This window comes from Cynocephalus volans, chromosome 8 (assembly GCF_027409185.1).
Source record: "Cynocephalus volans isolate mCynVol1 chromosome 8, mCynVol1.pri, whole genome shotgun sequence".
NCBI lineage: Eukaryota > Metazoa > Chordata > Mammalia > Dermoptera > Cynocephalidae > Cynocephalus > Cynocephalus volans.
The window spans coordinates 120,243,023-120,531,380 of NC_084467.1; the positions used below are offsets into that span (position 1 = coordinate 120,243,023).

At 39.8% G+C, this 288,358-nt stretch overlaps 3 protein-coding genes across 4 annotated transcripts; 2 read left to right on the forward strand and 1 right to left on the reverse strand.

Moving 5' to 3' along the window:
• Positions 1 to 21,987: 21,987 nt before the first annotated feature.
• On the forward strand, positions 21,988 to 158,562 carry DDR2 (discoidin domain receptor tyrosine kinase 2). The gene is made up of 17 exons (XM_063105236.1): positions 21,988 to 22,060; positions 105,587 to 105,695; positions 130,286 to 130,388; positions 131,774 to 132,005; positions 132,304 to 132,451; positions 132,832 to 132,937; positions 136,934 to 137,117; positions 140,797 to 141,040; positions 142,554 to 142,616; positions 143,449 to 143,579; positions 146,578 to 146,788; positions 148,259 to 148,482; positions 149,702 to 149,829; positions 151,843 to 152,034; positions 152,335 to 152,569; positions 154,547 to 154,696; positions 158,267 to 158,562. The coding sequence occupies exons 2-17, from the start codon at positions 105,614 to 105,616 to the stop codon at positions 158,399 to 158,401; spliced, it is 2,568 nt and encodes an 855-aa protein (XP_062961306.1). The 5' UTR covers positions 21,988 to 22,060; positions 105,587 to 105,613; the 3' UTR covers positions 158,402 to 158,562.
• Positions 158,563 to 168,540: 9,978 nt separating this feature from the next.
• HSD17B7 (hydroxysteroid 17-beta dehydrogenase 7) lies at positions 168,541 to 189,374 on the forward strand. 2 transcript variants are annotated; one of them, XM_063106279.1, is made up of 9 exons: positions 168,541 to 168,625; positions 170,375 to 170,578; positions 173,687 to 173,779; positions 174,994 to 175,108; positions 178,471 to 178,665; positions 182,770 to 182,874; positions 183,608 to 183,664; positions 186,969 to 187,067; positions 189,245 to 189,374. In XM_063106279.1, exons 1-9 carry the CDS (start codon positions 168,591 to 168,593, stop codon positions 189,371 to 189,373), a joined length of 1,032 nt encoding a protein of 343 aa, XP_062962349.1. In that variant the 5' UTR covers positions 168,541 to 168,590; the 3' UTR covers position 189,374. The 2 variants fall into 2 exon arrangements, with proteins under 2 accessions (XP_062962349.1, XP_062962350.1); XM_063106280.1 differs by having other exon boundaries at positions 189,272 to 189,374.
• Positions 189,375 to 236,016: 46,642 nt separating this feature from the next.
• Positions 236,017 to 243,064, reverse strand: CCDC190 (coiled-coil domain containing 190). Its single transcript, XM_063103749.1, has 3 exons — positions 242,878 to 243,064; positions 236,870 to 236,993; positions 236,017 to 236,602 (listed from the first exon to the last, which is right to left on the reverse strand). Exons 1-3 carry the CDS (start codon positions 243,062 to 243,064, stop codon positions 236,017 to 236,019), a joined length of 897 nt encoding a protein of 298 aa, XP_062959819.1.
• Between the last annotated feature and the right edge of the window lie 45,294 nt (positions 243,065 to 288,358).

The window sequence follows — 288,358 nt, forward strand, 5'->3', positions numbered from 1 at the left end:
CTCAAGCCAAAATCCTAGGTATACACATACACAGACACACAATCTTGCGTATAGAAGAACCACCTTAAATACTGGTGTTTGAGGACACATACCTATACCTCTGAGTACCTGTTCTTTAGTAAGTTCTGGCTTTGTGAAGCTATTACACCGATTTCCACATTTGACCTGTAGTCTCTCTCATCAAATGTATGAAATTATAGGACATACTATCAGTGCATTTTTTATAGTAATGACAGAGAGGTAAACTACTACAGGCCTAGATATATGAGGAGGATTCTAGGACTATTTCTATAACCAGACATCTATAGTTGTCTCTGGCAAGCACCCAGTAAGTGCCCAATAAGAGCTCGATATGTCCTTGTTGAGTTGAGCTGACTGTCGGGCCTCAATCTCACCCTCAGACCTGACTTCACATGCTGGAAGTTATTTGAAATGTCTTCTTAATAGGTGTATCTCTCTACTGCCTTTTCTTTTTGTAAAATAACTCTTTCTCGTTTTTTCTCTTTGGTCTTGTTTCCTACCTTTGGCTGTGTCTGGCTGCCCTCTGACCAGTCTCCACGTCTTCCATATCCTCTTCTAAGTGTGAAGCCCAGATACAAAAAGCTGATTTTTGTGAGACAGGTGCAGAGCTCACAAGACTTTTAGGGACTGAACACTGTTTGGCTCTTAATTTTATGACCACCTTAACTGGGGGTTTCTTTGCCTCTCCATTCCCCTTACGGAGCCTCTCCTGCTCCAAACTTATTGTGGGAATGTAACTCCATGATCCCTTTCCACCCTCCTTTACCTGTTTGTTCCACCTCTCTTCTTGTTCATCTTGGAGGCTGTGCAATCTCTGATTAAGTACATGCAGAGAAGAGGTGGTGCTAGCTCAAGATGCCAGAGGAAGGAGGTCTCTGTACGAGGAGGCCAGCTCGCAAAGGGAGGCGAGGTCTTCTTAACCTCCTTCTTGCCATCTCCCTCCCTCCATGGTTCTCCTGCCCTTTGAGTCCCTGCCTGCCCTGTATTCCCACTCTCACAGAGGATCAGGACCTCCAGGGCAGCCCAGTCTGTGCTTGGTCAGAAATGATCCAGGCTCTGAAGGGTTAAGGCTGGAGCCTTGATGGATGGAGAAGATTATTAGTTATCATTTGCAAAGCAGAGCAAGGGCTCCTCCCCTGTCGCCTACACGCCCCTTTCACATGATCTCTGGCCATGGCCACGGAGAGGGGGGAACAAAAGAGGAAAACAGAAGTTTACAAAATAATTTAGAAAGTCCTTGTAAATGCTTGTGTTTTCATTTAGAAGCATGCATCCAGGACAGCAACAGACCCTGAGAGGCAGCAGTCGACTGGGAATTGAATGGAAAAAAATAGGAGTTCTGGACTCTGGAACGGTCCAGTTTTTTTTAGTGGGGGAGACTGAAGGGGGAAGGGATTAAATCAGATCTTTTTGGGGAGGGCTCGGCTCCGGGCTTTCACAGCCAAAATACTAAAAATCAACTCCATGTGTGTGACCCGATTGTCCTGGAAGCTTCAATTGGAAGAGACTCCAAACTTTACGTTGTACTTATAGTTTCAACTCAAGTAAGAAAAATGAGGTGGGGGGGGTGTGACAAGATGGGGACCAAGTCTCAGACGGATGGGGAGGGTGTGGGGATGGATGCAGTGGGTACAAGGCGGAAGGGAGCTATGTCTTTAAGTCTGTCCTATGGTTTTACATATTTTTTCTTCTATGAATGGGTTTTGCTGTAAATTATAGCTTTGCCCGTGGTCCCTTGGGTCAAAAGAAATAGTCTCTAAACAGAAAACAGCTCTGATTGGTGACTTTCCTTCTTCCCTCCCCAACCCCCTTCCTAATTGAAACCAAATGTGCAATATATTGGATGCTGGGATCCCTGGCGCTTTCCCAGGAATCCTCAGAATGTGAGGTTTCTCTCAAAGGCATCTTGCATCAGCCCGTGGATGTATGCCTACCACCAGCCTCCTTCACCGGCAAGGCGGAAAAAGAAGCATTTCACAACAAATTCTTCTTTTTGGGTTGGGAACGCGGTGGATTATAGCTCCGTTTTCTTCTTTCCAAAACCGTGCACCCCTGGATGAAAGTAAGTTATGTGGGTCTTTTTTTTTCTTCTTCTTCTTTTTTTTTCTTTTTCGAAAATGAAAGCTCTGAATATCCTTCTCTTGGTGTCTCAGGAAAAGTTTTAAAAAGGAGACAGAAAAGGGCTTCAAGTCAGGCAAGGAAGGGAGGGAATGAGGAACCACAGACTTGAGAAATCAAATTCCACATTTTGGAGGGTCTGGATTTATGTTATGGAGGAAAGAACAAAGAGCACTAATAACCCAAGAAGGCTGAAGCAAAATAAATGAATCCGTAGCAGCTGCAAGAAACAATCAACAGCGTTCGCAGAGTTGAAATTGTTGGCAGGCGAGACAGGCTGATTGCAGTTATTTTCAGGATGGAAACGCTAGAGCAGGGGGCTAGATTTTTAGACATTTAGTAGTGGTGTTTGAGGATCCTGAGTTTGGGAGAGAACACAGACCAAGCACTTTTTGCTTTTCAGGGGAGTTGCTGGTTTGATTGTGAGAAAGGCCACTTTGGATGAGGGGTGACTTTCCCCTGAGACTGGGGGTGGCTGAGCGGGAGGCCGGCGTATGGACGATTTTTCAGCTGGTGACCGTGAATACTTGTACAGCTTCTTTGTTCGCGAATCACTTGGGGCTGTTTTCAGTTGGGACCTCTGAGTCCTGGCCTAGGTTCAAGAGTCCCATCCAAAGAGAAAGAGAAATTTTTCCAAGTGGCCGAAACCCTCAGGCCAGCCATTTGAGGCGAGAGTTTGCACTGTTCGAGGCAGTGGAGGGGTCAGCACCATTTTGCCAACTGTTCGTCTTCTGCATCCTTTTCCGAAGAGAAACAGAGGAATTAGGGTCCTGAGAAGGGCCTCAGAGAGCTCATCAAGACCCCTCACTGTACAGATGTCAAAAATGATACGCAGGGGGACTGGCTTGTTCAGGGTCTCACAGCACATTAGAAGGGGAGCTAAACATGAAACCGAGGTTCTCTGTCCTGCTAATCCAGTGCTCTTTCCACTCCGTGCCTCTACTTTCATGTTCCTTATAAGGTTTATTCTGGCTGAGACAATAGTGGCAGTTTAATTAACAAGTCACCACAAGGACATTAGTTATTGGCAAGAGAGGATGCTAATGGTGGCTTGTCAGCCAATGGTATTTGGTTTGTGTTGTGTGGAGAATAAAAGAAAGCTAACATTGGAGTACTTACTGTGCACCAGGTTGCTGCTCAGAGTTTTACATACAGTATGAGACTGAGTCCTCACCATTCTGTAAGGCATAATTTCTATCCTGTAGACAAGAATATGAAAGCTTACAGAAGCGAAATGAGTTGTTCAGGGAAATGCAGATAATACGTTGGAAACTCACGTATGGCTGACTCTAAAACTCGTGCTCTGAATCACTATTCAGTAATACTCCCCTCTACCCCCTCCACAAACACGCCTGGTTACTCTTAGAGTCAAATTCCATGTTTTCCTTGGTGACCAGGAAGTAAAGGTGTCAGGCTAGGGGAGCAGTATGGATTCTCTCTCGGATGCACTTGGATAAACATTTATTGGATATCAGAGGTGGGTTAATTTCTGGATGCTTGATATATACTTTTGTTATGCAAAGAGCCTGGGATTTAGAGTCAGAAGATCCAGGGTAAGTTCTGGCTTTCACTTTTACTGCCGGGCAAAGTTGCTTTGACTTTCTTCGCCTTGGCATCTGTATAGGAATCATGGCACTACTTTTCGGTATCATTGTTTTAAGAGTATTGGACACGAGCGCACTCTGAAGGCCATGAAGGCTTCACTGTATCAACCCTTAGGATTATGATTACTGAACACCAGATGGAATGTGAGGCAGCCTCTGCCAGGCCAGTTCTGGCAGCTGGTGCAGATGCTGGCGGGAGGGCAGTTGGATTTGTCTGTGTGTGACACTCCAAAATGGGTGGCCTCAGTCTTAGTGTCCTTCTCCCTCATGTGGAGACAGTCCCTCCTCATGGGGAGTATTCCTGCATTTTCTATCTGCAGCTTTCCTCTGGTGGCCTGGTGCGTCCACGATTCCTCTCCCACAGCAGGGCAGGCTGAAGGACACCGGGCTTGTGTCAGTGCCCCTGCTTGGCACTGCCCCTGCTTGGCACTGCATGGTCTCAGAACAAGAAGGGTTTTATTAGGATCCGTCCACCGGTTTCTCTTCAAAGGAGATTGACATTTGAAGAGCTTCACATGTAGCTGGGGACAGATTCTCGACCCAGGACTTTCTTCTCACTGGCGGGCACATCTCTCCTCATCCTTTACCTCACGTTCCCTGTTCTGTGCCTGTAGTCAGCAGGGGTGCAGCTGCTCCTGGGGGTGGGGGGCCAGCATGCAGTGGGAGGTCCCTGCTTCTGTTTCTGGTTAGGATCCGTTCACTTTGTAAACTCCAACGGTGGGGGAAGTGAGGAAGAAGCTCCCAGAATCTTTTACGCAGAATCCTCCACCGTCTCCATGTCCAAGCACAGACTGGGAGTGTCATCTGACAGTCTCATCACCTACCTGTCCTCCCTGTCCTCTCCGTGAACTCACGGTTTTCATTTCTTTCTTTATACTCAGCCACTTGCCAGACTTGAAGTCTTATGCATTCTCTATCACATGTAACAAATTTAATTCAAACTTTTCCATGTGACTACATTTTTAATAGACACTAAAAATTTAGAGTATCCGTCCCCCATATATTAATGTCACATCATTTTAAATTAGCACTAACTCTCAGACATCCTTCCCACGTTCCTTCGCAAGACCCACTTTTAGGCCCTTTACATCACCTGCACCTCAGACACACTACCCAAACACACATCTCGCAGGCATCCAGAAAGCGAACATGCGTCTAAAAACGGACCCCCACAGACATGCCAATGCCTTGTGCCAGTTCACATAAACGGTGACCTGTCCGCAGCACAAACACACTGGATTCTTTATGCCTCTTGCCCTGTTCGAAGCTGTGTGACATATGAATCCATCGACTCTCTCCCAACAATGACAACTCAGTCCAGAAGTGTGTGCAGCTTTCCCAGGCATCCCAGACATTCCCTGAATTCAGCAACCATTCACAATGAGGAATGTTCCCAGTAAATGAGAAGCCCCAGGTAGATCTTAAGGCTTTCCAGACCAATTAAATCAGAATATCTGAGGGTGGAGATTGGGAATCAGTACTTTGAAGTCTTCGCCAGGTAATTCTAATGTGAACCAGGGTTAAGTACTTCTGTTGACAAATTTCCAAGTGTGTTGCCTTAGACAATTCAATTCTATTTTAGTTGACTTAAATCTATTCAACAAACATTTGTATACAGCCTATTAGTATAAGACACTGTGCTTAAGATTTTTTTAATAACACAGCTTAATAAAGGAACTAAAAAGTCCAATTACCTGTCCAGGGATATTCACTGGAATACCCATCACCTAATGGCTAAAGTGATGGTCTCGCTAAAATTTTCCATCTCTTAATTGTTTTTGCATACATTTAATGTGTTATTATTGAGCCTGCGTTATTCACATACGATTTGGCTGAAACTAATTCTCTTATTTTGATTTTCTTTCTAATTTTTGCTTCCTGTTCTTATAGTTTTGCATAGTACTATTTGAGGTTTACAAATTTCTATAATTCTCCAAGCAATGGAGAATCCCAGCATTCACCAAATTACATTCTTATTAGCTAATATCTCACTTTGAACTCAAAGCACTGAGGAAGGTCAATTCTGAGCCAGCACAAGTATGACTGAGTCTTAGGAAAAGGCAGAGAGTTCTAGACATGGGTTTAGAATTCGAAGCTCCTGGGTCCAGCTCGACTTCTCCTGGAGACAGGGCATTGTCCATAATGGATTCACTTATTTAACTGTCTTGTGGCTTGTGTTTTGTGCCAAGAGAGATCCCAAAGAAATCTTCGAGGAGCCTTTTGGATCTACTGCTTGATCCAGGCACCACGTTAATGCTGCCTGGTGCTCTGTAGAGTTGATGAGAGGGAGAGGACATGTGATAAATAGAAATTCATAGGCATGATGTAGTGAGAAGAACATAGTGACGTTTTGGTCCCAGCACAATCATTTTCTAGATTTTTGACCTCAGGGGAGTCTTTTAACTTCGCTGGACCTCTATTTCCTCATCTGTTTCCCTCATGAGTATTTATCCCTTCCTTTTAGGCTCAGACAAGATAACACGTAGAAAACTGGAAAGCACCATACCTATGAAAGTGGTAGGTGGGGATGCTCTTTGCACAGATTTCATAGGTAACTAACCCAGCAAAATTTGCTGTAATGCAGGATTGTCCTTAGGGTCTTCATGGCTTAGGCAGCCAGAATAAATTGAGATAGGAGATGGATTAAAAATGAGGGCAAATAATCGAGTTTTTTCTTTTCTTTTTTTTGGCATTTGCTTTCTTTTAAAAATTTAAACACTTTGAATTCAGAAAACATGAAACAATAAAAATCTCAGTAAACTTTCATGTCTGAGGTCGTTTCTCACTGATTTTATTTTTTCTCTCAAACGGTGCTGATTTTTTAAAAAATCACAAAATGTATTTTTTATCCATTATGAATTTCATAGCATCCTGGCAAACTTTGTCATAATTTTATTTTTGCTGTATGCATTTATTCATTCCTCAGCAAATAGTTATCAGGTGCCTATTCTCTGATGGGCACTGCTCCAGGCTTTAGTGGTCAATAAGACCAACAAGGTTATAAACATTTATGATCACCTTGCTTTAGACAACCATTACTTTAGGTTCTGGGGAGTATAATACGCATTTGCCTGGACAAAACTTGATTTGGAAAAAATTGGTACCCAGGATTGGGTTAATAAGATGTTGCTTTCGGTTTGCTGTACTGTAATTCAAAAATAATTCAGAAATATTTCTTGTATAGTGATTGTTAGTCCATCCAGATGTTGTGCAAAAAATAAGACCCACAATTTTATATTGTATTTTCCATATTTTCTTTCTTAAATTAATAGACTTTATACTCTCAAGCAGTTTTAGCTTTATAGAAAATTTGAGAACAGAATAGAGAGCATTCTCATTTATTTCTCTATTCTTTGCACATAGTTTTCCTGTTATTAACACCTTCCATTAGTATTATATTTTATTTTTTCAATTATTTAATATGTACCTATTAAGCATCTGTTGTATGTCCTCTTCTAGTTATTATAGTGATAGAAAAAAAATCATATTTCTGCCTCTTAAATTGTTTATAATTTTATATATCTACAGTTTGGGATCTCTCATTCATTAAAAAAAATTGCTGTGAACTTAGTGCGTGCCTAATTCAGTGATAGGGCTTAGCACAATATCTAGACATAAAAGACATTCAATAAATATCTCCTGAATATATGAACAAATGAAAATGAAGGATCCAGAAGTAAAAAACATAATACCTATCCTTAGGGACTGAGAAACAACAGACACATACAAGAGTGACTAGAGAAAAATTAAAAAATACATAAAATATTATCTAATCTTATATAAAGGAGACATCAGTACAGGCAAATAAGATATAAAGCCATCACCGATAGTTCCATCTTCTTTTTTGGGATTGTTTTCCTTATCATAACCATTGATCTTGTTGCTGTGTTTTTCATCATTATCACCATAATCATGGCTATTATTATACATCTAAATCCAAGCATTATAAAAACAAACTCCTGCATTCCCATAGTAAGGTTGGAGAAGTATGGGTGTGTTTGTGTGTGTATGATTTTGGCAATCTTAAAGTGCCATCACATCTATAGATGCCATTGCATTGCTCACCAGGAATAAAAGAAATTACTATGTGGGCTTTGTACAAGGAGATCTCATGTTGAAAGTCCTCATGGGCGCTGTACTAAAATGCCTTGCAGTACTGTAACTTCCCAGAGGAAAATAAAACTTAAAGGGATTTGTGAAGGTTACAAAGGCTGCTGACACTTGTCCTTCAGGATATACCATCTTGAGATGCAGGGGAACAAATTGATTTAAAGAAGAGTGCAGTAAGTGTTATATTATTCTATAATTATATATTTTACAATAGTATTATATTATTATTAGCAGTAAGAATCACTAATGGTTACTCAGACAGATGCAGTTCTAATTTTAGAATGTGTATCTTATAAAGAGTTTTAAAATTAAGATAACAATGCTAAAAAAGTATCAAAAGAAATTGAAAATAAATTCTAATCCCAATAAAAATCCTAACAAGTTATTTTGTGGATATCGACACACTGATTCTAAAGTTTATATGGAGAGGCAAAAGACCCAGAGTAGCCGCCCAATATTGAAGGAGACAAGGTTGGAGAACTGACACCACCTGACTTTAATACTTATTATAAAGCTAAAATAATCAAGGTAATGTGGTATTGGCAAAAGAATAGACAAATAGATAAGTGCAACAGAATGGGGGCCCAGAAATAGACCTGCACAAATACAGTCAATTACTCTTTGACAAAGGAGCAAAGATAGTCTTTTCAACAAATGTGTTGAAACAACTGGACATCCACATACAAAAATAATAAATCTAGACACAGAACTTACATCCTTCACAAAATTTAAAATGGATTATAGATGTAAGTGTAAATGCAAAACTATAAAACTCATAGGAAATAACACTGGAGAAAATCTAGGTAACCTTGAATATAGTGATGACTTCCTAGATACAACATCAAAGGCACCATCCGTGAAAGAAATAACTGATAAGCTGAACTTCACTAAAATTAAAAACTTCTGCTGTGTGAAAGACTATGCCAAGAGAATGAACATATTTGCAAAAGATGCATCTGATAAAGAACCGTTAATAAAAATATACCAAGAAATCTTAAAACTCAACAGTAAGGAAATAAACATTGATTAAGAAGTGGGCGAAAAACCTGAACAGACACCTCACCAAAGAAGATAGACAGATGGCAAGTCAGTATATGAAAAGATGTCCAACATCATATGTTGTTAGGGAATTACAAATTAAAACAGCAATGTGATACTACCACACACCTGTTAGAATGGATGAAATCCCGAAACCGACAATACCAAATGCAAACAACAATGTGAAGCAACAGGAACTTTCATTCATTGCTGGTGGGAATGCAAAATGGTACAGCTATTTTGGAAGACAGTTTGGCAGTTTCTTACAAAACTAAGCATACTCTTACCATATGATCCAGCAATTGCATTCTTTGGTATTTGCTCAGATGAATTGAAAACTTGTTTCCACACAAAACTGGCACATGGATATTTATAGCAGCTTTATTCATAATTGCAAGACTTGGAAGCAACAAAGATGTCCTTCAGGAGGAGAATGGTTAAATAAGCTGAGGAACATCCAGACAATGGAATATTATTCAGTGCTAAAAATAAAAATATTAATAATAAATATACTTTATTAATAAGTAAAATTAATAATATAAGAATAATGGAATATTATTAACACTAAAATGAGCCATCAAGCCATGAAAAGATATGGAAGAAACTTTAATGCATATTACTAAGTGAAAGAAGACAATCTGAAAAGGCTTGAAATCATATTGTATGGTTTCAACTCTATGACATTTTGGAAAAGGCAAAACTATGGAGACAGTAGAAAGATCGGTGGTTTCCAGGGTTAGAGGTGACGAAGTGATGAATACACAGAGCACAGAATTTTTAGGGTACTGATTCTATTCTGTGTGATGCTACAATGGTGGATACATGTCATTAAACATTTGTCAAAGCACATAGAATGCACAAGACCAGGAGTGAACTCTAATGGAAACGACGGACTTTGAGTGATAGTGGTGTGTCATTTGTAGATTCATTTATTGTAACAAATTACCACTGTGGTGAGGTATGTTGATAGCAGAGGAGGTTGTATTTTTGTGGAGACAGGAGGTATATGGGAATGATCTATACTTTCTGCTCAATTTTGCTATGAACCTAGAACTGCTTTAAAAAATAAAGTTTAATTTAAAAAAATCCTCCCCCAAATCCCCAAATCCCAACACTCTGATTTCATCCTGCCTACTTCTTCCTTATTTGAAGGTAGACATTGCAATATAGTTATAATCATAAGCATTTATATTCTAAAATAACAATTTTGTTTTTAAGATGAGTATGGCTATTGTATCCTAAACTTGAATATTATTTTATTTAATAAGGCTACCTGAAGCAGAAACTTAGTTATTGAGACAGACTCATTCAATAGGTTAATGGCAGATAGTTGGGAAATCTTTTTGTTGCATCATTCCAATTATAATTATCACTTAAAGAACAGTCATTTAAGTTGTTTTAACTATAACAACATACAGATATTCTTGCTTAAAATCGTGATATGGTAGAAAGAGTGATGAGCCAAAGGTCAAAGGTCAACAGGTCAGATTCTGATTTTAACTTTGCCACCTAGTAGTGGTGGGACTTTGTGCAACTATTTTTAAAATCTACCTGCACTTCAATTTTCTCATTTGTAAAGGGCAATGTAAATAATTTCTACATCTTCCAGTTCAGTTATGCTAATCACTGTCCCATACCAGCACCTCACTCTCATATTTCCTCTCACAGCTAAGTCTTGAGTCACTGTGGTCTCTACTCCAGTTGTCATCCTGACCCCATATTCTCTGAATATCCTCCTGTTTCTTCTCATTTTAGCCAAATAGCAGTCTTTTCTTTAAAGGCCAGCTTAAGTTTCAGATCCTCCATCCAGCCCACATCTTACTTCTTGGAATCCCTAGTTCTTTTGGTCAGTATGACCTAGTTCAGTAAGGACCATGTCTTAGGTGATCTCTGTGACTCATCTTATAGCATAAACTATCAGTGAGTACTTACTAAGCTCTCAATATATACTATATTAAAGACTTATTATATGCCTAGCATAGTGTTTATATGTTGTTGGGAAAATTCCGAGGTGGGAGTAACTGAAGCTTCATACACTATAGTCTTTAGAATATAAAGGAGCTCAAAAATTTCTATTAGCTGGTTATGCTGTAATATCAGAGTCTCAAGAGAGCTACATCATGGAGGGATGGCCTGAACACTGGGCTTGCTATCAGAGGTACTGGGTTCAAATCTTGATTCTTACTAGTTGTGAAAGTTGAAGAAAGACACAGTGTCTTCATGAGTACAAGTGTGGAGGGGGAGACAAGCTCACATGAGAATATTTGGTTCATATTGGGTATATAGTATGCACAAGGCTAATTTATTTTATTTTATTTTATTTTAGCAATAAATCGGATATAGTTATTCCAAGACAGTGATGATTAGTTATTTTAGGTTTCAGGGTACAACCCCAGATTTGGTTCAAATATGTTTTGTGGTGAAAAATTTTCTAAGCCTTCCGTTCAGCCATTCTCTACCAAAGGGGTGTCAAGCTAAGATGTCAAGCTAGGATGTACATTCTCAATCTTTATAGATCTCTCATGGGAGTCAAAAAGTTGCTTTCTAATCCTTTTGCTGTATTTTTGGTGACAAGCTTTGTTTTTTCAGTTTAAAAGGTTTTCCTAATCTCTCTCCTGCACAACTTTCTGAAGTTCACTCACTTCTTTCATTTTCATGACTTAGGTGCTAACTTCTGCCCACGGAAGATCCACAGGCACCCCACATGCTCCAGAAAAAAACAGGGCTACAGTGTGCCTTTCCCTGAACTATAGGAAGTTTTAAATTTAGGTTCCCAGGCGCCCCTCCCTTTCATTTTCTAATCGACTGAGTAGTTGCCAACATTCATAAAATGCATTCTAGCAAAGATGCTTAGATGTCTGGTGTGATCCTGCACGCATGTGTAAACTTCAGTGAAGTTTACACTCTGCGTTTCATCAAGTCCTTTCACCAGTAGCTTCATGTCTTGGGCAAGAGTAATCTGGGAGAGAAAAGGAGCATTGAAATAGGGCAAAAGGTCTAATTGGCTAACTTACTAAGTAGTATGAACATAGAAAGAAATTTAAGATATTTATTTATTTATTTATTTATTTATTTATTTATTTATTTATTTATTTATTTGTCTTTTCCATGACCGGCACTCAGCCAGCGAGTGCACCGGCCATTCCTATATAGGATCCGAACCGCGGTGGGAGCGTCGCTGCGCTCCCAGCGCGGCACTCACCCAAGAGTGCCACGGGCTCGGCCCGAAATTTAAGATTTTTAGCTCTAAGCCCTCATTTGGATTGGATAGGGTTAGGGCAAGCAGGAGACTGGTAAAGTTCTCAGGCAGTTAGATAGGGAAAATAGAGTTTGACAAGTTCCGAATGGCTCTGTATTTGTTATCTGTAGACTGTACAAAACAAATGAGACCTGGTTTCAAGTGAGATGATACACGTGAAGATCCTGGATACACTTACAGCTTTGGTTTATACAAAAGTGTTTAGGATACTAGTAATGGCATCTCCAATTTCTTTTGGAAATAAGTTAATATTTGATGTTCCAAAAAGTATTGAAGTAGTCATAATGAAAAAATTAGAAACTTTATTGAATGCTGTTACACTTAATGCTCTTTCTTAAAAAAATTTTTTTTAGCATTTTTCTAATAACACAGTACATGGTGAGGTGGAAGTGGGTAAGGTGCTATAAAATTTCCAAATGCTAGAAGCCTCTAAAGGTCTTCATCCAGCTCTTCATAGGAACATATGCCATGACTGTCATTCACAACTTGTTTTTGAATTTACTCAGCCACAGTTCCTCAGAGCTGTTGGGAGAAGTATATTATGTTGCTGTTCAAAAATACATTCAAATTCATCCTTACAATGACAAAGTTATTATCATTATAAATGCGTGATACAGCAAGCAATAGGCATCAGGAAGAAATACCCACCATACTACCACTGATCACGGGGTGTTAAAACACTTCCTTCTGAATAAATAAGGGTTAGATGAAAGTGGTAACAAACCATTGAGGTATCTGACCCACATTATTTTCTTTTATTAGCAATCCCTTTACTAGATATATATCTAAAGGAAATGGAACTAGTATGTCGAAGAGACACCTGCAATACCATGTTCATTGCAGTACTATTCACAATAGCCAAGACCTGGAATCAACTTAAGTGTCCATCAGTGGGTGAATGAATAAAGAAAATGTGGTATATATACACAGTGGAATACTATCCAGCCTTAAAAAAAAGGAAATTCTGTTATTTGCAACAATATGGATGAACCTGAAGGACATTATGTTAAGTAAAATAAGCCAAACACAGAAAGACAAATACCACATAACCTTACCTATATGTGGATTGTAAAAAAATTGAATTCATAGAAACAAAAAGAAAAATGGTGGTTACCAGAGACTGGGGATGGAGGGATTTGGGACATGTTGATCAGAGGACACAAAATTTTAGTTACACAGTAGGAAAAAATTCAAGTGTTCTCTTGTACATCATGGTGACTACAGTTAATAACAATATATTGTATACTTGAAAATTACTAAGAGAGTAGATTTTAAGTGTTCTCCCCATAACAAAATGATAAGATATGAGGTAATGCATATAGTAAATAGCATGATTTAGCCATTCCACAAGGCTATATATGAAAGCATCATGTTGTACACCAAAAATATGTACAGTTTGTACTTGTCAATTAAAAATAAATTTAAAAAAATTTAAAAAAAAGAAATGTACAATGTAGGCCCCACTACACACCTACTCAATCAGTTTCTGTATGTAAATATTAAATTTTAAGATGTCAAACAAAACAAAACAAAAACAAAAAACAAGCAAACAAAAAGAACCACACTAACCACACACTTCTTAAGGGCAGGTAAATAGTGTCAAGAGTAAAGTCATTGGTGTTCCACAGTCAAAGAAGATAATCTCTTTATCCCTGCCCCAGCCCTGAATAATGGCTTTGCTAGTAGCAGTCTATGGTGAATTGAGAAGGGTAGTTTGTGAAGCAGTGGCTGAAGGCTGTATGTCACAGACATGCTGCAGGGGTGGCTTTGGTCATGAGTTGCTGATGGAGCAAGTTCTCTGTCACTTACCCCCAGTGAACAGGCAAGGACAGGCTTTTTCAAGGGAGACAGTTGCTGATAGTAGATTAAGCTGTCAAAGAACTTTTCCTCAGGATTGTCCAATTCAGTATCACTCAAACCTGAATAATACATGGGTTTATTTTGTAGGGAAAATTTTTTCAGCTCCTCAGGTGATCAATTATTAGATGTTATTAAAATATGTACAAACATAAAACTAGATATACAATTCCTATGTAACTATAAAGCCAAAGCAAATTTATAGATAAAATCAAACATAATTATAAACCCAATAAAGCTTAAATTAAAAACATTATTTTAATGTGACAGATGATGTGGTTTTATTCAAACCGACCCACTTGTGTGGAAGTTAAATATAGACAGAGTGGAACCATGTACCCTCAGGGTCTGGTCTATGTTTAATTAGGGTCTGTTATTTAAACATATTAATACTCATGCAGAGAATTCCTGTTGGTTTAAGTATGTTGAACGAATTGTTATTAATAGCCTCAAGTGTTCATAAGTTCAGGAAAATCAGATCTCAACCAAAACTCTGTAGTAGGCAATTGTCAACTGTAAGTTTAATAAGGTATCATTTGATAATTTATTAAATTGTATATTCACTTCAAGATAAGGTAAACATTGTGTGATTCTGAAATTGCTGCTAAATGTGTATCTAATGCAGTTACTAGTAGAATCAGAGACGGAACCATTCTGCCTGTGTATTTATGCCTCAGGTTTCTGCTTATAAACTGGGGTGTGTTGGTGTGTAAGAAGTCAGAGCCCGATCACACATCTGCTCACAGCAGGAAGATGACGTGGACTGCTATGGCTGAGTAGATTAAACTGGCCCACGCCATGTGATGACTCAATTTTCCCACCGTTTCCTCTATTTCTAGATTGGTTCTCGACTTGATCCGGCTTTCATTTGGTATTTGTACAATTGTGAACACAAATGAAATTGCATGATGGTCCTTGACTACTGCTTGTATTAAAAATGTCAAATTATAGCATCAAAGGTACAAAATTTAAAAAATTCTAGAAATCTTGTGGACTGCCAGAATATGTTCACACTTTGAGACACACTTTAAAACTAAATTTGGACTCCATTTTTGTCAGGAAAACATTTTTGATCTGCTCTCTTTTCTTTTAATTTCTTTAATAATTAGACGTAACAATCATGACTTCTGAGTGATGAGTGCTTATTACGTACCAAGACTTAAGTTAAGCACTTTACATATGTATTAAACCTTGTAATAGTTATGTAAGGTGGGGTTTTTCCTATTTTACATATGAGGACACTTGACACTCAGAAAATGGTCAATCGGTACCAATTAAAAATAAAATAAAATTTAAAAAGCACACCTCACATCTATGAGTGATTTACTTAGATTTTTCAATGCTGTTTTAAATAAATAAAATCTTCATTTATTAAAAATAAAAAGAAAGAAAAGGGTCAATCATATGGCAAGTAAGTGGCAGACCAGAATTTGAACCTAGATCATTCTTATTCTAACACCTATGTTCTTACCCACTACTTAGTTACTCTTCTTGTGCCTCTATTGTGCACTGTGAATATCTTTTTTTTTACTACAAGTAGGCACAAGTGATTTATAATTATCTCCTTATATGCCTGTCTTTCCTATAGGGCCAGTGAGTCTCAAACTTTAGCAAACATTAGAATCAACCAGAGTGCCTTTTAAAAATGCAGATCTCAGGCCCTGCTCCAGACTTATTGAAAAAGAAATTTTCTGTGCAGTGTCCAGGGAATCTGTAGTTTTTAACAATCTCCTTCAAGTGATTCTGTTGCAGGTGTCTCTCTGATCACAGTTCAAATAAAACTGCAATGGACTATGGGCACCTCAAGATCTATGTGTTTCTTAATACATTCTTGTGTCTCAAGGACTAGCTCATTAAATGTTTGTCAAATAATTAAAAGAATGAATGAAGGAAGGAACAATTGTCAAGAGAAAATGTGATCTTGGGAAGAATACTCTTTTGGCCAGAACCTTGGGAAATTTAGAGATACATGTTTGAATATCACTTAATATATTCGGTCTAGACTCTCCCTCCTGGAGGCCAAGCATGGCAAAGAGCCTATTAGACGATGGCAGAAAGCACAGCTCTGTCCATAAGAAAAAGAATAAAAATTCCCCGAGCCCTCCAGGATGAGATAACGCCCCCCCCTTTTCTAAAACTAAAGTCAATTGAACTAGAAAGGTTTAGATGCCTTTGAGGCCCAGCATGAGGTCAGTTTCTCTAGCATTTTGTAAACTTGAAGTTTTCTGCTTAACTCATAGTTCTGAGGTCAACATGGGTTTATTTCTTTAATCAGCAAGAGTTTGAGTACTTACTCAGTGCCTTTCACTTAATCAGGCACAGTCCTTTTGCTTCCTGAGTTTATCGTCAGTTGGAAAATCCAGGAAACAGTAAAAGAACAATGCAAGTAAATGGAGGGCTAGCTGCTCAGTGTCTGCAAGTGCAAGAGCGCACGGAAGGGTGTGTGCAGTCAGGGGACTGGTGCCGGATGCTAGGAGCTGAGAAAGAATTGGAAGAATCAGAGAGGCTGGAAGCAAAGAGCAAGTAGAGCTGAGGCTTGGAGTCGGATTGCTGATGGCTGGCTGGCTCAGTTAACAGTGGAGAAATGAGCCTAGGGTGCTGGGAAATTGGTCCTAGGGAGCATGGAGAAATAGTGTTGCATAAATGTGTTTTATGACATTTAAGAGAGTTTGGATGCTGTGGAGTTAACATTTCCTTTATCCAAAAGCAGGTGAAGTGTTGTTTTAAGAAGATTAATGTGACAGTGGCATGTAAAATAAACTGCAGGGTAGAAGGAATATAGTCAGGGAGACTCATTAGAAGGCTGCTTCCAGCAGTCCTGATTGTGATGTGCTAGGGTTTAGACCAGGGTGGTAGAGTGTGCAAGGAAAAGCTAGAGTGGATGTGGAGGGACGCTGACGAGATAGTGTCACTAGAACGCTGGGGCAGAAGCACAGTGAAATGCGCACACTAGCGATGTGGAGCATATGAAACCAAAAAACTCATTTTCCCACAAGAGCCCTTAGTTGGAGACTAGTGCCTTAAGCTTGTACTCAGGATCCCAAGTCAAAACATCTCAAGTAGCTGTTTTGCCCTTTAATATAGGCAGAGCAGATGGCTCTGGAAGTGACTGGGACTATTTGTTTCTCTTTTCTTCTCTCATTTCTCATCGCTCCCCTACCTGGTCCTCTTAGTGAGGACCACTCGGCAGTGACACTTCTGCTTGGGACTTACAAAGGAAATCTTGCTAATGAAACGTAGGTGGTGCTTCCCAAAGGACAATTGTTGGAAACCTGTGGGTTTAAAGTAGATATCAACAGGGGTGGGGTAAGGGCCAGACTTCTGGGGTCAAATAAGTTTGAAAAATATTTTTAGAGAACTAAACAGGTTTCTTTACTGCAGGATATTCTAAAGTCTTTAATATGGTAATAAACATTTTGACTATCCAAGAGAGGGGTAGCTTATAGCAGTCCACAAACTTATTGGACCATGGAGCTCTTTTTTAAAGAAGCATTTTGAGGGGAGAGGACTGCACAGCATGTAGTTGGAAAAATTAGGGACTGGAGAGTTCTTCTTAAAAATAAGTCTCTTGCACCAAAGACTGGTAGTGTAATGGAAAGAAACAAGAGTCTGGGTTTTGGGTCTGGACTCTACCACTAACTGGAGATCTGCGGCAGGTCATTGAAACTCTCTGGGCCTCAGTTTTCACAGGGGTTATTTATACTAATACTAGATGAACTCTTAAGTTCCTTTCAACTCCAGAAGTCTGTGATCATGTGCAGATTCAATAGAGGAAAATTCTCTGATTTTTCTACTCTGTAATAACTCTGATGGTGGAGGCAGTGGTGGGGTAAGGGAGGGCAGAGGGGTTAGTGACAAGAAGATGAATAAGTTGTGGTTTGGACCCCTGAGCTGATTATGTGGTTGGGCACAGTTACAGGGCTGGACTGATGTAGTCTCTAGTTTGTTCTCAGGCTTCTCTGAATCCAACCACTTCATGTGGTGCACGTGCAATGCTTCCCATTGCTAAGGCAATGGCACTTAATCCCAATGGTCACTTAATCCATCTAGTCTCAGTTTGCTACTAGAAAGCTGTGAGGCCTTGGATAAATCAGTTAACCCTCTGTGTTTGGGTTTTCTTCATCTGTGAAATAAGGGGTTTGGATTAGATCAGGGATTCCTGATGTTTTTGTGAGGAGGAAGTATTTTTAAATTGTTTTGAGTCTTACCTGGAAGGTGATAGAGGAAGCAGAGATGCGCTCCTCCCACCCACCCAGTGCAGGTGAGACCCACGATTCTGCCTTCAGTTCTCCCCCTTTTTTCCAGATTATCTCATCTGCCTCGGGCTTCAATTGCCTTTATGTAATTGAAGCTCAAATATGTATCTTTAACACCAAATTCTCCCTTGAATGCCAGACTCAAAGTTCTACCTCTCTGTTAGGGGTGTCTACCTGTTTTCATTCTAAAGAAACCAAATTCCTTATGTTCCATACCAAACTCAAGATCTTCCCTTACAAAGTAATTCCTCTGCTGCTTTTCCCAGGTTTAAAAAAATAATGTCATGCTTCTGGTCACATGTGGGCAGGAAACCCAGGCTTCTTTGACTCCTTCCCTCTTCCCTCCTGTAGGGAGTCACTGGTCAATCCTCAGTCCTCACTACATTATTATTATACCTCCATATTATTTCTTTCCTCTTCCTGTTGTCATTATTCTAGTCAGACTCTAGTTGTTCGCTCTGCCCCGGTCTCTCATCTAAAGCACCCCCCATGCCAGGGTCAGCCTCACAGAGCTTCTCTGAGATGGCCACCGCCTCTCCCCAAGCTTTCCCTGGGTCCCTGGCCTCAGCCCTTGCCAGCCTTCCCAGCCCTGTGTTTTCCCGCCTCAACCGTCTTCCACTTTATCCTTAGTTCCCTGCCTGTTCCTGTCCTCCAGCCAAGTATTTATTGATCTCCTCATCTCATAACTTGTCTAACCAAATTGTTCCCTTTTCTTAAATTTTCTTCTTCACTCTTTCTACCTGATTAAATCCTAGTTCTATTTCAAGAGTTGGCTCAAATGATGCCTCCTTCCCCCTCAACAAGTCCTCACTGAACACTCTGCTGGCTTGACTCCTTCTTTTTTAGCACCTTATTCTTTTCTACCTTATTACCCTGCCAACACCAATGTACCTGTAGTTATAGCCACTATATCTTATAATATCCATTATATTTTCTTTGAGGATAAGGAGCATGTTTTCTTCATCTTTCTGTCACCTGTAGTACATATTACAGACTAGAAACTCAGAAACATTATTGATAAATTAATATGAAATTATCAAGATATTAATCAAAATCAAAAATCTATACATTGAAACAATGTACTAATCAATAATTCATCTACTGATCAAATACTAAATAAATAAAAGAAAAAAATTTACAAATCCCAAACTAATAAAATGTTGGTTTTGGTGTTTCGCCATTCTAATTTTGTGTTTAGTTAAGAAATAATTTTCTGAAGAATTTTGCTTTTGATTTTAGTTGCAATATCAGGTTAGTAAAAGCATCAGCCCAAGGATAATTTGTCTCTCCTGCGAAATCTCACCATGTCCATGAAGCCAGCTGGCCTTGCTATGTCATGGGGCAAAGGGCTAATATCCTTTCTAGTTGGAGCATCATATGATGATGTGATTGAAAACATGGGCTTTGGGGTAGGACAGAGTTGGTTTGAAATTCTGACTCAGCCCTTGTTAGCTGTGCTTCCTTGGCGAATTTAGTAAGCATTCCTCATTTGTAAGTAAAGGTAAATAATATGAGGTTACTTTAAAAAGTTTGTGGAAAAATAGAATTAAAAGGAAATACGAATCTTTCCATGACCTTTCTGAACACCCCTCGTACATCTGTATTATAATTGTCCCAGGTGCTGATTCTACTGGAGTGGTTCAAAAGTAAATCATCCTTACTCGAGGGACTCCCCCAAACCTGGGTGGATCTTCCTTAGGTTCTATGGGCGTACACGTGCCAACTACACTGGGCTATGTAATTTCAGAGGCAGACTGGAAAGGTGAAACAGAAACATAGGTACTGTTGGTGCCCATTTTCCTGGCCTGGTGAGGAGGAAAGCAGACTTGTGCCTCTCATTTTGAATCAGACAGATGACAAATACCTCAGGGAATTCCTTTTTGGTAGGGAAAAAACAACTCTTTGCCAACTTCTCTTGCCCTAGTCTGCTATGTCTCCAGACTTCCTAAAAGGTGAGACCACTGGGGTTCCCTGAAAAGCCAACTCAGTTCAGGACATAAGATCAGTCCCACAGCTCATTTCTGTTCGATAATAAAGGGAGGGACTAACAATAACTGAGACTTCAGGGTCTACTATGTAGTAGGAACATTTTATGAATAATCACAACTCTATGTAATAACTTTATGAGATAGGTATCATCTCCCTTTTACAAGTGAACAGGAGTTCAATAAACTCCCAAGATCATGCAGCGAGTTCATCTCAGAGTGAGGAAGTGAACTCAGACGGTCTGCATAACTTTCAGCATTTGAAGCCTTTGTGGTGATTAGAATAAGTGTGCTGTAGGGGGTGAGGTTTCCTTTAGCTTCTGAGTAAGGGAAGTTGTGAACCAATGGGATTAACCTTTTGCCACCTTAGTACTGCATGGAAATAGCTTTCAGATATACTGTTTGGGGGCACCTGGGTCCTGCTTTCTTCCCTCAGGGTGGTGTGATGCAAATGATAGTGCAGGTGTTTCAAGAGAGGCTGGTGTTTGTAAACATTGCTGTAAACATAGGCTCAGAGATGTTCATGCAAGTGAGGTCAGCCCCAGTTAGTAGAGGGCAGGAGTATAAGTAAAAGTGAGACTGTCTTCTCATTCATCTGGAATGACTTCATCATCTGGAAGGCTTCAGCTGCATGCCTTGTTAGAAAACTAGAAATCCGAGGAAAGCTGTCCTAAGATAAATGCATCTGCTCTTGCTTTGTGTGGACACTTTATTCCCATGAAGTCTCTATCCTTCGCTAAAGAAACTGGCAACTCAAAGTAGCCATTCAACACACTGGAATGCCATGGCACTGTGTGTGATTATATACAGTTATATCCAGTCCCTGGAAACAATAGATCGGTGGAAAGCAATGAGGTAACTACACATGCTGAAAACTATTCCCAACTACTGTAACAGGATTGCCAAGGTGAAATTGATTCTATGCTAATAATCGTTTTTTTAATTAAAAAAAAAAATCTATACACACAGTTTTTACATATGTGTAGGCTATTTCTAGAAAACTTCTCAGGTAGCTGATAACTAGTTACCTCTGAAGAGGGGGATGACAGTCTGAGGGGGAAGTGACACTTACTGTTATTGTATGGAGCAGTGGTCCCCAGTGTTGTCTGAGATCCCTGGAAGTCCTTGAGATCCTTTCAAAGGATCCACAAGATCAAAATTATTTTCATAATAATACTAAAATGTTTTCGCTTTTTTCACTCTCATCCTCCCATGAGTAGATGGTGTTGTTTTCCAGAGATTCAATGACGTATGATATTGCAACAAATTGAATCTGGAAGCAGATATGATAATCCAACTGTGTTCAATGAAGCAAGACACTTAAGAGATTTTAAAAAATGTATAACAATGTCACTCTTCTCACTAAAGTTTTTTAAAAAGTTACTCTTAATGAAAATTACGTGTTAACATATTACTATTGCTTAATGAATTAATACATAATAAATATGAAATTCTAAGTTTTCATTTCTAAATCAGTATGTATCAGTAGGTATAAACGAAATCTCTTTGAGGTCCTCTGGGTTATGTGCAATTCCTTCAGTGCCTGGTGTGCTTGGAAGGCTTCTGCTGTACAGTGGTCGACAGGAATGCCAAAGAGAAAAGCAATGTGAATGAAGCAAAAGTTTTTAATAAAATATTGCTTTTTCTTTTCTCCTCTCCATAAAGGGAGATCTACAAGTGTCCTGGAGTTCAATGCTCTAGAAAGTTCTGAGGCTACGGCTTCAAGTATCTTAAAGAAGCTGACATCACTGAAGCAGAGGCCATCCGTTTTTGAGGATCCTGCTGCACAGAGAATGTTCTGCACCCGTTGATGTAAGTAGGGCCAGTTGCTCATGTTCTGTCACCACGTGAGATTGGAGTGGTGGGAGGAGGGGTGTAGCTGTCCTTGAACTTCTCACTTATCCTGGCTGGTGTCACAGGGAAAGCTGAGCACTCAGGTCCTGTGCCTAGAGCTAATATCAAATGAGGAGACAATGTGTTTGATTACATGGGAAACCTGATGTTGAATGTCAGTTAACCCTTTCCACTTCCGCTGATCCAGTTGTGCTCAGCCCCAGATTAGAGGCCAATACTGGGGTGACCTGGCTCAAGGTGTCTTCCACAGCTCTGAGTGACCTAGGGTATCTGGCCTTATTTTGGACATCTCTGTCCCCATAGGACCCACTGGAATCTCTGAGGTTTCTGGATCAATCTGTGTCTTCTAAAATTACAATTTCACTAATTTTTTTTTTACAAGTTGCTTTCTTCCAGCAATAATTTGAGGTAACTCAGAGTAAAATAATACTTAATAGAACCATTAAAACCAGGATATTAGGACAAGAGTCCTGTAATGAAGTTTTTGGGTGAGTTAGAGGTACAGGAAAACCTAGCCCAGGAATACTTATTGCAGATTAGTACATCATTTAGGTGGGACTCGAAGCAAAAAGAGAAGTCTGATACATTGCAAAACTTTTATTAGGAAGCCAGGAAGCATTTCCACATACCACCGTGGTCTGCTGTAGGTAAATTTCAGTCTGAATGGGACTTCTCAGGCTCACATCCCACCAATGAATCTAGAAGCATAGCAATTTCATGCTTATGAGACCTTCCTAGCCTGGAGCTCATTGAAGGTAGAAACCATCAGTCCTTTATGCCTGTATCTCCAGCATTTAGCACAGTGTCTGACACACGGAAGGTGCTCAGTAAGTACCCACTGACTTGACTTATACTGTATTCCTCGCAACTACTTGCTGGATGAATGAATGATTGAGTACGTAATGTAGACCTGGGAGTTCTCGTGAGTGGTGAATGATTATTGAGATAAAGGCAAGGGGTAAATGAGTGTTTTCTCACATTCTCCAGGAGATTTCTCTCACTGTCAAGATGCTCATTGGATATATGCTCTTTTCTGTTTATTATCTAGGGAACCCCTAATTACTCCTTAGCTTCCTTTTGGTGATAATTCACAGTTTGTTTCTTGGGTCCTCTTTTCCCCACAGATTGCCTTGACACTTACCTTTTCTTTTCTCCTTCCTCTCTTCCTTCCTGCCTTCCTTCTGGTAGATTCTTGGTACTGGAGAACTAAGAGTCTTAACTCGAGCCTTCATGGTGTACATTTCAGAATAAATAATTCATAGCTATGCTTAACCACTAACCAGAAGTTATTGCAGGGTTTCTCTATTACATTAGTTTTCTCAAACATTATTTATCGATGAATCATTCTGCTTTACCTTTCAGAAACTATCATTGTGGTATTTCCTTCCCCTGACACTCAATCTTAAATAACTATTTCCAGAAATTTTTATTTCGGTATCCAAGTCATGTGCTATATATAGCCTTGCTACGTGAAGCCTCATCTGGGTGCCTCCCTCACGTCCACTATCACAGAATTACACCTGGAACGATGTCACGTACTTTGGCTCCTCCAGGAAAGAGTCCTTCTGGTCACCAATTCAGGCTCACTCTTTTTCTGGAATACTTGTGAGGGAGAGTGGGAGTTATTAACAGGTAATCTGGAACATGAGGCTTAATCTGTATATGTGGCCACCTACTTTTCGAAGATCTTGCATCTTTAATGGATAACAAGAGCAGAGGTTAAAAACTGCATTTGGAGATTAAATTCCCTAAATTCTATTCAGTTGTTTGTTTTGGGGCTAGAGGACTCTGGCACAGATTTGATAGCATTGAGTATTTCTAATAAGCCAGTGGGTAGCTCCCAGGGGGAGACAGTCAAGATTGCCATAGAATCGATGGCCCGTGTCCATGAGATCCAGCAGCACAGTCTTCCCCTGCCCCCTTCTCCCTCTTTTTCCCTTCTCCCGCCTTCCCTTCCTCTCCCACATCCCTCCTCTGCTCGCTTTTCCTTTTGATCTTCATTCTCTCACTCTCCCTCCTACTTCTTCCTCCCTCTATCTCTCCCCTGTTCTATTTTCTCTTTTCATCTCCCTCTCTTTCTCTATTTCCTTCTCTCCATTCTTCACACACAGTCTCTTCCTCTCCCTTCTCCTCCAAAATTTTTGGAGGGCACCTCAAAAGAGCAATTCTGCCAACAATACTTTCTCCTTTAAAGAGAAAAGCCTGGATTTCTAATTGTAACTTGATTTTCCTTCATTAGTTAGAAGCTGTCTTTACCCCATAGCAGGTAGCCTAGGCATGGTCTGTTTCTCATGAGGCTCTGATTGGAGGTTCACGTTTCATGTATCCTGGAGGACATGTTTTTTAGGGCATGAAGACAGCATAGCCTGGATTGTTGGAGGTTGGGACTGTGACAGGGACAACCTTAGAGATTTCTGCTTGAGACAGATGGATTATGGCTGAGTTGAATGAAACACTGTGATCACATTGCTGCATAAACCTCAACATCTGAGATTTTGACATTTGGCGATGCCAGGATTATTTTAGAAAAGATAAGATAAGGATCAGTGTCTAACTAATCAGAGTGCCCACAGCTATTGTGAGTGTATCACCACTGGTACACTCTAATAATTACACTATTAGAAACCGAGGACACGAGTCCTTCAAAGGGAAATGGAGGGAAGGTATTCTAAAGGTTGACTTAGACATTTCTGGGAGGACTGGGCTTCAGAAATGTTCTGATGAGTGTAAGCTCACAGCAGACCCCAAAAGTGCTTATTTGCTCATGGGATTCAAAAACTTTGGACAATATTTTTACTTACTAAAATAATAACAATATTTATTGAATATCTGTGATATGTAAGGGACTCTGGAAGAGGTTTAAAGAGGTTCGAACATATATAAGAGATAATCCCAGCCCTAAGTTTCTCATGGGCTAATAGGAGAAAAAAGGATCAAAATAGAGGACTATGCTCAAGGGAGGTAAGCATGAGTCAAGAGAGTGGTGAATGGCTGAAGGAAGTACAGAGCACTTGCAGCTGAGATGGTCAAGGAACAAATGCCTTGAATACGGAGGGTGTGGAGCTTGAGCCAAACCTTGGAGGTAGGAAGGAATGCAATATGTGGAAGGAAAGGAATGGGTCAATCATTATTTTTGGAGCTGACCTAGGTAACAAGGACCCAGTGTGACCTGGTGAACAGGAACTGTGCTGGGCGTACGGGGTGGAGGAGAGGGAGGAGATAGAAGTCTACTTGGAGCAGAGGGTTGGGTTGAGGAGTGGTGGAAGATAAAGCTGGAAAGGACAGCTGCCAGACTAGGGGAGAGCCCTGAGTGCTGGATGGGCTAAGACATCTGGATGCCATCTCAGAAATTCAACATCTGCATGGTTCATGCTCTAGGAGGGAAGGATGACTTTACTTTGGGAGATGTGGATTTTCTTTTCTTTGCTTTTTTATTTTTTGGAACCAAACCTTGTTTTATTATGTTTTGAGAGGGAAGACAATTGAACCTCCATTGGGTGGTGCATTTTGCATGTGTATCAGTGACCTGACAGACAGCCCATGGGGAGATGTGGATTTTCTGATATTCCTTTTGCTGAGTGTGGGTGCAGTTCTGAACCACATTTAAAGTGTCATAACAATAAACCATCAGGGAGAAATATTGGGGGCCTAAAATGTATATGCTTGAGACACTTAGTGCCAGAGTTTTCTAAGGTCTCAATCTCTTGCTTTGGCTTTGATTTTCATAGCTCATAAGAGTAGATTTAAGGGTCAACCACAAACTCTATTGCTCTCAGAGCACATCTTGAACTGTTAGCAAGAATCTTATTTTCACTGTTTCAATTCTCATTGCTTTATCATTTTTCTTATTTACTAGATAATGTGACCCCAAATTGTGGGCTGCTTCCTGTGGCACAGAGCTCTTGGTTCTTCCTTTTATGATGGATGAGGGGGACTTGGGGTCTCCTTTCTAGACACTCATAGCATTTTTTCAGGATTCCTCACTGATGAGAAATCATTATGCTTAATTGACATATGAGATAGAAATCAATTATGCCTATTTGTCACATGAGATATTCATAAAACCTATGTCGATTAATTCTTTGTGTGTAGGAGATTTTTTTCCCCTTCAAAAGATCGTGATCCTATCTTAGTTAAGGTCTGAGTCTCTCTCAGGTATTGTTGCTTTTGCATAATATTTAGCATAGTATTACACATGCATCATTCCATTTGGGGGTAGAGGAATTGGGCAGGTGGTGCTGGGCTGCTGGAGTCCACTTGCTCCCACGTTCTACTGCAGTATTGGGTTTTATAGAGAATGGTCTAAAATAGATCTTTGCTACTGGAAGTATCATCTACTGACAGCATCACTATCACCAGAGAGCTTGTTAAAAATGCAGAATCTCAGGCCTTAGACTAAACCAGAGCTTGTAATTTGATTGGCATTTGAGACTGATTGGTCTCTAGAATGTGTACAGATTACCTAGGGATCATGTTAAATGCAGATTCTGACTTGATTCAAAGTTACTTAGGTAATGATAGAACACCTAGGTCTCAAAGTTTTCTTGAACCAAAGTAGCAATTTCCTTTCTAAGGGTGTCACTGGACACATTCTCTCCTCAGAGTGACATTCTTGCACAGAACAAATGGTTTGTGACAGGAGTTGGTAAACTGTGGCCTATGGGCCAAATCCAGCTCACTGCTTATTTTTGTAAATAAAGTTTTATTAGAATACAGTTATGATCATTTATTTCCATAGGGTCTATGGCTTCTTTCGTGCTATGTCAGCTAAGATAAATAATTGTGACAGAGACCATATGGCCTACAAAACCTAAAATATTTACTATCTGGGCCTATATAGAAAGTATTGCTGAACCCAGCTTATGAGATGGATATTAAATATTTCCTTAAAGGAAAGGAAATAACTATCATCTTTTGCTGCAGTGGCAAAATTTGCAAGCCCATCTTAATCCATCTCTATTCATGAGGAAGTTGAATCATAAATCATAATCCCAAGTGGCCAATGAAGGGTCTTGAGCCCTACATTGATCCAGATAATGGTACCACAGAGTCTGTGACTTTCCAAAGCCCATTTAATACCCCCTTCTTGAAGAAAGGACTGTAATTTCATTGAACTGTCTTTTTCCTCCACAAATTAATTTCATTAATTGTTCAAGGTAAGTTTGACTTTCCCCAAGAATTGGAAAGAGCCAAGAGAACATTCTGAGTAGAAATATGTTTGAGACCAAGGGAAAAAATAGCCTTGTATGGGTTGGGTATAATCTGCATTTTACTCCTGCAAAGGTAGTGTCAGCTCAGCCCACCTCTGGGCTATTCAGACTCAGATGGTGTGGGCTTCGAGTCCTTCTTTTAATTCCCCTGGAGAATCCCACAACCTGTCTCTTATTTGGGGTTTTTGAATTGTGAAATGAGGGCAACACAAGCTCCAAGAATAGCTGCATGTGTACGCCAAGCATACAGAGACAGAAGGCAGAGACTTGGGCCAAGGAGCAGGAAATCCAGAAGGGCTGGCATGGAAGCATCTGCTCCACAAACAGTGAAGCCGGACGTGGTGGGAGGTGAGAGAGGAAGGCCCCACGTAATCACTTGAGGATGTGGGCACACGGCACGGATCTTTACGTCTTGGAGACCCTGGCTCTCCTCCTTCCAGAATCAAATTTCAGAGAAGGTGGGTGTAGGGATTGGGATCATTTTTCTTTATTCATTGTTACCTGGAGCCGGAGAGATTTAGTGTGGGGTTCTATGGGAATCTTTGCTGTAGCTCCAGCAACTTTAGTCTTAGTTCTTTTCCCTCTTTGTCTGCATAGTCCAGGACACTAAAGGGGTTTTTCGAGGAGGTGGTGTAAACATAAGTGGGAGTCTTCTCTTCTCCTCAAGTCTAGAGTCTATTTCACCTCAAATGAGAGATAGTAGGAGTGAATTAGGGCCTGATATGCTGAGAACCACCTGCCCTGATGTCAGGGAGCTCTCCTGAAATTCCCTAAGGGACATCAGCTGCTTAGCTCAGCTGGTCAGAATGTGTGAGTTTTAAAGCCAAAGTTACTGTTTGGGGTGACATTTCAGCCATTCTCTTCATTGGAAGAAGTATAATGCATTCCTCTATTCATTCCTTCATTCATTCATTCAATGAATATCCACTGAAAATCTACCATGTAACAGGATGGTGGGAAAAACATGAACTGGAATCAGAATTCAAATTCCAGTTTCCCCATCTATGAGCTAACTCCTCATTCAAGTTCAGTTGAGTTGATTTGATTTTCCCCTCCCCATCCCACCTTCACTGTATCTGTGGGTTGGGTTATATGTTCCATTCTCTCTGTTTTTGCAGGCACCTCTGCATAGTCTGTCCTCATATCATATTATGTAAAAATTATCCATTTAGGTGTCTGTCTCTCTCTCCAGATTGTAAAGTCATTGATGGAAGAAAGCTCTGTTCATATTTTTTTTTTTACCCTTAGTGCCTGACACATATTAAAAATTAAACATATGTCTGTCGCACTGAAAGGAATTGTTTGTATGACTTCACTTCCCTAAACGTGAAGGTGTAAAAACATAACTTGTGAGTTTGTGGTGAGGATTAAATCCCATAATGTTCAGAAGAATGTTCTGTAAATATGAGGTGTTCACAGATATTATGGCTGTTCTAATATCTGGATTGATTGGGATTTGGTAGAAGACAAGTACAAGAGAATGGAGAAAATATGTAGAGATGTCCTAGTCCATTTTTCTTAAACTGAATGAATGAATGGGGGAGGATCTGGACAGTTAGGTTTGTGAGGCAGAGTTTGGGAGGATGAGTTGACACTGGACAAAGGCCCCCCTCCAGCAAGCTCTATGTCTCTCCCACTAGATTATATGTTTACCACAGTGGGAGCATGTCTTATTAACGTCTGTATATCTTTATTCACTAAGCACAAGAAAGTGAATAAGTAATAACCAGATTTTGATGGGCACTGCAAGGCCCTGTCCCTCAAATCTCTCCCTATCCCTGCCTTGCACATGTCTTGTCTTGAGAACCTGGATAGTGTAATGATTAGGTTGAAAACATGGATTTGGGGAGAAGAGAGTGAGTAGAGTTTGAAACATGCTGAGTGTGAGATCTGGCCATCAGATATGCAGCACTGGGATACTAGAAAGAGATGGGAGCAGAGCCTTTTTAATTAACTTTTCACATCTGTTTTAGTTCCCAAACTGGACATAGAGCTCATTGTACAGATATCTCAGTATTTAATGCAGTGGCTTACCTGTTAAAAAGCAAATTACAAGTATTTATTGATTCATTGCAAAATATTAGACCTTGTTTTCCATGTAGGTAACAAAGAACTACAGCAGATGTTTGAGCAGAGTTGTAATATGATATGAATTTTGCTTCAGGAAGGCTTGATCTTGCTGCAGTGTTTAAGAAAGATTGGAAGGGAAAGAAGCTGGGGGTGGGGAGACTTGTTAGGAGGCCCAGCAAAAGAATAAGCGGGCAGTGAAGGAGCCTACAGTCAAGCTGTGCCAGGTGGAATAGAAAGGAGGGAACTTTGACTACACAAGAGGCTGGTGACTCGGCTTTCTCCATAGTATTAGTCCTAGAGAAGTCTCCATGCTTTGAGAGGAACAACAACCAACCTCTGTGGCTTTGGAACAAAAGCCAGTGATTGCATCCAAGGAAAGATAATGAGAAACACACAGGCCATGAAGATCAGGAAAGCACCATTAATCGTTTTGTTGCAAAACTTTACTTTCCAAAGCCTTGGGCAAGGATGCAGAAGCCTCAGCATCTGAAATCGGGCCCTGTACTAGAAAATGCAAAATGGAATCCCCCTTAATAAATCACAGAACTGCTAATATCCAGGAAACTGAGCAGCTGGGGAGAGGATAGGGGTGGAGAAGGTTGTGAAAAAAGGAGGGATGTAGTACTGATCAGAAGACAGGAGAAAGCAACAGTGCATAAAGTGGTCAAGATGTGAATAGACATGGAATTTAATCTAACATTTTTTCCTTCTACAAACTAATATTAAGGAGACTATTTTTTTCCTCCAAATAGAAAATATTTATTAATTAATGAAAGGCTATTAAAACAGAAGAAACTACTTTCATTCAATAAAAACTGCAGTAATTCTCCCCAGCCCTAGAATTGTATGTACATTTATTTTACCTGTTAAATAATCAAAACTGGAAATTAATTAGATGGATATATAAATGACCTTAAAAAATAACTATACTATTTGATCTAGGAATTTTACTTTTATGAATCTACCCAAAGGAAACACTTGAAAGGTACACAATTTTTATACACAAATATGTTTATTACAGCGTTATGTATGTGTGTGTGTGTGTGTGTGTGTGTGTGTGTGTGTGTGTGTGTGTGTGTGTGTGTGTGTATAAAACCAATCTAAATGGCCAGCTTCGAGGATACGGTTATGTATATAGGTTATAAGACTTTAAGATGATGGATTTTGAGTTTATAAATAAAAATAGAAATCACAAAGTTATATAAAAATATGAAATCAATTATGTAAAAATGCAGAGAAAAAAATTAGAATTAAAATATGCCAAAATGTTACCTATGTTTGCTTTCAGATGAGAAGATTTTAGGAGAGTTTTTGGTCCTTTATATGATTGAAAGGTCACAAATGAACATGCATTACTTTTATATCAGAAAAAGAAATAAAAGAAAGTATATAATTTCTTAAAAAGGGACGATATTATAAAGGAGTATTTGTTGCTTTCAGAGAGAATACTCCTACATGAAAAGTCTAGGTAATCGCCTTCTTTTCCTTGGATTGTGAGAATTTTTTTACTCTCAGGAGGGTATTTCCTTGCTCCTAGTTAAACTATTTTCATATGTCAGTCTGTTCTTGGGTGTGAAAAATAGCAGCTTTGCTATTTGAGCTCTGCTCAAACACATGGATTAGTTCTCTTTTACCTATGTGGAAAACAAGGTCCTTGGTCTGAGATTAAAGATCTTTTAGAATCAAATCTCAACTGGTCTTTCCAACTTCAATTTCCTTAGTTCACTTCCCGTGTTTTCTACTCCAGTCAAAAGTCCTTCCGGACTTGCTATTTCTTGTATGTGTCCCTAACTTCCCGTTTCAGAATCTCTAGTTGTTCCTAGAGACAACACGTTCACAGAGCATGTGTTAAATGTTGCAAAGTGGACCAGCAGCCTCTTTGAACATGCAGGTGGGTACTGCTGTGTGGTCTCAGCAAGTCGTTCACCTGTCTGGATCTCAGATGGCACACCTGTAAAACGAGGGGGTGCAAAGGATGGCTGCCAAGGCTCTTTGCAGCTCTGAAGCCTGGTGAGCCTTGTTCCCTCACCGCCGTAGGTGTGATCCTTCCTCCGTCTGTGCCCCATCTCAGGTTGTGACTGCTGCTTTAAGTGCCCCCTCCCCTCCTCTTCACCTGTCAGACTGTACACTTTCTAGCTCATATTCCATTTCCTTCACGATGCCATCCTCAGTGGTTCTGATTAACAGTGACGTCCATGTGTGAATCCCGTGGCCACTCGTATACGTTCTACCTTTTAATCAAAACCATGGCACATACCAAGGATCTGGTAGATAATATCATTTGAATAAAAATTCAACTCCATGGGTAGGGGGGAGAGGAATCCAATTAAGTGAGCTTTAGAGATAAGGTGGACATTTCTCTAAATCCTTTCTTTATGGTCCAGTAGAGCCCAATCTGTGATCGTCAGATACATAAAGGTAGAGGGATATATAGACTATTTACAATATTTTCAAAAATCCTAAGAAAAATCACACACGGGTCCATGGCAAGTCTATGTTTCTTTATTTTTAGTCAGAAGATTTTTTTCTTTTTTAGCCACCATTTAAATATGAACTTTACAGGATCCACCAGAGAATAGTTTTTTCTTCTACCAACTATTGGTTTAACTTTCCTTTCTTGTATATCTCCTAACACGACCAGAACCCTTTTCTCTCTCTCTTGATTTCTACAAATACATTGCTCCCTCTTTCTCTCCATCACCCCTATGTCCATGTTGGTAAAAAAACAAAGAAAGGGGTTGAGAAAACTGACTGTGTACCAAAATGGTCAGCATCACTGTCGTGATTCAGCACAAAGGACACTGTTGAAGGAAGTGTCAGAGTCATCTTCTGACTCAACCTCATGAGAGTAGTCAGCGCAGATGGACAGCTCCCAACTGTTTATGCTCTCTCTGCCCAGGCAGCATTCTCCTGCCTTCTGTTTCCTATTAGCAACACAAGAGACTTTGAACTGCTTAGGGGTAGAAATCTTGTCTTGTTCATCTTTGCAGCTCTTTCTGGAACCAAGTATGGTGCTAAACACAGGGTAGGCATTCAGTAAGCATTTATGGAATGAATGAATGTGCCAATGAAGGACAGACACGGTTTGATGGCAATAGGGGCAGTGTGAACTCTAGAGAGAATACAGGGTTATAGTCAGAATGGGTGATGGTCATTGCCCTGATTTCTAGTTATGTTACCTTGAGTAAGCTCCTTTACCACTGTGAGATTATTTCCCCCAGCTGTGGAAAAATTGTGCGTTGGCAGCGGGGCAGGGGGGAAGGGCAATGATTAAAAATGCCTGCCTTAAGGAGAGTATATGTAAAATAATCTGGCACATGGTCGCAGCTGAAGAGCTGGTACTTATGTAGCACTTTGCTTTTCTTTAATTTTTTTTTTAAGTTAAAAAGCCTGAAAATCACTAAATGATACTAACCCCTAATCCTACCACTTTGAATTACATAAAATAAGTAAAATTTCTCTTCTGAGCTATCTCTTCTAATTCCCCAAAGATAACTCCTTTCCTTAAAATTTAGGATTTATGCTTATTTTTCCTAACATTTTCCCAGAGCTACATATATATATCTATATGCACACATACCCCTTTCAAACTGGAACTTATTCATATCTGTCTATCTACCTATCATTTCAAGTCAATTAATTTTTGAATGATAGCAGAATTATTTACTGTTTGAATATTCTGTAATTTTCCACCAGTTCACCAGTTTCTTCTTTTTTATTATAATATTGCAACAAACCTCCCTCCTTGTGCATATAAAGTAAGTGCTACACAAAAGTAATTTACTTCACTAACAAGGCACTTTAACACTTATTATTCTTTTGGTTCACAACCACTCTGAGAAGAAAGTGCAGAAATTGTTACTTCATTTTTCAGGTGAAGAAAACAGAGGGTAAAATGGGAAAAGTGACCTGCCCAGAGACACAGGCAACTAGACTCTGTCAGAGCCTGTGTTTCCCAGTGCCTTGAGTTCTGGCCCAGAGCTCCTTCTGTCATACTGCAATAAAGCATGAGTCAAGAAGAGACATCCACGACCAGGCAGAGAAGGGTGGATCAGTGAGCAGACAGTTCATTAAGCTGTATTAACAAACACACACACATGTGAACAAAAAAACTCAAGGCCAAATACATTTAAAAGATACTGTTTGGAAGAAATACACTGGTGGTGAGTGAGGGACCAGCATAAAATGAATTGTCCTTTAACTAGCTACCACCTCTTTTGCAATGTTCCTAATATGATATCCAAATGGTGAGGTGGCTTAGGTTCATAAATGTGGCAGGGGAATTACAAAGGACACCCCAACAATCCCAACAGTGACACTACCCCCTTCCCCCAAAGGAACTGTTTAGGGATGGCCTGTAGGCATCTGGTTAGGATTGGCCTTAATTAACATCTTCCTCAATTAACTGCAGGAAATATTAGCTATGTTATTAAAATTCACAGATGCAATTAATTGTCAGAGTCACTGGAGACCAAGAATTATTACTCAGGGATCAAGAGCATTGGAGAGAGGCTGGCAGGAAGGAGAATTCAGCCTAAAGAATGCAAACTAATGAATACAGTGCGAAAAATCATAGGGCAACAGGGACGGGACCGAGTGAGGCCGTGAGGCTGTCATCTGGGGTACAAACTTTAAGGGGGCAAAACTCAGTGATCAACATAAATAACATTTTAATAAAATATTAAAAAATTAAATTGGCAAACTACAGCCCATGGGCCAGAAGCCTATTTGTAAACAAAGACTTATAGGAAAGGTTCTGAAAGTGAAGTTATAGCAGCAGGGGAGATCCAATCTAATCCTCTGACAGGTGAAAACCCTGGGTAAGCATGTGAATTACAGGAAAAGTGCTTCTGAGGAAAAAGAATAATGGCTTTGACTATTTCTATTAGTTTTCTAGGGCTTCTATGACAAATGATCACAAACTGGGTGGCTTAAGACAACAGAAATTTATTGTCTCACAATCTAGAGGCCAGAAGTTCAAAACTGAGGTGTCAGCAGGGCTGTGCTCCCTCCAAAGGCTCTAGAAAAGTGTCCTTCCTTGACTCTTCTAGTTTCTGATGGCTTCTGCAATCACTCCAGTCTCTCCCCCCATAGTCACATACCCTTTGCCTGTGTGTATCTCTCTGTCTATATGTTCATGTCTCTCTCTCCTTTTTCTTATAAAGATCCTAGTCATTGGATGATACCCTAATCCAGATGACCTCAGATTAACTTGGTAACATCTGCAAAGACCCTGTTTCCAAACAAGATCACATTCACAGGTACAAAGGATTAGGACTTCAACATATCCTTCTAGGGGGACACAATTCAACTCATTACTCTATCAAACAGGGGGTATTTAACTTAGACGCAATAGAAACGGATTGTCTTATGCGGGAATCTGGAATTGGAGTCAGGGGCAGAAATGAGCCATGATTTAAATACCTGAGGAAATATGTAAGGAAATGCAGTTTAGTTTCTTTAGGTGCGCTTATTATAATCACTGCTAATGGACATAATGACAAATAGGTATTGGATTTTTAAGGGTAGCCCTGATTTCAAATATTCAAATGATAGTGACTAGAAAGTATTTTTAGTAAATTTTATTTTCCTTTTGTTGCTGTTTTATTCTTCTCAATACAAGCAATTTACTAAGTTATTGCTAATATAAAATGATGTGATAACTTTTAGAGATTTTTCATGTAAATCCACCCAACTAGGGGAAAAATGTCCTTTGTCAGACCTGGTACTCCGATTTTTAGTTCATGAAATATGGCTATTGTGCCCCTGAGACCTGCTTAAAGGCTGTGAAACAAAGGGGATTATCAAATACCATTAGAATTTTAAGTCGAGATGTAAATGGGAACCAAATTTATTTTCTCCCATTTTCCAAACATATAGCAGCTAAGTTCTAAAACTTGAATGTTATGCAGCCTTTTAGAAAACACGGTTGTTATAAACTTGCTTGAGTAGGTATAATTAATTGTAACAGCAATAAAAATAGTATTTGTTATTCTAATTATTGTTTCATTAATCCATGATTACTGTATTTATAAATGTATAATTATTAAGTTAATTCAATAATAATAGCTAAATTTGTTGAGTGCTTATTATGTGCTATGCAGTGGGATTGATCCCTTTGTGTGCATTATTTCATTTAGTAGTGCAGTATTCTTTCTTAGAAATGATGTTCTCCTTACTTGGATTTGAAATGCTCTCCATATTTTTTTCTGTTTTTGGTCAAGGTCACCAGACAATTTAAAGATAGAAAGCTGCCCCTTTCTGTAGCTGGGCTGTTTCCTGTGTGCGTGCACTAACACAAACAGGAGGAGGCATGGCCAGCAATGGCTGCTAGCACAGAGGGAAGGCAGCCTGCTGTAGTAGACAGAGAAATTGTGAACATTGTCATTGTTGATACATACATTAAACTAACCACCCATTTTTTTAAGTTCCTGAAAATAGTTTGCTCTTTTAAAAAGGTTCAAGTTCCCCCCACAATTTTGTTTATATAAATGACTTGCTTTGTAAACATTTTTTATAGTAGAAAGATAAAATTAAATTTATTTTAGTTTGATAGTTTATCTCTTATTATAAACTAAAAATGAGCAGAATCTAAATAAATATGAAGCTTTGAAAGAGTTTAAGAAATAAAGTCCTAGAATATGGATTAAGTGGCTAAAGAAGTTTGTGAATTTTCCATCCCTGTTGGAAGTTTGTTCAAATGCCCAACATTTGTCTACGTGCTTTAAGTATGAACCTGTCTAGAAGCAGGGGAATAGACTAAAGTAAATGTTCTTAAATCTGAAGCTCACACGAAAGGTCATGTGAATAGAACTGGGGAAGAGGGCATCCATGACCATGGATGGGAAAAAAGATTACATGTTTATTTTTTCTAAACTCTAACCAAAATTTAGCAATTCCTTTGATTAGTAGAAATCAAAGGTATTTTCATAATTCATTATAATGGTGGCAGCTATCTCAGAATATTGTACATATTCATTGCCACTTTGAAACAGTAGTAATTATTAGAACCTCAACTAGGTCTTATTATTTTCTGGGTTAATAGGTGCACATATATTACTGTACTGTACATATTTTAAAATATTTGATATCTATATTTTGATATATGGTTGATAGTTGAACAACACAGGGGTTAGGGGTGCTGTTTTCCAGCGCAGTAAAATATCTGAGTATAACTTTTGTTTTTATTTTTTTTATTTTTTTTATTTTTTTTATTTTTTTAATTTTTTTAATTTTTTAAATTTTATTTTGTCGATATACATTGTAGCTGATTAATGCTCCCCATCACCAAAACCTCCCTCCCTTCTCCCTCCCCCCCGCCCCCCCAACAATGTCCTTTCTGTTTGTTTGTTGTATCAACTTCAAATAATTGTGGTTGTTATATCTTCTTCCTCCCCCCCCCCCGGTTTGTGTGTGTATGTGTGTATGTGTGTGTGTGAATTTATATATTAATTTTTAGCTCCCTCCAATAAGTGAGAACATGTGGTATTTCTCTTTCTGTGCCTGACTTGTTTCACTTAATATAATTCTCTCAAGGTCCATCCATGTTGTTGCAAATGGCAGTATTTCATTCGTTTTTATAGCTGAGTAGTATTCCATTGTGTAGATGTACCACATTTTCCGTATCCACTCATCTGATGATGGGCATTTGGGCTGGTTCCAACTCTTGGCTATTGTAAAGAGTGCTGCGATGAACATTGGGGAACAGGTATACCTTCGACTTGATGATTTCCATTCCTCTGGGTATATTCCCAACAGTGGGATGGCTGGGTCGTATGGTAGATCTATTTGCAATTGTTTAAGGAACCTCCATACCATTTTCCATAGAGGCTGCACCATTTTGCAGTCCCACCAACAATGTATGAGAGTTCCTTTTTCTCCGCAGCCTCGCCAGCATTTATCGTTCATAGTCTTTTGGATTTTAGCCATCCTAACTGGGGTTAGATGGTATCTCAATGTGGTTTTGATTTGCATTTCCCGGATGCTGAGTGATGTTGAGCATTTTTTCATATGTCTGTTGGCCATTTGGATATCTTCCTTAGAGAAATGCCTACTTAGCTCTTTTGCCCATTTTTTAATTGGGTTGCTTGTTTTCTTCTTGTAAAGTTGTTTGAGTTCCTTATATATTCTGGATATTAATCCTTTGTCAGATGTATATTTTGCAAATATTTTCTCCCACTCTGTTGGTTGTCTTTTAACTCTTTTAATTGTTTCTTTTGCTGTGCAGAAGCTTTTTAGTTTGATATAATCCCATTTGTTTATTTTTCCTTTGGTTGCCCGTGCTTTTGGGGTCGTATTCATGAAGTCTGTGCCCAGTCCTATTTCCTGAAGTGTTTCCCCTATGTTTTCTTTAAGAAGTTTTATTGTCTCAGGGTGTATATTTAAATCCTTAATCCATTTTGAGTTGATTTTAGTATACGGTGAGAGGTATGGATCTAGTTTCATTCTCCTGCATATCGATATCCAGTTATCCCAGCACCACTTGCTGAAGAGGCAGTCCCTTCCCCAGTGAATAGGCTTGGTGCCTTTGTCAAAGATCAGATGGCAGTAAGTGTGTGGGTTGATTTCTGGATTCTCTATTCTATTCCATTGGTCAGTGTGTCTGTTTTTTTGCCAGTACCATACTGTTTTGGTTATTATAGCTTTGTAGTATAGCTTAAAGTCAGGTAGTGTTATGCCTCCAGCTTTATTTTTTTTGCTCATCATTGCTTTGGCTATTCGTGGTCTTTTGTTGTTCCATATAAATGTCTGAATAGTTTTTTCCATTTCTGAGAAAAATGTCTTTGGAATTTTGATGGGGATTGCATTGAATTTGTATATCACTTTGGGTAGTATGGACATTTTCACTATGTTGATTCTTCCAATCCAAGAGCATGGAATATCTTTCCATCTTCTTGTATCCTCTCTAATTTCTCTCAGCAGTGGTTTGTAGTTCTCATTATAGAGATTTTTCACCTCCTTGGTTAACTCAATTCCTAAGTATTTTATTTTTTTGGTGGCTATTGTAAATGGGCAGGCTTTCTTGATTTCTCCTTCTGCATGTTCACTATTGGAGAAAATAAATGCTACTGATTTTTGTGTGTTGATTTTGTATCCTGCTACTGTGCTGAAATCATTTATCAATTCCAACAGTTTTTTTGTAGAGGTTTTAGGCTGTTCGATATATAGGATCATGTCATCTGCAAAGAGGGACAGTTTGATTTCATCTTTTCCAATCTGGATGCCCTTTATTTCCTTCTCTTCTCTGATTGCTCTGGCTAGTACTTCCAACACTATGTTGAATAGGAGTGGTGAGAGTGGGCATCCTTGTCTAGTGCCTGTTCTTAAAGGAAAAGCTTTCAGCTTTTCCCCATTCAGGATGATATTGGCAGTGGGTTTGTCATATATGGCTTTAATTATGTTGAGATACTTTCCCTCTATACCTAACTTATAGAGGGTCTTTGTCATGAATGAGTGCTGAACTTTATCAAATGCTTTTTCAGCATCTATAGAGATGATCATATGGTCCTTGTGTTTGAGTTTATTAATATGGTGTATCACATTTATTGATTTGCGTATGAGTATAATTTTTGACTCTCCAAAAACTTAATAGCCTCCTGTTGACCAGAAGCCTTACCAATAACATAGACAGTCAATTAACACATAATTTGTATGTTATATGTATTTTATACTGCATTCTTATAATAAAGCAAGCTAGAGAAAAGAAAATGATTATGAAAATCATAAGGAAGAGAAAACTGCCAGAGATCACTTTTTACTGCAATGTGCAAGTTATTGGAGAGACGTGTTCACAGAGTTTTAAATGGATACTCAAAACACTTGAGCTTGCTGTAGTAGCAACAGGAGGTGGCTATGAAATCATTCAGTCGCACAGTATGTACTACCGTTAATTTTATGCTCTAATGGCTTAATACTGCGTCTTCACGTTTGTTCACGTTTCTCTTGACTGCAAACGGTGCCATGCACAGACTGTGTTTGTGTAAATTTTGATGAATTTTAACTTTTAATAATAAATTTGTGTATATCTTATGGCAGTAAATGATAAAACAGACTCATATCTACATATATTTTATGCTTTTATAACATACCTAACTTTCTCTTAACTTTCTGGTATTTCTAGGCTACGTGGTTCATCTGCGAGTTTTTTTGAATTGTTGCAAGTCTCCAAAAAAATGTTCCAGTATATTTATTGAAAACAATCCATGTATAAGTGGACCCATGCAATTCACAGCAGTGTTGTTCAAGGGTCAACTGTAATTGGTTTTCTTCGCAAGCCTGTGCTCTATATTTATACATTTAACAACATTATTCCTAGAAAGGGTTCAGAGGTTTCCCTAGACTGCAAAAAGTATCCATGGCACAAAAAGAGGTTAAGAATTTCTGGGTTAGAGAAATACTGTTGAACCCTTCCCATTTGATTCTATTTGCAACAGCATGAGCACTTGGGTGTGATGCTGTATCAGCAGTGTGTGTGTGATGGCAAGATGTGGCCTTGTAAATGGCTGATGGGTCAGGAGGAACAAAGCGAAATATACATGAACTTCTCCATGGCATGACTCCTCACTTAAGATGACACTGTGTTGGCCACCTTCACCAAGGGTGGTGCACAGTCTCAGAATGTATATTGACTGACTGGGAGTCAGACAGGGTGCGGTCTGGTCTCTACCTTGCTGCTTTCTAAACGTGTGGCTTTATCTAGTCAGTCAACCCCCGTGTCTCATCTATAAAATTAGAAGAATATTGTCTCTCTTCTTGCCTCATGTGACTGATCTTAGATCAAGGGAGATAGAGAGATTAGAAAATCCCCCTGTAGACTCTGAAGTGCCCTGCAGCATAAGGGAGTCCAGCTGCTGCTCTGGTGCGACCCTGCAGCCTAGCGCTGTGGGACAGGCACAGGAGCATGTGCAGGCATACCCAGAAGCTCTTTGAACTGGGAAGGCTGAGAGCAGAGGTAATGTAGTGGGAATGGGCAGGGGGCTCGTGGGAGGCTGAATGAGGCCCTCCCTCTCTGTCCCCACCCCCATAAAAAGGTACCCACATCCTAATCTTTGGATTCTGTGCATATGACACTTTACCTGGTAAAAGGTGCCTTATAGATGAGATTAAGGTTAAGAACCTTGAGATGGAGAGATTATTTTGGACTATCTGGGTGGTCCTGATGTAATTACATGGTCCTTAAAAGAGGGAGTTGGGAGGATGAGAGTTACGAGAGAGAAGATGTAAGGATGGAGGCAGAGGCCAGAGAGGAGAAAAGAGGCTGAGCGGCTGACCATGGGCCAAGGAATACAGCAGCCTCTAGCAGCTGGAAAAGGCAAGGAAATGGATTCTCCCGTAGCGCCTCCAGAAGGAACGGAGCCCTGCTGACGCCCAGGTTTTAGGACTTTCTGACCTCCAGATAATTTGTATTGTTCCAAGCCACTAAGTTTGTGATAATTTGTTACAGCAGCAACAGAAAACTAATCCAGGACTGCCAAGCGTTCTGACAACAGCAGAGTGCTACTTGCTTGTATAGGGCCCTTCCTGACACAGTGCTGCCTCTTACCCCCTCGATTTTTAACTGTGATAGTTCAGTATTTTTTTCTCCCTGTTTTACTCTTGTTTCTTTAGGCCAGTGTGGATTAACAGTGAGTTACTATAAGAGCAAAAAAGTATTTCTCTGGTTTTGTCTGTATCCCCAATTACAGAAACCCCACCTGTTTCTCTTCCGTGGCATTACAATCCCTTCCAGTGGCTGCAGGGACTCTTCAGGGATGTCCCTCATGTGGCTCAGGAGCATGGCCCTCTCATCTACTCCAAGCTGCCATTTTTCTCCTCTTTTCTCCCGGCTCCAGCTCGCGTTCTGTGTGGTGCTGTCTGCTGTTGAGGCATCTGATGCCTGCACAGACCGGGGAAGGTGCCTGCTGCAGCCGCCACCCCCACCGTTCCCACGGCAGCTACACCTCCCGCTCCCACCAGGCCCAGGGTACCCCCATGAACATCCGTCCCAGAAGGCAGCAGCAAGGGCACACTGGAGCAGCTCTGCTGTGCCTGAGATGTCAAGTCTGGCCAAACCCTGATCCTGCTGATGCCGCTGTCTGGATTTTTCAGTGAAAAGGAGGTATCATTCTGATCCCATTTTAATGCTGTGATCCAGATCTGTCAGGTGTTTTCAAAGCCTTGCAAAGAATATATGCATTTTTAACGAAGATAGATTTTTCCAGTCTTACTTCAGGGTAAGTTCTGAGGCACCAGGAGTGTCAGCCGGGGCTGGTGCGAATGACAGGCACCACCGTCACCCTCTCCATCAACACAGAGGCAGGTTAATGAGCCCAGATTTGTGGTCTTGATTCTTTCTTAGGACAGGTGGTTTCCCTGGAGGCTCCTCAGTCCCTCATCAGATAGACTTCTATAAAATTCCATCTCAGAAGTCCTCTGCACATGCTAGGACATGTCTGCCTCCCACAGTGAACTCAATCTAGGCTCTGCACTGCACGTCTGCAGTGTGGAATGCCAGCCGGACCTCTGGTTTCACATGGAAGATCATTGGGAGAGCCGGGATCACAGGACACATATCAGAACAGTTGTTCTGTTCTTCCTAACTTGTCTAAGTTTCGAATTTTTAGGGGTTCAATCAGATACCCTCAAATTTGTAAGCTCTAAAATATGTATCCTCTTCTAGGCTAAAACATATCCACCTTTGCACCCTATGTTCCCTGCTCTGACTGTGCAGAGGTGCCAAAAAGAGCAAGCAAGGGGTTAGGGCACGTCTAGAGTCAAGGCTTCAAGGTCCAAGCGGGTCGTGGTGGTGGAAGCGAGAAAGTTTGTGTTTGGCGCCCCATTTTCCCTTTGGGGGCCTTTGTCCTCCTGTCACTAGGACCTACTCCCCTGGTCCCCATGCCTGAGGGCTGCTCTCTGCCACGCCTCCTCACTTCGCTGCTTGTACCCTCGCTGGTTTTGTAGCACTCTCCCTCACCGTAGGAAAAACTGTGCAGATGGTACTTCTGTAACGTGAATCCTGCTTCCTTGTTACTGTTAGTTAACGTCTACAGGACGATCGGGAGAGGGTAACTCCAGGTACTGAACATGCATTGAAGAAAGAGGGTCTGTGGTAACCACCAGGACCTGAGAGCAGGGATTTCAGGCTGGTGACAGAGGAATCCCCTGGTGAGGAGGCCTTGGCCCGCGTTTACTCATTCATCCCAAGGTGAGGCAGCCACCCCTGTGGCATTTCTGCCACCTAGAACAGGGCCTGGCACCTAATAAACACTCAACAATTATTTAATGAATGGGGGAACCTACTCGGAGACTATCCTTGATTGTACTGGACATGGTTCAACCAGAGAAGCAGAATCAGTAGGAATTGCAAGAACCTGGCTTAGGCGATAATGGGGACAGGGAGAGGGGCTTGTAGGCAAGTCCAAAATCCGTAGGGAAGTCTTCCAGAAAGGGCAGGCTGGAACTCTTGGATCTGGGCTGAAGCTGCTGTCCATGAGTGGAATTTTTCTGACTTCTTCAGAGAAGTCTCAGCTGTGTTTTTTAAGATTTTGCAATTGATTGAATCAGCCCCATCTGGGTTACACAGGATAATCTCCCTTACTTAAAGTCAACCCATTATAGATTTTAATCACGTCTACAAAATACTCTCACAGCACCTAGGTCAGTGTTTGAATAACTGGGGACTGTGGCCCAGCCAAATTGTTAGATCAAAATGACCATCACCCCAATGATTAAAGAACCTGCTGCCATCTCATTCTTCTCGCACATCAACAATTTAGCTAATATAAACCAGAATACTTTGTTCAGCTTTGCAGATGCCTCTGACTTCAGTTGGTTTTACCAAGGGCGAACTCTAGCTGCTTCTGTCTTTTGTTGATACCCAAAGGCTCATGTGATCTGGAAGAGTAAGTGGCTTCTTTCTGATTTGCCAGAAGCAAGTGGTTATGTTAGTTGAGGAGCCAGAACACTAATTTCAGTGATTTGACTGTGGTACAAGTTCTGTGGGGCTGGAGGGTGGGATGCTGCTTTTTCCTATGGCCCTGGTAAACATTTTATGCTTGTTATGGTGGTTGAAATGCTGGATTTGATCTTTTATTCATGTGCCATGAGGTTCACAGTAAATGAGGGGTGTGTCTGTTAGGGGAAAAGTGGCTGTGGCTTGGCCCCCTCTGTACCCTGTCAGTGCAAACACGCACGCACACACACACACACACACACACACACACATGCTCTGTAACATGTGAATGCATTGTGTGGGGGTTCATTACTGAGCTGTGAGGGCTGCCCCTGAGAAACTGTGGGCAGTGGTCTGGGGGAGGGGGAGGTCGTGGGGCGTGGTAGAAACAGCACTGGACTGGACGTGAGTTCCTACTGCTGGCTTCTTATCAGCTCAGTTTCTGCAAACCTCTACTCATTCCGTCATTACTAAGGACATATTTAATTAGTGCCAGGCTAAGCATGAGGCGTTTAGGATTCAGGAGTGAACAAGACGGATGCTACCCATGTCCTTTCAGAGCTTACTGTTGAGCAATTTTGATAAATAGCAATGATCATATTGTCAGTATCTACTAAGGGTTACTGTGTCCTAAGCCTGTGTGTTAAGATAAAAGAAGGCGGGGGGGGGGGGCTTAGTCTAGGATAAGGTCAGGGAAATCTCTGAGAGGTCATGACTAACTATTAATACCTTCCCTACTCTGGAGGCACGTCCTTTCTGTGACCCTCTTTTTTTTTTTCTCTGTGTCCTATCTCTTGGCTTTCTCGGGCTGCCCCTGGCTTTGGTCTCCTCTCTTCACAGACCTCTCTCAAATCAGACTCTCTAACCTGGTCTTTCACTCAAGCTCTTATCTCAAATCTCCAGCTGCCTGATGAACACTTCCTAGTGGAAACCCTCAGGCATTTCAAAGTCACAGCATCTGCCAAGAACCCAACTCTTCCATTGTATTCTTCCTTCCCTTTTCTGTCTGTGATAATTTTATCACAATTTTTTTTTTGTCACTTAGGTCAAAAGTGCAGTCATCTCTGACCTACTTTCTCTCTCACACCTACCAGTCACTTCGCTCCATCCTTTCTATTCCCACGGTGTCTCTTCTCTCTTCCCTGCATTCGTCTGCCACCCACAGTGCCTAGCCAGACCATCTTATCTACTTTTCTGGGTAATTTCTATAGTTCCTTGACAATTTCCATGTTTATAGTTTTCCATCAACTCTAGTTCATCCTTCTCAGAGCTACCAGAGCACATATTCTTTACAGATCTCGTTGTGGCATTTTGGTGCTCAAAAGGTTTAGTGGGTCACTGCTGGGCCCTACAGCCAGATGCCTGGGTTCTAAACCCAATTCTGCACTTACCAGCTGGGCAGCCTAGGGCGAGTTATTAGCCACTCTGTGCTGCAGTTATTTCATCTGTGACATCTCATAGGATTGTGATGGGGATTAAAAGAGTCAACACATGTGCAGTGTTTATAAAAGTGTCTGACATAATATCAGCACTCCATCAGGTAGATCCTCTGGCCCCTTGATTCTTCACATTTTCTCTCTTGTACCTTGACTTTTTGCTCTTCTAAGTCTCATTGTCTGATATATTTTTGAATTGTTGTTTATGAAGTAGTCCACAAACTAGTGGCTGGACCTACATCAGCTACATGATACACTTGTTTTTCTTCACATTCCCCTAAAAGCTACATGTACACACACACACACACACGTATACGCATATACGTGTGTATGTATATAAACTAAACTAAATATATACACAAGTACAAACATATACATATAGATTCATGTGTATTCTTTTGTTTCTTAATTAATTGATCCAATGTTTTGATGGTGCTTCTAAATGAAAAAAGACTTAGGCAAATTCCTACCGATTGTGACAGATTAATTTTCAAAAAGTGGCCAGAGAATCACTTTCCATCAAACTAATCATGAGATATAGTTTTATTCTGTCTTCTTTTGTTTTCAATGCATTGATCATTCTCATAAGGATGGGCTGTGCCATCTGGTCTTAGTGACAGTTACCAGCGGACATATTCTCAGGGCCTGTTTGTTCCCATGAAACAAACCCACTCAGAGACATGGAAACCTTCTGAGATGAGATCATGCAAATGATTCTGTGATGAAAATAGCAATGTGAGGTAGTGCCAGGGACTTCAGGTTCACAAAGTATAATTAGGACTTTTCTGGAATCATTGCCTACTGTAATTTCATCATTACGTACATTCTTCAATTATGGGCTTTAATTGCCTGTTTTAGTTCTGTAATTAGAAATAAAGACATTAATTTTGTAGATATAACAATAAGCTCAAATGTACATCCGGATTCTTTCCCTTACCCTACCTTTCAAGGAAAATTAATACATAACAAAAAATGTTTGTGCACAGAAGGAGCAATCAAAGTGCAGATTTTGGGAGCCAGTGGGCGTTTTCACAGGAGGAACCTGGGTTCAAAAATGATATGGGAACATCACCCTGCCTATACTCCCCATAGACCATGCTGCTTCATGTCAGATAGACCCTGCTGGGTCTAGGGCAGGGAAGAACTCCTTTAATTCATATAGAACCAGTTTCTCTTAATTGGAAGAAAATTTAAACGTGACATCAATGCTTAATGACTCATGGGAGAGCAAAGAACTAATATTAGGGCAACCCTGGCTTTTTATTTCTCTTGTGACTTATTTAAAGATGAGAAAATGAGGCATTTTAAATTCATGGGGTTTGTATTTTTTATTTGCTTATGGGCAGCTGATTATCATCTGTCTGTCATCATCTATTGGTGTGTGTGTGTATGTGTGTGTAAGACACACACACACACAGAATGGGGGGGGGGCTTTATGTTTTTTCCAGCACAGACCTTGATTACACTAGAATCTTTTTTATAAAAACTCAATAATTCAGACACCTCTTCATTTTTTCTCCATCTATAGCACTCTACTTAAAACAAAACAAAACAAAACAAAAACCAAAACAGATTAACTGCAGAGTTTTCCCCCATGAACCATGCTGTGTGCTTTTCATTCTACAAATTCTATATATGTATCTATTTGCCCTTGTTAATAAATCTAAGCAAAAAGAAGCAGTATGGTACAGTTGAAAGAGACTTACTAAGGGTCCTGGCCCTTTTATCTTCTCTTTTTGCACAGACACGCTCTGTCTATGTAATCTCATTAGTTTCATGCTTTAAATGCTTCTACATGCTTCTGTCCCTCAAACTTGTATCTGTAGCCCAGGCCTCTTCTCTGAGCTCCAGATTTAGATAACACTCAGAATTCTTCATATTTCCACTTGGATGACTCATGGTATTCTAAGCTTGATATGTTCAAACTGAATCTACTTTTCCTCCAAATTCATTGTTCTTCTATTCTTCCCAAACAGTAAATGGCAACACCATCCATTCAGGTATTGAAGCCAACTCATCCTTGATCATCCCCCTTTCCACATATGAGTCATCAGCAAGGCTCTTCCCCACCCCCCCCTCCAAACATATCTAAGTCTGTCTGCTTCCTGCCTTCTCCAGTGTTGTTGTCTCAGTTTAGGCTGTTGTCACAACTCACGTAGCTAACTGCTTCTTGTTTTTTTTCCTCTTCAGTGTTAGCCTCTGTCCAATTTTTGCCCAGTACCAGCAAAAACAATTGTTATAAAAAATAAATTAGTTCATGTCACTACTTTGCATAAAACTTTTCATTGACTTCCTTTGAATAAAACTCAAACTTCTTACCAATGTTGCATTAGTCCACTAAGAATGCCATAACAAAATACCACAGACTGCATGGCTTAAATGACAGAGATTTATTTCCTCAAAGTTCTGGAGGCTAGAAAGTCCCAGATCAAAGCCTGGCAACATTTGATATCTGGTGAGAGCTCCCTTCTTGGTTTGCAGAGGGCCTCCTTCTGGTGTGTTCTCACATGGCAAGTGGGGAGGTGGGGAGAGAGAGAGTGAGCTTTCTGGTGTCTCTTCTTTTAAGGACATTAATCCTATCATATCAGGGCCCTATTTAACTTTAATTACCTCCTTTATAGGCCTTACCTCCAAATTCAGTAACATTGGGGTTTCGGGCTTCAACATATGTATTTTGGGTACTCTCTTTGGATGCGGTAATCTCTACTCCTCAGGTCATGTACAGTACAGTCACCCTGGACTCTCATTCTTTGAAGAAGCCTGTGCAAGGAGGGAGTTAACGTATAATGCCCTCTAAATTGAGAAGTTACTTCGAGATTGAAGAAGGAACTGGGCAAATCCATTCAGTAATCAGAGATATTTATTAATTGGGGTGACTTACAGACAGGAAAGCTGGACACAGTGAAGAATCAGACATCAGCAGATGAGAGCTCTCTCTCTCTCTCTAGATTAGATAATGTTTATATAGCAAAAGCCCATATTACTAAGAATAACTTCAAGAAAACATCTTAAGAAAAAAAGATAATAACATCATTCACCAGGGGTCTTGTGATACATGCAGGAGCAGGGGGATGGTCTTGTGATGTCTATGCTGAGACCACTGATGCCACCTGCTGTAATAAATCACTCATTCCCTGAAACCTACTTTCTCTTTACATTTTCCATAAGGTTAAAGTGTAACTGGTCAGTGAAGCAAAGGAATGAGGTTAAGCAGAAGTCAATGTGGCAAGGAGGGCACAAAATGGCATTGGTTTTGTTCACTTTCTAACAAGGCCAAACTCTTTTCTGCTTTAGGACCTCATGTCAGCTATTTTATTTGTCTGGAACAATGAACCCCAACCTCACCCTTTCCTCCTGACCTTTCTCCTGGTGACTTCTCTTCATTCTTCAGGTGAACTTTGACCTTCTCAGGGAAGACTTCTATTTTCAATAGAAGTCCATTTCTTTCATAGAACTCAGCACACTGTGTAATTTGTTTACTTATTTCCCTCAACATGTTGTAGGTTCCACTAGGATATCAATTCATGTGCTCTCAAATTTACTGATTGTTTATCCATCACTTAACACAGAACCTGGATATATTTGTTACTCAATAATATACACTGAGGAATGAATAAATGAATAAATGGATAACAGAAACTTTGCCTCCTAGGATTTAACAGTACACAGCAGGATTAACCTGCTTTCATATGTAAACAAGGAACAGGGTAAAGTGTGACATTTACCTTTTGGTGAGAGCAGACCATCCCTTTTGTTTTACTGTTTTACCAACAAATCTATCTTTTGTTTTTGCCAGTTCTTTTAAACACACAATTCCGTCAGAAGTTTTAGTTTGATTCCTACTTCTGCCACTTACTAGTATAAATGTCAATGGGTACAGAAAACTATACAAAGAGATTATTATTTGTCACAGTGATGGAAAATGTCATATAACATTTCCTCTCTAGGACCACTTTAAGTGTGAGAGATAAAAAGCACCCAATTAAGTTTTTATGATTGGGATCAGAGGAGAAACACTGCTTCACTCAGCAAGTGCTTCCTAAGGGGTTCTCATGGTCAGGGCCTATCCTGGATGCTGGGGATATGGAAGTGACTAATCTGGAGATCACAGGGTAGTGGGGATGGGCATGTAAATAAATGAGTAGAAGAAACGGATGCTGGTGCTGGCACAGTATTCACATGGGGGGATGATGGTGGGAAAGGGGAGGGTGGTGATCATGTCATTGCTAACGGTGAGTTTACCAGTCAAAAGGGAAAGATGAAAAAGGCCTGGAGCCTGGAGATAGCCTGGGACTTTCAAGGAACCACATTTTGACCTGACAAGGCACATGTTCCAAAGAAAAGGTACCTGGTCCAAAGTCTTGCACATAGTAGGCACTTAGCTAATATCTTTTTAATAAATGAGTGGATGAAAGTAGGTAGAGATGTTGGAAGAGGTGAGATCATACACGAGGCCCTGTATGTCATGCTAGGATAGGTGATGGGGAATAGAGAGGTGGTCAATGGAGTTTTCTTTAAGCAGGGAAGAGACCTGATCAGTTTGAGCTTTAGAAAAATTCCATTGTCTGCAGAACAAAGGATGGATTGGTGAGAATGAGACTGAAGCCATGAGCACAGACAGGAACGGAAGCTGAGCATTTGGAGGCAGCTGAAAGTAGACAGGAAGGGCATTCAGAGATTGTTATAGTAATCCAGGCAGGAGTCCTGGGCCTGGCCTAGTGTGTAGAGAGGCAGAAACAGACAGGTGGGTGGAATGTCACACTCTGGTGACTGATTGGAATGTGCAGGCGAGCATGATTAAGTTTAGTGTGTGTGTGTATGTGTGTGTGTGTGTGCACTTGAGTTGAAATGTGCATGTGTGTGTGTGTGCAAGTGATTTGGAGAGTGTGTGTATGAGTGTTGGAATGCAATGCATGCTGGTACATTGGGATGTGTGTGTGTGTGTGTGCAAGCAATTTGGAGAGTGTGTGTATGTGTGTTTGAATGCAATGCTGGTGCATTGGAATATTGTGTGTGTGTGTGCATGCACTGAAGTGAGCAATCAAGAATGATATCTAATATTTATCTATTTGGCCTAAAAGCTTGTAAAGCACTCCTATCCCTTACTCCTGGTCACATGCCCCAAGTCACATGCAGAGGGCAGAACAGCTCAGCCGTATAATTCCATCCTGACTCACACTAAGCTATTTCCAGCCAAGTGAATTAACTGCTCCCTCCTTATGCTCACACAGCACTTCTCTCTATAACACTTGTCACACCACTATTGTTATTAGTTTATATAATACTTTCCCCTTGCTACGCTGGGAAATCCTTCAGGATGGGAAAGTGTGTCATTTATCTTTTTTTCCCCAGGGTCTAACCTCCTCAGGCACATAGCAGGTTCTCAGCAAATGTGTGTTAAATAAACTAAAGGAAAAGCCACACTTTTATAGTTTACTAAGCTGAAATGTAAAGCCTCCAAAGCAAAATCTCATTATTGCTTTCTGTACCTTTTGGAAATAACAGCGATAACATATTTATTGTTAAGAACCTACTATATGCTAGGCACAGTGCCAAGTACATTATGTGCAATGTTTTAAAAAGTTCCTAGAGTTAAAAAAGTCCTTGGAGGTAAATATTATCAACTGCCTTCTACAGATGATAGAAGCAAGGCTCACTAAGGTTAACTTGCCAAGTCACACAGCTGGAAAATAGAGAGCTAAAATTGTAACTCAAAAGCCTGTGCTCTTAAGTGTGCTCTGCAGCCTTCCATTCCCTAGGACACCCCATGCAAGCTTTCAATTTCTTGCACAAATTGAAAAATCACTGCACTCTCTGTGAGGAATAAAAGGGTATAATCTGGTCAAAAGGAAACAGTGTTTCCTCTGTGCTCAAGTGGGTTTGGCCAGTCACAGAGAGTGAATCAAAAACAATATTATTCCAGAGATGCGGCCAGTTTGGCTTCGCTCCAGCTCTGGATACTGTGTGAGCTGGATTCCAGGATCCCACTAGGAATGATAATATTTCACTTGAGATACAAGTCCAAAGTGGGTTGAGGATAGAGATTCCCCTTCCCTCAAACTATTGTCTTTTTTCTTTTCTTCCCCAAGGATCCAGACAGGATGATTTCTACCCCAGGGGAGACACTTCCAAATGCTGCTCTGTTATTGAGTGGAAAACTTCAAATTTATTGAAGATTTGTGTTAATTACCATGGTGGACTTAAATGAAAGGGCAAGGACCCTATATCTCCAGATTGCCTTGCGTAGAGTTGGCATTCAATTAATATTTTATTTGTTGATGGGTCCCAATTGGCTGGTTACATTGTACAAGGCTCTACTCATGGATAAGTCACAGTTGATCTTCTCAGACTCCTTTTGTCTTTTCCCAGTGGGTTTCTCATGGTCACAGATAACCCAAGGAGAAAGAGGAGCACAGAGGTGTGTTTGGGAAAAAATCAAACACACCAAAGTAAAGTATTTTTCCTCTACTCTTACTCAGCAAAAATCATCCCACAACAACTGACTTCTGACTTCTCTGACCAAATGTGTGGGGATTTTTCCCCACTGGCAAGCAAGCAAACAATTCCACAGTGGACATTGCTGAGGTGTCCTCCAATTCAATTCTGACACCGTCTACCTAAAGATAGTGTCAGATCCCGCACGTTGAGGGCTCAGTCCCCAAGACTGCTCCCTCCCCCAACTTCTGGTGCCAATTTCAAACTACAGGTTGTTTTACCAGTTTCTGACCGACTGGCTATAAATTGGGGTTCCCACTACCCCCTCCTCGGGTTCAATTAATTTGCTGAGTGGCTCACAGAACTCAGGCAAACTCTTACTTACAAACTCTTACTTACAAACTCTTACTTACAAACTCTTACTTACTCATTTATTACAAAGTATGCAGAGAGTGGGGTATGGGAGAAGAGGCACAGAGCTTCTGTGCCCTCCTGGGGTGTGCCACCCTCCTGACCTAATCACTTTCCAAAAGCCTCAACTCCAAATACTATCACATTGGGGCTAGGTATCAACATACAAATTTGAGGTGGGGGACGTAAACTTTTAGTCTATAGCAGGGAGCGAATTTTCACAGCACAGGAAAGTTCACAGCTGAAGGGAGCCATGAGTTGTGTGCAGACCTTCACTTCTGTACTCTGAGTCATCTTATGAACTGCTTCATTCAAGGGAAGAAGGTAAATTCTGGGTCCCCCTTGGAGCTTTAGGTGGCTCCTGGCAAATACAGGATAACCTTGAGCTATAACCTCATGAGGTCCCTGATTGTGTCTGTGTGTCTGCTTTGGACTAGACCTAAGGCACTGCCCTGTGTCCTATCCAGTCCACTCCCACCTCTTTCCCGGAGAAACCCACAGTGAGGGTGGAGGGTGGGGGTTAATGTTTATGTTTGTGGGCCTCACTTGAGCTGGACACTGCTGCTCTGTTTGCCAAGGCTGAGATATGCCTTTCCTTTTTTTAATTGGCCAGGGATTCTCCTCTAGTCACTCGGCCTGCCAATGATGTGGGCCTCTACTGCTCAGGCCCTCTGGGATCATAAGGAGAGCACTATTAGCTCCTGCTTCCCTGCACGTAGCAGCAACAGCAATCAGTCATGACTGGCATGCCTTGCTGCAAGGACTATCAGGCCAATGACCTAACCTATAAATTGGAGCTTCACTTCTCTTCCAAGTAGGGTTGGAGTTTCCTGTGTAGGTGGACCTGTTAGAATATGTACAACCTGTGCCAAACTCAACTCTAGGGGTGAGAATGAGAAAGCCCTGCTTGCTGGCTAGCCCAGGCTGGTGAAGCAGTGGGTGCTTTGCTTGCAAGAATGCTGGAGGCAGACTGGATTCAAATTCCAATGCCATTACTTTCTGGATATGTTAATTTAAGAGAATACTTTTACCTCTCTGTGTCTCAGTTTCTTTATTTGTTAAATGGGCATATTTTAAGAATATTGTTTTGAGAATTAAATGAACTAATATCTTAGATTGAAACACATGTAATTGCTAGCATTTAATTGTTTTGAATCTACAAAAATGACTAATATTAGTATAGTTTTTGAAAAACATGACTCAACCATATGTCATCTGTAAGAAACTCCCTTCAAATATAACAATGTAAGCATGTTGAAAGAAAAAGGATGAAAAAAGCTATATCATGCAATTATTAACTAAAAGAAAGCAAGAGTAGCTATATTAATAGATGTAAAAACTCTTGACAAAGAATTAGAAAATTGAGTACAACCACATATAAAAAATAATTGTACAACACATCAAGTGGGGTTTATTCCAGGTATGCAAGACTGGCTCAATATAAGAAATCCTAGGATCATATTGATTGATGCAGAAAAATAATTTGACAAAATTCAGTACACATTTATGATAAAAACTCTTAGCAAGTTAGGAATAGAGAGGTATTACTTCAAGTTGATTAAGAGCACCTATAAAAAATCTATAACTGACATCATGCTTAGTGATGAAAGACTAAATGCTTTCTCCCTAAGACTGGAAGTAATGCAAGGATGTCTGCTTTTGCCATTCTTATTCACATAGTACTGGAAGTTCTAACCATTGCAAAAAAGAAATTGAAGGCATACAGATTGCAAAGGAGAAAATAAAACTCTCTATATGTGAAGATGACATGATTGTCTACATAGAAAATCCCAATAAATCTACAAAAAACCCTCCTAGAACTAATAAGTGTGTTCAGCAGGATCACTGGATATAGGTTCAGCAAGGTCACAGGATACAAAAAGTAATTGTGTTTCCATATACTTGTAATGAAAATCTTGTCACCAAAATGGAAAACACAATTCTATTTATAATAATTCAAAAAAAATTCTCAAGTGTAACTATAACAAAACATGCACAGTACTTGTATGCTAGAAATTGTAAAACCTGATGAAAGAAATCAAAAGAAGATCTAAAGTGGAGAGATGTGCTAAATTCATGGAAGTACTCAACATAGTAAAGACAACATAGTAAAGATGTCAATTCTCTCCAAATTGATATATAGGTTTAACATAATTCTTACCAAAATTTTAGCAATTTTTTGGTGGATATAAACAGAATTATTCTAAAATTTAGGTGGAAACTGCAAGGGACTATAATAGCTGGAACAATTTTGAAAAAGCAGAATAAAGCAGGAGTAATCAGTCTATCCTATTTGAAGACACTATGTAGCTACACTAATCAAGACTAGTTTTGACAGGAGGACAGGCACATAGATCAGAGGAACACAAGAGAAAAAATAGAAATAGACATACAAATACACCTCTGTGTGGCCTTATTTTTTGAAAAGCTCTAGACTCAGAGTCAGGAAGCCCAAATTGAGGTCCCAGGATGACTCTTCACTTGCTGCGTGGCCTTGGACAAGGGACCTCTTTCATTTCTAAAACTCTGATTTTCTGGATCTAAATCATTTAACTTTTTCTACTTCAGTTTTCTCTCCTATTTCATGGGACATTTTTCTTCTTCCTTCTAAGCCTCTATTTGACAGGGACTGATAAAATATCTTTCTTCCTGTTAAATTGAAAAATAACTGATTATACATATTTGTGGGATAGAGTTGAATATCAATACCTGTGTACAATGTGTAATGATCAAATCAGGATAATTAGCAATTTCATCATTACAAAATGTAATCATTCCTTGTGTTCATTAACCAATTTCTCACTAACCCTCCCTGCTCCTCCTTTTCCACCTCTAGTAAGCACAGTTCTGTTCTCTCCTTCTGAGAGTTCAACGCATTATCGTAATCCCCCTCCCTCCCTCCCTCCCCCCTCTCTTCCTTCCTTTTTCTCTCTCTTATGAATGAGGATATGTGGTATTTCTCTTTCTGTGCCTGGCTTTTTTCACTTGACCTAATTTTCTCTAAGCTCATCCATGGTGCTGTGAATGGCAGAGTGTCATTCTTTTGTATGGCTGAGTGGTATTCCGCCGTGATATATACTACATTTTCCTTATCCAGCCATCCATTGATGGACATTCAGGTTGATTCCATATCTTGGCTATTGTAAATAGAGCTATGATAAACATGGGAGGACAGGTATCCCTTCAACCTGATAATTTCCATTCCTTTGGGTATATACCCAGTCGTAGGCTTGCTGGATCATAGGATGGTTTTATCCGTAGTTGTTTGAGAAACCGCCATACTTTTTTCCATATGATGGTACAGATGTGTACCATTAGTGTACAATCCGACGAAAAGTGTATAAGGGTTCCTCTTCTTCTGTATCCTTGCCAGCATTTGTTATTCTCTGTCTTTTGACAATAGCCAGTCTAACTGGGGTGAGATGATATCTAAATGTGGTATTGATTTGCATTTTCCTGATGATTAGTGATGTTGAGCATTTTTTCATATACTTGGTCATTTGTATGTCTTCTTTGAAGAAATATCTATTCAGCTCCTTTGCCCATTTTTAAATCAGATTTTTATAATTTTTTTTACCATTGAGTTTCTTGTATATTAATATGTTGGATGTATAGTTGCAAATATTTTCTCCCATTTTGTAGGTTCTTTTCACTCTGTCGTTTCCTTTGCTGTGCAGAAGCTTTTTAGTTTGATATAATCCCATTTGTTTATTTTTTCTTTTGTTGCTTGTACTTTTGAGGTCTTATTCACAAAGTCATTGCTCAGTCTTATATCATGAAATCTTTCCCCTATGTTTTCTTCTAGGAGTTTTATGGTGTCAGGTCTTATATTTAAGTCTTTAATCTATTTTGAGCTGATTTTGGTATATGGCGAGATGTATGGGTCTAGTTTCATCCTTCTACACATGGATATCCAGTTTTCACAGCATCATTTACTGAAGAAGCTGTCTTTTCCCCAATGTATGTTCCTGGTGCCCTTATCAAAGCTCAGTTGGCTGTGAGTATGTGGGCTGATTTCTGGGTTCTCTATTATATTCCATTGGTCCATGTGTCTGTTTTTATGTCAGTACCATGCTCTTTTGATTACTATAGCTTTGTAGTATAATTTGAAATCAGTAGTGTAATGCCCCTAGCTTTATTATTTTTATTTGGAATTGCTTTGGGTATTTGGGGTCTTTTCTTGTTTCATATGAATGTTAAGATTTTTTTTTTCTATTTCTGTGAAGAATGTCTTTGGTGTTTTGATGGGGATTGCATTGAATCTTTAGATTCTTTGGGTAGTATGGACGTTTTCACAATGTTAATTCTTCCATCCCATGAACATGGAAAGTCTTTCCATCTTTTATTGTCCTCTTGAATTTCTTTTGGCAGTGACTTATAGTTCTCATTGTAGAGATCTTTCACCTCCTTGGTTAAATTTATTCCTAGGTATTTTATTCTTTTGGTATTTCTTGATTTATTTTTCTGCCTGTTCATTGTTGGTGTGTAAAGTGCTACTGATTTTTGTGTATTGATTTTGTATACTGCAACTTTACTGAATTCATTTATCAGCTCTAGGAGATTTTTGGTAAGGTTTTTAAGCTTTACTATGTAGAGGATCATGTCATCTGTGAACAGGGACAATTTGACTTCATCTTTTCTAATTTAGATGCCTTTTATTTTTTTCTCTTGCCTGATTGCTCTAGCTAATACTTCCAGTACTGATAGAGTTTGGATGTGTCATTCCCTGCAAGACTCATGTGGAAATATGATCCCCAGTGTGGCAGTGTTGGGAGCTGTTTGAGTCATGGGGGCAGATCCCTCATGAATGGATTAATGCTCTCCCTGGGGGGTGGGGGTAGTGAATGAGTTCTCAGCTTTATTAGTTCCCATGGGAGCTGGTTGCTGAAAGACCCTGGCACCTTTCCTTTCTCTCTTGCTTCTTCTTGCCATGTAATCTATTTGTACCTGCTGGCTGCCTGGTGTTTTGTGCCATGAGTAGAAGTAGCCTGAGGCCCATGCCAGATGCAGCGGCCCCAGAATCATGAGCCAAATAAACCTCTTTTCTTTATAAATTACCCAGCTTCAGGTATTCTGTTATAGCAACATAAAAGAGACTAATACAAGTACTATGTAAAATAGGAGTGGTGAGAGTGGGAATCCTTGTATTTTTCCTGTTCTTAAAGAAAAAGCTTTCAACTTTTCCCTGTTTGGGATGATGTTGGCAGTTGGTTTGTCATTTATGGCTTTTATTGTATTGAGATACTTTCCTTCTATACCTAATTTGTTCAGAGTCTTTATCACGAAGGGAAGTTGAATTTTGCCATGTGCTTTTCTGCATCTATTGAGATAATCATCTGGTTTTTGTCCTTGATTTTGTTGATGTGGTGTATGACATTTATTGATTTGTGTATGTTGTACATTCCTTGCATCCCTGGGAGGAATCCCACTTGATCATAGTGTGTAATCTTTTTTTTTTTAAACTTTAATTAATTAATTAATTAATTAATTATTGATGCAATCTTTTCAAGTTTGGGTTTCAGTGCTATGAATAATACATATTTTCTAAAATTTATTCTGTTGGCTGAAATAAGTGAACTTTTTTTTTTTTTTCGATATAAAATGTGGTTGATTATTGTGGCCCTATACCGAAACCCCCCTCCCTCCTCCCTCTCCCCCCTCCCACCCAACAATGTCCTTTTTGTTTGCTTGTCGTATCAACTTCAAGTAATTGTACTTGTTATGTCTTCTTCCCCCCCCACCGTTTTTTTTGTGAGTGTGTGTGAATTTTATTTATTTATTTTTAGCTCCCACCAATAAGTGAGAACATGTGGTATTTCTCTTTCTGTGCCTGACTTGTTTCACTTAATATAATTCTCTCAAGGTCCATCCATGTTGTTGCAAATGGCAGTATTTCATTCGTTTTTATAGCTGAGTAGTATTCCATTGTGTAGATATACCACATTTTCCGTATCCACTCATCTGATGATGGACATTTGGGCTGGTTCCAACTCTTGGCTATTGTAAAGAGTGCTGCGATGAACATTGGGGAACAGGTATACCTTCGACTTGATGATTTCCATTCCTCTGGGTATATTGCCAGCAGTGGGATAGCTGGGTCATATGGCAGATCTATCTGCAATTGTTTGAGGAACCTCCATACCATTTTCCATAGAGGCTGCACCATTTTGCAGTCCCACCAACAATGTATGAGAGTTTCTTTTTCTCTGCAACCTCTCCAGGATTTATCGTTCAGAGTCTTTTGGATTTTAGCCATCCTAACTGGGGTGAGATGGTATCTCAGTGTAGTTTTGATTTGCATTTCCTGGATGCTGAGTGATGTTGAGCATTTTTTCATATGTCTGTTGGCCATTTGTATATCTTCCTTAGAAAAATGCCTGCTTAGCTCTTTTGCCCATTTTTTAATTGGGTTGCTGGTTTTCTTCTTGTAAAGTTGTTTGAGTTCCTTGTATATTCTGGATATTAATCCTTTGTCAGATGTATATTTTGCAAATATTTTCTCCCACTCTGTTGGTTGTCCTTTCACTCTGTTAACTGTTTCTTTTGCTGTGCAGAAGCTCTTTAGTTTGATATAATCCCATTTGTTTATTTTTCCTTTGGTTGCCTGTGCTTTTGGGGTCATATTCATGAAGTCTGTGTCCAGTCCTATTTCCTGAAGTGTCTCTCCTATGTTTTCTTTAAGAAGTTTTATTGTTTCAGGGTGTATATTTAATTCTTTAATACATCTTGAGTTGAGTTAGGTGTATGGTGATAGGTATGGGTCTAGTTTCATTCTCCAGCATATTGATATCCAGTTCTCCCACCACCATTTGCTAAAGAGGCAGTCTCTTCCCCAGTGTATAGGCTTGGTGCCTTTGTCAAAGACCAGATGGCTGTCGGTGTGTGGGTTGATTTCTGGATTCTCTATTCTATTCCATTGATCAGTGTGTCTGTTTTTCTGCTAGTACCATATTGTTTTGGTTATTATAGCTTTGTAGTATAGTTTAAACTCAGGTAGTGTTATGCCTCCAGCTTTATTTTTTTTTTGCTCAGCATTGCTTTGGCTATGCGCGGTCTTTTATTGTTCCATATAAATGTCTGGATAGTTTTTTCCATTTCTGAGAAAAATGTCTTTGGAATTTTGATGGGGATTGCATTGAATTTGTATATCACTTTGGGTAGTATGGACATTTTCACTATGTTGATTCTTCCACTCCAAGAGCATGGGATATCTTTCCATCTTCTTGTATCCTCTCTAATTTCTCTCAGCAGTGGTTTGTAGTTCTCTTCATAGAGATTTTTCACCTCCTTGGTTAACTCAATTCCTAAGTATTTTATTTTTTTGGTGGCTATTGTAAATGGGCAGGCTTTCTTGATTTCTCGTTCTGCATGTTCACTTATGGAGAAAAGAAATGCTACTGATTTTTGTGTGTTGATTTTGTATCCTGCTACTGTGCTGAAATCATTTATCACCTCCAAGAGTTTTTTTGTAGAGGCTTTAGGCTGTTCAATATATAGGATCATGTCATCTGCAGACAGGGACAGTTTGACTTCTTCTTTTCCAATCTGGATGCCCTTTATTTCCTTCTCTTCTCTGAATGCTCTGGCTAGTACTTCCAACACTATGTTGAATAGGAGTGGTGAGAGTGGGCATCCTTGTCTAGTTCCTGTTCTTAAAGGAAAAGCTTTCAGCTTTTCCCCATTCAGGATGATATTGGCTGTGGGTTTGGCATATATGGCTTTAATTATGTTGAGATACTTTCCATGTATTCCTAACTTATAGAGAGTCTTTGTCATGAATGAGTGTTGAATTTTATCAAATGCTTTTTCAGCATCTATAGAGATGAACATATGGTCCTTGTGTTTGATTTTATTAATATGGTTTATCACATTTATTGATTTGCGTATGTTGAACCAACCTTGCATCCCTGGGATGAATCCCACTTGATCGTGATGAATAATTTTACGTACGTGTTGCTGTATTCTGTTTGCTAGTATTTTAGTGAGGATTTTTGCATCTATATTCATCAAGGATATCGGCTTGTAGTTTTCTTTTTTGGTTATATCTTTACCTGGTTTTGGTATCAGGATGATGTTTGCTTCATAGAATGAGTTTGGGAGTTTTGTGTCTGTTTCAATCTTTTGGAATAGTTTGTAAAGAATTGGTGTCAATTCCTCTTTGAATGTTTGGTAAAATTCTGCTGTGAATCCATCTGGTCCTGGGCTTTTCTTTGTTGGGAGCTTTCTCATAACAGCTTCAATCTCTTTTATTGTTATTGGTCTGTTCAGATTTTCTACATCTTCATGGTTCAATTTTGGGAGCTTGTGTGTGTCCAGAAATTTATCCATTTCCTCCAGATTTTCAAACTTGTTGGCGTATAGTTGTTTGTAGTAGTCTCAAATGATTTCTTGTATTTCAGATGAATCAGTTGTAATATCACCTTTTTCATTTCTAATTTTTGTTATTTGAATCTTCTCTCTTCTTTTTTTTGTTAGCCATGCTAATGGTTTGTCAATTTTATTTATCTTTTCAAAAAGCCAGCTTTAAATTCATTGATCTTTTGTATTTTTTTTTGGGTTTCAACTTCATTCAGTTCTGCTCTGATCTTAATGATTTCTTTCCGTCTGCTAACTTTAGGTTTGGATTGTTCTTGTTTTTCTAGATCTTTAAGGTGAAGTGTTAGGTTGTTCACTTGCCATCTTTCCATTCTTCTGAGGTGAGCATTTAATGCAATAAATTTCCCCCTTAATACTGCTTTTGCAGTATTCCAGAGGTTTTGGTATGATGTATCATTATTTTCATTAGTTTCAATAAATTTTTTGATTTCCTGCTTGATTTCTTCTTGGACCCATATGTCATTAAGTAGAATGCTGTTTAATTTCCATGTGTTTGTATAGTTTCCAGAATTTCATTTGTTATTGATTTCTAGTTTTAATCCATTGTGGTCTGAGAAAATACATGGGATAATTCCAATTTTTTTGAATTTGTTGAGACTTGATTTGTGACCTAATATGTGATCTATCCTGGAGAATGATCCATGTGCTGATGAGAAGAATGAATATTCTGAGGTTGTTGGATGGAATTGTTCTGTAGATATCTGCCAATTCCAATTCGTCTAGAGTTTTTTTTAGGTCTTGTGCTTCTCTGCTGATTCCTTGCCTAGATGATCTGTCCAATATTGACAGTGGGGTGTTCAGGAGACGTATTAGTGTCTATTTCCTTCCTTTGTTCTAATAGAGTTTGTTTTATAAATCTGGCTGCTCCAACATTGGGTGTGTACATATTTATGATTGTTATGTCTTCTTGATGGATTTGTCCTTTTATCATTAAGTAGTGTCCCTCATTGTCTCTTTTTATGGTTTTTAGTTTAAAGTCTATTTTGTCAGACATAAGAATAGCTACTCCAGCTCGTTTTTCTTTTCTGTTTGCATGGTAAGTCTTTTTCCATCCTTTCACTCTTAGTCTATGTGAATCTTTATGGGTGAGGTGGGTCTCTTGTAGGCAGCATATAGTTGGGTCCTCCTTTTTGATCCAGTCAGCCAGTCTGTGTCTTTTGATTGGGGAATTTAAGCCTTTTACATTAAGAGTTGCTATTGAAAGGTGTTGATTTATTCCTAGCATTTTATTGGTTGTTTGGTTGTCTTAGGTGTCTTTTGGTCCTTGCTTTCTGATTTACTGTTTGGTTTCTGTGTTTGTTGGTTCCTTAGGTTGTAGATAGCATTTTTGTTTGTTTGTTTTCTCTTCATGAATGCCATTTTTATTATGCTGGTGGGTTTTGACTTTTCTTGGGTTTTTATGGCAGTGGTAGTTATTTTTCAGGAACCAAACCCAGTACTCCCTTGAGGATTTCTTGTAAGGGTGGTCGTGTGGTAGTGAACTCCCGCAGTTTTTGTCTGTCTGAGAAATATACTATTTGCCCTTCATTTCGGAAGGATAGCCTTGCAGGGTAGAGTATTCTTGGCTGGCAATCGTTGTCTTTTATATTTTGAATATATCATCCCATTCCTTTCTAGCTTTTAGGGTTTGTGATGATTGGGGCTCCCTTATAGGTGATTTGATGCTTCTCTCTTGCAGCTTTTAAGATTCTCTCTTTGTCTCTGAGTTTTGCCAACTTGACTATAACATGTCTTGGAGAAGGCCTTTTTGGGTTGAATACGTTTGGAGATCGTCGAGCTTCCTGGATGTGAAGATCTGTGATTTTTCTTATACCTGGGAAGTTTTCTGCCACTATTTTGTTGAATATGTTTACAATGCAATCTCCTTTTTCCTCCCCTTCTGGAATACCCATGACTTGGATATTTGAGCGCTTAAGGTTGTCTGATATTTCTCTCAGATTTTCTTCAATGTCTTTGATTCCTTTTTCTTTTTTTTGGTCTGCTTGTGTTATTTCAAACAGCCCATCTTCAAGTTCAGAGGTTCTCTCTTCAACTTCGACAAGCTTGCTGGTTAAACTCTCCATTGTGTTTTTTATTTCGCTGAATAACTTCCTCAGTTCAGCAAGTTCTGCTACATTTTTTTTCAGGACATTGATATCCTTGTACATTTCCTTTTTCAGGTCCTGTATACTTTTCCTCGTTTCATAATGATGTCTAGCTGAGTCTTCTTGTATCTCATTCAGTTTCCGTAGAATTATCACTCAAAATTCCTTGTCAGTCATTTCAAGGGCTTCTTGTTCTATAGGATCTAGAGCTTGAGATTTATTATCTTTGGGTGGTGTACTTTCTTGATTTTTCGTATTTCTGGTATCTTTTCTTTGATGTTTATTCATTGTGGCAGGGGGTTTCACAGTCCACAGGTTTGACACTATTGACTGACTAAGATGTTGCTGTGGTTGCCAATTTGGTATGGCTACCTCAGTGACTACTCAGTTGGTCACTACTGCCTTGCATGTGTGGTTGCCTCGGGTCTTGGGCCTCTCTGGGGAGTCACCTCTCTGGTCAGCTTGGACTCTGCTGGGATGCTGGGTGACTGGACGATACTGCAGGGTGTCGCTCCTGCCACTGCCACTTCCCCCACTGCTGCTGCTGCCGCCACTCATGCTGCCGCTGGCACCCTGCCGCCAGCACCACTGCCGCTGGCTCCACTGCCACCGGCTCTGCTGCCACCGCTTCCCCCGCTCCCGCCGCTGCTGCCGCTACCACTGGTGCTGCTTTCTCCGCTGCTGCTGCTGCCGCCGGTTCCTCCACTGCTGCCGCTGCTGCCGCTACTGCTGGTGCCGCTTCCACTGCTGCCGCTGCTGTCAAGGGCACCACTGCTGCTGCTGCTGCTGCCACTGACGCCAGATCCTCCGCTGCTGCCGCTACTGCCAGTTCCTCCACTGCTGCTGCTGCCACTTCCTGTGGCCCAGCTTCTGGACAGATTCTGAGGCTGGGAAGTCCAAAGTCCAACTGGTATTGACAACAGTGACACAAGGGTAGTTCTGGAGAAGTCTGACATGGATCTCACTGAGCTAAAATCAAGGTGTTGGCAGGGCTTTTTCTTTTCAGACACTCTAAGGGTAAATCTGTTTTCTTGCTTTTTCCAGCTTCTGGAGGCCAATTGTATTCCTTGGCTCATTGCCCCCTTTCTCCATCTTCAATGCCAGCAACATGGCATCTCTCTGGTCATTCTTCTGTGGCCACGTCTCCCTTGGACCGTGTGTAATCTTTTTGATGTGCTATTGCATTCTATTCACTAATATTTTGTTGAGGATTTTTGCATCTGTGTTCATCAACAATGTTGGCCTGTAGTTTTCTTTTTTTGTTATGTCTTTGTCTGATTTTGGTATCAGGGTGATGCTGGCCTAATAGAATGAGTTTGGGAGAATGGCCTCTGTTTCAATTTCTTGGAATAGTTTGAAAAGATTAGTAATAATTCTTCTTTAAATGTTTGGTAGAATTCAGCAGGGAAGTCATCCAGTCTTGCGCTTTTTTGGTTGGGAGACTGCTGATGATTGCTTCAATCTCATTGCTTGTTATTGGTCTGTTCAGGTTTTCTATGTCTTGGTTTAGTCTTGGTAGTTTGTATGTGTCTAGAAATTACTCATTTCTTCCAGATTTTCAAATTTGTTGGCATATAGCTGTTTATAAGAGTCTGTAATGATTCTTTGTATTTCTGTGGTATTGGTTGTAATGTCTCCTTCTTCATTTCTCATTTTTGTTATTTGGGTCTTCTTTCTTTCATTTTGGGTTAGTCTGGTGAATGGATTATACATTTTGTCTATCTCCTCAAAAAACCAACTTTTTGTTTCATTGATCTTTTTCGTCTTTTTTTTTGTTTGTTTTGGTCTCTTGTTTCATTGGTGCTGCTCTGATCTTAATTATTTCATTCCATCTGCTAATTTTTGTGACAGGATTGTTCTTATTTGTCTATTTCTTTGAGGTGTAATGTTAGGTTATTTATTTCAAGTCTTTTTATTCTTTTGACATAAACATTTATTGCAATATAGTTCCCTCTTAATACTGCTTTTGCAGTATCCCATAGGTTTTGGTAAATTGTTCTTGTATTTTCATTTGTTTCATGGAATTTTTGATTTCATGTTTTATTTCTTCTTTGACCCATTGGTCATTCAGGAGCATGTTATTTAATTTCTATGTATTTGTATAATTTCCAACGTTTAGTTTGTTGTTAATTTCTGATTTTATTCCTAGTGGTCTGAAAATATACTTGATATAATTTCAATATTTTTAAATTTGTTGAGACTTATTATGTGGCCTAATATGTGGTATACACTGTAGAATGATCTTTGTGTTGCTGAGAAGAATGTATATTCTGCAATTGTTGGATGAAATGTTTTGTATATGTCTGTAAAGTCTATTTGGTATACAGTGCTGTTTAAATCCAATATTTCCCTGCTATATTTTTTGTCTAGATGATCTGCCCAGTGCTGAGATTGGTGTGTTATAGACCCCAACTTTTACTATTTTGGTGTCTATCTCTCCCCTTAGATCCAATAACAGTTGCTTTATATATTTTGGTGCTCCAGTGTTGGGTGCATATATATTTATGTTTGTTATATCTTCTTGCTGCATTGATTCTTTTATCATTATATAATGTCCTTCTTTGTCTCTTTTTATTCTTCTTGGTTTGAAGTCTATTTTATCTGATATAAGTATGACAACTGCAGTGGACTGAATTGTGTCCCCTGAAGTCTATGTGTTAGAAACTTAACCCCCACTGTGACAGTATTAACAGGGGAAGAAATCCTATTATGGTCGTTGAAAGGTGGGCCTTGAAGAGGTGATTAGATTGTGAAGACCATACTCTAGTAAATGGAATAATAACTTGATGGTTTAATGGTGGTCTTGGGCATGGTTCTGAGGGCTTTAAAAGGAGTGAACGTGAGGAGCTATCTCTCTTTCTGCTCTGCCATTCTGCCATGTGACACACCTGTGTCACTGTCACCACCAACAAGGTCTTCACCAGATGTGTACCCTGGACTTTGGACTTCCCAGAATCTGAAACTGTAAGCAATAAATTTCATTTTCTTACAAATTACCCAGTTCCAGGTATTTTGTTATAAGCAACAGAAATGGACTAATATGGAAAATTGGTACCAGAGAAGTGTGCTGTTGCTTATAACAAATATTTGAAAATGTGGAAGTGGTTTTGGAACTATATTTTGAGGAGAGGCTGGAAGAATTTGATGGAGCAGGCTAGAAAAATCCTAGCTGCTGGTGAGAGTTTAGAAGATAAATGATGAGGTAAAGTTTGGAACTTCTTAGAGACTGGTTAAATGGTGGTGACCAGAATGCTCTCAGAAATATGGACTGCAAAGACCATTCTAAGGAGGTCTCAGGTAGAAGTAAGGAGTTTATTGAAAACTGGGGCAAAGATCACCTTTGCTATGAACTGGCAAGGAACTTGGCTGCATTCTGTTCATGCTCAAAAGTTTTATGAAATATGGAACTTAAAGGTGCTGACCCAGAGTATTTAGCAGAAGAAATTTCTAAGTAGCAAAACATTCAGGAAACAGCATGGCTACTTGCAACAGCCTACACTGAATTATGGCAGAAAATGTATGACATAAAGCTAGGATTTATAATTCAAAATAAAGTATAGGGCAAAAAATTGGAAAACTTTCAGCCTGGCTGTGCAAGCAAGGATGTAGACCAGAGACCACTTGCTAAGGAGATTAATACAGGAAAAAGGGATTATCAAGAGAAGGGAAGAAAGACATTGAAGGCATTTCAGAGATCTTTGAGGCTGCCTTTCCATTACAGGCCAGAGGCCTAGGGAGACAGAATGGTATCATGGAATAGGCACAAGGCACCCTCCATGTGCTCACTGCTCAGGGTCACCTCAGGAAGCTGCTTCCAGCACCAGCATCCCAGCTTCTTTGACTGCTCCAGCTGTGGTTAAATTGGCCCCTGGGTGTGGCTGGACTCACAGCTTTGGAAGATACAAGCTGGAAGCCTTAGCAGCATCCCTGTGGTGTTAGGTCTGCAGGTCGCACAATGCCAGAGCTGGGACGTCTTGGGAGAATCCACCCTGCTTTCAAAGGATATATGGAAAAGCCTGAGGGCCCAGGAAGAGATCTGTCACAGAGGCAGAGTCACCACATAGAGCCTTTGCTAAAGCAATGCTGAATGGAAACGTGGGATTGGAGTTGCAGCAGAGAAACACCCTCAGCTGCATGCCTAGTGCAGCCATAAGAGCAGGACTGCCATGGAGAACCCAGAACTGTAGAGCTACCAGTGAACAACACAACCTGGGAGAACTAAAATATCACCTGAGACCAGGAAAGCCATAGGAGCGGAGCTGCCTGAGGACTTGGGGACCCAATCCCCACACCAGCATTCAGAGGATGTCAAACACGGAGTCAAGGTACACAATTTACCAGCTGCAAGATTTAATGCTGCTCTGCTGGGTTTTGGACTTGTTTAGAAACTGTTACCCCTTTTTTTTGGCCTATTTCTCCCTTTTTGAATGGGACTATGTGCTCGTTCTACCATTTTATCTTGGAAATAGATAACTTGTTTTGATTTTACAGATGGTACTTTGGACTTTTTGAGTTGAAACAAGTTAAGACTTTGGGGATGAAATAAATGTTTTTACCTGTGAGAAGGAATGAACTTTGGGGGCCAGGGGCAGAATGTGGTGGATTGAATTAGGTCCCCCAAAGTCTATGTATTGAAATTAACCTCCACTGTGACAGAAGTAAGAAGGTAGGAGATCCTGTTATGATAATTAGAAGGTGGGGACTTGAAGAGGTGATTAACTTGTGAGGACCATTCTCTAGTAAATGGAATAATAATTGGATGGTTTAATGGTGGATGTTGGCATGGTTCTGAGGGCTTTAAAAGGAGTGCACATCTCTCTCTCTGCTCTGCCATTCTGCCATATGACACCCCTGTGTCACTGCCACCACCAACAAGGTCTTCACCAGATGTATTCTCTCGACTTTGGACTTTTTAGAATCTGAAATTGTAAGCAATAAATTTCATTTTCTTACAAATTACCCAGTTCCAGGTATTTTGTTATAAGCAACAGAAACAGACTAATACAGCAATGCCTGCTCATTTTTGGTTTCCATTTGCATGGAATGTCTTTTTTCATTCCTTCACTTTTAGTCTATGAGTGTCCATTGCTGAAGTGAGTTTCTTGCAGGCAGCATACAGTTGAGTCTAATTTTTAACCCATTCAACCAGTCTATGTCTTTTTAGTGGGGAAGTTAATCCATTTACATTCAGGGTTTTTGCCTTATTCCTGCCATTTTACTAATTTTTTATGGCTATTTTATACTTCTTTTGTTCCCTTTTTGGCCTTTTATTGTTTATCTTTGCTGTGTAGTATTTTTTTGTTGTATTTCTTTCTCATTTGTGTATCTGTTCTACTAGCAGTTTTTATTCTTTCTTATGTATTTATGGTGATATATATTACTCTTTTGATTCCAGATGTAGGACTCCCTTGAAGATGTGTTGAAGGGCCAGTCTTGTGGTGATGAATTCCTGCAGTTTTTGTTTGGGAAATATACTATTTTTCCTTCATTTCTGAAAGCAAGCTTTGCTGGATATAATATTATTGGTTGGCTTTTTTTTTTCTTTTTCTTTTAGCACTTTGAATATGTCATCCCACTCTCTCCTGTCCTGTAGGGTTTCTGTTGAGAAGTCTGCTGTTGGTGTGATGGGGATTTCCTTATAGGTAATTTGATACTTTTCTCTTGTTGTTTTTAGAATTTTTTCTTTGTCTTTGACTTTTGAGATTTTGACTATAATGTGTTTCGGAGAGGTTCTTTATGGGTTGAATCTGGGGATTTTTGAGCTTCTTGGATCTGTAAGACTATATCTCTCCCAGTACTTTGGAAGTTTTTGGCTATTACTTCATTAAATAGACTTGCAATGCCTTTTCTTTTCTCTTCTCCTTCTGGCACACCCATAATATGGATGTTTATATGCTTAAGGTTATCAGAAAGATCTTGCAGATTTTCTTCATTTTTTTTTAGTCCATCTGTGTTAGTTCAAAAGACCTTTCCTCTAGTTCAGAAATTATTTCTTCCCCTTGTTCTAACTTGTTGTTTATGATCTCAGTTGTGCTTTTTATTTCGTAGAATGAATTCTTCAGTTCCAGGATTTTTGCTCGGTTCTTTGTTATTGTTTCTATCTCTTTGTTGAATTTCTTGTATATATTCTTGATTTTTTTTTTTTTGACTTCATTATGATTTCTATCTATTTTTCGTGCATCATGTTGATTTCTTTACCATTGCAATTTGGGATTTCTCTTCAGGCAATTCGCTGGTTTCCTGTTGTTTGGGGTCTGGTATTGGAGAATTGTAGTCTTCTTTTGGGGGAGTCATGTTTCCCTGTTTTTTTATGGTTCTCATATCTCTGTTGATGTCTGGGCATCTGGTGATGTAGTTACTTCTTTTAATTTTAGGAGTGATTTTTGAAGGCAGAGACTCTTTCCTGTAGAAATGTTCTATATTGACAGTCAGGTTGGGCATTTTAAGTTTGGATCTGGGTGAATGCAGTAGTGCAGACTTTGTGTGACTTCTTTAACTGTATTCAGTCTTGGAGTCGTCGGTGGGTACCTTTGTGGCCTAGTCTGTGGGGCCCTTGACAGTTTTTTGTTGGGTTGAGTGTCTTGTTGAGGGTTGTTGTGGCCATGGGCCTGGCAGTTCTGTAGAGGCTTGATTTGGAGGGTCAAAGCCCATGCCCAATCTGCTGTCAGTCAGTGAGCAGATGTACACTGGTGCAGCAGGTTCTGGCAGCTCTATAGAGGGTCACTGGATCAGCTGTGTGTCTGGAGCAAGCCTGCATGGATGACATGGAACCCGGTACCTCTCTGGATGAGTGTTTTGGGGAGGAAAAACTGCTACCCAATCAGATGTTGGTCCAGGAGTAGGTGTACACAGGTGCCACAGGGCCTGGCAACTCATCAGGTGGCCACTTGATCAGCTGTTGAGACTGGTACAAGCCTGCAAAGGTTCAGCCAAGCCCATCAGCTCTGTAGAAGCTTGCCTTGGAGAGTCAAAGCCCCTGCCTAGTCTGCTGTTGGTCTGCAAGCAGGTATATACTGGTGCAACAGGCTCTGACAGCTCTGTAGAGGGCCACTAGATCTGCTGTTGAGCCTGTAGCAAACCTGTAAGCAAACAGCATCCCCAGTGGCTCTGTGGAGGGATGCAGGGGGAGAAGGGGCCATCACTGGGCTGGCTGCTGGTATAAGCACCCATGGGCTCACCAGGTCCACAGATTGTTCAGGGTGAATGCATGCAGACAAGGGGAATAGCTGCTTACTGGTGGCCACAGGAACTGCCACACTTTGTCAGCTTTTCCACTCAGCTGGTCTTCCTGCCCACCTTGGGGGGAGGGTTCACTGCTTGGGTTCAGATACTGGGGTCCTGGCCTCTGTGTCTGTCCTCGGCTCTAGGCAGCTGGGGCTGTGGCCCCACTGGCACCTGTGTGAATGCGATAGAATGCAGGTGGGGTCTCCAGACAAAGGGAGTCCATCTCACCAGGTCCAGGACAGGGCACACTCCATCCATGGGTTCGACCCTAAGATGGCACTGTGTCATGGCTGCTCAGGGCAGGAGGGGGTTTCCTCTCTCTGGGCTTCGACTGTGAGACTGTGCAGCTATACTAACTCTCAGATCTCCAACTGGGCCTGGATCCTCAAAAGACTGGGGACTCTTGTGGCAGGGATTGCTGGTATGCATGGTGGCAGCGGAAATAACTGGGGAGTTTTTCAGCTTATCCTCTCTCTGCCTGATTTTGAGGCAGTCCCTGTGACAAGGCAGAGGTTGGATGCCCTGCTCTGCTCTGTAGGGTGCCATTCCCATCTTCCATGCTTCACAAGGATCTCACCACTCTCCTGGTGCTCTGCAGCATATTTCCTCAGTTGTTCCAATCAAAATATATTTGTTTATCTGTTTTGGTTTCTTTTTGTTGGGGGGACTAGTGCCAGACCTCTCTAGACAGCCATCTTGGGAAAACACAAAACAAGGCAAAACTATCTTTCTTTTTAAAGTGTAAAAAATTCTTCAAACCAAAAGAACTACTACATTGATCAATGTTAATAATATACACGTTATCACCGTGTGAACTTGACTCTGTACACCTGAAATCAAATGCCAAGAACTTTAATGTAATATGTTAATTGGTTTCTTTGTTCCCAACTAACACCACCAATTCTTTATTTGGACTTCTTAAGGAGCAGGAGGAATGGGACTCATTTTTGTGGAGCTGTTTTTAGTGTTTTCTAAGCCCCCAGATCAGGGTTTGGCTATGTAAACTTCTGAGAATGTCTGTGAACAAGAGATTTTATAGCAATTTAAGGGAGGTTCAAAGATAGATGCTCTGTTTCCCAGTAGAATACTTCTGCTTGTGTGGGCAGAAAGATCTTGAAACGATCCAAACCAACCAACAATCAACCACCCAAAGAGGATTATGTATAAATTAATGTTGTGTTTCGGTCTTGGGAGCTTTTTTTTTTTTTTTAAAAAAAAGTTTACCTGTACGTATTTGTGGGGTACAGTGTGTTGTTTCAATACATGCATGTCATGCACAATGATTCACTTTGTGTAGGTAGTATAGTTTTGTACCCATTAGTCCACCACTTTTCCTCCTCCGCCCACCACCCCCCAGCCCTTGGTGTCTGGTAACCATTATTCTACTTTTCTTCTATGAGAACCACTTATTATTTTTTAAGATTCCACATATGAGTGATATCATGTGGTATTTGTCTTTCTGTGCCTGACTTACTTCATTTAACATGATGGTTTCTGTTTCCATCCATGTTGCTGCAAATGACAGAATATCATTTTTTTAAATAGCTAAATAGTATTCCATTGCATATATATATATATACCACATATTTTTTAATCCATTCATCCATTCATGAACATTTAGGTTGATTCCATCTCTCGGCTATTTTGAATAATGTTGTGATGAACATGGGAGTGCAGATATCTTTTTCATATATTGATTTCACTTCCTTCGGGTGTATGCCCAGCAGTGGGATAGCTGGGTTGTAAGGTAGATCTATTTTTAGTTCTCTGAGGAATCTCCATACAGTTTTCCACAATGGCTGTACCAATTTACATTCCTACCAACAATGTAGGAGAGTTCCCTTTTCTCCACATCCTTGTCAGCATTTATTATTTTCTGTCTTCTTGCTAGTAGCCATTCTAACTGGAGTGAGATGATATCTCATAGTGGTTTTAATTTACATTTCTCTGATGATTAGTGGTTTTGACATTTTTTCATTTGCTTGTTGCTTTTTGTGCGTCTTCTTTTGAGAAATACCTGTTCAGATCCTTTGCCCATTTTTAAATTGAGTTATTTGCTTTTTCTGCTGTTGAGTTGTTTCAGTTCTTTATAGATTCTGGGTATTAGCCCTGTCTGGTGTGTAATCTGCAAACAATTTCTTCCATTCTGTATGTTGCCTCTCTGCTTTGTTGATAATGTCCCTTGCTGTGCAGAAGCTTTTTAGTTTGATGAAGTCCATTTACTTATTTTTGCATAAGTTGCCTGTGCCTTTGTAGTTTCACTCAAAAAAGCACTGCCCATTCCCACTTTGTGTAGTGTTTCCGCTGTTTTCTTCCAGTTGTTTCCTAGTTTTGGGTCTTAAATTTAGGTCTTTGGTCCATTTTGAGTTGATTTTTGTGTATGGTGAGAGACAGGGGTCTAGTTTTAATCTTCTTCATGTGGATATACAGTTTTTGGTCTGGGAACTTTGAAAACCACATATGTGGAACACAGAACACACACACACACACACACACACACACACACACACACACACACACACACACACACGCACGCACGCAGAGCACCCTTAGCAGCAAAGCCACCTTATGTGATTACTACTATAAATACCTACTATTAAAAACAAACAAGAAAAGTTGAAATCTATAGATGTAACTAACACCCAAACTTGAACTGGGCCACAAAAACGTCTCCTTCTGAAGCTAGTGAGGCAGGGCAGCAGAGTGGTTACAAGTGTGAATTCTGGTGAGAGACTGGGCTTAAATTGCAATTTCACCTTTTATTAACTGTGATCTTAGACTTGTTACTTAACTACTTTGTGCCTTGGTTTGTTCTTCAGTATAGTTGGAGTAAATGTAATACCTGTCTCATAGGATTGCTGTGAGGATTTGGAGAGATCATTCATATTAAGCTTTTATGCATGAAATACATTTAGAACATAATGGATTACATTTTGATAAATTATAAAATGTAATTAATATGTACAATAATTGATTATACATATTTGTGAGGTATAGAGTTGACTATCAGTATTTGTATACAATATGCGATGATCAAATCAGGACATTTAGCAATTCATTATTGCAAAACATGATCATAACGCTTCATAATTAAATTCCTCTCATTATTTTATATATATATATATATATATATATATATATATAAAGATGATGTAAATAGATTTCTTAGAGCTATGAAAAAAAAAAAAACATAATGGAGCAGAAATACCTGTTTTCTGTCCTGTAACGTTTGAAAGGAGTGGGTCAGTGGGGGGCCCACTGCATTAAAATACTGTCTCCATGTATCTTGTCCTAGTTCTAATGCTACATACTTCTACCATTATTCATTTTTTTTATTTGTGTCACTGAAATACAAACATGTTTTAAGGAGAGTCAGCAGAGTAATTTACAAACTAGCTTATTAGACTGAGAGGCAGACTGGAGACCTTGGTTGAGGGCCTGGGTCGAATCTCAGGGCTTCTGTTATCAAGATACAGAGGAGGCTGAACTGAGTGATCTCTGAGGTCCTTTCCAGCTCTGATATCCTAAGAGACAGGATCCTCCATAGGTGAAGAAACTGTTTTATTGACATAAATACCATGGACGCTTACTAATAGCTAGTATTTATTTAGCACTTTTTCTGTAGCAACCACTTTTTAAGCCCTTTGACGCATCTAAACCTTGCAGCAATACTACAGAGAAGGCTTTATCATTATCCGCATTTTATAGATAAGGAAACTGAAGCAGAGAGAGGCTAAGTGATTTGCCCAAGGCCACATGACTATTAAGTGGCAGAACTGGGACTCATATCCAGACAAGGTAGGGTCCACCTAGGCAAAGGATAACTACAGAAGAGGGACCATTTGTCTTGTTTCCCTACAGATCAAGAAGAGCATCTGGAGCTTCATATAAGTCCTCAATATACATTTATCATTCTTGTTGCTGTTGATAAAAATTTGTTGGATTAAATTGATTTTAGCTTCCTTCGTTGCTGAGAGTGTAGCAAAGTAGACCATGTTAAGTTTCCTTTTCTTTTGTTAAAGTTATTCACATGAGATGAAGGTTTTGGTTAGGAGCACAAAATAGGAGGGCTCCTGGCCAGGGAGAAAGTGGGAATATCCAGGGCAAGGAGAAGACGAGGAGGCTGCCAGACTTTGGGCTGCACTGGCCTCTCCTCTGCCCAGCACTGTCTTCATTTCCTGCCTGGTAAAGTGGTCTTGCTGTGTTCCTATGAGGCTGAGTTGTACCTCTTTGATACGCCTCAAAGGTGCCCTGGATGTGGCATAAGGAAGAGGAGACAAGGCCTTACGCAGACCAGGGATTCTGAAAAGTCGTTTGCTCTTTCCTGTATGCCCAGTGGTCTTGCCTTAAGCCCAGGAGTATGTGTGGCCACTATGGCCATGAAATGGCACTGCTGCTTGGCTTGCCTTCCCCGGCCTCTGTAAATTCCGTGCTAATTATGCAGACTCTCCTTAGCAATGCTGACAGCTTGCTTATTATTTCCATAAGTGACTATGGCGGATTACGAATGTTTGTCTTGAGTTTTTTTTGTTGTTGTTGTTCTAGTCCCAGTTTTGTTTGTAACTGACTGATACTGTAATGACACTTTGACCTGTGTTTTCTTCTAACTGAGATTTATTGTGGGAATGGAGGAGGTGCTTGAACTGAACCAGAGGGATGCTGCCTGAGCCAGATGGGGGATGGAATGGGGGTGGGGGGCTGCATTCTAAGACCTTAACATCATCCATTCTGGCCCTAATGCAGTTACATACCTGATCCCACAATGAATAATGAATATTTAGGCTACACATACCAAGCATTCATGGGGCAGATCATTCTTGTGGATGACCTTGTATATGTTGGTGCAATCAGAGAAGCAAGACATGATGTAGGTGAGCATCTGGTGTTTTTGCTTGTAGCTTTTTGAAACTGCAACCCAGTCTACTAAAAGTTTCCAGACTGACTCAGTCCTAAGGTGATTGTTTTGGAAACTTTGAATTAGATTGGTTCAGCAACTTCAGTGTTAGGCAAGTGAAGGGATGGGGTAATTTAAAGAGCCTTTGCTTTGGACGTATTTTAAGAGACTTTTACCAGTTGAAATATGTGAGCATACATTATGAATGAGACAAGTTAGACTCACATGTTTCTCCAGTCCAAGCACCAGCACACACAAATGAACATAGCCTTTCATTCTGTTCAACATAAGACTTCTCTCTGTCTCCTTTCTCTTCATTAGCACACATAACTTTACCACCCAGTGTAAGTGGTTTGCTAACCACAGCTAGCCTGTGTAGAGAGCTTACTATTTTCTGGGTCCTTTCTAAGTGTTTTACACATGTTAACTCATTTAATCTCATGGAAGCCATGTGTAGTAGATATAATTGTTTTATTTTACTGATAAGGCAACTGAGGCATAGAGAGGTTAAGTATTTCACCTGAAGTATTTACGTGGTTTGGCCAAGATTTGAATTCGGGCAGCACCTAGCTCTAGTCAAAGCTCTTCAACAGAACACTATACTGGCTCTGTAAAATCTACCAGTTTATTGATTTTAAACTCTGTTGGTTGAAGAACATGTATATACTAACTCTACTAAAAATCCAGGCTTTGTGTGGGTTATAAATTTGTCTGTAAGAAAGACCCTGCTGTGACTCACAGAAGGAGGGCGTCTGGGGTGCATCAGAAGATGTGATAGTCCAAAAGCTGTCCTGGGTTGTACAGAGCTGTGCTTCTGCCAGAATGCTGGCTTGAGAAGGCCCAGGAAAGTACCAAGGGGTAGAGGGTAACCTGAGAGTGCTGAGCTCCCAGTGGTCCCTCTGCACCAGCTGTAGTGTGGCTGGTTCTGGTTGAGCTGCTGACCCTCCCCAGACTCTTGTCAATGGGTTGGTACCTTGGTGCTTTGTTTCCATTGGTGATGAAGACTTGGGACCCTGGATCTCCTCATAATGTTCTGGCAGAAAATTGCCCAAACGTTTATTGTGTGACTCAGGTTCCTTAATTCAGGCTGGTTGATCTGGGACTTTGTTCCAATAATCAGTGTTGGCTTTGTATGTTATTTGTGCAAATTTTCAGGCTAATGTCAGGGCTGCACTGTGGATTTGGACGGTGGCTTTGGTGCCAGTTGCAACATGGTCTGTAAGGACAGCCAGTGGCAAGACAGCACTCTCCATCCTGGAGCTGAATTTATGGAAACTCACATTAATTCACATGAATGTCTGTTATGTGTGGTGATGGCTAATATTTGTATTTCCAGCAAAGTGCCAGGCACTGTTTAGTCTTCACCAGAACCCTACATGGTAAGTCAAGAAGTATAAACAGAAGGAGGGGAAATAACTTGCCCGAGGTGATACAGTAGACAAAGTGAGGAATTAGGACTTAAACCTAGCAGTTACGTTCTAACACCTGTCTTCCTTACTGCCAGGCTGTCTCACCTGTCCTCTGCCAGGCTTTATGGAGGATAAAGTGATAAGTGACATATGACCTTCTCTCAAAGACCATCTTGGTGGTCTTATTTATTTAAATTTTATGTAGTCTTTAGGTTTACTTTAAATTGATGAAAAATGTAAAATACCATTTATAAATAATGCTTCAAAGTTTTGTCTCAGGTTTATTTTTCAAAGGGCTTTCCAAGATCACAGAAGATAAAATGCTGATCTGTTAGGAACTAAGCTCATTTAGTCCCATCTTATCACTTGTGGTCTAATAACAGTGGCCATTGTGATTGAGCACATGCTGTGAGCTGGGCACTTTCTCAATACTTGATATGTGTTTCTCACTTTGTGCTCATAACTGCTTTCTGGGAACCAAACAATGATTATCCCCATTTTATGGAAGAGAAAATTGAGGCTCAGGGATGTTACATAACCTACTAATAGTCATATTGCTAGTAAGTGGCGGGGCTGGCGTAGGAACCCAGGCAGTCTGACTCCAGAGTCCATGTTCTGAACTAACTGCCACTCTGGGGTGGAAAGATCCCTGGGTTTGGGGTTAGAACACTCATGCCAGCTCTGCCAAAATGTTAGCATGTGTAACACTAGCCAACACACATCTCCTCTCTGCTTCTCATTTATTCATTCATTCATTTATTTACTCAACAGCTATTCCTAGCACACCTACTATGTACTAGGCATTGTTACTGCTGGGTGCATACTGGTGAATAAGATAGAGGTGGTCCGTGTTTTTGGAGAGTTTACAGTTGAATTTTCAGTTTCCTCCTCTGTACAAGATGAGAATTGGAACATAAGAACATTTCCCATGTTTTTGAAAACCCATGTCTCTTTTTATAAACATAAAAAGTTATGCCTTTCCTAATGTTCTTTGAAATTTCCAAGTACATAAATTACCATAACTAAAAATAAATTAAAGCAACTATCATACTGTGTAATTTTTGCTTGAATCACACAGGCCCTTCTCTCTATTCCTGAGGAGATTCTCATACATCGGCCTCCCAACCCTGGGCATTCTTCTGGTTAAAATCACTGGGATGGTATTCTTGTTCTAACAACAAAGGGATCTACAGTTAAATTTTTTTAATTGCTTTGAAGTGCTGGGGTTGTGTCTAATTTATATTCATTCTTTCACTAAGTTTTGGCTCTTAGGTTTGTGTGGCACATAAAACTTTACTCACTCCTACAGAAAACCCCTTTCTCCCACAGGGCATTGTTGTTGTGAGTCATGGGCTCTCTCACTGTCTGACATTTCCCCATCCTGTTTTTGGAGGAAATACCAAGGGACATGCCCATGTGTCTGACACAGTGGCCCATAGGCGCCTCATTCAGTGGCCTCGTGAATTAGATGAGCTTTTGGTTCTGGAAATGCCTGGGCTGTTTTTACTCAGAGTTTCATGGGAAAGGATGCTTCACAGACCTCTTAGGAGCACCAACTGGCTTATAAATATATCCCCTGAGGACTAGAGACTGGAAGGATAGCTTTTCCAACACACTGCCTTGCACTTGACTGTGAATTTCCCTGTGGTGTTCCCTAATTGCTTCACTTGTAAACTCTCAGTGGTGGCTTTACTGTGTGTAATAAAGGAAGGTGACATACTTGCTGAGTGTACTGAAGGAGCAGAGACCAGAATTCTCACAGTTATTATTAGAAGAATTTATTTACTTGGAGTCCTAAAGGAGGGATAGGTACTTTTAAAAAAATGCAGTTTAACAAACATTGTGCAGACACTATGTTCAGTGACAGCATATAGAGATGAACAAGACCAGTGTCTAGCAATGGGCTGGTAAACATTTAACATTTGTGAGGCAGGTGGTAAGCCCTGTTTTGTAGCTTTTGCCAATTTCCATTGTGTAAATACTCTTACTGTGGCTGATTTTAAGCTACTACCATGATGTCAATGGGCTCTCAGAATTCCTGAGAATTTAATAATCAGCTATCATGAACCTGTACAATTTGGTCCTGCACTCTACTCCCAATGTCTGCTTTCAAAGCTGTCGGTTTAGACTGGAACATATGTAAGTTGCAATGCAGTGTGATAAGGGCAGAGATAGAAGTATGTTCAAAGTCGAAAGGTATCACAAGGGAGAGTGATTCAATTCTGGGGTGGGTAAATCCACATTGTAAGCTGCAGGGAAAGGAAGGCCTATAGCTGGGTGGAGACAGGGACCTTCAGAGTATCCCCATGGCCTTCAGGTCAAGGGAAATGCCTTGGCCTGGCTTTAAGGTCCGTCATGGTCTAGCCTCACCTCACCCAGCTTTCCCCCCACATTTACTACACAAACTTTCCACTCTAGCCAGTCTAGCCCAGTGTTTTCTCAGTCTTGGGAAGGCGTCCTTGCCTTGGCTCATACCATTCTCCCCATCTGGAAAGTGCTTTCCCCTCACCTGCATTTCCCTGCTATGCTCATCCCCCTTTATGAACACTACTTGCAACAGGTCCAAGTCACAGGAAGTGCCGCCCCGAAGGGAAGGATTGTTAGTGTGGATTACATCAAAGGTAAGAATTTATGTTCATCAGAAGTCACTGTTAATAAAGGGAAAAGCAGACAATGGAGTTAGAAAATGTTTGCAGCACTTATAACCAATAAAGGGCTTGTACTCATAGCATATAAAGAACCCTCACAAATGGATAAGAAAAAGAGAGAAGGGGGGGGGCAAGAGACATGAACAGGAACTTCACAGGAGTGGCTATCCAAATGACATATATGAAAAGATGCTTACCTTCACTACATCTTCTCTGCAGTCATTAGGGAAATGGGATACCACTGCATGCCCACCAAATGGCTAAAACTCAACTTGCACTGCCAAGTATTGTTGAAGATTTGGAGCGATGCAAAATAATATACACTGCAGGTGCAAGGCAAAATTGGTACAGCCCCTTTGAAAACTTTCTGGCAATATTTATTAAAATTGAACATATGCATACTCTCTAATTTGGCAGCAACCCTCCTGGATATATACCTAACAAACGAGCACGCATATGTTTAACTAAAGGCATGTACTGGAGTGTTCATGTGACATCATTGGCAATGGCTCCAAATTGGAAATACACCGATGATTATCAATAGAAGAAAATGCGCTACAGACTATTCATAAAGTGGAATCCTACACAGCTATGAAAGGCATGAAGTGTCACTCCATTTAACAGCATGGATAAATCTCACAAACTTAATTTTGAATGAAAGGGGCCAGCCACAAAAGAATACAAGTGGAATTGTTATATTTATATAAAGTTCAAAAACAGGCAAAACTATTTGTGAGGTAAGAAGTCAGCTTAGTGGTTACCTTTGGTAAGGAGCAGGGGGCTAGTGATTGGGGGGGCTGTGCTGGGGGCTTCTGATCTGCTGAGGATGTTGTGTTTCTTGTCCAGTAGTGATATGTGTGTGTATTCATTTAATTATAGTTCATCGAGCTATACATCTATACATGTATGATTTGCATGGAAGAATTGCGGCTCTCATGGAGCTGACACTCTCGTGGGGTAGGAAGATGATTGAACCAACAAATCCATAAAATGTCAAGGGGTGATAAATGGCCTGAAGTTATATTAGGGGGAAGGAGGATAGAGAATAATGGAGACGGGGTGAGGGTTTGGGCCCCGATTAAGCTACTTCATTTAGGGTAGCTGAGGAAGGCCTCTGGGAAGGCAGCGTGTGGACAGGAAGCTGGATGAAGGGAGAGAGTGAGCCTTGGAGGCCCGCAGGGGAAGGGATTCCAGGCAAGAGAACAGGCAGGGAAGGCCCCACGGTGGCATGCCCGGCCTCTGAAGCAAGAGACCCAGGCCTCATTCTTGGCTTCCTCCTCTCCTCTTCACCTTTATATTCAAAGCAAATCATGATCCATTTGATTTTGTACCTAAATCTTTTTTAATTTGTCCACTTTTTCTCATCCCCACCACTGTTGCCTATTTGGGCAACAGTGTCTTAAGTCTGCCTTCCCCTTTCCCATTTTTTCTCCTCTGATTTCAAGTCACTCATCTGATCATGCCCTTCCTCTGCCAAAGCCCTTCAGTGGCTCCCTTTTGTGCTCAGAGTAAATGCCCTACAAGACTTCTGCTCTTCTCTCTGCTCTCATTTCTTTCTTTTTGTTTTTGTTTTTTATTTATTTTTATTGTAACATAGATTGTACGTCTCTGTGGGGTACAGAGATAAATAGCAATATCTCTCTCATTTCTTGCAGTTTGAGCCTACACTCCATGCTCAGGTCACAGCAAAACGATTCAGTTTCCCTAGATTCCCTCTGAGGAAATTTCCCCTCGTTTCCAGGCCTTTCTACCTGAGGGTGTTTCCGCTTGCAGCATTCTTTCCCCGCTTGCTCGTTTCACATTTTGCACACCCCTCAGATCTCAGCTTAGATGCTGTTCAGTCTGGGAAGCTTCTCCTGCCCTGTAAGCCTTGGCCAGGTGTTCTTCCAGAGGGTTCTAATGGCACCCTGTGTTTTTCCTGTCACTGCCCTTTCACTTTACTCTGTACCTGACTTTATTTTTCTGACGCTGCCACTAAACTCTAAGACACAAGTGGGAGGTAACTGTATTGCATCCTCAGTACTGAGCATAGTTCCTGACATTTAGAAATTGCTCAATAAATATTAAACAAATGATGCATGTTGAGCTAGATTTTTATAACATGACTAGAGTCTAGAGGTATTTTTATTAGGAACTGATAGAAATATGTTACAGTCAAAACAATATTTTTCAAACACAGTCCAACAAAGCTCACAAAAGCCAGATCAGCTTTGGGTTTAGTTTTTATTCCTGGTAATTTTGTGTTCCATAATTTCTCAAACATAAATATTGTCTTTCAAGTTTTTTTTTTTTTTTTTTTTTGTCTTTTTTGAGACTGGCCGCACTGCGCTCAGCCAGTGAGCGCACTGGCCATCCCTATATAGGATCCGAACCCGCGGCAGGAGCGCTACTGCACTCCCAGCACCGCACTCTCCCGAGTGCGCCACGGGGTCGGCCCTTTCAAGTATTAATATTACCTTATTTTACTCAATCACATAAAATTTCAGTTTAGAGGACTTTGAATGGGATCTGTGAAAAAATTCAAATGTAGAGATTAAAATGTTCTGCTCTGGCTGCAGAGTAGCATGAGTATTGTGACTTATTTCTATAACAGACTTAACTTCTAGAAAAAAATTCTAAGTTAAACTTTATTAAAGTTTTTGGCATGCAAGGTGGACATTCTTTCCAATTTATCACAGCCATTTTATATAGAAATAAAAGCCTTTAACATGATGAGAGACTGAGAGAAACAAGAGAGAAAAAGAAAGCAGCTCTTCCTATGCCGATGCTTTGTACCAATGTGAGAAATGGCGCTTCTGATCCTCTACTTAAAAAAATGGGAATATGGAGTGCAGGGACTGAAAAATGGAAATATGGACTGCCGTGTCAAAGTCTCTCCGACTGACTTTTAAAAAATAATTTAACAGGATGATTTGGAGAATTATAAATGTTCGAGCATCAGATACACTCATAGTTAACATTTATTGAGCACTTGCTCTATGCCAGGCACTAAGATAACTGCTTTAAATAGATGATCTTATTTAATTCTATAACAGTCACAAGGGATCAATACCATTATCCCCATTTTACAGGTGAGAAAATGAAGGCTCAGAGAGGCTAAGTGATTTGCCCAGGTTGCACAGCAGGTTAGTGTTACAGCTGAGCTACAGACCCTGACCCTCTGACTTGAAATGTCCAAGGTTTCTAATTACTAGGTTCTACTGCCTCCCATATTGAAAAATAAATCTAATTTAAAATAAATCTAAAAATAATTCTATAGCTAAATGCATCTTGCTTTAGGTTATCTATTGCTCTGAACCATCCATGACATAATCTACACATTATGCTCCAGTACTGGGTAGGAGACAAGTCGTGGCAAATTTCATGGGTTCAACAGAGCATCTGACCTACAGAAGACACTAAAACAACATCTTTCTCACCAAATAACACTAAAACAAGCTCAACAAGCGAGGGTTCATAAAATAAGCTCTCTAAATTGTGAGTGTGGCAGGTGAGGATACTCTGAGCAAAAAGGGTCTCTCCTCTCTGGAGAAATTGTGACACTGGAGAGGAAGAGAGGGGAGTGGCTAGCCATCTGTCCCTGAGGAAGCAGCCCCTCTCAGGCCCCTGGGCTCAGTGCTCTGGCTGAGGGTGTGTTTGTTTGGCTGTGACTCTTTTCCTTCAGTTTCCCTCTCTGGTGTCATATTTCATGAGACTGCCACAGAGCTCCGGGGCTCCTGCCTGTTTGAGCCTGAGCCTCTTGCTTTAATTGCTGCGTCCTTGGCCAAAGCTGGGTTAGGGTTTGAAAAATGACACCGATTGGATGCACATTTGGCGGAGGCGATTGCTGGACAAGCACCTCACCAATCCCCAGCCCAAAGTGAAACTGACAGCTACACCCTCCTGGTTGGGGCCCAAACCACTGCCTTAGTAAGAGAGGCCCCTTTCCTCCCTCTTCCCACCCACACCCTTGCTGCTCGCCCAACTCTTCTGCTGAAATCGGAGGCAGCCGTGTGCCTCACAGTCTTCTTCCTTGTCCGTGCTGTCTACGCAGCCACTAGTTCCCTCCATGACAGAAAGCCCCTTATCTGGCTGTGCTAATTCTCTGTTTGAGGCTGCAAGATTTACTTCCCAATTACTGGGCCTGGGTACTTGTGTTTAGCTGCCCAGAATCTCTACTTCTCCGCTGAGATTTCCACTGTGCAAGAGGCCCAGCCTGAGAGCCCTCTCCTTGTGCCTCCACAGTGCCTTTAGCTGAATCCCCCAATATTCTGGGTGAGTGGTGGGATTGGTAGGGACACATGCACCCTGAGTCCGGTCATAATCGTGTGGGGGAGAGCTCAGTAGAAAGGTAACGATACATTTAGAAGCAACTCTTTCTCTGTTAATTTGTCTGCTGAATTTCATAGAATTCATGGATAAGGATTACTGGTTAAAGTGTGTGTTTTCTTAGATGAGGTGGAGTTAGTTTTTAAAAAGAACCAAGGACTGCCCCCACTAGGAGTGCACAGAGCAGCCCAACTATTGGAGCCGAAGTCATCTCCTGGGTAGGTCATAAAATCCAGGTCATAAGAACACTCTGGCAAGAAAAAATTGAAACTGCAGAGTTTGAGTCTCACGTAATCATTTGCTGAAAATTGAAGTATCCCAACAAGTGTATAACAAATGTGGGATTAGACATACTTGGAGAAATATGTTCCAGTAAGAGATTGAACCTGACAACTTTGCATGCTAACCTGGACTGCTTCTTATTAGAGCAAAGGAGGTGGGACTTTTTGTTTGTTTTTGGTATGTTTGTTTTTGCTGCCAAGATTTTGTAATGTCAGGATTATTTAATATGTATGTGCCCTAGCCATGTACTAGGGATAGTCAAAATATATTTACTGTGAAATGAGACTAGCTCCAGTTGTTTAAACAGCTCCAGTTGTAATAATAGTAGCTAACACTTGATGCCAAGCACTGTTTTAAATATAAACTCGTTTACTCCTCATGCTTGTCCTCTTGAGGAGTACTGCTGTTGGCACCCCGATTTTAGATGAGTAAACTGAGGTATGAATGTTAAGGAACTTGCTTAAAATTACACAGCTAATGAAAGTCAGAATTGAGATTTAAGGCCAGGAACTCTGGTGCCAAAGCCTGTAGCTTAATCACTGAGCTATAATGCTTGTTATAGTTGTTGAAGGAGTGATTGCAGGGCTAACTGGGCTAACCCTGAGAATCTATAGTTGTTGATAATAGTGATGGCAACTGCTCGTTAAATGAGCCCTCTGTGAGACTGAGAATAGAATCTGCTAATTTGTTGGTCACTAATGTTTGAAATTTATCTACTTATCTGTCTGTATCAGAACTGTTTTCTTAGAACACTTTGCTGAATGAAATTGAAAACTGGGACAACTGTCTGAGGCGAAAACTGAGAAGGTGGGATAGTTGAGAAGGGAGAAAGATCAGACAAATGGCAGAGCTCTGTGGGGTACTGTGTCCATGCAGAGCAGCCGAGGGATTCAATTCTCAGGGGTTCAGGTAGATGTTCTCCTTACTAGAGTTGGTTATCCCCTTGCTGTGTGCACATCTGAGGTTGTTTAAAGCCTCAGGGGAGGCAGCGTCTGTGCTCATTAAAGGTGCCTAATCTTACTGCAGTTTCTAGGTCTGCCTGGTACAGAGAATATCTTTAATTTACTCTTCCTTCCTCTTTATTTTCACTTCTGGATGTGCATGGTGATTATTTTTCAGGGGAAAAGGAGGAATAGTTTCCATCTCAAGCTGAATTGAGATCCAGCCCTATGATTAAGGTTGGGCTATCCTCTGTCTGCCTCTATCCTGGCTCTTGCTGTGTGTAATGGTCATGGCTCAAGCATCTTCAGGGCAGGGGGAAGGTCACGTTAGGAATGTTTCCACCAGCAGAAGCTGACCTCTGGGAGGCTTGTAGGCATCTTGCAACTTAAGTTCTCCTTTCAAACTGTGCAGGGGTCTGAGGGGCTATTCAGAGGATTCCCATTGCTAGCTTTGGAGTTCTTCTCCCACAATTCATGGCCTCTTACTAATGTGCTTTATTCCTAAAGGCCTGCCCTAGGAGTCTTTGTGGAAAAAGGAGAAATCAGTATGCTTTCCCAAGCCCAAAATTCTCTGTTTTACTTGTAGAGCAAGGAGATTTTTAATCTGGAATTCTTTTGGGGTTTTCTGTACCATGAGGATATTCTCTGGGACTCCCCAGATCCTTATGTAACCAGGATTATCTGCAACAGGAGCCTTTCCCGGCAGGATATGCAGGAGCAGGCTAGCGTAGACTGCTAACTTATGCCAGTGCTCCTGTGCCTGTGAATGTGGGAGATGGCAAGGAGATTTTGAGAACTGATAAGAGACATTTGGATTTCTCAATGCCTTCTCAAAAACTGTTTGCTGAATTGAATCAAACTTATCTCATTAGCATTACAATTCTAAACACTGGCCTTGCTAGGCCGCAATGATTTAATGATTGCCTTTATAGGATCTATGTTGGTTCCACTTGCATTCATTTATATCTTGTTTTTCTAATTCTGCATTGTCTCCGGACACTTCTCCTACTTCCCAGTATTACTTGTTTAAGGTATATCATTTACCCTATCTTGTACTGCAAACCCAGATTTCTATGCAAAACTGACTCTAGTAGTTATTCTGCTTTAGGATTGCTTATTTTCATGAACTTTCATTTTGAAGAATATGGAGTTTTGTTGGAGAGCAGTTTGAAGCTAAATGTCATTATGTGATATGGTTCCTACAAACTGTCCAGCAGGTGGTTGGATACTGTAATGCCATTCTCTGCTACTTGTTTGATCCATTCATAGAAGGGAAAAAAAAATTGCAAAATATACAGTTTCTTCAATGAATTAAACTTCTTTTAAATTCATTTTAATTTCTTTTCTTTAGCAATCACTCATTATTTCTACAATGCCATCATTTTATTCAAGTGAAAACCCAGTTTTACTTTCAAAACACACAAATATAAAACTTAGAGCCAAAGTTCTATAGTAAAATTTTTAGACATAAATGCCAAGATTTTTGGATTTGCAAATAAATAGTTTAGATAGCACTCAGAAAGATCTTTTCCTCCCAACTAGCTTCTATTCTCACCTTGTCCTATTATATCAGTTGGCATGTGGCTCAATTAGTTAGTAAAATGGTATCCCTCACATGCCTTAGCTATAATCATAAGCATCTGCAACTCTATTTTCAAACAGATGTGGTTACTCATGAGACAGCATCTTTAAACTGCAATGGACCATACAGGAGTGGGTGTCTAGCACATTTCAGTGACCATGACTTTGCCCTGAGCCGATTTCTCACCAGGTTTCTTGTTTCCAATATTGCGGGATTCTAATCATATGATTTGCTTTCCTGTGTTCAGCCTTAGCCTGCCCCTCAGTTAATGTTCAGCAATAATATCCTACCTTCTGCTGGCAGCCCTGTCTTCACCCACTTTGGGTAAATATGCTCCTTTCTATTAGCCTTAGGTCCTACACCTAGGCCCAGGACCTTGTGAGAGCGCTCTGCCTATTGGGCTATTGTAGATTCCATGACTATGACCTAGACACTCGGTTTTGTATACCACATCCCTTTTCAGGGAGCTAGGTCAAAGACATCATACAACTCATTTCTGTGTCATATTAAAGATTCACACCCAGGGAAAGTACTTTGTTTCCAAGCAGCCTGAGACTCTAGGACTCCAGGATAGTATGGATAGTGCTGAACTTTCAGAATTATCACGTGCTTTCAGCCTTGGGACCCTGGTACACATACAAACCTCTACACAAGAGGAAGTATTTGTATAGGAGCATGAGCCTGCTGGGGTAGGATCATTCTTTTACTAAACATGTTAAATTGCACATTCTAACCAAAATTTTAGAAGCAATGGGACTCCAGGACTCTAATATTGGGATTTGGGGTTATGACAAGCCATAGGAGGAGATATTACTGAGAAGATGCAGCTATGGGGTTTATTCAGAGTCATTAAACACTTACAGGGCACTATGGGGAACAGGACATAGTTCATGTCCTCAAACTGCTCACAGCTCCTGGTAGAGACAGAAAAGGAAAGTATATTCTGCGTAATTAAACCAATGTTTTCTTTTCCATGTTCTGTCTTTGACATATGTTGTACTGAAATGAAATAGAAGAAACATTGGGCAGTATTGGTTTATATTTCAGTGGCATTTGAGACCCTGCTCAATAATTTAGAATTTGGGGAGCTCAGGACATGGGAAGAGAAACTGAAAAAAACAGAGATAATTTACTAATGTATGTTTGTAGATTAAAATACTTGAATAAATAGGATTTTATAGTGGTATTAAATAGATTGACCATATTCTCCTTCAAATCTCACTTCTGACTGAAGCTCAAAGTTGCTTTAAACAATTTAGCTGTAGTGGAGGGTAGCCTGACTTACTAGTATTGACACAGGATCTGGGTCAGACGACACGCGCAGGAAACGGAAGGTAACAGTGTTCAGCTCTGGTGTCTGCATGTGTATGTGGTATGAGCATGTGAGAGGGTCTATATGTCTACAAACCATGTGACTCTTGGCCATAAGCTATCATTGTGTAAGGCTTCAAATCTCTATCAGTATAAATGTGGACCTTCTTTCACCTCATGAGTACTCATCTGACCTCTGTATTAGGCTGGTGTTAGGTTACCCTTCTTTAATCTCTTTGACATCCTCCTTCTTTATCTCTGCTGTGACTTTCCCTGTGTCAAGTCACTCCAGTGGCTGGTGGACCATCTGTGCGGTGGTTGTGGCATCTAGCTGCCTTCGTGGCAGCCATGGTTATCATGGTGGCTGTGGTGGGCCACCCACATGGAGGAGATGATTTTGGCCTGCTCTGTGGTGCTAGCAGTATGCCTGGTTGTGGAGAGTGTCTGACCCCCAGTTCCATGCCGTGGGTCACCAAGTGGGTCCCAAGGCACTGGCACGGTGTGCCTGGTTGTGGGAGGGGGGGTCCAGTCCCCTTCTCCATGCCTGGATTACCGGGTAGGCCCTGAGGTGCTGGCATGGGGTGCTTGGTTGTGCGAGGGGGCCTCTGGTACCAGGCTCCATACCCCAGGTCCCCAGGTGGGCCCTGAGGTGCTGGCATGGGGTGGCTGGTTATGGGAGGGGAGTCTGGTCCCCTTCTCTATGCTTCGGGTCCATGGGCAGACCCGAGGCACTGGTGCAGTATGCCTGATTGTGGGAGGGGTGTCCAGTCCCCTTCTCCAGGCCTGGGTCCCAGGGCAGGTCCCAAGGAGCTGGCACAGGGTGCCTGGTTGTGGGAGGGGGGTACGGTTCCCATTTTTGGATGGCTCTATATTTAGTGTGTTTCCCCTTATTTTTGGTTGAAATATGCCTCTCTGCAACTTCCTTAGTTATGACTTTGGAGCTCTGTTGTGTGATCTGAATTCCTTTACATTGGGTCACTGCATCACATATTTGAAGACCATCATCAAGTCCCAAAGCAGCCCTCTTTTTTCTATCCAAGGTCTTTCAATGAATCCTCTTGTTTTCTTAGTAGGGAGTCACTTGCCACCACTTTTCTCTTCCAACTGGAGCTATATTAAGCTCCTTGAACCTTTGGATCTTGGAAGAATAGCTTCCTAGTCATAAAGTCCAATTCAGCCTTTCTGAGAAGAGTTTCATTCTTTTTATGAGTCTTAGTTGTACAGTTTGGGATGTTTTCCCCCCTCCCTTTTGTCTTATTTTTCTTCCCAGCATCCTCATCACACAGTATTATTGTGCATAAAGTACTGAATCACATTTCTTATCTTTGTTCTTTGCAATTATTGTCACTTCACCTTCCTTCTTGAATTACTTCTTCCATTCTCTTTAGAAATCTTTTAACTTTTCCCGTAAGCTGGAGAACAGAGACACTCTTTAGGTATTTCTGCTTTCTCCTCATGCTTGTACTTACTATGCAAGAATCTTATACTTACAGTGCACAGAAGCAGTGTTTTCAGAAGAACCAAGAACAATGCAGTGGGATATTGTTCGCTTTTGTTTTGTGTGGATATTGTCTGCCCAACTAGATTCATGTGTTGTGACTCTGAGTATAGGCCAGTCATTGAATGTCTACCACTACCAGTCTTTGAGTATACAGTCTGCTGATGTAGGCTTAACTGTAGTTGCTTCTCTGTGCAGTTTAAATTTTACCTCCTAACTCTTTCAGCCACACGGATCTCAGTCTTCTCTCAATAGCAAATAGCATCACTATTCTCTACCATAGGATTTAATCACATGATCTTTGGTACTGCTTATTGTCTGGAAGGAACAGAATGTGAGAGAGAGTATGTCATTGGCAGTCCTCCCTTTGTTTTGCAGATTAACACACAGAGTCTGAGGGAGAAAATTTGGCTCAAACAAGGTTACACCATTAGTTGAGCAGTTGGTCAGATGCTGTTTCCACTAAACTACTCAGCTAGCTAACTTCCTTGGCTTTAATAGAGAAAAAGACAAACTGTGACATTTCCTATCATCTGTACTGAGTGTGTGTGTGTGTGTGTGTGTGTGTGCATTTTTTCCTCTTTATCACCTAGCATATTGTCTAGTATGTATTATGTTCTCGATAAATGCTAATTAACAAATATTTAAAACATTTTTTTCTTCTCGAAAGTTGGGAAGATGTTTAAAGGAAAAAAGATTAAATTGAGTAATGAGACATAAAATACAACTAGGGAAGTCCTAGCTTGAAACAGAGAGTTTGTGAAGTTTGTTCAGAATTGTACCAAGCATTGTGCGAGGTGCCATTGTGCCTACAAAGGATGTGTAAGCTATCCCTGATCTCGGTGATTTGTAATGAGATGCATATAGGTGGAACTATATAAATGAGATAAAAATAGAGACAAGGCTTCATCATATGGAAAAAATTAACTTCCAATCCAAGAGAGTATAGAGCATCGAGGAGGAGTTCAGGGAAGGGAAGGTATGAAGAACCTACTGTTAGGTGGTTCTCATTGGAAGAGGGGTGAGTGTGAGGGAAGAAGGAAGGGTAAATGAGGAGCAGGTGTGCTCCAGAGCAGTATCATCCATTTAGTACCAGCTGCATGTGGCAAACAGGCCACAAACTTACAATCAGCTTAAGTTCCTGAGACAGAAAAGATTAAGGATGTAAAAAAGGGAACAAAAATTTATTGAGCACATACTATACATTAACTCAATAAATATTTCCTGATTACCTGATCTGTGGCAGGCAGTGTGTTAGATGTTAGGGATTCAGTGGTGGTTGAGAGATAATATCTCTACCTTCATGGAACGTAAATTCAAGTGCAGTCCGGGCAGTGTGCGAGGAGCCTCACAAAACTGATCTCAGCAAGAACGTGCTGAGTCAGGCAATCTTCTCTTACGCAGGTATCCCAGGTTCTGGTTTTCATATCTAGTGGATTTGGAGTAGCTTCTCCCCCTCTACCCAATCCTGGTATTTTCCTGAGTCTCTCTGTTTGTCCCAGCCTAGTTCTGTACTCTGTGAGCCAGCAGGGATCGCTATGGGATTGGTGACACCATACACCATTGGATTCTGTTGCTCTATGCACATTCCTGCTGTTAACGCTGAGCAGGATCCTGGCAAAAGGAACTCAATCCTTCATTTGACTTTAGAACTTCTTTAAAAACTCTGACGTGGTCACTGAAAGCCTTATCCTGTAAAGAACCTAAAAGATTAGGAAAAAATTGCCCATGTGTCTTTGTTGTCAAACAAAAATTACTGGCAAATCTCCTATCAACTTCCTAATTTGGTGAAGGTAACACACATTATGAGGTTCAGGGCATGGGGCAGACATGACATAGAAAGAGCATCTCCCTGCCCCAACCTCTACCTGTGCTGAGATAAATGCCTGTTGCATTCCCAGGGAATGCCTTGGAGCAGTGAGATCAAATAGCCTGGGAGTGGTAAGCAGGAGAGGAGCCCTGTTTGTAGGACAAGTGTTGAATATGTGCCTTATTCATTGTCTGTGTAGAGGATTGCTTAGAGTACGTGCCCTTCACCCTGATTTGACAGACACCAGCATCAAATAACTATTTGTCTTAGTCCGTTTGAGCTGCTATGACAAAATAGCATAAATGAGATAGCTCATAAACAGCAGAAATTTATTTCTCACAGTTCTGGAAGCTGGAGTCCAAGATTAAGGTGTCACTAGAAGATTTGGTGTCTAGTGAGGGCTTGCTTCCTGGTTTATAGATGATGCCTTCTTGCTGTGTCCTCACATGGAAGGACCCCACCTCCCAGTACCATCACATTGGAGGCTAGGATTTCAACACGTGAATTCCTGGGGGACAAACATTCAGTCTGTGGCACTATCTGGTAAGCCCTTTGAACAGTCATGAACTGTTCTACAGAGTGTGGGTTTACTAAGGACTCTCTATGGTGAGCTGAATAGAGTAGTTCTTGCTTCAAGGAGTTCTTGTAGGGTCTGCCAGGTTCCCCTGCAGATTTGCCCTTTGCCTTTTGGGGAAGCACTAAAGGAGAAAGTACCCAGCTCCAGTCCTTTCTGCAGGCTCGCCCACTCCTTCTCTTCTGATTAATACTTGTCATTCTGCTCTGCAGATGCCTCCCAGGACCCAGAGGGAGACTGTAGCCTCATTTCTGTGGAGACCTTTGGCTGGACTCTCCTGGCTTTCCCAGAGGTGAGAGGCCATGGTTTCTGCAGCCTTTGGCTTGGCACAAACTCATCTCTGGTGGATCCAGGACCCAGATCTCCAATCTTGCTACAGCCAGGGCCTCTCTGTCCCAGAGTGACCTTGCGGGCTCTCCTTCTGACTGGCTCTTCACAGCGCCTGCCATTGGTGATTTTCATCCCAGATACGAGCCAATGGATTCCTGAAAGGGACTGTGTGGGCTTCTCTTGCCTTCACTGGGACCTCGGTCTGGCGGTGCTCTCCTCTGTGGTCTGGATGGGGAATGAAGATGAACCCGGGCTGCCTGTTGTTTTTGTTTTGAGATATTTAAAGCAGCCATAGCTCTCATTACTGTACTACAGTATCTGCCTGCGCTGGAGCCGGGAGCAGAGTCCCTCCTGGATTGGGGGCAGCTCTGTTCTGTTGTGGTGAGCCCAGGAGAGTGTTAAAGATGTTGATAGAATTTAGAGTGCCAGGTTCTGAGAGGTGCCTGGGAGCTCCTCCCCTCTCATTCATCCCAAACCCCTTGTTTGAATGAAAAGGAAGTCAAGTCCATTCAGGGAAAGGGGCGGCTGCTCAGGCTGTATGCAGGGTGATTCGTGTCAGAGTTGGGACTAGAACTCAGGCACAGAGGCGGGTTTACCGTCACCGGTGAAGTTTGTTCAGGATCCTTCTGAGGCCCCTTACCAAATGAGTACAATTCACTTAAAGCTTAGCATGCTGCCCGGTATATGGTAAGTGCTCCATAAATGTTTATTATTACTCTCACAAGCCCTGAGACATGCAAAATATTCTTGCCTTTCAGGTGCTTACAGCCTTGTTCAGAAGCCAAGATTTTCACACACATACACAAGCAAGATTAGGGAGCAATGTAAGTCACTCTATGGTTATCTGCTAAGTTAGGGGGCATACATGCAATGGGTCAGGCAAGAGAGGAGACAGATTACAGTGGCCTGGAAGAAGCGCCAGCGAGGAGGTAAGAGGCTAATAGGAAAAGCCTGTGTCCTCCATCTTCTCAACTCTTGGCAGTGAGATGGCCACCAGCCATCCCTGGACACTGCAGACCCCTCAGGCCATCCATTCATTTACCCAACACATTCGCTGATTATCATCAGACTCTGGGCTCTGCACTGGGAGTCTAAAGAAGATCATGACAAGGTTCCTCACTCCACCAGCTCACAGACTAGTCAGGGAGGTGGGCATGCCTAAAGATATCACCACTAACAAATGCTACATTTGTATATATTTATATCCCCAAAGTAATCATCTGAGCCCAAAGGTGGGATAGGGCAAGTCAGAAAGGAGCTCAGAACAAGAGTCTGAGGAAAGCATGGATTCATCTGGTAAAGGGGCAACTCAAAAGGCGTAAGCCCTTGTCCAAGGAGCCGAAAAACATTAGCCTTTCTGCAGGAGAAGTGGAGTTGGTGGGAGATTCGACTTAAGCAAGAGCATTCTGACACTGAAATCAGGAGCCTCTGAAGCCAGCAGCTTGGTCTCACACTCGGCTCTGGCAATGCGGTATCTTTGAGCTGGGCTAGGAAGTGGACAGGAGCAGGCCTGGCAGGATGGAGAAAGGGGGCTACTTACACATCAGGGGTAAGCACCAGGCCTGGTAACTCAAGGGGAAACTTACTGAATAAAGATGGATGTCGCAGATGTTAAAACACCTTAAATAAAACTATATTTTCTGTACTGCTTGGCTCAGAGGCTGCCAATTAAAGTGACATAGAAGAGAATGTCCAGCCAGCAATGTGAAGGAAGCATGAAATGGAAAGGGTTAGAGGCTGGACTTCTCTTGACCAGTGATGTTATTGTTTTGGCAAGGATTGCAGAAGATGCAGGTGCTGAGAGAGTGACTTGTTTGCAGGAAGGAGTAGGGACCAGAAAAGGGATCCCTTACACTTGGTCCTAACCCAACTGCTGAAGGAGGCTTTCAGGCTCTGGGATTTTGGGCAGGAAGTCCTGAGCCATATTTGTCCAAGATAGCAGGGCCCGTGAATCTTCACTCTTAGTGACCATATGTCCCCAGCCAATAGATGTATAGCACCCCACCTTCTGCTTTGCCCTATTATCCCTAAAGTCAGAGAGAAATGGCAGATTAAGTTCAGTACTACTGCTCTATGTCCTTCCTCTGCTTGTTTTTGCTAAGGCTTTTGAGTGCTAGAAGGCCTTCTAAGTCCCTGACAGGATCTACAGCTGTTGGAGCTTGGTGGACGGAGATGGAGAAGATGGTCAGTTCTGAATTCATCTCTCTTTCTCTTTCTCACTCAACCTTGAAGGTCTCCCTGAGCCTTTTTGTCTCCTTCATTGGCCAGGATGTTGAAACATTGCAATTTTTCATGATTCCTTGTTTTGTATTTTTCCTTCTTGGTCTTTTCTAAAGTCTATTATTTATCCAGGCCCACTTATACATCTCCTGCTCTATTGTACCATCCCTGAAGCCTTGGACTGGTGTAAACTTGCTCACCCCCCATCTTGTTTGTTTTTCCAAATGTTCACATGTACCAGTCATGTAAATTTTCTCTTGGGAAGAAAAAAGACTGATGCTTTCTTTGTTGTATTGCTCCCAGGTGACTTGGCCTGTGCTGAGCTCACAATAGATACCTAATATATAATTGCTACCTTGACTGCTGATTTCTTCTTACTATGCACCATTCTATTCATAATACCACCATTAATAATTCAATGTTAATAAACTCTCTCTCTCTCAGGAGCTGTGCTGTAAGTCCTTTATATGCATCATTCCAGTTAATTTTAATAATAGCACCATTTTCTACTTTTACCCGTATCTTATACTTTCCAGATCTTTTGAAAAATATCCCTCAACCCAGAGGCTATTTAGTATCTGGCTGTTTTAGAAGTGCCTGACTCATAACATTTCTGAAGTTATCACTACAGAATATGGTTGTAGGCCATAGAGGTAAAATCCTCTCTGCCTCCTCCAGCTGATGGTCTCAGAGAAGGTGAGAAGTCTCCTGCCTCTTTGTGGCAAAAGCACCGGGGTGAGTCCTGATTATCTGGGTCCTGAATATGCTAAGGAAAAGGCCCTTAGATAGCTCTACTGAAAGGGCAGACCCTGGCTGGTGTCTGAGAATGCCATACAGAAGAGGCTGAAGGAATTGTTAACCTCTCCATAAGGCTGCTTTCCAGAAGCTCCTTTTGTCTGGAGTAAACCCAGGTTCACAACCACAGCCCAGAAGACTCTCCATTATTGTCTCCCTGCCCACCTCACTGCTCACGTGCACCCCAACCTGCCTCTGCCTCAGCCACATTGATCTGCCCTGGTCCTCACACACTGTGAGGGTCCATGCTGCAGGAGGTTTGCCCTGGCTGGGTCCACTGCCTGCAAGACTCTCTCCCACGTTATGGCATGGCTGTCTTTCTTCATTTTGGTCTTGATTTTCTGACCTCGCAAGAAGCTTTTCCTGATCACCTACACATCCTCCCCGAAGAGGATTGGAAATCTTGATTCTCAGACCCTGGCTGGTGTCTGAGAAAGTGGGTCCAAGTCTGTCCATGGAGGGCCTGGTGCAAAGGTCATGAAGCAGGGTCCATTGGCATCCCACACTTCTGGGTTCAGGAGAGTTTCCTGTGGCTGGATGAGAGAATTTATTCATATCTCAGGAAGGCTTCAGCCCATACTGATTGGGCCTGTGTAGAAGGTAAGCAGCCTGATACAGCTGGGTGCTCTTAAGAGGTGGCACAGCCACAGACCCCAAAAGTGAGGCAGTCCTGGTGGAAATGGCACAATCAAAACAAACTCTTAGCTCTTGTGGCTTTGGGTGGCTTGATTGTTGTGGCGTGTGTTCTGTCTCACACACAGGGACAGAACAACATGGGATGAAGCAGTGTGCTCGTATTGCTGTCCCCACAGATGTCATCACCACCCAGTTCTCCTCTGTGCTGGTTCATAGTTGAGCACATGGTCCTTCATCACTGCTGAAACCCAAGTCACTTTCTCCAGAGGCAGATCACCCAGAACGCACCCAGCAATTTTTAATGTGCCAGTCAAAGGCAAGGAGTTTGTGTTGTTGTCCTTGCCTATTTTATTACTGTTTAAATGACCTGTCAATCAACCTACAGTTATTCTCTGAGCACCTATATCGGTGTTTAGTGACCCAAAACTGAGGATATGGCTGGGGAAGACATGCTTTTTGCCCCTAACTTGCAAATTTACTGAGGACACAATGCCAGGCACAGTAAATAAAATAGAAATAGAAATACACACTAATGTTTATGAGCCAGGCACTGTTCTAAGCACTTCTTGTATGTCAACTCGTTTCATCCACACAGCATTCCTACGGGGCACATGCCATTATTACCCTCATTTTTACAGAGGAGGAAACAGAGGTGTCAAGGTTCAGGTGCATAGAGCTGGGGAGAGGTGGAGACAGGACCTAGTAAGTGTGGCTTCAGATGAGGACACTGAGTGCAGGGCCCCAGGGGCTCAAGGGAGTGGGACAAACTGCACCCAGTGCTGCTTCTGGATCCACCACAGAGCCCTCAGGGGAAAGGCGTCTTACACTTCAACCCTGTTTGGCTTCAGACTCACTTCTGGGATTACGGAGAGAGATGAACCCTTACCTGCGTTATTTTGCACTTGACCTCCTCACCATATGGCCTCTGTCCTCATTCTAGACTCTGAGACGATGGACAGATTGGTGATGACTGCAAACTAGGCAACATTCAAACGCCAGTGCTTAAGTTCCTGGGAGGCTGTGCCTTACCCAAGAAAGTTGTTCCAGTTATTTCCTGCTATGTAATAAATCACCTCAAAAACTGGTGGCTTAAAACAACAACAATCACTTATATCTCCATCTCTCATGCTTCCGAGGTGATGATGGCTCAGCTGGTCTGTCATGTGGTTGCAGGCAGAGAGGAGCTGGGGCTGGAATCACCTCCACGGCTTCCTCCCTCACAAGTGTGAAAGTTGGTACTGCTGTCTGTGAGGACCTCAGCTCAGACTGTTGGCAGAACTTCTACATGTGGCTTCTCCATGTGGTCAGGGCTCCCTCATGGCAGCTGGGTTTCTAGGACAACTGACCTGAGAGAGAGCAAGCCAGGTGGAAAGGTAGGACCTGCTAGCACTGAGCTTCTAACATTTCATATCCATCACTTTCTCTGCATTCGTTTTGCTAGAGTCAGTTAAGTATATATTCAAGTTGGGGGAAATTAGACTCTAGCTCTCAATGGGAGAGTGTTGAAATACATTGTGAAACCACCAGAGAGATTTTTCAAATATCTTCACCCCCATTTAAAGAAAACAGCTATCTGAGACAGACAGGACCTAAGAAGGTATGTGTGGCTCAGAGTTTTAGGAAGGAACAGCAGGAGGCTGGGCCAGGAGAGGCAGTGGGATGAGAGGATGCGTGCTGGACTGGACGACTGGAGGAGGTCACTCTGCTTTTTGGGCTGCCTTACTTTCCTTGCTTCTAACTGGAGAGCGTTGGGAAAGATGAGCTCTCAGGTCCCTTCAAGCTTTCACTGTTGTGGTTCTATGATCTTGGGAACTAACATGTTTCTTTGGTCACCTCCAAAACCCTCTGACCACAGTCCCCGTGCTGACCTTCCTGTGCCCCATAAATGTGGACAGGTAGCCCTCTGCTCACCTGCATGTGCTTCGGGGGTTAAAGGCCTGGGAAAGAGCGGGCATGGGGAAAGAAGACGAGAGAGGCTGGCTGGGAAAGACAGCCACGTGCAGAATAATTTTCAGCTGTTTGGAAGTCAGAGGAGGGAGTAAAAGATGCAAATGATGAGCCAGGGCTTGGCCAGCTCAGCGATGTTGAATGACTTTCCCACCAACTCAGCAGGCCCAGCAACACTGGTTGGAGAGCGTCTAACACATCATGTTCTGTTTGGAAATGCTCTGCCTTCAGTTTGCATTTATCTCCAACAATCACAAGAAGGCATTAGATTTGAGGTCCTAGTGTACACGGGGCAGAAAAGGAAATAGGTGAATGATGTTACACGATCAGTGCTCTGTGGCTCCATTCTGCCCCTGGAAGTGGGGTGTCTTCTGTGACAGTGGTTTTACTCAGCATCCTTTCCTCTTCCTAGATGGGGAGCGAGAGTATGAGATAGCTGTGTGGAGCTCTCCCCCTACACTTCTTTGAAAAGCTTTAGTTGTCTTTGTTTTGCAGATGAAAAGATGGAGGTAGAGAGAAGCAAAATGTTCTTCTAACAAAGGCAGAAGCAGAGCTTGTTGTTCTAGCCAACTCTCAGGAGTGTGGGTCACGCCAGGTCATCTGGGGCATGTCCTGTGTGCTCAAACACTTAGGATTGGGCCTTTGGCTCAGTGCTGAGGGGCTGCATTTGGAGAAGCACAAGGTTGGAACTCCCAGAGGAAAGTTGAGGAATCAAGATAAAACATGAGAATGTTTGGGATGGCTCTGTTTGTGTGCATGTGTGTGTGTGTGTGTGTTTGGGGGCCCATCTCTTGCCAAAACCAAGGTCATTTCTGCATATTTGTTTGCTGAATACAAAATACTCCAAAGATTGCTCTTCATATTTGTTGAATCTGAAATGAAAATGACTCAGCAGAGAGAAGGAACGAGTTCTAAATGCCCTGAATGGCCTCTGAATTAAAATATATGGCCCTAAAGAGTGTGGTCCACCAAACCCTAATCTTCAACGTACACACACAAAAGTGCCATGCAGTCATGTGCGTACGCACATGCATGCGTGCACGCGCACACACACACATTGTGTGCCTGCTCCATCTTGACCCAAGTCCTGTTATCTCACTTTGCCTTCACACTCCAGCCTTTCCAGGCACCACCCTTTCCTGCAGGGAGGGCCTATCTGTGTGTAGGTGGAGGGGCCTGGGCTGCAGGCCATAGCTGATTTTCTAGGAGGGCCAGCACTTCCTCTCTGGCTCCTGCCACAGGCTCAGTGTCAAGATTCCTGAAGGAAATCTGTGAATTTTTATTCTTCAGCAAAGTTGAGGTTACCTCGGATTGTCCCTAGCTTTTGGATCTGGGAAGACAGAGCGTCTGGGAAAAACAACCGTCTGCCAAATCAGACGTGCCCTGCTTTGTACACAAGCTGTACGCCTGAAAATTTGGTTATAAACTAGATTTTGGTATATTAAATCATATTTTGAATGTACTGAAAAGATTTGCAGTTCAAAGACACCCGGCACTGGAACCTTTTGTAAACTGAAGAATTATTCTGTAATGTGATTTATGAGTTTGGTAAGTAGATGGAATATTTTTGTATACTGAGTGTTATTTTAAATGTACTGTGTGGGATTTGTTATTGAAAGTTACTCAGCATTGAATCCTTTTGCAAAGAACTACTCTGTTATGTAGATAAACATTTTGTGATTTATGAGTTTGGTAAATTAATACATTTCATACACTTCTAGTTTTGCTTCAGAGACAAAGATGGTTTTTGCTAATATTCAGACTTGGGGAAAAAAGAGAGCTCTACTATCTGTGAGTTATGCTCACTCCTAAGGGGCTTGGGGAGAACAGAGGTACTCAGACTTTCCATTTTGTTAGGGTTAAAGATCCCAAGGGTTGCCTGCTCTGCTTAGTTTCCATATTATCACAGGGGTGTAAATGATGGGGCTATTTTTACAGATAAATTTAGTTAGCTATTACATTTATAAAGGTGTTTTCTTTATATCTATATGTATACTATCTAAATATAAATATGTGGATGGATATATATATATGCATCCCATCTATCCTCTAGTTATCATGTGTATTCAGTTCTGTAGTAAAAAATAGACCTTGCAGTAGGGTTTGTGTTTTGGACCACTGAAGGGCTGCTGTTTCCAGCAGTGCAGAGAGCTGGATCTTGCTCCGAGATCACTGGGGCTATGAACCAGATGAGAAGGAGACCTTGACTTCCTGCTCACCCTTTCTCATTTAGCAGCTCAAAAATCATTCCAGCACTTGTCTTCCAAGGTTTCTTGTTCTATCCCTCCTTACCATCCTACTTGAGCACCAGTGTGAAGCTTGTTAGTAGGGAAATGGTCTGACTTGATAAGGCAGTTGGAAAAGAGGAGTGTGGTATCAGGTGTGTATAGCCTAAGGCTTCAGGAAACCCAGGAATGACCAGGAGCAAGCCCTACCTGTGTGTGCCCTTGATGGAATGGGTTGGTGCCAGGCAGAATGTGCTGATGACCTCTCACCATGATGCGGCACTGACTGGGTTTCAGAAAGAGGTGTTTGGAAACTCATCCAAGTACAGAGATAATTTGTGAGACGCTTGGCCTCCCGGACTCTTATTTTTTAATTCCTGGAGAGTTGCTAATTTCTAGTCGTGGCTCCACACTCCCATCTGCCTGACCTTCCATCTTACTTCCTGATTTCCTGAAGCCTTTAACTCACAGTCTGTCCAGATCCTGGTGTGGGCAGTCCTGAGACAGAGAGTCAATCATCTCCCATCAGATCTAGGAGGTTCTTTACTATAAAGGACATATGAAGGTACTTCAGAAAGTTCATGGAAAAATAGAATTGAAAGATAAAATGACCCTTTCCATGAACTTTTTGAAAACCCTTCATATTCTCTCTGAGCCACATATGCATTGATGTTTTTTGAAAGATATTGGGCTGTGGGCATTAAAAACACTAGCCTTGGAATTAGAAAAGCTGGAATTAAGTCCTAACTCTCTCTATTTAGCTTTGTGACTGAGGCAAGTCAAAATTAATCTCATTTTGACATAGAAAAAAGCAAAATCTCTGACCTTAAATGTCTCCTGGTCTGGCTGGAGAGGCAAACAGGTAAAGACGCTAACCACAACTAAACGTGGTGGATGGGAGACGGCAGCCAGACCAGGTGAAACTGCTGCGGCTGTGGGTGCAGTGACTCAGGGCCTTCCTTTACTACTTTGTCAGTGGGGCACATGGTAATTCCTCTCCACAGGACAGTTGTGAGGCTCAATGATAAGCATTTGTAAGTACCTAATAAAGTGCAAAGCATTCTAAAAAAGACAGATATATGCAATAATTCTCAACTGTTTTCTGCTTCCACTGTATTCGTGTGCAAGATCTATGAAGGAATAATATCTCTCAATACCACAAGGGATTCTTGAGGTACGGGACATGTTCCTCCCACACCTCCAGCTATGGGATATGCATTGTGGTTGAAATGCACCCTAGAGATTATGAGAGCCTGCCCCCAGGAAAAATGCTTTCTTTTGTCTGTCAGAAAAGCTATTATAAATTACATTATCAAGCAACACATTTTCCTTGTTAAAAATCAAAACATTACAAATAACACTAAAGTCTCCTTTGATCACCATTTTCAACCTCCCTGTCAAACACTGAAGTCCATCTCCCACCTCCATCTCTGAGGGAACCATTGTTATCAGCATGCTGTTTAACCTTCCAGATCTTTTATGTATATATAAATGTGTGTGTGTATCCACAAAAATATATGTTGATTTACATAAACTTTGCAACCTGCTTATTATTCACCTAAAAGTATGTCATGGATATCAAATCATGTAACTATATGTAGTTCTAATTCATTCTTTTTTACTATTGAATAGTATTTCACAGTAGGAATATTCTGTAGCTTGTGGCATTCTTTAATCACTAGACTGTTTTTCAAGTTTTTGTTATTAAAAGGCACTTTTTTGTGCATACCTCATTGTATACACACACAAGTCTTTCTCTAGGGTAAATAATAAGTGAGATATATGAATCATAGGGCATATATATTTTTATTTTAATTATCTTCTAATTTATATGCCCAAAGGCAGAGTATGGGAGTATGCATTTCTCTACATTACTGCCCAACTTTGTACCGTCACATGTAAACATTCTACCAGTATGATGAGTAAAATAGGTATTTGACTACTGCTTTAATGTTTGTTTTTCTAACTACTAGTGAGGTTGAATAATTTTAGATCTTTACTGGCATTATGTTGTCTCCTCTGTTAAATGCTTTTTATTTACTTTGCCTGTTTTTCTAGAGGCTTTTAAAAATGACTTATAGACATTACTTATACTGGTAATTATTTTGTTATACAATTTCAAATATTTATCTTAGCCTTTTTCTTTTCTGTTAAGTTCCTGATTCTCTCTGTCTCAAAGAAAGTTTGAATTTTGATGAACAGATTCATCCTTCTTTTCATTTATGGATTTTGCTTTCTGTTAAAAAAAACGTTAACAGAACCCAAAAGCATGCATGAAAACACATCAAGGAGCTGGAAAGGTCCTTCTCACCCCCTTATACTGACCTTCCTTACCTTTATCTCACAGCAAATTGTCCTATATTTTCTTGAAATGCTTTTATAATGCTAGCATTTTGGACTCTTTATTTTTGTGTAAGGTCTGGATATATCTTTATTTGCTTTTGAAAAAAGGCTGTTGTATCATCCGGACCTTCTTCACTCATTTTAAATGCCCCTTTCGTCACATAGTAAATTCCCATTTATCCATGATTCCTTTCTAGGTTGCCCATTGTCTTCATTGTTCTGCTTCTCTGTGTCTTTGCCAATCGTGCCAATCGCATGCTCAGAGGGGCATTTGCCTTGTCTAGGAGAGTTCTCACTTAGTCTCTATCACATTACGCTATTTTATTTTCTTCAGTGTACATACAACTTTTTAATGTTTTGTTAGTTACTTTTTGCTTGTATACTATAAGCTCCATGGTGACAGGGATCTTCTCTGCCTTTTCTTACTGATGCATTTATCACCTGTAATAGCACTTAATAGATATTTATAAAATAGGTGACGAATGAATGAGTGAAGGCCAATGACTTGATCAGAGGTGTTTCTATTTTGAGTTTTATTTTTTAAGCCTTGAGTAACAAAGAAGTGGGTGAGAATGGCCTTTTCAGCTCCTTGACATGCTTCCATGCATGCATGCTTTTGGGTTCTGTTAACATGTCACGTTGCTTAAATATTGAACTTTTGGAAAGGCTCATTCAAAGGGGCAGAACCGAGTCATGTCTGCTCATCATAAGCTTTGAGGATATTTCCTTTTCGAGTATGGAATTTAGAATGGCCACATATATTTTATATATATGTGCATATATAATATATGCATATATTATATATGCGCGCATATGTATATAAACACTAAATATTGGCTCAAGGCAATCATTAATTCATTCTGCAAATATTTACCAGGTACTCTGGTAGGTGCTGGGAATAAACACGGAACTTATGGGGGGACATTAATTAAATAATCACAGCAATAAATATATAATTAGAAACTATGATAATTTCTCTATATGAAAATTATAAGATGAGTTTAACGTATGTAACAATTAAGGGGGTCAGAGATTATTTCACAGAGGAAGTGATCATTGAATGGAGATTTGAACTAGACAGAGAGAAGCTTTTTGATAGAAGTCCTCAGGCAAAAGAAAATGGAAGAAAGAAATGAAAGCAGTCCCAATGTGTGACTGAGATAGAAACGTTAGACAGGAGAGTAGCTCTGGTGAGGCCGACAGAGGCCAGATCAAAAGATAGTACAGTATGATGACAACCAAAACCAAAACCAAAAGGAACAACATTAACAGAAAAAGGCCAGGTGGATTTTGGAGTAATACACACCCTAGGTTCACATATGAGTTTTGTCACATACCAACTGTGTAACCTGATCAGTTTTAACCTCTTCCTCCTCAGCTCCTTTATTGGTGAAAACACACCTCATTGAGTTACTGTGAATATTACATGAGATTGTCCCTGGTGTCCGTGAGATAACCCATGTTAGACATACCTAATACATATAGTAAGTACCTCTAGGTGTGTTATGATCCTTCTGTGTTTGTTAGCTGCTGGTCACCCTAATTTTAAGTAAAGCAGAAAAGTAATCAGTGGCTTTGGAGATTCACAGCCTGAAACCAAGCAACAGTTTCAAAAAGGAAATTAATCAGCATTTTTTGAGCACCTAGTGAGTTCGCCTTAGTTCAGTTAAAGACCATTTTGAGCACATACTTTGTACAAGATATAAGGTATTACTCTGGCAGTACAGTGACCCATTCTTAAGTTGGTGATTAAATGGATCATTTTACAACAGTGTTACGGAGGGTCGAGTAGAGGTAAAGTCAGTGTGTGTTTTGGTGAAGGGAATGAGGTACAGAAGACATTCTTTGTAGCAGGAACCATTGGGGAAGGCTATGGAGGGGAGAAAATTATGGCCAGTAACCCATGAGGAGGATGCCACAGGAAAGAGAGAATTGTAAGACTCTTCTGCAAAAGGCTGCCGAGAGGGTGGTTAGCAGAGGGAGTCCTGGCCCTCAGCACTTACTGAATGGCTGCTCACAAGGAGCTTGGGTTTTTGTGGAGGAACATCCGGGATCATGGTCTTCAGCTCGTGCTAGGCTTTAGCTAAGACCACTGTGTCCAAGCTCTGCCTATGTGTTTCTTTTCTGGCATGTTTGTTTTGGAGACTCATTTACAGAAGCGACAGTGTTCCTGCTGCTGCTAGAAGTGACTCGGCACACTGAAACTATATTTTATAGCGTCCAAATCAATGCCATGAAACCGTGCTCACCACTCTTTGTGGTCTGTGGATCACCCACCCTCTGTCTCCCACCCTGGGGCCATTTTAGTCTTTTTCATTTAATTTGTTTTGGCTTCGTCCTCTTTAGGCAGAATGATCTTAATATCTGACTTTTTTTTTTTAACCACTTGGAGTAGGTCAGCTTTCTACTGCTTAGAAATCATCATAGAAAACTTCTGTTTCCTAAAAAAACTGCCCTATCCATGTCATCATCTTACTGCATCGCCATTATTGCTCATTAAAATCTTACCCATCCTTCAAGAGCCTGATTAGCTGCTGATTTCTTTATGAAGCCTCCCCCTAATCGTTCCAGCTTAAAGAGATTTCTTCTCTCTTTATGATTTTGTGTTACATACTAACAGTGGATCTAATGCTTGGTTGATTATTAGTGTTACCTGGAGGGAATTTTTAAATAAAATTTTTATTCTAGAACAGTTTTATATTTAAAGAATCATTGTGAAGATACATAGAATTCCTATATACCCCACACCCAATTTCCCCTGTTTTTAACATCTTATGTTAGTATAGTACATTTGTCAAAATGAATGAACTGATATTGATACATTATTATTAACTAAAATCCGTAGTTTATTCTGATTTTCTCGGTTTTCCGCTAATGTTCTTTTTCTGTTCCAGGATCCCATGCAAGACATCACATAACATTTAGTCACCATGTCTCCTTAGGCTCCATTAGCTGTAATAGTTTCTCAGACTTTCTTATTTTTGATGACCTTGAGAGTTTTGAGAATTACTTGTCAGGAATTTTGTAGAATGTCCCTCAGTTGGGATTGGCCTTATGTTTCTCTCATGAGTAGACTGGGATAATGGGTTTTTGGGAGGAAGATCACAGAGGTAAGGCGTCATTCTTATTATATCATATCAAGGACACATGCTATCGATATGACTTATCAGTGTTGGTATTAAGCTAGATCACCTGGCTTGAGATGTTTGTCAGATTTCTCCGCTGAAAAGTTACTCTTTTTTTTTCTCCATTTCCATATTATACTATTTAGAAGAAAGTTATTATGTGCAGCCCACACTTATAGAGTTGGGGGAGGGAGGTAGTTATGCTCCATCTCTGTAAAGAGCAGATTATCTGCATAAATTATCTGGAATTCTTTTTCATGGGAAATGTTTTTATTTTCTTCCATTTGTTTATTCAATCATTTGTTTACATCAGCATGGACACATGGATATTTATTTTATACTTTGGGTTATAATCCAATACTATATTTACTTTGTTACTCAAATTGTTCCAGCTTTGGCTATTGGGAGCTCTTCCAGTTGGTTTCTGTGTCTCTTTGACCTGTCCCCATCATTTGTTTTTTGTGGGAGTAGACTTTCTCAGTGTCTGGTATTAAAAGGTATTCCAGGCTCATCTTGTATATTCCCTGTTCCAGTCCTAGAATCAGCCATTTTTCCAAGGAATCCTGATTCCTTTTATTGGAGAATGATGTTAGAAATGAAGATCTGGGAACTAGGTTTGCTCATTGCTACCAGGATGTCATTGCTTCTAGGCTCTTGATAGAGCAAGGAGATAGTACACACAGGTTGGGAGTGTGTATTACCTGTGTATATACAGATATCCATATGTAACTATCTGTATATCTATTAAGCTAAACATGAGTTAATAGTGGTATCTCCAAATCTAATACGTCATCACATGGATCATTCTGGGGAAATCAGGATAAATATTGAACTTATATATTTTAAATGGCAAACATTTTAAAATTATTGAATGTTGGGCCGAGCCCGTGGCGCACTCGGGAGAGTGCGGCGCTGGGAGTGCAGCGACGCTCCCGCCGCAGGTTCGGATCCTATATAGGAATGGCCGGTGCACTCACTGGCTGAGTATTGGTCACGAAAAAGGCAAAAAAAAAAAAAAAAAAAAAAAAAAAAAAAAAAAAAATTATTGAATGTTTTTCTTAGTTTATGCTGGAATCAATGTTAAAATTATGAAAACATCAGTTGACATCATAAGTATGTTTTACTTTACCACAATTCACCATTTGTGTAATTACTTATCCTAGTAAAACTTTGTCACTTGACTATAATTTTGCTAATTTTAATTCCATGAATGTAAGATCTAATAGAGTTTGAAAATTTTTAGATTAGGTGATTATTGGATATACCACTCAGCTCCTAAAATCTGTGACTCAAAGTGCTAAATCTAGAAATAAACACTGCAAGAACACAAAATTAACTGTGAAAATCGTATTCATTCATGTTGGTGGTATCTTTCTCACTCATTTCCTCTCCTTCTCTTTCTGTTTTCTTGCATTATTGGTGGGCTGCAGGCTCCAGTTCCAACACCATCTTCTGAGATGATCCTGATTCCCGGAATGCCCTTGGTGCTGTTCCTGCTGCTGCCTCTCTTGAGTTCTGCAAAAGCTCAGGTTAATCCAGGTAACACAGCCATTACTCAGCTACGTGCTAGAATACCAGGTGACAGTTCAAACACATGGGTGTTTATTTTGGGAAAAGTCCTGACAGGATGGTTCAAAAGCTTTCTTTTTTTTTTTTTTTTAAGAGAGGTGAAAGAAGCAACCATTTGCTTCTGAATCTTCTAGAAAAAACAGGAGAGAATTTTCAGATGCCTTGGAGAACTTCTGCAGATTGGTTTACCAGTTGTTTCTGGCTGGCATAGGCCTGGATTTTACTTGGATGTGCTGTTATGCTTGGTGGACTCTGGTCCTGTGGGATCTCAGGCTGGTTCTCTTTCCTATAGAGTGTGACAATTCTCAAAACAGAAATGTTAGAGGAAGTTTTTAAGCCAAAAAAATTTGTTTTCTGTATTCGTGTATTTTCCAACTTTAAATTGAAGTATATGATTGTATCACTTGGCAATTACATTATAATGCTGCTTAACAACCTATCCATAGCTCAGTGCCTTAAAACAAGCATTTATTTTGCTCATGAGTTTGTAGGTTGGTGGTTTAGGCTGGGATTGTTTGGACTATTCTCTGGTCTGTCTTGGTTCACTTGCATATCTGGGAGTAAGCTGGCTGTTGGCTCATCTAGGCTTTGGCTCTGATGACGGGCAACTTGGCTGCACTCTGTTTCATCCTCCAGCACACTAGCCTGGGTACGCTTTCATGGCAATTGCACAGAAACAAGAGCAGAGGCAGAAATGTGTGAGCATTTTTCAAGCCACTGCTTGAATCATGTTGATCTCATTGGCCAAAGTGAGTCACATGGCCAAGCCCAGAGTCAGAGTGAAACAGAACCAAAAAAATTATATAGTGAAAGTCCAGATACAGGAACCAGTAAAGAATTGGAGTCACTTTAAAAATTCTGCCATAAATATAAACTTAGAAAAGTATATACAGATTAAGTGTTCAATTTGGTGAATTTTACAAACTGAACACATCCATCTAAACAGTACCCAGATTAAGAAAGAGAACTTTACCAGCTCTTCAGAAGCCCTCTTCATGCCCCTTTTCAGTCCCTTCTCCCCAACCCCACCCTAAGGTAATCGTTATCCTGCTTTCTAACATCATAGATTAGTTTTGCCTGTGTTCGTACTTTATATAAATGAAATCATATGATGCATAAATACTCTTCGTGTCTGGCTTCTTTCACTCAGCATTTTGTTTATGATATTCATCTTATTGTCACACGCAGTTGTTGACCATTCATTCTCATCATTACATAATATTACTTTGTTTGAATATTTTATTTAGCTAGTTTACTGTGAATGGGAATTTGGATAGTTTCCAGTCTGGACTCATGATTAATAAAGCTCCTGTAATAATTCTAGCATAGAACTTTTGGTAAAGATATACATATATACTCAGTTCTCTTCAGTGTATACCTAGGAGTGGAATTTCTGGGTTGTATGTAGTATATGATCCACTACTGCATAATGCCAAAAAGTTTTCCAAATTGATTTTGCCAGTTTACCATTTTACAGCAGCATATACGAGTTCCAGTCGCTCTGGGTTGTATTTGGATTCTTGAGGGTGCTTTTATTTTGTCCTCTTCGTAGTGTAAGGATACATTTGTAAAAACGCTTGCTCTCCTCCCTTCGATTTCTATGGTCTATTTTTTATACCCTCAGTAGGAAATATGATCAAATTCCTTAAAATTTAAGAATTATTTGTTGAATAAATCCAGTGCCTTGTTACTTTCTTGTAATGAGCTCAGCTGGTGCATCTCAGATCTGAACTTGAACACCATTCTTTCATTTTTCTGCTCTGTATTTCTCTCACCTACTTGTGGAGGTTTGGTTACCTCCTACTACATTCTCCCTGTTCTGAGCTCCAGGAAGAGTGGTGTGAGTGCATAAAATGGTAGGATGTCGTGGTGCTAGACACACTCATGGAGACTGATATGCCTTGAGGATATTTAAATGACTAAACCAAGCAAGATGGCCTTCTGTATTAGAGTACATGTTGTAGCCCTGGAGCAGGAAACGGGCTGTTTGAAGACAGCAAATAGTCATCTTTAATTTTTTTCCTATTTCTGGTGTCCAATATTTACTTTGGCTCTTTCCGTCAGGGAAAAGGAAATAGAGGTCTTGATTTGCAAAGATTTTTATAGGAACACAGAGAATACTGAGGGACTAATTCTTCTCTGCCATTTCTTTCTGTTTTACCAAATTAAACCAGAGACAGAATTTGAGGCAGATGAGAAACTTTCATTCATTATTGGTGATAAAAGGTCTAGTATCAAAGCCTGGGACTCATGAAATCTTATGGCTTGCACACTGCTGAACATAGAGTAGGTATATAATAAGTGCATGTTGACTTAAGGACGACTCTTCAGGAGCCCTTACTGGTGTCTTCTGAAAGACTGAAGGTAACTGAAAGTACTGAAAGGTAACTGAAGTATTAAAAGATTAAGAAAATTCTTGGCCAGTTAGATTTTTCCCACAGGTTGGCTACATGGTATGACATATGGAACATAAGTCAGAGGAGAACTGGGTTATAAGTAAATCTGATATATAGCCAATTGCTAAAATATTAAAATATATTTCAATTGATTATTGAATATAAAATATTGGCTGGCAAATAGTAACTGGGCTAAGCATTAAATTCATTTAATGATATAAAACAAACTCATTAGTTTAAGATCATCGTTAAAGATTTCACAATGCTGTTGGTCAATGAGCCTTCAGTATTAGCATGACTTAGTTGATAATAGAAATATTAAATATTTAAGAATATCAATCTTGAAAAATCTGCAGACACCAAGACAGGATGTATAATCTTGTTGATATTTAAAGGATTTCTGGAGGCATAACACTACCTGACTTTAAGCTATACTACAAAGCTATAATAACCAAAACAATATGGTACTGGCATAAAAACAGACACACTGACCAATGGAATAGAATAGAGAATCCAGAAATCAACCCACACACTTACTGTCAGCTGATCTTTGACAAAGGCACCAAGCCTATTCAGTGGCGAAGGGACTGCCTCTTCAGCAAATGGTGCTGGGATAACTGGATATCCATATGCAGGAGAATGAAACTAGATCCATACCTCTCGCCGTATACTAAAATCAACTCAAAATGGATTAAGGATTTAAATATACACCCTGAAACAATAAAACTTCTTAAAGAAAACATAGGAGAAACACTTCAGGAAATAGGACTGGGCACAGACTTCATGAATACGACCCCAAAAGCACGGGCAACCAAAGGAAAAATAAACAAATGGGATTATATCAAACTAAAAAGCTTCTGCACAGCAAAAGAAACAATTAAAAGAGTTAAAAGACAACCAACAGAGTGGGAGAAAATATTTGTAAAATATATATCTGACAAAGGATTAATATCCAGAATATATAAGGAACTCAAACAACTGTACAAGAAGAAAACAAACAACCCGATTAAAAAATGGGCAAAAGAGCTAAGTAGGCATTTCTCTAAGGAAGATATACAAATGGCCAACAGACATATGAAAAAATGCTCAACATCACTCAGCATCCGGGAAATGCAAATCAAAACCACATTGAGATACCATCTAACCCCAGTTAGGATGGCTAAAATCCAAAAGACTATGAACGATAAATGCTGGCGAGGCTGCGGAGAAAAAGGAACTCTCATACATTGTTGGTGGGACTGCAAAATGGTGCAGCCTCTATGGAAAATGGTATGGAGGTTCCTCAAACAATTGCAGATAGATCTACCATACGACCCAGCTATCCCACTGTTGGGTATATACCCAGAGGAATGGAAATCATCAAGTCGAAGGTATACCTGTTTCCCAATGTTTATCGCAGCACTCTTTACAATAGCCAAGAGTTGGAACCAGCCCAAATGCCCATCATCGGATGAGTGGATACGGAAAATGTGGTACATCTACACAATGGAATACTACTCAGCTATAAAAACGAATGAAATACTGCCATTTGCAACAACATGGATGGACCTTGAGAGAATTATATTAAGTGAAACAAGTCAGGCACAGAAAGAGAAATACCACATGTTCTCACTTATTGGTGGGAGCTAAAAATTAATATATAAATTCACACACACACAGACACACACACACACACACACACACACACACACAAACCGGGGCGGGGGAAGAAGATATAACAACCACAATTATTTGAAGTTGATACGACAAGCAAACAGAAAGGACATTGTTGGGGGGGAGGGGGGAGGGAGAAGGGAGGGAGGTTGTGGTGATGGGGAGCAATAATCAGCCACAATGTATATCGACAAAATAAAATTAAAAAAAAACAAAAACAAAAAAACAAAAACAAAAAAAAAATAAAAATAAAAAATAAAAAAAAATAAACCTAAAAAAAAAAAAAAAAAAAAAAAAAAGGATTTCTCTACTATTTGAGTCTACAAGTCTCCTACAGATGTCATCCCATGGTAACTGCAGAGTAGTGGTAATGTGACATAGATAGTTGGCCATGCCATAAAGGCAGTGGAACTGTTGGCCCACTGCTCTAAAGCATCTGAGCTTTGGCAAAGCAGGAGGTGAAGCAAGTGGTGGTAGTGGCATTTCCAGTAATGGCAGTGTTGAGGATGGCATTGCCAGTGGAGACTGTAGTGTAGGCTATTCCGGTCTACATGGAAAATGCTGACATGCAAGTGTGCATACATGGTTCTGAATTGTGGGCAGTGTGCTTAGCTATCTTCCAGGTGCAACAGTATACCAGGAACTGGAACCTAATGATTGTCAATTCAATGAGAAGTCATTGGAAGAATCTGAGGCAGTTTCTCATGTCAAAATCATGGCTCAAGAGTGTCATTTAGCTAGTGACATCCACATCTATCATGCTGACAATTTCGGAAAATCATTTATATGAATCAAATCAACAAATGATTTGGATACTATTATAATATTCTGATGAATGTTCAAAGTTCATTTAGAAAAAGATATTTAGCTTACGTATCTTGAGTAACAACCCTAGTTATAATCCTGGCTAGGTTATAAATTTGTTGTGAGACACTGAGCAAATTACTGTAGGTCTCTTTGTACTTCCCTAATCTTTTCACCTGTAGTAAGATGAATTTGTATCAGATAATCAATGAGACCCTTTCTGTCACAAAATTGCTATGATTTTATAGTGTGGGAGCTTTACTGTCCATACTGGAAGATTTGGTTAGCTTCGAGCTTGGAAGCATTGCCCTTGAACTTGCATGGCTGTTCTTTGTAAGAAAGATCACTTGTCCCCAAATCTTTGCCACTTTCCAGGCTCAGTGATCTAGACTGAATTTCAGGAGAAACTTGCCTTTGGGGCTAAGCACATAAGAGATGTCTGATTTATATACATATTTTAAAATTTAAACTCTAAATCTCCCCCTAGAGACAGGCTGAGTGCAGAAGCCCTGTCCCAGCCTAACCTGCAGGAGCTCCATAGCTCCATAGCTCCATAGCTTCGTGAGGCCATGAAGAGGCATTTCAGGCAGAAGAATTATACTATGGCTGGGAGGAGGGAGAGGTACATGTGGGGTTGCCTAGTGGAGGGTGATGAGCAAGAGACACAGGCGGGCTATGCAGGAAACTCATCTCCCTGTAGGGTCTTTGGGTTAAGTTTGCCTTCAAACTTCAAACTTGGGCTGGGGCTGCTGGACTTGACGGGAGAGCTAATGGTATCTCCACGGGAAAGGGAAGTCTTTAGACTGCACAATCAGGTGTAAGAATACCAAGCTGTAGTAGTTGTTTGACCAGACACCAGGGTCAGTTTTATCTAAGGGGTATAAAACCACTGTTTTAATGGCCAGTGGGGGCCAGAACCTTATGCTTTTACAGGTAGGAGGAAGAGTAGAAATAACCTGATTGTCCTGAAAACCTAGCCCAGGGGTCTACCCGCCTAGTCAACTATAAAACTGCTGTGGGTAAAGAGCACAGGGGCAGTTGTCCTCAGTCTCCTGACTTGGCCTGTGACAATTGCCTGCGCTTGGGAAAGGGAGAAACACACCTTCTCCCCAACAAGCAAGCCAGGCATTTAAGATCCATGGCACAGCGCCAGGGCAGGGCAGTGCTGGCACTTCCCATTTTCATACCACACTTTCCAATCATAGGAGGCAGGCAACATTCCACCAGTTCAGAGCCTTGGGGTGGAGGTCCTCCTCTGGTAACCAGAATGTTTCCTCATTGGAAAGATTGGCAGAAACATTTGGGGTTTGGGATTCAGAGAGGAGGAGTTATTTTCCTCCTGGCCCCAAATTTGCTTTAGGTTCACCATTGTGGTTTTCATTCTTTCCAGCATCAATTCCACACTCCAGTGAGTTCTTAGGGTTTAGGCAAGTAGAATCCTAGACTATTTAAGTTGGAATAGACCTTAGAGATATCTAAGACACTTTTCCTCATTTTATTGATGAGCGACCTGAGAGTCAAAGCCAGTGACTGATTTGCTAATGACCATACATCTAGCTAATGGTAAAGAAGGGACAGGATCCCTGGGCTACCTGTTTCCCAGCCCTAGGTTCATTCCATCATACTGCCTGGCCCCTCAGGGAGAAATATGAGGAAATGACTTTTCTCTAAAAATCGTGGATAGCTGTTCAGCCTCATGGTTTCCTTTCTGCAAACTCCAATGTACGTTTATGGAGGTGAGAGGTAATTGAGGTTTAAGGACAGCCTGAGGCCAAGGAATAGAGTAAAACTAACAGGATCCTATAAAGCTAACACTTGGAAACTTACTCTAGTTATGAACACTCAACAAGGAAGGCTGAAGCTAGGAGCCTTTCAGGACCAAGTCACCCTTATAAAGAAACTGAAGCACTAGGGATGCTTTGGTTCCCTTTTGTACCAAGGTGTCCCTTTATCCCCACCCCCTTGTCTTCCTCCAAGGCTAATTCATGTCACTTCACCTACACACATTTCCAAACTGGAAAATCATTTTTGTTTCCCTGGGTTGTCATTATTCATGTCCCCAGAGATGTACTAAGAGGGTTTATGTGGCCTCATCCATTAATGAGAATGTTGTGTGGGTTTCAGGTTTCTGAAACCAGGCCCGAGGTACTAATGCTGTGCGTGCGTGCGTGCGTGCGTGCGTGCGTGTGTGTGCGTGTGTGTGTGTGTGTGTTAGACGGCCTGAGCAGGGCCCCAGGAGGGAGATAAAAAGGCTGGGAAAAGACCTCCCTGGTTGAATTTCTCCTAAGTGAGCAATGCTAGATGCTGCCCAGATTGGCTCTTTCTTGCTTGTGTGTTTCTTTGTCAAGCCTAGCCTGAGGGTGGCCTCTGGTATCCTTCCTGCCAGTAAAAGGATCTTTCTCTAGGGACAACAGAGACTCATCTGCCTCTTGGGCCCCCTTGGTTGTGCCAAATAGGGAAAAAGAGAGTGCAAAACTCAAAGAAAAGTACGAACTAATGCACAGCGAGCACTTAATATATTCCAGGTAACATTTTAAGTGGTGTCAACAAATTTAATCTTCACAGTAATCTTATAAATAGGTGCTAGTATTCTAGTTTTACAGAAGAGAAGTTGAGGCCTACAAACATTAGGAAACTCTCTCAAGGTTACAGACAAAGCCAAGTGGCAGAACTGGGATTCGATCCAGTTCCAGCAAGCAGTCTCTTGACGTTTGTGTTCGACAGCCGCCTGTGGAGTGTGAGACTCACAGAATGTCAAGGCAGAGGAACCTCAGATTCATGCACCAGCTTGAGTGGTCAACAGGGGACTGTGAACCCCCTGAAATTGTACCCCAAACTTAACATGTGGTGGCAAAAGTGCATTTTCCAAGAAGAAAGTCTTAATTATTGGTTACTCAAAAGACATTGTGACCAGTTCCAGCAAAGGTGCAGAATGATTGATTTAATCCAATCTTCTACAAATGAGGAAACTGAGGTTCAAGGAGATAAAGTGATGGGAGGAAATGTGTTTGGAAAGACTAATACCAGATCTAGCTTTGGATCCAGCCTCTGCCACCTACTAGGTGGGTGAGCTTGGCCAAATTTTCACCTTCTCCGAACCTCCATCTTCTCATCTATAACTGATCATGACCTTAAAGGCTGTTATGAAGATTAAGAGAATATACATAAAGTATTTGGCATAGCATGAAGCACAAGGAATGTGATTAATAAATGCTGAATCTTTTGTCTTTTTTCGTAATTTTGTGATTGTGCCATGATGACAGCAGACTTCATTAGTCTTTCCATTATTCTATACTATCTTCTGTATTTTAACTTAATTATTTAGACTATATGTTAAAAAAATTTTCTTTTGTTCAAAGAAAGAATTTTCACACTTCTCAGGTCTTACATCTTAGGATGAGAGGGTTCTAGACTCATCTATTGCAAACACACAGCTTCATATCCAAAGTAGCCAGCAGAATACCCTGTGTATACTCAGATGTTTTGCTTTGACCCTGTTGTTCTGCTTTCTGAGGCCCAGATCCCTAGCTTGTAAAAGGTGGTCAGATGAGTTGAAAATAATGCAAGAAAGGATAGAGCTCCACTTTCTTGTGGTCAGTAGAGGTAGAAGCCCATGGAGACTTAGGCTAAGCTTCAGTGCCAGGAGCACAATCATGGAACTGCAGGAACAGCACCACACAGAGTCCCTTTCTTGAACCTCTCAGTTTTCACCACCTGCAGAGTCCAGGTTTGCTCAGGGCACCCATGTGGAAAGGCCAAGAATCTGCAGGGGAACCAACCATGTAGGCAGGACCAGGCAAGAAGCCAGGTCCCTGGTTACCATGGAGACCCAACACCGGAGCCACTAGGACCATGCATCACTGTTGCTTCCCATATTTGCTTATCTAGAAGCTGACAAGAACTCTAGGGGCTTGAAAACCACAGCATCAAGGTATAGAATATAGAGATGAAAGTATGTAATATACATAGATTGGTATAGATATAAAATAGGATAAGGATGTAAAACAACATAAATATTATTTTTATTTTGTATGTTTACTTATTTATGTTTTCATGTTACCCAGTCAATCTCCATCATCATGCTGGTTGAGATATTGAAGGTGTAAGATCAAGCTAGAGCTGAAGGAATTTTCCAGGCCAGGTGAGAAGGGAAAGGAAAAGCATTTGAGCTTAAGAAAAGGCAGAGAGGCACAAATAGAAAAACAGGAAGGTGGGGATGATTGTCATTGAGGAGTCATGAGACCAGAGGTGGGGTTAGGGTGGCACCAAAAACAAGAACTACATAATTTTGGTATCCTCAGTATGTGACGAATGCTTTATGATCAAAAGCCTGTGTTCACCCAGTGTTTACAAAATGCTATGCCATGTCCTCCTTAGGCCCAGGATACAGGTTCCTTTTGTTTTCATATTTCAACAAATCCTGAGACCAGGATATTCTAAAATTTAGACAGGCAATATGAGGGTACTTCAAAAAGCTCATGGAAAGATACTATCTTTTAATTCTATTTTTCAATAAACATTTTGAAGTACCCTCTTAAGCCTTCCTGGGCCCTTTGTCTAGATTGTTACCCACCTTGGGGGTTCTTGACCCTTGGGGTCACACTGTGACCATGTGGAGAATGTGCTGACAGCAGAGTGTTATGACAACATGACATGGTGAATAGACCATAGCAATGGAAATCTAAAGAGCCAGAGTCTAGTTCCAGCTCTGTCGATATCTAGCTTTGTGATTTTAGGTAAATTTCTCTATCTCACTTTGCTAACTTATAAAATGGGGACAATAGAAAATTAAAAATGGAACTACCTGATAGTCCAGAAATCCCACTACTGGGTATATATCCAAAGGAGATGAAATCAGTATATCAAAGAGACAATGGCATTCCCATGTTCATGGCAGCACTACTCACAGTAGCCAAGAGATGAAATCAACCTAAATGTCCATCAACAGATGAATGGATACAAAGAAGTGTGGTATATATGCACAATGGCATACTATTCAGCTATAAAAAAAAAATGAAATCCTGTCATTTGCAGCAATATGGATGATCCCAGAGACCATTACGTTAAGTGAAGTAAGCCGAGTGCTGAAAAGCAAATACCACATGGTCTCAGTCATATGTGGAATCTGAAAAAAGTGGTTCTCATAGAAGCAGAGATTAGAATGGTAGTTACCAGAGGCAGGGGAGGGTAAGAGAAAGACAGGAGAGGGAGAGGTTGGTCACTGGGTACAAAGTTACAAGTAGACAGGAAAAATAAGTTCTGGTGTTCTAGGGTGACTACAGCTAATAATATCATGTTGTATATTTCAAAATAGTTAGAAAAGAGGATCTTGAACATTATCACTACAAAGAAATGATAAATATTTAGGTGATGGATATTCTAACTACCCAGAGGGAATCATTGTACAGTATATGCATCTAATGAAACAACACAATGTACCCCGTAAACATGTACAATTAAAAATGTAAAAAATAAATAAATAAAATAGAAACAGTAAACTGTGCTCCCTGCACTTCACAGGGTTACTGTGGGCGACTAAATGAGAGAAGTGAAGTAAATTGACCTTGGAAAGTTACATGTAAATATCAACGTTGTGATTTGTTACTTTTGGAAGAGAAGAAAAGTGAAATAACCCAAATACCACAAAACAATAGTTTCTATCAAGAGGGTGATGGGGAAGGAAAGAGAAAGAGTCCACTAGAGAATATTATGGTCCCTTGTGGTTTCCAAGAGAGACTCAAGTTGCCTCTGGGGAATGAGGGCTTCTAACAGCTCTGAACTCTGGCCATCCTAACCCCACGGGGATGCAGGGGCCTGTGCCGAGGCCAAGCATATCCATTACAGTGTATTTTTTCTGGGGAGAATAGTGTGATTGTTGACTTAGCTCTTGGCCTTAGCCAACAGGTCTCTGAAGAGCAGGGATGTGGCAAGATAGGCCTCCCAGAATTTTTCAGTGGTTTGGACGCACACAGTAAAGTAAAAGTTAAGACATTCAAATCAGTGAGGTTTTTTATGGGCTTAAGTGGGAAGTGATGAGTTGTTTTTAACAATATGCAACTCTTCGTTTTTTTCTTGCTTTGGAGATTTTTGTGACTTTGGCTTTCGTCTTATTAGGTGCAGTGATTATCACTTGTGTGTGTACTTCCGACCAACACCTATTACAATGCTTGGCCTATATAGGCAATCAATAAATGTTTGAGAAATAAGGAGAGGGAGGAAAGAAAGGAAGTCAAGGAACTCCCAGGCTTCTCTGTATTTTTCTGCAAAAAAAAAAAAAAAAGATCTAAATAATGTCATGTGAGACTTGACCTCACAAAGATGTTGAGAAGCTGAGAAGGAGCCCATAGAAATATCATCCCTTTACATGCTGGGGATGCTGAGGATGGAGAACATCAGGAGGATGATGAATTGAGATCCCCTGAGCTGCAGCTACTGATGTGAAGCACCAGAGGTCCAGCCTTCTGGTGTCAAGGGGCTGGAAGAGCCCATCCCCTTGCAGAGGTAGAGCAAACCTTGGCTGGGGGGGTGGAGGGGGAGGGAGGCCTCTAGGCTTATTTCTAAATGCCTGAGGTCTCCCTGTTGTAGTCTACAGGCAGAGCATTTTGAGGGTTATAAATAAAGGAAAATGCGCTTAAATCCACCCAAACGTGTAAATCTCTTACTCTTGGCATTTCAAGGGAGGAATTCAGATTCAATCATTTGGTTGCCATAGCCTATATTAAAAGATAAAAGTTCAGACAATGGAGTGTAGCTTCTGTTTACAAGCATTGCTAACTTAAGAAATGATTCATCATGGCATGGGAGGAGCCCACCTATGGGGATAGTGTAAACCCACCTTGGGAAAGCTATAATTTTAATTTGTTTATTAGTTTTTAGTAGTTTAGAACAACATTTAGGACTTTGGAATAGCTTTTTAAATTTTTTTTTAAAATTGAGAAACTTGCTCAGTAGTTATAGATAGCCACACCAAAAAAGAAAAAGAAAGAAAAAAAAAAAAATGAAAAAGATAGCACGATAATATCTTTCATTACTTGTTGTGTTTCTTGAATAAATAAAATTAATCCCTAATTTCTCCTATGAGGATGAATCATCTCTTAAGTTAGCAATGCTTGTACGTAGAAGGTACATTGTTAGACCTTATATCTTGAATATAGGTTACAACACCCAAAAGACCAGTGTCGGGCCTAAAAACCAACACCACCTTAAGTGACATTACAAGCCGCACCATTATGGGCCCACAAGGGTGTATTAACGTGGCAGCCTAAGATGGCGCCAGGAGGAAGTAAGGTGGGAGTGTCCGCAGGAACTTTGCCATAGCCCTTATTGGCCAAATACGCACTTCCGCGCTCCTGAACACTGCGTGATTGCCATAGCTAGGCATTGAGACAGGATGCATGCTCTCCTAACCTTTAAGCTGATTGGAGGATGTAAAAACCTCCCTTCCCCATTTGCCTTTAAAAGCAAGTGCTTGTGTGATAATAAACGGAACTGCTCGACAGAACCCCCAGGGCATCTGAGTGTTCTTTAACGGGCTGATTGGGGCCAGCGGCTGTGCTCACCTCTCTTCACGGCTCTCTTCCTCCGTCTCCTCCCAACGGGGGACCGGGGAAAGAGGAATTTGGGCAATCTGCCCGTCCACCAGAAGGGACACCAAGGGAGGGACTGATAGCAAGGCAAGGGCTGTTCGGGTCAGCCGGTTGTGGACCTGACAGACCAGATCTGAATTTCTCCCTTGAAATGTCAAGAGTAATAAATTTACACATATTTTGGTAAATTTAAGCACATTTTGCTTTATCTTATCCACTAAAATACCCAGCCTCTAGGTGGAAACTGGCTTGGCTCGTTTCCCTGTGAAGCTGAATTGGTCTTCTCTTGGAGAATGTATTTGGATCTTCAGCTTTCTTAAGAGGATGTGAATCCAATACCCAGATTGGCCAACAGTTAAAGCAGTTGGATCTGCCCTTATGTGGTAGAGCAGAGTATTTTCATTTTGGGTAGTTGGTAGGGTATAAGCTTGAATTCTTGGTCAGTCAGTGCTTCTTAAAAATGCCTGTATGTTCTCTTCTCCTGACAGCTCCTGAACTCTCTACTTTGTCTTATCAAACTGAAAAAGTCAGCTCATGTTCTCAGAAGGTTTCTCCTTTGGATTTTACATTCCCCTTCTGCACAGCCCCAGCATTTGGCAAATGTATTGAGAGAGAAAAATAGCACACGATAGAGAGTTCCTGATCCTCCTTCAAAAGCTCTGCTGATTATCCTGTAGTGACACTGTGCTAGTGCCAATCCCAGAGCCAGCTTCTTGCCCCTGCCCCAGATTGGCAAATGGCTAAAAGTGGCTGCAGCACTTCTTTCACTTCTCTGTGAGTCTCCCTTCTCCGAAGTCTTAGTCTTTCCCTTTTCACTGCCTCAGCAGCAATCAGATTCCTTTAAACAGATGATTTGTGAATTTTATCTAGCTCTTTCAGTTTCTCTGGGGGGAGGGGGTTGCTGATTACTTCAAGCTACTCCATCCCACCTGAAAACAGAAATAAAAAGTTAACTTTTACTTTGTTCCCACTATAATTCATATTAACAGATTATGTTTCACTTTTTGAATTGACTGCTAGGAAGTTCATAGCCAAAGTTAAAGTCCGTCACCAGCCTAGAGTACGGAGCATTAACCTCAGCTCTATCTTATCTTATTGTTCCTATTCTCTCTTCCCCTAACCCGTATTTCTTCACTTATTTATTTTTATTTTTTAAAATTTTATGCAACTTCATCACTCAGCATCCGGGAAATGCAAATCAAAACCACATTGAGATACCATCTAACCCCGGTTAGGATGGCTAAAATCCAAAAGACTATGAACGATAAATGCTGGCGAGGTTGCGGAGAAAAAGGAACTCTCATACATTGTTGGTGGGACTGCTAAATGGTGCAGCCTCTATGGAAAATGGTATGGAGGTTCCTCAAACAATTGCAGATAGATCTACCATACGACCCAGCTATCCCACTGTTGGGAATATACCCAGAGGAATGGAAGTCATCAAGTCGAAGGTATACCTGTTTCCCAATGTTTATCGCAGCACTCTTTACAATAGCCAAGAGTTGGAACCAGCCCAAATGCCCATCATCAGATGAGTGGATACGGAAAATGTGGTACATCTACACAATGGAATACTACTCAGCTATAAAAACGAATGAAATACTGCCATTTGCAACAACATGGATGGACCTTGAGAGAATTATATTAAGTGAAACAAGTCAGGCACAGAAAGAGAAATACCACATGTTCTCACTTATTGGTGGGAGCTAAAAATTAATATATAAATTCACACACACACACACACACACAAAAACTGGGGGGGGGGAGAAGATATAACAACCACAATTATTTGAAGTTGATACGACAAGCAAACAGAAAGGACATTGTTGGGGGGGGGAGGGAGAAGGGAGGGAGGTTTTGGTGATGGGGAGCAATAATCAGCCACAATGTATATCGACAAAATAAAATTAAAAAAAAAAAAAAAAATTTTATGCAACTTTGGAAGCCAACTCCAATCTTCTATTGAATGAGTCAGAGTAAAAATAATTTAAAAAAAAATAGATAACCTTTATGAAACATTACTGCTGTAAATGCTTGACATATATTAACTTATATATTTCTTACAGCATTCCTATAAACAAGTAGCATTATTACCATTAAATTGAGAGGCTGAAAGCTTAAGTAACCTTCCTAAGGCCATAAAACCTCTGAATTGCATAAGAAAGAATGAATGTAATTGAAACAAATAATTTCCTCTCTCCATCCTCCTAGATATCAATTGTTGAGTACTACTGCCTTCTACAAAATGTGCTAAGTGCTTTGTATGCATTGTATTAAATCTCAACAGCAGCCCTGGTTGGCAGGATTAAAAAAGATGGGGACACTGAAATTCACAGAAGGTTACTAACTGGTCTTGAGGTCCCACAATTTGGAAGTGGCAGAATTAAATTTTAAACATAGACCTATCATGATTTCAAACCATGCCCTAGTTTTCTTCTTAAATCTTGACCTTTATGCTACTCAACTGTCTCTTTGACTGACCTCCTTGTTGGGGGAAAGGGCATACCATGTTACTGTAAAGGCTTCACTGACTTTAGGAAGAAGAACATATTGTCTGATTCATACCTCAGTACCCTGAAACCCACTATAGCTTGGGGACTTCTCTCCTGGAGCTCTGCAATAATTGTTTCTGGAAAGTATTTTGGGCTTCCAGGAAAACTGCAATCCTAAAAGGCTATTTCTAACTTCAACTTGGGCAAAAGAGGTCTTGGCAAAATAGCCCCATCGTGCCTAAAGAATAGCCCTGTAGGCTGAAGAAAGGAACTCAAATAATCTTTTGGCCCCCTGCGGGATCCCATTGTGTAGGTGTTTACCTGCACAGTGACCTGGTCTAAATAGCCTGCTAGTGGAGCTTGTGGGGAGCAGGGGCCCAGATGATAGCTTCTTTAATTTGACTATTTTGTCTTTTCTGGAAATGGAAGAACTAGATCACAGCAGCCTGGGGCTGAAGAAGGAAGAACCAGGGATCAGGAGATCTGAATTTCAGTCCTGGTTCCACTAGTCATTTGTATGTTTTTGAGTGAGTCAGTTCACCTTTCTGGTCCTTAGAGGTTCTGATATTTAAAATGGAGACATTGGCCAGATTGGTTTCTTAATGTCCCTTCCTGGCTCTAAAGTTTTATGATTGTGGATGTTCCTTTAAACCGTAGACTGGCTTGGGCCCCCCAGTTGATCCCAATAATCTCCCTGGTCAGTCTTGTCTCCTCTGCACTCGGAGAGGCCCAGGTGTCAGATCTCTGTGCCTCAGGCTTCACGTGTGCTGTGTGTGTTTTCCTGGAAGCTGCACACAGGACACTCATTGACGGGAGCCTGTGGTCATGGAACAAGCAGCCCTTTCAGGCCCTCAACCTTGGCAGGATCGTATGAAAAATAATTCTTGGGAAGCTGGGGCCTGATGGCAGCTGCTTCTCCTCAGCCTGCCTGCCAGGCCGTACTGGAGCTTGGGATGGATTGAGCTCTCGGCTGGGCTGGCTGCTGCTGGTGCTGGTAGTTTTCCACTCTGGGGAACTAGGAAAGTGAACTGGCTTCTCTGTCTGGGAGATTGGTGGGTAGCGGAAACATCAGGAAACCAACAAGACAACTCAGCAGGCAAAATCAGGAGATACTTCGCTGCAGGGTCTCTTGCTTCTCTTGCTAGTCCCCAATTTTCACACTTCTTTACATTTCATAATGTGAAGACAGATTGATGGGATTTGATGAACAAAAATGTGGGCTTGAGGTTAAGCAAGGGGACCTGACATTTAGAACTTGGGCCAGCTTGGCAGTTCTATGTCTTCACTATTGGCTGGGATCCCTTGCACTGAAGAAGTTTACCCCAAAATAGGCATATTCAATAGGAAAACCACATTGGTACTGCTGAGAAGTGCCACGTTGGTTGCTCTGGACTTATCCTGGTTCCAAAGACCCACTAGGATGAGAAACACCATCCAAGATCAACTTGTCCATTTTCCTTTGCCCTTTCTCTGAGGCTCCTGGGAATACTGATTCACTGAGAAACTGCCTATTTTATTAATCTGACTATATCTGCTTTACTGGTTCTCATCTCTGAATTCCCATCCTCATCCTTATATTGCTTTGTCCCAATTTCTAGACCTCCAGCCTAACTCTCACTGTCTGAAGATGGGTTGTAATACTTGTAGCCCAGAGGCTTCCTCTTGCATGGAGCTGGGGATCTCTTCAAGGCACAGAGCAAGATTCCTGCCAGTCCCCATTTCTATAGTCCTTGCGCCTCTCCTAGCCAAAGGCTTAGAATCCCTCCTTAGTGTGGCTTGGTGAATAGTTATCCAGTAGCCACTGACTAATAATCTATGCCAGAGCTCTTTTCTTGTGTTGCAAATGCTCCCAAAGCCCTTGAAAGAGCAATCCTGCTAACTACCCTCTGGAGATTTTGGTGAACTGGGAACAAACCTTGTCCCACTCTGACAAACCTTGGCCCTCGTCAGGGCCAGCACTGCCTGCTGAAATGCAGCTGAGCAGTGTGTCTCTTCAGCAAATGTGGCACCTACTATGGCTAGGCACTTTGGGAGGTTCTGGGCAGAGAAATGAGTCAATTACAGCACCTGCCCTTAAGAGGCTAACTGTAGTGAAGTTCATTGTCTCCGTCCATCCATCCTTGAGTTTATCCTCCCAACCATATACCCACCTCTCTAACTTTTTATCTACTTGTTCATTTGCCAGGTGTGTGCTGAGAATCTAATGGGTGCTCTGTGTCAGCAGGTGTTGTGTGCTGGCAGGTGCTGAGGGGGAAAAGGAAGAATCTAACATGATTACTATTCTCCACATTGCTTACAGTTTCGATGAGGAGGTGAACACGTACAAATGAAATAGAAAATCTGTGATGAAGATTGTTTCTTAAGTGAGCCCTCCCCTACCCCCAACATCACTTTTATCCCCATACCATATTTTAGTATTTTCTATAGCTTTGTCACACTATCTGAAATAATATAGCTAGAAATAGCTACTGTTAAATAGACAATTAAGTTGTCTATTAGATTATTGAAAATCTATTGTCTTTTGTTTGTCTCCCCCACCAGAATGTAAGATCCATGAGATAAATCATTTTATCTGCCTTGTTTACTATATATTCTCAGAATAATACTGACACATAGCAGGAACCTATTTGTTAAACAAGTACATGAATGTTTATTAAATAAACATGTTTGTTAACTAAATACATGAACAGAAATATAGATTGCAATTAAGTATGTGATAACTCAAACTTATAAGGAAGCTTCATATACTGCTGCCCGGTTAAACATCATTAGTTGAGGCTACCTTTGACTAAATTACTAGGGCTTTGTTTTTCAATGAATGACAGAGAACTTTTTTTTAATCAGTTTTTTCAACAGATATTTATTGAGCACTCAGTTGATACCAGAAATTGGAGATACGATAGAGAGAAAGATCTCTGCCCTTCTAACACATATTGTTTAATGTGCTATAATTATTACAAGTGTGAAAAGTACCATAAAGGAAAACCAATGTGTTATAAAAGTGAATAACAGAGATTCCGAACTTAGCCAGGGTCCAGGAGGAATTCCCGGAGGCAGTGATAGGCTGAGAGCTGGAAATGGGGAGAAGGGGAGAGCGTTCCTGGGAAAGGGAACGTCATATCCAGAGAGCTTGATGCTGGAAGGTACTTTATGCATTTAGGAACTGAAATAAGGCCAGTGTGCTTGTATACAGAGTGCAAAGATCTGGGGGTGGCCCACAATGAGGCTGGAGAGTAAGGCTGAGGCCCAATCATGCAGACCTCATGGGCTGCATTTCCTAAGAAGAGTGGAAAACTGTTAGAAGATTCCTGAGTCTGAGGAAGGTCATCTGGGTTGCTGTGTGGGGAAGGGACCGTAGATAGAGCAGGAAGAAGAGCTAGAAGGCATTGCAGTAGTCCAGATTGGAGGTGACAGAGGTTGGACCCTGCATGGGAAGAGTGGAGAAGGAGAGAAACAGCTGGACTCAAGAAATTTGCAGGAGGTAGAATTTGTAAGACTTGCTGATGGGCCGGATGATACTCAGAAGCCAATTTACTTCTCACCCCTTGAATGCCCGTGGCAGAAATGACATGTCACCTATCAATTCTGAACTCTTCCTGCCCGAGTATTCTACACTGGTCTCCAGGCCGAGTCTAAGAGCCACCTGTGATGTCTCAGGGAGAGACCTCCCAATTTTCGTCAATGTCTCTACCACTCTGCGGCCCCCTCCCAATTGACTTAAACCCCTCTGTGTGGTGGAAGGGCTGGAGGGGAACGCTGACACACTGAACATTTTCTTTATGTGGAGAACTGAAGCCTCATTTTATCCCCTAGTTCTTTGAGTTCCCAAACTCGAGTGTGCGTCAGTCACCTAGAGGGCTCATTAAACACTGTTTGTGCCCCTTCCACCTACACTCTGCCAGAGTTTCTGACGCAGTAGATCAGATGGGGACTGGGAATTTGCATTACTAATGAGCTCCCAGGTGCTGCTGGTCCTGGAAGCACAGGTTGAGGATCACGGTGACATGTGGTAAGTGAAAAGCAATTACAATAAGGAGACCGAAGAACCTTCAGGAGGGGGATTGGCACTCCTACAAGATCTCTCTCTCTTTCTCTCTCCTCTTCCCACCCCCACTCCAACTTTAAGTCTCTTTCACTTCATTTTCCTCATCTGTTAAATAGGAAAAGTTCCTGGATGGGTTCAGTTAGGTCACAAAATACAGAGGGTTCCTAAACCCAGGAAATATAATCCAGCTGAAAAGTGTCCTAAAGGCAGTTGCAGCAGCTCTGTTAAATCTTTTTGGTTGCTGTTCCCAGGAGGAGCTATGCCTTGGTAGGGAAGTTACTTGCAACAATATTATGATTCACCCCCCTGCCACCTTCTTTCCCCATTCCTGCTGTACTTCAGATGTTCTGAGAAGCAGAGGTTCTCATTACACTCATGCCCACTGTCTAGAGGTGCATGCCAGCCAGGAATGAAAGCCTGGTGGGACTGCAAATGTGAGTTTCTTTGCTATGGCCCCAGAGAATCATCAGGTGTCCAGGCTGGAAGGGGCCTGGGAACAGTGGTTCCCAGGCTTGGCCACACAGCAGGACCACCTGGGGAGCCTTAAAAACATACAGGTTCCTGAGCTCAGCTTCAGATACAACAAAGCAACATCTCTAAGAGGGAGTTCACAAACATGGGTTCTAAAATATCTCCAGAAGATTCTAAAGCAATCGATCCACCTACCAGCTTTCGGGAACCACTGCTTTACAGAATGACTAATCAAACTCCCTTGCTTTCCACAAGAGGAAACTGAGACCCAGAGAGGATCAGGATTTTGTTCACAGCTTACATGGTGTAAGTGGTAGATCAGGAGTGTATTTGAAGTCTTGATCTTCAGAGGTTGTGTAGCTTAGTGGAACCATAGGCTTTAGAACCAGATTCTAAGATGAATTAATATTTACTCCATGAACAGCCTCGTGCAGTTAAACTCTTACCTGTAGAATGTGTGATTAGTGGGAAACATAAAATACTGAGTGGGAAAATGCTTACCATATTGCCTGACACTTTCTAAATGCTTTCTAAATCCTAAATTGATGCTATTATTACTGTATTTCATTGAATTTAAGAAATTGCCAACTCTAAGTTACATCATTACTTTATGTGCCTGTAAGAATTAAGCACTGCCGGTTAAACTATGACACTATTTGCTTGTAAAATGCATCCAGATTTGGGAGAAATTAATATGTAAAAAGGTTGGAAAATGGTATTTTACTTCTCTTTCTTTGACCCTAGGAAAATTCTTATGTTACTGAATTAAATACTTAAATGGTAAGTGCAAATTCCTGAAAAAGAAGCATACTTAGTGTGTTTGAGGAACAGCCAGGAGGCCACTATGGCTGATGGGTAGAGTGGGGGTGGGGACAAGGTGTAAGACAGCCAGGAGACAGGTTATGCAGGGCCCTGGAGACCATGCAAGCAATTTGAATTTGATTATGAGCAAGATGGAAAGTTACTGAAGGGCAGATGAGTTTTGAGCAGAAGAGTTTCATGATCTGACTTACATTTTAAAAGATACATAGGGAAAGCATAGGGGGATAAGTTAGGAGATGATTGTACTATTTCTGGTGGTAGAAGACAGTGAATTGGCTTAGGATTGTACTAAAATATGTGGGAAAAAGTAGGTGGGATATGGGAATATTTTCAGGGTGTAGCCAACAGGACTTTTCATCAGCTGATGAATTAGATATGCGGTATGAAAGGAGTCAAGGATGGCCTCGAGAATTTTGGCTTCAGTCACTGGAAGAATGGAGTTGGCTGAAATGGAAAAGACTGGGGGATGAGGTTTGGAGGGAGTCAGTGTTTTACTCAACTTTATTGTTACTCCTAATCTATATTGATCTCTAAGACTTACCTCCTTTTGTCAATAAATATTTTTGCACACTTATTCTCTCCCCAGACATGCAGTGAAAAATAAAAATGAATAAGATACAGTGCCTCTTTTTTCCCCCAAAGTTTGCCATCTATAGGGAGGATAAGCTCACAAATAATTATGTTACAAAGCAATATGTATTGAATACTATAAGAGAGATATTTAAAGTGTCAGATATAAGAGGAAGGAGATGTTTGTTGGAATTGGTACTATCCTCCCTCAAAAATGCTTGCTTTAGTTGAGTATGCGTTCTTTACATTGCAAAAAGAGAAGGCTAGTATAATAACTTCAGTCTTTCTGCTTTGGGGAAACTGGCCTCTTGCTGTACCTTAACCGGCATCCACAACAAGCATGCTCTTTCTGCAAGCGTACCTCTGCATGTTCTGTTCCCTTTGCATAGAACACCCTCCCCCAGCGAGTCAAGTCACCTGGCTTGCTGTGCACCCTCACTCAGGTCTCTGCTCAAAGTGACCTTATCTGAGAGGCTTCCTTGACCGTTTACATAAAAGAGCACCTATTCCCCTTCCACACTTCATTTTTCTTCACAGCACTTGCCATCTTCTCTTGTATTAGGTATTTATTTGCTTACTGTCTGTTTCCTCACATTGTGACAAAAGGCACTTTGTTTATTGCTGTATTCCCATAGTGCTTGATATACTGTTGAATAAATGAATTAATAAATATAGGAACTAAAACAGACCATGTATTTGGAAAGCAATAAGGAAATAAGTGTATCATGCTGGGGGTGAGGTTGGAGGGAGGACTGGATTCTGAACAAAACTTTGGTTTCAGAAGAGACAGAACGTGCTGGAGCAACTCACTTCCTACTCTGCAGTGCTGCTGTCAGCCGCAGGGCATCTTGGGAGAAACACTTTGCATCTGGCCACTCTTCTGGTTAAAGTAGAGGGAGCAGTCTGGTGTATTGGGCCAAACTTTGGATTGTGACACAGAAATGTGATCTGAGTCAAATCCCTACCACTGACTAGCTATGGGCCTTCCACCGCTTTCCTCATAGATGTTTTGTAGTAATAGTATATGCCCTGCCTGGCACATAGGGCTATTGGTACAGCACTTTGCAAATTGTTAAAAACTCTATTTCAGGGTCAACATGGCAATGGGGGAGACTATGACATGGATTGTAGCCAAAGGAGCAGGAATGCCTGCCTTGGGCAGTCAGGCCTCCTCCCCAGGAGGTCCCTAAGGGAATTATACACACAGGGGACAGTGGCAAAGGGAGAGCAACATTGTTCTACTTTACTGGTAGCTAAGTGTAGGTCCCAAATGCCAATGTAGGTGCTCTGGTAAACTGGACTGGGGCATGTCACCCAGGTTAGAGGCCTCTACGAGCCTCTTCTTGTTCACTAAGTCACTGGTGCCAAGGACTAAAACACTTAGCATACTCAACAACATGTAGGATCAGTGTCAAGGAGAGGGTCGGAGCAGGCCCTGAGTCAGGTGTGGCTTTCACCGCGTGGAGGGATGGAGCAGACAAGAGTGCTGTCTTCTGTGTGTGACGTTTGAAGTGTACATCAGCCTCACCCACAGGTAATTTTGGCCTCATTGGCATCTTGTTTCAGTATTTCCTCACTGTATTAGTTTGTTGCTGTTATTTATAATAGAATAGTTGAAACTGGGTAATTTATAAAGAAAGAAAACTTACTTCTTACAGTTTCAGAGGCTGAGAAGTCCAAAGTCTAGGAAACACATCTGGTGAGGGCCTTTTTCTTGGTTATGACGTTCCACAGCAATGCAGGGTGTCACATGGTGAGAAAGGGCTGAGCAAGAGAGCTAACCTGCTCTCCTTAAAAACCCATGAGAGCCACGCCCATGACCATCCATTAAACCATCAACCCATTACTCCACAAAAGGATCAATCCAGTCACTAGGGCATGGTCCTCACAATCTAATCACTTCTTAAAAGACTCCACCTTTCAAATACCATAATTGGATTTCCCATCCTCTTAACATTGTTACAATGGAGGTTAAGTTTCCAGTACATGAACTTTTGTGGGACACATTTGACCCATAGCACTTATTCTCACTCTTTCCTTCGATTTCACTTCTCAGAGAGTTTGGAATTTGAGAAATTGTTGCCTCATCCTCAAACAATTAGGATTTGCCATGCAGATTTAAGCATGATCATCTGTGGAACCTATCACCTCAGCTGGAGAAATTACACATTTGATAAGAATAGGCCAAATGATACTAGATTCCCATGTCTATCCCTTGATTCAAATCTGACTTGGATAGTGAACAGAGAAGTGTTCCAGTTGGGTATATAGCCATATTTCTTGCTAAAGCTGTCTGTGTATGGTTTTGCTTAACCACGGTTTTTGAAAATATCAGCTAGTCCTTGGCCCAGAGCCATCTTTCCTAGGGTCAGATAATACAGGAGCTTTACTTGGTGTGACACAGGCACCCTTGTCAAAGATCAATTGACCTTATGTGTGTGGGTTTATTTCTTAACTATTCTGTTTTATTGGTCTATAATGTCAGCTTTTTTTTTTCAAGTACCACACTGATTTAATTACTGTAGCTTTGCAGTATACTTCCAAATCTGGAAGTGTGATACCACCAACGTTGTTCTTTTTCAAGATTACTTTGGCTATTCAGTTCCTTTCCTGGTTCCATATGAATTTTAGAATTCTTTTTTTCTATTTCTGCAAAAACACACCACTAGGATTTTGAAAAGCAATAATTTCTGCATCAGTTTCAAATTTTTTTTTTATTATTCTTCTCATGATGGGTTCTATTTTCCTGCTTTTTTGACATGACTGGTAATTTTTTCTTGTGTGGAACATACTTTTACTAAAAAAGGAAATCTCTATCTGAAGTTCAAATTTAACTAGGTATCCTGTATTTTAGGTGGAGGCCCTATGTCTTGAGAACTCTTGTCCCCTTGACCTTGCCAAACTCTTACCTTTGTCTCCTAGGCTCAGGGAGTTTTCCAGCTCTGCCTGAGTTCTCGCTTATTGTGCTGTAGCCTGGACAAACTCTGATGGCAGTAAGCTGGTGCAATTTTAGGGCTTATCTTCTTTGTTTCCTGTCTCTCAGAGATTGTTGTCCTTTGTTGTCTGATATTCTCCATCTTCAAAGACAATTTTTCATGTATTTTGTCCTTTTTGATTATTTCATACAGGATGGTAAATCTGGTCCTTGTTACTCTATCTGGGTTAAAAGTTGAAGTCCATCCCCAGAGATTATTGTTTTTAGCCAGGAGCCAGAATATGGTGCTAATGGGGGCCCAAAATTTATCTTCACAGGAGAGTTTTTTGGTTTGCTTCATAGTTTCATGCAATCAGCTACCCAGAAAAGAGAATGCTGTGGATCACAGGGCTACCTGGTGTTTATGAGGATGACTCACTACTGCTGGGAAGTTGATCGGAAGTGCACATCTGTTAACAAGGACATGGGGAGGGGCCACTGGGGTCACTATCAAACATGAAGGATAAATGAGCACACTACACTATATTTCATTACTGGTCAGAGTTTGAACCAAAAGATAGGTTTGGCTGAGAGTCAAATCTTGGAGGCTTAAATGGTATTTGGAGTCAGGGCCAAGAAGACAAGTCTGGTAGACTCGGAGTGGTCAAACTGGTGTCATCTAGGGATTTAGGAAGATTTAAGTCCTCTTATTCCCTATTCAATAATCAGTGAGATTCATTCTAGGGGGCTCTAGAAATACAACTATAAGTTTGGCCTCTCTTTTGTCTTTGGTTTCTCTTGGTCTAGCTATATGCCGCTACCCTTTGGGCATGTCTGGAGGCCACATTCCTGATGAGGACATCACAGCTTCCAGTCAGTGGTCAGAGTCCACAGCTGCCAAATATGGAAGGTGAGGACAGCTACCTCAAGAAAGCCTGCATTCTGGGATAGACAGATTTCCTGGACACAGAGCCCTAACTTGAAGGATTGAGGAAGAGGGGTGGTACTGGTGGGAGCTGGTGGGAATGGGGAAAGGACATCAAGGGGGCCTGTCCTGCTCTGTGTTTTCAGGGAGAGAACTCAGGGCTTGGCCACATGTACTGGTCTGGCAACCCCATCCCAACCACAGAGGCCTCAGAGCCACACCACCTACAGCAAATGGGTTCGTTGATATGCAGTGAATTTGCTTTACCTGACCTTTTCATTGTGAGTTGCTTCAGGAGGCAGGTCAAAATGGCAGATATGAAAAGGTGCAGATTATGTAGGACACTGGCAGTTAGTGTCCACTCCTCTTCTCAGAGGGTATCTGTGAAAGATCACTCACTATGCAAAGCATCGAGGGCTTGACCAGACCTTGAGGCTCCAACAAGTTTCTCCCCTCTCTTAAGGGTATCTCACATAGAAGAGCCATCCTACACATAAACAGAGTGTGGCATAATTTCAGGGGTGCTCTAAATCAATAAAGTCCCTAACTCAAAAACTGCTCTGCTGGTTGGAGCCTAATCCTCCTGCTGGAATAGAATTCTCATGGTGTAAAGTATTGATTTAGTTAGAAAGGAATCATCCATAACAAAAGCAACCCTAGTAAACCTTCCTTCTGATATCTATCATCGTGTGTGAAAGACTAGAGTGATAGTTGGTGGGGCTGGCAGGGAGCAACAGATTAGTGGGAGACATCGTGAGAAATGGGAGCATTCCAGGGAAGAGGGAAAGTGGTAAGAAGTTCCCCCAATAAACCTTATGCTAATTTCACAATCTTGCTCAGTGGTAGCTTAGCCTGGACTTTCTGCTGGGCTGCCCATCCTGTCTGTCATGCCCATACTGATGGTTAATTCCATTGCATTTGCATAGGCCACGCTGGAGATCCTTCTGTCCCTTCCTCCCCAATCCTGTAACTTTCTATCCGAGCAAGGAGTGGCTATCTTTGTTAAGCTGAGTCTGAAAGGAGGAGGGGGATGGTGTAATGACTCCGTAGGGGAACAGAGGGTAGACAGTGTTTCATTTCCTTCGAGGTCTCTAAATCAGGATGGGAAATAAAAGCTTCATGTGATCCAAAGGACTCCAGCTCCTTGCTGGTGACTGTCTCTGGGTTTCATGGTGCTCCAGGGAGAGGAACTGACCACAAATGGGTTCTGTGGTGGCAGTCAGACCAGGGAGGAGAACCCAAAAATTCCATCTGGACTGGGCCCCTAGACTGCTCTCTTCCCCCAGGACAGAGCAGCTGCTTGCTGTGAGGTGGTGAACAGAGCAGTGGTTTCACAGCTGCCCTCTCTCTCCCCACCCTCACCTCTCAAGGCTGGACTCAGAGGAAGGGGATGGAGCCTGGTGCCCTGAGATTCCAGTGGAACCCGACGACCTGAAGGAGTTCCTGCAGATTGACTTGCACACTCTACACTTTATCACTCTCGTGGGGACCCAGGGGCGCCATGCAGGGGGCCATGGCATAGAGTTTGCCCCCAGGTACAAGATCAATTATAGTCGGGATGGCACTCGCTGGATCTCCTGGCGGAACCGGCATGGGAAACAGGTAGGAAGAAGAGACCCTGGGATGTCCAAGATCATGTTTGACTTAGGCTAGAAGAAGAGCACAAGTTGTCTGTGTAGGTCTGTGTGTCCACAGGTGCGGCATGCCCTCGTAAACATGTGAGCCAGGGTGAGGCAGGGTGGGAAGTGGACAAAGAGAGCAACATCAAGGCTATGGGAAAGCTGAGTGGATGCATTCTGCTCCTTGAACTAAAAGGAATTCTTCCATCAAAAGGGTGATGGGGGTGAAGAGAGGTAAGCACGACTTAATACCATCTCTTCACCCTTTTCTCTCTCCTCAGGTGCTGGATGGAAATATCAACCCTTATGACATTTTGCTAAAGGACCTGGAGCCCCCCATCGTGGCCAGATTTGTCCGATTCATTCCAGTCACCGACCACTCCATGAATGTGTGCATGAGAGTGGAGCTTTATGGTTGTGTCTGGCTAGGTAGGTCTCTAGCACGGGGAGCTTATAGACCTTATTAAAAACTGCTACCCCTGGGATATAAAGGGAATCAAGCCAGAAAAGGATAGGATCAGTTACCCCTGGAATGAAGTGATTCCCTCTTGGGTAGAGAAAGAAGCATTTTCCACCCACCCAGGATGTGGTGCCCCACACACAGAACGATGCATTCAGAGTCACTCTGCTGACTGCCACTGAGAAGTGCTTCTCAGCAGGGCTCCCTGTGAGCCCAGGTTGGGTCCTAGTGGACACGCTACACAAGCTTGTGCCCTTGGAGCATCACCTAGCTCCCTGGGGTAGCTGGTCTGAGCAGCAGGCATGTCTTTTCCCCAGCATCACAGACACAGCTATGTTTCCTTTGGCAGATGGCTTGGTGTCTTACAATGCTCCAGCAGGGCAGCAGTTTGTACTCCCTGGAGGCTCTGTCATTTATCTGAATGATTCTGTCTATGATGGAGCCGTTGGGTACAGGTAAGTTTTGGGAAGCTTTGATCATCCAAATGGGAAGATGGCCATCAGGAGAGAATAATAATTTATCATGGCTTTGGGTCAATAATTAATCAATCAACTGGCCAGTATTTATTTAGTTCCTGTACTAGGCATTTTGAGATAATTTAGATGAATAAGTATACATGGTCTTTATTTTCAAGGAATTAAAGTCTGGTTTGGGAAGACAAAGTAATTATAGAGAAAATGACCATAAATTATGCAAAGCAAAGGCTAAAATTTGTGGTTTGGCTCTATTTATGGTGGTCATATTCTTGACCCTCAAAACAGGACATATGGTCTGTCATAAGTGTTGGCCAACTTACAGGAAAAAAAGGGCCAGAGGACTGAAGTAATAAGTATAATAAATTGGTCAGACCAAGAAGTTCAGGAAGAATGGACCCATTAATATAAATGCTTTAGAAATTGTGAAAAGGAGACAAGTAAGGCTTGTAATAGACAAGGAAAGTTTCTAGGATGAAATGAGAATGGGAGCAGAGAAGGTGGGTAGAAGGAAGCGGGGACAGGACAAGGATGCCCTGATGAAAGGAGGAGCTGGAGCTGAGAGCAGCAGAATGAGCCAGGGAAGGGGCCTGAAGTGGATTCACGGAGGGCTATGGTGGAGAAGTGAGATCAGATGCAGTAGGAGTTAAGGTCTTGCTCTTCTCCTAGCAGGTCTTGCTCTTCTTCTAGCCCAACTCAACACTTGTCTCTCTCAGCTCAGTCAAGATTAAGCCTGGCAGAGAGGTCAGACCACAGTGAAGTCCAGACCAAGTGACAGAGTTTGCTGGGGGTTGAGAAAAGGAGATATTCATGAGTTTCAGGAAGGGGAGTGTGGAATTACTGCAGATGCATTGGCTTAGGTGTGATGAACAAACCATTGGCCTCCAGCTGCCATGCCCTGGGTGAGGCCTGATTCATCCAGTCTTCTGCTCCTAGTCACTTCCTTTCTATCTACATAGTCACTGTTCTTTCCCATTTGCTTAAACTGTCTTGGCGTCATTTCAGTCAGCCACATCCCGACCAGCATATACTGAAGACATAGAGAAAATCAGAGATCAATTGAATTCAGTTTCGTTTAATAAATCTTTGTTAATAAACCATTGTGATGTGCAAGAGATTTTGCTAGGCATGGTAGGTACTCAAAGATAATGAAGGCATTGGTCCTACCTATAAGGAGCTCATAATTTGCAACAGGGGATAAGACAGGATATAAATTGCTGCGATACAAGGATATGAGTAAGAGATATTCTATGAATGCTCTGGGGCTCAAAGGAAAGAGTAAACTGTAGTGGAAAAGCACAGGATTGAGAGTGAAAACACTTGAGTTCATGTACTAAAAGTTATTTCTGTGAGGTTTAAGTGATTTAAAAATGTATAAGCATTTTCTAAGGTAAAGAGTTATACACACTGTTATTGTTTGATTGGAGCACCAGTAAACACATGGTAGAGTAGATGAAATCTGAATTGGGCCCAAAAGGATGGGTAGAAGTCTTTCAGGTAGAGAATCTTAAAACGGAATTTTAGGCAAAGTGATTAGCATGAAGAAAAAAGAATCGTGGTTGTAAACTTTAGGGGAAAGTCTGGGAAAATCAATAGTGTAGTTGACCTTGGGCCATATTTATGTAGCAAAGTAGTAGATGAGAAGCATAACAAGGCAGATTATGCCGTATTTATAGGAACCTGAATGTCAATGCGAAGAGGAGCAAGAGAAGGTGGAGGAGTAAGAGTTGTCTTTGTTCTTGTTTTTCACGAACATGATCATCAACATAATGAGACATTGAAGGTTTTTAAAGATGGGGAAGGAGGTGATTGGAGCTGTGCTTTAGATAGGTTAATCAAGCAGAATGCAAAAGGTAGATTTGTGTGGAATGAGGAGGTAATGAGGGACATTTTTAAATTTCAAATTCTGTCAGGTGAAAAGAGTTAATGACCAAGGCCATAATGGTGATTGTGGCAATGGGGAAAAATGATATTCATTTAGGGGATATTTGCAATCTGATTGGGTGTAGGGGACAAGGCAGTAGGGTAAGAAAAAGAATTAGATGAAGCCTCAGTCTAAATGACTGAAACCATGGGAATGACATTTATTCATCACTCAACAAACATATTTGAAATGCTTACTAAGCACCAGACCCTTTTCCGTGACTATGAAAGAGAAGTACAATTTGCAGAAAAGGGAAACTTAGGTGGAAGATTTGGTTTAGTAGGGGATGATGATGGGTTTAGTTTGGGATATAAGTTTAAGGGACCAATAGTACATTCAAATGGAGAAATAGAGAAGGTACTGGAAAATGGCTCTGAACACCAGAGGAAAGACAAAAACTAATTATAGAAATTTAGACATAATTAGCTTCCACTTAATAACTGAGGTAATGAAATATCTGGTTGTGGTGGCTGAGTGATGAGATTCAAGATACCTAGATCAGAGTCTCAGGAAATAGATAGCGTTAGTAGCAAAAGTTACTTTTGTAATTAAAAAAAAAATCAAGAATAATATGTGCTTGTTGTAGTAATTCTAATAATTCTGAAGTATATAAAGTAAACCTGGAAAGTTTCCTTCCTTATTTCTTCTCCACCTGATTTAATTTTGACCAAGGAGAAACTGAATATACATTCCTTTTGATTTGTGCTGCTTTTCACAAGACTTTCATGGGATTTATTTTTATGGGGATAATGGGAAATATATGTATTGCAAGTAAACATGTTCTCCTAGTCTTCTGATCGAGAGAGAAAAAAAGATGGCACATTCTTGGAAGGGAGATCCAGGCTCTGGTCACTGTGGATAAAGCCAGTCAAATTTTATAATTTGCCAAACATTTTTCAATGAATAAATATATTAAATATGTGTCTGTAAGGCTGGCATCATCACTCTTAACCTTTTTTTTTTTTTTTTTTGGAATTTGGAAATTTTACATATCATTGATTCTGGCTGTTAACCTCAAGGGTTACATCCATTATTACTTAAAGGTGAATATCCCACTCTTGTTTTGGGAGATTCCTGACATATCTTCCAGAACTCGAGATGCAGAGCTTAAGGAGAAAGAAGTTCCACATGATGGGCTCTTGCTCTGTCCCTCCATAAAAAGAAGGAAAGAGGCCTCTTTATATCTTTTAAATAGTCAAATGAACATAAATATACTCACACCCCATCTAGCAGCAGAGCAAACTCAGCCATCCAAAACACAGTCTCACACTCAGAAGTAGAAAAGGCTGCCAAGCTAGAACACAAAACTAAATCTAATACCTTAGACTCTCAAGAAATCCATGCAATTTATTCCTTAGGTCTAGTATTCTCATATTTAATTAAAATTAAAACTAAATTTGCCTTTAAATTTGGCAGAGATTACTTTTTTATTGCCCTTTAGTTTGATATCAAATTGGATTATAGGAAATGTGAGGTATAAGAAGGCATGATTGGATTCTCTGAAATTAATTCACTGAATGATGACAACATACGGTAAAAGGAGAATCAGAAAAAATTTCTAACAGGCTCTGGGAACATTTATTTAGTGACCATTTATTTAGGGGCAATTATTATTATTTAGTGCTATTATTTATTGTAATATTCATTCCGTGCATTTATTTATTCCTTCATTTACTTAATGAATTAATTCATCAAATGCATTTGATAATTTTGAGTCATTATATCAAGACATTCTATTCAGTAGGCAAGGATACAGTAGATTTTAGGAAGCTTTTCATATAAAATGATAAAATAACGTTTAAGACTTTTGCTACTAAAGTGGTAAGCATTAAATATTTGGTACAATTCACTTATATAAAATTCTCAGTTCTCCATTGATGCAGATAAATGAATCGGTACTATAGAAGAACTTTGATTTTTCATAATCCCTCAACCTCCGAGATAATCAGCTCTTATAAAAGCCAGGGCGAAGAGCTGGGTAAAACCTCTTCCATGAATGTGTGATTAACTTCAGGTTTCTCTCTCCTTTGCTTCTCCTCTCCTGGCCTGAGCAGTATGACTGAAGGACTGGGCCAGTTGACAGATGGGGTATCTGGCCTGGATGATTTCACCCAGACCCATGAATACCATGTGTGGCCTGGCTATGACTACGTGGGCTGGCGGAATGAGAGTGCCACCAATGGCTACATCGAGATCATGTTTGAATTTGACCGCATCAGGAATTTCACTACCATGAAGGTCAGTGGACTTAGGTGTGGTGGAACTTCTTCAAAGGGCCAAAATCATAGTGTGGTAGAAGAAAGACATACAGAAAGAAACCTGAACTGATGGCAGCAGAACTGGATTTAAACACTAATTCCACTACTAACCAGCTACATGCATTTCAGAGTCACTTCATCTCTAAGGGCTTTTTTCTTCATTCATGGGTTAGACTAGATCAGTCGTTCTTGATGTTTTTTGTTTTTCTTTTTTTCATCCCAGCACCAGAGCCAACATATCAATTCCATTAGGCACAGTAATTATTTTATCAGCTATCACGGAGCAGTGAAGAGGGAGTAGGTGAATTTTGTTGAGTGATTGGATGGACGGGTTGGTGATGGAGCCTGGTAAATGCAGACACCCGATAAGAACTGGGGAGGGGTTTACAGCCTATTTCTATTTTCTCTGAAGCAGGCCCTCACAGGAGAGCCCAGCCTTGATGTTAGGGTTGAGAATATCTCTGTTAATAAAATAATAAGTTTGCTGGTACCTAGCCCAAACCATTAATTTTCTTTTCCCTTACTCAGTCCCAAGTCTGTTTCAGAGAGAAAGGAATAGAAGGGAAGCAAAGTCCATGCAAAAAATGGCCCGATTAAATGCTAAACCTGAATTCCAAGCTTTAGGAAGACTAGGACTTAAAGGTAGAGAGGGAAGCTCTTTTGTTGGATAAAAGAGGCCCCAGGAGCTTATGTGGTTTGCACATAACTTTTACTGGTTTGTGAGGGAGCATAAGGAAACGTCAAATAAGCCCCAAGAAAGTGCACAAGAGAATTCAGCCTCATATGTGGGTCCCCGTTTATCTGTTCTCCCCATAAATAGTAGGGAGCAGATATTAACAGCCAACAAATTGGTGACTGCTTCTATTTACATCAGTCCTAAGCTTCAATATTTGTTTCCTAAATTCATCCATTCTTCTATCTCGTTATTAACTTATCAGCTATATTTGGAACACAAATAGCACTCGGCTAGGTTCTGGGGATGAACAGGTGAATAAGAAATGGTCCCTATCTTGGGACAATTTGCAGTGCAGTGGGGAAGCTACTATTTATTTGCAAAAGGAGGTATATAGGACAATATGGGACCCAGAAAAAGGAAATCTGTGCTTCCTTAAGAATTCCTACTAAATCAAAGAAACTGGGAATCAGAAAGATAGTGCATGTCTGTTATATTACTCCCAGAAGTTAATATGATAATATTTTCTAATTGGATTAATAGCTATTAGTGAAGTGTAGAAACATTTAAGATGAGACAGAAGGATCAACACATGCCCAATCTGCTATTTTATGTTCAAGGATGAAGAATGAATAGTAGGTGTTCTGTTGTCTTCTGGGTTTCTCTTTGGCAGGTGTAAAACATACTATTCTTTGCAGTTTTGTTGGGGGGTAGGGGAATATGCATAGTAACAAAAATGTGCTTTAAGAGGAAATTTATTTGTATTGTTACATAATGTGTATACACATAAGCACCTACGAGCATGTATGTAAATTCACAAATATTCACAAATATATACCATTGGGAGAATTTCTAGTCTCACAAATAATGAAATGTGTTTCAAACTCTCTATAAAGTTACAAAATTTAGTTAATAGACTTTGATCTTCCTGAATCCCCAGCAGCTCCTGTTTAGTTTATCACAGGTTAAAATTATTCAAAAGCATATTCTGCAATGAGAAGATGCCAGAAACCTCTAAGGAGCTGACTCATGGCCAGTCCTTTTAAAGCCAAACAGGTCTCCAGCATATTTTAATTTTTCTGAGACAAATAAAAAGTAAAAGAGGACTTTGACTTTCAAGGCACTGATGTCTTCTAGAGAGTAGTTTTTGCTTCCTAGGCAAATTACTACTCATTTCCTCCCCTAAAGTATAGTTTAAATGCACCATTAAAATATACTAATGCATTTTCAAAATATATTGCATGAGAGGTCTTCAAAAAGTTCATGGAAAGATTTGTATTAACTTTAATTTTTCCACAAACTTTTTGAAATACCCTTGTATTTATTAAACAAACATATAAGAACACATGGGAATGAAATCCTATGCTATTTATTTGCATTCCAGAAGAATTCCCAAAACATCTGTAGGAGAGATTACCTTCCCCACAGGATACTTATCCAACACTTTGCAGATTTCAAAACGTCTGAAAAATCTATTGAAGCTGTAGATGGCATTTCTTTGATTTTTTTTTCTTAGCCTTGCTCCATTGACTTGTGTTCAATAAACTGGAACGGTTAATTCATCCCAAGGAAGGTATTAACACACATTTTTATCATTAAAACATTTGGAGGAAAATCCAAATGGCAAAGTTGAGATGATATGCTACATCTCTACATGGCATAATATATGAAAAGAGCACTGGAGTAGGAGTCCAGAGTTCTAGACCCAGTTCTGTTGTTGACCAACCACAGGCAAGTCAAACCTCTATGAGCACCCTTATCTCATTAGTAAATAAACAGTTGGATTAGATAATTTTTACAATCACTAGTAACTCTAATATTCTGTTCTTATGGTATCTCTGTTCTATTTCTTTAATCATTAAATTTCTATAATCATTCCTGCTACTGCTTTAGCTAAAAATAAATTTGGCACGGTAATCCTGTATTGACTATCCAGAAACCAGGGGAGGTTATTGAGGACAGTCAAAGGGTTACAACTCAGGGCCTAAGCAAGACATTAAAATGGAAACAATAAATATATTCCTAGCATGACGATGTTTTTCTAACCTATGAAATCCTTAAATTCAGGAGATGGTGGCCAGCAAGGCTCTATTTTCTTCATAGGACTAGGAAATGTTACTGAACTACCCTGAGTGACTTGAGTCAGTTACAAATATTCATGCTCCATTTTTGAGGGTTGTTAAACACAGCAATGTGCCACATAGGGGCAGTTGGGAATCTTTGTTCCTGATGACCCTTAAAAACCATACAAATATCCTGGTGAAATGGTCATGGCAGCAGACAAGAGGCTACAAGCTAACTTCCAATAGACCTTCTTTTCTCATCTCAGAAATTATCTATGAGGAAGATTATGCCCTCATCAGAATGGCTTTACCTAAACTGAATTTAATTAAGAGAAATGATTAAGTTGGTGTTTCTGGCTGAAAAATGCTGATACATGGCACTTGAAATGAGATTACTAAAAAGAAAGATGAAATTGTTTTGGATTGTGTATTATTTCAGGTTTCTTACCTAACTATTGAAAAGGCGTGGTCTAGCTTTGAAATGTACCTAGAAGGAGGTAGGGTGGCAGTCTTCTTTCTCAGTTCAGCATAGCTCAAATCTGGGTAGATGGCAACTGTGGTTGAGAGGATTATAGCCTCAAGAGAGTTGAGGACAAAGAAGAACCTGAGAGGATGCTGGTCTAGCCCTCACTTAACAAATGAGGAAACTGCAGCCCAGCAACACGACGTAAGGTGGCCAGAGGACACAGCTGCAGAGATGTAACTGGGATTGCAGCCAGGTTTTCTAAATTCTGACCGATGTATCACTGCTACTGTTAAGTTCCTAGAAGAGAAACTCAGAAGACTGCAGAGCATCAACTATTCACCAAGGGTGGTGCTCAGGGAAGCAGGCAGATCTAGGGTTCTATTGGGTCAGCTTGTATTGTGTCCCCATGCAAACTAGCAGTGACAACCCGTCACTCACCTGCCTCTTTCTCTGCCAGGTCCACTGCAACAATATGTTTGCTAAAGGTGTGAAGATCTTTAAGGAGGTGCAGTGCTATTTCCGCTCTGAAGCCAATGAGTGGGAACCAAATGCTGTCTCCTTCCCTCTTGTCCTGGATGACGTCAATCCCAGTGCTCGGTTTGTCACAGTGCCCCTCCACCACCGAATGGCCAGTGCCATCAAGTGTCAATACCATTTTGCTGACACCTGGATGATGTTCAGTGAGATCACCTTCCAATCAGGTAGGGAGCTCTTAGGGCCCCATAGGGAAGTGGAGCCAGGCACTGTGTCGAATCTTGAAAAGTTAAAACGTATTTAGGACATTGCCTGCAGCATTAAATTTTAGATGGTGAGACAAAATCCATATAATGATTTTTCAAAAACTGTTCAAAATGGTACCAACAATAAGTAGCCAGAAAGGGGAGTGGGGGGGGGCACTAGAGAGTGGGTTTGTCATGGACAGTATTGAAGGAGTGAGACTTGTACTGGGTCTGGAAGAAAAGTACAGGCGTAAAATAACATAAGAGAGGAGAGACTAATTTAAAGATAAAACAGAAGACCGCATCCTTTCTGATTTGTTTTTTGAAAGAAGAAAAATTCAAGATGGTTTGCTTATTAAGATGTACTGATAAGAAAATAAAGCATATATTTAGAAAACAGGTTTTGTGCCTAAGTGCCTTCTCTGCTGATAATTTAATCTATGAGTAAATGGGCGGATTATTTTATATGAGTATTATTGAGAGCAGAAATTAAGATGTTCAAAAGCAGTACCACTGACACTGTGTTCACTGGGGGATGAATAAACTCCCATCCACCCTCAGGGATTCTCTAGGCAGAGTAATCACTTCACTAATTATGGCTAACTATGAGAATACTTCGGAAAGTTCATGGAAAAATGGAATTGAAGGATAGTACGAATCTTTCCATGAACTTTTTGAAGTACCCTCACGTAGCTATGGACTATGGTTTTAGTTTTTTTGGATCTCTTGAGCTTTAAATCCAATGTCATAATAATATTACTTTTCACCGGAGCCTGAAGAACCAATTCAGAAAGTACATGTAGAGGTCGGATACCTTCTTCTTTACATAATAATGTTAAGAAGAAGAAAAATTAGGAAGAAATGTCTCTTAGAAAGGAAATACGTATTCTAATTCTTGACCCCCTTGATTTTTTTTAGTTGCCAACATCAATCTGGCAAATACACTGTGGGGGTTTAGTTTCAGAAACTGCAACATCACAGTAAAGGACATTCAATATCAATAATATTCCTATAAAAATGAGGCCTTAAATTCAAGGGCTAGTGGAAACCCTTTTATAAAACAATTTAATTTCTTGAATGAAAGAGCATCTTAGCCCTATGTCTGTCCCATGCCCACTTAACCACTATATTCTTTCTACATTTGGCTGAATTTGAGACCTGAGTCCTATGCTTTATGATAACATATAGTCACAGCCCTCTGAACCACTGTTTCTTAAACTTTTTGTACCATGACACCTAGTATGTAATATTAAAAAAAAAAAAATTTCTTGAAATAAAAATTTTCTTGAGAAAATTTTGCAAAAGAAAAGCTGACCTTACTATATAGATGGATGGTGATATTTTTATTTAATAGATTTGTGATTTCATTTTTCAAAAAGGCTGTTGGCAACTTATTAAACTGATTTCACAATGTGCCAAGTCACAACCTACCTTCAGAGAAAGCGGTACCCAGCTGTCTTCTCCCCAGCGCTGACTCACATTTGTTTTGTAATAGACGCTGCCATGTACAACAACTCTGGAGCCCTGCCCACCTCTCCTATGGCACCCACAACCTATGGTATGTGTGATTCCTAATTATGAAAATTAAGTTGAAGGGACCTCCTGGAGGATGAAGAAGGGTGGAGATTTGCAAAGGCCTGACTGTGTGGGAGGCTTGAAACCAGGTGGCTTTGGATGAAGAGTAGTCCTGAAAAGGTAGGACAGTCCACCTCCAAAGTCAAGGGCCCAAATTCATTCTCTTCATTACTGATTCATGTGATTCTTCAGCTGAGGCAGAGTCTGATGTTGTACCAATTGCTCCATAAAAGTTTGGGAAGCTTGGGGGGCAGAAACAAGGAAAGGGACATTTCTAGGTGAGGCCCATAGTGGAGGTCTCAATGAGTGGGTGAAAAGTCTATAAAACAAAATGCTGTTCTCTCTGAATGGAGATAAATTTGCTATGTAGAAGTGTATTCACTGCTTCAGACAGTCACTGGCCAATATCGGCCAGCAATCTGGGAAACGTGTGTGATTGTTTCCAGAGAGAATCTTGGCGTGTCTCAAAGAATGAAGATTGAAAACTGGTTCCTCACCTGTTTTTCATGAAGTGTGATTGGGGTCTACAGACCCAGGCCATGTAATACAGGGACGCAATTTTGGGAAGAATGGAAAAATTCTCCATTATGCAGTCTGTGACACTGGGAAGGGGAGGCTATTATCCCTTGGCAGAGGACTATAAGGGCAAAGCAATAAAACAGTAGCAAGATAAAAAATAAGCAGAAGTATTCAGGTGGCATCTTCTGGAATTATCCTGAAGAAACAGTTCTACTTCTGTTCCTACAGTCCAGTCCCTCATGTTTTTTCTTGCCCCATGAGATGATTATATTCTCCACCTTCTTTCCTGCTTACAGATCCAATGCTTAAAGTCGATGACAGTAACACTCGGATCCTGATTGGCTGCTTGGTGGCCATCATTTTCATCCTCCTGGCCATCATTGTCATCATCCTTTGGAGGCAGTTCTGGCAGAAAATGCTGGAGAAGGTGAGGAGGTGCAGAACAGGCGTGGGACAGGAAGCTGCTGCCCCCTTTCCTAAGCTGCTGTTGCCCCTGGAGTGAAAGGCAAATTACAATAATTTATAAATGGTCAAAGAGTTAACTGAGGCTACCCAGAAGCATAGGCAGGGAGAAGATTGTCGTTAAAAGGAGTCAGCAAAGAATTAGTTAAGTCCATTTTCTCATTTTTAGAATGGAGACTTTGGAACCTTCCTAGAAAACTCAGACAACTCTTCCTAATACATTAAATCTCAGTTCAGGCATTTTCCTTGAAGATTCTGATTCACTGGGTTTGGGGTAAAGTATAGGCATGTTTTTTTAAATTAAACAAGTGATTCTGATATATATCCAAGGCTCGGAATCACTTTCCTAATGCCTAACTAAAATTTCTGATAATCCTGTTGAAGTTCTTTTTCTGTTTGTTTGCTTGTTTGTTTTTGGTGTGTGTGCATGTACAGAACAACATCCAGCCTCATTACCGTCCAAACCAAGTTTCTCACAATTCTATTCCCACTTCTTCATATGCTTGAAGGTTATGATTACATCTCTCCCCTCAGGCTCTTTCTGTCTAGACCAACGGATTTGAATAACTTTTATTATATTTATCTAAAACTTTACAGTCTACAAAGACTTTTTTCTCATGAATAATTTTATTTGAATCTCACCAAGTAATGATGAGATGGGTGTAGTTATATTGAACTATTTTTCTGATGCAAAAATGTGATATGCTCAAAGGTCATGCAGCTATTATCCTCTCTTTTATGCTCTTTCCAATTGTTAATCTTGAAATATTCTGATTTCTTTCTTCCAAAATATAAAAATTCTACCAAAGATGGAATATCCATGACTTTTCTTGGTTTATTGGACCAGATAGCAACTTCCTGGGCACAGCTGCTAAGTGTCTGATTCTCTTGGGGTCTACTGATAATGACGTTCTTCTACCTTTGGCCATGGATGCCCTCCCTGGTCAGTGAGTTCTTCTTGATAGACATGGATTGTGTGAGGTCATAGAAACTGACCTGTGAGTCTTTGAACTTTCCATTGAGGGCAGGGAATAGGAAGGAGAGTACATAGCCTGACTGACCTCTGTGTTTGGGGGTGGGTTCTCAGAGGCAACCAATGCCTGTGTGGAGTATATTCCAGAGGAGGGGAAAGGGCACCGTGAGAATGGGCTTGAATCTCCAGAACTCTTTCAATGTAGGACAGGAGAGAAGGGGCTCAGATTAGAGAAGTGAGGGGAGTGACCCAGATGAATAGCCTGCTATTCCTTCTGACCCATTCCACTCATTTTCCTGAGATAGTTAAGGTTTATTTTAAGGTTAGTAGGCAGGAATATTTCACAGAAGAGAGGGGTCTCCTTGCTTCTTGGAGGGACCTCTACCATCAGTCTAAAAACACTTTACCTAAATTAAAGCTTTCAATCCATAAATAGTGACTGAAGGCTGAGAGGCGGAATCCACAGAGAGCTCACCCATTAGCATGAATATGTTTCAAGGTATAAATGAGGCCATATCAAAACCTTTCCTCTTCTAGAGTGCTGGAATGCACAGGGTGTCTAGAGGAGGTGTTTCAGGGTGAGGGTTAGCAAAGAGTGGTGGTGGCGGGAGAAGTAGGGGGACTGAAGGTTCATTGGGCAGCTTGAAACTGACATGAGTTCTTATGGAACAGTCTCTTAGGACCACATTTTTGTTGAGGGGGGAGGGTCTGTGTTCTCTTCTCTGTGAGCTCCTTTTCTCCTTATCTGAGCCAACGTTTACCACACTTCTCTGGGTATTTTTTCTGAGGTCTGTTGGAATATCTTCATGGGCTAAGAGAGGAATGTTGGATTGGAGACTCTCCTGGTAAAAGCGAGAGCAAAAATTTTGCCCTTGAATATTTACCTTGGTCCTTTAAGAAATTCTTTCTACCCCTCTACATCCTGAGTGAGATAACTCAAGGTGCTCTGCAGTGACATTCAGGATTTCTTCCTCAGGATAGACTTTTTATGAAAAATCTTTAAATACACACAATACAATTCAATAAACATTACTTAGTATAGCTTTAGACTGTAGCATTTTTGTTTTTTTAAAAAACATTTTTGTAGATGCTTTTGATGGTGTCCTCAGTATTCTTTCTTAGAGAGATTCAACCCGCATTTATTGAGTACCTTCTATGGGCTGGGCTCCACGCTTAGTTCTGAGGATTTTACTGCAACAAAGGATCTTTCAGTCCAGTGGATGAAGCAAACACCTAAATTTCTCCATTGAACACCCAAAGTGTGTTTGTTGGAGTGGAGCATTTACATGCTTAAATTCAAACAGTCACATGCATTCAGATGCTGGTATTTTCCTTTTGATGGAGTAGGCAGGTCACATTAGATAAAATCCCACAACAATTAGTTGTTTGGCTCTTCTTCCTGTATTAGGTGCAATTTGCCTTGGTATCTACAGACACCAGGAACTTTCCTGTCCCATTTTGTAGCCATCTTATTTTTGATTAGTAAAAATGCAAAGTCAGGGGAGTATTATTTTAATCTACAGTGCCAGGGTGACCTGTTGATTCATCATGTTACAGCACATTTGTTGAGTTAATGAACATTTTAATTTACGTCTGCACAGAATCAAAGCAATTCAAGGGTTAGTAAGCAAAACCCATTTTTTAATAGGAACATAGAAAACTGTGTAAGATGGAGAAGGTCTTTGGCTACTGATAGGTTCTTATAGCGTCATGTTAATAATGCTTATAAGTGCTTCAGTGAAAGTTAATGAGTGTTGGCAGCACAGAAATTAGGAGGTCAAATTCCTCCTTGAAGAAATGGAGGATTATTCTAAATTTCAACAACACAGGCATTTGTGGAAGCAGACAAATCCCTGCCACTTACGGTGTTTTGGGGGTTTAACAGCAGTAAGGGCTTATTTTTATCTGAGTGGAGGAGCTGGGTTTAGGAAGGGGAGGAAGTGATGACCCCTTGTGCCAGCATGCCCTTCTCCCTGTTCTTCTCTTCCAGGCTTCCCGGAGGATGCTGGATGATGAAATGACAGTCAGCCTTTCTCTGCCAAGCGAGTCCAGCATGTTCAACAATAACCGCTCTTCATCACCAAGTGAACAGGAGTCCAACTCGACTTATGATCGCATCTTTCCGCTTCGCCCTGATTACCAGGAGCCATCCAGGCTGATACGAAAACTCCCAGAATTTGCTCCAGCAGAGGAGGAGTCAGGTGAGGATGAACTAGTGGGCAGGGGATTGAGGGAGAAGGTGTGACAAATATTATGCAGGTATAATACTCTTGCTCCCAGTTACCCAGATCTGTTTTTAGTCCACTTTAACCTACTGAGAAGTCCACATTCTCTTTTTAGATTTGATCTGCTGCTGCTCCTAGCCTAATCTGAAAACCTCTCCTTTGCTACTGAACATAAGATATTTGGAGAGACCTACATGTCAGAAGATGAAGAAAAAAAATCAAAGGTGTTACTAAGGTGTTAATACCAGAAGAACCTAAACAGCCCAATGAGTCTAATCTCCTCATTTTACATATAAGGAAAGTGAGAATGTCCAGATAGGGTACTCATCCAACACCAAACTTCATTAGTAGTAAATTCAGGACTATAATTTCACCTGGAGGAAAAAAAAAAAGAACCTAAAGACATTCTAAAATTCCTGGTTTTGTAGCCATCTAGATAATTGAGTTATCTAATTTTCCTTGATTTTTTTTTTTTTGGAAAAATTAATCAGAATAACACAAGATTTTATTATGAATAAATATTTCTTGCCTTTTCTCAATAAAAGCAGTAAAACAGGTAAAATAATGACACAACTCAAATCCCAATGTCTTTTGAAAAGTGCTGTAGAGTGACAACAGAAGGGATGCTGGGGTCATCTCTGAAGCTCAGAGCAGCTTTTTCATAAGGTCATCAACCTAAGAGTGACCCAAGTCAGCAGAAGAGGACTCGTGGTGTTTAGCAGAGAGGAGCTCAGCTTGAGTAGGGTATAGAAGTAAACAGGACTACATAAAAGAGCATAGACTTTTCAAGCAATGAGCCTGAAGGGGTCTTTTCAAAGGAAGGGAGGAAACTAACATCTATCTATTTTATCACTCAATGGATAGAAAACATTGAAGGACACTTGGACTCAGGTAATTTTAGAGACAGCAAAAATAAAGGATATAAGCTAATTTGTTTCCTAGACTGAACCAAAGTAATTTACCTATTTTCTGAAGTCTAAAACATCTCCCCCCTCATATTTTGACTTTTTTTTAAAAGTTAAGATGTGTCTTAAACTAGATCCTATAAATTTAATATGAAAGTTTTTTAATCCCTAAACTAGGTTGTTAAATCAATGGGAGTGTCTTAAAATCAAGAAAATATGCCATCAAATCTTCAACCTTTAATACTCCCATCCTAATATGGCATGAGCCTTTGCACAGCATGGCCACACAAGTTCACAAGATTAGCCAACGAAGTTAATGGTCCAGTGTCATGAAGAGAATGAGAGATAAAATGGTGGCCTACGTTTTGAAGGCTGCAAGAAAGAGTCTCTAGAGGAAGCAAAACCACTCTTCAAGTAAGAATGTCAAAGAGTAGTGTAGGCTGTCATAGAGCATGTTCTAGTCCTCCTGTCAGATTTTTTTCTTTGAAGAGATCTCCACCAATGCCCCTTGGAACGAGACTCATTGTCCCCGTCTTTCCAGGATGCAGTGGCATTGTGAAGCCAGTCCAGCCCAGTGGACCTGAGGGAGTGCCACACTATGCAGAGGCTGACATAGTGAATCTCCAGGGAGTGACAGGAGGCAACACCTACTCAGTGCCTGCTGTCACCATGGACCTGCTCTCAGGAAAAGATGTGGCCGTGGAAGAATTCCCCAGGAAACTCTTAACATTCAAGGAGAAGCTGGGGGAAGGCCAGTTTGGGGAGGTAAGTTGGTCCTTTATGAGTAGGGCCTTTAGTCCTTGGTGACTTCAAGGAAATGGTTGGATAAAAATGGTCAGTAGAACAAGTGTCCCTTCCAAAAGTAGATTCACAACCAAATATCTCCTCCACGTGTCTCTCTGGGCATTGTTCTCTGGAAGACTAACATTGGGTCAATCTCATCTCTGTCAAATAGCTGTGAAGGTCTTGAGACTTCTAATTTCAATACAGGAGTGTTTAAGGCAGACAAGTCACTTGACTTCAGATATCCTGAAAAACATTCAACATTTTCAAAAAAATTTGTAATAGGTTACAGAGGGTGGGACCCACAAGATGTGATCATCTTTCACGAACTCTCCAAGAACACCCTGCTGCTTGATAGCCACTTTGTTTTTTTCCTGTTAATGGAAGTTATATGTAAAATGGTCAAAAACAACCTCGCCCCTGCCTTTGGTCCCAGAATTAGCCACTAGAGAATGAATGACCCACTAAGATAAGGAGGAGTACTCTTCTCAAGTGCCCTCAGACTGATGCATGGTATATTGAACTTTTGCTCTTACATCAGTCACATGAACCTTCTGAGAACTCAAAGTAATATTTAAAGTCATAATAGAAGCTCTTCAACACTGCCATCTAAACTCCAAATACAATACTTGGTTTCATAAGCATGTGTTATTTGTTCTCAGTGTGGGTTGCATGTTCTCCCCTTGGGTAGGTTTGGTTTGGAGGAGGTAGAGGTGCCTGAGCATCTTTTTGTGGTGTTATATGTACTCATTTTGTCCCCTGGGTAGAAAATCCATGCTCATTATACTGGTACTAATACACAGAAGTTACTTATAATGCTAAACTCCATACTAAAGTGCTCCCTTAGGAAATGCCTCATGTTTTGTATGATGCAGTAACTGAACTTTCTTACATCAAATATTTTATAGTGGGCTGTGCTGTAATAGAATACTATATTACGGATTTATTCATTCACTTATTCAGTGTTCTAACAATGTATATTTCTTTTATATAGTAGTAACATCATATTAGCTGGGTACTTTACCACTGTTTTAAATTTTATTATTTGAATCAAAGATATGTTACACATATCTTCTTATGGGTCTTCTGATCATTTTGCCTGAGTTGTAAGAGTTAGTTTATCTCCAGGAAATGCCCAGCAAGAGTACTGAGACATCTTCAGGAGAAATGATGATGCTGAGACTAGATGACTTTTGTCTAGGTTCATCTCTGTGAAGTGGAGGGAATGGAAAAATTCAAAGACAAAGACTTTGCCTTAGATGTCAGTGCCAACCAGCCTGTCCTGGTGGCTGTGAAAATGCTCCGAGCAGATGCCAACAAGAATGCCAGGTTGGTGGTCTGCATTTAAAATTTCACTTTATTTATTTCATCTTTAGGACTGGGAATACTCTTGAAAACTTCTCAGCAATTTTTTCTTTTGAGATGGGAAGGTCTGTGAGCTGTCTCACATTTCCATTATGCTTTACTTTTCTGATGGATTCAGCAGTCCTCATCTTTTTCTCTAACTCTTTCAAACACAAATGTACCTTTTCCATTGTATTTGCCACATATTTACTTCCTAAGTCCCTTTGCACAGCACTGTACTTCCAAATATACACAGCAGTCTAGATGTGTGCTTCTCCCACCATTACACACAGACATACTCCTGAACGTCATTACCTTCTCCTGGCAAACTTTTCCACAATCACACACGTCTTTCTTGCTAAGCCTCTTCCATTCTCCCTTTTTCACATCTCTATTTACTTTCTCATCCCTTTTTTTTTCTCTTTTATGCTCCTTTTCTTCTATGTCCAGCAACCCCCAAAATGAGAAGCTACCTCTACTTGGAAAAGTATCCATGGACCTCAAAGCAAAAGGATCCACAGTCCTTTAACAGTTTTCCAAACTGGCTAATAATCTCTTGGATCCTTTACTATATAATCACAGTTTCCAGCCATACTACGTTGTCTGACGGCCTTTCCATTACAGTAATGGTGAGTTAATCCTCACCCAGAGAGGCATGCTGGTTGAAAGCTGGTTGTGTGTGTCCCAGAGAAATCTGCATATCTGAATAACATGCATCTTCCCATTTGTGTTGTCTTGACTTGTCTCACTGATACTTATAGTAAAAGAAAGTTTATTATTCCTAGTCCCTAAATTATTGTAAATTCCAAGAATGGTGGTAGGTTTCATTAAAAGTCTTGCAATTGACAGGATGTGGAATAAAGAAGAGAGAAAGATGAGGGGATAGAACTGCAGAGGTTTCAGAATTTTATCTGAGAACTTAAATCTTAAGGATATTAGTATGAATGAAAAGTGATGTTCCCTGGGTCCCACAGATAGCTAGAGTATTCCTCTTAATCTTAGCACATGATGATTGGAAAAGTGGCAAGGAAGAAAAAACCCATAGGATATGACAAAGCCTTTAGCCATTATTTTGTTTGGTGAGGTTTGCTGTGCTTCTGCCTATGCCCACTCCCTTTTAGTAATGATGGATGGCATAGACTCTGGACCCTCTCAAGCTGTGGAACCACCTAGGTAATAAAAAAAGCAGGTGTTGCATCAAGACTAGGTTGATTCCAAGGGTTTTATATTGATATAGTATGACTTCCAGTCCAGGATTCCTAGAAAACTCACTAGTGACTTATTCCTGTTCTGCTCCAGTTGTTTTAGAAATATGGGCTAGTGGCCTAATTATTGCTACTTTTTGACTCAAGGGTGGCTGTCACCATGTACCAAACAATGATTAGTTCTTGGCCAAGTGAGTACTCCTTTTGCAATGACTCCACTTTACCACCATGGACTTTAAACAGGTCTGTTTTGAACAGTCTACTAAATGTATCTTGCCAGTGACTATGGTACATAGTGTACTAAGAAAAGCCAGTATAAGAAAATAATTATCAGATAAGCCACAGTGTGGTTATTCAGTTTATAAAAAGTTCCTTAACTTCATTAATAGAGTGGTTGCCTGACTTTTAAAAAAGGTAAATACCCTAGTGCATTGCAGATATGATTTTCCGTGAAAAGTTTCTTTGTGTAGAGTAGTTTGTAGCAGCATATATTTGATTTAGGAAATACTATTCTCTTTCTATTTGGCAGGCACTTTTTTAGATACCAGGGATATAAATGTGAATAAATAATGGGTCCTGTTCTCAAAAAGATTACAGTTGAATAAGGGTCCATTGTATTCCAGGAGGAGTAGAATGAGACAATTCCAGGTGCCAATTTCTCTGTCCTCTCAATGGTTATCCGAAGGGAAACAAGACTTGGTGTAATGGTAGGAATATACTTTGCTGTGCATTCTTACTCCTCTTGATTCTGACTGGCAACCCTTGGGTTTCTCCATGTCTATGTCTTCCCAAGGAATGATTTTCTTAAGGAGATAAAGATCATGTCTCGGCTCAAGGACCCAAACATCATTCGTCTCTTAGCTGTGTGTATCACTGACGACCCTCTCTGCATGATCACTGAGTACATGGAGAATGGAGATCTCAATCAGTTTCTTTCCCGACATGAGCCGCCCAATTCTTCTTCTGGGAATGTACTCACGGTCAGGTAAATAATCCAGGTCCTCTGTCTCTTCCCTGTGGCCATGAAAGTAACTTGGGATTTCAAAATGGGGAGCAGTGAACCTTAAAGTTCATTGTTGTTCTGGGATGGTGGGGCAGTTAGTGTATTATTCCAGGGACTAATGGAGCAGCTGCCCTTTGGGGTAATGCAAAGGGATTCATTAAAAGTAGAGAAGAGATGTTGAGGTATAAGCCCTGGTTTGTTTATATCAACTTTAGATTGTGTACCCTTTCATGGCTTCTTATTTCCATAGGTTACTTTCTTTCTTCTTGTGTATTTCTTCAGTTATAACAACCTGAAGTTTATGGCTACCCAGATTGCCTCTGGCATGAAGTACCTTTCTTCTCTTAATTTTGTCCATCGAGATCTGGCCACAAGAAACTGCTTAGTGGGTAAGAACTACACCATCAAGATAGCTGACTTTGGAATGAGCAGAAACCTGTACAGTGGTGACTACTACCGGATCCAGGGCCGGGCTGTGCTCCCTATCCGCTGGATGTCTTGGGAGAGCATCTTGCTGGTGAGTTCTGGGCATTTTTAAGCCCTACCCTGGCCACTGACATGTAGGCAGGCACACATGGCAGGAAGGGACAAACCTGAGACAGCAGGAGGCAGACTCAACAGACCTTGAGATTTTCTGTGACTTGAGATGATTTTCTTTGTGTAGTAATTATTATTTTTTAACATGCCTATTTCTGTTGAAAAAAGCAACATGCTCACTAAAGAAAATTTAGGGAAAAAGTTAAAAATTAGAATAAGGGATTTAGTATAATTTTTTTTCTCTATCCTCTCTATCTGCTGATTGGTCTTAATTAATTTAGGGTATTAAAAACCTTATCATTTAAAGAAATGTATCCACACAAAATATTTTTTATATTAATTTCATAATGTTTCTCTTAGTTATTTAGACTGATCTCCACATTTTTATTTAAATAATTGTCACTATTTACTTTTTATTTTAAGTTTGTTCTTTGCTTTATAATTTTTATTTAATTTTTGGTATTCTGCACCATGAATGACTAATTTTTTCCAAATATTTCTCTTGGAGGTGTGTTTTCTGACCATGCATATCTGAGACTTTTATTGTTGATTTTACAACCATTTAGCTGATTTACAGAATTATTAAACTACAAACTTTTACCCCCTACAATGCAGTGTACATGTCATTTTGTCTTTTGTCTTCTGTAATATTGCAGAAAAAAGCCTGAGGCCAATTTGGTTTTGTTCATTTACAGTTCGTATGACTGTTCTCTGCTCTTATTCTTAGAGGATTCATAAATTAATTTTGAAATGAAAAAAATGTATAGTTACTCCCTTTTCCTCACCAAGATAACCACAATTCATGTTTTGGTGTATTTCCTTTGAGACTTTTTTCTTTCTGTGAATATAATTTTTCTATGCATGTATTTCTGTGTATTTATGTATATACACACATTTATGCACACACATCATATATATTTAATATTTATAGTTTGTATTAAATAATTGGGATGATACTATGCCATACAATTCTGTCTTTATTTTCTACTTAACATTTTATCATTGCCCTTTTCCATGTCATTACATTTTTTTTAAAAACATCATTTTAATGGCTGCATAATAATCATTGAATGTATCCTATAGTTTAATAATGTCTTTATAATTTGGTATTTAAGTACTTTCCCATTTTCTGCTATTATGAATGATTCTGTGACAAATACCAATTTACATAAGTCCTTATAAAGATTTTTTCATCAATATATGTGAATCATTACATTTTACCCATTTTTAATATGGTAATTAAGCATTGCTTTCTCTAAAGGTATTGCATCATACTGAAAACAATATGTTAGACTGAGATGCAGAAGACCTTGGCTTAAATCCCATTTTTCCATTACTAATGTTCTTATTTACCAGGGAAATTTGGTAAACCTCTCCTGTCTCATTTTTCTGATCTAAAAATAAGGATATCACAGTGTCATTATCTTTATTGAATAGAAAAAATGTATAAGTATTTAATGCATGCTAATTACACCCAATCTCATTGCTGTCACTTGTTAAAGTCTGTCAAGACTGCGATTGCCACCTGGATTCACACAGAAACTTACTCCAGTAACTCAAAACAGATTCCTCCCTCTCTAACATGAAAACAGTTGACTTCCCATTCTAATTATGCCTTTCCCAGGGGCATTTTCCCAAGGCTACCCTACAGCCAAATGGGGCTGACCTTCTAACACTCAGAGAGTTGGAGAGTCAGATAGCTTATGGCTGCGTTCCTTTCAGCTCTTGGATCTCATTTCCAAGAGAAACAGAACTAAGCTGTGATCCTGGGGATGAGGGAATGGACTGTCTCTTGACTTCATGTTGTCATTTCTAGATCCTCCATGAACATCTTGGCAATTTCAGCATTCCTTGCCTTTGGTTGGGGAAGGGGGATAACTTCAGATTATTCAAATCTAACCTGTTCTTGTTGTGCGTAGGTTATTCTGATTTTCCCTTCTTTTCCTTACTGAAATAGGGCAAATTCACTACAGCAAGTGATGTGTGGGCCTTTGGGGTGACTCTGTGGGAGACTTTCACCTTTTGCCAAGAGCAGCCCTATTCCCAGCTATCAGATGAACAGGTTATCGAGAATACTGGAGAGTTCTTCCGAGACCAAGGGAGGCAGGTAAGAACTGTTGGGGAGGGATGGATGTGAACTTGAGTACTCTTGAAGGAAGGAGAAAGGAAAGTGCTGACTTAGCAGAATAGGCCTGAACTATAGATGGGCTTTCTGGATAATAATCTTTTGTCACTAACCACCCTGATGATGTGAAGAAACAAAGGTCTCCCCAGGCATCCACACCCTCTGCTTTACCCATGTGTTAACTCATTGAATCTTGAAGAGCTTGAAGGGTCATGTCAGGCTCCTCCCCAACTCAATGGGAGCGGGAAATGATATCCTATCTCTCATATTTGATCTATTTCTTGATTTAGACTATGTGATTGTCTTCTGGTTGAAAAATATAAGTATAAAGGGGAATGAGGGACTTATTAGCATTTGTTAAAAATCTACCTTAGTATAAGAAATGATAGTTTAGACTTTTTAGCAATGTTTCTAGACTTGTATGTCAGAAATGAGCAGGTGCGTCCTGGACTTGCTAGTCCTGGAAGGTATCTCTAAGCCTAGTTAAGGTGGTCTCTCAGGACTCAGGGAAAGCTGGGTTTCCAAGCTCACAAGGAGTCCCAGTTCCTGTCAAGATACCCAAGCTTTCTTTGGGTGGCTCAATTTTTAACATTCCTGTGAGGTCTAATATTTAAAGCTCGCTAGTAACTAGAGCATTGCACCTTCCCAAAGTGGCCTGGCTGCAGCACACCCTGGAATTATGGCATCTCCAGCAGTTGGTAAAGGCTCTCGCAGAAAATAAAAAGTGCATCCTGTGTGGCTTAAATAAATCCTAGCAAGCAAAAGATAGGAATGACAAGAGATAACACACTATTGAGATTGAAAATAAGAGAGGGGTCCCGGAATTTAATTTTGTCTTGATACTCTGCTGATGTTTTGGTAGCAGGAGGGCTAAATTATCTATCTACCTTGGTTATGAGGCAGTTGCCTTTTTACTATAGCATGTGTGCATGAGATGAGTGGACCAAGGAAAAATGTTTGTTTTTTCCTCCTGGACTAAGCCACCACAATGACCCATTGGAAGACACATGGCCAATTGAAGGCGGTGTGTTCAATAAGAAAATGTAATCTTCATCATCATAATGGTCCTTATTTGAGTGTATTCTAGAATTATAAGCAAAGGTAGAAATATTGTAAGCCTTTTAGTCTCCCTCAACTTATTATTCAGTGACTGAAATCCTATGGGGAAATTTTTTTTTTTTTTTGACACAAGGCAAAATTGTACCACCAGTCAACAAAAGCAAGGCATGCCCTCCCACCCACTTCAAGTCCATTGTCTGTCCACGTATTCTTGATAGTGTATAGCTTTTTCACTTAGCACTAAAAAGTTACATATTAATTATTTCAATGTTATGTTACTCAATTTCACAAGAAAATACTATTTTATCATTTGATGGAAGTTTTAATTTTAATAATTCCTAGGATGTTAGTTTTCTTATGTATTTTTAAATAATCACTTTAAAGGGGTTCACCATTTCTACCTTCACTAGATTCTAGTGGTGCAGCAAATATACTTTTTGACCAATTACCAAATGGTGAGTTGTAAAGACACATATTTGCCTGAAGGCAAGGCTATAGCCAAATCCCAACAAGGCTATAGCCAAATCATACCGTTATATGCTAAGTAAACTTCTCACATAAGTGTAAATTTCTGATAACAATTCACTAAATTTAATGTATCAACTTATTAAACATACTTTATTAATTTTATATTTTATTACATTTTACATTTAAATTTAATTACTATTAAATTTATTTTCTGAATTTCAGTATTCAAATTTTAAAAGTTAGATTGCAGGGATAGTAATTTCTCAACATTATCAATTGCTAGATGGATTCTGTAGTCTTTAGATTACACATGTGTGATCTAATTCATTTCAAATGGTACAGCTAACTTATTGAACATAGAAAATATAATACAGAGAAAAAATTTTAATAGCATAAATTCTAAAGGAATTTTATACTTAGGATTCAAAGCTTAGACAAATCTGTTTTTGTTTTGTTTTGTTTTTTAGCTTAGGCAAATCTTAAATCCTTTGTCTTCAATTGAGAGTGCTTGGAAGTCTATAGCAATAATTTCAATAATTTAAAAATGTATTTGACATTTTTGCTTTCAATTTATCTTCACAAGATGAAAAGAATTCCCAGATAGCACTTTTCTTGAAAGCTTATGGTCCAAATGGAATTAAATAAGCAAAAATTAAATACAGTTTAAAAAGTTTATTTTGTTTAATGTTATGAAAGGTAACAAAATTCTACATATGAAATATGAATTATTATGAAATATAACTTCAATTATTTGCCAAGTTTGTAAGATTTTAAAAAGGGAAACCTTAATCATTCAAGTTATTTATTATTTCAATTTTATTGATATCTGTTGGCTCAAAGTGGATATAATATTTTTTCTAAATTTATCTAGTGAACATCCTAGAGTTTTACGTTCACCAGTAATTGTGAGAGTATCTGTTATCCTGTACCCTTATTTATATTGACAATATTTCATTTTAAAAGCTTGGTATTTTACAACCATAGTCATTTGTAACATACTGAGCTAAGGCTTGCCAGATATCATTAGATATTCCAATACAAGTCACAGATATTTGCCTTTTTACTTGTGAATTAAGAGTTGATGGGCAGAGGAAATAAGCAGACTCTGGGTAAAGCCCAGCTCCTATGATGCATGATATAGGCTGGCATTGGTGTGGAAAAAAGCAGGGTAGGGGGAAGTGGTTAATGACTAACCAGCTGCAGATGTTGGACTCTGCAAAGGCAATGGATGGTTCCATTGTTCAAAGAGCATGGGGAACTTAGGTATAATTCAATAATACGTCCATATACCAGGGTATTCAAAAACATAGGTGAGGAGATGACAGCAATAGATTATAGGCAGCAGAAGATGACCTGGGAGTCAACAGAATGGCATCTTGCTCATGGAAAATAGCCAGAAACTGGTGATTTGGGAGTAGAACCCTAGGGTAGAATTCAGGGCAGGGTTATAGACAAGGTAAATGCACAGATGTCGGTGTATGCTATAAAGCAGAAGTCCAATCTCCTTTAGATGGGGCCAATAAAGGGGAGCGGGTACACAGAGACCACTATGGCTAGGAACTACATGGACACATCTTGCATCCCAGTTCCTGCACCTGGCTAAGATTTTATTCCTGTCGAGGAGCTCAGGCTACTAATTTCCATTTTGCCTCTGTTGTGATTGACCCAGAAAAGATGAATCTTAACGTGGGTGGGCCATAAACAGACGAGTTGACGTCTTTTTGCTTCAGTTTCATCTTTTTCATGAAGGTAAGGACCGCAGAATGGCCCATTAGGAAACCTGATCTGGAGAACTGGAGAAGACAAAGAAAATAGGAATGGGGCTAATGTGATTTAGAACTCTTATGAGCAGGAACAATAGACACCACACCCATTTCAGTTGTCAAGTTCAGGAAAGTGGGGAGGAGGCAAATCAAATCATGGTGCAAAGACCCGTCCTTTTTCTCCCTCTTCTTAATATCTCTCTCCCCCTCACCTTCTCTCTCTCTCTCTTTTTTTTTTTTTGGTTGATTTTTGTTTCCAAAGACTTACCTCCCTCAGCCAGCCATTTGCCCTGACTCTGTGTATAAGCTGATGCTCAGCTGCTGGAGAAGAGATACCAAGCACCGTCCCTCGTTCCAGGAAATCCACCTTCTGCTCCTTCAACAAGGGGACGAATGATGCCGTCAATGCCTGGCAACATTCCGGCGGCCGAGGTCCTCCCACAAGACCCACCACTCACCCATGCCTAAGCCACTCCATCTGGACATTTAACGGACCTGAGAAACAGAGGCTTGTTTGCTTTGCTTTTTCTCTGTCCCTTACCTTCCCCCACTCCACTCCCTACCCGACCCAAATATACTTTTTTTTTTTTACATTAAAGAACTAAAACAGAAAAAAAAAAAAAAAAAAGCCTAGGGCAGATATTATCTAGTAAAAGAAATCTTACTTGATATATTAAAGTGTTGGATAACAAAGGCTAGAAAATTCAGTTAATTTATAAAGGTTAAATATGCTTGTGTTTATAAATGTGCAGATTCTACAATATTTTTCCATGTCACTTTTTAAGCAACATCTTCAGAAAGAAAAACTTGAAGAATACTAATGTCTTGGGAGACATGAGATTAAGCTTAGGGTAAACACTTGGTAGATGTGGAGAATCTGAGGACTTGGTATTCAGCAATTAATCATAGATGGCTTTCTTATTTGGTCTCTGGAATGTCCCACTCTCTGTATTTACCCCACCTTTCAAAGTGGATGAAACATTCTTGAAAATCCCAAGCTTCTTGGAATGAGTGTTTTGTTCATTCATGGGCAGGGGTCAGGGTTAGAGACGATATATGAAACAAAGGGGGTGTGGATAGGAAAGAATGTCTACTGCAAGGCTGCATGAAGGTGAAGAGTCATTTATCAACAACAACAACAATAATAAGTAATTAAAGAACCTAATGCATGGAAGGATTCTTAAATAGATAATGGTTATAGGAAAGGAGGTCTACAGAGGACAGGTAACAGGTGTGTTATTCATCATTCATTTGTAATTTCTGCAGAGGGTCCTCTTATTTGTCTTGTTAGCTCATTTTAATGTGTGTGTTTTAGTTAGAGCCTGATTTTTTTAATCAGTAAAGACTGGTGTTTTGATATGTTGATGGTAGGCCCTTGGATTCATCTTGTCCAAATCTTACAGTTCTTTCAGTGGATGAAGACTATGTAATTTGTGGGCTGCAGGCTGAATTTCTTAAGCATAACTACCTAAAGGCCACATATAACAGGGAATAGATCTGTGCTGAGTGTCCCCAAAATGCTGACCTAGGACTAATGAGGGGAAGTTACAGGGATACTGATTTCCACTCCTTATTAGGGGAAACATAACAGTCAGAACACACTAGGGTGAGTGGGCTGTCTCCAGAGGTGGAGAGTCCTTTGTCTCTGACGAGACTCAGATATAGGCCGAAGAGCTATGCAAGAAAGATGGAGGTTTTCAAACACAAGATAGATGGTTGTGTTGGACGATATTCAATATCCTTCCAACCCCCAGCGTCCTTGATTCCAGAGAGGCACAGGATGGGCATCCTCCACTACTGCTTAGTATATGCTCTCTTGCCTCCCAGATAGTGTGACCAGCAGAAAAGAAAGCACAAGGCTCTGGTTACAGAATTCATGGAAACTGATACACTGTCAAGGACAAGTCCCCTCAGAGCAGATGCTGAGCATTCATACTCCACAAATCCTCAGATTCAGTGGGAAGCTAAAAAATGGAACCCTTAATTCCCATTGAGGAGGAACAAGAAAAGATTACAGAATAATCTTCTTAAGCTGAAGAAATGGCCTTGACCCCTTGAGTCTGCTTCCGTTGCCTTCACCAGTCTACATTCTACATAGTCTCTCAGGAACTTGAGTGTTTCCCCTGTTCAGCATTCAGCATTGCTACGGGCCACAGCATGAGCATATATCCCAAGTCCCCAAGATTCATTTTGCATCTCATCTCTTGACCCTAGCAAATGCCTTTCCCCATAGTTGTCCTATGACTCTAGGCTTTAGTCTCTCCTAGAACTAACTTTGGAGAAATCATTGGTTTGAGAGTCAGAAGAGTATTGGTTTAGGAGCTTTGATTCTCTTTGCTTGGGCAAATCACTTTGTCTCTCTGAATTTCGTTTCTTTATCTGTACAGTGAGGTTATTAGAATAGATGGTCTTCAAGTCTCTTCTGGTTTTGATATGGCTGGTACTCTCTGGATAATTGGATCTGTAAGTGATGTGGATTTAGTAATCTGGTCATTTCCTACTCTGAAAATTGTGGTCAGCAAAAGAGATCATGGGAGAAGTCACTGTAATAGATAATAGTAACACCTGCCATTTTCACAGTGCTTTAAGGTTTACCAGATATTTCCACACACATTATCTCATTTGATATGTGTGGGGCCAGACATGTTCTCATATACCTTGGGACCTGCCACACTTTGCTTTCAAGATAAGTGTTAACCTCATTAGAATGAAAGGGACTTGAAATCAGGAGTGCAGCCTATTCTCCTTTATCCACACGCCTCAGGTAGGGCTACATCCATATTATGCCGTGTCTTCTCATGTAGCAAGAGAAAATAATAACATTTTCCCTTCCTCTGCATAATATCTTTCCACTCATTTCTTTTTATGATTATTTCCCACTTCACTCTTCTATCATCCCATATTTTAAAAAATTATGTTTGAAATGAACATATTATGTCTTGATTTTCCTGGCCTAGAGTCATAGAAGTAATCTGTTTCAGGTGGCTGCCAAACGTGTATTGACATGTACATCCTTTTCTGGGATGAGGAAAGCTTCATTTTCTGGCACTCAGACCTCTGTATTACAGACACAGGTTTAACTTCTAACCTAGTCATACCTATACAATTTAGTCACACACATCTCAGCAACCTAACAAAGTACATGGTGAAAGCTTAGCACGTAGAATTTAAAAGTAGTTCACATTTAAATTGCAAGAATAAAGCTAGGACTTATTTGCAAAGAGAGATAAGAAAAATAATGAGAAACTGTGGGACCTTGTTATCTTTGCAGTAAGTTATTCTCTTCATGATATTTGTGAAGTATTTTATGTTCAGATTGTGTTTTGGAATAGTCAGATCTAAATTTATACTTTTGCTGGTTAATGTGCTGATAGCTAGCTCTATATCTTGATGTGCTGTCCAGACACATATGAGATCAGAAAAGATCTGGAGTGGAAAGAGACACCCAAGGGAAAATGTGGTTTTATTGCTGTGAGAAGATCACTTGTGAGTATACAAGACTATATAACAAAGAGAGCTGTATGCAAGTGGGTTTAAAAAAAAAAAGGCTACACGAATGTGCATATGACTGAATGGGCAGGAAAGTGAGGGCTAGAAAGGAGGCTACATAAACAGAGGCCATGGAGAGTGCACAGAAAGACAAGGGAAGGGTTAGGACAAGCAAGGCAGATATGGGTAGCTGGAGCTGTTGGAAATCCATTCTGAAGCAAAAAAGCAAATCTCTCTGAAGAGAGAACCGAGAGAGGATAGAAAAAGTAAGTGTCTTGAAGATAAAAGATAAATATAAGTATGGTCGGAGAAAGAAGAAACTCTGGATGACAGAGATTGTAAAAATATTTATTAAAAAACGAAAAGTCAGGTGCAGTGTATGAAATGGAAGGGACTTTTTCAGAGTTTTATGGAAGGGGAAGTCCTTTGTGGAAAAGATATAAGCAACCATTAGGAAATGACCTCTTTATTTTAGAGGGGGAGGGTGAGGAAGACAGTTTGAGCACCTGTGGATTCTAGACCACTTTAAGTGCTGGTGAGAAGAAATGAACTCTTTTCCTGAACTGGACTTGGTTTTCTAAGTGCTGCTTTGGAAATGAAGACCTAAAGATGATGGTTCATGAATCTTTTTGTTTCCTTCTCTTGCCTCTGTTAGTGGAATGCATTCTCAATAATGCTCATCACTGCTATGCCCAGAATGGCCACAGACAAACACTGAAGCAGTAGGCATAAGTTACTCAAGACTAAATCTTGCCTGATATTCACACAAACATGTATGGGCCATGTTGGAAATGTGTTTTTCTAGTCCTACAAGAAAGCCATGATGTGGGGCTAAGCCATATGTTTTAAGTCAAGTAGAACAGAAGAGGGAGAGTATCAGAAAGAAGGAAAGAAATGAAGATGTTTCAAGGAAATATACTAAAACATAATAGCTTCTGTTTTGGGCAAAATTACAAAAAAATTAAGAAAATCACAGTATATGGCTATTAAGTCTTTGATCGTAAGTTGGATTTACAGACCTAGAATTTGAATGGCAAATCTTAGTCTTTTCTTTTCAGTAAGACCTCTGTCCTCTAGCTGTGTGTGTGGTAGGTCCCTAATGTTCCTGCACCTCCAGGATGATACAGATAGTGATCTTTGTGGGGAAATCCTTTTGAATTGAAATTCAATGTTTTTATAGAAACAGTTGGATGTATTTTGCACTTGGTAAAGTTTTTAGAGTGCTGAATTGAGAGGGAAAGAGACTGGGGTGGTTAATGGTGATTTGATTTCTGTTATTTTGAGTTCTTTGCTACAATTAACTGCATTGCTTGGTGGCAGAAGAGTGGAGGGTAATTGTTTATTTGCTGTATCCTTTTGGAAACTTTTCATTTTGAAATAATTTGAGACTCACAAGAAGTTGCAAAAATAGTACAGTGTGGCCTTACCCTAGATCCAGTTTTCCTCAATGACAACATTTTACACAGTTCATTTTCAACCACATTCCATTTTCAAAACCAGGAAATTGACACTGGTATAATACTATTAACTAAACTACAGATCTTGTTAGAATTTCACCAGTTTTCCACTAATTTAGTAGCTGGATACTTCCAATCCTTGCTGATATATAATCTGGCCTGGCTTGGACACAGCAGCAAAGACTCTCTCTAGATAAAATTCTATAAAATTTGAAGGAATATAACAAATTAATCTGGTCCTTTATCAATAAGCAATATCCTGCCTATGCTGCTTCCAAATTTTCTCATTAGTTTGGATGTTTGGCACCTGAAGGATTAGGCAGCACAAAAAAATCAGAAAGACCTGTCCATAGCTTATGGTCTAGAGACCTATGTATACAAGAAAATTCTAGATGGTTCCTGTAGTTCCTACAAGTGAGTAAGATTTGGTGAGAAGGAGAGAACTTTAAACCAGTATTTTGGTTGGGTGGCACTTAGTTAATGACACCAGGTATACGTTATGGAAGGAATATAATACAATGGAATAGACCCCTAATGTGTGATAAAACATTATTTTCAGAACAATGGAGAAGTTTAATTTGCCTAAATATCTATTCTTAAATGAAATAACAACTACATTGGGCCAAATTAAATGCAAACATAGAAGCAACTTGGGAAGAAGTTAAAACTCCAATCTTGTGGATTACAGCTTTGAGTTTTGTGATGACATTTTTAAATTGCCCTATTTAAGGGTCACAAGATTATAAAAGCATGTGTCTTATAAAGTTCCAAACACATAGTGAGCATTCAATAAATATCTGCTGAATGTTGGTTTTTGATAAATAAAAGATGGAAGCAAAAACTTGTCATCTGGCCTAACTAGGGTGAATTTAGGGAAAATTGCTTGGCCGTAACACAGAGGGTTTATTTTCAAACAAGCAAAGAGAAAAAAGAGCCCAGATGTGTATCTAGTGAAGTACATCCTATATTTGTATACTTTCTGGTGGTGAAATTGATTTATGGAAATACTTCCTTCTTTGAGATATTTAAACAACAATGAAGGTAACTCTGCAGAGGGCACTGGGGCTCAAAAGCAGAGACCAGGCTCTGGCCCCAAATCCAGCCCATTTGAAACAAGCTATCGAGTTTCTCCTGCAGACACCTTGTCAATAGCTTCACCGGCCTGTCCAGAAGGATCTGAGTCCTGAACTAGCCTGTACTCATCCACAATCACAATTGTGTGTCAAGGAAGAATTTGCAGAGACTCAAGAGAAAGCACAATGGGATAAGGTAGTCACTTTTAATGAAAAACTGTTTTTTGAAAAGAGGGTCAGAAGCAAGTGAAAGTTGGGAGGATTCCTACAAGCACACCAAGAATTTGTAATCTAGACTATCCATTTTATGTCCTTTACTATTCCTGATATCCTATTCTTCCACCCTGTTGTCTGGTAACGTTTTCTGAGAACTGAGTTTTTGTAGCAAAAATGTGGTGCACTCTTTTTCTGATAGGAAACATCTGGGCCTTATTCTGCAGGCTTTGGAAGATGCCGTGTCTATTCAAGGGGTAAATAGCAAACAGATTTAATTTCTGCTTAAAACTATCATAGTCATTCCAAAGTAGAATACATAAAAATTCTCTGTATTAGAAAAAGAAACGTGATACCAATTGTATATTTTCTTTTCTTTATTTATTCTCTGTAAGTCTGTCGGATGATAAATTGTAAATAACAATGATTAAAGAGTCATGCTACTGATGGGTCTGTCTTTCTGTGTAAACAGATCCAGTTCTGGTTTTGTTACTCTTACTCCTTACATCATTTTTAGAGAAGCCGTGGGGTGTGGGGACAGAGCTGGGGGTGTATGTGGTGTGGACATCTATTTTTTAGTACTGTCCAACAGGGTTTAAATAGGCCTCTAACATATGAATTGACTGTTTTTGGAAGAAAATCATCTTGGTCTCTGATATATCCAAACATACAAGAGACTGGGATTTTATGTCCTCACATTAATTAGTCCAGTCCTGGGGAACCCAGTCCAGAGTTAATTGGAAATCCTTTATTGTTATTGTTACAGAGTTGTCTTGTTTGATACACAGATATCCCTTCTAAATCCATATATGGTCTGTCTCAGACTGACTACGTGTACTCAAACCAACAAAAACTGTGAACAACTCGAATAAGGACTAAGACTTCATAAAAGAAATTAGAATGAAACCACTCAAAACAACACATTTCTCACCCGGTCCCTCTAAGACTAATTTATACTTTTAGTTTTCTGAGTTATTCCCCCCCCCACCAATGGTCATGGTAGATAAGTGGATGGATATACATTCTCAGAGAATAACCAGAGGACTCATGAATGTACACCCTGACTCCCAGAGTGTCTGGTTTGGTTCCAGAACTAAAGGTCAGGGATTCAAGTAGCTGTGTGGCCAGAGTGGGGGTGGGAGTTGTATTAGTCAGTTTCTGTTGCTTACAACAAAATACTTGAAACTCAGTGATTTATAAAGAAAATGAAATTTATTGCTTACAGTTTCTGAGGCTGAGAAGTCCAAAGTCCATCTGGAGGTGGTCTTGGTGGTGGCGACAGTGACCCAGGGGTCTCACGTTGCAAGATGGTGGAAGCAGAGAGAGCAAAGAGAAAGACAAACTCTTCTCTTCTTTTAAAGCCCTCAGAACCATGCCCATGACCACCATTTTTAATTCATTCACTACTGCATGGTCCTACAATCCAATCACCTCTTCAAGGCTTCACCTTTCAATTACCATAACAGATTTCCCACTCTCTCAACAGTCACAGTGGGGACCAGGTTTCTAATACATAAAACTTGGGGCACACAATTCACGCTTCAGTGAGTTTTGGAGGGACATAATTCAATCCACTACAAGAGTGAGGGAGGAAAAAGGAAACAAGAATGGCAGAGATGTTCAAAGAGGTGCAAGTCCATTGTCAGCATCTCTTGCCAAGCTTTAAAGGTAAATATGAGTGATATATGTGTGTGTGCATGTGTAATATGACATAGACATGCTATGCAAGTATCTGAATATATAAGTTGTTACTGAGGACAGAGATTATGTCTACTCATGTTTTAACTAACACCTTAAAGGACTGTAGATTTTGTTTAGTGTTGAGGACTAGCAAAATGATTTATTTCCATTTATAATTTTATATTCATTTTGTATTTGAAAAAGAAGCATACACACTTATATCTTCTGGTCCTTAAGTCCTACAGAACATTAATTTCTTATGTATAGGTAACACGTGACCTCTTACCGTCTAATGAATTGGGTCAAAACACATTCCTGAAGTAGTTTTGGGCCAGGCTGGATGTATAATGATTTGAAAGTAAGAGGAATTAAAGATACAAACAAGAGAAGCAACATGACCCCATTGGCGGCTGTTCTTTTGCCCCTGTTTGCAAACTAGAGGCAAGTTAGTTCTGGAGAGGTTTATAAGGACCAGAACAGAGCTCTGGGGCTAAAGATACCTTTACTCATCCTTTTCTACCTACGGACTATTTCAGTCACCATAAATAACAACAGAGATATGTTGGAGGGCTTAGGGTAGATGCAAATTAATTATATGAAGTGATAAACAGACAGTCAAAGGTGGAGTTGCTACATGTACTATTCCAATTACAGGGCTGAGGTTTGTCAGGGAGAGTTGGGGTCATTGTGCACCACATTGCTCTTCTGGATTCCAGGAAAATAGAATGAGCCTATGAACAACACAAACTTAAGATGAATAGCTTGGGATGATAAAAACCTTATCTACCCACTCACCTATCAACAAATGTATATTATGACTGTTATTGAGCTGTGTCCTACTTGTGATAAAATATTTCAAAAATGAAAAAGTAGATGACATCTGTTTAAATAGTTCTATTCTTCTGCTCTCTCTGGCACCACTAGCAGTTCAGCCCATCTTTTAAAGGTCACAGCACCTTGAAAACAGCAACTTTAATTTAATAAAGGAAGAAGAGACAAAAGTTCCCTCACTTGGCTTGGGTGGAAACCATGGTGAGAGCAGAGACAACTGTTCTTGCTCTGAAGCCTTCTGGCTTTCACTGAATTCACAGACCATCCTACATTGGTTGTCATTCTAAGACTGTGGTGATGCTGACCCTCTGGATTCTATGCCCTCCCCTTTCTTTGGAGAAATGCGTTTTCTATGGGACAGCCACACAACGCTGTCTCCCCTCTCCGATTCCTTGCACATGTCACTGCTGTGCTCCATGTCATTTAAAAAGGAGACTTAGGGTCTAAACACTCAAGATTGGGGTTAATTTTACTCCAGGACTTCTAGGAAATATTGTTAAATTGTGGTCTTTTTTGAACAGTTCAATGTGGGATGAGAGTAGGAGCTGAGTTCCACTCCAATGATAAAGAGGTTTTATTTAGAATTCTAATGTTCAAATAATCAGATTTGTTCTTTCAATCTAACTATATTGGTATAAGATAAATGATTACTAACTTAGTTGATATCATTAATTAAAACCTCTAGGATCAAAAACCAGACTAGATTATCTTAAGTCTTTTAGGGATAATAGCTGCTCATAAAAAAAATTAAAATTTCGAAAGAAGCCGTGAAGTAGATTAAAGTACATTTAGTAGAGTTTGATGTGCACTTTTACTCAGTATGAACTGGGACTACTGATGGCCCCCTTACCAGTGTACTATTAACAGAGAAACTGAGACTAAGCATTAGAAACTTTCATAGCAGTTTGGCAGAGTACTTTAATGCCTTCAATCTAATAATTAAAATTTGGGGCTTGTATTTTGTATTCCTTTTGCTTTTTATTTCTCTAGTAATTTATATATAAAAATTTTATATATATTTATATATATACATATGTATATAAGTACCCACTTGGAATGCCTTGGAAACACAAAACGGGTCATTTACCACAAAGTTTTGAGACGCCCTGATGTAGGAGGTTACAGCACAATCTCAGCACTTCATTCTCTATAGTTCTTAGTCTTTAGAGAGTCTCTGAATTCATGGCACATTTTAAGTTTTGAAGATTGGTAATTCACGCATGATTCTACATAAAATTCTTCATAAAAATCAGTGTTCATTTTCCCAAAGAGGATTCTTCAGAGAAGGTCTGCGATCAGAAGCAGGGCTTTAAAGTAGCACAGTGCCTGGATCTACACATCCAAAAAGGGGCGGAAAACTAGACCCAGATCCTTCCTCTAAAGTAACGAGCTCTTGTACAAACACCCTGAGGCCCTCCTGCAATAACCTGCCAACAAGAGGAGTCACGGCACAAAACCCGTGCGTGCCACAGATCCCACACCTGCGCCCGGGGCTGCGAGCGACCCTCCCTCTCCCAGGCCAAAGGCCAGACAGCTGCGCGGTACCCGACCGGCGCGGACACCAGCGATAGGGAGGGGCGGGGAAAGCCTGGATTGGCTCGGACCTTACGTCACGCGGCTCCGCCCCTCGGCCTATCTCACCCCACCTCGGCCCCGGCGCAGCGAGCAGACGGCCGATTGTAATTGCCTCAGCGCGGAGTCGATGACGCAAGAGGAAGCCGGGCCTGGCCGGGCCCTGATTGGTGGGGGTGCGCGTGGGCGCGGCCAGGGCGGGGATTCGCTCCAAGGTTTCCGAAACCGGCGGCAAGCGCTGCTGTAGTGCTCCAGGTCGGAGTGTGCAAAGATGAGGAAGGTGGTTTTGATCACCGGGGCTAGCAGGTGAGTCCTTCGTCAATTGCGGAGGCGGCGAATCACGGGTGCGAGGGAGCAGGGGTCTGTGACCTGCCACAGACCGACTCTGGGAGCCCTTGTCCGTGACCTTACCTCCGTGGGAACGTGGGCCGAGACCTTGCCCGCTGTTCTCTGAGTCCCCCACTGCACGAGGTGTGGGGCGTGCCGGACCCTTGAGGTGCTGAGTAACCCGGTGCTTTGAATTAAACATGAAAGTGGAAAGGAAATTAGAGCACCAGTAAGTGATGAGCGTTACAGTGATGATCCTTTGGTTATTAAAAGGAAACGGGGCTCCCCACGTGGACTACGCCCCTTCCTCACCTTTTACCTCCTCTGCAATATTTACTGTCAGTGCTCCGCAGTTTAGTCCTGACCTTGTGGACCTGTTGTACTTCAGGTGTTAAGTCTGTGCAGGACTTTTGCCCGCGGCCCAATTTCAACATCCATGGGCGTTAGGAGGCTTAAGGGGGGAAATCTCATCCCCTCTAGCACAGTGCTAAATACCTGACATGTATGCTTAAGAAACCCAGAGAAAAACGACCTTTGCTTGTTATGGCATGGTCGGAGTGCGGAATAACTAGCTCATTATTATTCCGGGGTTGCTCATTTTGACTCTCAGCTTCTTCTGTTGCCTGTTTTATTTCTCATTTGCACTTCCATGAAGAATGTGTGGAGGATCAAACTAACCAAACCATTTTTATACTTGTTGCATTTGGAGTTTTGAGGGACTAAGACAGAGGATCTGTTAAACGTAATTTAAGATTGGTCCACCTTCAGTTATCTTACGACATGCATATTAATTAAGCCAGTTTGGTAGGTGTCTGCCATTGGCAGTTTACTAATTCTGCCTACTATTCTCAAGTGAGGATGAAGAAACATAAGTATATTTGATGCCCAGTTGGCAAGGCCAACATATTACTGATGATTCTCAGCTCTTTTGGGGGTTCTCTTTGCCTGGAATCAATTTACGTCTTGGAAGAGAACTTATTAACCAGATTTTCATTGCTATCAGTCATGAAAATGACTGCTGGTCTGACTGCTGTCCCATCTACTGTGCATTTTCACAGTACTTTTCTGAAGTAGTTTGTGTTTGGGTGGTGTACTCATCCCTCCTTCTCTTCTTGGTCCTTGTCTTTACTCTGTTCCTACTTTCCACTTAATCATGCTGAGTTCATCTTTCCATTGGTGATTCAAGCATAGTATTTGAGAATGACTTGTACCTTCTGCCATGTTACCCATGTCTCTTCCTGAAAGATTCATCCATTACCTTATCAGGGATTTCTGGTGCTCCTTATAATGACGGTGATACCTAAAGGTGAGAACCTAGACAGAAAACTAAAACATGCACACAGGGAACAGCTAATAAAATGCTCTTTTCAACAGGTGCTGGTGATGTTTTGAATCACTTCCATGAGCTGTGTAATAAGTACAAAATGAAAACCACTGGCAGGGTAAACTCTATTAATAGAAATGCTAAAGGACAACTCTTTTAGTCCAGCTATTGTGTCCTTGAACTTTTTCAGAATGAGAAAAACCCAACTGTACAGCATCCTGAGCAAATAACTATTAGAGTGGAAGATTTCTCCCTTCTTTAAATCATTTTTAGATCGTTTCTGCCTGCCTGGGCTCCTCATTGGAGCTCAAGTTGACACCGTCAGTTTTCTTAACCAGAGAAAAAGGCCGCTTTTTAGCACCGTCTCAATTAAGGCATATCGCATGTCTGAATTGTCCTCCCAGTGGCATCGGCCTAGCCCTCTGCAAGCGGCTGCTGGTAGAAGATGGTGAGCTTCACCTGTGTTTGGCGTGCAGGAACATGAGCAAAGCAGAAGCTGTTCGTACTACTTTGCTGGCCTCTCACCCTACCGCCGAGGTCACCACAGTGCAGATGGATGTCAGCAACCTGCAATCAGTGTTCTGGGCCTCCAAGGAACTTAAGCAAAGGTATGTCTCTTACTGGTGGATTTTCTCTGATATGATTGTGCAACGTAACATTTAATAAGTAAGAAAGGATAGGAAAACCTAAAAAGAAACAGGTGCCGTGTAAGAAGTTAGGCTTTGGAAATCTGTAGAGTGACCCATTATGTCTCAGTACCACTCTTTCATTCTCAATCATTATCATAAGTATTTAATGAAGATTAATTAATGAGTACACTCTATTGTGTGGTCAAATGTAGTTAATGTAACTCCTTTGATATTTGAATTCATTTTTTACCTCTTTCCTCCACAGTAGTGCAGATACTGACATTTAACAAGTGAATTAACTGAGACACAGAAATAAGAGTAATGTGACTAAGAAAGTCATCTGACTTTATGTTCGTTGTCTTGGTTGTATAACCTAGGTCTCCTCCCTGTTTCTGCAGGGATTTTCCCCCACCAGGCCAGTAAAGATTTTTTCAGATCCTCACAGTAATTGGCATGCAGTAGACATTTGGTAACTATTTGGTGTATGAAGGAATAGTGTTTGAAAGTATAACTCCCCTGAAAGTGAACACAAAATTACATTTAGGTGCACAGTGCATTTTTCTGGGGAGAGAGGGCTTGCTTTTTTTAAATTTGCAGAGGAATTTATGATCAGAAAAGGTCAAGAACCCTGTACAAGTCCATGCTGCCCTACGTCTATCCAGAATAATTAATTTTCAAACATTTTTATATTTGAGTCCTTAAGAAACAAGGAACTACTTTATTTTTTTGGACAGTAAAATGAAGTGGAATAGAAACAAGGAAAGCCTTCTTGGTAAAGACATTTGCTGAACAATAATATTTGCATTTCATTCGTATGAATTGATAGCTATTTGCATTTTTCTGTTTCAAATTCACAAGTTACAAAGTAAAAGCTGGTTTTCTTTGTCTCAGCTCGTCTCATTGACCTTAGCCCTTTGTGAGTGTGGCTTCTCTCTTTGCTGTTGAGCTCCTACAATTTTCTGCTACATCATCTTTCTTAAAAAACCCAAAGGGATTTTCTAGGTTCCATTTTCAAATAAATTGTGATATATTCCACATCCCCTATGCCTCCATAAAGCAAATAGTCTCCAAGTCTGTGAAACTGCACCATGAATGTCCTTATGCAGTTAACTTCTATCCAGACTTTATGGTTTTTATGAATCCCAAATCATATTTAAAGGTACTCTTTCCCTAACCCTTCTTAGCCAGCTGGCTATCTTACCTGTTTTGTATAGAGTTAGTTATATTTGCTTAATTGGCAGAAAAGAACCTTCATCCTCAATTAATAATAGCTCATTCCAATACAGTTGACTTTAAATACTTAAAGTTTTTAACATTTATAGTGTTGACTATTCTCAATTGCCTCCAAAAGTTTAAGATTTAGTAATTTATCACATATTTAGTAATTTAGCACAAATTTAAGGCAGTGAGGCTGTGGCGCAGAAGGAAACACTTCAGGTAATAAGTGAGGTGTCCCAGCTGCCTGTCATCATTTTATTGACCCTTTGATGTATTTATTTAATACATCAAATAACGTATTATTTGAAATAGGTGGTATTATCCAAATTTAGGAAATGCTGATTGTAGGGATATTCACAAATTTGGGAATATGTGAAGGTGTCCAGACAGACTTCTTGCTTAGTTCAAGGCTCTACTGCACTTAATGGCCCAAATAAATGTCTTTGAGCCTAGACCTGAAGTAAATTAGAGCTGAAGAGAGCTTGAGAAGGGACCCTTCCGATTGGTGAAAGCAGTACCATCCCTGATACCTGTTCTTTCCATCTGTAATACTCTGTTGTTAGATATGTGCAGATGAAAATTAATAAGAAATAGTGATTCTGCTTTGTCCGGAATAGAACAATTGTGTCAATCACTTCATCTTTGAGATGTCATTTTACTGAGGCCATAGCTTAATTTGGTGTTCTGGTGCAGTTTCCACTCTTTGCTAAGCATTTTCTTCTTCTGAAGAAAATGCAAAATATATTAATATTCTTAGGTGACAAGTGTGCAAATTAGATAAAGAAACAACCAGCAATTGGTGGACCCAAACTGTCTTTGTTGCACTTACACGATGAACCATAGGAAACAACATCAGCATTTTAAACAGTAAGTTTAGTAATTAGAGTCACTTGGCTGTCAATTATTTATAGGATGATCAAGAAATGTTTGTATGTCATCAGTATTGGTAACCGTGTATATATGTCAAGGTCCTATCTTTAGTGGCTGTGGCCCTTATTGTTCTGGATTATACAGAGGTTGCAGAGGCAGTGTAGTACATAGAATTATAAGAGATATCCTGAATATTCATGGTGTCTGTGAATATCCAGAGATTGGGTTCTACCCGTCTTGAACCTAGTTCAAAAGGGGTACACTTAGATTAAGGCTTATGTGGGTTTAAAAGCTTTCTCAAATTAGCATTTCACAATTCCCTCCATAACAGGTAGTCTGGAGGGAGCCTATCGAGACTACTTTATCCCCATTCAGCTTTTATAATCTCATTATATTGTGAACTTTTGTCATTTTATGACACATAGCACCTGTCTGAGAACACTGAAAAGTTTCCACATGGATCTTCTGTTTTAATAGGTATTTTGGCAATCAGATTCTAGCATTGATAGGTCAGGTCAGGTGAATATCCATACGTATTATATAAACTTTACTTATTAACTAGAAGAGTTGTGAATTAGAAAGTTTTTTGCCCCCCCGGTCCCCCTTTTTTTTTGAAGACCAGAAGGAGAGCAGGTTTAGTAGATAGAGGGTTGCTGCAGTGCCTGATTGGGAGGACAAAACTAGAAAGAATTAATAAGAGAAGATTTGACTTCAAAGTCCATTATAGTTCCCCAAATTCTGTTTGAAGCCACCATCTAAAAAAGAATACTCAAATATATACTATGACTAAAGAAAAACTGTTGGAGAAAAAATATTGTAACCCTAATGTATTATAAACTCCTTCTGGCTTGCTGTGGCCATTTTGTTAGTTCAGAAAGTATTCTCTGTCCTCCTTAGGCCTTCTTTATTGCAGTCATTCTAGAGATAGAATACACAGTCTTGTCTTGCTGTAGTCTAACATCTTGGTGTATTCTAATCGTCTTGATATTTTACTTGCAGGTTTCAGAGATTAGACTATGTATATCTAAACGCTGGGATCATGCCTAATCCACAGCTAAATATCAAAGCACTTTTCTCAGGCCTCTTTTCAAGGTAATTTCCATTTTCTTGGTGAACTTATTGGAAGGGAGGTGTTCCTTTTTCTGTCTAGTTTTGCTCTCGGTGTGTTAAGTTCGGGGGGTTTATTTCTGTTTATAATTTTATATGCATTTTGTATTTGAAAAAGAAGTGTGCACACTTATCTTCTGGTCCTTAGGTCCTACAGAACATTAATTTCTTATGCTTAAGTAACACATGACCTCTTACCATCTAATGAATTTTGTCAACCCATGTTGAATGATGAAAACATGGAAAGGAAGCACCCACTTCATGAAAGAAAGGCATTTATGTTTCATGGGGAACACTGCAAGTCATGGTTCTTATGGCATTCTAGGTCTCCAGGACATTCCCTGTGGTTGGATGTTTGAGGTCAATTTTTGGTCTGCCTGAATGTGCCTATTAGCAAAAACATTTCAAAAATTAGGCACAGTTCTTAGACTTCGATACCTAGTAGGGCTACTTTGGAAGCATCTCCCTGTTGTGTGTCAGGTGCTCTGACCAGTAGGTGGGGCAATGCAGAGAACTATACATCTGGGAGATTCTGAATACACATTAATGGCTTTCAAAAATGTTTAGCCACATTGTAGAGTAAGAAATAAATATTTTGCAATCTAGTACACTTCTGCATAAATAAATATTCTTACTACATGTACTATCCTGCTACTTTTGCTTTATTTTTCTTTCATTAAAACACACACACACACCCACATGCGTACGCATCCCACACTTGCCTTGACCTACTAAATTGATCTCACAGCAAAACACCCTATTATTATGTTCGATGCTCCAAAAATTTCCAGTAAATAAACAACCTGGTTAGCTTTTTTCAGCAATTAAACACACTCTGTGCAGGGGAAGACTTTTTTCTCTTGGCCTAACTATTATTCCCTCGGAACGGTTTACCTGTGACCTGATTTGGGAAGAGACAAAGAGAGTTTTGGCTGCAGGTTTTTGAGAGACTCAGGTTCCTATTGGTAATTTGAGCTATAAATATGTAAGTACTTCTATGAATTGGGGGAAAGGAAGCATTTTTGCATCTCATTTAATGCTGACAGTAACTCAGTGTGAGAAATAGGCATTTTTATTCCTGTCATTACAGAATAAAGGAAGGTATACTTTGTATGTGTGGGATGGGTGGAGGTGTCTTCAGTATCTCCAGTTTGAGAAGCTTTAAAAAGTTATACAATAATTGTCTTCTGCTGTTTCAGAAAAGTGATTCATATGTTCTCCACAGCTGAAGGACTGCTGACCCAGGATAACAAGATCACTGCTGATGGGCTCCAGGAGGTGTTTGAAACCAATGTCTTTGGTCACTTTATGCTGGTAAAAGACTTTGGGCTTAATAAGCCAGTACTTAGTGCTGTGGTCCTAAAGGCTTGCGTGCATATGTTATGGGGCTGTTTTGTGAAGCTCACTGGTTTACAGCTAGCATTAAATCTTTGAGTGTTTAAATATGATCACTCAATTCTTTGAAAACATCATTTCCCTAAAGCAGCTTGTTCATATATTATTTTTTCTTTTGACGACAACTCTAGAGAGTGGGGAGAGAAAGTGGAAGAAGCAAATGGACAAGCATTTCAGAAACAATGTTCAGAACTGAGAAAAAGTGCACCAATTCTGTTCTAAGCAGTCTTTGAAACTGGCTTGGCTTCAGGTAGCATGGGATAGTAGGCAAGCCTTTATTAAACAATAATCCATAGTTAATCTTTCATTATCATGATTTCTGATTTCTTACGCATCCATACTTGTGTGTTATACTTCCAGGCATATATATAAAGGGTTAAGCAAGAGATGTGTAACTTATCTGGCATGATCTGTTCTCTTGCCTCATGTTCAGTCTCTTAGGACAACTTTTTAATAGCTAGAGTAAGTAATGCCCAGCCATGATGTCAGTGGCTTATAATTCTTTGGTGCTGGAAGAACTACTTCTGATGCTGGGCCTGCCTGCACAAAACCTGTATCTAATTTTTTTATATTTACAATCACTTTTCTTTACCTTGGGCCTAATTTTCCTTAAAATAGGACCTCCTTGAGTACCACCCTGTATTTATAATAAATTAAGATATGGAACATTGGAATATTATGAAACCATTAAAAGAAATGAGGTGAATATTTTACACGTATATGGGATAGCCTCCAGTATTGTATTATAAAGAAAAAATAGCAGGGTGCAATATGGTGTGCTCTCATTTGTATAAATAAACAGAAAAAGGTATAACCTTTATATATTATATATAAATATAAGTAAGATATTTCTAGAATGATACAAATGAAACTGAGAACACCGGTTGCCTTTGATGAACTGGGGTACCAGGGTGTCAGGAATGATTGGGAGATTCATGTTTTATTCTGTATCTCTTAATACTATTTTTTTTTCCAGTGATATGTAGCTTTGCTTTTTCAGTGACAAAGTTAATTGAAATATAAGGATAGGATTGAATTCTTACTAAACCTTTTTAAAAATAATTTTGCAGGGATCTATAATCTAATATTTCTTGTATCATCTTAAAATCCTCCCTTATTTCTTTGTCCTCTTTTTGTATTACGAAGTTAGTTGGTAATGATAGAAGATTAATTCATTAATACTGTTGCGAGTCTGTTAAGTTTTTGATGAATGTACTGTTTAAAATGTTAAGTTGTTGAGAAAATCAAACATTTGGGTAATCTGTTTGGGTTGGGGGAATAGCAGAGGACAGTTGTAGCCATAGATGCATTTATCACAGGTGTGTTGGTATATCCTTAAATGGGTAGGAATATCAACAGGAGATTTTGAAATCCATTTCTCAAAGTGACCCCAAGGCTTATACTGCCTTCCATCCTCTTAATAGATTAAGTGTAAGAATCTTGCCACTTTTTATGGAATACAAACTTGGATTCTGTGTTCAGGTATGAATGCATTATATAAATTGATTCATCCCCAGTTTGATATATGTAAAATGACCTTAAGGTTGTTATGAAGAGTGGAGATAATTTCTGTAAAGCTCCAGGCACAGTGCAGTATTACAGTTGAAAAACCAGTTAACTGATGTAATCTCATGTTTATGAGTTTTCTTGATTGCATTTCGCTTATTTGTGTACTGCAAGCATGGAGCACATCTGGAAGCTTTCCCAGTAGATTTTTTAAAAAAAGAACTTACTGTTCCAGACTAGTTTTAGATTTACAGAATTATTGCAAGATAGTACAGAGACCTGTATATCCTACAGCCAGTTATCATTATTATTAACATTTTGCATTAGTATGGTACATTTATTAAAATAAATGAACCAATACTGATACATTATTATTAACTAAAGTCCTTACTTTATTCATGTTCTCAGTTTTTGCCTAATGTCCTTTTTTAGTTTTAGAATCCTGTCCAAGATACTACATTACATTTAGTACTCAAGTCTCCTTAGGCTCTTCTTGGTTGTGACAATTTCTCACACTCGCCTTGTTTTTGGTGACCTTGACAGTTTTGAAGATTACTACTCAGGTATTTTGTAGGCTGATTGTAAGTTGGGATTTGTCTGATGCTTTTATCATGGTTAGACTGGAGAATGTATTTGGGGAGGAAGACCTCAAAAGTAGAGTGCTGTTCTCATTCCATCCTATCAAGAACATACAGGGGTACTTCAAAAACTTGGTGGAAAAATAGAATTAAAAAATACGAGTCTTTTCAGGAACTCTTTGAAGTACCCTCTTCGTGTCAATATGACATACCAATGTTGATATTAACCTCAATCACCTGGCTTGAGGTAGTGTTTGTCGGGTTTCTTCATGGTGAATTTACTCTTTTTCTTTCTCCCTTTTCATGCGGTACCCTTTGGAAGAAAGTTACTATGTGCAGCCCACACGTATGGAGCTGTGCTCCACCTCTTTAAGGGTGGATTATCTACAGAAATTATGTGGGAATTTTTTGCAAGGGGGATTTGTTTATTTTCCTTCATTTCTTTCTTTTTTCTTAGATTAACTTCTAGAAAATATTTATTTCTTTATTCAATCAATATGTCCATTTGGACTTATACATATGTGTTTTCTGCTTTGAAGTTAAAAATACTACTTTATTTTCTCGCTCAAATTATTCCAGTTTTGCCATAGGGGGAGCTTTTTCAGTTGGCTCCGGTATCTCTGTCATATCCCAATCAATATGGTTTTCTGTTTTTGTTTAGCTTTTATTTTGAGTACTTTCTTACCTTCTGCACTACAAGCTGCCTCAGACTCATCTTGTATTTTCCTGCCTAGAATCGGTCCTAGAATTAGCTATTTCTGTAAAGACATCTGGTTCCTCTTGTTGGAGAATGGTTATTAGAAACCAAGATCTGCGTGCCCATTGCTTTTGAGATATCAGTTGCTTGTTGGCCTTCTCAGCTGACAGACCAACGAGAAATATATGCACATAACTTATGTGTGGACACATGTCTACGAATATTTTATATGTAACTAATCTGTATCTCTGTTAAGCTAGACATGCGTTAATGTTAGTGTCTCTAACTCTGATCCATTACTGCATGGCTCACTCTAGCTGCCTCCCCTTGCTAGTCTGTGATGTCCCACTCCAACAGTAACAAACCTAGATCACACCATTCTTCATCTTTTTCCTTAATTGCTCGATTCCAGTATACATGTAGAGTGGTTTCAAAATTGTTATCCTGTACTTCCCCGGTAGATTTCAATACTTTTTGTTCTTTTTTCTCCTTCCACTCAGGTTCGGGAACTGGAACCTCTCCTCTGTCACAGTGATAACCCAACTCAGCTCATCTGGACATCATCTCGAAATGCAAGGAAATCTAATTTCAGCCTTGAAGACTTCCAGCACAGCAAAGGCCAGGAACCCTACAGCTCTTCCAAATATGCCACTGACCTTCTGAATGTGGCTTTGAACAGGAACTTCAACCAGCGAGTAAGGCCTGTCTCAGTGACATGGAAATGGCAGGGCAGTGGTTTCTTAATTAACTGTAATTGATTTCCTAGTAACATGACTGGCTTCCTAGTAATTTAGATTGACAGTTGGCATATATGAAAGTTTTAAGGTAGAGATAATTAGCTCTTGATCTTTTAGTATATGGGGTTCATTCATCATTCTGTACTTCTTCAGGAACTCTTTGTTGTCAGAACAACACTGCTAGCGATAGTAATAGCCACTGTTTCAGTTCTTGCTATGCTGCAGGTGCTGTATTCTTCATCTCTGTATGTCATGTAATACTTTCCCATTATAGTGGGGTGGGTCTGAGCATACTATTTTCAGATGAAGACACTAAGGTAGGGAGAAGTTAAGTCATTTACCCAAAGTTCACACAACTTGTAAATGGCAGAGCTTAGAGTTGAGCCCAAAGCTATCTGACTAGATAGCTCGGGCCTTTCCCACTAAGCCATGCTGCCTTCCAGTGTTTGTCATATCAGATGTCGTATTGGTAGAAAAACGAAATGAGTGAGAGCTTTACACTCACAGCACAATCATCAACACAGAAGACCGAATTCTGACTTCTGTGACCAAATGTGGGGGACTTCTCCACACCAGTAAGCAATTCTGCAGCAGACACCAGCTGGGTGTCCTATAACTCAGTTCTGACACTATCTACCTCGAGATAGTGTCAGGTCCCACAGGTTGAGGGCTCAGTCCTCGAGACTCCTCCCCTTCCCCCAGATGCCAGTCGCAAAGTCCAGGCCTCTGGAACTTTTGACCAACCAGCTACAAATCAGAGTTCCCACAACCCCCTCCTTGGGTTTGATTAGTTTGCTTGAATGGCTCATAGAACTCAGGGAAACACTTACTTAGGTTCGCTGGTTTATTATAAAGGATATCACAAAGTATACAGATAAAGAGATGCAGAGGGCAAGGTATGGGGGAAGGGGCACAGAGCTTCCATGCCCTCCCTGGGTGCACTACCCTCTAGGAACACCCTCCATGTGTTCGGCTATGTAGCAGCTCTCTGAACCCTGTGCTCTTGGGTTTTTATGGAAGCTTCATTACATAGGCATGACTGAAGCATGATTGGACAAAAAGGGTATGATCTAACACTAACAGACTGGGTGGGGATCCCAGCAAGGCCTGCTTGTTCAGGTTCTTCTTAGACCTCTGTGTGCAGTGTTCCTTTCTCCCGGCCATGGGGCCAGGCCCCTTCTGGAATGGGGGTGTCTTATGACCTACAATCAACTAAGGTAGGTGAGAGAATTTCCTGCCTTGGGAAGAAAAAGGAACAGGTGAAAGGAGGGCAGGAGAAGGTCAGAGAGTAGCCGGATCCAGGAACCATGGATGAAAACCAATATATAAATATCATAATATCACAGATGTCTGTGGGACAGTGAGTAGTTAGAAAGCCTTCTGGATAGTGGTGATTTGGGGCAAAACTCCAGAGCTCCATCCTAATTAGGATCTGGGTTTAGAGGGTGATTTTTGGAGAAGGTGACCCTTGTCAGTCATGCTGGCTCCTTGTGGCTACTGTGGTCTGGAACTTACTGCTGCTTTGTATGTCTCTGTTGCCCAGGTCTAAAGTCTTAACAGAAAACCTCCAGTCTTTCCCAAGGGCATTCTCTTTTGTTTGCCTTGATTTGTGTTGTGTGAGTGTGGGGCGATGGAGAAGTTCAATTCCACTAACATTTATAAAAGACCTGCTATATTTAGGGTACTGGGCCAGGCTTAGGGTTGAGGAGGAAGGTGAAATAAAAAGATGACCAAGAAACTATGCCTTCCCTTCAGGGAGCTGCTTTGATCACGAATTAGACGTAGAAATCTAAACCCTACGTGACGGTCTTGACCTGATCATTCTGGAATGGAGACCTTTATCAGATGGAATTCTGTGATATGGCTCTTAGAATCAAGCCTCTTAGTAAGGGGGGTGGTATAAAGTAAAAGCTAAGAGCATATTCTCTAGAGCTGGAGTTGAATCCTGGCTCTGTCAATAGCTCATAACCTTAGGCAAATTATTTAATCTCTTTGTGCCTCAGTTTCTTCATCTGAAAAATGGGGATTATAATAGTACCTGCCTTGTATATTTGTTGGGAAGATTGAATTAGGGTATTGGAAGGAAGCAGTCACAGTAGTGCTTTGTGCTAAGAATGTAATTGTGTCTGCATGTGTACGTGTGGGTATGCAGGAGTGTGGGTGTGTGTGCTTGTGTGCATGTACACACATGGGGATGTGTATGTTCATTTATGGGTTTTGTGGGTGTGTGCCCATGTGTATGAATGTGAGTATATCTGTGGGGTGTGTGCATGTGTGTAGGTGTCTGCGCATGTGGTCTGCATGTGTGTGTATGTTCTTGTGTGTGTTCATGTGTTGGCTATTATTAATATCATTATGGCCTGGGCTCAGTGTGTTGGTCTAATTGTGAGCCTCCTTCTGAAGTTTTTTGAGATGTTTAAAATCTTGTCACAACTGCTTCCTGGTATTCTGGAAACTCCCTTTTAGGGGGCACGGTCATAGTGGATTAGCTTCTCTTTTCATAAAAAGCCCTGGGATTTTATTTAAGTTAAATTGTCAAGTAAGGTTTGGGGTTTTATCTTTTATAAAAAAGAGCGAAATAGCTACTGCTGCTCCCTCCTATCTGTTGGGATTGGTTCTCAGCCCGTAACTCTTCCTCCTTGGTTTTTATGAGGAAAGAAGAAGCTAACAAAGAACCACGTGAGGAAATTCCTTTTGAAGGCTTACAGTTCTGGAAGTGTTGTCAGCCTGTACGGATATCGGCCACCTGATAGATTTTAAATCATTTATTAATGATACCCCACACAAGCCGTGTAGAAATACTCAGGATCATCACAGTTTATTCCCTCTAATTAAATGTGTTGAAAGACTGCAGTCTTGGATAAGACTGCGTTCTTGTTTTTTATTTTTTTGTTTATCAATGTCAAAAAGTTATGTATGCTGGAAACCCTAGATTTTAGTTTGAAGATTTCCTCCTTTAGGACTGAACAGTCCCTAATTATTCCCAGATAGTTCTTAGAATAGGAAAGTTACTTTAGCTATCTTTGGAGTAAAATATGAGAAATTTTAGGTTTCTTGAGAAGAACTTTTAGGTTATAATGGAGATAAGTCCCAGCTCTTAACTTTTCTTCAGAGAACTGTTAAACCAAGGGGACTCTCAGGTATGGATGATTTGTGTCAGCTACAGCCTCAAATAAAGGAAGAAAGTCTTCCAGCTTCTGTTGCTCAGGGTGCTATCTGTCCGTCGAACTGTCTGTGTTACCCCAGTACTACCTATTTTTCATTTAAAAGAAAAAATGAGATTAAAAGTAATAAAAATATGAGTTAAAATGGTCAATATCAAAATAAGGTAAAATGTAATAAAGATTAAGCTAAATAAAATATTAAAACAAATTTCAGTGCTCCAGAGCTTACTATAGATCACACAGGGCCCTTTTTATTAATGTAAGCTCTGTGTTAATTGGGGCTCTCCTTACAGGACAGAACTTTCTAAAATGAGTCCTAGGCTAAGGACCTGACTTAGAGACCTTCAGACGGAGAAGGTCTTTGTGGCACCATATGCAGCCCTTTGTTCTTCTCTGATGCCAGGAGCACCCACCTCAAGCTGGAGGTATGGGTTTTAATGTATCTGCAGGGAAACAGACACATGCTTTGAGTTTAGCAGTCTGAATTTACTAGATTAGAAACTTCTTGAAGGCAAGGACTCTACTCTGTGCATCTTTTTATCTTATGATTAATAAACTGATCTTCAGTTAAGCCAGTAACATGGAAAACTCAGATAACCAAACCTACTTTTCTCCCCCGGTTTCAAGATTGGTTATTCTTTTCATTGCAAGTTTCTTGAGAACAGAGACTTTGTCTTACTAATCTTTACTTCCTAAGTGCCCTTCGTAGTGGATTCTTAGTACATGATTCTTAAACTGAAGTGGTATACCCAACGTCAAGGACAACTCAGAGCAAAAATTCTTCATTCTGTGGCTTCCTGGTTTATATGTGTATCTTTTTAATTAACTAGTATTTAGCTGAACTGAGTCAGTGTACATTGAATTAAAATCTTATTGCTACCTTTCTCTTTGCTCCCAGGGTCTGTATTCTAGTGTGGTGTGCCCAGGTACAGTAATGACCAATATGACATATGGAATTCTATCTCCCTTTATGTGGATACTGCTGATGCCAATCATATGGTTGGTGAGTGAGGAACACTTCTTTTCTTAGTTTACAAAATGTCTTCAATTTGGGATTTAATAGATGTGTTTAAGGGTTGAGAAATGATTTAAGAAATTGAACCTGAAGGTGGCAGAATTGCATCTAACTTGAGGTTTTTGAAGTTACTTACAATGTAATATCTGCTTTAGGTTACCTGGTATTACCACTGTATCACCACCCCTGTCCACTTCTCTTTGAAGGAATGTTTTCTTGATCATGCACCACAAATCCCAAGAGTTCTGTTATCGTATAATTTTGGGAGACCCATGTTAAGCAGTGTTAAACTGCACTTGTCTGGGTTTTCATTGTGGTTGTGTGCATCAAAAGTTCTCAGGAAGGGGATGATTGTGCATTGTATGACCATAGAATCATGTTTTTATTTATGTTTTGAGGATTTTGCAGGACTGCTGTTCCTCTAGCACACATTGGAAAATGCTACTTTTAGGAACTGTCCCTCCCTTTAGGGCTCAGGAAGAAATGTCCTTCCATTATGGAAGGCATAGAAAAAAGATCAGAAGTAAATACGCCTTCAGGTTGAAAGTAGCTGACTTGGAGTGGTGGAGATTGTGATATTTCTCTTTTGATATATTTAATTTTTGATACTTAAAAATGTTCTATAATCAGAAATGTAGGTTTTAAAAATATTTAAATGAATAATTATTTTGCGATTCTGTTCTAAACCACCTCAAAATGACTGTTGTTTTCTTTTCTGCAGCTTCGCTTTTTTACACATGCTTTCACTTTGAAACCATACAATGGAGCAGAAGCACTGGTATGTCACTAGATTTTTGATAGCTTGTGTAATGGCTTAGCAGATGTGAATTATAAGTTAACTGGTAGTGGAAACAATTTCCACTGAAAAGATAGTAAGAGAACAAGCTCTGTGAATAGTCAGGATCCTGTTTGGGACTAATAGGCAAAGCACTTCTGTAGAAGCACGATGCACCAGCAGTTGGAGGAGTGACAGAGCAGTGGAACACCAGATAGCAAGCAAAGCAGGGTGGTGGCCAGGCAACCAGTGAGCAACCCCGCCTGGAGAAGGTGCATTTTGCAAGCCAAGAGTAGGTACAACAAAGTCCAACTCCATTCCCTATATGAAGAGTCTCTTTCCACTGTTAGCATTAGAGAATCAGGTTGTTACTTTACTAGGAAACCAGTGGATTTCCTTAAATCACACGTGGCAGATGGATTGCATGTATTTCTTTATCAATGGCACACATTACTAATGGATTATAATAACCTTTTCTGCTATACATGAGATCTCTCTGAATATTTTTCAACCCAAAGCCCCAAAGGCAGCCTGTACTAATGGATCAGAATTGTCATACAGGATGAAACTTGTCATCTGTTCTTTATGCCATCTGGTTGAAATCCCATTGTATTAGAGTCAGTTCTTTGTGTGTTTGTCTCCCTCACTCTTTTGAGTTCCTTCAGGACTTTTGCTGTTCATCCTGAAAACCTGAGGCCCTAGTGCTATAGTGCGTACACTTAGTAGATTCTTAAATCTTGACTGAATTGAAATTAACTGAGGAAAACATTAAGGGAATTGGTTTGTTTTGGAAATGTTGTAGAAATAAATGTATTTATTGTAGGCACACAAATTGATTGTAGAAACAAGTGCTTTAAAACTATATTTTAATTAATTCTTAATATATTTGCCAAATCAGTAGAAGTATTAACTAGTAGTTCTTCAGGGATTGCTCATTGTCCACACCTGTGGCACTAAAAATCAAGTCTACAGATCAAGTATATATTGAGTGTCAGTGGTGTGAGGAGTAGTTAGAAGACAAAAATCTCCTTTCATTAAGTAGCTTAGAATTATGTTTAGAAAAAAGAATGAATACATAAAGGAGGAAAGAAAATAAGACATTCTGTAATCAGGTGGTCAGTTGCTCTAGGAGTAATCAGAAAGTAGGATCAGTAGGGGCTGGCATAGTTGGGGCAGACTTTGCTCACTAAGTGAAACTTGATCTGGTATCAGGATGGATACCAGATGGGGTTTGGATGGGATGGGCAGCGTGGCCCTCATGTCACAATTTAAAAATATTTGTTGTTATGGCCCTGCTGTAATTTCTTAAAACATGATGGCTAGGAGGATATCACCCTTTTAAAGACCATCTAGTGATGGTTGTAGATGCCGGTGGGTATGGATTAGGATTTGAGCACACTTCATGTGGAGCATCAGTCTCTTACAAACCTTTGGGTAGGTTTGGCCTCCTTAAATGGGCTGAGCTTGAGAGACCTAAAACACAGTGATTAAGCGTGTGGGCACTACTAGAATTATATTGACTCAGTTCAAATCCCATTTCTTCAGTTCCTGGCTATGAACCATTGGCACATTTTTTCACCCATCCAAGCCCTTTATTATCTGTAAAATAGGAATTATAGGAGTAATTAGAGCAGGTGCATTGTAAAGGATACAGTATATTTCTGCATTTAAGATTAAAAAAAAACGATTTTAATGAAAACTGTGTGGTTCTGACATGTGAATTGACTGGTCAGTGGAACAGAATAGAAAGTTTAGAAATAGATCCATAAACATACAGGATTTAATATATGGTAAAGATGACGTTACAAAATCAGTGGGGGAAAAATGGGCTTGAACATTTTGCTGAATGCAAATGTTGTTGCTAAAAAATTGAACAGGATTTTTTCTTTTTACCTTATGCCAAAATAATGTTCTAGATAAATTAAACGATTTATATGTGGAAGTTAAAATGTAAAATTACTAGAAGGAAATACAGGAAATTTTTGAATAGTTTTAGAGTGTGAAGGCTTATGTAATTGCAGAAACTGTAAAAGACTGAAAATTTTGACTGAAAAACTTAAAATTTGCATGACCAAAGACACTACTATAAATAAAGTCCAATGACTAACCACAAAGTGGAAGAAAAATATCTGCCACTCATATTATAGATAAAAAGTTAATTTTATCAATAGATAAGGAGTTTCAAAAAGTCAAAAAAATCGCACAAAAAACCAACATTTTGGAATGATGGGTAAAGGACACACACAAAGTTTTTATACTGTTGTAATTGTGTGAAAAGATGTTCAAGTTAAACCTATAAGTAAAAACTATTTTTCAACTCAGATTAGCGAAGGGTAGGAAGTTTGATAACGCACTAGGCTGGGAAAGGTGTAAGGAAACAAGCACTCTTCTACATTTCTAGGGAAGGGTAAACTGGTATAGCCTCTATCAAGGACTCTGGCAAGATCAGTCAAATATTAAATGTATATACCCTGAGCCCAATAGTTTCATTTTTGGTATTTATCTTACAGATATACTCAAACTTAAATGAAATGATGTATTCATCATTCATCTCAGTGTAGTTTGTGGTAGCAAAGACTGGGAACAATCTATATGTCCTTTAATTGGAAACTGATTATATAAATTATGGTACATCCCTAAAATTGAATACCGTGCTACTTTACAAAAAGAATAAAACACCTCTACCTGTATAGATTTGAAAATGTCTCCAACACGTATTGTTCAAGTGAAAATGCTGTATTTTATGCTTTAATTTGAGTAAAAGAAAAGGATAGATATGTTTTTAAGTGAATAGATTTTCTTTGGAAGAATACACAACATACTAGTGAATGGTTGCTTCCAGAGAGGAGAATTAGGTGGCTGGAAAATTGGGAAGGGAGGGAGACTTACTTTTTACCATGTGCACCTTTGAATGTTGTCCGTGTGTGTGCTTATTTATTAATAAAATGTTACATCAGTGACCTGTACTTTACTGTAGCATGAGCTGAGTACCGACTCTAAATAAACTAGTCTATGTGTCATGAATTGTACTTGAGGATTAAGTACGATTAATGGGGATTTAGCTTTACAGCTACAGTGATCCTTTTGCTTTAAATAAATATGCAAAAGATACTATCAAACAGGCTGCCCTACTTTCTTCCTTCAGATTATAGTAGTGGTCATGAGGACATCATAATTAGCTGATGATATTTGAGAGGATTTTTAGAATTTGTTTGGGGAGGTCTGTAAAGTGCTGGTTGTAAATCCCCACCAGCCTCACTCACCTTGGGCAAAAGAAACAAATAATTGACACTCTGTTCCTTTCCAGGTATGGCTTTTCCACCAAAAGCCTGAGTCTCTTAATCCTTTGACCAAATATCTGAGTGCCACTACAGGCTTTGGAAGCAATTATGTAATGACCGAGAAGGTAAATCTATTTACATTGTCACCCTGAAGATGCTTGCTGCTGTGCTGATGAATGGGGCCCAGCCCCACCAGCTTCCCAGCCTCTCTTCCCTGGGTCTTCACCACACTGGCCGTTTCTACTTCTCTGCTTGCTCCTGCCTCAGAGGATGTGCCTTTGCACATCTTGTTCTTTCCACCTGAGCTGCTGTTACCGTTTTCTCACCTGATTTCTTCTCATCCTTCAGATCTTAGCTTATGTCCCTGCTTTCAGTGACCCTTCAGACCAAGTCAGGTGCCTCCATTGGAGGCTTTCTTGACATTTTGTACCTTTTCTGTGTAGCCCTTCTTCACCCTGTTGGAATAGAAGCTCTTTGAGGAGGAGGATCGTATCCCTCTTTCCTAGCACTTTGTCTTGACATATGGTAGGCGCTCAATATATATATTGCAAGTTGGATGAAATATGAAGTGTCTTTCTTTGTGGAGTTAACTTCTCTTTGAGTGTTCAGTTCTGTTTGTGACAATCACCAGCTTTGATAGATTGGTGTTTAGGAGAGGAAGGGAATGGAGTACAGAAAGAAAATCAGTACTGTTTTTTGGATTCTGTATAATCTTCTAAAAAGAAATCAGTTACATACTAGAACATGAGAAAATTGTTTTTGATCTATAAGAACTATTTTGTTGCACTTTTGTCATGAGTAAGGTTTATTTTGACCTCTCATTTTTCATTGCCTAGCTTATTGTGAGGAGACATTGATATAAAATAGAACTAGATTGAGGCAAATAAGTTATCAGGTAAGTCAAGTAAGTGTCCCTGGTCATAGTCTCTATGTCAGTAGTTCACGTGAGGTCTAAGACTGTGCTCTCTGCTTCCCATGCTCTTTACTAAAATGAACCTTCAGGGTTTTCCAAAATATGTTCTGTGGGATACTAATTCCTTGAGAAGATCTGCAAAAAGTGTTTCCTCAGGCAAGTAAATTTGAGCAGTACTTCATAGTATATTCCCCTTTTTCAGACGGCATCATGCACATCAGCCCAGTAAAGGCTTTGAGAAGTTGATATAGTTAAGAAGTGTGTGAAATATTTAAGCCTGGTGTTTCCAAATTGTTCTTGCTTACGTGAATTTTTTTTTCTTTCAAATTTTACGTAAAATTAAACAAAAAATAATATCCTTATTAACATCCCAAAGAACACACTTTGGGGAACTGTACTATAAATGAATCGTTTACTTTTAGGCCCTCAGAGTTCGTTTGAAGTTACTATCTATTAACCTAGAAGGAATGATTTGTTTATGAAGGGTAGAAAATGTTTAATTCTACAAACCAAAGTATTTCATTAGCAATTTATGGAAATGCATTGAAGAAAGTGTTTTAAGCTTTGATTAATTTGGAGAAGTCAGCTTTCTCCTTTGTTAAAAGATGTTGAACTAGAAGAGATTACTAGTGCTTCTAATTTCAATATGGAAAAACTCTAGCATGATTGAATGAATATAAATGTTATTTCCAAAATGTTTAGCCTTTTAGTTTTGTAAAGAAAGAGCCTGTTTTTGAAGTTTAGGCTCCGTGTTGATTTGAAAAAAAGATACCGCTTTATTTTATGGGGGCTAAAAGTTTGCTTTTACATACCGTGTATCAGTTAAAATGAGATTTTTGGCATGAAATATAAGATTGCAAAATAACAGTGGGTTAAACAGGACAGAATCTTAGATTTCTTGCATGTATAAGCAGTTTGGAGAGAAGAAGCTTCCAGTTGACATGGCAGCTCTGCAGACTGTCAGGTACCCAGGTTCCTTTCGGTCAGGAGATGGCTGGGTAGTTCGTACATCTCATCAGCCAGAACATAGTCACATGGTACTCATAGCTTCAAATAGAAAAGGAAATGTAGTCATTTGTCTGGAGGGCAGAGAGCCCAGCTAAAAGTAGGGCTCCTTTATCAAAAAGATGAGTATTAGGAGGTGAGTAGCTTTTGAAAATTCAACAAACTCTTGTTTTTCTCTTATCCTTTTATAACGTACTGGGTACATAGGAGTACGTAGGAGTTAGGGGAGATATCAAAACTCAGATCTCTCAGTTTTGCTATTTAAGGGAAGTACCAGGAGTGTTGGTGAATATTAGAGTTGCTTTTTTTTTTTCTGCTTTCTTTTACATATGTTGAATGCCTTCCTTTTATACAAATGCTGTTCGTTTTATTTTTTCTTTGCAGTCATCCCTATATTTGCTTCTTTTCCAGTTGGACATAGATGAAGACACTGCTGAAAAATTTTACCAGAACTTACTGGAACTGGAAAAGCATGTTAGAGTCACCATTCAAAAAACAGACAACCAGAGCTGAAGATGACTCTCTGGAACATTGCGTGCCTTCTGTGCATTCCAGGGGATGTGGATTTCCATTGAGTTGGATGATACACATCTGTAGTAAACTGTGAGATATGATTGTCTCTTTTCCTTCTTCAAAATTATTTCTAAGACTGTGTGTATGCGTGTGTGTGCACATGAAAAAGATTGATAGGGAAAAATATCAGTTAGATATTCTTCAGAATGGTGTCACATCAAAATTAGTACAGCTACCCAACAGAATATCTGTTTATGTTGTTCTGCCAACTGGAACTCAAACTAGACTCCATGGGATAAGGTATGTACTTGAATAATTGTGACACAGGCACACATACCTGTTCCTGCCTCTGGCCTGCTCCTAGCAAGAGGAAGTACTGCCCACTCTCTGAGTGACAGTCTAAGCTTTCTTCCTTTCCTTATAAGCAATTTTCTTAGGTCTTTTGCCTTATTTCTTCCTCCATATGCTGCTTTTAACAGATCTAAGATTTGTTAATAATCCTAGTGCAGTTACACATGTAATTAATCAGGAACAAAAGTATATATGTGTTTGGATCACTTGAATTATTTCTTTTCTTAATTTAAAAGTATCTTTTATTGATACTCAGGTAATTCATGCTAATATTGAGCCTGAACCTTACCACTATTTGCAAATTTGTTCTTTAGTGACCAACACATTTTCATGGTCATATTTTAATGGATATAAACTTGCAGCCAAAGATCATTCCCTCACATAAAGTTCCAGTAAAATTTTCTAATTGAATAACTGCTGGTAGGGTATCTGCTGGTGTAAGGTACACTATAATGGTGGTTAAGACTTAGTTTACATGCATTGGATAATTAAGCAAAATTTTTTCTTTATAAATCTTCAAACAGCTGCACCCCAGGCTTTACTTGATATGAAGACAAAATGCTAAAATGCCTAGATGTTTTTACCATAAATATGAGGGTACTTTGAAAAGTTCATGGAAAAATGGAATTAAAAGGTAATATGAATCTTTCCATGAACTTTTGAAGACCCTTCACATAACTAACCAACATAAAACATCTGGAATACAAAGTCAGTAAAATTTTGAATGAGGGCCGAGCCCGTGGCGCACTTGGTAGAGTGCTGCGCTGGCAGCGCGGCGACGCTCCCGCCGCGGGTTCGGATCCTATATAGGACTGACCGGTGCACTCACTGGCTGAGTGCCGGTCACGAAAAAAACGACAAAAAAAAAAAAAAAATTTTGAATGATTTTAATAAAGTGAAAAATGGTGTATAGAGATAATTTCCTCACAGTTTAAAAGTTTAAAAGGTTAAAAAAAAAAAGTTTAAGCAGTTTAAAGTGAATATTTTCGGTTGCAGTTTCTGTAATTTTGTTGTTATATTGATAAATATTCTGTAAGTGAAAGTGAGGGCTGCACACCACTGGATAACCCCCCACTGTGTTTGGGAGAGAAGGGTGGAATTAGAGAGTTGAAAGATGAGCTGTTTTTGGCTCTTTCGTGTGCTCACATTGTAAATTTAGAAGAAGCACTTTATTGTGAATCTCAAGTTTCTCATCTGTAAAGTGGTGTAATTATCTCTTTCCTCTGCTCATGGGTATGGAGTGAGGATTTAATGCAATAATGAATGAATAAAGAGCTTTTTCTTTTTTGAGAATGATGATTTTTATTAGAGATTAATAAGCCAGAATGTCATGGTTCAGATGCTGCAGTGTAAGGCCCTGAGTGACCACTTCCCATCTGACTGAGAGCTGGTTCTGTTTTCCTAGTTGTTACCCAGGAGGCAGCATCTGGTCAAGAAGGGAGGGTGTGCAGGGAGGAGTATGGGCTCTAGAGCTGGGCAGACATTGGATCAAATTTGGGTTTAGCCAATTAACTATCTGTATGACTTTGGACAGTTTACTTCAATTTAATTACAAAAAATATTGAAACCAATGCCTATCTTGCAGAATTGTGGGATTGTGTCCTAGTAGATGCAGTCAGTACAAACTATTATTCAGTTCTGTTCTACATTAAGTATCTAAAAAGAGACTAAATGTGAATTAATCCTGATTTCATGTCATTTATGATGTGTCACTGGGTAGGTGCTCTACATATTTTATGAGCCATTTTATCCAATCGCCTCAAAATAGAGAACAAATCACAGTCCCTGTCCCCACACTCCCCAGTGGTGTGCCTCAACAATTGGTTCCTGTCATTAAATGACCCCAGATTTCACTATTTTTGTATGTGAGTGATGGAGTTTGGATGTGTTGTCCCCTCCAAAACTCATGTGGAAATTTGACCTTCAATGTGGCAGTGTTGGAAACTGATTGGGTCATGGGGGCGGATCCCTCATGAATGGATTCATGGTCTTCCTGGGGGAGGGGGGATTAATGAGTGAGTTCTCACTCTATTAGTTCCTGTGAGAGCTCGTTGCTTAAAAAGACCCTGGCACCTTCTCTCTCTCTCTCTTGCTTCCTCTCCCCATGTGATCTGCTTATACCCGCCAGCTGCCTGCCACTTTCCACCATGAGTAGAAGCAGTCTGAGGCCCATGCCAGATGCAGCTGTCTGAGAATTGTAAGCCTGGTAAACCTCTCTTCTTTATAAATTACCCAGTCTCAGGTAATTCTGTTATAGCAACACAAAATGGACTAAAACAGTGAGATTGGCTCCAAAGTTGAAGATTCAGTTAATAGGAAGTTGGGCTCCAGGTGATGCCTGATTTCTGCCTTGGACTGGTGCATTTTTTCTGATTTCCATAGAGTTCAGAATAAATTATTCATTCCACAGATATGTATTGAGCACTGACTATATCCCAGGCACTGCTGGGTTTTAAGGAAATAGAAGTTGATGTGTGGATGATAGAATGAGACATTTCAAAATGGATGTAGTAGGTGTTCCAGAAGGGGAGAATTGAGAAAATAGAAAAGGCGATATTTAAAGAGAGAAAAGCTGAGCATTTTTCAGAATTGAAGGAAGCCATGATCAGCAGATTCAGGAAAAATAAGTCCCAAATGAGATAAAAAAATCAAAACCTAGATATAGTGAAACTGCAGAGAACAAAGGAAACTAACTTGTGAAAATAATCAGGGATGATACTAACGAAAAGTTGACAATTGGACTGACAGCAGATGTCTAGTGCTGCTGTTGAGAAGACAAGCAAACTTCAAATGAAAATAAACTCATCTAGACTGTAATTCAAGTGTGAGGCTGAAATAAAATTTTCAGGGTAAAGTTGAGAATTCATCTCTAACCCTTGCTGAGAGTTTACCTCTTAACATTCCTTTTATGAAAAAGACTGCTAGAAGATATATTTGGAGAAATTTGAATCCTGCAAGGAAGAAATGAGATGCAAAAGGGCATATGAGTAAAGGAATTTGCAAACATGTAGGAAAGTCTTAAATATTTACTTTATAAAACAATAATAGTGAAAATGACTAGTTTTAAGAGAAAAATGTAGGGTAGCAATATGCAAACAGTTGATTGAAGTTAAGACATTCTAAGTATTCAGAAGGAAGATAGAGATGTTGGTTAACTTTAGACATTAACATAGCTGATGTACTTGTTAAATTTTTTATGATGACCTTATGTTGCAGCAATAAAATACAGTTTCCAAACTAGCAGAACTTAAAAAAGGAATAAAGAAAGCCCAAGCCATCCAAAAGAAGAGAGGAAAGGGGGTGCTGGGAGAGGATACTTAGAAAAAACATATAAGTAAAAATCACCAAATTAGATTTAAAAAATATATATGAATAGATCAAAATGAACATAAATGGAATTAAAAAGCTACTTAAAAGACCACTTACCAGAGTGAGTAAAAAAAAAAAAAAAAAAAAGCAAAACTCTTCCTTTTTTTTTCTTCTTTTTTTAAAAATGTGAACAACTAGTGAAACATAAAGGTTGTAAGTAAAAGGATGAGAATGTACACCTGGAAAATACTAATGAAAAAGCTAGTAAGGTAGTATAGCTATATAAATACAGATAAAATAGATTTCAAAAGCATTTTTAAGGATTGAATCTATACCTAATGACAAGGTAAAATCACCGTGAAGGTATTATAGTTATAAACTTTTATGTACCTTCAATGCTTAAAAAAAAGCAAAAGTTTACAGAATTACAAAACGTTAGTAAGTCCATGATTTTAATGATCATCACCTGATGGTTATCATACAAAAATTAGTAAGCATATGGGAGAGAACACAATAAGCTTAACCAGATGAATGAATATGTACATGCATGCTACCAGTTGGAGAATCACATTCTTTTCAAATCCACGTGTGACAATTTCAGAACTAATCAAATACTATACCTCCAAGTAAATCTCAACAAATATTTATACAAACCATGTTTTCTGACCACAGTGCATTTACAAAAAAGTAACCAAAACACAATAGATTGTGCTTTTGGTGTCAAGTCTAAGAATGTTTACATAGCCATAGGTCATGAAGATTGTCATGTTTTCTTCTAAAAGTTTTATAATTTTACATTTTACAATTAAATCCATGATCCATTTTGAGTTAATTTTTATATAAGGTGTATCATTTTCATTGTTTTTCTTTTTTTTTAAATCTAAGATGCCTAATTGTTTCAGCACCATTTATTGAAGAGGCTATCGTTTCTCCATTGAATTGTTTCTGTATCTTTGTCAAAAATCATTTAAGTGTACTTATGTCAGTTTATTTTGGTTCTCTGTTCTCTTTCATTAGTCAATATGTCTATATACCATTCTGTTTTGATTACTGTAACTATATTGTAATCTTTAATATCAGGTAGAGTGATTCCTTCCACATCATTCTTTTTTGTCATGATTGTTGTAGATAATTTATGGTCTCTACCTTTCCATGTGGATTTGAAAATAATCTTATCTACCAAAATCTTGCTGGCATTTTGATAGGAATTGCATTAAACTTATAGATAAAATTTGAGAAAACTGACATCGTTACCATGTGAATCTCCCAATCTATGAGCATTGTATGTTTCTTCATTTATTTGGGTCTTCTTTGATTTCCTTCAGGAGAATTTTGTAATTTTCAGCCTATAGATTCAGTATGTGTTTTAAGTATATACTTAAGTATTTCATTTTCCTTGGAGAGTTTGTAAATGGTCTGTGGTTTTCATTTCAGTTTCTTAATTTCCATTGTTAATTTATAGAAATGTGATTGATTTTCTTTTTTGTATGTGTTGATCTTGTTTTCTGTGACTTTGCTGAAGTTACTTTATGAGTTCTAGCAGTTTTAGATTCTTTGGGATTTTCTATGTAGACAGTCACATCATCTACAAATAGAGATAGTTTTATTTATTCATTTCTGATCTGTGTACCCTTTATTTCTTTTTCTTGCCTTATTGCAGTGGCTAGAGGTTCTAGTACTATGAACAAGAGTTGTGAGCAGAATCCTTGCTTTGGTTCTGATCTTAGGGAGAAGGCATTTATATAATCTTTCACATTAAGTCTGATGTTAGATGTAGGCTTTTAAAGATGCTCCTTATCAAGTTGAGGTAATTCCTTTCTTGTCCCAAGTTCCAAGAGTTTTTATCAGAATGTGTGTTGGATTTTGTCAAATGCTTTTTTCATCTTTAGCTTGTTAATACAACGGATTACATGGATTGATTTTCAAATATTGAACCAGCCTTGCTTAAATGAAATAAATCTCACTTGGCTGTGGTATATAATTCTTTTTATACATTGGATTTCTTTTACTGATATTTTGCAGAGGACTTATGTGTCTAAATTTATAAGAGATATTGGCCTGTAGTTTTCTTTCTTTGTAGTGTTTTTATCTGGTTTGGTTATCAGGGTAATTGCAGACTCATAAAATGAGTTGGGAAGTATTCTATCATCTTCTATATTCTGAAAGAGATTATGTAAAATTACTGTTAATTCTTCTTTAACTATTTGGTGGAATTTACTAGTGAAACCACTTGGGCCTGGAGATTTATTTTATGGAAATTTTAAGTTGTAAATTCAATTTCTTAATGATCATAGGACTCTTCAAATTGCCTATTTTATCTTGTGTTTTGGTCATTTGTGGGTTTTGAGGAAATGGTTCATTTTTTTCCAATTTGTTAGTTTTATGGGCATAAAGTTGTTCATAGCATTATCTTTTAATGGTTGCAAGGATCTGTAATGATAGTCTCCATTTTATGCTTGATATTGATATATCTCTCTTTTAATTTTTGTCAGTTTTGCTAGGAGTTTTAAAATTTTATGTTTTCCAAGAGCCAACTTTTTGTTTCATTAATTTTCTCAATTGTTTTCTTATTGCCAATTTCTTTGATTTCAGCTCAGATATTTTTTATCCTTACTTCTGGAAGCTTTGGACTTATTTTGCTCTTCCTTTTCTAGTTTCTTGAAGTAAAAACTTGTTATTGATTGGAAACATTTCCTCTTTTCTATTGTATGTATATAGTGCTATAAATTTTCTTCTCAGCACTACTTTAGCTGCATCCCACATTTTTGACACACTTTTTTAAAATTTAGTTTTACATATTTTTATTAATTTACTTTGAGACTTCCTCTTTACCTACGAATTATCTAGAAGTGTTGTTTGATGTCCACATTTTGAGATTTAAAAAATTTTTGTTATTGATTTCAAGTTGTGTTTTTGTTATCAATTTCTAGTTTTATTCCACTATTGTCGGAGAACACATTCTGTCTGATTTCTGTTCTTTTAAATTTGGTGAGATTTGTTTTATGGCCCAGACTATGGTCTGCCATGGTGACTGTTTCATGGATTCTCCTCCAAAATATGCCTGCTCTTGTTTTTTGCTTTCTCTTCAGAATGCTCAGGTAATTATTTTTTGTATTTTTCCAGAGTTTATAGTTGTTACTCAGGAAGGATGGTCTGTCTACAGGAGGACTGATGATATTGGTATCCCTCTCTCTTAATTTTTAAGGATCAGAACTCCTCAGCACTTTTTACTTCAGTCTTCATATCTGATATGATTTTACTCATTTTTCTCTTTCTTTTTTTTTTCCTGAGTTCAACCAATTTTTGCCTTATTCCTTTCTGCTCTACATTCATTTCTGTTTTTAGTTTTGAATTTTTGATCCATGGGTTTTGTTCGTTTGTTTGCTTTTTATGATTTACAAATGCTTACTTAAGGATATGTAATTCAGTTTAATTGTGTTAGTTTTCTCTCCCTCGTAGTTGCTTTCTTGGGTATGTGTGTGTTGGGGTAATTGTGGTTGTTAGCTGAAGCATTTTTTTCCCATTTTGTTTACTTCTCAGTGAGGATTTTTTCTAGTCACTCAATCAAAAAGATTTGTTATATCCCCCATTATTTCTCATCTTCCTTATCTGCTTTTTTTTTTCTATTTACCTATTATTGCTATCTAACATATGTGTTTTACTTATTTATCTTGTTTATTGCCTTTCAACCTACCAAAGTGTAAGCTCCAAGAGGGTTAGGATTTTTGTTGTTGTTGTTGTTGATCATTATTGTATTCCTAGCATTAAGTCAGTGCCTGGCATATATTAGGCTCTTGATAAATACTTGTTGCATAAGTAAAAAATATAAGAACAGTTGATTAAACAAAGGTTTATCTGAATAAAAGTATCATGCTCTTTGATATATATAGCCTTAATCAATTTTTTATTGTAGCCACATTAAAAAAAAAATTGTATCACCATTTCACATTCTTCATTTGGAATGGTGTTAGACATACCAAACCACAGTCTTATTGAAGCTGTTTTGGCTGTTACTGTCATGTTAGAATATTGCCTTGAGCTACTAATACATACAGTTCCTCCTCATGGAAAACAATTAAAATGTACTAAGAACAACCAGAGTGTGGAGAGAGTCTTATTCTTAGTAATGAAACTCCACAAAATAATTCATGTTTCTTATCTGGCATTTGAAAATCTGAATTATTTTCATTATCTGACAATTCTCTATCTTTTTTTTTTTTTTTTTTAACCCCATGACAATATAGATAAGGGATTGTTCAAAATGAATAGTAAACCACTGGGTTAAAGAGGGCTCATCTCATCTTCACTGAGGGTTATTCCTCACTGACTGATTTGTCTCTTGTTTCAAGGACAGAAATTCTAGGAGAATTTATAGGGATTGATAGTGGGAAAAAATCTGAGAGACTCTGGATGTTCAAAAAACACAATTTTTAGTGACTCATAAACAGGTTTAAATATCAGTAGATATCATAGACACTGCTTTGGAAATAGGCTATGCATAGATTTCTTTTGTTCCTAGGCTAGGAAGTAACTCCACCCCACTCTGTTCCATTTACCAGCCAGAATGATGCTATATTCTCTACATCTTTGATTGCAAAGTGGTCTCTATTTATCACTATCATTTACCTTCTACATTTGAAAAATGTATATTCACAAGCACCCATTTTCTCATTTCTGAGACTTTCAGAAAGGAAAAATGATTTCTTATTTGTGACCTATGAGTAAGAATTCATTACTTATCATTTGTAACGATATAAAAATCCTATCCCACAGAGTAGTTCTGAGCCAGGCTATATGTATGGGAATTTGAAAATAATAGATATGAATGATAGGAAGAAAAGGAAAGGAAGGGAGGAGTATTTGATATTAAGGCAGAACTTTTTTCTCCCCTGTTTGAACCAGGGGCAAATTCATTCCAATGAGATTTATGAAGAAGTAGAAGTTCTCTGTTATAAGGGGCTAAGGATAACTAATTTTATTCTTTGCCATCTACAACTTAGTTCAGGCACATGAAGGGAAACAGAGTTTTTAAAGTTCAGGGTAGAAATGGATGAGAAAGTAGCAAGAAACCAGCCACTGGCAGATGAGAAAGTAGCAAAAAACCAGCCACTGGCAGAACTGGTAGATTATTATTGACAGAATAGATCAGTGATTGTTCAGGAATAGGATTACCATGACCAAGTTGTGCTGCTTTAGTCCCCAAAATGTCTACATCAGCAAAATAAAAATCAAGGTGAAAACATTGGAATTATTGAAAGCACACATAAAGACATCAAAAAATGATAACCTGACAGATATCCTATAATATATTTTAACAGCTCAAATAAATGATTACTACAGTGATCCTGAGTTCTGTCCTTCTCTGTCACTTTCAGCAGTTCAGCCGGCGAGTTCAAAGGTTACAGAAACTTGAAAGTGAATTTTTCAGTGAAAGGTGCCAGGTCTCTGAAGATATAAGCAATGTCTTTCTTACCTGGCTTGGATGGAAGTGATAGTGGGAGAGAGGCGACTTACCTTGCTCCAACACCTTCAAGCCTTCCTAGATAGAGCTCACTGTTTTGCTCTGGCTGTCTTTCCCAGCTTACAATCAGCACTGACCCTCCAAGATCCAGACCATTCTCTCACTTCCAGAGGGGTAAACTCTTTGGGACAGCCACATGCCTGTGTTTTCACTGACTTTCTTTGCATGGCAGCTTTGAACTCAGGACCTTTCACATTGACCCTATGGTCTGGTCCCAGGATGGCACTATTCTTATTTCCAGACTTAGTGTCATCAAATACTGATCTCTTGTCCTTAAAGGAGTTGGAGTGGAAGAAGAGTAGGGGCTGAGTTCCTCTCAAAGTATAAACATTTCTAAGTTATCTAGAAGTCTGAATTTCAGATAACCAAACAACTTGATTTATTCAGAATAATTTTGGGACTACTGGCTAGTAATCTGGAAAGAAAAAGTTGTAGCCTTATTTCATTGTGGTAGTAGGCAGAAATTAAGAAGTCTCCCATGATCTTTGCCCATCGTTACTCTTTTGATTGCATTATGTGGCTTGGTTGACTTTAAGATTATCCTGGATTATTCAGGGAGGCCCAACGTAATCAAGAGTCCTTAAAAGCCGAATAGAAGTAGCAGAAGTCAACTCAGAGAGATTGAAAATTGTAGCAGATGCTTTCCTATAGACCCTGAAGGAGCAAACTACAATATTGTGGAAAGGCCACCATGACAGGGGATGATAGATAGCCTCTAAAACTTAAGGACAGGCTCCCATCTGACAAACAGCAAGGAAATAGGGACCTCTGGCCTACCAAGCAAGGAGCTGGATTCTGCCAAGGGCCTGAGTGAACTTGGAAGCGCATCCTACCCAGAGCCTCTCTAGCTATTACCTTCATTTTAGCCCAGTGAGACCCTGAGCAAAGATTTTAGCCCAGACTGGGGCCCTGCGTTCCATCAGGCTGGGCTGGACATCTGACCTAGAGAACTGGGAGATAATGCATTTGTATTGTTTTAAGCTGTTAAATTTGTGACAATTTGTTACAGCAGCAATAGAAGACTAATACAATTCTTTACACAAAAATAAATTCCATATGGATCAATGATGAATAAATATGATTACAAAAGAAAACTTAGTGCACAATAAATTATCATAAATAAAAATAAAAATACAAACAACAAACTGGGAAAAATATTTGTAACACATATAGGAACCATTTGGGTAATTAACCCAGTATTTAAAGAAAGCACACAAATCAATAGTAAATTTTAAAGATGCTTAATTTCACTCATAATAAAATAAACTCAAACTGAAACTACAGTAGTTATCACCTTTTCCCTTTACCATATTAGCAAATATAAAAAACAGGCACTTTCATTTAATGTTGTTTGTCATGTAAATCATTTAGTCCTTTGAAGAGCAATTCGACAATATGTATAAAAATTTAAAATACACATACCTTTAGCAACTCTACCTGTTCAAATTTATCCTAAAGCTACAACTCATAAATAGATATAATGATATCTATCCAGGGCCACATCATTTATTCAAAACCCTTACTGCCAAGTTTGCTTCAGAGTTTAAAATTGCTTGGATTTTAGAAAGTTAAGTTGGTTCATACAATGCAGTATATTTTGTAACAACTCTAGTGGGAGCTGGGATAACAACCTGTAATCAAACCTAGTTATATGTCAGTGAAAAAGATAAATTATTTCACATTAAGTAGTATAAATAAAGACTAAATAGCCTCACATCAGTCCTGCTATAATTTAGCTGCCCAATGAGTGTGCCAAAAATTTGAAAATATCAAGAGTTTTCTAAGCTGTTTGGGCTTTGGAAATGCAGGTAAGGGATTTTAGACCTGCACAAGAACATTCATTGCAGCATTTTTTTTTTTTTCTGTAACAGCAAAAGAGTAGGAAGAACTTAAACACCTTTATCCAGCATCTAAGGTACTGAATAAAGAATTGTCATATTTATACAATGTAATAAAATATGTGAAAAGTAATAAAAGTATTAAAAAGAGTGAAGTTTTGAAAAGAATGGAGTTGGTATATATGGATTGTGGATTAAGTGAATAAAAACAAGATGCTGTAAGATGTGAATATTTTGTTTTCATTTGTACCATAAACAGAAATACAACACACACATACATGTGTATACAGTATGTAGGATCCCTGGGAGGACCTATAAGAAACCTGGGTTTTGTGACAGTGACAGTGTTTGCCCTGGGAAGATGAACTAGCCAAGATGAGTACTGCATGGGCTTTTCTTTGCATTCTTGAACTGAATTTGTAGTTTATATATTTTATTTTATTTTTAATTGTCATAGCATGTACTACTCAAAAAGAAAATCTCTAGGATAGTAAATGGTTGGTTCAGATTTAGTTCTGTCTGCAGGTCTCCTTCATTGGAATTGCCACTGCCCCATGGTGGATGGCCTTGAGAAGCAGGGAAAAAGAGAGAAATCGATTGAAATATTCAGTTTTATGTTCAGTTTTAGGTGTAGGCAGTTGAAATGGATGACCTCTTCTACACCATGAAATTACATATAGGGACAGTATGTACAGTTCCTTAACAAAACCCAGATTCTTTTCTGCTTCAGCCTGTAAACAAAGAAACCAAGACAAACGAAGTTTTCTCATAGCTGACTGCATTTAGGAGCCTAATGGCAAAGGCGGGAAAGAAGAGAGGAGAGATTGGAATGTTGAACTCAAAAATGACACACGGGCTCGATTTTTACATTCAAAACTAAGCAAAAGATCCAGGGCAATAATGATTCAACATTTTAGCACTTAGCAAAAGCTCTAGAACAGCTCCAGCCTGTGATGGGGGATGTGCGTGGAAGTGACTGAGGGACTGCGTGGAACGATGTGTGTAGTCCAGGACGACGGGTGGCAGGTTCCGGCCCCTGCCGCACCTCTTGTCCAGCAGAGGTCATCCTTAGCCTGCGGCCGCCAGGCCAAGTGTGACGCGGTCCGCGAAGGGCAGGACGTCCTGTGGGCTCCTGTGCGGCCCGGAGGCTGGGCTGAGCCGTGGGTGGGGCCGCTGCGACAGTCGCGGGTGGAAATAAACTATCTGGGAAACTGCTGTCTGTGGTCTCTACTGCTCGGGTGCTCGATTTTCGTGCCCACTACACTGATGATGAGGAAGGTGGTTTTGGTGGGGAGGTTAGCAGGTGAGCGCCTCTCTGCGGACCCCAGTGAAAACACCAGACCGAGTGGGGGATCCACGGCTTGGGCGCCCTGGGACTGCATTCAGCGGGCTTCCCAGCGCACGGCGCCCAGCCCAGGGGCGCTCAGGAAACGCGCAGTTGAGTCAAGCGTGACTTCAGGGAAGGGAACAGAGTCCCGCCGTCACGCAGATCCTGGTAATCATCCCGAAGTGACGGCTGAGAGTGGGCACCGTCCCTGACTGGGCTCGGAGCCGTGGTCCCGACTCACGTGGCCACGTGTTGGTTTCCAGTTGTTTGATGCGTGTAGAGCTCTTCTCCCAACTAGATTAATTAACAAGCAGAACAGGAACTGGGAGAGCTTAGATGGATTTCACCCTCCTCAGAGTTTGCGCGGAGCACCTAGAAGCCCCTACCGATTCCTGTTCAATGACTAACTGGTCAGAGGGAAGAGTCGTTGACCTGTCGCATATGGAAAGGATACAAGACAACCAGACCTTTCAGTGCCTCATCCTGTGGCTCTTTCTGCTTCTGGGTGTTACACTAATTTGCATTTGCAGAGGCCTGAAAAGAAATGGCTATAGACATTAACTAATCCATTTCTACGTTTGGAATCTCATTTGTAGTCTATGCTAGTATTCGTGTTTACACACGAATATATTTACCTACACTCTCTATTAACTGAAACAGATTTTTAGGTGCTTGAGTGCACCTCTGCCACTTCTGTTCTCAACCTTCCTAAGAACTGAGTGTCTTCCACTCAGCAGTGCCTAAACAGTGCACACAAGCCAAGACAGATTCTTGTTATACAACTATATTAAAACAATTAAATAGCAACCAGGTGCCAGGCACTGCTCTAAGTACATAATAGATTTTTGTTTCATGTAAGTGTTATGCTATATGGTAGGCAACCATTATTATCCTTATTTTACAGATGAGGCAAAGAGGGGCAGTACCTTTCCCGAGGTACAAAGCCAGAAAGCAAGCATCAGGATTAAAACGTAGCCAGTCTACTTCCAGATTCTGGGTTCATAAATGTTACACTGAATTCTCTCAGAAGATCAAAACACGTGCATTCTTTTTCTTTCTCTCTCTGAGTGTCTCTCTCTCTCTCTCTCTCTGTGTGTGTGTGTGTGTATGTGTATGTGTATGTGTGTGTACATAAAAAAAGGCAAGGCTTAAGTTTTCTAAGGGAAGAAAGATTCACGGGGAAGGTGTTTGGTTTTGTGCTTACAGGAACAGCTGCTTAAGGACATGTTTCACAATGAGCTTTAGAACTTGCTGGAAACACTTGTCACCATGTGACAATTAGAGGGGGATAAAGAAGATATATTCAATGATGGATCATGGCGATTGTCCTTTTAGTACACGGTCCTGTTTATTTTCTCTGAAGCCCGGTTTCCTCTGAATTCCTGTGTCCTTGAGCATCCAGCTCGTCCTAGTTTCTCCTTCCTAGTCTCTGTTTTGTATTTCCTCCATTCTTCTTTCCAAAATTCCAATTTGTTCAAGGAAAAGAGATCATCACAAAGCCAAATACATACTTAATTATACCAAATTCCCCTTTTTACATTATTTGCCTAAACTGATTGTCTGCTGAAAAATGAACTCATTCAGATAAGTTTTCTATTATGTGATGTGAATCATTTCACGAAATGAGAAAATGTAGTACAGATGTCACATCTCCAAATGCCAGTGTCTAGCCCCACACTTAGAACTTAAGCGGTACTTAATAAATATTTGTTGAATGAATGCATGAATGGGATCCAGGAATAAAGATGTGTGTGAGTGTGTGTGAGTGTGTGTGTGTGTGGGGGGGGGGAGGTGTTAATCTCTGAAATTGTATGCAAAATATGTTTTTATGTACTTTTGTATATAAGCATCTTTTGGGGGGTAAGCATTAATTCATAACTTCTTATATGTAGGCATTTATAACTGAAAAGTATAAGAATATCTATTCTAAATCAAGCAGACATCTATGGCTATGTTCTAAATTGCATTTTTCAACAATAATGTGCAATATTTTTACATTAGCACCCAGAAATAACAAAAGATAACTTTATTTCCAAGGACAGATGAAAAAAAGACAAAAGAAAAGAATAAGGGACTGTCTTCTTTTTTGGATATAATTCCCAAAGAGCCTTTACGTCTACCTGTATTTAATGTACATGTACTTACAAACTTAAAACCTTGAGTAGAAATATATAGTTGAATATCTAACCTATTAAAACTTGCAGATAGAGAAGTTTTCTTAGAAGAAAAGAAAGTAATGAATATAAAAGATCCATAAAGTTAATTATATAAAAATTTTTTAAAAATTGTTCATTGAGAGACACTTTAAATGTTTTAAAAATTTTTCTTAATTTGAAAGTTTTTAATGTAAAATTTATATTTACCATGACATTTCCAATCCCTTTCCCATTATAAACATCTTTGCCTATAGATTCTTTTACATATTTTTCATAGTTAAAGTCTGTCTCTAATTCCAGCTTCTGGGTCATCTGTGCTTATGTTTCTTTTGACTAATAGTTTTCTTATTTCTTTGTATGCCTGGTACTTTTTGATTTTATACTTGACATTGTGGATGATTATTTATAGAGGCTCTGGAGGATGGTTATTTATAGAGGCTACCTTGTTTTGTTCTAGCAAGCAATTGTATAGTAGATTGCTTTTTTCCTGTGAAGGTTCGATTTCAAGCTTTGTTAGGGTATGTCTATTCTGGTTTTGTCCTTTGCCCTAGGGGAATTTCTTAGTTCGCAAACACGGTCTTTGTTCCTATGACATGGCCCTTTGGAATTTCCAGTGGAAAATCCAAGATTTACTAAGTTACTGAACCCGAAGAGACTTGAACTTCCCCTTCCATCTCCCCCACAGAGGTCCCCTGCTGACATTTCTGCATAGCTCTTCAATCTTGCAGCTGTTGTTTCCTCTGGGGGTTCCCTGAAGACTTGCTCTATTTGTGTGAAGATCAGGCGTCAGCCAATGATTCAAAAGGGAGTTTATATGCAAACTCTGGGCCTGCATCTCTTGCGGATCTCTCCTTTTTATGTTTTTCTCCTAGATTTCCAATGACCCTGGCCACTCCAAGCTCTGTCTTCTTATTTTTCAGGCCAATGGCATTCAGCTTCTGTTTGATCTCTATCCCAAAGAGCATAACATACATGCTCACTGGGGAATGACATAAGGGGTAAGAACTATATGAATGTGAATCTCACCCAGTGTGATTACCTTCTTCCAAAGATCAAAACCCCTCTTTTTTTCTGTACTTGTTGGGTTTCCCTTTAGATCATTCAGTTATTTTTCATGCTGTTCTGGAGTTTATAATTTTTATTGGCAAGTTATTTAGTTTTATACAATCTACCATTACTAGGTGCCATGGCTATCACTTTTGTTAAATGTATCATTTGTAAATTAAAAGGATCTTTCTTTTGAGAAAAAAAGAGATAATTTGCAAAAGATGTAAAAGAAAAATATGCCCGAAGGCATTAGAGAGATAAAAACGTATGAAGGATAACCTGGCCATGATCCAGGTAAAGGCAAATAGCCACAGAGGTGAGATAGGTGTTTAAGGCTGTGCTTGCTCTTTGGAAGAGGAGGCTGGGAGGAAAGTCAGAGAAGCGCTTTTATCCACTTTGTAGGTCTCGCAAGGCAAAAGCAGGAGTCCATGGCCCACTGTTTGGGGGTGATTGTAATTGCTGTACTTGGATGAGATCTCTAAGTGCTGGCCTCTTAAAATGATGATGAAGCAGAACTATACTGGTCCTCTTAGAAAGCTTCTAATGACCTTATCTTTGAAGCTGAATTAAGGCGGGTGATTCCAGATGGTAGAGGCACATGGCAGAAACAAATTTAAATCTTTTTCCAGTCTGATACATCATCGTAGGCCTCAAATTATTTCTATAAATTTTTTTTCACAAACAATGTCTGGCACACAATGAAAACCATCAGACACAGATAAGACTACATAAATTAGAATCAGCAAATACAATAGATAATAGTGCCACACAGGGCTCTAGTTATCTGTAATATCAATCCAGACATTAAAATAACAATGCTTATCACATTTAATAAGTTTAAATATAAGTTTAAAATGTCAGCAGAGAACTAGAAACAAAAATAGACATAACAGATTAAAAGAAATAAAACTAAAATATACGATAACCAAAATTAAATGTTGGATGGATTTGTTTAATAAGAAATGTCACCCACATAGAAATAATTAGTAAACTGGAAGCTAGATCAAAAGAAAATTCCAGAAAGAAACATGGAGAGACAAAAGAATGGAAAATACGTAAAAGAAAGCTAGAGATATAAAGCGTACAGTAAGAAGATAGAATATAAATGTATTTATTCTGAAAAAGACAGATGGTGAAACAGAAGCAATATTTGGATAGATGATGATTGAGAACTTTTCCAAACTGATGAAAGTTTCGAGAAGTAATATAAATTCCACAGAAATAAAATAGAACAATGGCAAAAAAAAAAAAAAAAAAAAAACCCTAGGAAAATCATAATAAACCTACTGAAAACAAGATCAAGAGAAAATATTAAAAGCAACCAGAGGAAGAAAAGACAGATTACCTTCAAGGAACAGCAACTGGGCTGATAGCTAGCTACTTAGCAGAAACAATGGAATAGTATATGTACTGGACAAAATGAACTGCCAGTCTAAAATTCTATACCCAGCAAAAATATTTTCAGGAATGAGGTTGAAATTGATATTGCAAAACACATCACCATCAGTCCTACATGTAAGAAAATTAAAAAGAGAGTGGTTTTTAGACAGAAAGGAGATGATCTGTAAGAAGAAATGAAGAACAATTAAAAGTCTAAAATTGCAATAAACCTAAGTGATGTCGATTATATAAAACAAAACAAAAGTCTTGTGAGGTTTAAAATACCTATAGAACTTTTAAAACAAACAAAAAATCATGCATCTGGAAGAAAGTAAATGGGATTAAAGTATTTTAAGGTCTGTCCAGATAGAAGGTGAAAATACCAATCGATATTTAACTTCAAATATTCAGGGTAAAGGATGCATGTTGAAACAACTAAAAGAAAAGTAAGAATGTATAACTATACTTTCATTATTAGAGGAGAAGAAAACTAAATAATCAAAATTACTCAAGCCGAAAGAAGGCAAGAGAGTTGAAAGAGGAAACATAGAACATGTGGGAAAAATAGAAAAAAATATAAAATAATAGTAGAAAAAAGTAAAATATATCAGAAATTACATAGAATACAATCTATGTAAATGAGCGTGGGAAAGGACAAATGGATATCACAAGTGTAGCTCAAGGTGGTTCATTTTGGTTAAGGTTTATACGAGTCACAAAATAAAAAACATCCACACATCATTTTTCATTTCAATATTTCATGAGCCCTTCACAGTGTAGCCTCTTTTGAACATTTCTACAGTTTTGATCCCCATGTCACACAGCTCGCAGTGAGCCTGCCAATAAGCCCTCTACCACCTATTCAGCAACTGTAGTCACATTTTCCTCTTGTGAGTTCTCAGTATCTCAGAACATCACACCTACCCATAGGCACTAAAAACTTAAAAAAATTTTTATTTGTGTATTTATTTATTTATTCTTATTAGATCCCACATATAAGTGAGAACATGTGGTATTTCTCTTTCTGTGTCTGGTTTATTTCACTTCATATAATTTTCTCTAAGTCCATCCATGTTGCTGCAAATGGTAGTATCTCACTCTTTTTTACAGCAGAGTAGTATTCCATTGTGTAGATATACCACATTTTCCTTATCCTGTCATCCAAAGATGGGCATTTAGGCTGGTTCCAACTCTTGGCTATTGTAAATAGCACTGCAATGAACATGGGCATACAGGTGTCCTTTTGACATGATGATTTCCATTCCTTTGGGTATATACCCAGCAGTGGGATAGCTTAAAAACTTTTTAAATGGAGCTTCACTTTAGTCACCTTGTTGACCCCAAGCTTATTTATGATGTGAGTGAAGCATCCACAAATAAAGTTTATAAAAACTATGTAAAGTTTAACATCAATTTATGGGAATATAAATAAAATCATGCTAAGAAAAAAGTGAGGGTTGATTTACACAGGTGATTCTGATTATTAGTTGGGCAGTTGACAATGACAGATGGCAGTTACTCCAAAAGACACAGGATAGGAGCTATTGGCAGTGAAGATCTGAACCCTGACTTTGGCCACTAAAACAGGGAGGCCTGAATGTATTTATTGATTCAACAAATATTTGTGAGTGCCTGCTACACGTGAGGCTCTGTTTTAGGGAGGAAGATAGTCCAGTGAGAAAAAGCAACACAAAATAAAAAGAGACAGGCCTTCACAGAGTCTATTTGAGAAGGAAGGAGATCATCGTGACAAATGCTGTGGGGGACATTGCTATTTTATGTAGGGATGTCAGGGTGGCCTCTCTGATTAAATGACATGTAAGCAGAAACCCAGAGGAAATAAAGAACATGTAAATGACCAAGGAAAGAATGTTCCAGGCAGAGGGAACAGCAAGTGCAAAGGACTTAAGAAAGGAACATGTGGTGTTGTCAAACATGTCAAGGAGACCAGTGTAACTGGAGTAGAGTGGGCAGGATGGAGAGTATGGAAGATGAGTTTAGAAAGAGAAAGGGAGAACATTTTAAGGATTTTGTCTTTCTGTTTGTAATGGTGGGGGCCACTGTAGAATTTTGAGCAGAGGAAAGACATGCTATGACTATTTTAAATGACTTTTTTTTTTTTAAAGGAAGGTGTGACTGAAAGCAGGGAGATCAGCTAGGATCCTGTGCAATAATCAGGTAAGAAAAAAATTGTGGCTTGACCTAGGCTGCTGTGGAATTGGTGAAAAGTGGTTGGATTCTGGATATGAAGATCAACAGGATCTGCTGATAACTGGGTGTGGAGAGTGAGGAATCTATGAATTGCCAAAGCCTTTGGGCCAAGCTACTGAATCAACTTCTGGGGTGCCCTTAATGCTTTGTTTCTTAATCTGGGTTGTGTTTATGCAGGTGTGCTCAGTTTGTGAATAGAGCTGTGCACTTGTAACACTTTTCTGTATGCATATTCCACTCCATAAAAAGGTAGGTCAAACAAAAACAAATAAGTAAAAAGCTTATGTGTATGCTAATATTATATGTATATTGTATATGTACATATTCACAGCAATAGTATTCATAATAGCCAAAAGGTAGAAAATACCTGAAAGTCTATTAAATGATGAATAGTTAAACAAAATGTGACATATACATAGAGTGAAATAGTATTTAGCCAAAATTTAATAAATGAATAAAATAGTATTTAGCCATAGTACTAGCATAAACCTTGAAAACATGCAAGGGGAATAAGCCAGGCACAAAATATATTTTATGATTACACTTATATGAAATGTCCAGAATAGGCAAATCTATGGAGACAGAATGTAGATTAGTGGTTGCTTTGAGCTGGGAACTGGGGAGATTGTGGGGTGACGGGTGATAAAGGCCTTCAGTTTAGAGTGATACAGATATTTTAAAATTGATCGTTGTGATGGTTGTACTACTCTGAATATATGGAAAATCATCAGGTACATGTTAAATATGTGAGTTATATTTTAGTAAAGCTGTTACCAATAACAAAAAAATCAAGCAACTATCGTTTATAGTCTTTCTATTGCTTCTGAAAAATAAGTTAAGATTTGTAAGAAATGTGGAACTTCATACTTATACATTTTTTATGGAATTCATTTTTCTGATTATAATTAGCTGCTTTGATAAAATTTTCCTATCTAGGGAGATCATTAAAATACTGGTTCAAGGCTGTCGTAGTCTAGATTATATATTAAGCAGAATTTCTGTAATATTTGCTGTGTTGTTTTGTAGTTTCTTTTAATTCTCTTTGTGTTTGCATTGTCTTTTATGTTTAATTTCTTGATGTGTGAGTTCTTTAGATCTTTCATAACATTGGGTAATACTGCTAATTTCATAAAGTCTAGATGTGTCTAATTAAAAGAAAAATAAATAAAGTGGAAAACACTGAAGGGAAGGAAGGGAGGGAAGTTGGCATTTCAGTTTTGGACATGTCGAATAGAAAGCTGGATATATATCTAGAGTTTAGAAAGAAGGAGGATTGTGTGTGTGTGTGTGTGTGTGTGTGTGTGTGTGTGTGTGTGTGTGTGTGTGTTTGTGTGTATAAGTTGGGGAGTTCTCAGCATATAAATGGTGTTTAAAGCCTTTGGACTGCCCAGGAAGAGGGTACACAGAGAAACAAAAGGAGGCAGATGTAAGGGAAGTAGAAAAAGTTTAGTCAGGCTCACTCACCTTCTGTTTGTTACAAACGGGCATGATTCAGCATGGTTGTTAGAAACAAATTATAAAAGTAGTGTAACTGTGCATGTGTGCCCATTTACTGATTCAGCATGATTGTTGTAGTCACATTATACATTTGGCTTGTAACCACTATTGTGTAATAAGAGTATAAAGGTAACTGCTTTGAACTGCTGGTTGGCAGAGCACGGAGGGTAGGCAGAGCACAGAAGGTGAGCAGAGCACAGAGGAACGGCAGAGCATGGAGGGTCAGTGCAGAAGGAGCTTGAGCTCATGTCTGAGATAAAAGCATGTCTGTGAAGCTCATATCTGAAGAATAAAATATGTCTACCTCGCATAAAGCTGCCAGAATCTTCTTTCAATTACCTGACACGACCTACACAGGAAGGGGCAGAAGGATCTGAGATCCAGGGCCACAGCAGAGTACAGAATCTCGTGGCACTTTACATTTAGAGACTGAGAAGGGGGTGGGGCTGAGGATTTAGGAAAAAGGACAAGAAAGAAGCAGTCATGGAAGGGAGTGATCAGAAAAAAAGGAGGAGTGGTCTTCTGTGTCAAGCAGTCTTGACATGTCAAGTAAAATGAGGACGGAGGATTTAGCAACGTGAAAGTCATCATTGACATTGATGAGAGCTAATTTTGGAGAGGTTTAAAGGAAGCTGGGGGGAGAGGAAGTGGAGAAATAAAGGATGAATGACCGAGAAATGGATCACTGGAGTGTAATATGGGATCAAGGAAGGGTTTTTAAAGAAGAGTAACATTAGCATATTTATAATCTGATGAGAATAATCCAGGAGGGAGGGTTTAATTCAATAGAAAGGCTGATGGAGGAGAGAAGGAGAGAATTATTGGGCAAATAACCAGAGTAGCACAAGAGATGGGATTCAATGTCAAGGCTGGAGGAAGAGGCAGGTAAGCTGGTAGATGTGGCATGGCGAGAGATTTTCTTTGGATTTCTTCTCTATCTTTAGAGAAATGGGAAGAAATGGCCTCAGCTGGACATGAGGAGCGGGAAGTTGTTGAAATATGAGGAGAGAGGAGAATGTGTAAAATACCCAGCAGAAAGAGGGGAATACACTGGGGAAATGAGGAAGGATTGCTGCGCAGCGCCAGGGGTTGATTTGAATTCACAGCATGGTGCAATAACCAGGTGCACTGTGAAGGCTGTGGACAGTTGGATCTGACTGGGGTTGAGGCTTCACCTTGGACAACAGGGTGGAGGGAGAGGAAGGTGAGAGAGTTACAGGGATGTCAAGCCACGGACGCTCACCTGGGTAAGGAGGAAGCGAGGATGTAGGAGTGAGGGGCAGTGGAAAGGTGGCAGCATAAAGAGACCATTTATAAGTCCTGGAGGGCTCTTCTCTTCAGGGAAGGTCACTTCAACAAGAAATTATAAATTTATCTGGACAAAAGGCAATTTGTTTAGGAGCAGAGAAAACCGGATGATACTGGATATCAATCCCATTGGCTATCTTCTTTTTAAAAGAACAATATTTTTCCCTTTTTTGGGCCATAATCTTGCTATGGGTCTTTCTAGTTGTACTAACAATACCATGTTTGTGTTTTACCTACAGATTTCAATGATTGGACTATGCATATCTGAATGCTGGATCAGGCTTAATCCTCTGCTGAACATGGAAGCATTTTTCTCTGTCTTCTTTTCAAGGTAAATTCTATTTTTGAGATAAATTCTTTACAGTGAGTCTTAATTTTTCTGCCTGGCTCTTCATGTATGAAATAGTGGTGGTAAAAAGTGTGGGGATGTTGAATAGGATGGATAAGTAGGAATAGGTATCTCCATAATAGTATAAAAGAAAAATTTCTATCATAAGAAAGGCTGCTAGGCATGGATATTTTAATAGGATTCAAAGTCTTGAGAACACAACCAAAACTGGATTGTTTTCAAAATAAAATAGGAAATTAGTAATTCCTGGAATGAAGGCCTGTGTAAGTGTCTTCCTTCTTGAAAAAAATCAATCAAACAAAAAACTCTGTTACTCTGCTTCTCCAAGCAAGTTGCTACCCCCCATTTATTTGCTCTTTTTTGTAGCAAAACTTCTCAGAAGAAGTAATTAAAATAGTGTGAAATTTATGGAGGAAATAATGGATCAGGAGAACAAAGTTCAGCGGTAGGTTCTATAAATAGGTGTTATTGAAACTCAGGGGAGAAGTAGACAATTCACTAAGTGGTGCTGAGACAACTGACTAGTCATAAGAAAAAGATAAGCTTAGTTCCCTTTCTCAGGACATCCACAGAATTAAACGCTATATAGATTAAAGACTAAATGTAATACACAGAAGAATAAATGAATGCATGAATAGAAAGCCATAAAAATATTAGAAGAAAACAGAAGAATGTGATCATGAGTTTGGACATAAGGAAAGATTTTTTAAAAGACCCCAAAATAAAAACAACTATGAGGAAAAAGATGGATGAAACTGACTCTTAAAAAACAAATTAAGTTTCAAGATGGCGGCGGCTGCGGCGGCTGGCGCGGAGTAGCTGAGGTGGAAAAGGTGACCACTGGGCCTCAGGCAGCCGGAAAACTTGTGGACCTTCCTCTGGCCATCTCTTAAGGGAGGACTGCTGCTGCTGGCCGGTCGTGGGGGCTCAACGCCACTTTGCCCCCGGCAGGAGAGGCTGCCTCATTTACAGGCAACAGCTTTGAAGTGTGGAGCAGGAAAAGAACTGATTCTTAGCTGCAAAAGTGAGTCTTGAAACAGGGAACACGGCGCCAGGGCTGCTGTGGATGCAGCCAGGATCCCGGAGACCGGGGCCGTGCTGAAGGCGGCCAGCTGCCCTATTCAGGATTCGAGGTTTCAGGCCGGCATTAAAGAAGATTCCTGGGAGCGCCCGAGCGGCGCCGCGACTGAACAGCCCGAGGCGGCAGCGCCGAGAACACGGAAGGCAACAAACCAGAGACAGAGCGAGCGCCCGTCCTGGCACAGCACTGTGAGTGATCCCTGGCACAGCTCTGTTCGGGGGGTGAATGCCCACGCGGCTTCCGCCTGCACCACCAGGCCACTCACTGCCCCGGTGCTGCCTCCATTTTCCCAGGTGCGGGCAGCTCCGCCCTGCTCGGCCATCACTGAGCCCATTTGCTTGGCCTGGCGCGGGGCTTTCCGGACCCTGCGGGCCGGCCTCCTCTCCCACTCCCTCCGCGGTTCTCTGGCAGGACTGGGGGTGTGGGGCGTCCCGACCAGTTTTGGGAGGGCTAGGAAGTACGGGCGGGCCGACTGTCACTCCACCACACCCTGGACTCCGGCCCCGGTAAACTTCCTGTTACTGGGAGGCAGATACCATCTCTGCGACCACCAGTTTGGAAAAAAGCCTAACGAATTTCTGGTTGGGAATAGTGCGGTAGGAGAGTTCCCAGGTCCGCTTGAACCTGCCGGAGAGCAGGCTGCAGGCGGGCACTAGACTCGGTTTATACCGGGGGGATACAAAGGTGAACAAGACCCGAGAAAGATCTACACAGTGCTACAAAGGCACCCAGAGAGACCGGTCGTCTGTGCCTAGCAGAAACCTGGTAGACTTCCTGGGCGAGGCGGTGCTGAGCAGGGTCTTGAAGGCCCAGCTGATAGACGAGGGGTGCAGAAGACACGCCCCAGCCCAGCACAGTGTGCACAGAGGGGGGAGACGTGCGGCCAGGGAGGCGGAGTCTCGACAGAAACCACACACCCGGTGGGGTCGCCACTGCACGATCTAACAGCCTGGGCCAGAGCACACAGAACGGGGAGAAGTCCTGTACAGAAAGTGAAAGCTCAACAGAGATCACACACCCTGTGGTACGTGATCCACCAGCCCAGCAGAGTACAAGCTGACCAGAAAGGTGGATCCCCGGAGAAGCCCAAGACCCGAGGCAACCACACACACAAGACACTAGAGGCCAACTGAGCAGTCACGGCGGGAGCCATACCAAATTGGCAACCACAGCAACATCCTAGTTAGTCATTAGTCTTAAACCGGTGGACTGTGAAACCCCCTGCCACAATGAATAAACACCAAAAAAAAGACACCAGAAATACAAAAAATCAAGAAAGTACACCACCAAAAGTTAATAAATCTCATACTCTAGATCCTATAGAACAAGAAGCCCTTGAAATAACTGACAAGGAATTTCGAGTGATAATTCTAAGGAAACTGAATGAGATACAAGAAAACTCAGCTAGACATCATGATGAAATGAGGAAAAGTATACAGGATCTGAAAGAGGAAATATACAAGGAAATCAATGTCCTGAAAAAAAATGTAGCAGAACTTGCTGAACTGAAGAAGTTATTCAGCAAAATAAAAAACACAACGGAGAGTTTAACCAGCAGGATTGTCGAAGATGAAGAGAGAACCTCTGAACTTGAAGATGGGCTGTTTGAAATAACACAAGCAGACAAAAAGAAAGAAAAAAGAATCAAGGACATGGAAGAAAATCTGAGAGAGATATCAGACAACCTCAAGCGCTCAAATATCCGAGTCATGGGTATTCCAGAAGGGGAGGAAAATGGAGATTCCATTGAAAACATATTCAACAAAATAGTGGCAGAAAACTTCCCAGGTATAGGAAAAATCACAGATCTTCAGATCCAGGAAGCTCAACGATCTCCAAACGTATTCAACCCAAAAAGGCCTTCTCCAAGACATGTCATAGTCAAATTGGCAAAACTCAGAGACAAAGAGAGAATCTTAAAAGCTGCAAGAGAGAAGCGTCAAATCACCTATAAGGGAGCCCCAATCAGGTTAACATCAGACTTTTCATCACAAACCCTAAAAGCTAGAAAGGAATGGGATGATATTTTCAAAATACTAAAAGACAAAGATTGCCAGCCAAGAATACTCTACCCTGCAAGGCTATCCTTCCGAAATGAGGGGCAAATAGTATATTTCTCAGACAAACAAAAACTGCGGGAGTTCACTACCACAAGACCACCCTTACAAGAAATCCTCAAGGGAGTACTGGGTTTGGTTCCTGAAAAATAACTACCACTGCCATAAAAACCTAAGAAAAATCTAAACCCGCTAGTACAATAAAAATGGCATTCATGAAGAGAAAACAAGCTAACAAAAACACTATCTACAACCTAAGGAACCAACAAACAAAGAAACCAAACAGTAAATCAGAAAGCAAGGAACAAAAGACACCTAAGACAACCAAACAACCAATAAAATGCTAGGAATAAATCAACACCTTTCAATAACAACTCTTAATGTTAAAGGCTTAAATTCCCCAATTAAAAGACACAGACTGGCTGACTGGATCAAAAAACAGGACCCAACTATATGCTGCCTACAAGAGACCCACCTCACCCATAAAGATTCACACAGACTAAGAGTGAAAGGATGGAAAAAGATTTACCATGCAAACAGAAAAGAAAAACGAGCTGGAGTGGCTATTCTTGTATCTGACAAAATAGACTTTAAACTAAAAACCATAAAAAGAGACAATGAGGGACACTACTTAATGATAAAAGGACTGATCCATCAAGAAGACATAACAATCATAAATATGTACGCACCCAATGTTGGAGCAGCCAGATTTATAAAACAAACTCTATTAGACCTAAAGAAGGAAATAGACACTAATACCATAATAGCAGGGGACCTGAACACTCCACTGTCAATATTAGACAGATCATCTAGGCAAAGAATCAGTAGAGAAACACAAGATCTAAACAAGACTCTAGACCAATTGGAATTGGCAGATATCTACAGAACATTCCACCCAACAACCTCAGAATATTCATTCTTCTCATCAGCACATGGATCATTCTCCAGGATAGATCACATATTAGGTCACAAATCAAGTCTCAGTAAATTCAAAAAAATTGGAATTATCCCATGTATCTTCTCAGACCACAATGGATTAAAACTAGAAATTAATAACAAACAAAACTCTGGAAACTATACAAACACATGGAAATTAAACAGCATTCTACTTAATGACATATGGGTCCAAGAAGAAATCAAGCAGGAAATCAAAAAGTTTATTGAAACTAATGAAAACAATGATACATCATACCAAAACCTGTGGGATACTGCAAAAGCAGTATTGAGGGGAAAATTTATTGCATTAAATGCTCACTTCAGAAGAATGGAAAGATGGCAAGTGAGCAACCTAACACTTCACCTTAAAGAACTAGAAAAACAAGAACAATCCAATCCTAAAGTTAGCAGACGGAAAGAAATCATTAAGATCAGAGCAGAACTGAATGAAATTGAAAACCAAAAAACAATTCAAAAGATCAACGAATCAAAAAGTTGGTTTTTTGAAAAGATAAATAAAATTGACAAACCATTAGCATGGCTAACAAAAAAAAGAAGAGAGAAGACTCAAATAACAAAAATTAGAAATGAAAAAGGCGATATTACAACTGATTCATCTGAAATACAAGGAATCATTCGAGACTACTATAAACAACTGTACGCCAACAAATTTGAAAATCTGGAGGAAATGGATAAATTTCTGGACACACACAAGCTCCCAAAACTGAACCGTGAAGACGTAGAAAATCTGAACAGACCAATAACAATAAAGGAGATTGAAGCTGTTATCAGAAGGCTCCCAACAAAGAAAAGCCCAGGACCAGATGGATTCACAGCAGAATTTTACCAAACATTCAAAGAGGAATTGACACCGATTCTTTACAAACTATTCCAAAAGATTGAAACGGACGCAAATCTCCCAAACTCATTCTATGAAGCAAACATCATCCTGATACCAAAACCAGGTAAAGATATAACCAAAAAAGAAAACTACAGGCCGATATCCTTGATGAATATAGATGCAAAAATCCTCACTAAAATACTAGCAAACAGAATACAGCAACACATACGAAAAATTATTCATCACGATCAAGTGGGATTCATCCCAGGGATGCAAGGTTGGTTCAACATACGCAAATCAATAAATGTGATACACCATATTAATAAACTCAAACACAAGGACCATATGATCATCTCTATAGATGCTGAAAAAGCATTTGATAAAGTTCAGCACTCATTCATGACAAAGACCCTCTATAAGTTAGGTATAGAGGGAAAGTATCTCAACATAATTAAAGCCATATATGACAAACCCACTGCCAATATCATCCTGAATGGGGAAAAGCTGAAAGCTTTTCCTTTAAGAACAGGCACTAGACAAGGATGCCCACTCTCACCACTCCTATTCAACATAGTGTTGGAAGTACTAGCCAGAGCAATCAGAGAAGAGAAGGAAATAAAGGGCATCCAGATTGGAAAAGATGAAGTCAAACTGTCCCTGTTTGCAGATGACATGATCCTATATATCGAACAGCCTAAAACCTCTACAAAAAAACTGTTGGAATTGATAAATGATTTCAGCACAGTAGCAGGATACAAAATCAACACACAAAAATCAGTAGCATTTCTTTTCTCCAATAGTGAACATGCAGAAGGAGAAATCAAGAAAGCCTGCCCATTTACAATAGCCACCAAAAAAATAAAATACTTAGGAATTGAGTTAACCAAGGAGGTGAAAAATCTCTATAATGAGAACTACAAACCACTGCTGAGAGAAATTAGAGAGGATACAAGAAGATGGAAAGATATTCCATGCTCTTGGATTGGAAGAATCAACATAGTGAAAATGTCCATACTACCCAAAGTGATATACAAATTCAATGCAATCCCCATCAAAATTCCAAAGACATTTTTCTCAGAAATGGAAAAAACTATTCAGACATTTATATGGAACAATAAAAGACCACGAATAGCCAAAGCAATGCTCAGCAAAAAAAATAAAGCTGGAGGCATAACACTACCTGACTTTAAGCTATACTACAAAGCTATAATAACCAAAACAGTATGGTACTGGCATAAAAACAGACACACTGACCAATGGAATAGAATAGAGAATCCAGAAATCAACCCACACACTTACTGCCATCTGATCTTTGACAAAGGCACCAAACCTATTCACTGGGGAAGGGACTGCCTCTTCAGCAAGTGGTGCTGGGATAACTGGATATCGATATGCAGGAGAATGAAACTAGATCCATACCTCTCACCGTATACTAAAATCAACTCAAAATGGATTAAGGATTTAAATATACACCCTGAGACAATAAAACTTCTTAAAGAAAACATAGGGGAAACACTTCAGGAAATAGGACTGGGCACAGACTTCATGAATACGACCCCAAAAGCACGGGCAACCAAAGGAAAAATAAACAAATGGGATTATATCAAACTAAAAAGCTTCTGCACAGCAAAAGAAACAATTAAAAGAGTTAAAAGACAACCAACAGAGTGGGAGAAAATATTTGCAAAATATACATCTGACAAAGGATTAATATCCAGAATATATAAGGAACTCAAACAACTTTACAAGAAGAAAACAAGCAACCCAATTAAAAAATGGGCAAAAGAGCTAAGTAGGCATTTCTCTAAGGAAGATATACAAATGGCCAACAGACATATGAAAAAATGCTCAACATCACTCAGCATCCGGGAAATGCAAATCAAAACCACATTGAGATACCATCTAACCCCAGTTAGGATGGCTAAAATCCAAAAGACTATGAACGATAAATGCTGGCGAGGCTGCGGAGAAAAAGGAACTCTCATACATTGTTGGTGGGACTGCAAAATGGTGCAGCCTCTATGGAAAATGGTATGGAGGTTCCTTAAACAATTGCAAATAGATCTACCATACGACCCAGCCATCCCACTGTTGGGAATATACCCAGAGGAATGGAAATCATCAAGTCGAAGGTATACCTGTTCCCCAATGTTCATCGCAGCACTCTTTACAATAGCCAAGAGTTGGAACCAGCCCAAATGCCCATCATCAGATGAGTGGATACGGAAAATGTGGTACATCTACACAATGGAATACTACTCAGCTATAAAAACGAATGAAATACTGCCATTTGCAACAACATGGATGGACCTTGAGAGAATTATATTAAGTGAAACAAGTCAGGCACAGAAAGAGAAATACCACATGTTCTCACTTATTGGAGGGAGCTAAAAATTAATATATAAATTCACACACACACATACACACATACACACACAAACCGGGGGGCGGGGAGGAAGAAGATATAACAACCACAATTATTTGAAGTTGATACAACAAACAAACAGAAAGGACATTGTTGGGGGGAGGGGGGGGAGGGAGAAGGGAGGGAGGTTTTGGTGATGGGGAGCATTAATCAGCTACAATGTATATCGACAAAATAAAATTTAAAAAAAAAAAAAAAAAAAAATTAATGTTTAATGAGAGATTCTGTAAGTGATTAGAATATAAGGGAGAAGCTGGGAGAAAAATATTCACAACATAAATAATGGATAAACTTTTCAAACCTAGAGAATAAAAATATACTACAAATCATTAAGAAAATTACTAATCGCTGCATAAAAAATGAGCAAAGGATAAAAATGGGAAATTCTCAAAAGAGGAGACTCAGTGGCCAGTAAACATGGAAAAAATGCTCTACTTTACTAGTTGTCAGGGACATGCAAATTAAAATTACAATGCAAATATTTCACACTCATCAGATTGGCAATAATTATAAAGAGCCAAATAGAGCAGCTAGTGTGTATAAATTGTGATAGCCACCTTCTCAAGGTAGCGTTCAGAGAAACTTTAAGTGTGCTACCCTATAAACCAGCAACGATGCTTCAAGGTGTCCTTTTGAGAGGAATTCTAATTGTGCACAAGGGGGCAAGTACAAGGATTGGAAGCTACCCAACTGTTAATCAGTAGAGGAATAACTAAATACTATACATCATTTGATAATCAGATAGGTCTACATGAAATAACCTAACAATGTCCTGAAGACATTCATTGGATGAAAAATATAAGCTGTAGGCTGAAATATTTTGACATCATTTCTATATTTTCTCAAAACCCACAACACCAATTCCTATGTTTATGTGTATATTAATGCAAAGAAAGGGCTTTTGGTGGGGCATGAAAGGGATCTGGATTGAGACAGTAGTTAAAGAAAACTTATCTGAAAGTCTTTATTATATGAAAAATGTATTCATCAACTATATGATTAAAAATTTAAAAAAGAAACCTCATTAACAGAGAGCAACATTCCCCAGAACATTTCCCTAAATATCAGTTAGGAAATTTGAGCATTCTTTGGTATTTTGGGAATTTGAGCCATTGCCCTTCAAGGAACACAACTAGAGAAGGGGTAAAGGATTGACATTTTTGAGCACCTGTTAGTGTGAAGCATTGAAATAGGCATGCATGGCATTTCAATCTCACATAGCCATTCTCTAGGAAAGAAACACCTTTCTAGTTTCTAACTAGATAGAACATTGAGTAAATCTTTTCTTTTCTTCTTTTTTTTTTTTTAAAAAAAATTCTTCTCTTTCAGAAAACTGATTTGTATGTTCCCCACAGCTGAAGGACTGTTGACCCAGGATGACAAGATCACTGCTGATGGGCTCCAGGAGGTGCTTGAAACCAGTGTCTTTGGCCACTTTATCCTGATAAAAAGTCTCGACCTTTATAGGTTCATGTACTCAGTGTTACAATTCGAATGGCAATGCTCTTCTATTTGCTAGTTGTTGGCTAATATCACATTTATAGGCCTATGTCTTTTTCTTCAATTCTAAAGATTAAATTTTGAGGGGAAAAAGTATAAACCAAAGAGAAACTGTATACAGAATAGTCTGAGATGTGTAGACCTGTCCCATGAAGAAAGTCATCCTATGTTAGACATATCTCCAAATGACAGAGAGTGGACAAGGTGAATTGGAGGCAGTTCTTCATACTGATGTGTTCTATGTGTCATGTACTAACAACAGTGTTAGATTAGTTGTATTGTTATGGTGTCAGGTACTGATGAGGAACAGTAAGCAAAGATTAGACCCGTGTTCAAAAATATTAGTTATAGGGCTGGCCAGATAGCTTACTAGTTTAGAAGGTGGTGTTATAACACCAAATTAAAGAGTTCAGATCCCCACATCAGCCAGTGCCAAACAAAAACAAAAACAAGACCTCCACAAAATATTAGTTTTATTTGTCTCCAAATGTAAAGATTTAATGGCTTCGGTGAAATATTCTGTGCTCTTTCTTGAATCGCATGTGTCATAGATAATACTAATTTAGTATATGAATCAAGTAATTCCTAACTCTGGTGGAGGTCAAATATATCAGTTTCTTGATGTTGGATAAACTACTTTTTCCTCTAGGATTGCATGTCACAGAATTTGCATCTCATTATATCCAGGGATAATATTCAAAATAGTTAGCAAACAGTATGTATGGCATTGGAATCAACCAGTTAGAAGAAATGGAAGCCGTAGAGCTGGAACAGGAGCTTGGAGGTCCCTGGCAGAACAGGAAATCAACTCTTTAGTCAATAAGAAAGTTTGTGGCTGAGGCAAGTGGTGGATAGGGAGAGGATGAGTGAGGGAAGAGGCACCAGCGAGCTCACTGTTATTTACCCATTGGTACAGAAGTAGTCCAAAATTTAAAAACCAATATACCTATACTAGTTGTACAGGCTGCATATTTGGATCATAATTTCATTGCTAAAAATTTCATGACTTATCTCTGTTCTTTAACCCAGTCCTTTTCTTTCCATCCATCTACAGAATAGTAGTTGTTTGTTCAGTTTCCAAAGCCAGACTGCCTAAATTCAAATTTCAGCTCCAACACATATTAGCTAAATGACTTTGGACAAGTTACTGATCTCTCTGGATTAAGTTTAAATTTCTTCATCTGTAAAATAAGAAATAATAGTTTCTGTCTCATAGAAGTATTGAATATTAAATGAATATATGCATACATATGTTTATACACATATTAAGTTTCTTGTAGAATGCTTCTAATTAAACTATTTTAAATCCCTTCTTTGAATGCATGGGGCAAAAACAGAAGCAATGTGGGGCTACAAGTTTAACTTTTGCTTCTGTGTGGTGTGGCTTTTCTTTATGTACAGGTAGATATGTGAGTAGAGATTTAGAATCTTACAGCACTCTTGGAATGCAAATCTTGGTATAAGGTTAATATAGATGCTTTATAAGCTGAGACATCTCCAATTCTCTATACTGACTCTTCCCCAGTTTCTAACATGCAATGCATTACTTAAGGTAAAGCTAATTGCTGTAATCCCTAAATCTCAGTGGATTTAATGCAATATGCATTTCTTACTCTTATAAAGTCTACTAGGTTGGAGGAGTAAGGGTCTTCACTCTGTTCCACGCAGTCATTCAGGGATCCAGGCAGAAAGGAAGCTCTGCCCCTTTTTACCCATGGATTTTAAGGCCACTCTGGGTGCCAATATCTATTTAGCATACAGGAAGAGAGAACATTGCATATGGGAGGTTTATATGAACCTGTTCTGGAATTGTGCATATAGTTCCTGCTCACATTCCATTAGCAGATGTAATTCACATGACATATCTAACTGGGGAATGGATTCTAGCAGAGTACATGAGAGGAAGAATAGCTAGCTAGGTTTGGCAAATAGCTAGCTTCTCATAAACACATGTAGAATGGGGCTGATAACACAATCTAGTAAGTTGTTTCTAAGGATCAAAGAATGTCTTTAAAGTGCCCAGCATTGTTCCTGGAACCTAGGAAGTATTCAATAAATTATAATACATGCAAAGATTATTTTAATTATTATATATGAGGAGCTGATATGATTGTCTTCATCCTAGTGTTTGTGGGCTGGGTCTTGATTGCATTTGATCATTTATTTATGCAGGCATAAAACATTTCTGCAAACATCCACACGATAGTTTAAGATAGAACTTGTTTGTTGTTTGTCCTCATAATTTGAGAGCTGGAACCTCTCCTGTGTCATCCTGATTATCCATTCTGGACGTCATCCTGCAGTGCCATGAAATCTAATTTCAGTCTTGAGGATGCCCAGCCTAACCAAAGGCTAGAGCCCTATAGCCTTCCAGATGCACCACTGACCTTCTGAGTGTGGCTTTGAACAGTTGGTGATATGGAAGTGGGAGAGCAGAAACCTCTTTATTATTGTGGAATTCCTGATTATAAAACTGACTACCAAAGTAATTGCCATAGCATCAGAAAGTCCAGTCCAGCCACTTGAGTGGAATTGCTTTGAGGACAAGATAGAACACAAGCACTGCTAGTTGGCATGAAAGAATATTTTACAGCAGTGAATATGAGTTCACGGCTCTCTCACTTATGTGTAGCTCATTCTCTTGCATTCTTAAGCTCTCTGGGATATCTCATCTATCTAACAAATGAAAATTAAATACGTGCTATGGCACTGTACTATGCTCTTTTTCTATATTATCTCATAGGCTTGTGAGGCAGTTATGATATCTCCATCTCCCAGAGGAAATAACTCAGGTACCTACATCCTGGGGTCTGAGGTATAAATTAACTACTACACTATCCCATTCAGTTCATGCACTATTTGAGTAATACACATGTAGGATTTACCAGGTTAGCTTTATTGCTGGCAAAGCTGGACCTGAGGCTAAATTTAAATTTTTCTTAGTTCTTTGCCTGTGAATTAACATTACCCTTTAGCTACAGGCTGGATGACTGCAACCTTCCCAACCATGATGGAACCTTCCTCACTGAATGGAAGGTGCAGGAAAGAGAAGAACATATGCCACTGTGGGCAAGCCAGGTCTGAAAGAGCTGACCACACATGTCCGTTTTCTTTGCTTAATCTCACCTTTAAGATAAATCACTCCTTCCATAGGAAGGGTAAGTAGGAGATGGCAGCAGGTATGGAAGTTTCTGAGCAGTGTCACAGAGCCCACATGTCATGGAGCCCTTGGAATCTCCAACCAAATACATATGAGAGAGAAAAGTGAAAAAGACAGTAATGTATTATTATGAGAATAGTTTTGACCTCAGAGGTCTCCTGAAAGAGTTTCCTGCATCACACTTTAAGAACATTGTTCTAATACCACCTACTGCTGCTTTGTACTTTCTCTGGGCTCTCCAGGTAAACTTTTGCTCTCAGAAAGTTCTGGAATGGGTCAGAAGAGTTTATTAATAAAATTAACTCTAAGGTCACCCTCAACCCAAAATACAAATTGACTCTCACTTCTCTTTTCCAATTATCTAATTGTCTGCCCTATTGTCAAACAGGGCTCTCCAGAGATGAAACGTTGATCCTAAATGACAACAGAAATAAACAGTACCAGCAATATACAACATCCCCAAATTTGAGCAGTAAGCATATCATCCATTTTCAAATTTCTAGGGAAAAATTAATGTCCAAAGATTAAGCTTGCTTTCCCTTATAAGTTTAAGTGTCATATGTCGAAGTCCTCAATCTTCCTTCTTCATGTTCTTTGTCCACTTTAGCCATGTCACTCAGATGTTTAGGGTGAGTAGGGCTCTCTCCAGCATGTTTTACCATGACAACTCTTACTGAAACAGCCATTGTTTCCTTAGAACTCTGTAGATGAATTAATCAATGCCCATTCTGATGGTCCCCTCTGTAAAGAATCTATGGTACGATTAAAACGTATAAGTTTTCACAGTACTAGCCTCACACCCCAAGCATTTAGAAAGTAGAAACAGTTCTTGAGCCCCTGTATCCATCATCCTAAGCAAACGTGAGGACCCACATTGCTATTATTCACCGAAGACCGTAGCAGAGACCTGTGCTAGCTGGGGAGAGGAGAGGAGACAGTTTTCAGCTTCACTTGGATGCTTGGCTTCCTGTGCAGCTGTCTAGAGTTTCACATGTGGAAGAAATCACTCAGCCTGAGATTCATTATGGCACTTTGCCATATTTGGAGGGAAATGCACCTCAGCATATTTTCTTTCAGAGAGTAGCATATAAGGCTTTTCTCCTTGCTTGAAATTTCTTTCTTTCTGTGCCTATCTAAAACTTTTTCATTTCTCTTCCCCCTTAAGTCCTGTGCTCCCAGCACCTCACTGCTACACTGGGCTTGTCTGGTGACACGTTTGGGACACATTTGTGTCCCAAGCACCCAGCTCATGGCCTGGCATTCTCCAAGTCCTGATCTCTTGCTCTTTCTGTAGATTTATCCATCCCAAAAGGTTCAAGACATTTTTAGCCCGAATCCACTGTGACCTTTGCCATTGCCCCTTTGTTCTGGAATTTCTTCAAGCCTATGAAAACTTTACCCTAGGAATAGTCTCCCCCTTGTCACAGATTTATCTCAGCTTGAGAGTCATCCTCTGCATATACCCGACGTGAAACTGCTGTTAGTATTTGGAGAGTCTGGCTTTGGGGGACCCAATGAAGACCAGTACTTGTTCTGCCACATTCTCCTGAACTTTACCGTTTCTCCATGTCTGCATGTGTGAAGCTTGAATAACTTATGGTCCTGGTGTTCAGTCCTGGACCAGCCTATTGTCTTCCACGCCTCCTCTCTAGTGTGTTTTATGCTGCTGGTATGTGCTCCTTCAAGGTATGTGCTGAATTACTTCCCCTCTTCCAGTCACTTTCATCTTAAAATTTGCCTATTAATGCCTTAATACTTTAATGCTGGTCTTCCTTTCAGATCTGTCTCCATCTGTTTGACAGTCTTTAAGGGGTGATTGTAAATGCCTCTACAATAGACTCGCTGTAGCTTTAAGGGTGGTGTTGGGGTGATGGGGGGCCATTTCAGTTTACCTTTCTTCCTCTGTTCAGCTTCTTTGAATCCAGCCACTCTTGCTTATCCTGTGAAAACTGAACTGGAACTGCAGTGAGGTCAGGTCATTCTCTGTTTTTGAGGGGATCTGGGATTTTACTTAAGCCGCAATTAATTGTCAAGGGAGGTTTGAGACTGTTTTCTATAAAGGGGGAATGAGGTAATGATAGAATATTCCTTTCTGAAGAGTCTGTTGACTTTCTTGATGTGAAAGGACCTAGGAGAGAACTAAACTAGGAAATTCCTCTAGAAGGCTTATGCTATTGGCAGTTGTTAGGTTTCATACAAACAGAATAATAGGTTTAAATAGCTCACATTCCCCTTATTGAAAGTCTCAGGACTACCTGCCTTTTTTCTTAAATTAAACTCATGGTGTGTTTATTGGCCCTGACTTCCTGCCTACTTATTTTTTATCTAATATTGGTTATGCGTTGGGGACTCTGAGTTTTACTTCACAGATTTCATCAATTAGGAAATCTAATTGAATGGTTCCAAAAATAAGATAGAAACAGTTTTCTCTGCTCTTCTGAGCTCTCCTTGAGATAAGACATATTCCTCTTTTGTAGGGGAGTCCTGGGTTGATATTTATAAAATGCTTACAACAGTATCTGGCATTTAGTAGATACAGCTATATTACTGTTTATTAAAATAAATTTAAAATAAATAAATAATGAGTTGCCCAGGGCTGGGATGTTGAGTCTAAGGCTATTTGCTTGACGTTCCCCAGGGGATGTTATGAGCTTCTTATTAACCACTCAATAGGAGATCTGCTTTAAGGGCTAACAGACTTCTGTACTGCTGACTGGGGGAAGAAATGCAGTAGGTTTATTTGGGGCGCATAGATCAAACATGGACTATCTCATTTACATTGGCATTTTCTATTCCTCACTTAAATGAATAAAATTAATATTAAAATTTAAATAGAGATTAAGATGAAAATAAATTAGTGTTACAAATGATAATATATAATTAAATATGATATATATTTATACATAATTATGTATAATGTATATATGACTGTACTTGGACTTATAATAATTACTTGAAATAAATTAAAAATGTGATTACAAAGAAATATGTTTTTAAAATAAAATGTTAATAATTAAAATAAATCATTGAAAATGAAATCATTATAAAATATTGAAGCAATTCTGCTGGGGTTAACAAATCACTAAAGATGAAGCAGTGCCTTTATATGGAATAAAATGGCTAAAAGGTGCCTACATAAGTTTTATGCAGACTGAGATTTTCATTACATGGACAGAACTTACTAGAATGAAGGGACCCACGATATCTCATTTTGAGCTCCCCAGCTCCAGTCTTCTCTAGCACTTAAAATTTCCACAAGCTAGAGGCAATGGATATTGTACCTCTGGGACCATGTCCCCTTCTCCAATCACTTTTTAGGTAAAGGCACAGTATAGCTGTCTAGTTTTTTATACTAGAAGTTTCTGGGGGAGTAAAGGCTTTCTTTTATGTTCCAGCTTCCTTCCTCATAGTGGACACACGCAGTTGTTAAACTGAAAGATTTGCAGTTTCAAGGAGAATTTGATAATGTTCTTAGGATGGTATCTTGCGTATGACCACAACTTAGTACATAACTGATGAATCAAGACCCTCATAGCACATTTCTATGTGTCTTAGGGTCTGTGTTTCAGTGCAGTGTGCACAGGGGCAGTGGTGGTCAACCTGACATGTAGAATTCTGCCTCCTTTAATCTGGATCCTGCTGGTGCCCATCATACTGTAGTGAATAAGAAATATGTCTTAATTATAAAAATGCATTCCTCTGGAATCACAGAGGATGAATTTCAGGTTTAGGAAATGAAGATAGCAGATCTCTATAGAAATGGAAAGTTTTAGAAGTTTTTCAAAGTTTATTAGTTCTTTGCCTTTACTTTATCCTGCCAATTCCAAAAGGTACAGCATGGTGGGAATTTATATGGAAGTTTCCTTGAGCCCATACAGTGTTTTCTAAGGCAATATCCCTGAGCAGGTGCCACCAGGTGCAATGGCAGCATCTCAGCACTTACTGTCTTCCATGAGCTAGGCCTGCTTCCCCATGTTGGCTGCCTGGCCCTAAGAAACACAGAAATGTGAGACTCTGAGAACAGCAAGGGAGAACTGCCTTTCTTTAGGAGACTATTTCCCAAAGTATATTCTGCAGGAATCTAGTTCTTCCTCAAGATGTTAGTAGATAATAATAAAAGTAAGCAATAAAGTAAGCAAATAAGCAAGCAGGAAATAAGACAGAGAGAGAGAGAGGAAGGAAAATTTCCATGGGAATATATTTTTTTTACTATGGAACTTCTCAAGATCTTTGCTATGCTAATATCTTACAACCATATGTGAATTCGGTGCATCCCAAATGTACTTAACACAGACCCCTTTTCTGAGGGCATCTTGTGGCAAGAGTGCTCTATGAATATGCTTTAGGAACTGTTGTCCATCCCTTAACAGAAACCAGAAGATAAAGGCTTCTTTATATTTTTATATTGTTATAATGTTCCTCTTTTTTGACAATGCTTAGGAAGAAGATTAGAAAGAAATATGCTAACATGTTAATCATGTTTCCTCTTGGTCGTGGGACCATGTACATATTTTTTAAACTCCTGTAACATTTTTCGTACTTTATAAAATCATAAAATGTTAAATAAAAATTATGTCTTTAGGACCCTAGCTAAAGTTCCAAAAATATTGCCAGCTATTAATGAGTGACTTGTCCTCCTTACTTTGTTCAGCTATAGTTTTGGGAGATTCTCTCTCACAATGACACCTTACAATGGAGTAGAAGTGTTGGTAAATGCTAGGGCCTCAGAATCCTTCTTAACACAGTGATCCAAAAGCAGCTGCTTAACCATTGTGGCAATGAGAAATGAACCTATTTGCCAATGCTTCCTTGTATCATTTGAGAGAGATGACAGTGCATTATATTTGAATGTTGATCTGTCCCCACTACCTCTCTGTGAGTAGCTCTAGGCCCTCAGTTGGCATGGGGCAAGTGCTCAGTTAGCAGTAGCTCTCTTCTTTGTGTCTATAGCACCTGGCCCAGTAGTGACCAGCTCAGTAGTGTCTGCTCATAGTAGGAGTCTCATATATGTTAGATGATTAAAATTAAGTGAAGGATTCAGTAAGTGAGGAATCTGTGGTTAGAGTGAGAAGCTTAAATCAATTTCCCTATAAGATTTTCTCCCATTTTTCTCTCATTTTTTTCTCATTTCTCTTACAGGAACACTAAAACAGCAACCTATGGAGGGTGCTCACTTTCTGCCCATTTAAGCATTGGGAGGCAAGTCAAGAGCATGACTATTTATGGATGCTTAGCTAAGAGCTCCAGGTGAGAGAAAACATGATCACCAGTAAGCTGTCCCCACTCACACACACACATTGTAGGGAGCTGAAGTCTTGATGGGGACATAAAATTTTAATACAGAAAAAAAAAGAGGTCAAAACAAGACTTTCTAAACTCAAGTTTGAATTGTGTCATACAGATGGCAGGTGCACTAGCAGTGATGGGAAGGGAGAGGTTAGTTGGGGAAGCCTTCATGCATTAAGTAGAACTTGAGCTGAACCCCAAAGAATAGAGGGATGTCAGCATAATCTAATATTTAGTTGATGTGATCTTGTTGGATTTCTCATGATTTGGGCGATAGGAGACTATCACCCAAGGCTTCGTTTTAATTCTAACATAATGTTTGGTTGTTCATAGGTGAAGGACTTAAAAAAATTATGTGTATGTATGTGTCATGCACACAATATATGCACACAGATACATTTTGTTTCATCAATTCTAAAAATTATGTTCTCATATTTTGGCTTTGAAATTGTGATGCATCTTACAATCAATAGCATGCCATAGTTTAATTGGCAGCATTGTTTTTTGTTACTAGTACATCTCATAAAATATGACATCCTGGGTCAGATGAAATATGGTAATAAATATTTATGTGTCTATTTGCATATGTATAAATGTACATGGTTTTGCATATCTTTATCTATAGTCATATCAATGTTTGAGTTTGTATTACAGATGCAAGTTGTTGTCTCACTCAGTTATTTGGTTAAGATGAGCTGCTATTGTAGGCATCAGGCTTAGCCCTTCATTATCTGCCTAACCTGAGTTTCAATGCACCTGCTGTCCAATTCCATTTGGAAAACTAGACTAATAATAATTTTATGCCAAACGATGTCTGTAAAATATGTTAAATTAGTTTTGGCTTAGGGGTCTATTTAGATCCATGTGTTACCACGTCATTGTCAAGGTCCCAGGAGATTAGGGATCCATACCTTGCATCGACACAGGGTGTGCTAAGTTATAGTCCACAGAGTTTGAGAGAAAGAGACAGGTGTAATGGGATTTGTCTCCCTTTAAATAATTTGCAAGGATACTGCCAATCAGTTGTCCCATTTCTTCCTCTGGCTTACTTTACAGGTATATACAATCACTGGAGAAATCATAAATGAAGAATAAGATATTCATAAGGTTTATATTCAGTGTAAGGTACTAGGTGGACAGCACCAGAGGCTCTCTTTGCTTCAGTAGATGTGACTTACTGACATTCCCATTTCCTCCCTAGTTATGGCTGTTTTGGAAAAAGCCTGAGTCTCTGAATCCTCTCACCAAATACCATAGCACTACCACCAGCCTTGGAAATAATTATATAAATCCTCCCCAAATAAGCTATTTTAACATTGTTTAACTTCAGACTTTCAGTTGCAAGGCCCCTGCCTTCTCTCTAAGCCTTTCCAGCCCATTCCCCACCTCTCTTCCTTCTCTCTGCACTCCAGCCACACTGTTCTTCTTCCAGGACCCCCATCACCCCATGCGGCTTCTTTCCCAAGGGCCATGTTCATGCCACAAACTCTGTTTCTCACTCCTTCTCCTTTTAACTTACCCATTTCTCCTTACTCAGATCTCAGCTGAAATATCAGGCTCTCACTGAAGCCTTTCGTGTCTTGGTAGACTAATTCAGGCTCCTCTGTTTTCAGCTTTCTTAGCACCTATACGTCTTCTCCCTAGTACTCATCATAATTGTGATTAAAAATTAATAATTAAATGTTTACTTTTTTATCATTTGGCTCTCCTTCCAGAGTAGATGTTCCAAGAGGGAGGATTTTATATGCATGTTTTCTGTGTTCTTAACACCTGGAGCTGGATCTTTGTACAGAGTAGACAATAAATATGCATCGAATGAACTGCCAAATGAAGGAAAGTGCTGTATTAACTGAAAGTGTTTTCCCTTAAGAGACAAACTACTTTTAAGTCATTCTAAATACCAGTTTCACTTTGATCATTACCAGCCATGGTAGTTTGTAATAAACGTTGTTTTGAAGGCACCGAAGATGGAATACAGAGACAAAAAGTCTTTTTAGATTCAGACCAGTCTTCTGCAAAAAAAAAAAAAAAAAAAAAGAAAAAAGAAAAGAAAAGAAAAGAAAAATAAAAGTTCTATAATAAGAAAAGAGGAAATTTATTGTCAACCTACAAAACCTGTGTATTATTTTAGTTTGATCACAGTCAAGGCTTACTTCAGGTAAGCTTCTCCAGTTTTTGCACTTTTGGCTCTTGTAGAAGTGTATGACGTGGTCATTGTTTTGAAGGGAAAGCTGGAAGAGGGGAGAGAGTGGTGTATTTTCCTGACAACCACCAGTTTATCAGATATGCTTATTGGATTATACTCACAGGCATGAACAAACAGCCTGGATGTTGGCCATCAGTGCACTGATTGTGCCTTGTTTTCTGTTTTCTGTAATAAAAGGATAACACTTATCACATAATGGTGTTCAATATAGGTACTTGTTGAATGAATGAATGAATTCTCAAGCAATAGGGTAGTTGGTGTTTTATCCTTTGGGCAGCAACCAACACATTGCCTCTTCTGTCTTACTGTGTATTGGAATGCTTAATAAAGTTTTGGCCCCTAATTACATTAAAACCGATAAAATAACAAGAAGAGAAAATGAGTCAGAGAGAGAGAGAGATTGATTCTTGGAACCAAGAGAATGACTTGTTTATAGCTACAGCAGGGGGGTGATCTAAGATCTAGGCATGGAGTGGCTCCTGCCAACAAGGGCAAGATTTTGCCTCCTTTGTGCATCCGATGCTGCAGATCCGTGGCAATATATTGCTCTCAACCCCTTCTTCTTGGCAGTTTCTGTTGAACTCCTATCCACCAAATTTTTCTCTCATTGCTAATCTCTGCCGGAAAGATTGAGAAGAATGAACACAGTTCTCCCCACCGCCAGTTTTTGTTCTACATCAAGATGGCATCTTACACACAAGCCCATTCAGCATGTCCAGTGAGCTCAGCTCCACGGTCTGCAGAGTTTGCTAGGCTTTCCCAGGTGGGATGAGGACTGTTGCTCCTCATGTATTCCCAGGCCTGGAAAGTGACATCATCTTTCTTGTGGATGTCCAAACAGGAGCCTGAGTGTCTTCTTAGAATACCATCTTTCCTTATCCATCAGACCTAATCGATCACCAGATTCTCTTAATTATTTTCCTATCAAACATTTTCCTAATCTGCCCCTCCTCTTTATCTGCACTACCTTGCCCTCATTTAGTCCCACAACCTCTGTCATATCAACTGTACCTAAGTTTTGTCCCCTGATTCTAGTCCTGTTCTCCTGAAGCCGTTCTCTCCTTTGTGACTAGAAAGATGTGTCTGAAATCCAGATGATGCTGTAACCTTTCCTTCCTTGAAAGCTGTGAAATAGCCAGACCCAGACCAAGTCCAAACTCCTTAGCATGGTATATAAACAGCGTTGTCCATTTTATGCCTGTGTCCCAGTTTATTTATTAGTAGCATCCCCTTTCAGTCTCAGAGGTGTTCCGGTTTAGATGATACATGACATAGTCACCCTAAGTATAAAGCAGTTCATGATCTGATTTCTACCCATGTCGCCAGCTTTATCTATTGCTCATTACTTCCTGTGCTTCCTCCTCAGCCTGGAGCAGGATGGCTCAGGAAATCACCTCCGGGCATGACGGTGCCTAAAGGATGAAAGCAACTATTTTCTCTGGGTCTGTTTCTTAGAAATGGGGATACTTTTCTTAGAAGTCCTTGGTAGACTTTCTCTCATGTTTAATTGGCAAGGACTGAGTCACATGCCCGTTCCTGAATGAATTACTGGCAGGCAGAATAAAACTACCATGATTGGCTTTGTTTAATCATTTGGGGTAGAATAGTTGTTAGGGAATAGACAAAAATTTTAAATGCAACATCAGTTGAATGTGTTTTGGGGTCTGTTTATTCCACAGTATGGAAAACTTGAGATCAGGGACTGTACTATTTATTGTCATTGAACTTCTGGATGGCAGGAAGTAAGGCTGTGCAATGCAGAGGGGAGAAGCAGGGGCTTTAGAGCTAGACAGAAATAGGCTTGATCCCCAGCTTCGTACCTGCTGCCTGTTCGGGATCCAACTGGACTTCTGAAGTTCAAGTCTCTGAAATTCAGATTTCTCACCTGTCAAATGAAGTGAAGACTACCTCCTGATAACACATGTAACATGTATAAAGCAGCTAAAACAGCCACAAGTATTTCCTTACCTTCTTACCATTTCTGTCATTTTACCCTAATAATTTTTGGAGTAAGGCTGTTACCACATTTGTATGTGTATGTGTGTGTACCTGTGACTGTGTGTTTGCCTGTCTATGTGGTAATACCTAGAAGGATAATGAGGAAAAATATCCTTTAAGAAAAATGTCATTTCTGCTCTGACCATCTGAAATTTATAAGACCTTTGCTGACTAATTGACCTGTATGAGATAAAAAGCTTATATTAATCTGGTTTTTATTCCAGGACAGTTTTCTAAAGTGTACTTGGTAGATTATCATAGTCCCTGGAGATGACTTATGGATGAAGTTCTCATGGTCATATAGTTAGGGGAAATTGAGCATGACGTAATTTTCCCCCTGACATTCACAATGACATTAGCATATTAAAGACTTGGGGAAGTCCATGGTAGAGAAATTTGTTTAACCCAGCTTTCCCCAAACTTATTTTAATCCAGTGTCCTTCCTTTTTTTTTTTTTTTTTTTTTTTTTTTTGATAGCACTTAGGAAGATCTCTTGGAATACCCTTTGGAAAATTATATTAGTTTCAAACTAATTGTCCTGAAGAAGGAAAATGCATTAAACTAAATATACGAATATAAAATCTATGTGGTTAGAAGGTTTGTAAATGTACAATTTTGTGGCAATGCATGAAATGCTATTTGAGATAGAATGTAGTAGAATATTGAATTTGGAAGTACAGACAGACCTGGATCTGTCATATATATGAAGATAAAAGCAAGATGACAAGGAGGAGCATGCAGAACGCTTACTTCTCTTGATCCTAATGGTGGGTGTACCTGGAACAGAGGAGGTTTGATCAAGTGGTGCAGAGGCCTGGGCTCAGGCCCTGCTCCCTGCTACGTTGGTGATGGCTTCTTCCTCCTGCTTTGGCCAGTACTGTGAAAAGACTCATTTAGATGGGGGCTACATTGATCTGAGAACTCATCCTTAGAGGAGGATTGTGATGGAGACAGGCAAAGCTTGAATAGGAAACACGGAGAAAGAACTATAGGAAAAAGCTTGGGCAGTTTAAAAGGGGGTCTTCTAAGCTGTGTGTTTCTATTTGAGGTGAGTATAAATAAATTAAGTATTCATAAATCAATTTTGTCATCTCTGCCTGCCCTCCCTTGTTGCTTGGCTTCATGGAAGAAAATGATTGAGGGAGCAGATTTCTTGTGCTCTTCCCACTATAAAGAATTGTTTCCCCTTTGAGGACCAGAGGCTGTGCTAATAAAACCGATTCTCCCATGACTGAGCCAAGCTTTTGTCTTCAAATAGGTGGTAGTGTGAGGTAATGGAAAGAGTGTGACCAAGGAAATTGAGTAGAACAGGGATCAAATTCTGGTCTGCCATTTATTAGCAAGTTGCTCCTGCTCTACTTTCAATTTCCTTATATGTAAAATGAGGATTTTGCAGAGTTTTTGTGAAGATCAGTTGGCATGTTGTGCAGAAAGCCTTAGGATGGTAGGAGGTAGTGAAAACTGGGGGCTATTATGAATTATTTTTAAACATGAGGAATCTTAAATGTGAATTAAATTGAGTTATTAAATTAAATGTAATTAAATTAAATTAATTCACAGTTAACTAAGTGTAGATGAAATGTGAATTAATCTTCATTTCAGGCCATTTGTAATATTAGTTGGTTGGGATTTTTTTTTATCACTTCTGATCTAAATAATCTTATTTCTTCAAAGTATCTCTAGGCTGGGTTACATCAAATATTGATGACTGATATTAAACAGGCCCTGAAGTTTATTCTTCTGGAATTCAAGTTTACTACTGAGTTGAAGATCTGAATTTACAAATTAGTAGATGCCTGATTTCTTGAGGACCTTGGACTTACAGGTGCAAGCTGATTTTTCTAATGGTGTCAGTATAACTAATAATTAAATGATACAAAGCAATGATGATTTTATTCTGTACTTAATTAGGTAGACAATAGACTTAAAATGAATTAACAGTGAGCTACTATTTTCTGATGGCTTATGATCCTGCTTATTTTTCATGGGATATGTGGCCCAGCTGGATGATAAACAAAGTACACTAGATTCAGTTACAGTGTAGCCCGAATCATAGAGGCCTACTTGAAACAATAATTTTAAAGATGTTAGTGTCTTGTTTTACAGGGAGACTGTTCCTGATAGATTCTGATGTGAATCTGATAGTGTGTTGGGAGATGATTAGACATTTTTGAAATCCTTTGATTTTAGAGGATATGAAAAGAAACAGATTGTTCATTATTCTTTTGTTAGGATCCAAAAAGTTTGATATGAGCCAGCTGAAAGTGGGAATGAGAAAACTAAAATGGAGCTACCTGGAAATTAAGGAAGGAAGGAAGGAAAGGGCTACAAAAATGGGCACAGAGCTGTGGCAGGAGAGCAGGTTTTATTTATAGACCATGTTATAGTACATATTTTCAATTGCGTTCCTATTCATACCACCACCATAAATGAAACTAAAACAGAGAACAGTTATGCCATTTTGCCAGCAGGTGGCACCATGAGAATCTCCTATAAGAAACAGAGGCACTGGAAGCAGGACTCAAGATTTTCCCAAGGAAAGTCCAGTCATCATGTATATTCACGTTTGTGATGACATTATAGACATATGTGCATCGCTTAAGATATTTTCATAAGATTGGCCCCTCCCCCCTTTTTTATATATTAGCATTTTTCATTCAGAGAAAGATCATATTCCTGTAAAAGAAAAAAACAAAACAAAACAAAACAAAAACCAAAACAAAAAACCTGGGGATTTCAAATAAAATTGTCATGCATTTCTGTTTGTTTGTTTCTATGTATTGCTTACTATAGTGTTTTGAGGAGCACATATCCTTAGTGAATAGGGTATATATGTTATTGTCAGGATATGTTAAATGGTTAGAGTGGAAGAAACTGAGAAGCTGCCCCGTTTCCACACTCCTTTTCCACTCTGAGTGATGAAGACTCTGCATGCCCGAATATCTCCCCAATGCTAAGCAATCTCTCAGACTCAGGGGGGACCCTATGTCGGAGATAGTGGGCGTGTTTGGCCTTTGCAAATAACTCTAAGAAGCTTGGCTTTGTGGACTCGCCTTTGAAGCTTCCTGAACATTCCATGGGATTTGGGGGAATTTGGTTGCTGGTATTACCACTGGGCTTTAGATTGGCATCTGTTGATCTGGTCCCATCAACATGTGCCATTCCACTATCACCAGCTGGGCTGGAACCAGAGCCGTGTTCTGTGGTGTCGGAGGAAACCTCTTGATCTTGACATAGAACAGAGATGCCCTTGTTGGAGTCTATGCCCTTAGGTGGATTTACAGAATCATTCTCTTGGGCTTGAGGCTTCTCTTGGGCAGTTCTGTCATTTTGAGATAGCAACTGCTCTTTTCTCCTTGTGGAATCTTTGTGGCCAGTGTGCCATAAAGGAGGCATCTGGAACTTAGTTTTGTGTATTTCTTGAGACATATCGGTTGCCAGTGCTCTGGAAAAGCAGGTAAAAAGAAAGAGATCTGAAAACTGATGAAAAGGCTCATATTTAGACCATTTATGTTATGAGAATATGGCCCCTTCAGTAGTATCAGCTGAGGCAATAAAGTGGTAACAATGGGGTGGAGGTGAAAACAGGTGGTAACAATGTCGGGAAAATGTCTCTGCTTAAGAAGAAGAAGGCAGCATTTTCTCAGGGAGAGGAGAACAATTGAAAGAGGGATTCGGTGTCATACCCAGAGTTTAATAAGCATTTTCTCACCTGATTTTATTAGCCTGTGGGACTCTGTGCTTCTGCTCTCCCTGTGGTGAGAACACGGGAACATCTTCTGGTCTCTTCTGAATTCCAATCCCAAAACAAGAGGAGAATCTTTTCTTGATGATTTCTGAGTTAATCAGTTAAGTGTTAGGGCTCAAGTGTGTCCCTCCCCAAATTGCATGTTAAAATCCTCACCCCCAGTACCTCAGACTGTGACTTTATTTGCAGATAGGGTCTTTATAGAGATACTCAAGTTGAAATGAGGTCAGTAGGGTGGGTCCTAATTCAATATGACTAGTGCCTTTATAAAAAGGAGAAATTTGGACAAAGAAATAGGGATTGAGGGGGGAAAATGTGAAGACACAGGGAGAAGATGACCATCTAGAAGCCGAAGAGAGACCAGGAATAGATCCTTTCCTCACAGCTTTCAGAAGGAATCAATCCTGATGACACTTTGATTTTGGACTTCTAGACTTCAGAACTGTGAGAAGATAGATTTCTGTAGTTTAAGCCACCCAGACTGTGGTCCTTTGTTATGGCAGCCCCAGAAAACTAATCAATAAGAAAAAAAAAAAAAAGTGCTGGAAACTGGACTTTCAGAGAACCAATGTATGAATATCCTTGGTTCACATTACGTTAGGTTGATCTGGCATGAGGGATGAAAACAGAAAAACTTCAAGGACTTCCCCAATGTTTACCTAGAACACGTTAAGGAGGATTTAGAAACACCAAGAGCAGAGGTTTAAACTGAGGCTCGGCCCATGGAGGTTTTGTTTGAATGTTTTATTTGGCAAACACAGTGTTTTCAAAAACAAAATAACTGGGTGTGAGCGTATTGTCTCATTCTCCACAATTATGTGACCTCCTACCTACCTGTGGCGTGAGTTTGCAACTGCTGGCCATCGTTAAGTGGACTTTTTACTCATTCACTTGGTGTTCAGAATCTTGTAATCATAACTGCTATAGAGGACCCAATTAATTTTCAAGACATCTCACGAGTCTTGCACTAGTGTGTCCTAATGGGAGTGAATTCCTTAAATGTACACTGTGGTTAGTAGACACCAAGCAGTGGGAACACGATCAGATAAGGGCCTAGAATGCACATTAAACTCCTAACACACTTTCATCTGATTACTTCTTTGCAAAGTAGTTAGGACAAGAGACAGTCTTCTGTGGGCCTCTCTTCTTTTATTGCCTCATTGGGGGTCAGTGGGGGTCTATTCCATATTAGAACTTCACCTATTCCATATTAACTAAGTGATTATGAGCTATTTCTCCCAGCCAGGCCATTCTTCTGCTGTCCAGACATGCAGGTCAACAGGTTCAGAAATAAACATATCTTGGGACTTCCAGTCAAGATGGCAAAATAGATGGTCCCCACATCACTCTCTCCCACAAGTCAACCAATTTACAACTACTAAAAAGCAACAACAGCCAAGCTGGAGGCACTAGAATATAGGGGAAGAGGAGAGACCTACAGAGTGCATGAAGGCAGGAGAAGCTACTATCAGAGAAAGAGAGGATTGTTCCCACCATTTTGAATGCTGGCTGCCTTAAGGCTGGAGCTGGTGAGCACATGGAGTAAGAGCTGGCAAAAGCCACAGCTGTGCCCTTCAGATGAAATTGCTTGAAGGCTGCAGGGGAGAAGAGGGCCTTGGTGGTCCCCAGGCCAGCAAGACCCCTAATAGTGTTCCTGTGGACCCACACAGGAGGAAGGATCCACAACAACTGAAAAAAGGAGCCACTCAGAGGCCAGTGAATCATCGCAAGAGACTGGTGCATGGCTCATCCCATGGGAAGTGTTTGGAGTATGGGTGGGCGGGGGGAGACAGACCTACTGGGAGAACATTGGGACACAGTAAGGACAGCTGATCTGTCCCCCAATCAGTGTAGGACCACTCAGTAGAGACTGGTCAGGAATACAGAGTGGCAGGGGTGCAGTTTGCTGAGAAGACTCAGGCCCAGACCAGAGTTTTCACACAAGCCAGGTGTACCAGATCTCACAAGACCCAGATGTACCTATAAAGTCAACCATTAAAACCTGAGCTGCACAAAAAGCCTTCCCTAGGGAATCAGCAGCAAAGCAGCAACTTAGCTCAATCACAGGGCTCAAGTGCTGGTTCCCACAGGAAGTTCCCACATTTTAGAAATAAGCAAAGGACAAAAAATTAGTTCTAGTACAGAGTTTAAGTGGTGGGAACAGCAAATAATCCGACACAGAACTGAAAGAACAAAATACCCACAGACAAGAGACAAAGTTTGATATTAACTAGTAAAGGTCTAATACCACTAAAGAACCCGTATAAAACCTAGAAGGACCAGAAGCCCCCAGGCTACCAAGCCAGCGTCAGGGGAGGGCTGAGGGCCTCAGCCATGCCCCACTGTCATCTGCAACCAGCCCAGCGACGACCACCAAGCTGCTGCAGGAAGTGCCCTGGGTCCTGAGCTAGGGTGATGGGGGCCCAAGGGTCTCAGCCACACACCTCCCAACATCCACAACCAGCCCAGTGATAACCACTGAGCCACCACAGGAAGTGCCCCAAGTCCTGAGCCAGGGCAGTGGGGGCCAAGGGCTTCAGCCACACTCCCCTGACATCTGCATCTAGCCCAGTGATGACCCAGCTGCTGCTGGAAGCCCCCTGGCCTCCCCAGCTAGAATGAGGAAGGGGCCACAGGCCTCGATCACATTCCCCTTCTTCCCCCTCTTCCCACTCTATTTCCCCTCCCCCTTCCCTTCTCCTTCTCCCCCCAACTGCTCTGCAACAGCATCTTAGAATGAAGCATGGAGCTGGGGGAAGACGAACCCAGCCACAACCAGGTAAAGAGCACACAAAAAACACCATTTTCCTGTGGGTAGCCCACCGTAGCCACCACAATTGCCATGGCTGCTGCAAAAGTGGTTTGTCTCAATAGCAGCAGTCACAGCCACCGTGCAGATGGCATGCCAGACTCTCAACTGCATTGACACAAGGAGAGGCACCAGTGGAGACCAAAAGGAAAAGAAGGCCTCTCTCTCCACAAAGCACACTCCAGAGTAGTAGAAGAAGCATCTGATTTATGATCATAGGGAGGACTTGATCACACCTGTCTCAGCACTGGACAGATCATCTAGGCAACAAGACAACAGAGGCACAGTTAATCTATCAGATGGAGAGAATAAATCTATGGTTATTAGAGGGGGGAGGGGGAGGGAGAAGGGGGAAGGTCGGAGGGGGAGAGGGAAGAGAAGGGGGGAGATTGGATAAGGGGCATAAAGGATAAGTATGATTTGTAACAATGAATAAATATGCTAATAATAAAGCAAAAAGAACGTGTCTTTTCTCTGAAATTTGTTTCTTCCTGTGCTCCCTCTATGAAGGCGTGGTATCTGGTTCCACCCAGTTATCCAATTTAACAAGTACGTTTGAGTGCCTACTTTGTACCGGGCAAAATAGTCTTGACTCTGGTTTCCTTTACCCTTGGGCATATAATTAGTCATAAAGTTCTGACAATTCTATTTTCTAAATATCTCAAGATGCTTGCCTCATTTTCTTCATTTGACCAATGCCCTAGTTCAAGGCCTTCAGACCATGGCTTGAACTTTAGAATTCTATCAGGACTACTCTGACTATATAGCCTGAGCTCTATTTATCCTTAGACATTGCAACCAGAGTGATCTTTCTAACATTTGAACGTGTAATCTCCCCACTTTCAAGCCCTGCGTGGTGAAATCTAAACTCTTTTGCAAGACCTGTGAAGCTATTCGTGATTGGAGACACTGTCTATGCTGCTTTGCTCTGAAAGCTGCATGTACACCTTCTCTTCCTACCTCCTCACATGTTACACTCCTGCAGCACCGAGCCATCTGTGGCAAGCCACGTTCACTTATGTACCTTTATATGTCTTGTTCCTTCTGCCAGGAGTAGCCCCATTCCTCATGTCCTCCTAACAGACTCCCCACCTCTTTTCCCCATTCTCCTGCTTCTCTAAGATTCTGCTCACACACTGCCTTTTTTGGGAGATTACATTTAAGGCCCTTTGATAGACATAGGAACCTTCCTATGCTCCTGTCCTACTTTGTAAATAACTCTAATTTAGCAATTGTCATTTTCAATCACAACTTTTTGTAAGCAGAGCTACTCTCCAATTTAAATAGGGGCATCTCAAGGGCAGAGACCATGTTTTTTTAATATTAGCATTGCAACCTCTATCTGAGTAGCTGTAATAGTGTTTTGCAAAGTCTGGCTTGCAGAACGCTTCTCCCAAAATAATCTGCCTCCATGTCACCTCAAAATGTGAATTAAAAATGTGAATTAAGCCTGATTTTGAACCTACTGATCCAGATCTGTAAGATGAATTAAAATGTGAATTTTTGAGCCTGATTTTGAACCTACTGATCCAAATCTCTAAGATGAGGACTGACAATATACATCTTAAACAATCCGTTACCTGGCATATAGTTGAATCTCAGTAACAATGTTGTTAAATAAAGTATAAAAAAAAAAAAATGCCAAGCACAGTGCCTAATAAATACTGAGACAAATACACACTGTTTCCGTCCCTTTCCTCTACTTTTACTGTCAAGAAGTCTGAAGATTAGAGGATAACTTTCCAAAGGACATGGACACAGAGGCCCCTGAATCAACGTTTTCTGTCTCCTGGTCCAGACTCTTTCCATATTGCCCCTGCGTGAGGCAAACTCTCTACTCAGCAAGGACAGCCACCTACGTAGGGCCTCGCCTTTACACACCCTCTTGAGAGTAGACATCTGGTCTTCAGTGTTCTTTTCGAGAACTGCAGTGAGAATCAACCAAATGACTTCTAAGTTCCTTTTCTAGTATGTGAGCTCTCATTCTACATTGGTTTAACCATTTATTGTAGACAGGAATATTGAAAGCAGATAAGTTCTGTAACTTGCTCAGAGTCAGCTTTCAGACCCAAAGCTGGGGGTTCGAAATAATTCCCAGATAATGTTTAGAAATTACTTTTGACTTTGGGGTCTATACATTAGCTGTGTAGATCTGAAAGATTTCACGTTCAATCATGGAACCTGGCTTTCCTCTTGAACGTGCTACATCATTTTCAGAGCTTCTGAGTTCTGGCACCTGCCTTAAAGCAAGAAGGGATGTAGTCTTGAAGAATGGACATATACCTAGCTTATGCTGAATTTTGAGGAAATGTAAATTTTAATTATTTTAATGATGCATAAAGAAACACTAGTTTCGACAAACTGTACAATTGTGAAAAATTTCAACAGATGGTAGAAGAGTTTCAATTCTGGAAAAATTTTTTATTGATTGATATGAGGAAAAACTTAGACAGCACTTATTTTGTGCTTAGGTACTGTTCCAAGTGCTCACTGAATTCTCAAATATCTTTCATCAGGTAGGTAATAGCATTTTCATTTTACACTTGAGGAAACTGGGATAATAATCCCAGAGAAAATAATTTTTAAATTTTCCAGTCATTGAGCGGGGAGACGGAGGGGGGAAAAGGAAAAATGGGTAAAGGGACATGAAAATCAACTACATTGTATATTGATACATTAAAATAAAATTTAAAAAGAAAAAAATAAATTTTCCTTTCGTAAAGTGGGCTGACAGTGTCTTGCTCATTAGTAGTTGCTCAATAAGTAGTTATTCGTCCAAAAGAGAAAGACAAGACATAAAAATGGGGTGAAACCAAGTCAGCCCAGATACAGTGAAAGGAAAGCAGAATGAAAAATAAAATAAAATTACTAAGAACTTAAGCAAGAAAGAACTAATTTGAAAGACAACGATGACTAGAAGCCTGAGAAGTGTTAGCTCAAGAAGTTGAGTGAGCGGCTGCTCCGGGCGCTGTGTAATTGAGGGAAGGCGAGAGGGAGGGACCGAAAGTCCAGGCTGAGATCAGAAGTTCCTGCTTTCTGATAACCAGGACTCTGAAAGGGCCCTGCCATGAAGCGAGTTTTTCACTCTCTTGCCAGCTCAGTGGTGGGCTTCTGCCCTGCTCTGTCTCTGGAACATACCGCTCCCCCGTGCTGGAAGGCTTACCTTGCTTCAATCTCTGCAGTTCTTTCTGGAGCTGTCTCTGCTCCCTGGTCAGCAATTTCATATGGTAGAGGCAGACATCCTCTAGTCTCTGCACTCTTTGGCTGAGTCTGGCTTCAGCCTGCTTGGCGTTCTTCCTCTCCAAATCGAAGTGCTTATACAGTGGTCCCCTGGCCACGTGCCTCTCCATTCTCCTCATGATCTACAGACAGTAAAACAAGATTCTCCCAGACGCCACAACGAACCTGATAAAGCAAGACTGGGATGCTGACCCCTGGATTTTAGTCAGAAATCAGTATTTGAAATGTGTACTCATATTTCTGAAACCACAGATGACTAGTCAGATGAATCACATTATTGGAAAATTTAGTCTTCTAGTAAAATGAATTTCCGGAGTGACATAGAAGGATTGAGAGGTAAAATTCCTCTGAGCCTCAGCCTCCTTGCTAATAAAATAGTGATAGATAATTGGCTTCCTGCACAGCCCCTCATTAGATTTCTGCAAAAATCAAGTGAGAAATATAGGAACAATTTTTTGGAAAATATAAAATAAATCAATATACTTATGTAAGGCATTATTCACCCAATAAGAGAAGTTCCTTCTACTAGTCCTTGAAGACTCCCAAAGAGCCTGCTCAAAAGTCTAGAGAGGATTTGGGGACTTAGGGCACAGCCATCCTGGGGCCCTCTCAGTTTGTTCACTCACACGTGATTGGGTTCATTCAGCCTGTAATCCTGCCATGTACTGGGGCTGTGCTGAGAGCTGAGAGTAGTGGCGAATGAGACACATTTCCTATCCTCAAGGAGCTTTCAGACTCATGACTCTGGAAACTAATAATTCATACCAAATCTGAACAATCAATGTTTCAAAGAGTGGGAGGAGTAGGGTCTACTGCTTACAAAATAGAACAGCATTCAAAATGAGGAGTCTGGGCAGCACCGGGGAAACCACGTAGATTGGGCATAAGCTCCTCTTCTTGCTTTCACTCATCTTCTCAAACTTCAGATCTTCTTCATCCTTCATGCACCCTGATACCCAAGCCCACACCGACTTTTTCTCCTCCAAACTCTATAGCTAATTGGCAGGGACACATCTTTCTTCCCCGAAGTTCTTCACAATACTTATCTCAGAGCAAGAGCACAATATATGCCCAGGATGTAAATAAATTGCTATCAGTAAAGCTTTGGTGGTAATAATACAGGAAAAAGCTTAGCATTAAAAAGGAGGATAAGGTCAGAACACAGTACAGAAATACATTTTAAGGCAGTTTGTTTTAGACTCAAAAGTGTTGACCTAACTTTTATTAAAGAACAGGGTGTGTAGCACTTACCTACAAATCCAGGGTTCTCACTCTGAGAATGTGGCTTGTTTCTTTTGCTGTTTCAGGGTGAGGCTGGATTTATGACCATGTTTTTCTTCAGTAAACTTATGAATCTAGTGTTGGAGAGGAGAAAGGGAGGAGCACATTTGAAGAGTGCTGCGGGGGAGAATGTTGAATCCACTTGAAAGCTCTTTCTTCCCTCTCTCCCTCCTGTGGTCAGGAATGCTAGCTCCTTGGGCATTGGGCACCAATCCCTGGTGGAGAGGCCAGAGCTCTAAATAGCTCTGAGAGTGAAGGAAGCCTGCCAGCTTCCCGCCTCCCCTAGAGGGGCCCACAGTGCTTCTTTGGCTGTGTCCATGGAAGCCAAGAATGAAAGCAAGGAGTGTCTTACTGTGTTCTTAATCTCTCTCTCTCCACCCCCCCTCCTCTTTTGTCACTTGTCATACTTCCCTTCCCCCACTCCCATTCCTACATCTTGAAAACCATGCCAGGCCTCCAAAGAAAGCACCCTATTTTTTTCTGTCATGATTGTGCACATTTTGTGCAGGAGAGTAGTTAATTTATTTATTTTGCATTATTGCACACCATGCTGACTTCTCCCAGGCTTCTGTCCACGTTTAGTGTACTTCAGAGCTTAAGATTTTCAAAGTGATAAAAAAGCATTAGGCAATGTGAAATTTAAATCAACTTTTGGGCTTACATTTTGGAGAGCTGCAGTAGAAGGCCAAGTTGAACTATTGGTTGTATATCATGATACTGAGTAGGACATTTACTGTTGCCTTGGGGCACCATCTAAAAAGAAGAGGCACTAATACACCACAGTCTAAAGACTGCTGGCAACATTGGGCCTGATAATCCCCCCAGAGCTTACTGAGAGACAGTTAAACAGGCCCTATTACCCACAATCATCACCCAGCAAACAAGCTATTATAAGGAGATTACTGGGGGACGGGAGAGGTAGAGCCATATTATTCTCTCAGTGAGAAGTAATTCCTTTCCCATGAGGCAATTTCCTCACCTCTAGAATTTAAATGAATGGAGTGGGGTTCTGAGAAAATTATGACAGGGAATGGGGTGCCACACAAGGAGAGACTGGCACCCCACTCCCCAGGAGGGCTTGATGAGCTACAGAGCAACAGAACAGCCCCCATTCTATCAGAGCTGAGATAGGGAGGGATTTCTTGGAAAAGCTTGGTCTCTACATGTCATCTTGAGAGAGAGATGAAGAAGAGAGGGTTGCAAAAGTAATTCATGGTTCAAGGGCAAGAAAGAGCCTTAGTGTGGTGTGCTGGAAAGAGAATGGCCAAAGCCATCCTAGTTACCTCTGCCCTTTGACAGTGGCAAAGAGGACCTGGCTCCATGTGAAGGAGCATAGGGATTTTACGAGGGAGCAGAATCCATGGCATTTCCATGGCATTACTCTTCTTGGAAAGTAATGCTTCACCCATAGAGGAAATGGAACCACAGGCAGGGCCAGAGGGAGACAGAGACAGAAAGGATCCTCTTAAAAACCACAAATTTTAAAAACAGAGGAATCAGGAGCACACAGAGCAAGAATAGATAGGAAAATATCAGTAATGCTTTAGCATCACAAATGTGGCAGTTATATAGGGAGAGCTTTGCCTCCCTTGTTCCTGTTCCTCCCCTATTCCTCCTTCACAACTTCAGAGTGGTTAGTATTGAAAAGGCAAGAGAGAGGCAGTATGCAAAGAAGATCATGCTCCTTTCTCCACCCCAAGGGGTTGGAGAAGGAAGAATGACAGCAGATTATCCTCCTTTCCTGTCTCCAGGCCTCCTGGAGTCCAGTGAGAGAGGGTTTAAATTGTATATGAGACTGGAACTTCAAAGTGAACTGGATTTTTTTTATATAGCTAAAGTGGCCAGAAATTCACAGAATATGTCCAAGATATCATTAAGGGACAAGAAAAAAAAATTAGCAAAGATAGTAATTGGAAATGTAAAACTGCCATTCCCAGATTATGTCCTTGTTACCACCACCGGTGAAAGAAGAAGTTTAAACTACTCAGTAAAGTGGTTATGACTAAAATAAATTTTATAGAATGGATTTTATTTATGCACATTTGTATACTTTCCTATAATTCTTTCTGTTTTGTATGAAGGTAGCATCCTTTTGTAGTCAAACACATCTGACGTCAAATAATTATTCTATCATTTAATAGGATATATGAATTTAGTCATTAATCTTGTTTTATCCCCTGGTTTACTCATCTGTAAAATAGGTTAATAGTGTCTGTCATAGAACTTCAGATAGAATTTAATAAATGAGTGAATGTAAAGTGCATGACACATAGTAGATGTTCAGTAAAATTTCCTAGTTTCCAGCAAAGATGGAGTAACAGGAAGTACATTTACTCTTCTATGTGAAAGAATTTTAAAAGCAGACAAAATTTATAAGAATATATATATTTTTTAAATTAGACATCAGGCAGATAAGATGTTGATCTCTGAGAGTAGAAACAAGTCAGGGGATCCTTATTATTATTATTATTATTATTATTTTAAATTATTATTTTATTTTATTTATTTTTTCAAAAAGATGACCAGTAAGGGGATCTTAACCCTCGACTTGGTGGTGTCAGTACCACACTCTCCCAAGTGAGCCACGGGCTGGCCTGGATCCTTACTATTGCCACACCTTACTGCCTGGAAAGATTTTCCATGTTACACCACAGGGAGTGGGCAGCCAGGCAGTGGGTTCCCTGAGTTCAGGAAACAAAGCTGGAAGTCCAGTAAGGCCAAAGCAGCTAGAATTAGCAGGGCAGAGTATCAGGTCCAAGAGACTCAATGAATCCCAAGCAAAATAAACATAAATAAAACTACTCCAAGGTATATAAAATCAAATTGCTTAAAAAGTAACAAAGAGATAATCTTAAAAACAGCCACACCAAAAAGACATACTGCATACAGAGGAACACAGATAAAAGAATTACAGCAGACTTTCTATCAGAAACAATGCAAGCCAAAATATAGTGGAGCAAGATTTTTAAAGTTCTGGAAGATAAAAAATGTATCAACCTAGAATTCTATACTCAACAGAAATATCTTTCAAAACCAAAGGCAAATTGAAGAACTTTCAGTCACACAAAAGCTTAAACAATTCTTTAACAACAGACTGACAATTTGAAATGTTAAAGGCAAGCCTTTAAGGAAAAGAAAAATTATACCACTTGGAAATCCAAATGTACATGAAAAGCACAGGAAATAGTAACTATGTAGGTAAGCATAAAGACTGTTTCAGCTGGCTGGTTAGCTCAGTTGGTTAGAGCATGGTGCCAATAAAAAAAAAAACAGGGTCTGGGGTTCAATCCCTGTACTGGCCACCCCCCCACCCCCTAAAAAGAAAAAGGCTGTTTCTCTTATTATTTAAATATCCTTAAAATGTAATTAGCTGTTCAAAGCAAAACAAAAACAAAAACAATGTGTTGTGAGATTTATAGCACACATAGAAAAAGAGTGCATGAGAACAACAGCACAAAATCCAGTTGAGAAGATATAGAGGTGTACTGTTTTAAGGTTCTTATACTATATTTTCAGTAGCATAAAATCACTTGAAAGGAGTGTGAGTTAAAGCTGTATAATCTAAACTCGAAAGCAACCACAAAAATAATATAGTGGAGAATTATAACTAAGTACACAAATAAGATAAAACGGGATTATAGAAAATACTCAACCTAAAATAAATCAGAAAAAGAAGAGAAAAGAACAGGATAAACAGGAAATAAATAGCAAAATAATAGATTTAAACCCAACAATATTAAGAACCACTGTAAATGTAAATAGTCTTAACACCACATCAAAGAGCAGAGGTGTCAGACTAAATAAAAGAATAAGACCACACTACAAGGGCACTTCAAAAAGTTCGTGGAAAGATTCATATTATCTTCCAATTCTATTTCCCACAAATTTTTTTGAAGTACCTTCATGTATGATGCTAACAAACAGACAACAAACAAAACCGTCTTTCTGTATAAAGACATAAATAGTTTAAGAGTAAAAAGATAAAAAAAATATAAACCATGCTAACACTAATTAAAAGAAATCAGAAGTGACTGCACTAATACCAAACAAAATAGTTTTTAGAGCCCGGAATATTACTAGGGATAAAGATGGTCATTTCTGAATGATAAAGGAATTAACTTATCAAGAGGACATAAAAATCTACAACATATTTACTTTGAGTAATAGAGCTGCCAAATACATGAAGCAAAAACTGGCTGAACTGCATGGAGGAATCAACAACCCACAATTATAGTCAATGATCTGTACACCTCTTTCTCAATAATTTATAGAACAAGTAGAGAGAAAATTAGTAAGGATAAAGGAAACTTGAACAACACTATCAACCAACTTGACCTAATTGACATTTATGAAATACTCTACCCAACAACAACAGAAGATTTATTTTTTTTGGTGCACAAGGAACTTTTATCAAGATAGATCACATGTAGGCCATAAAACAAGTTTTTAAAATGCAAAAGTATTGAAATAATAGAGTGTATTGTCTGACCACAATGGAACAAAATTAGAAATCAAAAGAGAAAGTTGTTTGAAAAACCACTCTAATACTTGTAAACTAAGTAATATACTTCTAGAAAAATAGATCAATGGAACAAAATAGAAACTTCAGAAGTAGATGCTTATATGTATGGTCCATTTATTTTTGCCAAAGATGCCAAAAGGGTGATCTTTTCAACAAATGATGCTGGAAACTTGTGAAATCATAGTCACTTTGCTGAAAACCAAAGATACAGAGAAACTCAAAAAGTTTCAGAGAAAAATATTAAAAAACCCACTACATACAGGTGAATAAAGGGGAGAATGACCACTGACTTCTCATCAGAAATTACAGAGGACAGAAGACATTAAAAAGAAATCTGTAAAGTACTAGAAAAAATAACTGTAAAATGGAATTGTATATGGAGAAATAATATCATTTTAATTTGGGGGGAGGAACAAAATATTTTCAGATAAAGAAAATCTATGGAATCATTGCCAGTAGACTGAACTAGAAGAAATATTAAAATATTTTCTTCAGATCAAAGAAAAATGACACTAGATAGTAATCCAAAGGTGCAGAAAGAAATAAAGATCAACAGAAATGGTAAATAGAAAGGACTATGTATCTATATTTTCATAATTTAATTAAATGAAAATGAACTGTTTAAGGCAAAAATATAACACTGGAAGATGGATTCTATGACATGTATAGGAGTAAAAGGTATTACAAAATTGCACAAAGGATGGGTACAGATAAATTATAATGTAGTGAGGTTATTTATTTGTGAAATGGAAATATTGAAGTATGAAGCAAGAGGTGTGAAATGAGAAAAGGGAAGTAGAAGTGTGAAATGTCAGATGTGGAGTGTGAGATTTGAAGTAGCACAATACTGACTCCAAATAGACATTGATAAGCTAGAGATGTAAGGAAAACTCCTTTTTCCTCTCCCTCACCAAGAAAGTCTCTGGACCCCAAATGTGTGTGGGATTTTCCTACAACAAGCAAGTCTCCAATTTTCAGAATACCAGGTAGGTGTCCTAAAATTCAATTGAATTTTGACACTACCTACCTGGAGTTAGCATCAGATCCCACAGGTTAAGGGCTCAGTCCCAAAAGACTGTCCCCACTTCAGATGCCAGTAGGAAGCCCAGGTTCTCACCTGTCTTTCTGACTGACCAGCTACAAATTGGAGGTTCCCACGACCCCCACCTCAGGTTTGAATATTTGCTAGAATGGCTCACAGAACTCAAAGAAACACTTTACTTATACTTGTCTACATATTTTAAAGAATACAACTAAGGAACAGCACAATGAAAGTGATACATGGGGCAAGGGATGGAGGGGAAAGGATGTGGCGTTTCCATCCTCTGTCTGGGTGTGCCATCCTCCAGCACCTCCACATGTTCACCAACCTGGAAGCTCTCCAAACTGTCCTTTTGGGATTTTAGGAAGGCTTCATTACATAGGCATGATTGATTAAATCAGTGGCTGATAGTGATTGAGTCAACCTTTAGCCTATCTCCCCTCTCCTGAAGTAATGGGTGGGGCTGAAAGTTTCAACCCTCTAACGACATGGTTGGCTTCATCCTTTCCAATTGGGATGCCCTTTATTTCTTTCTCTTGCCTGATCGCTCTGGCTAGTACTTCCAATCCTATGTTAAATAGGAGTGGTGAGAGTGGGCATCCTTGTCTTGTTCCTGTTCTTAAGGGAAAAGTTTTCAGGGAAAAGTTTTCAGCTTTTCCCCATTCAGGATGATATTGGTGATTGGTTTGTTGTATATGACTTTCATTGTGTTGAGGTATTTTCCTTCTATATTTAATTTACCAAGAGTCTATATCATGAAGTGGTGTTGAATTTTGTCAAATGCTTTTTCTGCATTTATTGAGATAATCATGTGGTTTTTTTTCATTGATTTTGTTGATGTGGTGTATCACATTTATTGACTTGCATATGTGGAACCATCTTTATGTCCCTGGGATGAATCTTACTTGATCATGATGTATAATTTTTTTGATGTGTTGCTGTATTTTGATTGCCAATATTTTGTTGAGAATTTTTGGATCTATGTTCATCAAGGATATTGGCCTGTAATTTTCTTTTTTTGTTGTATCTTTGCCTGGTTTGGATATTAGTGTGATGCTGGCCTCATAGAATGAGTTTTGTAGAAAGATGATGACTTCAAAATGTCCCTGTTTGAAGACAACATGACTTTATATATAGAAAAACCTAAAGACTCCACCAAAAAGCTCTAAGAGATAATTAACAATTTCAGTAATGCTGCAGGAAACAAAGCCAACACCCCCAAATCAGCAGTGTTTTAATACTCCAATAATGAACTAGCAGAAAAAGAAATCAAGAAAACAAGCCCATTTGCAATAGTCACCAAAAAAAATAAAATACCTGGGAATCAATTTAACCAAGGAGGTGAAAGATCTCTACAATGAGAACTATAAAACACTACTGAAAGAAATTAAAGAGGACACAAAAAGGTGGAAATACATACCATGCTCTTGGATTGGAAGAATTAACATCATGAAAATGCCCATTCTACCCAAGCAATCTACAGATTCAATGCATCCCCATCAAAATGCCAATAACATTCTTCACAGAAATAGAAAAAGCAATCCTAACATTCATATGGAACAACAAAAGACCCTGAATAACCAAAGCAATCCTGAGCAAAATAAATAAATAAATAAATAAATAAAGCCAGAGGCAAAACACTACCCAACTTCAAACTGTGTTGCAAAGCTATTGTAACCAAAATGGGATGGTACTGGCATAAAAACAGATACTTGGATCAATGCAACATAATAGGAAACCTGGGAATCAACCCACATACTTACAGCCAACTGATCTTTGAAAAGGCCACAAGAACAAACACTGGGGAAAAGACTGGTCCTTCAATAAATGGTGCTGGGACAATTGGACACCCATATGCAGAAGAATGAAACTGGACCTGTACCTCTCACTGTATACCAAAGTTAACTCAAAAATGGATTAAAGACTTAAATATAAGACCCCCAAACCATAAAATTACTAAAAGAAAACACAGGAGAAACACTCCAGGAAGTAAGACTGAGAAAAGACTTTATGAATAAGACCCCAGAAGCACAAGCAACAAAAGAAAAAACAAACAAATGCAATTATAGCAAACTGAAAAGCTTCTGCACAGCAAAGGAAACAATCAACAGAGTGGAAAGAAAACCTATGGAATGGGAGAAAATATTTGCAAAGTATACATTTGACAAGAGATTAATATCCATAATGTATGAGGAACTCAACAAGTATACAGTAAAAAAACAAATAATCCAATTAAAAAATGGACAAAGGAGATGAACAGACATATTTCAAAAGAAGACATACAAATTCTCAACAGATACATGAAAAAATGTTCAACATCACTCATCGTCAGGAAAATGCAAATCAAAACTGCATTGAGATATTATCTCACCCCAGTTAGACTGGACATAATTAAGAAGACAGTGAATAACAAATGTCGGTGAGGATGTGGGGAAAAGGCAACTCTTCTACACTGTTGGTGGGACTGTAGATTGGTGCAGCCATTGTGGAAAACAGTATGGAGGTTTCTCAAACAACTACAGACAGAACTGCCATATGATTCAGCAATCCCACTACCAGGTATATATCTGAAAGAATGGAAATCATCATGTTGAAGGGACACCTACACGCTCATGTTTATTGTACCTGTATTTATAATAGCCAAATTATGGAATCAACCTAAATGTCCATTGATGGATGATAAGGAAAATGTGCTATATATACACAATGGAATACATCTCAGCCATAAAAGAGAATCAAATTCTGTCATTTGCAGCAACATGGATGATCCTGGAGAAAATTACGTTAAGCGAAATAAGCCAGACACAGAAAGAGAAATACTACATGTTTTCACTGGTAACTGGGTGTTAAGATAGAAGGAAAGAAAGTAAGGTAAGAAAGTAAGAAAGGAAGCGAGGAAGAAAGAAAGGAAGAAAAAGAAAGAAAGAAAGGATTACAATAATACGTTGAACTTTCAGAAGGAGAGAACAAACCTAAGAATACTAGAGATGCAGGGAGGGGGTGAAGAGGTTGGGGAGTGATAGATTGGGTAAGGCGCATAAAGAAAAATTAAGATTTGTAATAATGAATAGGCTAATAAAAAATAATTATGTGGCTGGTTCTCCTGACAACCAACTCCCATCCACAGGCTATCCAGGAGGCACCAGCCACAAGTCATCTCACTAGCATGCAAGAAGACACTTATCATTTGGAAGAATCCAAGGGTTTTAGGAGGTGTCTGCCAGGAAACAGGCAGAGACCAAATATATATTTCTTATTATGGCACTGTAAACCCAGAGCAACTTCTAAAAATAGTTAAAAGGAGTATAGCAAAGAAACTAATAGAAGAAATAAAATGGGCAATAAAATATTTAATTAATCCCAAAGAAGGCAGAAATGGAGAAAGAAAACAAAAAACACACACAAAGCAGAAGGATAAATGGAAAACACATAGAAAGATTTTAGGTTTAAATCTGATTTTATCTATAAGTACATTTTTGATAGTCTAAAAGAGAAGCATTTAAAGTAAAAGACATATAGTTTGAAAGTAAAAGATGAACAAAAGTATAAGAAAGGTGTAAGCATAAGAAAGACGGCATGGATGTATTAATATCAGACAAAGTAGACTTTAAGACAAAGAATATTACACACACAAAGCAGAAGGATAAATGGAAAACACATAGAAAGATTTTAGGTTTAAATCTGATTTTATCTATAAGTACATTTTTGATAGTCTAAAAGAGAAGCATTTAAAGTAAAAGACATATAGTTTGAAAGTAAAAGATGAACAAAAGTATAAGAAAGGTGTAAGCATAAGAAAGACGGCATGGATGTATTAATATCAGACAAAGTAGACTTTAAGACAAAGAATATTGCAAGAGATTAAGAGGCATTACATAAGGTGAATGGATTGATTCACCAGAAAAAAATAATCCTAAATACACAGCCAGTTAATCACAGAGTGTCCGAACTAAGGAAGCAGAAACAGAAAAGTTAAGGGGAAAGATAGACAAGTTCAGAATCAAAGTCAGAGAGTTCTAGTATCTTTCTCTTAGTAATTGATAAAACAAGTAGAACACAGATTCATGATGACATAGGAAATCTAAATAACACATGAACTAATCTTACCCTATTGATATTTACAGAACATTACACCCAACCGCAGAATAAACATTTTTTTCAGAAGCTCATGGAACTTTTCCCAAGATAGGCCATACGTCAGGCCAGAAATGAGTTGGAAATCTTACAGCCTGTGTTCTCTAGACCACAACAGAAATAAATTAGAAATAAATACCAATAAAATATACAATAAATTCCTAATATATTTGAAAGCTAAATAACTACAAAATAGCATGATCCAAGAGGAAATCAAAAGTGATTTTAGAAAATATTTTGAAGTAGTTGAAAGTGAAAACAGCAACCTATCAAAATTTACAAACTATAGCTAAATCAGTGCTTGGAGTAAACTCTTAACTTTAAATGCCTGTATTAAAGAAGGAGACAGACTGAAAAAAATTTCTTATTTTCCACCTTCCCAAACTAGAAAAAAATGAGCAAACTAAAACAAAAGTAAGTAGAATGAAAAAAATAATAAAGATAGTATTAGGAATCAATGAAATTGAAAAAGGGAACATAACAGAGGAAAATTAACAAATTCAAACAATGGTTCCTAGAAAAGGAATGGTTCCTTAAAAATATAGCAGGGAAAATAAAAAATGATTGGAAATACAATTACCAATATCAGAATTATATGGCAATATCACCACATATTCTACTGGTATTAAAAAGACAATAAGGGAATTTTATGAACAAATTTGTACATTTAAATTTGACATCTTAAGTGGAATTGGCAAATTCCTTAAAAAGCATAATTTACAAAAAATGGACTCCAGAAGAAATAGAAAACCTGATTTGCCCAAATACCCAACTAAAGTTCTTGAATTGTTGATAAAAAATTTTCCATAAAGGAAGTTCCAGGTCCAAATGGTTTCATTGATGAATTCTATCAAATATTCAAGAAAGAATGAATATAAAATTTCCTCAAAATTTTTCATAAAACTGAGCAGTAGAGGATGCTTCCCAGTATTATCCTGACAGCAAAATCAGACAAGACATCACAAGGAAAGGAAACAGCAGATCAATATCACTCATGAGCAGAGATAGAAAAGCCAAGAACAAAATATTAGGAAGTAAAATCAAGAAATAATTAAAAAGGATGGCATATTATCCCCAAGTGACCCTTATCTCAATAACTCTAGGTTGGTTTAATGTTTAAGAACCAATGCAATTCAATCATATTAACAGAATACAGAGAAAATTCTCAACTGATGAAAAAAAATTATTTCACAAAATTCAATATTAATTTCAACAAAGTACGAATAGAAGCGAACATTCTGAACCTGGTTATGGACATCTATAAAAAACCTACAGTTAACATTATACTGGGAAAAGTATATGGGAAAAGATCCCCAAAGAATGAGCACAAGGCATAGATGTCTGCTCTCAGCACTTCTGTTTAACTTTGTACTAGAGAATTTAGCTCGGGCAATAAGACAAGTAAAAGAGGCATACAGATTAGAAAATATGATACAACTGTCTTTACTTACAGATGACATAATTTTCTATGTAGGAATACTAAGATCTCTACATCTTGTATGATTTTAGCAACATTATGTAATAATATGTCAGTATACAGTAATGTATTTAGATATAATAACATAAGGATATAGTAAAAGTTTAAAAATACCATTTGTATGCCATAATACCATTTATAATACCATAAGTTATAATACCATAATGAATCATAACAAATTTAGAAATAAATTTAATAAAATCTAGTAAATTTCATAAATAAATTGAATAAAATATGGAACTACAAAATATTTTAGAGAGAAATTGAAGAAAACCTAAATAAATGGGGAGATATACCATACTCAGTATTTCAGACTGTCAGTTCTCCAAATTATCTATAGATTCAATCACCATCAAAATTCTAGCAGGATTTTTCTTTTCCTGGTTAAATATTGGGAAGGGGACTCTAAAATTCAAATGGCAATGCAAAGGACTTAGAGTAACCAAAATAATTTTGAAAAGGAAGAACAAAGTTAAGACAACTTACATTATCTGATTTCAACACATACTCTAAGGCTACAGTCAATAAGATTGTATAGTGTTGGTATTAAGATAAAAATGTAAGATCAATGCAACAGAAAAGAGATTTTAGTACATACATATAATCAGTTTATTTTAGACAGAAATACCAATATAATTCAATGGGAGAAAGGCTATTCTTTCCACCAATAGTGTTGGAACAATTAGGTATCTCTATGGAAAAAATTAAATCTCAATCCCTATGTTACACATGCAAAAAGTAATTTGAAATAGATTATATACCTTAATGTAAAGGCTAAAACTGCAAAGCTTCTAGAAGAAAAATAAGAAAAACTTTTGTAAACATAGTTTAGGTAAAGATTTCTTCTACAGGAGACAAAAAGATGAAACTATAAAAGAAAAAAAAATGGTAAACTGTACTTAATAGAAATTAAAATCTTTTGTTCTTCAAAAGACACACCAGGGAAAAGAAAAGGCTAGCAAACGCCTGTGAGAGTATATTGACAACACATATATCTGACAAAGAACCTGTATCCGTAATACCTAAACAACACTTACAACTTAAAAATAAAACAATCCTATTAAAAAATGGGCTAAAGACTTGAACAGACAGTCCAGAAGAATATACAAATGACCAAGAAGCAAATGAATATATGCTCAGTGTAATTAGTCATCAGGAATTCCAAATGAAAACCACAATGAGATATCCCTTTATACCCACTAGCATAATTTAAACTAAAAAATGTGGTAAAACCAAGTGTTTGTGAGAATACAGAGCAATTGGAACTTTCATACATGTAAAAGGATACAACCATTTAGGAAAACTGTTTGGCAATTTCTTATAAAATTCAACACATGTTTACATGAGACCCACTCTAGATATTTAACCAAGAGAAATGAAAACGTGTCCATAAAAAGGATTTGCATAGGAATGTTGATAGCAGCTTTATTCATAGTAGTCCCAAAGAAAGAACCCAAGTGACCATCAGCAAGTGAATTGATAAACACATTTTGGTTTATTCATATAGTGGAATTCTACCAAGCAATAAAAAAACCCAGTACATGTAATAGCATGAATGAATTTTGCAGACATTATGCTGGTGAAAGAAGCTAGATACAGAAACAACCCCCTGATTCCATATATTTGAAATATTATAACAGGCACAATTAATCAATAGTGACAGAGATCAGATCAGTAGTTACCTGGGTTGAGAGGTGTAGATGAAGACTGATTGCGAAAAAGGAATGAGGAAACTCTCTGGAGAGAAAGAGGTGGTGATTTGCATGTTTGCGTACATTTGTCAAAGCAAACAACATGTAGGCTTAAACTATGACTTTTAATGTATATAAATTATATTTCCGGGAAGTTGATTGAGAAAAAAAATCTAATTTCATCTTGTCAAAAAGACTCGGGAGGCTTCTGCTTCCACATGAAGGATTGACTCCATTGGGAATTATACTCCTGCCTTAAACAATTAAAAAACTAAACAAAATATATGAAACAACTGTTTTTAGACATTAGAAAACAGTGAGATAAGAAACAAACAAAATGAGCTCTACCATTGCACCAGATTAGCTTCTGAAAGCAGTTTTCAGGTTTCGGTGCAGGAAGAGGGAACTAAAACAACCCAGCTGTCTCTGAGTTGGGCAGACAGAGAATGAAGTTTGAGTAGACTGGAATTTGCAGAACAGAGTACCAGAGAGGAGGTAAATGCATACACACACACACACACAAACACACACAGAGATATCTGAGATCTGCAGAGAGAGGGGCTCTTTGAATCTGACTGTTGCAAGGGTGAAATATCCAGTAAACTTACGGATGAATAGAAAAATCATGGTATGTTTATACAATGAAAAACTACTCAGCAATAAAAAGAATAGAACTACTGATACGAGGGTATTTCTAAAAGTTCATGGAAAAATGGAATTAAAAGATAATACAAATCTTTCCATGAGCTTTTTGAAGACTCCTCATACAAGCAATGACATAGGTTAATCTCCAAAGATTAGCATGGGTTGATCTCCAAAGCATTATGCTAAAAGAAAGATGCCTACACACAGGACTACATGCTGTATAATTCTGTGTATAGAAAATACTAGAAAATGTAAACTTAAAGTGATAAAATGCAGATCAGTGGTTGCTTGTGGCTGAGCTGGGGAGCATGGATTGACTTTAAAGGACAGGAGAAAAGTTTCTAGGGTCCTGGAAATATTCTATATCTTGATTGTGGTTATGTTTACGTGAATGTATTCATTCACTTGTCAAAACTCATCAAATTGTGCTCTCGAAAGGAGTGAATTTTATTAGGTAAAAATTATATCTCAACAAAGCTGATTTTTAAAAAAGACACAAGAATTATTACGAAAGTCTCCACTTGTTAATTGCTTTTGGAGACTGCTTAGGCAATAACTCATTATCCTGAAAATTAATAAAGGGAAAGAATCAAGAATCTGCCTTGTTTTTACTGTATGAAACATATTTTCAGGATAATTAAAGAGTTTATAAGAGAAAAATTTTAGAAGGCTTGCAGCTAATAGATGCAGAAAGAATGATAGAAGTAGAAAATACACCGTTTTTCAACCTCTAATGAAGTAATGGATGTAGGCAACAGTCCTTAATGGTATTAAAACTTTAGGTGAAAGGTTAGGGGAAATTTAATAATAAAGGTATCAGCTGACCCGTTGATCAATTTTAGCATTTCTAAAAGAAAAACCAAACATTTGATTCATTGTGAATACACTCAGGAAACATACTTGTCTAAAATATGTTTAGGGCCGATCCCGTGGCGCACTTGGTAGAGTGCTGCGCTGGCAGCGCGGCGACGCTCCCGCCGCGGGTTCGGATCCTATATAGGACTGACCGGTGCACTCACTGGCTGAGTGCCAGTCACGAAAAAACGACAAAAAAAAAAAAAAAAAAAAAAAAATTAAAATATGTTTAACCTGAATCTAGTCAAACCTTTGTTCATAGGTTTATGAGTAAATTAATCAACAACTTAAGAAAGTCAAATCTAGAATGTAGGTCATTCTGGAGAATTAACTGATGTCTCTGACAAACGAATAATAAGATTAAGAAAAAAAGGAAGAAAAGTCTGCTTGTAATAAAATAGTCTCAAGAGAAATAACAACCAAAGCAGTACATGGAATTGTTTGGATCCTGATTCCCACAAACCAGCTATGTAAATCAGCTTTGGGACAAATGGAAAATTTGAACAGAGAATGAATATTAAAAGATAGTAAGGTGTTCTTGTTAGTTGTACTGTTGTGATATTTCTCACAGATTGGGAGGTTGTAAAGTTCAAGATCAAGATGCTGGCAGATTCAGCGTCTGGTGAGGGCCCATTTGCTGGTTCATAGATGGCCATATGGTGTCCTGACATGGTGGGAGGCACAAGGCAGCTCTCTGGGACGTCTTTTATAAGAGCACTAATTCCATTCATGATGGCGCCTCCCTCACAATCTAGTCACCTCTCAAAGGCCCTGTTTCCTAATATCACATTGGTGATTATGTTTCAACACATGAATTTGGGGGGAAATATAAACATTCAGGCCATAGCAGCATGGTGTTTATGTTGAAAAAGTCCGTATCAGCTGGATACACATACTGAAGTGTTTACAGATAAAAGAACACTATATGATTATGTGATGTTTGTATTTGTTCTAAAATACTCCACCAAAAAACAAAATAAAATAAAATAATAAAACAAACGCATAAGTATCTGCCTGCATATCTAGGAATGGATGACACAAAAGTTGCAAAATGTTGATAATTATTGAAGCTGGAATATGGGCACAAAAGTGTTTATTCAATCATTCTTCCTAATTTTGAGTATGTTTTAAATTTTCCACAATAAAAAGTTAAAAAAAAAAAATTTAAGGCAGCAAGATTGAGGGGAAAACTTATATTCAAAGGAGTGACAATTAGACTGTAAACTGACTTTTAAATAGCAATAACAGAAACCAAAACACAGTGGAATACTTCAATATCTTAAATATATTCAAGTGTCAAGGTAAACTTTTCTACACAGTAAAATAAAGACATTTTCAAATAAGTAAACAACAACAACAACAAAATAGAGTTTGTCCCCACTACATAAAATTCTACAGAATGTACTTGAGGCAGAAGGAAATGTTCCTATATGTACGAATGAGATGCAAGAAGGAACAAAGGGCAAATAAAGTGATAAATATGTGAGTATGTCTAAGTGAAGATTGGATGTATAAAATTGGAACGTGAAAAATAAAATGTTTAGTGCACAGTAACAAAGCACAGAGTTTTCAAAAAAGCAGAAGTTAAGTGTTCTGAGGTTCTTTTATTGCCCAAGAGAAGGGTAAAGACATTAATCAACATTATAGTTTCATAGATTAAGATTCATGTTGTCATTTCTGGGGTAACTACTGAAAGGATTAAATAAGAAGGTTTGTATTACAAGCTAGTAGAGGACAAACATCAAAATGGTAAAACACAATGAATCTGAAATGGAGAGAAGATAGGGAAAACAGAAAGTACAAAATAAGAAATTTGTCTAACTATATCAGTAATTACGTGTATAAATGACTAAATGTTTCAATTAAAAATCAAGAATTGTCAGGCTGAATTAAAAAACAGAGGAGCACTACTTGACACCAAAATGGTTATAAATATAAATACAAATGGAAACAGTGAGGTCATGTGGCATTTCTCAGTTAAATGATGGTTACTGAGATGATCCAAAATATTTTGGTATGCTCTAAAAACACGGAGTTAAAATATATAAAGTGAAAATTGAAATAATAATAAAAAAATAGACATCCAGAATCACAGTGGAAAATGTTAATTTACCTATATCAGTAAATCGATAGAGTCTCAGGAATCAATAAAAACATGGGTATTTGAACAATGCAATGGAAAACTCAATCTTATGGACATATATGGAAAATCACCTTGATTTTAAGGAAGGTTCAAAGAAGATGCTATTGTTATGGAAACGGACTCAGCAAGGAAGTGACTGACACTCAGAGGGTTGGAAAGTCAGGTATTTATTACACCCATGGGCCCAGACAAACTAGTGCTTGAAAATCTGGACCCCGAGCTTAGGTCTTACAGGGCTTATATAGGTAAACTCTTCCAAGTTTTAGGTTTCGCTTTCTCAGCATTCATGTAGCTAGTACAGTAATATGTTTCATTTCTTGGAATTCATATGGTCTAGGTAGATAAGCAAGCTTTGTTACAGAAGCCAAAAATGCTAATAGTGATTAGAGGCCAGACTAGTGTAACAAGCAAATATTATTTCAAAGACAAAATATTACTTCAAGGACAAAACAGGCTTATGAGAAAATTATTTTTGTATTTTTTTCCAACATTTCCTCCCTTTGATGCTCTCTTTAAACATTGGAGTGAGTATCATCTTTAGAGTTTTGGGTTTTTTTTTTTTTTAAGAGGCAATAGAAGACATTCTTTTGAGTGCACTTAGGTGCTAATAAAGGATTATGCCAACCAGGTCTCTGATAGGTATGGCAGGTGCACAGGGGCAAAAAAAGGGTTGTTTCTAGGAGACACACTCACTGCCATCTGGATTGACTTGCTGTGTGCCTCAGGTCTCCTGCAGGGGCATCTAAAAGGCTGATACCTGTTGGGCAGAGCAGAGTCACCTCCCCACCAGTTCTTTGGACTCTCCAGTGGCAATGTTGGTAGCACCAATGGGACAAAAACTGGGGAACTGTCTGGCAAGGAATGTCTAGGTCCAGGCATCCCTGAAGGGGTGGGATACAGCAGAGGCAAAAGTTCTTCACCTGGGTTTCCTTGATATGTAGGCCTTTTTATTTCTTTCTGATTGTTCTTTGATTTCTGCACTGTTTGTACAGCAAGGACCTTACTCTTTCCCTTATGAACACAGAACTGGACCCAGGGTGGCAGAGTCATAGCTATAGTCAACCAGGTATTTATGTATGGAAACTGGTCTGGGTGCCCTGGTTCCCCTGTAATGACCTCATAAACTGCTCAAACATTTGGGAGGTCTAGTGTCCCTTCTGGAGGTCACCCAATACCAAAGGTGGACCATTCTAATTCACACAGGGTTCAGAGTTTCCCGGAGGTCATTTAGACTGCATACTCCTCAGCATAAACCTTTTGAAAGAGAGACTTTCCAGCAGCAGAGACATGGGAGCAATATAGTCACAGTGGCCACTTGCCTCTTGCAGCTCGAGTCTTCTCCAATTTTTGCCAGGGATTAAATTAGGCTCTTGGATTCCAAAGTCATAGAAATGAACAATGTACCCAGCAGTAAAGCACGCAACACTTTATTAAAAGAGGAGATAGACTAAAACAGAAAGGGTGGGTTCTCTTCTAAGTGGCTCAATGGGGGCTTCACCCCTGGGGATGTATGGAACTTGAGTGGGGAGGGGAACTCTATGGCAGAATGGGCAATGGATCTCCTGGAGCAAACAATGTGAAAGGACATGTTGCTCCTTGGGAGTCAAGTAAATGTTGCCTAGGTCTGAAAAGAAGTGTTGCCTCTCTTTTGAGGATGCTGGAGGGTGCTCAAACATTAACATAAAGGCTTTTTCTCTCCACTATGTGTGGGACCCCTCCCAGATCCCTTCCTGCATCAGAGTCACAAACAGACAAGGGGTAGGGAGCCCTCCCTCTCCTGGAGGAGAGGGAAGACCACACAGGTGTCTGCCTGGCTATGTCCCTTGAGACTTTAGGTCCATCTTGGCTAAGGTGTACGTGTGTAAACCCCAGGCCTGGTCCAGTCCACCAGGGCCTGGAATTACCATTATGCTGTATGATGTGACCATGGAACCACAGGTTAGAATCCACTTGGACACTGTGACTTAGAAGTCTTGGTGCCACAAATATCACATACTCACACACACATTCACTCAAGGTTAAGCATTTCCCTTCCCCAAACCCTGACCTGAGCTGAACAGAAGGACTCCGCCACAGAGCCCTGATCAGATGGACAACCTACAAGGTCTGGCACAAATGCTCAGGGGCCAATTTGGCTCTCAAAGAGGCCATTTTGGGAGGTGATCAAGCTCCCCTTCTGCCCAGAGGCAGGCCTGACTGTAGTGATGGGGGAGGGTGCCTACCTATCCTGCAAAAGGCAGCAGGGGTTCAGTCTATCTGGTCCTTCCCTCTGCTGAGTTGGGTGAGATGGGCACTCTTTAGGGTCAGTGAGGTCCCGGTGGAACCAAAGCCCTCATAAAATAGCTGGGCAGCACCTCCCTCAGTACTCCATGACATCGCTGATTCAGCTGAACTGCACATCTAAACTGGTGTCTCAAGGGACTGGTCCAAATCACTTCCCAGCCAATGCACCAGAAAATATTATGGAAATGGACTCGGCAAGTAAGTGACTGACACTCAGAGGGTTGGACAGTCAGGTATTTATTACACCAGTGGGCCCAGACAAACTAATGCTTGAAAATCTGGACCCTGAGCTTAGGTCATATAGGGCTTATACAGGCAAACTCTTCTGAGTTTTAGGTTTCACTTTCTAAGCATTCATGTAGCTAGTATAGTAATACATTTCATTTCTTGGAATTCATGTGGTCTAGGCAGATAAGCAAGCTTGGTTACAGAAGCCAAAAATGCTAATAGTGATTAGAGGCCAGACTAGTGTAACAAGCAAATATTATTTCAAAGACAAAATATTACTTCAAGGACAAAACAGGCTTATGAGAAAATTATTTTTGTATTTTCCAACACTGTAAGTGTAAGCACTTGTTGTTTGAAATTTATTGACTTGAACTTATTCACATGGCCACACCTAGCTGCAAGAGAGGCTGGACAATATATTATATATATGTGTGTGTATGTGTGTGTGTGTGTATGTGTGTGTGTGTGTATTTTTTTTTTTTTTCTGGATAGCCATATACCCATTTAAATGTTTGGGGTTTCATTGCTTTGGAAGAAGGGGAAACATTAGGAGACAACCAGTTGTCTCTGTCACAGATGCTGCTACACCAATAGATAAGTAAGATTAATTGAAAGTTCACCACCATTAATATGTGAAAGGCTATAATCAGATATGCAGTAATAGGCAGAAACATTATTATAAATACAACTGCAAATGCAAAGTCTAAAATCATGTAGCAGTACTAACTTATAAGGTGGTTATCCAAATAGTCAGAATATGCTAATATTAACTTTAAAAAATTACATTTGAAATGAAGCAAATGCACACGCATAGGTACATTATCTGGTAGAGAAATTTAAAAACACTCTGTTCTGTTTATGAACACCAGTTTGAAAAAATCTGGCTCAGAGAATGATTCCCACATAAAAAATTTCAAGATATGACACCTTCCTCATCTCCTGCAATTTCCCATACTTCCTCCTGTACTGTTTGCATTTCTCCAAAAACAACATGAATTCTCAAGACTCTAGGTCTTGGCCCACACATGTTTATTTTCTGTTCCTCGCCTGTTCTCCCTACATTGGCCTTTTGTTCCCATTGGAGGAAAAGGAGTGTTCCAAGAAGGTAGTCAGGCAACCTTATTCTTCCAGAAGGAGTTAGGTATACTTTTCTCTCTGCTCCCTTATTCATACATGTAAAGCATATAGTACATTTGACATTATTACCATCATCACCATCATTATTAAGTTCTTAAGCAATAGCTACATTGCAATTTATAAAAATCTCAGTACCTTTCAACTATTTATTTGTCTGTTTCTCCCACTGGTGTGCAAACTCCTTGAGATGAGGGACTTATTTTTTATTCTCCTCGATATCTTCAGCATGTAGCACAGTACCTGGCTCATGATAAGTGTTCAATAAATGTTTGCTGAATAAAATATTAATTAGAAAATATAGTCAGCAAGTAAAAGGAGCTCCCCTGGTAACTTATGCAACTCAACCTTTTAACTTTCCTATTAAATAAACACCAAGAGCTCTTCAGTGCTTCTTTTATCACACTGAAGGATGAGCACGTTTTTCAAATAAGGCCAAATGTCTTACTGATATTCTGAGCTGGGAAAGCCATGGCCAGTAGGATATACCCATGCTTGTTCTGATCGTCTCATATTTGAGGTAGGTTGATTCATTTCCCACCTTTCATGATTCTTCAGCTGGCTTATTCTTGATTTACATATGAGCTTCTCACCCTTTGCCTTCCCATGTTATATTGAAATAAACACTTTGTGAGCTTGCTAGTTTCTGAAAACCAGCAGCCTTCACAAGAGAGGAAGGGGTGCAATGAGGGGCCCAGGATGCTTTGTCTCTTTAGTGGGGACGATGTGTGCCCAGAAAGCAGGCTAGACAGGCTCCTTTATTTCTGGTAATAAGGCTTCAGCCTTTAGTCACACAGCGATCAGATAACAGCCGTGGCCACACTTATCAAGCAAAAAGTACACAGAGTTATTGAACTAACACACTCCTAATCTCTCCATCTGTTTAATGGGTAACTGTATATGATACGTGGATCTCCATAGTGACATAATCCTGTAATATCCACCCCACCCACAAAACTAAACATCTACCTCTTTTCCCTTGCTCTGAGTGCTGAACAGGGACTGTATTAATTTGCTGGGACTGTCATAACAAAGTTCCACAAACTGTGTGGCTCAAAATAAGGGAACTTTTTTCTCTCACAGTTCTGGAGGCCAGAAATTTGAAATCAAGGTGTTTGTAGAGCCCTGCTCCCTCTGGAACTTCTAGAAGAGGATCCTTCCTTGTCTCTTCCAGCTTCTGGGAGTTCCAGACATTCCTTGGCTCATAGCAGCATAATTTGAATCTCTGTCTCCGTCTTCTCACGACTATCTTCCCTCTATGTCTGTTTTTGTCTCTTCTTGTCTTATAAGGACATCCGTCATGTTGGGTTAGGGCTCATCCTAATTTAGGATGAATTCATCTTAACTTGATTATACCTGCAAAGACCTTATTTCTAAATAAGGTCACATTCACAGGTGTCAGATAGGAGTTCAATATATTTGGGGAGTGTGGGGACTGCAAGTCAACCCGTAACAACAACTTTTAAGAAGTCCTGTGGAGTTCTTTCTTTTAGGTCAGAGTTACACAATTTTTATTTCCAATTTTTACAAATGTATGATTTGCATGTTTTTTTCATTTGCAATTGCCATCTTAATTTTTACTATATTCAGTACTGGGAATAACACTATTTTAGTTACCAGACATATCCTATTAATCTATTGCAAAATTCCAGTAACATGATATGTGTCCTAACATACCATCCCTACCATTTGATTTACTTATTTCTGTTGCTGATACCCTAGTTTTTCCAGATCCTTGGGCTTGTCATCATCACTTACTCCTTTTTCCCTTGATCTGTTTATTCATTACTAAGCCCTCTTAACTCCCTCTTAACCACCTTTGCACATTTCTTCCTTAGCACTCACAGCCATCATCCTTTTGACTGATGCCTCAACCATGATAATGGACTCCTAATTGATTTCTCTACTTTGGTCTCTCCTCACACTACCAGATTGATTTTCATGTTGCCCCATCAATTAAAACCTTCTAATATTATGTCTTTACTTCAAAAATCAAAGGAAACATTTCTAGCCTTGGAGAATTAAAAGTCTGACATGGAAACATAACTCTAGTTGTGCCATAGGTGACAGAAGAATTCACACTCTGAATCTCTTACAAATTTTGTGTTATGAAAAATTATATCTATAGCAGTTAATGTGATAATCTTCAAGATCTTTCATCATCAAAGAAAAGTTAAATTTTGTCACCAACTACTTGGTAGAAAATAGAAACAATTATAACTTAGAAGCTTAATAAATATTGATATAAAAGATTCCTTTTTCATAATGTTTAATATTTGGCAAGTATGACATCAATAAAACTGTCTCAGTAAATTTGGAAAATACAGAAAATCTAAGAAAAATAGTGAAAAAGAAATCACTTGTGATCTCATCAACCTATTTACGCTTTGAAATACTTCTGTCTAGTGTTTAAGGAGAAAAACTTTTAATGATATGCTGTTTTATTCAGGCCACTGGAAACCTCCCCTCTTTATTATCCCTGCCCTATTTGTCTCAGCCTATTTTTTACTTAGCCCACTCATATCTATTTTATATCGAATGTTTTTTCACAAATTCTCTTTTTATGCTTGGGTTTCAGTGATTGGTTTCCAAATCAATCTTTAAAGGAATTAGGGTTATGAAAAATTTCCAAACTATCTTGAATCTTACTGCACCACCTGCTGGAGAGAAAAGAAATGGGGCGCTTAACAACTGGCATCACCAGTGAACCTTCCAGAAGAGCCTGTATTAGTCCCTTTCTGTTGCTTATAACAAAATACCTGAAACTGGGTGATTTATAAAACAAACAAAATTTATTGCTTACAGTTTTGGAGGCTGGGAAGTCCAAAGTCCAGAGAACACATTTGGCGAAGCCCTTGGTAGTGGCAACATGACCCAGGGATCTCATATCACAGAATATGGCAGAGCAGAGAGACTAACCTCTCATGTGCTCTTCTTTACAAGCCCTCAGAACCACACCCCTGACCACCATTATTAATCCATTTACTATGGCACGGTCCTACAATCTAATCACCTTTTCAAGGCTCCACCTTTCAATTACCGTAATAGGATTTCCCACCTACAGCAGTTACAGTGGGAATTAAGCTTCTAACCTGTGAACTTTGGGGACACAATTCAATGAATCCACAGACGAGCTCTTCCAAGAGTGGGATGCAGTAGCATCAGAGAGGAGGTCATGCTCACCCGCCATCAAAACCACAGGCTTTCTTTCTTGCTTCAAGGGAGCCAAGTCCAAGTTTGAACTCAACTACCCTGAGCAGAGAACCTGATCTCATATGTAACGCATCACCTGAGAATGTCAAATTAAAGATCTCCTTGGCTTCAAAACTCCACTCAATCTCCCCTCCGTTAAAAAGAGAAGCCTGGAAATGGCTTTGAGATGCAAACATCTGAATGCGGCAGCTCCCTGATGGTGGAAGCAGCCAGGGTAGAGCACATATTGGTGTCCCCCCGTAAGTGAAAACAGAAGATGAACTTACCTGTTTTTGGCTCTTTCCTGCTGTGCTCTTTCCTGCTCTTTCATCCCAACCTCCTTTTCCCCATCTTTTGCACTGGGGCAGCATTCAGTGGTGCTATAGACTAAATGTCTGTGTCTTTCCAAACTCCATAGTTTGAAACCTAATCCCCAGTGTGATGGTAATTTGGAGGAGGGGACCCTGGAAGGTGATTAGGTCATGAGAATGGAACCTTCAGAAATGGGATTAATGCCCTTAGGAAAGAGGCCCCAAAGAGCTCCCCCACCCCGTCCATCATGTGAGGACCCAGCAAGAGGATGACCGTCTACGAACGAGGAAATGGGCCTTCCCATATACCGAATCTGCCAGCACCTTGATCTTTGAAGTTTACAGCCTTTCAATCTGTGAGAAATCAGTTTCTGTTGTTTATAAGCAACTTAGTCTATGGTATTCTATTACAGCTATTTGCATGGACTAAAAGAAGAAGCTACAGCCTCCTGGATTATTTATCAAAGAGGCTGCTATTTGAGAAACCTGAGTCGTTTCTTAACATTGCTCAATTTTGGCCTTCACATCTGTTCACTTCTTAAGAAGTTCCAGAGCCAAGGATTCTGCTTGTGCCCTTGGTCATGCTTTCTGGAATTCTGTCACTGCCACGGTCTCGAAGTTTCCTCCGCATCCAACCATTTGTCCTGAAATCAGCAGAAGCATCTTAGTTAATGTGGGGACAATTTGTAACTAAAACCAAGAAAAGAAGTCAAATTTACTTTTAAAACAGTAAGCTCAGGGGTATTATTTTGCAAGTAGAATTAAAGAAACATTTTTGTTTTTACACAGGATATGTAGATTAGTCTGTATGGTCGTTGGAAAAAATTAATTTCGAGGTAGGAAAGTGTGTGAGCATTTTAGGTGAATTAAGAGGAAATATGATGGGGAGAGTGCATTGAAACTGAAATACCTGCTGTTCTCTCTACACCCTACTCCACGTCATCACAACCCATTTCAACACCAAGATACCCTAAGCATGGTCCACTTCCTCCCCCTCCCCCTAGGACCAAAGCTCATGCTTTCCTGATTCTAAATCTAGCAAATGTTGGATGAAGGAGAAGGCCTTGGAAATTCAACTGATGCCTCAGATCGCAGAATTTTTGAGGGACAACAAGGGTTTGGGATGAGGCTTTGTTATTCTCTGAAGCATGGGGTATAAGGATGTGGAGGGGAAGAGAGACCAGATGGGGAGGACTCAAGAGAGGATGGCAGAATTGTAGAGAGAAGGATCAAGGACACTGAGTCAGTGAGAATGAGAGAGCTTCCACTCTGAAGCACCTGAATCTTGAAGCCACTTGCATGGTCAAGGGTACTTACTGTCATTTAACATGGTGATGATGATGGTGATACCCAGTCCCATGATTCTATTTTGCATTGAGACAATTTTTTTAAACCATTTAATGTGGAACTATTAAGCCTATGTTAGAATTCAGTTGCACGGACTACAGAAATAGCCATAAACCTAAAATTAGGTTATGGCTGGAATTAACTGTACGTCAGACTTTGTGACACTTGTCGTTTCTGTGTCTGACATGAGGTGGCGCTCCTAAACCACTCACTCTGAGCTAAGTCCTTGGAGCAGAAACTCAGGACCCTGAAAATGCCTGGCCCCTGGCAAGAGACTCAGAGGAGAAAGTCAGAACAGAGCGTGAGCTCCTGCTTTGGCCCAGCAAGTGGGCCCTCTCCCCTTCCCTTCGCGTTTCTTCTACGTTTAACATTTACCTCTCCTAATGTCCACAAAATGCTGTTTCATTGAATCAGGTTTCCATTTTTTAAGATGACTTAGCTGAGGCTATTTTTTTTGTGTGATAGAAGTTAGGAAACATTAAAAAGTAATAATTTTAAAGGACAAAACTATGTCATATGATTTAATTCTCTCTTCTTGGATGCTAAAATGAAATAAAGACTACTGTTCTATGTAAGCAAAAAAAAAAAAAAGAAAGAAAAATTATTTCTAGAGAGTTCTGCATAAAGGTTCATATGAACTCTTCATCCTGAACCCCAGAAACCATGAGGAAGTTAAATTCGTAGAATGAGACAGAGTGAAAGAACCTTTTTAAAACCAAAATGCCAAACAAATGTGACTTGTGATGACTGTCATTATAAAATTTATCTGGACAATAGGCTTATGGTCTTTTATATTGCTATAGATGTTCTTAACGATCATTTACTTGGTTTTGTCAACAGTCCCCTCTAGATAAGGCTTGTTTTCCACTTGTAATTTGCTGATGTTTATCCTTAATGGAAAGAATGGAAGCCAGCAAGGGCTGCGTTGTTTTTCCTTCTCTCTGTTATCAGTCAAGACAGCATCCCTCCTTCAGCCGTGGACTGTCCTTTCTGTTCATCTGAATGCTGGAAGATCACCTTTTCCCCCTGAGGGAAAGAGCCTCCTGTGCCTCGTTTTGTGGTTTCCTCCTGCCTGGGCTTGCTCCAGGCTTTCCCTTCCTAACACTGTCCCAGTCCAGCTGGATGTTGATGGGGCTTCTTGGATCTTTTGCTACTTATAACCGGAGCTCAGCACGGGGCACCCATGTGTCCACTTTGGTTTGCTTTGTGCAGATCCACATTACTCCTTATTTTTCTATTATTTTGAGGATCTTCCCCTTCTTTTAGACATATCTCTGAGTTTTATATTTCTCTTTTCTGGACCCCAGCCGGCTTTCCTAAAGGACCAACCGGCCACACAGCTTCCTTTCTTTCGTGTTAATAGACTCCAAGGTAACAATTTTTCTCTTGCATCTCTCTGTCTATTAAGAACTAATATTTGTCTTTATTTCTCCTTCTCCAGTTCTTTTTCTTTGCTTTAAGTCCTCAACTTTTAGTTTATAGGAGCAATTATCCTACATGCTTCTGAGAGCCAGACTCGTGAGCCAGGAGGAGAAGAATATATGGGATTAAATTGAAAGAAAACACTTATAATACAAGTAAAATTCTTAGCAATGTGCCTAACACATAGTTGTCACTCATTAAATGAAAGGTATTATTATTAGTTGAAGTTTTCCAACCAATTTAATTCAATACATGTCTCCCCCGCCAAATATCTACTTGATGTCAAACACTTTGTATTAGAGATGACAAAAAATAACAAGACACAATCTCTTTCCTCAGGAAGCTCAAAGACAAGGGAAGAAGACAGGCATCTAAATTAACAATTGAAGAACAACGTGGTCCTTCTAATTAGGAATTGTTGGGAAGAGGGTGATAGAAGGTGCGAGAAGAATCAGGTGGGTCTTCACGGAATAATGACTAGCATCTCTTCTGTGTTTAATATGGACTAGACACCGCTTCATTATTTTAAAATTTTTTAGCTTTATTTGTAGTTTTAATGGTAAATTTATATTAGAAAATACTACAGAAAAACGCAAAGAAAATAAATATCCCTGGAAGTCTTACTTTCATAGAAAATTGGTATTAGCATGTTATTTTTATGCATTCAGACAATTCTTTACATATTTATATGCATAGATACCCACAGCATTTTATACATGAGATCACACAAACCAGTATTCTATTTAGGTACTGCATATATTGACATATTTAATCCTCTTATAACAATGGGATGGAGTAACTACTATTTTGTCATCTTCCTCATGTTACAAGAAAGGAAGGTAAGGAACAGAGAGGTTAGGAAGCATCTGGCTAAGGGTGACAGAACTGGGATTTGAACCCAGGAGGTATGGCACTTAGAGCTCATGTTCTTGACCACTGTCTTGCCTCCAGCAGAGTTTATGAGGGTGTTGGGCTAGGGCTTAAAGACCCTTCAAACCCACTGTGCAAACTGGGTCATAAACCCCTCATGTGCAGGTCCACGAGCTAGGTAATAGGAAAAGGATCCTGGGAGCCATGGGTAAAGATTAATAGGCTTTATTCAGGTGCATGTTCAGGTAGCTAGCAGCAGCGGCCCTAGTGACCTTCTGGGGCATCCCAAGGGCACTGTGGATCAGAGCTATGTGTCCTTTATACTTTGCAAGTCAGATGACCAAAGAATACCTGGATGCACACGCGCAATTGCATCAGACGATAACCAAGAAACACCTAGGCACTCATGGGCATATTACATCAGACAATAACCAAGGGACACCTGGGCGCACGTGTGCATATTTACTTTAAATAGGCTAGGTCACGCTTGGCAAGATTCTGAACATCTAAGGGATTCTGACTATTTATATTTCAATTTTCCTGACAGAGGGATAGAGCAGGGAGGGTTTTGCAGGTCAGGGGGTAGACTGCCTAGGAACAGATGCAAGAAAACATGTGAAGTCTTCACATGTGGCAGGGCACACAGCCAGTCAGGACAACAATGGGACGACATGCAGGACTTCTCAGGACTTTTATTATCTTAATCCTCTATTTTGGACATCAGGGCTGACTTGGGTTGAGGGGAGAACCCTGATATCCTTGGGAAGGGAGGTGCACTTGGGCACCATGACACTGCAGTGGAGGAGGGTGGAATTTGCTCCTTTGTGTCCCATTCATTGAGTGGCTGTCAGTCCATTTGCTGCCACATGCGACCTTTCCCCAGGGTCATGGGGATAGGGCCATGGATGTGAGAATGGCATTTTCTCATAACACGTTCCCACCCATGCTCCAGCCCCAGGGACCTCAGTGGCCTCCAGAGCAGCCTCCTATCCCTGTTCTCTAAGGCCTGGGCTGTCTGTGGACGTGACTATTGCTAGTACGGCCAGCCTTTTGCTTGGCAGTCCTGGGTGTTCTGAAATCCCTCAGCTGTTCCTGCTTTAAACAAAGCCCCATTTCCAAGAACAGACCCGAGAGATGATTCTAGCGGGTTGTGTACGTGTGCTCCTCACAGGTAGGCAAGAGAGGATAACAGAGCAGGACGTGGGATGAAAGGAAAGAGCACTTTGTCCAGACCTCATTCTGCCAGCAGCCCATGTGCCTGTGTCCACAGCCCTGCAGGCTTCTCCCCCTCAGTCCCCATGGGAGAGGCATCTCCTGTCCCAAGCAGATGCTTCCTAAGTGTGTGATTTCAAGCCTGGAAAAGCTGGCTGAGAGAGGCTGGCATTTATAACTAGATTCAGCTGCCTATTATGGCTATAATGGGCCGTCAGAGTCCAGATGGCGGCCCCTTGGCCAACTCGCATCTGGCTGACAGTGCAGTGAAGCACGTAGCTGGCTGGGGTGTGGGAGACATCCCTTTGGGGGATGTGAAGATGGGTGGGATTTAAGGGAGTGTTTATGCCACACTCTCCATGTGTCTGAGATACTTTGTTCAACTCCCCCGCCTTTCCCCTGACCCCATGCACAAGGAGCAAAGATAAAACTAAACATCCAACTCGACTGCCTCTGATTTCTGCCTTCCTGTCTGTGACAGCAGAATAAAGGGTTTTCCTTGGGGAAAATTTGCATAACTTCCAGTTAAACGTAATCAGTTGACACATGTGCTCTAAGCCTGACATTTGGTGTACTCACAGGGTTGTCCTTTGGTCCTACAAACAACCTAGAAGATCAGATCTATTTCCTGTTGGCTATGGAGACCTTGAATATATCTGAGAAATCATTGGGTCATATGTAGCCAATGATATGCAGATATCCTAGATAATCTGACATGTGGAAATCAATTTTTGAAATGTATTTTCAGGAATGCACCTATTGTGGGGAGCCACAGATTTTTGTTATTTTTCTACAACTTGCTTTTTATTTTATTTTATTTTTTATTGTAACATAGTCGATTGTACATTTCTACGGGGTACAGAGTTGAATAACATCACCTGTGTGTAATACGTGATGCTAAAATCAGGATGAGTAGTATATTCAACAGAATAAAATGTAATTGTTTTTCATGGCCCTTTACCAATTCCTCCCTTAACCTCCTTCCCTCCCGCTTTCCCACCTCTGGTAATCTCAGTTCTGTGTTCTCCTTTTGAAAGTTCAGCGTATTGTGATTGTTGCATCTTTCTTTCTTTTATTTATTTGTTTATATTTTATCTCCTACTCATGAATTAGGACATGCAGTATTTCTCTTTCTGTGCCTGTCTTATTTCACTTACCATGATTTTCTCTAAGTTCATCCATCCTGCTGCTTATAGCAGTATTTCATTCTTTTTTGTGTCAGAGTAGTATTCCACTGTGTATATATACCATATTTTCCTTATTCAGTCATCCAGTGATGGACATTTAGGTTGGTTCCAACTCTTGGCTATTATAAATAGAGCTGCAATAAACATGGGGTTGCAGATATCCCCTCAGCATGGTGATTTCCATTTCTTTGGGTGTATACCCAGCAGTGGGATTGCTGGATTGTATGGCAGTTCTATTTGTAGTTGTTTGATGAACCTCCATACTGTTACCCATAATGGCTGCAGCAATTTCCAATCCCACCAACAGCGTGGTAGGGGTCCCCTTTCTCTGCATCCTCATCAGCATTTGTTATTCTCTGTCTTTTTGATAATAGCCAGTGAAACTGGGGTGAGATGACATCTCAATGTGGCTTTGATTTGCAGGAAGATATTTTTAAAATTATGTAGTAGTCTATCCTGTTTGCAATGACACAGGTATACAATGACTTGCCCACATCTACACAGTTAGTTAAAAGCAGAGCTAGGACTCAAATCCAGGTTTCCAGCTCATCACTTCATATTTTTTTTTTTTTACCAATCACACCTAAACTTACATTTTACCATCCAGCTTCTGTAACATTTTAATTTCTGACAGAGAGCGGGCCATCTGTGGCAGACACACTGTGGTCACTGGTAGAGAATAACATGCTATTCAAACGAGGAATATTTTTGAGCATATTCAACAAACCATATCGAATACTTATTACATGCAATCTGCTGCCACCTGGTCTGCCTGTGCTGTGCAACTTGGTTCTCTGTGGTTTTTCTTGTCCTGGTGTAAGCCAGGTCTAGCTTCAAATGGATTCAGTGTCAGGGACATTTTTACTGCAGACACCTATGTCTTGTTGCCATACAGTGTTTGGATTTGGCTCATTTCTAAGTTCCTGACTCCTGTTATTCTGTATGACTCTACTTATCCTCCAGCGCATTACATGGATTTTGTATAATTTAACATGTAATCTAGACCCCTGTGGGTATTCCTGATGGCTGCTACCTTGTTTCCTCTGTTACTCTTTAAGCCATTTACTTGCTCTGGCATTTCCTTCCTGCTTTTCTCTTCCCAGACCAGGCATCCTGCCTCCATGTTCAACCTGAACTATTGAATCACCTGCCCAGCCCATGGCTATTTGCTGCAGACACCTACACCTGCCATAATCCTCTGGACTCATCTAACTCTCAGCCCAACATCTCTTAGAATTTTCTATCTTGCTACTACCCAAGGCAAAGTGGTATATCTCTTTCTTGAGCTCAAGGAATGTAAGCCATGGACTGAGTCGCCTCAGAGTGAAACAGAGTGTAGAAATGTTTAGAAGTAAGCAACTGAGAGTCATTTTGAGGCTGAGCTACCTGCAAGTTAAATTGCTGAGAAAGACTTTGATTCTAAAACAATGATATAGAATGAGTTATGAGAAGAGGTAAATATTAATGAGAAAGCTACTGAATCATACCAAAGACATTGGACACATTTAAACATTGCTTCAAAGTATCACTTTTAAAACTAATGGTTAAAAACTAATAGAATTTGTTAATATTTAGTCAGTTTGATAAAGACATTTTTATTTTTTAATAAATGAGTAGCAAAATTACAGTAAACTATCAGCTGGGTTTGAGCGCAGGGTCCCCCACAGACTCAGTAAATAAGAAAATGTTGTATAACACGTGCTCACAGCACAGTGCTCTCACTGTAGCAGCCTGTCTAAGTTTTTGCATCAACTTCCTAAAAGGTGAATCGCTCCTTGAAAATTTACTCTTCAAAATTGAGGTGGCTGCAAATGCCGGATATAAGGATCTCTCAGAGACTGTGTGGGGATCAATTCCTAACTCTCAGCCCAGTGGTTCCCAAACGTGGCTGCACATTAGAATCTCCTGGAGATCTTATAAAAATACTGATGCCAAGATCACACCCATATTAATTAAATCAGAATATCCTTAGGGGTGGGGACCAGGCATCAGTATTTAAAAAAAAAAAAACTTTATCATACATCATAATCACTGGGAAGACTTGTTAAAACACAGATCACTGGGTCTTACTCCCAGAGTTTCTAATTTAGTAGGTGTAATTCAGTAGGTGGGACCCAGAAATTTGCATTTGTAACAATTTTCCAGGTGATACTGATGCTGCTCTGGGGGCTATACTTCGAAGACCATTGGGCTACCCTATATAGCAAAAGCAGTGGTCCTTACTATGTCTAACATTATAGTTATCAGAAAGTTGATGAATGAATTCTGCCCTGAGTTTATATCTATCCTCCTACCCTTTCTATGCTAATTTTTTTTGCATAAATAAATGAGTCATTATACCTCTTTACCTATTCCATATTTGTGAGGCTCTTTACACATGCTCTTTAAAGGAATACATTATATTTAAAAACTGAGAATTAAGCTTTCCTTCCTTGTGTGCATTTTCCCCTAGAGGCCAGAGATCCGTCAAGCAATGGTTTCACAGACTGGTGTTTCTAACATCCGGTTTATTGCTCCTTAGCACAAATGATGCATTTGTGCTGAAGAAAAATGTTTGTTTTCTAAAACTAATGTCTTATTGAATTTTCAAGATTCTTGATAGTGCTCTTTTTTTGGAAGGTTTACGGCTGGCTTGTCCTTTGGTGGGAGCTGTTTTCCTCTTTCAAGAGTCCTTGGGAGAGGGAGATATCCATCATGGTCCAAGGAAAGTTTATCAGTTTAACAGTTGGGTCTTGGTGCCTGAAGCATGTGCGGGAAAGATTCCAGGTTAACTGGACCTTGCTTTGTTCCTATTTTTATATTGCTTATAAACAGACAAGTTCAGATTGATGGTATACATTCTCCAGTCAGAGCCTGTGGGTGATAAAAATAAGCCAGCCCAGAATTTATGGGGCAGGTCTGTGTCCTTTTTCTGACAGGCCATAGCTAAATTCTACTGAACAGTCACCTTTTGGGGTTCAGCCCAGGAAAGTGTTTAAAACCAAGCCACAGCATGGCCAGGCTGACCATTTTGATTAATATGGTCTCTATTGATTAGGGATTTGCTGAGATTAGGGTTTAGTGGGTCTCTTTGATGCTTTAAACAGCACATCATTTTTGTCAACCAGTACCCAAGGGGAGATGGTGGAAAATGAAGAGACACATTTTATGGGGTCAGGAGGACCTTACAGGATGCTGACCTGTAAGGCATCCTAGTTTATTTTAGGTTCCTTTTTATAAGCCAGTGAAAATATGAAATCATACTGATTAAATCAGTTATGTCTGGTACCAAGCTATTTATAGAACATTTTCAGCTGCCACGGCACTTGAAGATTCATAGCTAACTACTGATCAACAAAATAAGAACTTAAGTTTCTCATTTACAAAGCTTCCTGGGTCCTGGGTTCAATCAAAGGTCAGACCTCAAGGGGAGTGAGAACAGGGAAGTAGGCAAAAGGAATGCCAGCCTTGCTGGCTTCCCTAGAATAGCAAGGACTTTGTCAGCTTGCTATCTAGTACCTCATACATCATAATTTTATTTTACCTTCTCTGACCTTATCATTCAGGCCCCAAGGAAAACAGAGTAGGAAAGTAAATGGTTGAGGGAGATTGCTGAATTCTCTGGTCCCTGCTCCATGCAGGTTAACCCTGACTGGTTTGTTGGCATGTTCTTGCTCTCCCTCAGCTAGGAAGAAAGGATGTGTCTGCAAACCTCACTGATGTGGGCAGCCATCTGGAGCTCCTGACAAAGTAGGTGCAGGAGGATCACTAGTTAGATTTTCCTTTGAAATTTGTGGGGGCTCTGTGATATGGTCGGTCTTCATCCTGCATCCACAATCATGGCCAGACAGTGAAGTCCAGCTAAGTTAGAGGAGCCAGTGACTTGATCCAACTCAGTGTTGTCACAGGAAGTGGCACATTTTTATTTCACATATATTTGGTGACCACCTACTACATGTCTGCCGCCCTGCTCAGCAAAGCAATTACTAATGTAAACACCGGGTGCAGTCTGACCTCACAGGCTCACAGCCTTCAGTCTTTGCCATGTTTGCCTCCGTGCTCAAAACAAGTTTCAGAATTCTTTAAGACTAGTGGAGGAGAGCTCTATTTGTGTGTGTGTATTGGGGGGGTGGAGCCCACATTATTTACCATGTTGTGATGGCTGGTGTACTCATTCTTGCCTTGCACACACATTTATTCAGCACCTAATATACATCAACACTGTGCTAGTTCCTGGAGGTGAACAGGGTGTGGTTCCTACTAATGAGGGGCTCAAGCATTGACTCACAGGTGAAACTTACAACCACAGCCTCTTTAGGACTATTAGGCTTTCTTTGTAGGGGGAATTTGGGAACTTTTTGGAGGGAGGCCACTTTCTAAAGGGAAGAGGAACCTTTTAGGTCCATTTTAACCAGCATCCATTCTGTTCCTACTTGCAGTGTTCCCACTCCCTTAGGCAGTACCTTTCTGCCTGAGTCACATGGCTGGTCCGTAGAAAATAGGAGGGCGGTCAAAAGCTACAGAAAAATTCAGCAGTGCAGGTGGTCACTTTACTTCATCCAAAATCCCAGTACAATTATGTAAAAGGAATAACATGTAAACATTGAAATAGTGACACTAAAGACTGTTCAAAGCATCATGAGGAATTTTTTGCCTCTGGATAAGTCAATAACATTTAATTCCTAGACTGATTATGAACAAGTGAAATCGATTAGTTTGGCTTGAGTCGCCATTCTTGTAGAAAATCACAAAATTTGTTAGAAAGCTGTCTTGGTCCCATCCTGTCAAGCATGGCTGAGTGCTTGCTCACTGACATTTTTCGGCAGAGATATCCTATGTGCATAAACACACCAGGAAGTCAAATGAAATAATATTGTCTTGAGGCTGGCTGGTTAGCTCAGTTGGTTAGGGCGTGGTGTGGACTATGGCTGCCAAAAGAAAAAAAAGTTTCTTTGAGTCATATTTATTTTCCAGCCCATGATGTGGTACTTAAATGGTTACCCAGGCTGCCTCTTAGACATTATGGCCAAAGAAGTTACTTGAAGGTTGGCTTTGATGACATTTATTTTCTGTTTAGAAAACTATTCCCCTGCTCAATTTTTCTGAGGCTCTAGGTAGCTCACTGGATGACTAAGGATCTTGCCCTGGCACTCTCAACCCCCTTTCATCAAAACCTTCCTGAACAGCATTTTCTCCCTTTGTGTCCAGATGCGTAACACAACTAGACCACCTATGATTCTCAGGGTTACTTACCATCATTATTAATATCAATGGAGTTCCAAAACAGTGGAATCCTAAAGAATCACTTTTAGGAATGTAATAATATATAAAACCCCGTGGTATAATCATGACTTCATATTTGCATGGCATCTGTTAAAAGTTACTCACAGATGAGATCTAAAGACCCAGACTTGTTGGGGTCATGGAGTCTGATCATACTCCTAAGGTACAAATGGGGTTTTCTCTAAAAATAATTGGTGTTACTAATAGCAATCATCCCAAGAAAGTGTCAGGGCTCACTACATGGTTTTTGAAACCAGGGAAATGAAAACATGGGCCCTGGCAAGGCGTGGGGAAATCAGTCTCCTTTTCCCATGGCCCATTATCCCAGACTGTAGTACCTCGTACAGGTGGACACCAAGGGATCTTCACAATCTCTGTGTAGGGACATGTTGAGAGCTCCTCTCCCTGCCTCCAGTCATCCCCAGTCACCTGCCACATGCTTTTTGGCTCTGTCAGCCCGGGTGTGGATGGATAGCTGCCACCCTGCCCAGACACCACCTGTCTCTCTTCTTGCCCATCCTCAGGACCCTTCTGGGGGGAAAAGGGCAATTGGAGGGTAGGTCCCCTTCCCCCCCCCTCTGCCTGCCTAAAAAACCAGTCATCCTGGGCAGAGGATAGCAGTGGCCAGGGGCAGAGGTGAGGAGAGGGAAGCCAAGAACCCGAGAACCCATTGAGGGAAATGGGAAAGTGAAAGGAGGCAGGACCCCACGTGAGCCAAGGCTTCCACCCTCCAGCAGGTGTTCCAGTGTCCTGTCACACTTCACTTACAAAACACAATTCCAAAGTTAAAATTATTGAGAACTTTAAGATGGTGAGCTCAGAGCATGAAGTCCAAGTGCGGGGCTTTTCTGAGCATAGGACCTGGTGTCATTGCACTGATCACATACTGTGAGGTCAGCCCTGGGAGGGGTTAATCCTGGGACAGAAATAAGTAGGTGGACTTCCTCCTCTCTGTAGGCCAGAATTCGGTAAGGCCTGCACTCTAGGGTATTGGGAAGCCTGCAGTGGCTGTCCCCATCTGCTGGGCTGATAAAGAAGGAGGCAGAACGACATCTGTTAGGAGACTCTTGGGCAGGTCTCAGCTTGTGCTATAGTTGGGAAAGCCTAGGCTGTGTTTGGGATGGTGTGGTACAGAGGGGAGCTGTGTCCTCTCCCTTGATGTCAGAAGGTCAGGAAGGGGTGGGGGCTGGGCAGTGCTAGTTTAAATAGGCTACCAAAAAGGGGTAGCATAGGGTCTCCACTTTTTAGCAGTCGTACTTGCAGCAAGAGCAGTGTGGAGGTGGCCTGTTTTGCCATCTGGATAGCTATTATAGCCTCTTACAGCCCCCAAGGATTACATCAGCATCTTGGCTCCATGCCTGAGCTGGGAGAGTAGGTAGGAATGATCTTGGTGTATATGCTGCTAAACATACAGAGAGATTTAGGGACTTATCAAGGAAGGGGAGCTCTGAAGAATGACTGGACTTCCTGTTAATCTTGCCAGACTAATAATAATAGCTTTACACTTCTGAGTGCTAATTATGTGCCTGATCTTGTTTGTAGAGCATTTTATGCATTCACTCAATCTTATGAGATAGGATTCTTGTTCTCCCCATTTTACAGATAGGCAAACTGAGCTATAAGAGGTATCTTGCCCAGAGGTCACATAGTTCATAAGTGTTGGAGTCAGGCTCTGTCTGGCTCAGACATTCTGGCTGCAAAGCCTGCACTCTTAACCACTTTCCTATATTGTCCTCCAATTGCCAGGCACTGGGACAGGTGCTCTACATACTTGTTAAGAGAAGGAGTCATGGGCTGGCCTGTGGCTCACTCGGGAGAGTGTGGTGCTGATAACACCAAGGCTGCGGATTTGGATCCCTTATAGGGATGGCCGGTTAGTTCACTTGGGAGAGCGTGGTACTGACAACACCAAGTAAAGATCCCCTTACTGGTCATCTTTAAAAAGTAAAGTAGGAGTCACATTTTGATGTATGAATTTGGGATGCCATTGTTTCATTCCAAGAAGGTTCAATTGGTCTGTTGGTTATATACTTTATAGTTTACAAGTATATTTTCCCACACCTGATCTCATTTCATCCTCCCAATTATCTATGAGGTGTAAGGCACAATTACTATAAAGCTTTGGCTCTGCCATTTATTGCTCTATGACAGTGGATAAGTTACTTCACCTCTCTGAGAATCTATTTCCATAATCTCACCTCATTCTTGCAGGTCAATATGTTATTTCTATTTGTATTTTTGAAATGAAGAAAAATAATTTTAGGAATTTCCGTTCTTATCCTGGAGGACCCCTTAGGCCTTCGGGTTCCAGAATGGGGAAAGTTGCTCTGTTCCAGCCTATAGCATCAATTCCATTATATTTCTGAAGGTTTTCCTTAATGTTCCTGTCTCACCTCTTAGGGGACATCACGGAATTACTTGCCCCACTGTCAGTCATCCTGAAGTTTCTGGATTGTGATTGTGAATACAGGGAGTGGGGATGTTCTAGTGGGCTTGCTTATGTGGTGTAAGCACTGTGTGGGCAGAAGACAGACATAATTGAACGTGCTTTTAAGTATGAGCTTATTGACTATATCAAGTGTAGTTCTGCTTTCTCCAAGCCCAAAATTCAGACTGTTTTTTTTCTTCATGCTTCATTACAAGTGTTTTTAATTAGAAGAATTCTATTAATGGTCAATTAAGTTTCAATTTAGAGGTCTTATATGAGTACTGGCAGCCCTATCACAGCTTGGGATTTCTGCAAAGTGACCCAGGTCTAGGCTTCCATCTGCTTAATGTTGCTTTGCCCACTAAGAGAGGTTAGTTCTTCCCTAATAGTTTGCCTTGGGAGAGAAGTCAAGTCCTACTCTTCCCTCAGCAGACTGCATTTTCACAGCTGTGACTGGAGTTGCTGGGCTGGGGAGGGAGGAGAATGAGGCATAAGGAGAGGGAGAGAACCCAAAGGAATGATTTCTCAGAGTGATTTAGGAGGCTGTGGCTTGAGACCTAACAGAGACTCGAATTACAACTATGCATTGTGAAGAAGGTGATGGTTTGGATTTCTCAGGCCGGTACCTGGAGGATCCTTATTTCTTTGCTGGTGATTTATCTAGTATTAACACATGCTGTAGGTCAGCCAAGAAGCCTGGGGGCTGTTGTTGCTGTTCCATGATGAGTTCACTTTAGAACAGTACCTGAATGACTGAAAGAATAACTGCGGTTTTTCATCTAATGGATGGGATGTCTGTCTTTACCTAGTAAGACCATAAAAGCAAATGTAGCTTTTTATTTCAATCAGTGAAGCCATATGGCCACCACCAAATTTCCACACAAAGGTAACACTCTAATCTTAGACAGCAGGAGGAAGAGGGGATAAAAAGACACAAGAAGAAAAAGACATGGCACATATAGAATCCTCTGTTATGTGTAAAAGATTCTGTATTAAGAAAATGTGTATCAACATTAAATAACAGTGGGGTATTTTGTAATGTGCATGCCCTTCTGCACGCGGGCTTCCATGAAGTCCTCTACCAGTCCTGCGAGGTATGAGGCACTATCCCTCTGTCGTCCCAATGCTCGGCTGCATGCAACTGTAAGCGACAGAACTCAGTCCTCCTAGGGAAAAGAGAACGCCACTTGTAAGGTGGTGTGTAAAGGAACGTGTGGGCAAAAGGAGGTGTCCCCAGCTTGTGGTGCAAATGAGATGTTCTGATAGGTAGGAGTTTGGGTGAAAAATTGACTATCATGTCAGCACACAAGGATTTATTCCGCATATCAGAAAAGGAGAGGTATGCTTTGGGAGCTTGGGTTAAAAATATTCTTCTTGTGTAAACTTGCTTATTTATAAATTATAAGCAGAATACTCATTAATTCACTCTATATTTATAAATTATAAGCAGAATAGTCATTAATTCACATACTTTCGATTCCAAGGATACTCAAGTACTAGAATCATTGTAAATCAAAGTGTTAAGGTCATTAGGTCCTAAATTTGCAGTTGAAGAAATAAAGGCCCCTAGAGGAAGAGCAATTTGCTATAAAGCTTGAAGGTTAGAGAACGGGTGAGTGAAAACTAAATCCCAGGTTTTAGGACTTGAAGACCAGTGTTTTCCCATTACGCTACATTGTCTGCAACCCACATTCTCGCACAATGTCTGCAATCAGTTTTGGGAGAAAAGAAAAGCTTAATTTTCTTTCTTTTTCTCTCTCTCTTGATCTTAGATATTGCGGGTTGATTTGACCGTAATATTACTGTCAGCATAAAAGACAAAGCCCGATTTCCTCTCCCCTTTCCCTTCCTCTCCCTCCTCCTCCTTTCTTCTCCTCTGCTCCTGTACTTCCTATAGCACAGCTAAAGATAAATAATTTAAATACCCAGTGGCACACTGTTTTAAATTTACGCTTAAATTGTAAATGCCTGATGCTAGATCTCATGAGAATGGGCTTCAATGGGACTCGGAAAAGAGACAAAGAACCATAGTGGGGAGATGGAAGGGGTGGGAGGGCAGGGAGAGGAGAGGCCAGGGCCACTGCAAGCTTAACTTCCCCTTTGTGAGGCTTTTGCTGTAGATCTGTGTGTAGTTGTTGGGTTAGGGTTGCATCTTTTAACTGAAGATTGTTGATCATTGATGAAAACACAAGCATTCAAAATATTTAATTAAATCTGAATTTATAAATTCTTTATTTATTTTTTTGTGTGTGTGTGACTGGTAAGGGGATTGTAACCCTTGGCTTGGTGTCGCCCACACCGCACTCAGCCAGTGAGTGCACCGGCCATCCCCATATAGGATGCGAACCTGCGGCCGTGGCGCTCCCAGCACCGCTCCCAGCACCGCACTCTCCTGAGTGAGCCACGGGGTTGGCCAGAATTTATAAATTCTTACAATAAGATTTTATTATCTTCTATTTATAGACCATGCTGGTTTCCTATGCTCTAAATAGGTAACTGTAGGACCTAATTAAATGTTGAGCCACAGACTCTCTCTCCACAAACATAAAATCTTCACTGTAATCAAATATACAAATAACTTCATATGTCTCAGGGTGCTAGAGGATGCCTCTGCTTTTGACAACTCTGTGTGATTACCTTTGCTTCTTCTGCATTAAAAATGGGATAGTCAAGTCTCCAGAAGTTAAATGCTTTAGTTAAGACAGAATCAGAATTTTGTGGACTTTGGAATCAGACATCTGCGTTTAAATCCTGGCTCTGCCTTTTACTTCCTAGTTGTGTAACCATGCTAATTTTCTTAACTTTTCTCTGAGTCTCATTTTCTCACTGGTAAAATGAGGATAATAAAATCTCATAGGGTTTTTGTGAAGATCAAATAAAATTATATATAATATACATAGCGATTGACCTATAGAAAGCCTTTCATAGGTGCTGTTTTTATTATCTTCTGCTTTTCTCTCTTCCTTTTTGTTTACAAATGAACACTCTGAGAGTAGGTGATGCTGAATGACTTCTTTAATAGCTCAGAGCAAGAATCCACTCACTAGAGAGACCTGGAGACAGACTTGGTCTAATGACCCTGGTCTGTCCTCTCCTGATACTGCTTAATCTCATGGCTATTCCACTGCTATTAAATGTGCAGAAAACATGTCTTTCTGATAAACAACCACTTCCTTAATGAGACTCCCATTTTAAGATTTCACCTGGAGCCTGACTTAAGTGTCAGCCATCAGGCTTTTTTGCATTCACTGGGACAAATGAGAGGCAGGGATGAGGCCCAACAAATATCTTCCTTTCCTTTTTTCTCCTGTCCTCTATCCTTCCCTCTTCTCTGCTCTTTACCTCCTGATTAACTCTGCAAATCTCATATTTGTCTAGATCTAAACTTAGGCTTTACTCAGGAGATGGATAGGGCCAGGGAATATACAATTTCTCTGAGTCACAATAACCCAAAGAATGATAGATCTTTTGTCCTGGATGGGGCTTTAGTCACTTGGGGAAGGAAGACAGTAAATTGCTGCTTTGGATTCTGGGTTCAAAGGTATAAATGGGAATTTAGTATGAGTATTTTGGTTTTTTCAAGATTGGAACAGTTGAGGCCTTGAGGACTTCAAAGGTTTTTTATTTTATTTTATTTTATTTTATTTTTATTAATCCTGGACATTCCTCCTGTGCAGACAGCATTCCAGGAAATCACACAGTATAAAAAAGGCTCCTAACAAACCATTTGTCACTTTTCAAACTGGCATTTAAAAGAAAATAAAGATTAAAAGAAAATATAGATTAAAAGAAAAAGATCCTCAGGATCTACCCATATAACGCCTTCTGGGGACATCTCAATAACTATAGTAAGTCACAACATAAACTGACTTGGAAAATGCTGAGCCTTCAGTAAGAGAAAGGGAAATATACACTGAAGGAGCTGCAGGACCTAGTCAGCAAGGTCAGCAGAGCTGTGAGTGTATATATGGGACTGAATCCCAGGGCGCTGTATCAAGGAGCCCAGAACATAAAGGTAGATAAGGGGAGAGTTGTGTTTTTTTAATAAGGATAGCTCTTAGCAGAATTCAACACCCTTGCAAATACCCTGGGAGACACTGTTACAGTGGCTTTTGGAAGGTTGGAAAAAGTGATATGCCACCCTAAGTGAAATAGCTCTGCCAGAACTGTTCTGGAAGATGGAGGAGGAGGAAGGGATAGAAGGCTCAGAGAAATGAGAATGCTAGAGTTGATATACTACACAAGGCTGAAAACCTATAAGCTGACTTTGTTTTGTAGGAGGGCCCAGCCCAGAGGACAATGCATTTATCAGAGTGATGAAGAGTGCATTGGTAAGAGAGGCACCAGCATCATTGGGAAGTTCAGTGATGGCTTTTCCTCTGTTAGGCCAAAGCAGATGTAGAAGATATTACTTCAGAATGGGGCTCCCTAATAGCAATGAAAATGATATTATACTAAAGTAATGGAGTCCAGGATTGCAGTAATGTACCGTCAGAAGCAAGGTGAGCACACTTATTGTCATCCACAACAAGGTCAGATTAATAGATTAATAGAATTCAGTGTTCTCGGAGCAAGATATTTGGTAAGCCAAGAGGCTGAAGGTACTCGCTCCAATTAAATTTATAGTTTTCAGACCTGATTTTGGACTTGGAACCCATCAACTCAAGAAGAGGTTAGATCTCCCTAAAGAAGTACCTTGCAAGAATAGCAGAGGTTATACAGTAATGATGCCCCAGGTCTTCCCCTCAAGGGACCTCCAACCATTTACCTGAGTAGTTGTACACCAGGGAAAGGGCAATACCAAGACATTTAGAGGAGTTTATGCATAGGGTCTGAACTGGCATAGATACATAGGGACATGAAGTGACTTCATGCCCCACCCCCATTAGAGTGGGGACATATAAGGACCACATAGTAAATTGAGTCCTGGCGCAAGTCTGCCGCACAGTGGGTTGTCTGGGTTTATGGACCAACCTGATAGCAGCTTCTCCAGTCTCCAAATGTATAACTGGAATGGACATATTTGTGGCTGGCAAAACTCTCACATTTGGTCCTTAATTTGTGGGGTAAGATCTAATGTAGTCAGAGTGGGGAAAGGTTATATAAAATCTTCTGAACTTCCCCCATCTCCCTCACTCCTGGCCAAGACAGTGTAACAAAATTATATTGTATTTCAGAAGAATGACAGAGATGAGTGCCACTCCGAAGAACCTAGAGGATGTATATAGGTGGTGGTCTCCAACATACCACCGTTGAATTCACAATCAGTTTGTTCCCTGTAGACGTCAGATGGATACTAAGATGACAGTGGACCACCTTCCCAACTCAGCCATATTGCATCTGCTGTGCCGGAGCAGATTAATGCAACTTCAGGCACATAGTATGTGGCCATTGATCTGACAAATGTGTTCCTTTTTCTCCTTATTAGAAAGGAGAATGAGAAGCAGTTCATATTTACATATTACAGACAATAGTACATATTTATTATCTTGTCTCAAGGTCATGTTAACGCTACTGCCCTCAGTTATAATACAGTCCACAGTAATCTGGACCACCTGAACATCATGCAGCACATCACACTAGTTCATGCAATTAATGACATTGTGTTAATCAGACCAGATAAGCAAGAAGTGAAAAGTACGATGAGGGCTCTGGTAAGACAATGTGCTCCAGAGTAAGTGTGGGATATAAACTCTGCAAAGGCTCAAGTCTGCCCTATTAGTGAAGTTTCTAGGGGTGCAGCAGTCTGGGCATTGTGAGATATCCTTTCCAAGGAAAGGACAAATTACTGCATTTTATATTTTCCATCACTAAGAAGGAAGCACTGTACCTGTAGGCTTCTTCATGTTTGGAGGTAGCATATTCCATGGTTGAGAACAGTGCTCTCACCCATTTACCAAGAGATGTGAAAGACTTTGGCTGAATCCCCGAGCAAGGCAAGGCTCTGCAGCAAATCCAGGCTGCAGGAGCAAGCGGTCCTACCATATGAGCCATGTAATCTGATAGACTCCATGGTATTTGAGGAAAATATGCTGTATGTGGAGTTTATGTCAAATTCTAATAGGAGAATTACAACATAGATCCCTAGGGTTCTGGCACATGGCTAAGCCATTTGCAGCAAAGAACTAGACACCACTTTAAAAATGCCTTCTGGCAGACAACTGGGCCCCAGTAAAGATGCAACATCTGACCCTGAGCTATCAAGTGACCATGCAGCCAGTACTGTTCATAATGAGCTGGAGTTCTGTCAGACTTACTCAGTCATAAGGTTGGATAAACCCAACATCAACCCATTGGAAAATGGAAGTGGTCCATGAGCAACTGGGTATGAATAGGAACAGAGAGCATAAGTAGGTTGATTGAGAGACTGTCATGTCACCCACTGCTGTGTCTGGGTGTGTCATCCTCCCAGATGTGAACACCTGTCCTGGGTGTTCATACTTATGGCCACATCTAGAGGGAAGAATCTTTTATTTCCAACTGGCAGAGAAGGATAAAGGATGAACTTGGTTCATGGATGGTGTAGTGGGTTGAACATAGCTCACTCTTTCCCTCTTTCTCACGTATGTGTGCGTACACACACACACACACACACACACACACACACACACACACACACAGGTACTACAAAAAGCTTGTGAAAAAATAGAATTAAAAAATCATATGAAGGGCCGACCCTGTGGTGCACTCGGGAGAGTGCGGTGCTGGGAGCACAGCAGCACTTTCCCGCTGTGGGTT

Excerpts from the sequence above, each read along its gene's own strand:
- DDR2 (XM_063105236.1), top strand. The coding sequence starts at position 105,614 with ATGATCCTGATTCCCGGAATGCCCTTGGTGCTGTTCCTGCTGCTGCCT. Across the intron at positions 143,580-146,577 it reads GGCAGAAAATGCTGGAGAAG|GCTTCCCGGAGGATGCTGGA; the intron begins GTGAGGAGGTGC and ends CTTCTCTTCCAG. Across the intron at positions 149,830-151,842 it reads GATGCCAACAAGAATGCCAG|GAATGATTTTCTTAAGGAGA; the intron begins GTTGGTGGTCTG and ends TGTCTTCCCAAG.
- HSD17B7 (XM_063106279.1), top strand. The coding sequence starts at position 168,591 with ATGAGGAAGGTGGTTTTGATCACCGGGGCTAGCAG. Across the intron at positions 175,109-178,470 it reads TCTTTGGTCACTTTATGCTG|GTTCGGGAACTGGAACCTCT; the intron begins GTAAAAGACTTT and ends CCTTCCACTCAG. Across the intron at positions 183,665-186,968 it reads ACAATGGAGCAGAAGCACTG|GTATGGCTTTTCCACCAAAA; the intron begins GTATGTCACTAG and ends GTTCCTTTCCAG.
- CCDC190 (XM_063103749.1), bottom strand. The coding sequence starts at position 243,064 with ATGGAGAGGCACGTGGCCAGGGGACCACTGTATAAGCACTTCGATTTG. Across the intron at positions 236,994-242,877 it reads ACTGCAGAGATTGAAGCAAG|AAATCATCAAGAAAAGATTC; the intron begins GTAAGCCTTCCA and ends TGATTAACTCAG. Across the intron at positions 236,603-236,869 it reads CCACAGGCTAATAAAATCAG|AGCACTGGCAACCGATATGT; the intron begins GTGAGAAAATGC and ends CTGCTTTTCCAG.